The sequence below is a fragment of the Lynx rufus genome, unplaced genomic scaffold (assembly GCF_022079265.1).
Source record: "Lynx rufus isolate CCGP_SWC_20201006 ecotype Redwood Valley unplaced genomic scaffold, mLynRuf1.p SCAF_3, whole genome shotgun sequence".
In the NCBI taxonomy this organism is placed as follows: Eukaryota; Metazoa; Chordata; class Mammalia; order Carnivora; family Felidae; genus Lynx; species Lynx rufus.
This window is the reverse complement of record NW_025814845.1, coordinates 100028097-100316454: the sequence shown is the minus strand read 5'-3', so window position 1 is coordinate 100316454 and position 288358 is coordinate 100028097. Positions and strand designations below refer to the sequence as shown.

Here is a 288358-nt window from a genome sequence, read left to right as displayed (position 1 = left end):
AGTAACTGTCTTCTTTTCTCTTGGTGCTTTTAAATTTTTTTCTTTACCAGTACTTTTTGCCATTTTAATTACTATGTGTCTTGGTGTGGATATCCTTGAGTTGAACTTTTGGGGGGATCTCTGTCTCCTGGATCTGGATATCTGTTTCCTTCCCGAGATTAGGGAAGTTTAAATTATTATTTCTTCAAATAAATTTTCTTCCCTTCTATCTCTCTCTTCTTCATCTGAGATCCCTATAATGTGGATGTTATTATGCTTTATGGAAGGATCTCAATGTTTTTACAGCTGGATAATATCCCATTTCTCTCTCACACACTAATTCTTTACCCATTCATTTATTCATGGACACATGGGTTGCTTCTGTATCTCAACTATTATAATGACACTACAATAAACATTGGGTACATATATCTTTTCAAATTAGTGTCTTCATTTTCTTTGGGTAATACTCAGTAATGGAATTATTGCATCAAATGGTATTTCTATTTTTTTTTTAATTTTTTTTCAACGTTTATTTATTTTTTGGGGGACAGAGAGAGACAGAGCATGAACGGGGGAGGGGCAGAGAGAGAGGGAGACACAGAATCGGAAACAGGCTCCAGGCTCTGAGCCATCAGCCCAGAGCCTGACGCGGGGCTCGAACTCACGGACCGCGAGATCGTGACCTGGCTGAAGTCGGATGCTTAACCGACTGCGCCACCCAGGCGCCCCTGGTATTTCTATTTTTAATTTGAAGAAACTCCATACAGTTTTCCAGAGTCAGTGCACCAAGTTACTTTCCCACCAACAGTGCACAAGGGTTACTTTTTTTCCCCCACATCCTCACCAACACTTGTTATTTCTTGTCATTTTGACAAGGTATTTCTTAAATAGAGGTTGACAAGCAGACAGAGAGGCTCACCAGAAATGGCAAAGAGGAGGGCAAGGACCCCTGCAGAATGGAGGAGTGGGTGGGCAAACACACAAGTTTATCAGATTACAAATGGCAGTAGGACATTGAAAAGCTCATACTGAATGGCCTGTGTCAGGGAGGAAAAAATTTACCTTTACCCTCTTTGGTTTATATTGGGGACCTGTAAATTAAACTGACAAAAGACAGATTAGTGAAAGGCAAAGTTTAATCACCTAGAAGTTTACAGAAAAAATGTATATCAAGGAGATGATTAGAATTTGGGGCTTATAAGTCATCTTAGCAGAGGAAAGAAAGGAGAGAAGAGAAAACAAATGGCCTTTAGGAAAGATGAATGGGCCTTTAGGAGAATAGATAGGAGATAATCATAGTTTTAAGACAATGTCTATTTAGGTATGGTGTGTGATTTCCTCTAGTTGGAAGAGTCAATCTTGCCTTGTTCTGGGAAACTCCTAGGAAGGGGATTTAAGACAATGAAATTATTTTGGGAGGCTCTACTTTTAGGCAGATAAGGAAATTCAGGAAAAAAAAGCCTATTTCAAATATCTTCTGCACAAAATAATTTTTATGTCACAGTGACATATTCTAGACTCCTTCACCTGCATTTTATTAAGAAAACATTTTTAAAAGAACCTGGATAATGATAAAAAGAGAAAATTGAGGGCCTTAGCATTTTCAACAGTTAATATGAAGAATTAACTAGTTGCTAGTGATCCCTCAATTGCATTCTAAAGCTATTGCAACATTAATAGTAGCTAAGTGAACATGTCATGCCATGATTCTGCCTTAATGCTATGTTAATTTCTATGGATGGGAAAATCATGTGATAGTAGGCAGCAGGCATCTGATCAAGAAGACAGGGAGATAGAAAATGAGATATTAGTGTTCAAGAGAAAGGGACATGGACCCCAGAGAGTAAAACAGTCTCAGTCACAAGCTGGAAAGCTATTAATAAGCAAAGCCAAACTCAGAAAGCAGTGTGTCACCAGGAGCAAGGAAACTGCAATGAACGACATAGGAAAGCTTTCTCAAAAGAAGGAAAAAGATTTGAGAGTTTTCTTTTTGAGACAACATATGAAGTATTCTTTTAAACCCCTCTTCATTGCCACTAATTTTTTTATTTCAAAGTTTGTGGCACCCAGAGTAAAATACAGTGTGAAGAAAAGTCTCATTTGAATTTTCCTTATCCTCCATAGATCCTGCCTTTCAGTCAGTTAACTTTTCAGCTGGTTCCAGACCTTTTGGATGTGAGAGCTATTTTTACAAAATAATTAAACTAGATACCCTCCTCTTCCACTGTGCCTTGCTAGAGTTCTACATCTTGACTATTTTGGCTGTTGATTTCCTTTATGCATCTTGTGCCTTCCATGCTCTTGTGCTCTCTCATGACACTTCTCAAACACAGAGCTCTCCAGTTTCTTTTCTCCTCCCCCCAATATTTTCCTATTCTGCCCATTACACAGCAGAGCTGCTTACTCCTCTCATTCTCTTTGTGGATTCCCTATTCTCACAATGGCAGTTGTCCAAATAGTCCTTTACAGCCTGCCACTTTATTTATACATTTGACTGCAAGCAAGCTAAACAGAGAATTAACTCTATAAGAGCCGAGGCCACAGATGTAAACAAAGGCAGCTCAGAGAAGATAAGAAATGTAATCCAAATCTTTGATTAGATTTGAAGGCATCTAATAAATTATACTTAAAATATCAAATGTGTGCCCTGCCAAGGAGCTGACAGAGGTGGAAGGTTGAGTGCAACATTTCTGCCACCATCAACATCACTAAACATTTGAGAGGTCTATTAAGCTTAGTCCTTTCCCCCAACTCTGTTGACCTTGGACAGGAGGCTATTTCTCCATGGCTTCAGGCTTGCCAATCCAGTGATGAGAAGTGGACCCTTGAGAAAAGTAACCAAACACGTTCACAACATCAATGATCTCAGTATGAGCCTTTTCCCTTGGGTGTAAGTTTCCAAGCAGTTCACATTTTTCTCATGGTTTTAGGAAACAAACAATTTCAATCATGTTTATTTCCTGGGTAATATTCTAGCATCATGGGAAATGGGAAGGAGGAAATGTAGGACTTTGCTCTATGTGGCTGTAACTTTCAGAATAGGAAAAAAAAGAATAAGTTCTTCCAAAGACTGCATGCCAGTTTGGTAAGATAGTCAAGCAATCTTAAACTGGCCTAAGAAGTATTATTTTTATACTATATATTGTCAGGCATATTCTATGAATAATTTACATTCTGTTTAAGAAATATTTTACATGGAAGTTTAAAATTCCTTAGTCTGTTGGGGAAAAAATAAACACTCTAATAGCAAATATCTGAAAACCAGTTCTCTGCTTTCTTCTCTCATTATTATTTCTGATTATCTATCAAGGTCAACTTCTGACATAACATTAGTTTCACATGGTGGGGGAAAAATAAAATCAAATGAATTAATTAACTCATGCTTTGTGGAGTTAGTCAGTGCATTTTAGAGAGCCAATCTTAATTCATTCGAACAATAGATCACTATGAAAAACTCATGACACAGGAGTCAATATCAAGAACGTGGATAATTGTATGAAGATTAAGTGGAAAATGAGTCAGTGAGAGAAGAGAGAGAATGCAAGAGTGAGGCGTGCAGATCATTTGAGTCAGTTTTTCTTGCTGTTACAACTCATTCTGTGGCAAAAATTCAATTTGTTTGGTTGATATTTTTTAATCCATATTATTTCTTAGAAATCTCAATGTATTTTAGATATAAGACTCTGAAGGAATATATGTTCTTTATACTTCATCTCATTAGTATGAGAAAGATGTGTTAAAGTCATATTTACGTTTTTCCAAAATAACTTGATCTTCTTTACATGATAGGAAAAGGACAGATGGGGGAATGCAAATCAGGTGTGTCCTGGGCCACAGGCAGCCACTGTGTTTTCTCACTTCTCAGCTGGGTTACATAGACCGTGGGATAAATGGAGACAAGCAGCAAGAAGGCAGCATATTCATGCTTTCATGCATATTCACTCATTTTTTTCAATGAGCACAGTAGATGTGACATTGGGACATTTACAGATAGAGAATCACCTAAGGGCCGTTAGAGACCAGTGCTCCATCTGCACGAAGACCTCCCACCCCAGTCACACAATCCCATCCTATTGAGCTTCAGTGTGGTTGTAGCTGAACCCCAAGCTTGAGGAATGAAAACCAAACTCAGGTGTTTTCTAATATAGAAAATACAAGCCTTTCAAACATAATGAAATAAAGCAGAATATCCAAAATCCTCACTCTTTATAACCAAACCACATACAGATTTTTAAATTGTGAGCCTTTTTAATACTTGAAGCCCTGAAGTAGTTCTACACATGTAGTACCTGTTTGTATCTCATTGATGTAATTAGGGCATTTCTGAGATGGACTTGGTTTTCTTTTGAAATGAACCAATCTAATCTCCTCATTTACAAATGAAAAAGCCAGCAGTCAGACTTCAACTGCCAAACCAGCTCTACCCGTCCTTAGAATTGTCTGTTGAAAGAGGGACTGGAAGGAAAACCTGGCTAGTGTAACCTCAGGAAACCTATGCCCTTCCCCTCCCCTCCCTGTCTCCATTCCATCCCATGTCCCCTCCCCATCATCTTCCAATTCCCCTCCCCTCCCTCTCCCTCTCCTCAGCAGTGAGAATTTCCCAAGTAAGTCCTAGAAAAACGGGGATTCTGACTTTTCCATCATATCTTCCAGAAACCTACTGCATTACTTTCCTCCCGCAAACTTGCTGGCTTAAAACAACAGAAATTTATTACCTTACAGTTCTGGAGGTCAGAAGTCTGAAGTACATCTCACTGGGCTAAAATGGAGGTGTCAGTAAGACTGTGCTCCTTCTGGAAGCTCTAGGGGAGAGTCCATATCCCTGCCTTTTCCCACTTCTAGAGGCTACTTGCTTTCCTTGGCTTGAGGACCCTTTCTGTGTTCAAAGTCAGAAACCTCAGTCCAAGCTCCCATGCTGCCATGTCACTGGTTTTCATTCTCTATCTCCCCTCCCCACTCTTACTTGCCCTTTTAAGGACACTTACGATTAATTGGGATCACTTGGATCATCTATGGCACTTTTCCTATTTTAAAGTCCATTTATTGGTAACTTTTGTCTTCATTTTTGTGCAACCTAACATACTCACAGATTCTGGGGATTTGGAATGTGGACACCTTTGCCAGGGCGTTCTGCCTACCACACCTATGAACATTAATTTCGTGTTCAGGATAATTTTTATTACTACAAAATCGGGATTTTCATTTTGGAAAGTTTTCACTTCCTCTGGTTCCTCTAAGTTGATGTGGCATGCTTCCTTGGAATTTATACTACTGGATAAAAGGGCAGATACTGACATGAATACCAGTTCTTGATTATAATCCAAACAGTATAATGGTAGTTGTTTGCCTTTTAGTAGATCTTGGAGATTTAGATATCCATCCCTCTGAGGAAATATGATGTTATCCCTACACTTTGGTAAATGGCAGAATTGCAACACAAACATTTCTAAGGAGTGCTAAATAAATCTCTGTGAAGGAATTAAACACTTCTTTCAACCAGCTTCTATAAACATCAGTGTGTATGTGTGTGTATTGAAATAGTAAGTTATCTATGATGTGCCATTTGTGCTAAATCCAAAAACAATGTTAAAAAGTTAAGAATTCAGGCTCCTTGCATTTTTTTCCTCTTCTCAGAATCTGCTGTCAGAGGTAAAATGATAAGGGATTCTTCACCAAGGTAAGTGTGACTGAAGCATCAAGCACTGATGTCTTAATACAGCAGCCTCTTCACACTGGGCCATTAGTACTAATGTCTTGGCAGGGAGCTTCAGGTCAGCGCATTTAAACTCCAGGAGCTTTAAGAACTTTCTGGGATGAAAGAGAAAGTACATAGGAGAGGAGACACATAAGAGAAACTAAAAAGATGAGAAAAACATCTGGGTTAATTTGGGCCAAATCTGAAGACTTGGAGCCTTGCAAATATTTAATTTGTGGTCATGATTGTTGGTAAACTTGTATCTGTGCACTTTATTTTTTTTTTAATTTTTTTTTCAACGTTTATTTATTTTTGGGACAGAGAGAGACAGAGCATGAACGGGAGAGGGGCAGAGAGAGAGGGAGACACAGAATCGGAAACAGGCTCCAGGCTCTGAGCCATCAGCCCAGAGCCCGACGCGGGGCTCGAACTCACGGACCGCGAGATCGTGACCTGGCTGAAGTCGGACGCTTAACCGACTGCGCCACCCAGGCGCCCCATGTGCACTTTATTTTTATTTTTTTAATTTTATTTTATTATTTATGTATTTAATTTTGAGAGAGTGAGAGCACTTAAGCAGGGGAGGGGCAGAGAGAGAGGGGGAGAGAGAGAGAGAGAGAGAGAGAGAGAGAGAGAATTCCAAGCAAGCTCTGCACCATCAGTGTGGAGCCTGACATGGGGTTTGACCTCATGAACCATGAGATCATGACCTGAGCAGAAACCAGGAGTTGGGTGTTTAACCCACTAAGCCACCAGGCACCACTATATCTTTACATTTTAAAATTTGTTACATTTCACAGACTTGAAAATATATTTTATCAACGTTTATTTATTTTTGGGACAGAGAGAGACAGAGCATGAACGGGGGAGGGGCAGAGAGAGAGGGAGACACAGAATCTGAAACAGGCTCCAGGCTCCGAGCCATCAGCCCAGAGCCTGACGTGGGGCTCGAACTCACGGACCGCGAGATCGTGACCTGGCTGAAGTCGGACGCTTAACCGACTGCGCCACCCAGGCGCCCCTTGAAAATATATTTTAAAAAATTCTTAAATTAACTTTGTTCCTTTTGCTCAGATCTGGAATAGGCAAGGAAAGGGGAGTTTTGTTACCTGGAGAAGTTCTATCCAAAGGCATCAACCCGCTTTACTCTTAGCCACTGTGGCCCTCCAATTGCTGCAGAGCCCCTTGGCCCTCTCCTGCAGGGCCACCGTGGTCTGGCCTGGCTGGAAAGCAGGGACAAGGGAGGGGAGAGAAGAAAGGGAGTTCAGTAACCCAGACATCACCGCGGAAGCTCAGCCTTGTTGTAGTTAATCAGTCCAGCGCTGAGGTGGGCCCCTGCTTGGCAACAGCAGACTTGCTATTTTCTTTGTCTCCATCCATGTTCCCTGCTAACAATGTTCTACTCTTATTGTCTTGGACCTGACACTTTGTCTTAGTTAACCTCCCTTAAACCATTACTTTGTTATTTTTTTAAATAAATTTTTTGACCTCTCTGCAGAACTGCACTCCACCAACACCCCTGCCAGGACTCCCCCATCACCACTGTGCCATTTTAAAACAACATACAGACAAGTACAGAGAAAACTCTAATTATAAAGATTGTCAAACTTTAGTGTGCATGAGGATCACCTGGAGGTCTTCTTAAAGGATATAGTGTTGACTTCCATTTCCAGAGTTTCTGATTCTGTACGTCTTGGGAGGAGCCTGAGAATTTGTGTTTGTAACAAGTTTGCAAATGATGTTGGTGCTGCTGGTCTGAGGACCCTACTTTGAGAACCACTGGTTTATTATATACACATGAACCCACTACCCAGATTTAAAAAATATTCTCATTTTGCTGTGTTTGCATTAGATTTTTTTAAATGAGAAATGAAGTGTTCTAGATCCAGTTGATGGCCTCTCTCTTTCTCTCTTCCCCGTTTCTTCCTTTTCCTGATGATACCTAGTGCATGCCAGGCCTGTATTTTCTGGATACAGTGCACTGGCACTTGGCTAAATTTCCTGCCATTTGAAGTGATCTGCTTTCCTTTCTGCAGCTTGACTCCTTAATTTCCATCTCCCAGTGTCTCTCATTGGATCCCATATGCTACACTTACTTTTTCTGTCCCTGCTGGGTCACAGGATGTAACAGAATTTACATTAAACTTTCATTAGGAGAAATTGAATTAGGTTTTTTACCGTGAGGAAGACTGTTCTTACCAGGCACAAGGTGTTCCGTTTAAGTGAACTTTAATTAAGTTTTAGGTGGGGAGAACAAAGATCAGGAATGGGGCACCTGTGAAGACTCTCCCTAAGTAGACCAAATAGATGGAAACCAGGCATAGTAGTTTAGAAGACTGAAAGCCTTGATACTTAAAGGCAGATTCACCCCAGGTTCTGCTCCCAAGAGATACTTTGCCTTGAGGAAATCAACTATCAAGCTTACTAATTAAGGGTTCTCAACTGGGCTAAGCTGGCACCATAAATATCAGGTTTTACATGGGCTAAACACAGGAATTTTCTAATATGGTTCTCCTACAAACGTTTGTCTAAGTGACAACTTAAAATCATACAAAATTAAAATGATCTAAATGGCCGCAAGTGCTCATAACTTCCTAGGAATTTTTTTTTCATTCTTTAATCACTTCTGCCTTATTTTATAGAGTGGACATGAACTGATACATATATAACTTGACTTGCACTGGTGCAGTTAATGCATATTCCTTAAACATAAGTGGAAAGAACACCCTTCCCCAGGTCCTCTTCTCATTATCTGTTCTCTACCCATTCTCTCTCAACATTTTTGCTGAACTTTCTGGTAAACACTGCCCTCCCACCTTTGGTCTTTCCATCTCTATAGGCCATCTGGCTGGCCCTCTTATCTGGCATGGTCACTGTGAGGCACTCAGGCTGTGTGAGAATCTCTATCCACCATTTCTTCTCCTTTTCTTTACGAAGAAAACAGATTTTAACCTAGTTCTCATCAAACCTCCATCCAGCTTAGCTCTGTCTGGCCTGAGTGGTTGTTCTGTTGGCTTACTTAGGAGCGAAGTTCCCCTCTTTCCCATGCCTCTCCAAGTGACCAGGAAATGATGCAGTCTGTCATATATCCTGGATGGACACCTAAATGCCACAGGAATTTAAATGAGGGGAAAGTTAATTTGGACATAACATTGAATTATTTTAATTAGTGTAAAATCTAACACAAGAACTGTGTTTATTTAGATATTCAAGTTATTCACATGTAACTATTCTTGTGAGATTAGCATAATGTTTATGGTCCAGTATTTAATTTTAATTTTTTTTAAGTTTATTCATTTTTGAGAGTCAGAGAGAGACAGAGCGTGAGTGGGGGAGGGGCAGAAGGAGGGGGAGACACAGAATCCGAAGCAGGCTCCAGGCTCTGAGCTGAGAGCACAGAGCCGACGCGGGGCTTGAACTCACAGACCGCGAGACCTGAGCCGAAGTAGGACGCCTAACTGACTGAGGTACCCAGGCGCCCCTATGGTCCAGTATTTAAACTGTGGCCATCAAAAAGTTCTATCACCACACCATCAGATAACAAAAAGAAGTATCCAAGCTGCAGATTAAGCAACATCAAAAACTCAAAATTAATCTAAACACACACATACATGCACACGATCTCTTAAGGGTAACAAATCCTCATAAGAATAACATCCATAGAGATGTTTAGGGTTAGTTATTTTAAATTGAACAGTTTCAGGTCTTTTCTTATCCCATTACTAGTGTTATCATTATTGCCCCATAATAAAACATTGCATTTTGTCAATTTGTTACTGTAAGAGGTTGAACATACAGTACGAAAAAGAAGATAGAATTTTCTACTTATGTAGGGATCTAAACCTTCTTCAAAATGATGAAAATATTTTAGACTAGTTTGAAGAAAGAAATGCTGGAAATTCAGTTTTTAAAAACAAATGTCATACATGAGAATTTTTCTCCTCTTTTTTTCTCCTTTTTAAATCTAGGGACTGAGCCATATAGAGAGTTAGGAATTCAAAACTCAGTGACAAGAAGGAATGCCAATATATGTTTATGATGGCACTGTTTTCCTCTGCATTGAATCACATTATTAATATCAGTGGTTTTTCAAACAAGATGATCTTATCATGTGACCATCCATCCTGAGTGAGTTATCACAAATAAAACATAGAAGTAAATGACTGCAGTAAACACAGACAGCTATAAAACATCCAATGCTGGGGAAATGCAAAATGCTCAAGTGGTTTAGGCTACTAATCTTTTGATACAGAGATCTCAAGCCATAGGCCAATGGAATCTAATTTAATGCTGTGCAGAGTTGGGCATATATTGCTACAATCAATAAACTGCATCGCTTTGCCTTCAGGACAGGTTTGAAATTCTGTGTCTTCATATTATGTTACATTCACTAATGAGATACAGCTTTGTTGCCATCACGACTAAGATCATCTCTTTCTCTCTTTTTTACTCCCAAGAGTGAAATAAGAGCATTTTCTCAAATTTTAATAAAACATTTCTTACAGTTTGAGAAATATATTTATGTTGTGAATCCTGGTTTATAAAACAGGAAATCTCCAATTTAGTTCATCATCTGGCACTAAGTCATTTCTCTTAAGTAGTCCAGAAGCTTCAGATTTCTCTCTCCCTCCTCCTCTACTCTGCCCTCCTATCCTCCTCAACTCCTAATTTCAGCTGATTTATTAAGACATATGATCCTCATTTGTATGGTATATTGTAAACGTAGTATTTGACAACCTGAAACTATGTGTATTGGTGCTTCTGATTTTTTCATTTTGCTGATTTTCTCTACTATAACAAAAACATACTTTATCAAAGTCAGTATCTGGAGTTAACCAGCACATATCACACTGTAAACCCTGTGCTTGGATATTCAGTGAGAAGAATGAACATACATATCAAATTGGAAACTGGTGTATGTATAGAAATAGATCACTGCTTCCTAGAAAGGCATTCCTAGCTCTCAAAAGTAGCTGGGAGAAAGGGAAGCAAGGACAGGGAGACATTGCAGTAGAGGTAGCACTACCATGAACAAAAGCTCTTGACATTATGTCTATGGGAACAATGATAGGCAGCCAGAATGACTGGACCTTTAGGCATGTGGACAAAAGGGGTGGGCATTGTCTGCCAGGACATTTTAGGGGCCAGATTAGAGAGGTCTGAGCAGGTGAGACTGGAGTTGGTAGCAATGAGAAACCATAGGAGTTTGGCAAAGGCCAGTAACACAAAGTGGTGCTTAAGAAGATTAATCTGGTGGCAGATTGTTTCAGGACCTCATTCTGAGATTTAATAACAGGCAAGAAATTCTGTTAGAATTAACCTATCCTTCTTTTTCCTCACATCCGGTCCTTGTTGGAGGTGATGAGCAGTTGGTTAATACCTTCTGAAAATAACCTCTTCCCAGGCTTGAAGAGGACGTCTCACATAAATTATAGAATATGAATTGAGGCATAAAGGTGCCTTGACACAATTTAGCCAACCCCTCTGGAGAGGAAGCGGGCATTTGCCCATCAAGTCAGTGGTGGTTCTGGAAATCCTGATGCCTAACCATTTGTTCTTTTTCTTACTTTGTGTCTCAGAGCCTCTCACAAATCCATTTTTTCTCTCTCGTATCTCCCTGAATCGATGGCCTTGGCTTTTAGCTGAAGGCCCCTTGAATTCTCCAAACTGGAGTGTCACTCCATCTCTAAGATTCCTTCTACCTTGCTTTCTTCTGGAAAACCTTTCTTCTGGGTTAAACCATAGCTACTCCAGAAAACTTTCCTGAATAAGCTCAATTAAATCTGATTATTCCTGGACTTTGTGTCCTCTTAGCTCTTAGAAATGAAAGCATTTTCATTTTTCTGACTTTTTTGAGTTGTGCTTAAGTTCCTTGAGTTTGAGTTTCTTGAGTTCTACACAAAGAACAATTTTGAAGACATAAGCTTATTTCTTTAGCTGCCAATGGTTAGTCACCTAAACTGTTTCTTTTCAAAGGTAAATCTTCTATAATGGTATATCACCTATTTGTTCTGCCTTTTATCACCAAGTCTACTGAATAAAAATTAACTTGTTCTTGATGCCAAGCCACCATCATTAAAAAGTATTCATCTTTCTGTCCAAACTTCTGTAGTCTTTCCGATTTCATGTATTGGCAATACCGTACTTACAGTTGCCCAACAAAAAATGTGGAGTTATCCTTCACTCCTCCCTGTCTCTCACTTCCTACATCTAACTGAATAGTAAATTCTGTTGGCTCTACCTCCAACATATATCCAGAATCTGAACTATTCTTACTCTACTCTTTCCATCCAGATCAAGCCCCCATCTTCTCTTACCTGGATGGTTGCAATAACTTAACTAGTCTCCTGCTTGCACCCTAGACCCCTCTCACCACAGTCAGCTCCCAACATGGCAGGCAAAGTGATCCTGTCAAAGGGAGTTCATGGTAGATGGTCACTAGACTTATCATGGTGATCACTTCATAATGTATATAAATGTTGAATCACTATGTTGTACACCTGAAACTAACCTAATACTGTATGTCAGTAACCCTCCAATTAAAAACAAAAAGGAACAAAGGGAGTTAGTTCATGTCACCCCACTGCTTAACACCCTGTGATGATGCCTTCCTCACTCTCAAGAATAAAAGCCAAAGTCTATATAATATTCTGACTGTGGCTGCATAAGATGGTTCTGGTCAAGTGCATCCATTTTCTTTCTTTTTTTTTTTTTTTAACATTTATTTTGTTTGAGAGACAGAGAGAGACAGAGTTCAAACGGGGAAAGGGCAGAGAGAGGGAGACACAGAATCCGAAGCAGGCTCCAGGATCTGAGCTGTCAGCACAGAGCCCAATGTGAGATTTGAACCCACTAACTGTGAGATTATGACCTCAGCCAAAGTCAGACACTTAACTGACTGAGCCACCCAGGTGCCCCAAGTGCATCCATTTTCTAACTTGTATTTTCATTTGTTCAGAAACTGCTTTGCATATTCAGGATTTAAGGCTGTGTTCCAGAGTTGAGATCGTTAGATAAGTGATGGCTTAATAAAGCGTAACTGTGTATTAATTTACACTTAATGTATTGCTTTGTAGAAATGTTTGTCATCTTGTTTTTCACTTTCTCCCTCTATAGCCTGACTATTTTTCATGTAACCCTTTACCTCTCTCCAATATTGCTCTTCACACAATGAATGCTGCTTACTGCCTCTGCTTACAAACAGACCTCACACTTTGGAAAAGTAAAATGAACAACAGAATCAATGATTAAGTGCACAGTGAGATGCCTGTACTTTTTTCCATTTGAAAAGCTGTTTATACTTTTACTTTTCCATTTATGCTAAATCACCCAAACCAGAACTGGAGAGCCATTTCCTCTTCGTTGACACCACAGCTTATCTCATTTCCAGGACCAGGAGCTTGATTGGCAAGTGGTCATGCTGTACGAACGTGGAGGGATCACCCCTGTGTCCACTGCGGACGATTTCCTGCTACTTAAACACCACAAAGAAATCTCCAGCCTGAAAACCATGTATAGCAAAGTTTTACAAATGTAAAATCCATACACACTGTAAGTCTAAGGTATTCTTCCAGAAAAAGAGGGCTAAATTGTGTAACAACAAAAATCCACTTGAGGGTGTGTGTGTGTGTGTGTGTGTGTGTGTAAGGGAGAGGAGAGAGAGAGAGAGAGAGAGAGAGAGAGAGAGAGAGGAGGGAGAGGGAGCAAGAGCCCTACGGTATGATGGAAAAAGCCTGACACTGGAAATGAGGAATTCTAGTTTTTAATCTTGACTTTGATATTAACTTGATGTATCACCTATTGGATATCCCAGTCTCTTTGCCCTAATTTCCTCAACTCTAAAAATCAATGAATTGGACCAAATTAGTGATAGGAAGTATGTATGGACTCCTCACACTCATGCCTGTAATAGGTATAATTTACCTGCTAAACAAAGATTTCTCATCTTAATCATTGTTAATCTAACATTCCATATGTCATTACCAAGCAATTAAAGATGGAATATGAAATGAAAACTATTTGCCTTTATTAATCTTTAAGGCCTCTGACTTTATTATTCTCCATCATCATAGGAATGATAGTTCTCCATGTTAGTTATAAAGACTTATTCAAAATAAATACATTACTTCAAAATTTATTGCCTACCAAATACATAATAAAATTAACAATACATACCACTTATTGAGTATTTATGTGTCAATTCATCGATTTTTAGTGCATCCATAAATCTATCTGTTACATACATTTGTTCATCACAGCAACCTTTTAAGATGGGCATTTTTATCTTAACTAGGAAATCAAAGCTCAGAGAGGCTCGGTAACCTGCTCATGATTACACTTCTAAATTCAAAGTATTTTTAAATTTATTGTTTCTTACTTATAAGATTGGAAACTTGACAACGCGTTGTTTTCGCCAGGTACTAGGAGAAAAGAACCTTTTATTCACTGCTGGTAAGAACACAAAATGTTATATAACCCCTAGGAAGGAAAATTTGGCAACATCTAACAAAACTGTGCAGGTATTTAAGGCCCAGAAACTTCACTCCTTGGAATTTACCTCCAATACACTTGCACAAATTCAAAACAACATACACACAAGTTTATTCATTGTGGCATTATTTGCAGTAGCAAAATATTTATGGATTATGTCATCCATAAAAGTCTGGTTCAATAAACAACAGAGTGATAGAAGCTACAAAAAGAATGAGAAAAATCTGTATAAAGCGATATGGATTCATTTCCAGGATATGTTAAGTGAAAAAACCAAAAGAAAAAAGATGTGTTATAGTATGCTACCTTTTGTGCAAAAAGAAGGTGAACTAAGAATATACATGCATATCTATCTGTCAATATCTATCTGTCAATTATCTATCATCTATCATCTATCTATCATCTATCTATCTATCTATCTACCTACTTATCTATCATCTATAATCTATCATCTATTATCAACTATCAGCTATAACCCTAACTATGGTGGGAACAAGATGGGATTTGGAGAGACTTAGCTGACTATAGACTTTTATATTGTTTTCACTTGTGAAACATGTCAATGTTATATATTTTCAAAAAATACAACTAAATAGGAAAGTGTGAAAAATCAAGCACAGAATGAAATACAAATAGAAACAAATGATTTTAGCAATATGAGAAATTAATAACATTATCCATAGAGAAAAATTAATCCAAGCAAGTTTTAAGCACATTTTCTAGGCTGTACACCTCTTTAGGATATACAAAGACATTACAAATAATTTTACAATTTTATTTACCAGGTCTGTTATTGGTGGTAGTATTGGTGTTATAATTCTGAAACTATTTTTGTGTATGTTGGATGGAACTAATTCAGTAAACATTTTGACACTGTTGGAAATATCAGTTGATTTTCACTGAGGGAGCTGGGTATACAAAGAAGAGGATAAAGAAAAAGAAACATAGTGTTGAATTTCAATTGTGCATATTAGTATGAACTCATAATTTTAAGATGCATTATATATAGTTATAGACATGTATGCACACATTAAAATGTATATACATATATACACACATGTATATCTATACTCTTTTTCAGTTTGAACAGGCTTAGAAGAAATAATGTCCCTGTTGTAATTGTATCCAGAATCTAGATCTTGATTTCTAAAACTATTTCCCATTAAAAGGAACCCGGTCTCCTTGGAGAAATGGATGATTCCAGGTGTGAGGCAAGAAAAGTACAAGCACAAGGTGAGCCTGGAACATCCTGTGCCAGAAAGCAGCAAAGTGCTTGGAGATTAATGGGGCTGTGTCACAAGGACCCAGGAGCCAGCCTGAAGTGCCACCCACTGACCGAATTTGTGACAATTTCAGTACCAAAAAGAAAAATGATAATAATGGATTATAACACACCCGACTTAAAAAAGAGATCACAAATTTACGTGATATGAGAAGAAGGAGGGGGAGACAGAGAAAGGAATAGTTTTTCTTTGCAGTAGAATGATAGCTAATAAATATAGAAGAAATAATAAGATTAGAAAATCACCTTTTTATAACACACAATATAATAGCTGATTCAGGCATCAATTATTAATAAATAGTTAAGCCATGAGGTACAGATTTACTGTGACACAAAACGTTTACATGATCTCAAATGATTTTGTGTGTGTGTGTGTGTGTGTGTGTGTAAAGATGTTGGCAATGAATCTAGATGAGGAGTATATTAGGGTCTTTCTGTTCCATTCTTTCAACCTTTCTGTGGGTTTGAAAATTTTCAAAATAAAAAAATACATATTTAAAAATCATACTGAGGGGTGTCTGGGTGGCTCAGTGGGTTGAGTGTCCGACTTCAGCTCAGGTCATGATCTCATGGTTCGTGAGTTCAAGCCCTGTGTCGGGCCCTGCGCTGACAGCTTAGAGCCTGGAGCCTGTTTCAGATTCTGTCTCCCTTTCTCTCTGCCCTGACCCTGCTTGTGCTCTGTCTCTCTGTCTCTAAAATAAATAAACATTTATGAAAATTAAAAAAATATATTAAAAAAATCATACTGATAGGAGCGCGTGGGTGGCTCAGTCAGTTAAGCCTCTGACTTGGGCTCAGGTCATGATCTCGTGGTTTGTGAGTTCAAGCCCCACGTCAGGCTTTGTGCTGACAGCTCAGAGCCTGGAGCCTGCTTCAGATTCTGTGTCTCCCTCTCTCTCTGACCCTCCCCTACTCATGTTCTGTCTCTCTCCCTCTCTCTCCCTCAACAATAAATAAACGTTAATTTTTTTTTTTAAATCATAGTGATAGTAAGCAGTCAAACATGGGTTTGAATTCAGGTCCTGCTGTAATGACAAGCCTTATTCTTTCCTTCAAGCCTCACAGTATCTATTTGCATAGAGAGTTCATATACAATTAAGATACTTCTTTTTTTTCGAGTTAGTGATTATTGGAATTTCTCAACATGAGCCCTAGGAAGCTCAAGCCTTTAAAATATGTTGGTTAGTTAATAAAACACTTTTTGCCACCTAAGGATACATTTCCTAATTTTATATTTAATGGGTGCTTTTAAAAGGAGCACTCACTGTGCTTTGGGGTCCTGTTATTTGTGTATCTACTGATAATGCATCTGCTATAATTCTGTCTTTCTTATTAATGTCTCTAGAAAACACCCATTAGTCTACCTGTTTCAGCTAAATGCTCATAGGTTTGTCTACTGGTTGATGGATAGAAATAAAATAAAATTTAATTGTATCCATATCCACATTTAAGAGCTTATATCCACATGTAAAAATGCTGAAAACAGGTATTTTAGATTCAGCATGTAAATGGAATTCATAAATGAAATTTCAATACACTAGGAAAAATTGGCACTGAAAAGTCTTCAGTCTTGTATCTAGCCATGGCTTCAGATAGACACAGTACAAAATTAAAACCTGCAATCAGCCTTAGGTCTACCAGATAAAATAAAGAATGGATGCCCAGTTAAATTGGACTTTCTGATAATGAATACTTTTTAATAGAAGTGTGTGCCAAATATTGCAGGACACATACTTACACTCAAAAAAATTATTGTTTTTCTGAAATACAAATCTAACTGGGAATTCATTACACACACACACACACACACACAATTCTTGTGGTTAATGTTGCTCTTCCATTTCCTAAGGAGAGTGGGAGATATAGGCCTCCAGCCATGGAATAAAAAAGTTGTAGGGATCAAAGACACAGCACAGGGAACACAGTTAATGGCATTGCAACAGTGCTGTAAAAAATAATAATAAAATTAATCTTGTGCTATTTTTTAAATTTGAGTATAGTTGACACATGATGTTATACTAGTTACAGGTATTCAACATAGTGATTCAACAACTCTATATATTATGCTATGCTCAACATGAGTTTAACTACAATCTGTCATGTGCAATGCTATCACAATATCACTAACCACACTCCCCATGCTGTACCCTCCAACCCCGCAACCCAGTTATTCCACAACTGGAAGACTGAATCTCATACCTACCTTCACCCATTTTACCCATCCCCCTACTCACCTCCTCTCTGGTAACTATCAGTTTGTTCTCTGTATTTATGGGTCTGATTCTGCTGTTTGTTTATTCATTTGTTTTTCAAATTTCACATAGACATGAAATCATACAGTGTCCTTTTCTGTCTGACTTCTTTCACTTGGCATAATACCCTCTAGGTATATCCACGTTGTTGCAAATGGCAAGATCGCATCCTTTTTAATAGCTGAGTGATATTCCTATACACACACACACATTACATGTATATACACATATACATTATATATATACATATACATTATATATATATATATATATATATATATACACACACGTGTGTGTGTATATACTTCCGTATCTTGGCTATTGTAAATAATGCTGCTATAAAAATAGAAATGCATATGTCTTTTTAAATTAGTGTTTTAGTTCCTTTGGGTAAATACCCAGTAGTGGAATTACTAAGTCATATGGTAATTCCATTTTTAATTTTTTGAGGAAACTCCATACTATTTTTCATAGTAAGTATACCAATTTACATTCCCACCAACAATGAACGAGGGTTTCTTTCTCTCCACATCTCTAATACTTGCTATTTCTCATCTTTCTTATAATAGTCACTCTGATAGGTGTGAGGTTATATCTCATTTGATTTTGATTTGCATTTTCCTGATGATGAGTGATGTTGAGCATCTTTTCATGTGTCTGTTGGCCATCTGTATGTCTTCTTTGGAAAAATGTCTTTTAGTTACCCTGCCCATTTTTTATTGGATTATTTGATTTTTTGGTGTTGAGTTCACTATATATTTTGGATATAACTTTATCAGTTGTATCTTTTGCAAATCTGGAAATCCTAATCACCCCCCACCCCAACCACTTCTGACTGGGTTAGGAGCTAGGGCAGAGAGAAATGGTGGGAGAAGATGTGGGTTGGTTACTATGAGGAATGAATTGTGAAATCCTAGAAGTTTTAATTTGGAATATTACCATTCTATTGTTTGCTTCCTTTATCTGAATAGACAAAAGGCCTAAGAAATATTGAAACTTTCCAAAGAGAAGAAACAGCTATACCATCATCAAAACTGTAGCTCCACAAAAATAAAGGGATTAATAACTCAGGATGCTAATTGTTTATTTTCAAAACATAAGCAGGTAATATGTGTGAATTGTTTACAAAGTTCTTTTTTATCTCTCCATAAATGTAAAGCTTGCTATTTTATTTATTTTAAAGTATTTATTAATGTTCCTAATTTTAGTGGGAAGGCATCTAGTGTTTTGTTGTTACTTTGGCTTGATGTGTTCTCTAACATACGAAGAAAGTTGTCTTCTATTCTAATTCACCATAACGTTTTCATTTCTTTGTTAATTAGAAACTTTGAATTTTGTCAAGTGACTTTTCAGTATTTATGAATATGATGGTATGGTTTTTCTCCTTTATTTTATCTATGTAATGAATAGATTTTGTAGGTTTCCTAATGTTGAATCAACTCTGTTTTGCTAGGTTGATATTCCAGCTTTCCTATAAACTACCTGCCACAAATTCACCGTGTGACTTCGGGCAAGTCACTTAACCATCCTGTGTGTTCCTTCATTTATAAAATGACAATAACAGCGTTGTTAAGTTTAGATGGGTTAATACACATAAACTGCTTAGAGTAGCCTGAACATAGTAAGTACTCTGTATGTCTTAGTGATTATTTCTGTTCATAGTTGAAAATGAGCTATAATTGTGAATGTGTGACTGTGTGTGTCTGCTACCTCAGTCAGGTTTGGTGTTAGGGTTATGTTAGCTTCATAAAGTGAATTCAAAGCTTGTATTAATATTAAGAATGTATATTCTCTATAGAGTTTAAATTTATTAGTTACATCAAGCTTCTTCATGATATTATTTAATAGTTCTGTATTTAAAAAATTTCTGGTTTACTGGATCCATCAAATTCTAAAAGAAGTATCAGTCTCCCAGTATAATTATAATTTGTGTAAATTCTCCTTGGTCCTTTTAAAAAGGTTTTTGCTTTATATTTCACTTCTATGTTAGTTGAATAAAAGCTAACTGCTGTTGCAGTCTTATTTTTGATTTTACACCTTTGTCCCATTTCATGCACTTTCCTTTGAATTCTGCTTTTCTAATTTTAATGTTGCCATTCTGCTCTCTTTTTTGTTTACACTTATTGATGTCCTTTGCCAATCAATTGGCAATGTTTTGGGGTCTTTTGGTTATAAGCATGTATCTTGCAAACAGTACATACTGGATGTCTTTTTTATTCAATCTGATTATCTTTGTTAATCAAGAAATTAGCCATTTTAAAGTAATTATACAATTAAGATGTTTAATCTGATTTTGCCATCTTATTTGATGCCTTTTTTGGTATTCTCTTTTTTCCCTTTCTGAATTTATGTTAATGATTCAATTTTTTCTGGGACATTTTTTACCCTTCCATTAATTTAGAAATTCTGCTTTTTTAAAAAATCCTAACAGTGGTAATTTAAGATCATCACTTGGCCAAGAAAAATTGTCAAAATGGCAATTCTCTCAATTGAAAATGAGAGAAGCAAAAGAGTAGAGTTTGAAAATGTTATTGATGAATTTGCTTCCATTAAAGCTTGGAAAATAAAATTGTAAAATTCTATTTTTGATGTGAATAAAATATTTAGTGGAGGTACGGGGAAAGCAACATGGGTAAAGGTGGTCCAAAGGTACAAACATCCAGTTAAAAAATAAATAAGTCATAAGGATGTAATGTACAGCACAAGATTATAGGTAATAATACTGTATTGCATATTTGAAAGTTGGCAGAAGAGTAGGTCTTAAAAGTTCTGATCACAAGAATAAACATTGTAACTGTGTGTGGTGGTGGACATTAACTAGACGTATTATGGTGATAATTTCACAATATATACAAATACTGAATCGTCTCGTATGCCTGAAACTAATATAATGTTATATGTCAATTTTATCTCAACTTAAAAAATATTTAAGCTTAATAATAATATGAGGGTATTTTGTTTTGTTTTGTTTTAGAATGAGATTATGAGCCTGAATTTTCAAATAGAACAGCAAGGACCATTTCTCAGGGGACATCCAAGAGGGGATTCTTGCTTCAGGAATATGATTTTTTTGTTCTGTGCTCTTAGAACCCTGTGACTACATGCACAACATGAAGAATTATACTGATAATGTACATTAAAAAGAATGTAGGTGAGGGGTACCTGGGTGGCTCAGTCGGTTGAGCATCTGATTCTTGATTTCAGCTCAGGTCATGATCTCATGGTTTGTGAGTTCAAGACCTGCATCAGGCTTAGTGCTGACAGTATGGAGCCTGCTTGGGGTTCTCTCTCCCCTCTCTCTCTGTCTTAACCTTCTCTCTCTCTCTCTCTCTAAATAAATAAATAAATAAATAAACTTAAAAAAATTAAAAAAAAGAATGTAGGTGATCTTTATGGATATGGAAAGGTATACAAAATAGAATAAGTGGAAAAAATTATGTAAATATATAATATGAGCCCAAGTTTTAAAAATATAATATAATATATATATACATATGCTTATGTGCTTAGAACATTTCTGGAAGGGTATACAGGAACTCACAATATTATTAAAGTCACAATTTTTAGTAATTTTTTCAACTACTTCTGGGGATAAAAAGAACCATTTTACTTTTTTTAAAAACATTTATTTATTATTGACAGACAGAGAGAGACAAAGCATGAGCAGGGGAGGGGCAGAGAGAGAGGGAGACACAGAATCTGAAGCAGGCTCCGTGCTTGATATGGGGCTCGAACCCACGAACAATGAGATCATGACCCAAGTTGAAGTCAGATCCTTAACCGACTGAGCCACCCAGACACCTCAGAACCATTTTAAAAACCACATAAAAGCATTTAAATTGGGGTACAGAATTCTCCTTTTACTTCAGGCTCTAATATGGCTTGGCACTGCCTTGGTCTAAAAAATTTTTGATATTCTAAAACCATCATGATTTATTTTGTATTCATATTGATTTTTTAAAATTACATTCAAATACTATTTATTTTGGTTACTGGGTTTTTTGGTTCCCCCCTAAATCCTAGGCCTGAGGTGAGTGCCTCACTTGTTTCACCCTAATGCAGGCCCAGCTTCAGAATTAAGTATGGTATTTACTCTGGGTTTTCCACAGCTAAACATTATCAAATTATGGGTGTTTTCTAGTTTTAGAACAGTTTATTTCATAACTGGGCATTGGATTTAATCAAAAACTTTTTTGGCTTTTCTTTAATTTCTTCCGAATTGAGTTCCATTGGTTCAAGTCTTGTCTTATGCTGCACCTTATCAGCATTCCTGAGAAAATTCTACTTGTCCTATTTTTAAGAGGCACTATCCCATTTTTCATACTTTATATGATTTAGTTTATTAATATTTTTACATGCTTTTATATTTATATCCATAAAGGATATTTGCTTATTGTTCCTTTGAGGGTGTTTTTTTTTTTTTATCAGGATAATACCTCATAAGATGAGGTTTGTGGCTTCTCACATTTTTCTATGCTCTAAACAGTTGTATAAGAAAAGAAATATCTGTTCCTTAGAGGCCTGCCAGGGCCTGGTACCATTGTTGGGAAGGTAGGGGGAGGGAAACTATCATTTTAATTTCTATCATTGGGATTTTCTATATCTTCTTGAGCCAATCGAAAAAAATTATATTTTCCTAGAAAATTGTAGAAACTTTACATTTAGCCTTTCAAAATTACAGGCATAAAACAAAATGTATTATTCTCTTATAATTTCCAATTTTCCCTGTATCTGTAATCACTTCTCATTTTTGTTTTGTTCTTAATGTTGTTTCTTTCTTTTAGCTTAATTATTGATTGAATTTTAGCTTTCTTTAAAAAAATTTTTTTTTTAATTTATTTTTGAGAGAGAGAGGGACAGAGCACGAGCAGGGGAGGGTCAGAGAAACAGAGGGAGACAGAATCTGAAGCAGGCTCCAGGCTCTGGCAGTCAATACAAAGCCTGACGAGGGGCTCAAACCCACAAAGCATGAGTTCATGACCTGAGTCGAAGTCAGATGCTCAACCGACTGAGCCACCTGAATTTTAGTTTTATTTCATTAATCTCATCTTAACTTTTGCATTTATTTGTGTCTTGAGTTGAAAGCTTAGTTTATTTATTTTATATATTTTTATATTTTGAGCTTTTAGTTTTGTTCTGAATGATTTGAATTTTTTATTTTGATTTCCCTTTTCAGCTAATTGTTATTTAGAAATGTCAGATGTGGATTTTCTGAATATATTTTGTTACTAATTTCTAATTTAATTGCATTGTGTCGATAAGTGTAGCTTATGTACAATAAACCTTGGGATTTGTGGTATTTCCGTTGTCAATACATGAGCAATTTTGGGGAATGCTCCAAGAGTGTTGGGTACAATGTTTTCTCCATATATATCTACTGGAGCAATTTTGGTAATTGGTTCATCCAATTATTTATATTCTATTTATATTTTGTTTACTTCATCAGTTCTTTTCTGAGAAAGGTATGTGAGAGTCTCATGGTAGAACTGTGGATTTGGCTATTATTCCTTCTAGCTTTGTCAACTTTTACTTAACATATTTTGAAACCGGGGACCCTGGGTGGCTCAGTTGGTTAAGCGTCCGACTTCAGCTCAGGTCATGATCTTGCGGTCTGTGAGTTCAAGCCCTGCATCGGGCTCTGTGCTGACAGCTCAGAGCCTGGAGCCTGTTTCGGATTCTGTGTCTCCCTCTCTCTCTGCCCCTCCCCTCATTCATGCTCTGTCTCTCTCTGTCTCAAAAATAAATGTTAAAAACAATTTTAAAAAAAACGTATTTTGAAACCATGTTATTTGGAAACATAAAAATTCATTACTCTATTGTTACTGGTCCATTTACCTTTTACCAAGATGAAGTATCTTTAAAAATATTTTTTTTAATGTTTATTTATTTTTGAGAGAGAGAGAGAGATACAGTGCGAGAGGCGGAGGGGCAGAGAGGGAGACACAGAATCTGAAGAGGCTCCAGGCTCTGAGTTATCAGCACAGAACTTGATGTGGGGCTAGAACACACAAACCGTGAGATCTGATCTAAGCCAAAGTTGCATGCTTAACCTACTGAGCCACCAGGTGCCTGATAAAGGTTTTGTTTTGTTTTGTTTTGTTTTTTGTTTTTTGCCCTTCTAAGGCTTTTCGCCTTGAATCCTACTATGTCTGACATGAATATTATACAGCAGCTGCCTTTTAGTTAGCATTTGCCTTTGCCATGGAGAATTAAGATTCTGGATTGTATTTTGAAGTGAGTATATTACAGTGCAGAAGGGTATACATGGTAGAAAGAAAAAAGCAAGAGTATATACTAGAGTTACTTTAAAAATACTAGAAGAGTACACAAGAAACTAAAGATGTACTTACCGACTACACATTTTGGGCAATGCTGAATGTCCGAATGTTAAATATCAATAGGTGGCTAAGCTCAAGGCTGAAGCCAAATACCTCTATCACAAAATGACCTTCTGGAATATAGGTATATGAAATGTGCTTAAATTTTTGTTACAGTTAAAATTTTATCATTAAAACTTATTAGTTACATTTTACAAGTTTGACATTATAATGCACAGACTAATTCTTTTTCAGCACTGTCACAATATGGGTAATTATACTAGACATTTTAATACCAAAGAGTTTCATCCTTCCAACTGAAGTTAGTGTAGGAGCAAGAGACTTTTTTTGGCCAGCGCTGGCAGTATAAGTTCCTGCTAATGGTGCTGTGGGCACTGTACTATTTTGCTTTCTTCCTTAATAGCAACTAAAACAAAGTTACCTTCTCTTCAACTCCTGGAGTTGGAGATGTGGTCAATGGTAATGGTGCACCTCAACAAAGCAATCCTACAAAGCCTGTGTAGACTTCAGATTGTTACTCTTACTTACATTTCTTATTCTTAATATATTCACTTGAGAAAAAAATTGTCATTAAATGTTGAATCTAGAAGTGTAGCATTAAAAAGACAAAATTGGCTTTTAAGATCATAAAATTACCTCTGAATTTTCATCTCATCTGTTTTACTTTATTCACATCAATTTCAGAAACCTCCCTGAGGTAGAATAATAAATGGCATTGAAATTGGTATTTGGTTACTCAGCCTTCACAATATCGAGGTCCAATGAAAGCAAAAAGGCAAATATTGGTTAAATACTGAGGCCCAAGCTAAAACCTGCTATATCCTCATATAAAACTAATGAAAGTGAAACTTTGTGTAGTATTACCTATTAAAATATTTTAAATTAAGAAACTATTTTTAAAAGTTAATCTAAGTCATGTATTTATTTGTAAAAATAGGCTTTTAATTTTTAAGTGACTTAATTACTTTTAATTAAAAAAAAGTATTGCCTTTATATTCTCAATCCTGAAAATATCTGCACAGTCTTTATTATAATGATTGAGTTAGCCCTAAGAGCAACAAAGACATATCAGTAGTGGGCTATTTATCACGAGATTAGAAACTAAAATTTATTTCTAAACCAGAGTTTACAGTATTAGGTGAGCAAGCATGGTTTTCTATGAAAACATTCTAACAAATCTGTTCCTATAGCAAACTACCATAGTTCTCCTGGTTTCTAGGTCATGGCTTTACCAGCTCTGGGATGATTATCAGAAAGTTCCCTGACCCTTGTTGTAATTAGACTTAAACAGAAACTTGAGTTTTATGTTGGCAAGATATATGATGAGAATAAATCTGACAAAAAAGGACCTTCACCTTACCTTGACTAATGTTTATTTTCTTAATGCCCTTAAGGTAAATGTTTTGAAATTATTTTCAATTTTTACATTTATTCATATTACAGGAGGTAATGGCTAGTTCAGCAATTTGCATTCATTTTCATAGCATCTCTCTTATTTTCAAGGTTCTTCACTAAATTGCCATTTAATCAAGAATGAAATAAAAATAAATGGTAATTACCATTTTCTATTTCCACAGCTTGTGGTATCTATTTTATACCTTTATTTTCAAACTTCCTGAATTATTTTTATCTCTCTTATAAACAGCTTGCAGTTGGATTTATTTCACAGTCTTAGAGTTTCTTTTTCTTAATAAATTAGTTACATTCATATTGTGATTGGCTGATTATGTTGAGAATCATTTTGCCAATTTTTTCCATGCTTTCTACTTACCATGATTTCTAGTTGGTTCTTCCCCACCGTCCCCACCTTCTTGCCTCTTATTGCATTGATTTAGTTTTCTCTGATCCAACTTTTTGTTCTATGTGTTTGAAATTGTCAAAATGATCTATATCAATACTCAAGAGAAATAGAGATCACATATTTTTAATTATTATTATTCAGAAAATAATAGATGCTTTGTGTATCAGAATAAATGTAACTGAAGAATGAATTAATGAGCTTAAGATCAAGACAAAAAATTCTCCCAGAATGCAGCAAAAGGCTAAAATGATGATAAATCTGAACAAAAATAAAAAATTAAGACCTCTTCTGATATTGTTATACATCAGTACAGGGAATACATTATAGTCAAGATCCAAATATTTAAACTTTTGGTCCAGTTGGCATTCTAGGACGGAAGAGGGAGGCAATAGTCAAAGAATCAGCAGAAGAACATTTCCAGTTCTCATGCTAAAAGAACCCATCAAGTGCCAAGTCGAATTTTTTTTTAGTTCCAAAAATACCACAAAATACCACAACCACCAAGAACAAAATCTTTATATCTAGACACACTATACTGAAATTTTAGAGCATCAACAAATAAAAGAAAATCCTAAAAACTGTCAGAGAGGACATCTTAAAGAGGGAGTAGAAGACTGGTATCAGATTTCCCATCAGCAACATTAAATGGAATATATCTGAAACATTTTATGAGACTATTATAATCTTGATACAAAAAACAGACAAAAACAGCATAAAAAAGGCGAATAAAAGCCAATTACATTTGTGAACACAGATGCAAAAGATTACAAGCAGAATACCACCGAAACCAAATCAAAGTAATACATCATGACCAACTTGAATTTATCCCAGGAATGCAATAATTATTTGGCATTAAAAAAATCAAATGTAGTTCACCAGAGTAGTAAAAGAAAAGCATTATTTAATTATTTTAGATGAGGACAAAAAAAGTGGAAGATATTAGAAAGGTGTAAAAATGGGGGGGATTTATCTTAAAATTAATAATAGAGTTTTAAAAAGTGGCTTAATATAAGATCAAACACACAAAAATTAATTAGATTGCTATATATCAGCAATACACAGAAAATACAATAATAAGTTAGTTTTTTAAACACATATAACTTATAATAGTGGCAAAAAATAAGGTATCTAAAAATACATATTAGTATAGACGTGCAAGTCCTTTTATAAAGAAAAATCTACCTTTGTTGAAATATATTAGGGAAGAATTTGGAAAGAAAGCAATATTGCAAAATTATTAATTGATTCCAATTGAATCCATAGATTCAATGATATTTCACTCAAGACCCCAATAAGTACTTTTTTTTTTTGAGGAACTCAATAATCTTAGAGGGAAACAACAAGGGCCCAAAAATAGCCAAGAAACTCCTGAATAAGAACAAAGTAGGGGGATTGGGCTCCCCTGATACCCAGATATATTTTGAAGAATAGTAATGGATTGTGTGAGTAGGCTCAGAGGGAATCCCGTTAACCCACCCTTTTTTTTTTTCAAATTTTTATTTAAATTCTAGTTAACATATAGTGTAATATTGGTTTCAGAGTAGAATTTAGTGATTTATCACATACATGTAACACCTAGTGCTCATTACAACAAGTGCCCTCCTTAACACCCATCACCCGTTTAACCAATCTCTGCTCACCTCCCTCCATCAATCATCAGTTTGTTCTCTATCTTTAAGAGTCTCTTATGGTTTGCTTCCCTCTCTCTTTTTTTCCTTTCCCCTATTTTCATCTGTTTTGTTCTTAAATTCCACATACAAGTGAAATCATATGGTATTTTTCTTTCTCTAACTGGCTTATTTTGCTTAGCATAATACACTCTAGCGCTATGCCTGTGGTTGCAAATGGCTGAGTCATATATATATATATATATGCATGCCTATATATATCATATCTTCTTTATATATTCATCAGTTGATGGACATTTTGGCTCTCTCCATAGCTTGGCTATTGTTGATAACGTGACTATAAACATCAGGATGCATGTGTCACTTCAAATCAGTATTTTTGTATCTTTTGGGTAAGCACCTATTAATGCAATTGCTGAGTCATAAGCTACTTCTACTTTTAGCTTTTTGAGGAACCTCCATTCTATAGATACAGTTAGGACCTCTTCTGATATTGTTATATATTAGTACAGGGAAAATTCACACCGATACAGAAACTTGCTATGTGCTAGAGGTGGCATTGCATGACATTAAGGAAAGGAAGGGCTATTCAATATATGCTGAGACAGTAAGTAATCTGTATGGAAAAAGTGAAATAGAATTTTCTGTATAATACCATACACAAACAATAAAGATCAGATCAAAGATATAAAACAGAATTTTTAGAAAAAAATATAGCAGGATATCATTATGCTCTTTCGAATAGATTTTTAAAAATAAAACAAAGAAAAGCTTAACCACAAAAGGTTAGGTGGATAAATTTGATTACCTTAACATTAAGAATGTTTCTTTATAAAAAAAAATCATGAAGTTTTTTAAAAATCCATAAGCAGTATTTGTAACACATATAACCAACAAGAGATTGATATCCAAAGACCTATTTACAAATTACTATTAAAAAAACCCAAGCAATCAAATAGAACAGGGAAAAGACATGGATAGACATTTCAAAAAAAGAGAAAATGTGAAAACTATTTAAACATATGAAAAGATGCTTAATATCTTGGGTAATAAAGAAAAATGCAAATTCATAGCATAAGAAATATATTTATTATCCCCTATATATAGACTAGGGCAAAATTACTCCAAGGTTGGAGAAAATGTGGAGTAATGGGAATTTTTATACCTTGCTGTATGTGTTTGAATTGGGATAATCCCTTAGGAAAAAAATTGGCATTATCTAAGTTTGCAGATATGCATACTTCATGAGCCAAGAATCCCAGGAGAAGATATATACCTTAGGAGGAATCTCTTGTACATAAACACTAGTATATATATATACAAAAATGTTCATAGCACCACTGTTACTAATAGCAAAAAATAAAGAAGAAGAAGAAGAAAAAGAGTGAGGGAGGGACAACCCAAACATAAATATCCATCAATAGAAAAATGTATAAATGAAGGCATATCCACACAACAGGATATACTGTAGAAGGAAAAAAATAATAAACTGCAACATAACCATAGGAGCACTTGGGTGGCTCATTCAGTTATGCTGCCAACTCTTTATTTCCACTCAAATCATGATCTCACATTTCATGGGTTTGAGTCCCATGTGGGGTTGCGCGATGACAGTGTGAATCCTGCTTGGGATTCTCTCTCTCCCTCTCTGTTTGCCCTTCACCCACTCATGCTCTCTGTCTCACTCTCTCAAAGTAAATAAACTTAAAAAAAGGGAAAAAAACAACCATAAAAAAACAGCAAGTCATAGAAAACTATTTATAGTATAATTTTATTTTTTATAAAGCCCAAAAACTAGCAAAATTAAATAATGTGTTGTTTAGACATGTATACATCTATGGTAAAACTATGGGGAAAATGCAAAGGAATGTAAATACAATGGGAGTAGCAGGGATGGTGGGGGGGGGAATGAGATGGGGTGCGGGAAAGAGGAACACATGTGCAGCTTCCACATTCTTAGGTTGGGCGCTGGTTTAGGTGTGTTAGTTTTGCTAATAATTTATCACTTACTTTATTCTTTATATTTTTTACTATTTTGCTCTAATTACTACAAACTAAATATTATACACATTATTTTCTTTTGTACAGATACATATAAATATGTGTACAGATACACATATATATGTACAAAAGAAAATACATATGAATATATGTGAAATGGCACATAAATAAAAATGCTTCCTTTTTTTTAAAGACCATCTTTCCTTTGTTATTTATTTATTTTTTAAAATATAATTTATTGTAAATTTGGCTTCCATACAACACGCAGTGCTCATCCCAATAATATTTTCTCAATGGTTCTGAGGGAAAATGGCAATGAACACGGAATTCTATACCCGAAATGATCATTTAAGTTAGGATGAAATAATGACATTTCCAGACATGTTGAAGACTCAGAAAATGTATCATTCACAGAAGCTCCTGGGAGAATTTCTGGAACATGTTCTCCAGGAAAAAAGTGAAAAGAGGAAGAAGAATAATTGGGATACAAAAAGTAGTGTCAGCAAATACATTAGTAAAAGGCCATTATCAAGTGTAAATAAGAGGGGGTGTGGAAAGTTAATGACCTACAACAAAATTTTCAGATGTGATCAATATAATAGATGGAAGAGAGGAGCGAGGGAGCAAAGAGAAGTAAAGTATGTTAACCGGAACTTGGGTGTTTTTGGAGGGTGAGTGAGAGAGGATGTAAATGTCAATGTTAGTTCTATGTGTGTTGAAAATTTAAGGAGGAAAATACGCATGAATGAAACAAGATCTATAACTTTTTAAGACACTGGAGGGAAAAAAAATCAAAGGAAACTCAGTTTAACAAAAAACAAGAATGGAAAATTCACCCTGGCTTACAGTGACCTTTTTCTAAAAGCTCACAAATTGGACAGATGTGTCCAGAATTTTGCCACTGAATAAAAATAATAACAACACTAATAATAATGTTATTGATGAAAATAATAGTTATTTACCAAGTATATGTTGTCATAAGACACTGTCGTCAGTACGGTTATATAGTCATTTTTTTTTTACTTAATGCTTCCAATATCGCCATGGACTAGATTATGTTCATATTACAGTTTCACAGATGGGAAACCAGAGCACAGAGTTCAAATTATTTGCTAAAGTTCACAAAGCTAGGAAAAGACATGCAAGTGTTTTAATCCTGGACTGTTTGATTCCCAAGCGTGGATTCTTAACCATTTACTATGTTCGTTTTAACTTTCAACTGAAAATCAGACTTCATGTATTCTAGTCTCTTCCCTTCTGAAATACTACCAATTCATTACGTATTATGTATTATATATTATGTATATATTATATACATATATATTATGTATTATGTATTATATAATATGTATTATGTATTGTATTATGTATTTGTATTATGTATTATATTATGTATTATGTATTATATATTCCTTCTGCTGCTTTTCCAGCCTCTAATTTTTTCTTCTATAGAACATACTTGGTATATCTAATGCTCACTGTTAGAGTAATCTTCTTAAAAATATTACCATGTCACTTCTCTGAACGTTTTGCACCAAGCCAGCCTGCTCTTCAAAAGCCTTCAAAAACTGCAACCATACCCATTATTATCTGACAGAAGTCATCCTCCTCTCTAGATCAGTTCCCTCATTCTTCCCAAGCACCTGATTTTCCTGTTTGTTATTTCTGGCCAGTTTCACCACATCTTGCACCTTTCCCATATCTACTCCATGAACTTGCATCTTTTCCCTGCATTTTTACAGCTCATGCTGTTTCTCTGTTCTCTAAATTCATACTGCCCTTGTAAACCACTCTGTTCACTGTTTCTTGTGGTCTAAAGTGGCAGGCTAAATGCATAGAATGGAGTCTTGAGCATTTAGTCTAACCCCCTCATTTTACAGATGAGGAAATGAAAACACAGAAAACATCAGTGACTTCCCATAATCTCAACTAGTTGGTGATAAACAGACCTCCTGATCTGCGTGCCACCTTGTGCTCTTTCCTTTACACATATGACTCACCGTTAATGGGGTTAAGTACTGTATTGATTAGAATTATTATTATTTTAAAAAATTATTTGAGTATAGTTTACGCACCGTCTCAGGCGTACAACATAGTGATTCAATAAGTTTATACATTATGCTGTACTCACAAGTGTAAATATGATTGTCATTATTATTATTATGTATTAGATTCTGTTGGTTTTCCAAACAACAGCCATTTTCCCCTTCTTTTATATTGACAGAATTTTTTTTCTGGCGATGCCTTTCCCATATGGTTTGGGTAAATAACACTTATTGATTAAGCCAATTATCATGGGTTCTATTCCTTTGCCAATGATTGGTTTAGGGTGGAATGTGATCCAATTTTGGCAAATGAAATGTGAGAATAATCTAATGAAGATTCTGGGAAAAGCTTCTTTACTGACAGAATTCATAGGGCTAAAAAAAGCTTGTTTATTTAATTTATTTATTTATTTATTGCCTCTGGTGGGTAAAGACAGAGTACCTAGACCTATTTGTCCATCTCTGATCATAGGGCAAGCTAGTAGACATGGGGATAGCTGAGTAGATGGAAAGAAAGCGTTTTACTACCTTAGTTAAGGTAATGGATATTGTTTAAGCTGTTTTTAATTGGGTTTATTATGATTTGCAACTGATAGCTGCATGATGAACTTGACAACTTGGAGGCTCTCTTTCTTATGGCACATCTCATCCATTAGCAAATCATGTCGACTTAGTCTTCAAAAATATGCCCAGAAGTCAATTACTTTCATCACTTGCTGCCACCCTGGTCCCAGCAAAGATTATTTCTCTTTGCAAAGATTATTTCAATAGTTTCTTCCTGCATTCTCCCCTGCTCCCCTTCAGTCACTTCAGCACAAAATAGAGTGAGTGCTCCTTTTGAAAAGTGAGTCAGGGGGCGCCTGGGTGGCGCAGTCGGTTAAGCGTCCGACTTCAGCCAGGTCACGATCTCGCGGTCTGTGAGTTCGAGCCCCGCGTCGGGCTCTGGGCTGATGGCTCAGAGCCTGGAGCCTGTTTCCGATTCTGTGTCTCCCTCTCTCTCTGCCCCTCCCCTGTTCATGCTCTGTCTCTCTCTGTCCCAAAAATAAATAAACGTTTAAAAAAAAAAAAAGAAAAGTGAGTCAGATTATGTCACATATCTCCTTAATACCTTCAGAGCTTCCTGTCTCACTTAGATTCAAACCCCACATCCGTAACACGTTCTTACCAGGTTGGATAGGATCCAGCCATTAGCTGCCCCATGGTTCTTTCACTCTCCGTAAGCCACCATGCCTTTTCGCAGGACCTTGGACACACCAACCATGAAATACAGAGCCTTTGTACCGGCTTTTCCCTCTGCCTGACACCCTCATCTCTCAGACATCTGCATGCCTCCTGGCTTCCAGGCCTTTGCTCAAATATCTCCTTGTCATTGAAGCCTTTCCCGAGTATCTTATCAAAAATAGCACAACCTTCCCCTGACCCTATCACACTCTATTCCCTTCATTTTTCTTTGTTGTGCTTACCAGCTTCTGACATATTTTGGCTTTGCTTATTTTTTTTTATTATCTAGAATGCAATTACAATGTCAGTGCTATAATGGCAGTGACTATCAATTTTATTCCTTCTCTGTCCCCTTGAGTGCTTGGCACTCCTACTATGGTAAGAACTCAACAAATATTAGATGAAATAATTCCTTATGAGGGCATCCTAAATTATATGCATTTTATATTTTATTTTATATTAAAAATACTCATGGCAGATATAGCTTGTTAAAATTCATCAAAGTTACAACTAATGTCTGTGCAATTCACTTATGTATGTCATTCCTCAATAAATCAAGTAAAAAAAAAATTAAAGTAGTGATGGTCCTAAGGAAATCATTTAATTTTGATTTTTCGTTTCCTAGGCTATAATCAGGAACCTATGATTCTATTTTTTAATGGTCTATTACTCTATATTAATTTTATTTCATGCCTGTTTCTGCAAATTATAAAAAGAATACTAAAGCATTCCACATTCATGTGCAGACAAATAAGTTATATTATCAAGAGTCTATCATGGTGTCTCACACAGAGCTCAGTGAACTTAAATTAAATGATAAAAGAAAATGAAGGGTATGAACAAATGTCACCAACACGTGCCTACTTCCCCAACCCATTATTAAACAGATACTTAGAGCCTGGTGTGAAGTTATTTCGGCATAGGTAACCTCTGTCAGTACTACCCCTAAGAACTTCCTCCTAAAACCAAGGAATCCCTCCAAAAGACATTTTAGACACAGGTCTTCCTTTAACCCAGGGCACTTAGGGAGATAATTTTTCAGCCATTTTATGAAAGCTATTTTGTCCCAGAGTCCATTTGCCAAGAGGTCCAAATAAGCAAAGAGCAGTTGTAAAATCATTATGAGTTTCTTAATAATTACAAAATGGATGTTTACATATGGTGCTTAAATTTTCATTTCACTAGACAAAAAGCAAAAATGTCCAGTCTGAAGCCTGGTATCTGTGATCAGGATTCACCCTGTCCCAGAAAGGCCCTGAGGCTGCCTACCTCCTGTACCAATACTGGTTTGTTTATTCTTGGCTTATTGAATCTGGTCCTGAACAGAATGTGCAGTTAGTTGCATATTGCTGGATTGGAGTAGTTTGATGGTGCTAGGGTGAGCTATGAGAAATATAAGAGGCAGTGACTGAGAGCTCAGGGTGCAAGATAAAATGGGTCAGACTCTGATCTCACACACAGCACTTGAGACCACTGAGAGTGGCCTCTGGCCTTAGACTCTGATCCTGTTCTCCTCAGTGCAGGCACTGGCCGGGAGCAGAGTCTATTATTGCAATAGGCTAGAGAGCTTTAAAAAAAATCTGCTGTACCTTTTTTTCTGGGGTTGAAACCATTTTTAGAAAGATTTTGCTTCTGAGTTTTGAATATATTTAGAATCACATGAAGGCCTTACATAGATCCTTTAGTTGCACAAAAAAAAAAAAATCACTGGTGGCAGCCCATGGGAAAAGATGGCATTGATAATTCACACTCGCATAAAACAGCATTTTGAAGTGTTTGTGTCTTTTATTTTCCTCTTTGTGTTTTGTTTTTAATATTTACATTTTTATACTTTGTTTTCTATTTTTTATTTGAGGAGAGGAGGGAATTTTTCATTTTCTGTCTTGCTTGTTTGAAACATACTAGTTCTTTAAAAATGTAGTTCTTCATGATGACATATCATGAGAACTATTAGTAAAGCAGAGGGACAGTGAAGGAGAGTTATAGAAATAGAAATGTTTACTTATGGCACATTTATTCTTATGCAATTCAGTTTATGCAACTCACTTTTCAAAGTGATGTATATGGAAGCATTTTGCTTCACAAAAAGTTTATCCTAGGTACTGTGTATGTAGGATGATATGTATGAGATAGTTTTGTGTTATTAGCTGAATTTTTGCCCCTGTAATATATTCTCTGCTTTTCATGAAGATCAAATTTTTACTGCTACATGTGTGCCTATGTGTGTGGTTGGAAAAAAGGGCCAGGAGAAAGACAAGTACCATAGAATAGAATAGAATAGAATAGAATAGAATACTGGCTAGTGTATATATATATTTGCTTCTAGAGGAGAGTCCAGGAGGGAATACATGCATGAGATTCTGGGTCCATGGCCCACCAACACATTTATAGGAGTTTTCATAACTCACATGGCAATATAGCAGTAGAAATATTTCTGTATCCTCAGGCTGTGATCTAGTGTGCTCTAGCCTCTGGGGTCCTGAAAATTCTGCTGTACTTTTTTTCTGGGGTACAGAAAATGAAGAAATGAAGACATGAAGAAAGCATTTCAGTGGTGATCTATATGTCCTCGATTTTGCCTTCTTCCATGTCTTGGCATTATGAAGGTCTCCAAACTGAGACCCCCTTCCATATGAAGGTTGCGGGGTAGGGAACAATGAATTGAAAGGGTTAAGGCGCTGCTATCTAAGTAGAATTAGGGGTTAAAGTGGAAAGTTAATTGAATAACTAAAACTGAATGTAGTTAAAATTTTTGCACAATTGAATTTGTGGCCTGAAGCTTATTCTCATTGTATGTACTTTGATTTTTTTTAGTAAATATATCCTTGAGATGGTTTCTTTTTAAGGGGTTCTACTCAAATACACATAGATATTAGACAGTACATTCCATGAGAGCAGGAACCATGTTTTTTTCATTCTACACTTTTCCCAGCACAAGAATAGTGTCTGATACATAAGAGGGTTCAATAGTCGTTAATTTAATGAATAAACTGTTTAAAGAGACAGTTTCATTAAAATGAATATATGTTGTGGGGTGCCTGGGTGGCTCAGTTGGTTAAGTGTATGACTGTTGGTTTCAGCTCAGGTCATTATCTCACGGTTTGTGAGTTCAAGCCCCCAATTGGGCTCTGTGCTGGCAGTGAGGAGCCTGCTTGGAATTCTCTCTCTCTCCCTCTCTCTCTGCCCCTCCTGCGTGCTCTCTCTTTCTCTCTCAAATAAATAAATTAATAAACTAAAATTTTTTTAATAATAAAACAAAATGAATACATTTTATAAAGAAAACAATCACTCTCAAATTTATTCAAATTTAATTCTCTTGATTGGATTTTCTTGATGAGACACATGTTAAGAGGTTTCAGTTTTTAGTATAACAATGAGTAGTTTATGGCAAAAACAAACTGTGATGAAATGTACATGAAAACAATCACAAATATACACCATTGGTATTATGACTACAAGGTCAGTATACTAGTACAACAATAGAAGTAACATGAAAACTTCCAATAAATGCAAGGCGCCTGGGTGGCTCAGTCAGTTAGGCATCCAACTTCAGCTCAGATCATGATATTACAGTTGGTGAGTTTGAGCCCTGTGTCAGGCTTTACAGAGCCTGGGACCTGCTTTGGATTCGGTGTCTCCCTCTCTCTTTCTGCCCCTCCCCCACTAGTACTCTGTCTCTCTTTCTCTCAAAAATAAATTTAAAAAAAATTTTCAAAAACTTAAAAAAAAACTTCCAATAAATGCATTTGTGGAACTTTAAAAGGTTTGATTTAAGGCTTTTGATTTGATCATTTTGGTGACAGTTTCAGAGTTGGGAGTAGGGGAATGGTTTGGGAAATGTTTATAGGTAAGGACCCTAAAATAGAAAAAGAAAAGAGTTTGAAAACAGAATCTAGAGCTGTCAATTTTTTCAAGATGCATTTTGTAAACCGGAAATAGGCCCGTATTGGTCCTCTGTGACAGTTATTTTATGTGTCAACTTGACTGGGGTAAAGGATACCCAGATAGCTGGTAGCGTTCATTCTGGGTGCATCTGTGAGCGTGTCTCCACAAGAGACTAGCATTTGGATCAGTGGACTGAGTAAAGATCACCCTCATCAGTGCAAGTGGGCATCATTAATGTTTGCGGGCCTGAATAGAACAAAAAGGTGGAGTAAGGGTGAATTTCTCCCTCCTCTCTGGCTGGGAAATTCATCTTCTGCCTTCAGACATCTGTAATCCTGGTTCCCAGGATTCAGGACTGAGTCCTAGGACTCAGACCAGCACTTATATACACTCCAACCCTGATTCCCACGTTTTGAGGGACTGAACTATACCACCAGCTTTTCTGCTTTTCTAGCTTGCAGTAGGCAGATCTTGGGGCTTCTCAGCTTCCATAACCATATGAGTCAGTTCCTGTAATAAATCTCCTCATATATATCTGTACGTATCTTTTTTTTTTGATGTTTACCTCTTTTTGAGAGAGGGAGAAAGAGAGAGAGAGAGCATGCAAGTGGGGGAGGTGGAGAGAAAGAAGGAGACTGGGAGTCCCAAGCAGTCTCCTTGCTGTTAGCACAGAGCCCTATGTGGGGCTCAAACCCACACACCTTGAGATCATGACCTGAAGTGAAGTCAGAAGCTCAACCGACTGAGCCACCCAGGAGCCCCTGTATATATCTTATTGTTTCTGTTTCTCTGGAGAACCTGGACTAATACACCCTGTTAATACTTCCAAACACTTATTTGTGTACTGTGCTAAGCCCAGTCATTAGTGTAATTATTTAAATTAGTTTTAGTGAGGTTGAATGACTTACAAGGCTATACCACTAAGGAATAAAGCCTGGACCCAAACTTAGGCCATCTTCCTCCAAAGCTTTTATCAACCTGACATTAATCTGACATAGTGGCTTATATGTTCAAATGTGACATGACATTTTAGGAAAATTCTCATTTTAACTTAAAATCATACATTAAAAGTAAGGTCCTAAGTAATAAGTTTAATCATTTCTGATCTGGAATGACACTCAATGACTTGCATTTTCCAGCTGTGTCAGCTCAGCAGAGCTGATTGTACACATGTCTTTCCAGCTCCATGTTCAGTAAAATCATGGCCGTAGCTTGACATCTGCTATAGGGGAGTATTTACCACAGCAATCAACAAATGCTAGAAATCAGGTTTTCTCAAAAAAAAAATTTTTTTTTTTCTCAGAGAGCTGGTGTTCTTTTTAATAAAAAATTTTTTTTAACGTTTATTTATTTTTGAGACAGAGAGAGACAGAGCATGAACGGCGGGAGGGCCAGAGAGAGAGGGAGACACAGAATCCGAAGCAGGCTCCAGGCTCTGAGCCATCAGCCCAGAGCCCGACGCGGGGCTGGAACTCACGGAGCGCAAGATCATGACCTGAGCCGAAGTCGGATGCTTAACTGACTGAGCCACCCAGGCACCCCTCAGAGAGTGGGTTTTAAACATTTATCAGTACACTAGTGGACCTACATCCATTTGTGTCCCTATGTCATGCATATTCATTCTTCTTTTGTAAAAATTATCCCAGAATTCTGAGTGAAAAAGTTAATGATTAGTATTGACACAATACCAGTGCCAGGTTATAGCCACTGTTTTTTGCTTCAGGATTACTTGTAACTCATAAAGTTTCAAAGAGGTTAGGGAGATTACACTGATTGATGTGTTCACAAATAGCTCAGAAAGCTTATGCCTCATCCCATTCACCTTCACCACCTCCCCTCCTGCCTCCACTTATATTTAGTGCCAACTGCCAACAAGATCTGACACTTCCGGCAGCTTGGCCTTTAGCAGCCTCTTGATTCAGCATCTTCTATTCATCCGTCATGCTCTGGGGACATTATTAACAAGGCCCTAATGAAGTGTCAATAATGTCACCTTCTTTGGAGAGATGATAAAAGAGATGCATCAGAGTCCCTATGCTTTGATATCTCAGAATAGAGGAAATAGATAGTGTGGAACATATGAAGCTTTTAAATATTATTGATTTAGTGGAATAATGGAATAGAATAATTCATGAGAAAATCCGTACCTTAAAAGAGAACAGCTGACCCAACAAATAGAAGACTTAAATGAATAGAAATGTCAGTAGAGTCTAAAAGTTAAAAATACACCTTAGTTAGCTCTTACAGGAATTAGTTTGCTGAACAGACAAGATATCTTTAACCATTTTTAACTATTTTATAATCTTAACCACTTTTAATTAACAAATAGCAATATTAGGGCATTACCCTGAGCTTATGTGGTTTCATACAATTTTAACTACTTTTGAAAGAACATATAGATATGAAAATCATGGACAGACTTCTGAACTGAATGAGCCTTCCGAACTGACAGACCTGGTGACCACTGTCCAATGGTCCTGTGACCTGGGAATCTAACTAAAAACATATATGCCTTCAAGAAATTCTCTTACCCCTCAAGGATTCGACTGTCAAGAAAGCAGTGAATTTACGTTTAACTTAGTTGGACAAGAAAACATCCAGTACACTCTCTACAATTTGCCCAGAGACAATGGAATTCCATCTGAATGCCATCTGTCACTTGGGGGAAAACGGATAAAGATGCAGGTGGTGTTCCTTTAGTCAGTCTGAAGATTGGTGAAGGGATACTCCAAGTAGAAGTAGTTAAGCAATCTGGTGGCTCAGTCGGTTGGGCGTCTGACTTCGGCTCGGGTCATGATCTCGAGTTCATGAGTTTGAGCCCCACGTCAGGCTCTGTGCTGAAAGCTCAGAGCCTGGAGACTGCTTCACATTCTGTTCCTGCCCTCTCTCTCTCTCCTCACTCTCTGTTTCTTTCTCAAAAATAAATAAACATTAAAAAGTTTTTTTTTAAAAGAAGTAGTTAAGCAATCTGTCTTGCTCATCTTAGAGGATTTAGTTATATATTCCAATAATTACTCTTATATAGTATTCCTAAATGCTAGGCATGGCCCTATGTAATTAATAGATATTAACTAAATCAATCTTCAAACCATCCTATGATATAAGTACTTTGAGTGTCGTCATTTTACAGATGAGGAAACTGAAGTTCAGAGACGTAAAGTAACTTTCTCAAGGTCACCCAATTTTTTTAAGTTTACTTATTTTGAGAGAGACAGAGAGAGAGAGAGGAGGGGCAGAGAGAGAGAGGGAGAGGGAGAGAATCCTAAGCATGTTCCATGCTGTCAGCTCAGAGCCCAACACGGGGCTCAAACTCATGAACCATGAGGTTGTGACCTGAGCTGAAACCAAGAGTCAGACTCTTGCCACCCAGGCATCCCAAAGTCACCCAATTATTAAAGGGGGAGAGGGGGCTTGTAGAAGTGGAACCCACATAGTTTGACTCCACAGTCTGTCTAACCTGTACTATGACTGGCTCTGAAAGGCTGTCATAATTACAGGTCAGCATTAATTATAACTGCACTTCTTAGAGTTAGAACGGACTTTAGTATTATCTGGTCCATACAAACCTTGTGTAGATGATTCCTGATTGGTGGTTAAATAGCCTGTGTTTATTCTGTTCTAGTAATGGGATTTCTACTCCATGAAGTAATTAATTATATAATCAGGAAGTTTTAATTGTCAGAAAATTCTTTATTTTAAGACAAAATCTTCTACCTCCCTTTGTCTTTCTTGTGTCCAGAGTCCTGCTCTCTGATGCAAAACCAAATAAGCTGCTTCCCTTCCAAGTGTCAGACTGGAAGGATCTACTTAATAGGGGATAGTTGTCTTATCTCCCTGTAGTCCCCTACTTTATAGGGTAAACATTTCCAGTATCCTTACGATTCTTCTTTTCATATGTATTAAGACCTTTTGCCCTTTTCTAGTCTCCTTTTTTTTTAAGTTTATTTATCTGAGAGAGAGAAAGAGACAGAGACAGAGAGAATACATAAGCAGGGGAAGGGCAGAGAGAAAGGAAGAGAGATTTCCAAGTAGGCTCTGCTCTGTCAGCACAGAGTGCTACTCAGGGTTCAAACTCACATTTGTGAGCTCATGACCTGAGCCAAAATCAAGAGTTGGATGCTCAGCTGAGTCACATAGTCTCCCTTTTAAAATAAGAATCCTTCAACAGAATGTGATTCTGACCAGGAGAACCGTGATCTCTATTCAACTGGGCACGACTTTACTATTTATACAACGTAATCATGGATTTTAATCAGCTTTATCACATTTTTTGGTCACATTAAAATTTAAGTCAGCTAACACCTCCAGGCCTTTTCCATACTAATTGCCATGAAACTGATCTCTATGTGGTTAGTTTTTATTTTTTGGTCCCAAATGCATTATTTTACATTTATCCTTATTAAAATTTATCTTACAAGTTTTGGCGTGGCATTAAGCTCTGTCAAAACTTTTTGAATTTTAGAACTTCATGGAATTTCTTGACACTGTAGAATTAAGATTTTAAATTTTATCTATGAGCCTTATGAAACAAAAATGAGTCAAGTCGAGGCAGCACAGGTGAAGAAATGCCTCCAGAGGCAGGGTTAATCCAATAGGGATATTTTCTTATGTACAGGTGCATGCTGGGACTGTTGGGAGGAGTCAAAATTGTAACTGCAAATGACAAGAGTATTCATCACTTCCAAGAACCCTACTGGGAGCAGGGACAATGATGTCTTGGAGAATGGAAAAGCAATGAAGAGACTACTTTGTTTTTCTTCCAAACATGTCTATTGTAGGGGCCAAGGGCAGGTTGTCCCAAAATGTACCACTTTGGCATGAAGATTATTCTGAGCTGAAGGCAATCAAGACCCTACAGGCTTAAAAGAAACTTTTGCCCCTCTCTTAACTACATAAGATAATCTAAATTGGAGGTCTTTCCAAGAATAAGGACTATTAGCAGAGATAAATTTTATCTGAGTAACCCATCTATATGGCAGGGCAAACATCTAATTACCAAACATCTGCTCTAATTAACCTGTAAAGTGCATTATTTTCCTCTGAACTCCCAGACCCCTATCCCCTTTTTCTTAGTTTAGGATGACATATATGTCTCATTTATGCCTGACTATCTTTGGGATTTTCACATCTGTATTAGATGAATTAGATTAGATTAGAATCAAAATTAGATTCCCTGTACATATACTATTAAACTTGATTGTCTTATGTCAATTTGATTCTTAGTCCAGCCAGAAGGGCTCTTGAAAGGGACAGAACTTCTTGCTCCCCAGCACTTGTAAGTACTACCATGAGGAACTTGTTGTTAAACAATTTGCCATTTATTATATTTCTTCTTAGATTAGACTCATTTACAAATTTAGAGAGGCTTATTTCTGTCTTCCATATTTTAAGAACTACAAGAACCCCTGTTAGGTAATCTTTTTCATCTTTGGGGTTTCTGACAAAAGGAAACGATATTTGCATTTATATTAGTAGTGCAAAGTTGTAGTAATTCAATAGCACTTCCCGCCACAGGTTTTCTTTTTCCTTTTGAGGAACACACATTATCTTGAAGTAGAAGGAAAAGGATCTCTTCAGCTTTGTCAGAGTCCTTCAGTGCATAAAAGTGCCTTCTTAATAATGCACCATAACATGTACACACAGACCAGCAGCACGTTGGGGCTGAGATTCCAGGAACACTGCTCTCTAAATGTGTGTTTCTCTCCAAACTGCCACCTCTCAATCTATGTCTTGGTACTACCCAAAGAGCCCACTGATGCTCAAAGCAGAAGAATATTAAAGGAAAAATTGTCTCTTTTTCATCTTAAATGCACTGTGACTTTATTATTTTTGGATGTGCTGTGACTTTAATCTTTTATATATTAAAATTCATCATATAACATAGTTAAATTGGTAAAATTGCTATCTCAACAGGAACTCAATAATTAATTTTCTACCACTGAGAGTAAATGTTAAAGAATCAATTCGTATTTACATTCAACTTTTCCAATAACAGGCAAATCTGAAAATGCCAAAATTTAAGGAGAATAATGTAGCAATGGAAAGAGCAGAGTCCTAGAATCATATGATATCATATAATATAGAATCATATAATATCAGAGTTAGAAATGACCTTAGAGACCATCTAGTACAACATCCTCATCAATGCAAAAAAAATTGAGGCAATTGAGGCCAGAAAAGGTGAAGTGACTTGCATACAGTCGCAAAGGATGTTTGTGTTAATCTTCCAAAAATCAATAGAAGTAAAATTTCATTGTTTCTAGACTGAGGTTTCTCAACCTTGGCAGTCTTGACATTTTAAATCTCACAATTCTTTGTTGTGGGTGTCCTGTGAATTATAAAATGTTTAGCAGTAAGGGATAGCAGAATATGTCACTCTGAAATATGTATCTTTGGCATAAGAATTATTCTAAGTTGATTATTTTGGGAAACAACAGACACAGGAGACACTATGAAAACAGAGTAGAGTTACCCCTTTGTAAAGAAAATTTCCCCTTTCTGAAGAAAATCTCCATTTGTAAGGATGTCTCCTTCTGTAACTGAGGAGAAGGGTGAGGAAATCACAAGAAACTCATCCTTGGAGAAGGCACAGACAAATCTGCATAAAAACCCTCCTCTTCTGAGGGTTGATGGGGGGTGGGAGGGAGTGGAGGGTGGGTGATGGGTATTGAGGAGGGCACCTTTTGGGATGAGCACTGGGTGTTGTATGGAAACCAATTTGACAATAAATTTCATATATTAAAAAAAAAAGGAAAAAAAAAAAAGGAAAAAACCCTCCTCTTGTTTACTGTGTTTTCCTGGTCACCATCCTACAACTGGCTTCCCCTCAACCTTCTATTGCCTCTAGCTGAAGATGGCATTTAAGCCTGAAATTATGCCACCTCATGAGTTACTCATCTTTCTTGGGCATCTCCCATGTAGACATGAGGGATACATGTTAATAAATTGTTTTTTTCTTGTTAGTCTGTCTTTTGTTATAGAGGACTTTATATATCTAGCTCTCTAATCTGAGAATATCTCCTGACTGTGTCAGCTGGATTCTTTTTGCTGCATCCAGCATATTCATGCTCTGAAAGTGCAGCTACATAGGGATGGACTTGTAAATCCCTGTAAGCAAGAAGTTTCACTTTCTTGTGGGGATCCAAGATGAGAATGGATTTACTTCCTTGGGAAGCATGAAAACAATCCTCCTAGAAGGGGTTTAAAAAGATAAACAGAAAATTGTTTTTCCCTCTTCTTGAGCCGCATCCCTGGCTATACCCACCAAATACCAGTAGCCTCATATCAAAGCTGTGACAATCCAAAATGTCTCCAGATATTGTCAAATGCCTCTTGAAGAGGAATGCAAAATTGCCCCCAATGAGAACCACTAGACTTGACATCGTCTAAAAAAGAAAGTTTTGGGCCTTACTCCAAGATAAGTGAAGAGGCTAAGGATAGTGTTAATTATGTAAATATTATAAGGTTTATAGAATTCTTTGCTACTGGAAATTTGTTCATATTGGCTTTTCCCCAGCTGAAGCCTACACAGTGGTAGACATTAAAGAGTTAAATGGTAATGCTCATGCACTGTACCTTACTAGGGCATAAAGCATTGTTTTCGTGCTTCCCAAGGAAGTAAATCCATTCTCATCTTGGATCCCCACAAGAAAGTGAACCTTCTTGCTTACAGGGATTTACAAGTCCATCCCAATGTAGCTGCACTTTCAGAGCACGGAGTATGCTGGATACAGCAAAAAGAATCCAGCTAACACAGTCAGAAGATATTCTCAGATTGGAAAGCTAGATATAAAGTCCTGCACATTATTTAGCTATTATTGAAGTAGGAAACAGGCATTTCACAGAGCACTTTGGAGGAAACTAAAGACTTCTGTTGACATTAGTTAACTTCTGTTGACATTATAACTCAAAGCCTTCACTTTGAGAACATAAGCAGAGATTGAAAGCAATAGCCTGAAGTAAGTAGCAAATATCACATTGTGGATACTGTAGAACATCTGAAGAAAAAGAAAATACACCAGATGAGAAGAGAGACTTCACTCTTAGCTATGGTGACTAGTGGCTATCATCCATTCTAATGGTTCGGTAAGGAGGAGACCCCAATTGTTAACAGAACCCCTGTAGCAGACCTTTCTGTGCTTGTGTCACATCCCCTTGACTCGCTCCTGATGTTAAATGACAGCTTCAGTGGACAGTTCACTTTCCCTGTCACAGTTTGACCTGGAGCTTGATCAAAAGGAAATTATTTCCCCTGCCTTCATGAAAGTATAAGCCTCAGAGTGTTGGGGCATTAGATTCTAGAGGCAACCCTCAAAGATTAGGAACACAGCCAGTGTATCAATGTTCCAGCCTCCTGTCTCAAAGTGGAAAATTCCTGAAGACATTCTGCAGACTTCCCAGTGGAATCCAGGCTCTGGCTGTTTACAGCAGTGACCTCTACAACATCTTATCTATATTGGGTTTTCCTTTTACCTTGTCTCATTCTCTTGCTGCTCACTCCTACTTCCTGGGATCACCTTCCAAATAAAACACCTGAACCAGAATTCTTGTCTCAGCTCTGCTTTCCAAGAAACCCAAACTACAGAGCCCACTGTATGGTATTCATATTCATTGCAAATACTTGAATCCAAATGAACTATATTGTAAAACATATCTCTTTCTCATCCTTGAATTTGGGTTCATTCATTCTTTTTTTTTTTTTAAGATTTTAATGCTTATTTATTTTTGCAAGAGAGAGACAGAGAATGAGCAGGGCAGGGATAGAGAGAGACACACACAGAATCCAAAGCAGGCTCCAGGTGCCAAGCTGACAGCACAGAGCCTGACACAGGGCTCGAACCCACAAACCGCGAGATCATTACCTGAGCCGAAGTCAAATGCGTAACAGGCTGAGCTACCAAGGCGCCCCTGGGTTCATTCATTCTTAATAGTCATTTTGTTTTCCTATATCTTCTTCAATTAAAGAACTCCTGATATTGTTATAAGTCCTTACCCATGATGGGTGCCTCCAAATTATAGTCAAGAGTGTGGCTAACAAAATTTATTTCTGTCTGGGTGTGTTACACATTAAAAAATGATCTCTTGATATTCAAGAAGCTTTAAGGCCACAAACTAATTCTACTCCTAAATCCTTTAGCTCAGAGAAGTTGAGAATTTTAGCAACTTATAGTGAGGCATATGCTTGGGAATGGCTGCTTAGATTATTTATTACCTTTCATCATTCTGGAAAAACTAGCATCTACTTTCATGAGAAAAGTGACTGCTATGCCATCCCTTAAGAATGAAAATTACATGTGAAAATCAGGCTGTCTTTAAAGCACCACCTCATTTAAGTATGTTTTCCCTAATAATTATATTTATATCATCTGAGTATTGTATCAAAAACTTGCACTATTCAAGACAAAAATCATGTGTGTTGGGAAAAGGTGAGTATGAAAGTTGTTAAGAAGATGAGAATAGTTGCAGCCCGAGATCTCTTCCCTCTTAGGAAAGACATTGAACTTTCAGGGAGATGCATGATGGAGAGACAATGGACAAATGTCAAGCTCTATGCTCAGTAGCACAATGTCTGACTAGAGAAGTTTTAGAATTGTCTTCCATGGAGCCCTTAGATTTAAATCTCTGAGAGTCCATGTATTTGCTATCTATATCCTTCAGTGTCTAGCCCAAAAGATCTAGCAAGACTAATGCCTAACCTTATCCAAGCCTATGTGCCAGGCACTGTTCTAATAAGAGGTATTACTCTTCTAATAAGAGGTACTTGATAAATATCTTAGGATATTGAATAAACACATAACAATGTTTACCTACAATGTTTACATAAAATCTGAAGCAAGTAAGAAAATCGGTTCAATGAATTTTTGAAGCCTGTGTAACTCTGTAAATAAATTTGTCAAATAACAAATGCTATATCACATTCTTATTTCCTCTTATTGAAGTAGGAAAGTTGAAGGGACTCCATTTTAGAGAGGTTCTGTTTCTGCTGTTTTTCTCCTAGGCCTCATTTACCCATCTTCCATAGTTTGCCTCTGAATAAACCAAAGAAGCTATGTTTTCACTGCAAGAGGGAAAGCAAGAAAGTTAATCATTCTGAGTTTTGTCCTATGCTGCAAACACCTGGTAACACCTGCGAAGAACCAGATCCCAAACGTGTTCCAGGACATTGACTTCAAACAAACGTTAGCTGATGCTGGCATCAGTACCTGTACCTTTGGTAATTTATGGAATAACACCTATTGTTCATCTGACACTCACCTTTGATTGGACCCTGCCCTGGTCTCCTTGGAGGAACACATATCCTAGACCCTTTCCTAATATAAACCCCTAAGCCCCAAGCCACAACAGGACTCATTCTCCTTTCCCTTCTGAGTCTCCCAGATACTCCATCTGCTATTTTCTACCTGTCACTTATACTGTTCAATAAACTCTGTTTTCACTTTCTCTGGCTTTTGTTTTATTTCTATCCTGCATGAAGGAAAGGACCCTCTTGGCTGATCCTGTGGTAGCCTCCCTGAGTTCTCTGACTCAGTCTGCCTGTATTATCACTGTATCACTGTATCACTGTATCACTCTCTTTCTGGAAGGTTCCAGATTTCCTGGGCAGGCAGTAATCGTCAAGCTGTTTCAATTGCATTAAGCCCAAAAAAGATTACAGTAGACTGGACTCCCCTACTTCCTAAGTTCAGTCCAGTCATGACGTCTATGGTTAGAAAAGAGAAGGTGGAAATGCAATCATATCTTTTATTATCTACACTGGTTTCAACCAGTTAGTGTAATAACAGATAAGTGCTTCCCCAGTTCTCCTGACAGTGCATCTGCAATTCAACTAACTTGTATGTAACTTAGATTCCTTCTCTACTGATCTCATGCTTCACTTTCTCAAACTGCCTCCCAACTCCTCCCTAAATGTTTCTCCAAAGCGGACTATGTATGTCTCCACCTCTAATTACTATTTATAAATTTATGTGTATTTTTTTCTCACTGTAATGTCATTACTGTGAGTAGGGTGACCAGAAATGATGCATGCCCAGTTAAGATTCAGTTGGACCCTATTCTCCTTTGGCCAAACTTCAGCTGAGTCTTTGGGTCACTTCACTTCTGGGGTCACGAGAATATAAACTTTCTGCAGTTTCTCCTTCAACATCTGTTCTTTCCACATCATACTAGTGACCTGTGACTATTCCTTTGAATTCATTAGTTTAGCACATTCTTTTTCTACAAACTAACTCTGATTCACTTTTTCAAATACAGTCTAATTCAAATTTCTCTGAGAAATATTATTTTTCTCAATGGTAATCTTAGGAACTCTCTGTTTAAAGGAGTTCACCAATATTCATCATGAAAAACAAACAAACAAAAACAAAACATAACTTATGTCCTGCTAGTATGAGATGCCTACTGACTCTTGATTAAAAAAGAAAATCTGTGTGTGCTTTCCAAAGGATATTTAGACCTGCTGATTTTTTATTGTGATGGGAGCAAATGAAATGGATGGTCACCAGCTGTTTCTTATGAAGACTATGAGGCTAGAATGATAAGAAGCAAATTAAACTGAAGCTTGGAGTGGTTTAGGTTCAACGTGAGGAAAAATTTCTTGTGAATAAAAGACGCAAAAACTTGGAATGGGTTTCTAAAGAAGATCTAAATGGGTTTCTAAAGAAGATAGATAACTCAACATTTTCTGGATGTGTTCCAAAATGGAATACATTTGCCATTGGGTAGTTACAATAACATCCTTTTATTGTGATATAATGCATCAAGATTCTCTCCACGACTGAGATTCTTTCACCCAGTTTTGGAGAAAATGAAGCATAAAGGGGAGTAGACATTGTTGCAAAAATGACAAAATAGCATTTTAAAATAAAATTATTACAGGATTATTTCAAACTAATTTAAAATATGATTTGATTCTGGTTAAATGCAATTTAACAAATACTTTTAACTATTTACTAAAAAGATAAAGATAACCGAGACACTCATTCTTAAGATGCTGCCTGAAACTTGCTGTTATCAGAGCTTTCAAGGAATGCTATGGTAGAAAGATGAATTCTTACTGAAGTAAGATTTGGGAAGTCTTCACAAAGAAATTGACTTTTGAGCTGATCTTTGAAGGATGGATAATACTTTGGTGGGGAGAGTTAGATCAGAGGGACACTTTCCTTTTAAAAGGGTCAGAATTAATAAGGGTTTCGAATTCATAAATACTTGAGCTGGGTGGAGAACAGAAGTATGGGGCAAGGGAAGGACCTCAGAGCTGATTAAAAAACCAAAAAAGTCCGAGCAAGAGTGTGACACTAGAATTTTCTGTTGTAGAGGCATCAAAGTCCAGAGAGTGAATGAAATAGTAAGAACCACGATGAGGATGCAGCTGTGGAACTGCAGTGGCTACACTGGAATTCTATATTCAGAGTTAATTCATCTTAGAAAATTCATTTGAGATTAAATATGAACGAGATTCCAGTAAATAGTGTCATTGGAAAGCCCTTATGTTGCAGTGAACTTCTTGGGAGTGAATCCTCCAGGCCCAGGTAAGCCACTTAGCTGTTACATGGAGCAAAGACCAGCTCTCCCCACCAAGTGCTACACATATTGCAAAATCATGAGCAAATAAATGATTGTTGTTGTTTAAGGACACTGACTTTTGGGGTGGTTTTTTATACACCAACAGATAATCAAACACGTATACTTTTTTAATATGAAAATTATATAGGGTTATGAACTTTAGATTTTGGACATTCAGATGACATTATCAACTCACAATTATTATCATCTCATGAAAGAAAGAAAACTTTTTTAATGTTTATTTTTGACAGAGAGAGAGAGAGAGAGAGAGAGACAGAGCGTGAGTGGGGGAGGGGCAGAGAGCGAGGGAGACAACAGAATGTGAAGCAGGCTCTGGGCTCTGAGCTGTCAGCACAGAGCCCAATGCAGGGCTCAAACTCATGCCATGAGATCATGACCTGAACCAAAGTCAGACACCCAACCAACTGAGCCACCCAGGTGCCCCAAGACAGAAAACTTTAACACACACACACACACACACACACACACACAATGAAAAGACAATCTCAGACTAGAGGCTAGTTCTTTAAATTTAGTAAATTTCATTTCAAAAAAAAATTCACAATATTCCTTTATTTTTCTCATTTTTTTCTGTATTTACTGAAATATCATTAAGAACTCATACTTGGAAATCATTGCTCTATTATCTCATAGGATGGTTCCAGAATCAGGATATTCTTATTTAAGATCACTTTTAAAATTCGAGTAACTTTTCTTGAAAAAAGATTTATCTTGACCAAATTAATGGTAAGTCCTTCCTTTTCTGAATTGTACTCTGTATCATTAATGAATATTGCAAATAGATAAAAGATTTAACCAAAACCACAATTTGGGTATTCTTGTTATTGTTATCTGCAAAAAATCTATGCTGTCAGCACAGAGCCCAATGCAGGGCTCAAATTCAGGAGTCCTGAGATCACGACCTGAGCTGAAGCCAGACGCTCAACCAACAGAGCCACCCAGGCGACCCAAGCTAGTTTACTCTTTAACATTTGTTTCTAAACATGTCATAATCTTTGAAATACTGAGAAAATTTTCCCATCTGCTTGGCAGTGGAAAACATTTCTGTTCATCTTTTGCTTCTTGTAGCAATTTGATAGAAAGTAAAACAAGGCAAAAACATTTTGATTTAAATGCTAAGGGATATTTTGACAAAGCCAACCTAAGAATGCCTGAAATATAATGAAGTAAATTTCTTTCTTTGGCTCATTTTAAGTATGATTATAAGTTACAAACATGACCTTAAAATTTACAAGGGTATCTACAAATACATTTAAATTAAAAATTAGACTTGCGTTATATAAGAGTAAGTATATTTCCTGGTTTGAATAAACCAGCTGTAAAGGACTTGTTTGGGATAAGTGAGGGAAGTTGAATATTGTTTGAAATTAAATGTTATTAAGGAATAATTGTTACTTTTGTAAAGTGTGATCACGAAATTGTGGATTTCAGGAAATACTCTGTTTTTTCAGGGATGTATATTGAAGTAAGTAGGGGTAAAATGGATGTTTTAAGACAATTTATTTTAAAGTACTCTAAATTTATGAAATAAATATGCCAAAATGGTTACAATTGTTTTTTTAAAGGTGGTGGGTATTTGTTATCTTAGTCTCTCTACTTGTCAGCATGTATTTCATAATAAATATTTTTAAAAGGATATATTTATTATGTACTTACATTTTCCTTTCAAGGAATATGATGGAAAGATTAAATAAGTCTTGAACTGCACTTTAAAAAATAGGTGCTAAATCCTGAAAAAAAATCTACTTTAGAGCGTATAAGCTTCCTGTCAGAAAGGTTCTCTCTAATTCTGATTCAATCCTATTTATTTATTAACTACTGTTCATAGACACACTTCCAGCAATCTGAATAATTTTGATATTGCTACAATCTGAACCCAAACAAGCACAAGATTCAAATTTTATTTTACTTAATTTGATGAGTTTCAAATGTGTGCACTTTGATTAAGCAGGCGATTTAGAGAGCAGATAATGGGGCTGACACAGCCTCCTGAACTAGGAAAAGCACAGCATAATTGAAGTCAGCTAACAGGATTTCCAGCAGCGAATGATTGCCCCGAGTGTGTGATCTGATTTTCTTTGATGTTTGTATTACAGTAATAGCATTAACAGCATCCCAAACAACACTTAATGAAATTTTAGACTTGCTATACGTGAGGGCTCCTCTGTCCTCAAACTTGGCTCTTTTCTATACAATTCTCTCAGGTATACTAGCTCAGCACATGGGAAAACCAGGACATTATAGGACATATCAGCTTCAAATTCCAGACAAAATATCCCTGCTTTTAAATATAATTCTATGTGCTATCCTTACCTAAACCTGTGTGGATTTTGAAGTAAGAAAGTATTAGTCACAGAAAGACAAAAATCATATGACTTCACTCATATGAGGACTTTAAGAGACAAAACAGATGAACATAAGGGAAGGGAAACAAAAATAATATAAAAACAGGGAGGGGGACAAAACAGAAGAGACTCATAAATATGGAGAACAAACTGAGGGTTACTCAGTTGTGGGAGGGGGGATGGCTAAATGGGTAAGGGGCACTAAGGAATCTACTTCTGAAATCATTGTTGCACTATATGCTAACTAATTTGGATGTAAATTTAAAAAAAATAAAAAATAAAGCAAATTAAAAAAAAGAAAGTATCTAAAATAGTCAAACACACAGAAGTAAAGAATAGAATGGTGGTTGCCAGGTGCTGACAGGAAGGTGCTGACTAAAAGTCAGGTAATCAAAGGGCATCAAGCTTTAGTTCTGCAAGATGAGTAAGTTCTAGACATCTGCTGAACAGCATAGTGCTTGTAGTTTACAACAATGCATTACACACTTGCAAAAGCTATTAAGAAGATAGATCTCATGTTAGGTGTTCTTATCACAATAAGAAGTAAGAAAAAAGAAAGTGGGTAGATCAACATCACCTGGGCATGAATATAGGAATAATGATTGGGTTAGTCCTGCTACTGGTTGGTGGTGATGGTAGCTTAATGTACAAATTATAGTGCATTTCACATTTCCAGAAATTTGCTTATATCACTTTAAAGGTGATTTAGAAATATAACAAATGTTAAGTGCCATTATAAGGAATCTAGGACTCCAATTACTACTTGTAATTTTATTAACAGTGAGTCAGTAAAGAAATATTGAACTATGTCTTTAAAAAGCTTTTCAATGAATAATTAACACTCACACAGAGAGAGAGTCGTCATCCTGACTTCACTGTCATATAAATTTGGAAACTGAAAATTCATTTCTCCCTGGAAATTTTTGAAAAATGAAAGAACAGGTTCTTGTTTTCCATAACTCATGCCTGACTACTAATCCATATGACTGATCTGTATGTAAGTACCAAGGTTAAAATCCATGTCTAAGATTTTCCAGGTCTGATGGAAAGGGGTTTTATTCTGTATGTATATTTGGAAGGAAGGTCTTGGTTCTTAGTTTAGAACTAAAAATGGGGGCAGCGGGGTGGGGGTGAGTGGGAATTTATGCCTGATTGATGAGTCAAGTATAGTTATTAATGATTCCATAAACTAAAGTTACACTAAATCTAATAAGTAATTACAAGAAATTAATAAAAGTAGGCAATTACTGACAATTGCCAGTAGAAATGAGAAAGACATTTGACTGGTTATGACTCCTACCAGTATAGTTAGAATCCATTTTAATATGGTCCCAAGTTGCAGAATTTCAAGAGACACCAGGTATATGATCATTCTGTATTCGGGTATTTGTGATTATAATTTTTATTAAAGGCACCTCAAACAGGTCACTGAATAAAAGTCAGGTAAATGTTGTTGCTCTAATGTGGCTGTTTGATTTTGAAGTTCAGCTAGTAGGATGATGTAGTCTAGATTTCAAGATGCATAACATATTTTCATTCACTACAACAGGTCTTTTTAAGGCCCTGATTTCAAACTCAATCACAGGAAAGCAGTTAATTTGAAGGTTCTGAAAATCATGTTTGTTTTCCTTTTGTTGAGATCAATTACCTTATTGTTTAGAAAATTCAGGTTCCACAAAGATTTATTAGCTAAATCAGAAAGTATGAATATAATATGGATGATGGCTTATTTTGTCTCCAACTAGAAGAAATAAAGATTATAAAATTATGTCAGAATTTTTAAATATAATTTTACTCATTTGGGGGTCAACATTTTGAGCCCCTCCAACAATCAAGGGATGTTCTTGGTTGGTCTTATGCTGTGTACAAATACAGCAGCCAGGAAGGCAGCCCCTGCCCTCTAGGTGACCTTAAGGGATCAGTCCAGTGATAACTTGCAAATATTCAAAAGTATGGAAATCAGTTATTTAATATTTTTGTTAAGTCAGTAATGGATTATGTCTTTTATAGAAATTTATCTTATCTATCTAGGAATTGAAAAACAGATTTTTTAACATGGGGTATAACATAAGAAAATAAAAGTGACCCACAAGAATAAATGCTCCTTGGCACCTGAAAAAAGCAGAAAACTTGGGACTTGAGTTTTTTTTGGCAGCCAAGGTTAAGAATGGAAACACAGATCGTTTCTTGATATTTTTGTTGTTTTCTAGAAGAAGGAGGCATTTTTGTTTCTTTGCAGTGGCAACATTTTTCCTGGAAGCCAATCCTACTAGTCATGAATAACTTCACTCAACAAAGACAGGCTGCACTTTCCCAACATAAGATAAATTTATTTTTCTCATGTCAAATATGTTGGCAAGAGTTTATGGTCAACCACATCATACACAGCAAAGTGGTTGATTTTTATTCTGTTTTGTAGAATAAGTTGCAGGGTCATTCACATGTCCAAAAGAGGTAACATCATTTTGGTATCAGTTCAAAATATCTTAATTTTCATGATTCTGATAGCGTACAAATGCAAAAAAGTAAAGTATTCCATTCTTCTGAGAATAATAGCTTACATTAAAACATAAAGATTCATGAGGAAATGTTTTATGACTATTAACTCTAATGTGTTCAAAAGGTTACCCAGATTTGGTGTCATTAAAAGCTTTTATCAGAGGATTTTCTATAGGACAAAATGGTTCTCTTGAGGTAGTTAAGTAATACCTTTGATATTTCCTTTTTATTCAAAAGTGTGCTGTGTATTTTTAAGAACACATTTCAATTGTTATCAAGTAAGCTTAAATTATATTGGCAAAGGCAAACATCAGTGGATTATGCTGGTAGAAACAGATGTTTTATTTAACAATCCAAGTTCCAAAAATAATTAACAATATAATAGTAATGTGATTTTGTGAATTCTATTCTATGGCTGGTTTTTACAAATTTTCAGTTTTCTGGGGACCTATACAATAACTGGATAGCCAAATAATTTGCTTGGCTTTGGTGAAAAAAATGTTAATGTGAGGCTTGCATAGGTATCAAGGTGTTTGGAAATTGAAATTCTTCACTAATTAATTTGAATGTAAAAACTTAAGACTGCACAGACCTATCGAATGAGATACTGTTCTATTGCAACGTAGGCATGATGGTTAGTCGTCCTTTGTAATTGAGCATTCATTTTTTTAGCAAATATGTACTGAGTCCTACTCTAGGCCCAGCACTATAATGTGTGGGACATAATAATGAGTAAAACAGACAGTCTTAAATTTGTGGTGCTTAAAGTCTGATGAGAGGGCAGACAGTAAGTAGTCAAGATCTTTCACAAATACATAATTACAACTTGCAATGCATGCTATAAGGCACTTCCATTGCCTAGAAGATACAATAAGAGTGCACCATAGGCAGACCAGATGCAATATAGGGGTCAGAGAAGGCTTTCTAGAGGGAGTGGCATTTAAGTTTTTATTGAAAGGTTGAGTAGGTGTTAAATAACCACGAAGAAGAGGGTGGGGAAGCACATTCCAGGCACAAAGAGAAACATGTCCAAGAGCTCTGAGGTAGGAGGTATGGAAGAGCTGAAAAAAGAAAGAAAAGGTCTGTGGGATTAGATCACAGAAAGTATGGGGCAAGTGGCATGAGACGGGATCAGAGAGGCAGGCAGGGCCAGATGTTAAGATTTTGGTGTTTATTGTAAAGGATGGTAAAATATCGTGAAGTATTGTAAACTACTTCAAAGGAGAAAGACTTTGAAGTATTTTAATTTTTTTTAATGTTTATTTTTGAGAGAGATACAGAATGTGTGTGGGGGAGGTGCAGAGAGAGAGACACACACACACACACACACACACAATCCAAAGCAGGCTCCAGGCTCTGAGCTGTCAGCACAGAGCCCAATGTGGGGCTCGAACTCATGGACCAAGAGATCATGACCTGAGCCAAGCTGGACGCCAAACCGACTGGGCCACTCAGGCGCCCCAGAAGTATTTTAAACAGAAGGGTGACATGATCAGATTTGCAGGTTTTTAAAAATTATTCTCATTTTTTTTAATCCCAAAGGATAATTTACATAAAATAAAATGTCCCCACTTTATACAGTTTGATGAACTTTGATAAATGAATGCATGATTATAATCACCATAAAAATTAAGATATAAATATTTCTTTTGCCCCAGAAAGTTCTCTCAAGTCTCTTTCCAGTCTTGATGACACCTCCCTAGTCTCAGGCAGCCACTGATCTGCTTTCTGTCACTATGTATATTATTTTTGCCTCTCCTACAATTTCATGTAAATAGAATTTTATAGCATGTACTCTTTTATGTCAGGCTTCTTTCACTCAGCATGTTTGTGAGATTCACCCATATTGTTGCACATATCTATAATGCTTTTTCTTGCCAAGTATATCCATTCTTTGGATATACCCCAATTTGTTATCCATTAATCTGTTGATGCATATTTGTGTTGTTTCTACCTTTGAGCTATCCAGAGTTAAGCTTCTATGAATATAAAAGTCTTTTTGTGGACCTATGCTTCCTTGGATAAACATAACATCAGGTGTCAAGTATATGTTTAACTTTGTAAGAAGCTGCCCAACACTTCTCTAAAGTGGTTTTACATTCCCCCATTTTTTTTTTACTCTAAAGTAAAACATTGTACATTCCCATAAATCGTGTATGAGAGTTCCAGTTCCTCCATATCCTCATTCATACTTAACATGGTCAGTCTTTTTAATTTAAACATTCTAACAGGTACAAACTGACAGCTCATGTTTTTAATTTTCATTTTAAATAAATCACCCTGACTTCAGAGTGAAAAAGGACTGGAGGGAGGCAAAAGTGGAAGCACAGAGATTAATAATTAGGATGAGCAACTCATGTCGGCTTGGCCGGGACTATCCCAGTTTAAAACTGAAAATCCCACATTCTGGGAACTCTCTTAGTGCTGAGCAAACCTGGATGGTTAGGCACTCTATCAATAAAGAAGGAATGGTGGCGGTTTGGCTCAAGTGGATGACATTGACAATGAAGAGAAGTGGAAAGATTTGAAAGATATTCAGGAGATACAAATCAGCAGAACTAAGTGATGGAGTAAATAGATGTGGGGAGAGGAGGAAGAGGCCAAGGAGAACTCAGGCTTCTGATTGACAACTGAGTGGATGGTGGTGCATCCACTGGGATGGAGAAAGCTGGAGGAGGACCAGGTCTGGGGAGGATGACCTCAAGTTCAGTTTTGAACATGTAGAATGTGACTCATCTTTGAGATATCCATGTGGCATTGTCAAATAACATATATAGCCTGGAGACTAGAGGACAAGTATGGGCCAGAAATACAAATTAGGGATTCAGGCAAATACTTGTGAAGGTTTTTGAGGACATGGGTCTGAATGAGACCAGAGGAATTTTATCACATAATTTTAGTGGAAGTTTCTTAATTGACCTTTCAAAATGTTTTTCTCTGTGATTTTTTTAAAGTTTATTTGAAGAGAGAGAGAGAGAGAGGGAGGGAGAGAGAATGTGCATGTGCACGCTAGCAGGGGAGAGGCAGTGAGAGAGGGAGAGAGAGAATCCTAAGCAGGCTCTGTGCTACTAGTGCAGAGCCTGATGCAGGGCTTGATCTCATGAATGGTGAGATCGTGACCTGAGCCAAAATCAAGAGTTAATAGCTTAACGACTGAGCCACCCAGACACCCCTCTGTGATTTTTGTAATATGTAAGTCATACTACTTCAGTATAAGAACAAGACTAGAACTTTGTCATAAACATGTCACTTTATATGGCAATTTTAAAATTACTTTTGATTTCTTAATATCAAAAATGTACCATCTCAAACGCCCTCTTAAACTAGAATTTCCAATTTGGCATAATACTAACTCTAATAATTAGTTGGATTAATGAATGCTTCTCTACCTACCTTATGTAAAATATATTTATTGCAGCATCATTGAAAGATAACATATTTTTAATTTTTTTATGTTTATTTAATTTTGAGAAAGAGAGAAGAGAAAGCAAGTGGGGAAGGGGCAGAGAGGGAGATAGAGGATACAAACCAGGCTCTGTGCTGACAGCAGAGAGTCTGATACAGGGCTCGAACTCATGGACTATGAGATCATGACCTGAGCCGAAGTCTGATGCTCAACCTATTGAGCCACCCAGGTGCCCCAGAGAAAACATATTTTTAAATGGGTGGTAAAGATGCCAGATTTCTGAGGAGCCCAAATTTAAGGGCATCTGTCTTTTTTGAAGAGCTTGCTTGATGACTATTTTTGCATCTGCAAATCACAGAACTCAGATATAACCCCTTTGCTTGAAAGATGGCTACATCAAGAAGCGAAGATACAAAGATATGGAAAGCACGTTCTAATATGAAATTCTAAATACCACATCTTAATTTAGGTATGTTATTTTCATTTAAATGTATGTGTAATTTCTAGATTACATCCTATCCGGGGATCAGAGAATGCACCAAAATCTGAACCTTAACAATGCCAATATTAGTAAATTATTTGACTAAATCTTGTCTTAATAAATACAGGTTTTATTTTTTTAATTTTAAAAAAGGTCTTAGTAGCCTAATAAAGAGAGATGAAGAAAATGTGTATAAACAGTAGAAAAGTATTAATGAAAGGCAAGCATTGAAAATGCAGATTGTAGGGGCGCCTGGGTGGCGCAGTCGGTTAAGCGTCCGACTTCAGCCAGGTCACGATCTCGCGGTCAAGGAGTTCGAGCCCCGCATCAGGCTCTGGGCTGATAGTTCAGAGCCTGGAGCCTGTTTCCGATTCTATGTCTACCTCTCTCTCTGCCCCTCCCCCGTTCATGCTCTGTCTCTCTCTGTCCCAAAAATAAAAAAAATAAATAAAGAAAATGCAGATTGTAAATTTAAGAAACGATCACTTAATAGGAGGAGGAGATGTAGCCACAGAACAGGTCAAAGAGAGCCTGGGATGGAAGAAGGAGGGATAATTAGGAAAGCTTTGGTGCCATACTGTGCTGAGTATCAGAATATCACATCAGCAACCAGGAAAGCATTCTTGTCATGTCACACGACCTATTAGACAACATCTGGAATACTGTACTTAACTCTATGCTTCTGGATGCTACATTTAAGCATTCAGCTCCAAATTGTTCTTAAAAACACAATTATTTTTCTGCCATACTAGTAAACACAGGTGCCAGAAGGTTGAAACGAAAGAAAAAGTTCAGAGAAAAACATGGGCATAGTACAAAGGATTTTAGGGTTAAATAAGGTGATGAAATGAAAAGAACTAAACACATCAGCTGAGAGAAACTTAGAGGGAGTTATTAAAGGCTTATTAGGGACTCAGTTGTTAGGGGCTTATTAGGGCTTCATATGTATCTCCAAAGGCAAAGAAGAAGGAAAATAAATGGTGGCTGGAAAACATCAGAATTTGGTAAGCATGATAGAATAGAATCAGAAGAAAAGATTCTTCCTTTTGAATTTTTATTATTTAATTTTTGGTAGGGAAAAAAAAAAAAAAACCCAAAACATCTGACCTGGAAATTCCATGATCACTGGTGGAAGTTTTATTCCTTGAGATATTCCAAAAAATTCATGAAGACAAACTCAGAGTCTAACAAAGGGGAAAATGACTGTGTATGAAGAGGCTAAGAGAATGTGAGAGCATTTTAATGGGGTTCAGCTTGGATTTAGACCTCTATGAGGAAACTACAGGAGAACGCTATAGCATGTTCCAAACGGCTATGGGTCAGTAAAAGGTATACCAGAGGCACCAGATTGTGTGTCAGTTGCTAAATTTTGTATCAATTCTGCTTTCAAGATTGTTCCTGATGACTGATTTGTAACCCTGTTTGCCCATTGATAGCCACCACTGTAGCCTTTATCTTAGCACAATTTTAATAGAGCTGATTTAAGCAGCTTTATATAATAAGAAACTGAGAGAATAAAGTAAGCTCCATCCTCAATTCCAGAAATCTGGTGTTGCAGGCAAGCATTTGCTGTTTTCCTCTTACTGCAATTTGATGGCATGTCTGCAGGGCGCTGAATGCATTATGTAGAGTGCATTGAAGATACAGTGAATGTTTTCTGAAAGCTTTTGTGCTCTGAGTTATTTTCTAAGGTGCTATTTAATACTACCAGATGCTAATACAGTGATGTGAAATATACAAAGCCGGGTCTAGAATGCCCTTCTCTCTACTTTTTCCAGTGCCTTGAATGCCCACGTGCTGTGATTATTACATTTCTTCCTTTCGTTTTATCAGCAATAGACTTCCAACAGAGTGTAAGTTTACGTAAGGTTTATTCTTTGTTTTATACAATGAATAGAATACCGAACTCTAATTCAGGAGACCCTATGCCATTCTATACATTTATCCAGCTGGACACTATTTTAGGCTGCTTCAGAATATGTGTGCATTTAGGGCAGGGCAAGGGGGCTGGATAACTTGGATTGTATTCAATACGGAGGCAGCTGCATTAATAAACACTGCTTGATACCACTGATTTCATTTCAGAGTAACAAGTGTTTTTATATAAGCTGTCCATTTTCTTATGAAATAAGATTAAATATTTCCTTCCTCACCTAATTCTAATTTTCATTAATGTTAATAATTTCCCTCACCAATACAGGAATTCAAAATTTAACAAATGAATTATAATTCTAAGGAGAAAGAATGGATTGAGTTCTTTTGCATCCTTTGAAAAGTGTGAAAGGCAGCAGTTAACCGGAGTGAAATCCCCACTTATCCATGTTCTCATACCCAACCTTGATGTTTGCTGTTCCCTGCCACACTCTGATCAGATCAAAGTGTCTACTCAACATCCACTGGCTTGTGTCCATTCCTACTTTTGTGCCTTTGTTCACATAATTTCCTTTTCCTCTTAGATTTTTAAAACATTTAAATGATTTGTATTATGAAATATTTCCAATACATGAAGAAAGCAGAAAGTAAAATGCAGAACAGCCACATGTATGCATCTACCAACAACTTTAATAGACATTAATTGGTAATACCTGCTTGGGTCTCTCCAGTTTTCTGGGGTTTTTTTGTTTTTTGTTTTGTCCTTTTTTAAGAAAAAAAGTTTTGCTCAAAAAAACCCTTCCCATTCCTTTCAGTCTAACCATTTGTTTTTGTCACTCAACAAACAAACAAATGTTGAATCATCTAGAGGCCCTACTACCTGTAGAGGCTGTGCAGGGTGTAGAGAGGCGGGGAGAATAAACCAAGTAGCCTAATCTTTTAAGAGTTCACCATACAAAGACCTTCCCCTGTTTATTTTATTTTTTTTTAATTTTTTTTAACGTTTATTTTTGAGACAGAGAGATACAGAGCATGAATGGGGGAGGATCAGAGAGAGAGAGGGAGACACAGAATCTGAAACAGGCTCCAGGCTCTGAGCAGTCAGCACAGAGCCCGACACGGGGCTCAAACCCACGGACTGCGATATCATGACCTGAGCCGAAGTCGGCCGCTTAACCGACTGAGCCACCCAGGCGCCCCGACCTTCCCCTGTTTAAATCCTACCTTCTCTCAGCCAGTCTTCTGACTGGCTGACCTGCCTTCTCTAGACATCTAGAACGTCTATGATCTAATAATACCACTTAAGGTATTGTGCATGTAGATAAATGACCAGTATCTGCTGGAGCTGGCTTGTACTAGCTTGTGAGAGACCGTTATGCACATCTCTTTCCAACACTACATTCATTGATGGCAGAATTAGCAAACACTACAAATCAGAGTGTTTTTTTTTTAATTTTTCAGGAGAGCTGATTTACAAGAAAATCACTACATATAACATGTATAACATACCCATCTTGTCCACTTAAAATGTTTTTATAAATAAGACTTAACTGTAAGTCCTACAATCCCCTTGAAGATGGAATCATGTTTTGTATGACTTTTTTAATCTCTAATGAGTTGGGCAAACAGTAGGCATTTTATAAATACTTTCTGATCAGTTTAAAAGAGCGTGTTCAGTTCTCATCTTGCCATAGTGATTCATTAATGACACCCACTTCGCCCTGTTTTTGTTACAGTGAATTTTAAGATGCTGTTATTTGAAATTACTCTGATAGCTAATTGCTTTCCCTCTCCCTGTGAAGTAATTTCACAAACATCAAAATATCAAGTACTTGCAACCCAGAAAGATACATTCCAGTAAATGATAGTCTCTCTGGTCCTGCGCCTCCCCTGGCAATACCGTGCTCTAGGACACAAGCCACCTGCTCCATCTGTGGCTCACTTGCACTCTGCATGTTCTGCATCACCCAGCTGGGCTCCTTTGGAGGCCTGGCTTGACACTAGTCAGTTATTAAGAATCTTGAGAAAGGGAGGGGAAGGTGTGAGGTATATGCTTTTGGGTCAGCAAAGGGCCCTTAGCATGGACCACAGGATCTATCAGAGTGAAATGAAGTCAGATGCTAGCACTGACTGTCATGTACAAGTGTCTCAGAGTCCTGGCCTTTTTACGTCTTCATTTCTCATCCCTCTAGTGAGATAGCAAAGCTCATTGGAGAGACTGGTGCACTGCAGTTCTATTTGCAGACTGTGATCAGTGCTCCTTGCAACACAAGGATATGGGGTATGTCTGCAGAGAGACTCCTGTCTGTCCTACCTCAGGGGTCCTTTAAGAGACCAAACATAACTGAATTTTTCTTTTGTTTGGCCCTTTTCTTCAGTAAACCACTCTAGTGTTCAATTGCTTTGTCCATTTTTAAACTGGAAAATGTCTTTATTTCCCCTATTCTAGCAAAATTAAAATAGAGAGTAGATTATTATGATTATATCATGTATCCTGAGAATTTAAAGGAAGTTGTTACTCACTGGCCTTCTTTTCCCTCAGTCATATTTATGGAGGTAAGTGGGCAAGGCGTAGAGGGTGCTTTATGCTTTGTGTATGACTGTTTACTTAGGTTTATGTTCCATTAGTAAAGGAAGCAGCATCCACTTCCTTTTCTTATCTTGACAGAATTCCCAACATTCAGACTATTTGGCTGACTTTCAAACTGAAGATGATCTTTCAAACTCATTGTCCTGATCTCTTCCCCCTTCCAGTGGCCTTTAATAAATCCTCAATCTTAGTGGAGGAAGCAAAGGCAATCAACTGGTTTTCCCATTTTGCTTGTCAAATGCTTTCAAAATTCTCATTTTGAAAAGAAAAGGTTTTGCAGAGGTGGCTTCATTCTCTGTGTTAATGAGAGATAAGGACATTCATCCCTCCTATCACCACACCTAGTGTGTCCACAGTGCACCTTGGCAGCTCCACCAGACCATGGGGCACCCACTGTTTTCCATCCTCAGCCTCTGTGATGACAGAACAATAGACCACATCTTGCCTCTGCTGGAACCACATTTCTGTGATGGTTTCCTGACTCTTCATAAATCACCATCCTTAGCAGGCCTTACACTTTTCTTGTCAGTTACAGAGTGACTGAATTTTATCATCACCTCACTGATCAACCTGTAACAAGTTTTCTTGGTTGGGCTGGGACAGTGAAAGTAAGCAATATCCATCTTTCAGAACCGCTGATTTGCACAGGGGCTGAGGAGCCTCTTAGGAAAAAACAAACAAAAAAACGACATTTTTCTACAGTTTGAGTCCAGACATGTCTGCAAGATGAGGAACAATGGAAACCAGATTAATAAAGACTCCAAAAAAGGGAGAAAGGAGAGTTGGAAGGCAAGCTAGACCCATCATCAGGGCCCAAACAATATTTATTTCAATACTTAATTCAATAAATGTTTACTGAATGCCTACTATATACCAGGGCCTGCACTAAGTGCCAACCTTAATTTTGTGTGCTTTATCATCTGTGAATACAGGAAATAAGAAGGCTGGCCTTGTTTGGGGGCTTCTACATGTGCTTTAGGTGGCCAGGATGATTTTACAATTTTAGCTTTAATAGCCTTAGCACCTTTGAGAAAATATTAATTTGATAACTAATGATACTCAAATTGAGTTACTTTTTAAATATTAACTAATGCTCCCCAAGATATTGAAATAGAATCCTAAGTATGCTAACATATTTCAAAAGAAAAATTATCTTTGTAACCTAACAATTTTCATATGAAGTGTCATTATTTACACACAAAAAAATGGTATTCCTTTGTTACAATTACCTGACAGTGGTAACTTCCCATCTTTTTAGGGATGCTTGATTAGATGTGTCCAAATCCCTGAATGCATTAAACAAATTATTATGTTCTATATAATTCCATGTGTTGTGTATAACTGTGCTAGCACTTCCATCTTGCCATTCTGTCCCCAATAAGGGACACAAACACTCAGAATGTGAATTGAAAATATTGACGGTTTGAAGTTAAGTGGAAACACATGAACCTTGAGTTTTTGCCCTACCCCAAATTTGACCATGTGACTTTGAGTCTTAGGATAAACCCTGAAATGATGTGGCCATTATTGTGCTGCTGGTAAGATTGTAAAGCTGTATCATTGAAATTCATCTATGTCAATTCCACTCCTTGGGCACTTTATCACAGGAACATTGTATGGTGAAAAAGAGATATAGGAGGATTGAATAATTCCCCAGTTAGCATCTCCAGGTACATGTGGACACAGAGGGCAAATATTTAAGAACAGTGATGAGCACAGGCCAATCAAGCTATACTGCTGATGTTAAATGAAGGAATGCAATGGAAGCTATCAAGAATCTAGGTAATGGCTGGACATTTCACCTTCTTTGAGGCTTTAGCAACAAATCTGTGTAATCCTTAAAAATTTCTAGGGTGGTGAATATGTAAAGAGCCACATAAAGAATCACATAGATATAAATAAGACCTGCAAAAACTTTCAGCTATAAGATGAATAAGGTCTGAGGATCTAATGTAAAACATGGTGACTATAGTTGATAACACTGTATTTATAACTGAAATTTGCTAAGAGTAGAACTTAAATGTTCTTACAAAATTAAAAAGAAAAGAAGGAAAGAAAGAAAGAAAGAAAGAAAGAAAGAAAGAAAGAAAAACATGCAAAGTGATGAAGGTGTTAATCAATTTTACCAGATGGGGGATCCTCACAATCTATATGTATACCGAATCACAATGATAAACATTTTCAATATCTTCCAATTTTATGTCAATTATACCTCAATAAAGTGGAAAAAAAATATCTGCACATAGTGAAACTCATCCATTGCTGTAACGTGCACTGTCATAATTCCTCATGAGACAAATGAACTGGCAGAAGACAGGAATTTCCCTTTATGAGATTTTGGGTATAAACATGAGAATATCTTCTCATCTGCATAGAGTTCATTGCATCAAAGATGCAGATTCTTAGCAGCTTCTGGGGCACCAGTGTAAGGACGGAAACTTCAAAACTACCCATCAATTCCCACTTCCCTACTTCTGAAAATATTTCTAAGCGTATTTCCTGAGGCTGTGATACATGCCTCCAGTGTTGGAGTTTGTTGTAGTTGCTCAGATCGTATCAACTTCCGCTTCTCTCTGGGACAGTCACATCGTGCCAGAGAAAGCCTGACTTCCCCTGAACTATTTCTAGGCTAAGTGGATTGGCTTCCGGATTGCCGCCAATAAGTTTCCACTATGGTTTGCCTAACACATGAGGGACTGCTACCAACAACCCTGTATAACAATAGCAACTAATAATAGCTAAGAAAAGTAGCATTGGCAAATCCGGTAGCCTGCGCGATCAAGTCACGCAGACCAACAGGAATTGACAGCCACAAGAAGCCAGAAGTGGGCAATTGAGGTTTGAAGATAGCCGCCGCTGTGACGGAAGTATCCACATTAGAACTAACTGTGCAAATTAATAAACGGAAACCTTAATAAATGGAGTTGGGAGGTTCAGCAGGGGGAGCTCTCACACCCTACCGCTCGTCGTCAATTGCAGATCCAACAGGAAGAGACAGACCTTGCAGGTGGGTATTACTTTACTACCCCAGCAGGAAGAAGAAAAGGTTTCCTCCTCCCCCTGCAATAGTCCAGGCAATGAAAGACTGAGACAACTGAGCCAATGAGAAGCCTCTATACTTCCAACTCCCAGTTTACTCCAGTGGAGTAACAGTCTATACCAAGCAACTCACAGCACAGGATGCCAAGGGATAAGGTATCCTTGAGATTGAGTTACACTAACTTTGCAGCAATGCACAGGAGAAATAACCAAAAAACTATAGTTTACAACACAGAGCAAAACCTTAAAGTTTTGGGAAAGTCAGATAAAGTAACTAGGGATCTCATTTAATGCCATTTTATATTTTCCTAATCATATAACATTTTAAAGATGCTCTGTCAGTTTCTCAGGTAGCAAATCAACCTTCAACTGTTTTTGAACAACTGGTAATCAGTATTTGAGGTGATGTGGTTTCTCCTGTCACATTTTAGCTCATTTATTTCTCTACCCACACCAATCACATGGTCTATTATAATACTTCCTCTGATACCCTCCTGATTCTATTCTCATGCTTTGAAGGATTGCACATCAAACTTTTCAACCAATTGCCACCAAGTATACATATTCCAATCGCTCCTTGTTTGAAACCAATATATTTTTTTAACATTTTATATGTGGTAGGATTATTTTGACTGCTTTTATGGGTGACAGTTTCTATTTCATCAAACTTGAAGCTTGTTAAAGTTTTTTTCTTTTTTTTTTGCCAATTCTTCAAATGCCATATTGACATTAATTTTGTATGTTTTATCACCAGCAACTAAAGCTGAATATTCCTATTCAGATATTAAAAACATTTTTGATAGATCAGTAAATGTTGGTAAATTGGTCATTCAGTGAGTTGAATCTTGTTTTTCAAAGCATTGCTTTTTTTGGTGACTTGATCTACAAAGTTGGAAGTCTAAACTATGTCCATGCTTACATTGAACAACTTCCATAGGATATAAATATACACTGACATTTTTGAAGTATTTTGGCCACAATAGTATCTCAGATGAAAAGCATATACATTAGAACACACCACCTATGATATAAATTATTAATAAAAGGGAAAACCCTTGAAATATTTAGGCTCCAGAAGTTGAGAAGTGTCTTTATCAGAATCCCAAAAAGAGTTTATAAATAACCTAGAAGGCTCAGGATTCTGTGTATAGGTATTATATTGTGTCCTTCATGTAGGAACATTGCTGAACACTGCTGGGCCTTTTGTTTGCTTACCTATTCATGATACGTTATAGGAACTTTTGTTTCATCGTCTCCCACCGTGAGGGTTTCACTTGTTAAGAGTTACGATAATAGTAACTGTTTGAATAGTAATATATTGCTTATAAAATTTTGTATACCATTATCTCTATTAATAAGGCAATGAGCTAGTTACATTGCTGTGGACTTTTTATAAGGATAAAAAATTTTGTACAGTAACGTAGAAAAATATCTCAACTCTTCAGCTAAATTTTCAATGTATTGCACATTCACATGTAGAAATTTCAATTAAGAACCTATGAAAAATCAACTTAATACTCAGAAAGCTAAGCCTTGTTTCCCCAAAGCTAGTTCAGCATGGACCTATGCCTTTATCATTAGTATGCTTCAACTCTAATGTAGCCTCTCCTAAGACAGAAGATAACAAATTCAAGAATTTATTTAGCTGAGGCTGACACCAGGATTATTAGAATGGCTTTTCGGTAAAGTCAGGAATCAAACTGACAGCACCAGTGGAAACCAATGGACATCTTTGACTTGACTGATAAGACAAGAAACCCAAGAAGCGATGTTGGGCTACAAAACCAAGTAATAGCAAATGTACACATACCAAAATTTTCCCTTTGTGTTCATAAGGTAGAGCTACTGTCCCTGACGAGCCCAAGGCCATCCATCCTCCTACCAGCCTGTGTTCTTATCTATCCCTGGATACTGTACAAGGAATCATTCACCAATCTTAAGCTATATTCTTGTTGGTGATTGGCAGGGATTAATATTTTCTTTGAATTACAGTAACTTTCTCTGAATAAAATCATGCACAAAACCCTACTTTGATTACCATATATAACCATGATATAATATGAAGATGCAAAATCTCTGGACACTGAACACCAAAATAGCCTCTTAACTGCTTTTCCTAAAATAGGTTATATAAAACCTCTTTTTACAAACAGATAATTAGTTACCATAAATAATATGATAAAATAAGTCTCTTGTTCCTCTTGTAAAATTAAAATCTATCCATAACAAAGAAGACTCTAAGTTTAAACCTTTAATTTTTAAAGCAGAAGTCATTTTTCAAAAATATGTGATATCTTATTTTATATAGTTGAGCTAGCTAAGACTTTACTACCAAATGACTACCTGGTTAGGCACCGTGAAATGACTTAATTTCCAATATACTTCTTCACTTAGTAATAAGGGCTATTAGTCACACCTTAGCCCATATAATTTGTAAATAATGGATGCAATTAAAACTTAATTCATGACTTAATTGTGGGAATATGCTTAGATGTGAAGCAGAAGTTACTGTATGTGAGGGCATATTTTTTTTAATTTTTTTTTAATGTTTATTTATTTTTGACAGAGACAGACTGCGAGTGGTTTAGGGCAGAGAGAGAAGGAGACACAGAAGCAGAAGCAGGCTCCAGGCTCTGAGCTGTCAGCACAGAGCCCGACATGGGGCTCGAACTCACGAGCTGTGAGATCATGACCTGAGCCAAAATCGGACGCTCAACTGACTGAGCCACCCAGGCGCCCCAGTTAGGGCATATTTTTAAGGTGGCAAAATAATAGCTTGATCAGCTGAATCCTATGTTTGAAAAGTTTCACAAAATGCTATCAAAATAGCAAATGCTATCAAAATACCCTTCCTGTCCTGTGTTTTGAGGTTATCTCCACCTTGTGATTGGAAGGCCAGTTCAGAATCCAGTTCCATTTCATGCTTAGAAGTTTAGCACTCTTGTCAAATGAGGTGAGGCACAATGATGGCAGCTGGAAAAATATGAGAAGCAGGTTCTGCCAGGGAGCGTGCAGTGAGGATGCAGGAGAGATATGATCGGATATAATTGAGCTGGATCTGATTAGCAATTGGAAGCCTCTCTCATTTCATGAGCAGATGATAAAATCTATTCTGTATTTAAGAATAACATGGAAGGGGAGAGAATGCAGATGAGGAGTCCAGCTAAGAAGCTGGTAGGGACATGTGTGAGGTAGGAGGATATTGGTTAATGTGGTGACTGTGGAAATAGTCAGAAAGACTTTAATGGGAAAGTGTTGAATGAGTTGGCAGCTGATTGAGTGAGGAGGAAAGATGATAAGAGGACGGAGAGGCAGTAACTAAGATGCACTCCAGTGTTGGGAGCCTAGGGTCCCAGGAGAGTGTGGAGGCCTTGGCATTCATGGAGAATTTTGAAAGAGCTGCAGATTTGAAGAGAAGATGGAATGGAAGCAGATTACATAAATCATTGATTCATAAAATAAGATTATAATGCATGGTAAAGAAAAATTATATCATGTCTAAGAATCAAAAGAAAAGACCCGGGGGGGGGGAAAGATTTCAAGTATTAGAGATTAACGTATTAGAAAAAAGATCTCTTTGTGCATAAAATCCATGTGAGAATCCATGTAGTAAAGACACTAATGAAGAGGAGAAAATGGGGTCTTCAGAGATACCTAATCCTAAAGTGAAGCAGCAGGGAGGGTAGGTGACAGGACCCTGAAGAAAAGCAAATGGAAGCTAGAAGGTGACAACACAAGATGATGCCATTATGTCAGACTCTTGAGGATGAGCTGAATCTGGTCATACTCTTTTCCATCCTGTGATCCTGATTCATGCTGTCTCCACTCTCCTTATTTATTCACTCCCTCACTTAAAAACTGATTTGATGCCAATAAGTAGCAGGCACACACTAGGATATAAAGATACATAAAGCAGAATCTTTGTCCTTGAAAAACTCACAGACACACAAAAAGGTTATGGATAGGGTAGGAGATATGCATGTTCTTAATTCATGTGATACATTGTGGTAAATGCTCACTTTGAGAACACTAAAGAGAATACAAATAATTCTAACTAGGAAGTGAGCAAGACTTTCCAGAGGATGTTTGTCAAGACAGTCATAAGCATGGGTGCACTTAGGGGGCTCGGTCGGTTGAGCTTCCAACTTCACCTCAGGTTGTGATCTCTTGGTTTGTGGGTTCAAGCCCCATAGTTTGTGAGTTTGAGCCCCACACCAGGCCTGCTGCTGTCAGCATGGAACCAGCTTCAGATTCTTTGTCTCCCTTTCTCTCTGCACTGTCCCCCCCCCCACACTGCCCTGCTCATGCTCTCTCTCAAAAATAAATTAAAAAATTTAAAAAAAGTCATAAGCATGAGCATTTATCACCAAATGTTTTTCACCAACAGATATCTATAAGAATGTTCACAGCAATATTATCCAACAGATCTCCTGCTTAGAATCTATCCAAGTGTCCATCAACAGCAGAATGGATGAAGTGTGGTATATTCATACAATGGAATGAGAATGAACAAGTTACAACTGCACACAACAACATAGATGACACTATGAGTCGGACAAGCCAGACAAACGTGAAAGAGTACATACTGTATAATTCTACTTAGATCAAGTTCCAAAATAGGCAACATGATTCTATGGTGTTAGAAACCAGAATGATGGTTACCCTTGGGAGAAGGCAGAGACTAGAAGGGAGCATGAGGGGGGTTTTCTGTGGTTATTCAATGTTATTAACATTGTTTCTTGATCCAGATGCTGTTTACAATGTATGTTGAGTTTGTATAAATTCTTCAAACTATGCACTTATTACTTGTGTGTTGTTCTGTACATATGTTACACTTCAATAAAGAGTGAATAAAGTGAGGAAAGAAGGATTAGAAGCCTAAAAAGAGAGGTAAAAGTCTGGGACCCTGTGGAATGTGAACTATGGAGGACATGATGAAAGAAGAGTGTGCCAAGTCATCCCTGCTGCTCCTCTTTGACAGCTCTGTACCCACCCCCATCTGGAAGGATGTCTGTTGCTGGTGGAATTTTGTCTTTCCAAAAAGGCAATGTTGAAGTCCTCATCCCCAGTACCTCAGAATGTGACCTTATTGGGAAATAGGGTCATTACAGATGTAACTAGTTGAGATGTGGTCATACTAGAGTAGAGTGGGCCTCTACCACTATGACTGGTGTCCTGAGAAAAAGGCCATGTGAGGACAAAGACACAGGGAGAATGAGCACCATGTGAAGACACGGGGTTAGAGAGATGCATTGAAAAGCCCTGGAAAATCATCAGAATCTAGGAAGAGGAAAGGGAGGATTGCCTTAACGTTTTTAGGTAGAGCATTGCCCTGTCAATAGCTTGACTTTAGATTTCTAGCCTCCAGAACTGTGAGACAATAAATTTCTATTGTTCTAAGCCACTAAGTTTTGGGTACTTTGTTACAACAGCTCTAGGAAACTAATACATGGACCTTTAAAGATGTTTATGGATGGCATCGATGGGATTCCCTACCACTAGATTTTAGCCAGTGTGAGGTGACTGTAGGAGGCCCTGCAGAACAGAAGGTGGAAAGTGTGCTGGGCTATACTGGCAGCTGCTGAGTTTCTCAACTGAAGACTATAGCTCTCGGTCCAGGTCCTTTAACTGTTCCCCATCCTGCCTCTCTGGCCCAGGGGTGGTAGTGGACTCTGTTGTTGCTGGCTCTAGGGTACTTTCCTCATCCCTGGTAGTTCTCACTTTATCCAGCCTATACTTTTGTAAATAGGCCTCCATTAAACTCCTCTCAATTACCCTGTTTGAGGATTCTGCATGGAACCTGAATTATATAAAGGAGAGAACTACCACTGCCTAAGCACAGCATGCATACATATACACCACGCCGTATAATTTTCAGAATAAGTTTGTGGGAGTCATGATGAGGGACCTTTAGGAAAATCCTCTATGAGGGATCTAAAACCCTAGGTATGGACAAATAAAGATCTTTCCTCATCCACATATATTGCCCACTATTCTTTTTTTTTTTTTTTAAGTTTATTTATTTCTGACACAGAGAGAAAGCCAGAGTTAGCTAGGGAGGGGCAGAGAATGAGGGAGACACAGAATCCAAAGCAGGCTCCAGGCTCTGAGCTGTCAGCACAGAGCCGGATGCAGGGCTTGAACTCACGAACCATGAGATCATGACCTGGGCCAAAGTTGGACCTTAATCAACTGAGACACCCAGGTGCCCCTATTGCCCACTATTCTTAAGCAAGGTCTGTGTACTGCCTCCCAGAGCTAGACTGCACTTCTGGAAGAGGAAAACTTATACCTTCAGCAAAGCCTTTCCTTAAAAATTTGTATCAACCATGCCTGTTGGCTTTTCTTTCCACAAAAAGTAGAGGAGAGGGGATTAATCTCTCAATGAAAGGCAATGTAAGGCAAAAGAATTTTGTGATTGGCTGTCACCATGGCCCATAATTTATGTTTTGGCAAAAACCACCCATGGCCTATGGGCATGGGTTTGGCTACAGGCTACAAGCCATACGAAAAAGCTTTTGGTCATTTGTCCATTAATGAACCATCTAGCTTTAGAGGTCAAAGCCAATTATCAATTGAGAAGTCCCATCTTCAACTTCAAAAAGTGTGCTTCAAAACACTGGCCAATAGCAGATACAGCTTGTCATTTAATTGATAAAAAAGAGTGGTTGGGAAGTCAAGTCTTATAATTTCTGTCTCATAATTATATATATATATATATATATATACACACACACATATGTATATGTGTATATATATACATGTATATGTATATGTATATGTATATAAAGATGAATGGTCTGGTCTAAAGAGGGGAACAGTACCAAGCCTGATATATGCTAAGAAAGAGAGGCAATAATTATAATTATAATAGTAGTTACAGTTGAACATTTGAATGCTCACCACTTCCCATGTGCCAGACCAAGCATTTTACATACCTCTCTAACACTACAAGATAGGTACAATTGTTACCTCATTCTGTAGATAAGGAAACTAAAGCTTAAAGAGATTAAGTAAATTGCCTAAAGTCATACACTGGTAAGTGTTTAATTTAGGATTCACATCCAAGCCTGTAATACATCAAAACTGTTGCCTTCCCAGGACAAATGGGAAGAGAAAGCCCTTGGGTCTCCTCCTCCCAAAGGCTGAGAAACTTAGGAACGGGGAAAGAAGTGAGTTACATTAACAAAAATAAAAGGGAGGTGACTAGGTGGCTCAGTTGGTTGAGCATCAGACTCTTGATTTCAGATCAGGTCCTGGTTTCATCTTTCGTGGGGTGGAGCCCCATGTCCAGCTCTGTGCTGACAACACAGCCTGCTTAGGATTCTCTCTCTCCCTCTTTCTCTGTGTATCTCCTCAACTCCTGCACATGTGCACACATACTCTCTCTCTAAAAAATAAATAAATAAACATAATAAAAGGTGGAGGGGGGTGGAATTCCACTCCAGATTTTGAACTCTGGCTTTGAGACCCCAATTTTGCAGATGAAGAACCAAGGTTTGGAGGTTAAGTAATTTGCTCGAAGCCACAAACTTATTAAGTAGTACAACCCAACTTTGTACCTTATAGGATGGATAGTAGGTTTTTAATGAGTTAAGGCTAAACCTCCACATTTGGGAAACTTGTGAGTATTAATCTTAGAAACTAAAGTGCTGATCAAAACAGAAAATGTCTTTCCCAGAAAAGGACTCTGCTATTAATTGAATTAATAAATGAGCTTAAGTGCCTCAGGAGGGTTCTTTTTCCTCAGGGTAATCAGGCTTAGACATTAAAAAAATTGTGTGGAATAGCAATTGATAATGTAGAAAAATATTTGGCAATATATTCCTCTAGAACTAAGACCCAAAATTGGATTTACTACGTAGTACAGCCCAGTGGGAGCACAGAAAAATGGCTAGCCTCAGTTTAGTGGGGTTGAACTAAGGTTTGAATGTTATTAGTTACAAGTATCTTAAGATTTTGGTTTGTAACCTTTGTTATGTGTTGATGCTAATTGATAAAGTTTAATACCTCTTTAAATATAGGAAAGGACATTAATCCTGTCTGTCTAAGATAGCAGTAAGAAAACTTAAAAGGTAATGGAGTGTTGACAGTGTAGCTAATTGGTATTCTCTAGTAACAGCTATGCCCCAGTGGCCCTATATATAATTTCTTCCATTCCACCACAGCAGATGCTGTCATTGATCTCACTTCCACAGAGCCATCCTGGGGAGTTTAGGAGTGGAAAAAATATACCAATAGAACAAAAATTTTACTCTGTAGTTCTCTTACTTCAGAGTGCTTCAAATCATATGGGAGGGGGGCTTTAAAGAAAGATTCTGGGGCCCCAACCCCAGAGTTTCTGACTCAACCGGTCGTGGGTGAGGGTCTAAGAATTTGTATCTCTAACACCTTTCCACATGATGTTGATGCTACTGGTTCAGGAAGGACACTTTGATAACCACTGATTTAACTGTATGGGCAGATCTGTTGCCTTAGGTAAGAATCAACCAGTAAAGTCATCTTTTCTCCATTTATGTTTCCAGCAACTACCAGATTCACATGCATCACAAGGTTAGAATCGAGGTTTAAAAATAATTTCAAAAAAATGTTGGCATCTCTATTCTCAACACAAACAGAGGAGCCATCAACATTCTATAAGATGGACCTAAAATCAGAGCAAAACCCCACCAAGCTAACTTTCCATAAGACTTTATGGTATGTTACCTGGACATGCTATATTAGGATTTACTTGATGGAGACAGAAGATGTAACTCCCAATAAAATCATGTGAGAATAGCATTATTTTCTTTACTTAGCAGCTGACAGTCTGAGGAATTCAATGGCAGTAAATAATTCACCAAAGGCAGCAGACTAAGGAATGGTAAAAGAAAAATGAAGACAGAGAGAAAGGAAGAGACAGCAGGAGAAAAATGCAAATTTTCTATTTTCCTCTGCATGTAAAATGCACATATCACACTTGTATTACACATGGAGGAAAGATTCCTGATATCCCTGTGTGCCTATCATTGAATCACAAAATGCGAGAGCAAAATGTGACTTCGTGTTACAGAAGAGGAAATTGAGGCTCAGAGAGATTAAACAACCATTGCAAGTTCCTCTGGCTGGCAATAGTGGCTTACTGGAAGTCCCAGGGCTCCCATCCAGCATGCGTCCAGCATGCAAGTTATAACACTTGTAAAACTAAAGACACTAGTTAAATTGGAAACATCACCAGGTTTGGATTGGGGTCTGGCCGTCCTCTGTGGACCTGTCACATAATCAGTCTGATCTCAGTTTCTCCAGGTTGAACACTGGAATAACAATTCCTGCCCCATACGGCTGTTCTGAGGATCAGTGACGGAATGGATGTTCTGTCGCATTTTGTAAACTGAAAAGCACTGCACACACCGTGACGCTCTAATGGTAAACGTGGTGTGACTGATGAGCCTATTGGTATTTTACAGCTTAATGCGGGAGTATAGACAGAAAGAAGAAAGGGTCTTAAAGAAAACATTTATTCAGAATAAGGAGCCAATAACAAGTAACTTCAAAAGACTTCTATTTCATATTTCTGGTGCCAAATGCCATATGCTTTTGAAAAAAATAAGTAAAAACCAAAGGAACAAACAAAAAGCAAGAAAAGATTTGACCAAATCACAACCTGCAATATCTAGATCATCCTATATACTGGTACTGGCTAGGAGGACCAAGTGAACCACACTTTAACCCCTTTTTCTTAGTCATATAATTCCATAGAGCCTTTGGACCAACTAGCTATTCATGCTAGGTTGTCTGCTTTCTTGCCTCAGCTGGGGAAGTTCTAGGTCAATAATACCCAGACTTCAACTTTCAAGTGGCTGATGGCTCTTGCAATTGCCAAGAGACTCCCAAACCTCTGGTTTTGGATTAGAATATCCATGAGACTATTTAACAACCCTGTGGCCCTTCCAGTTAATGGTGATTGCAGCTGTCAGGCTCCAGAATCCCAGGACTGCAGATACTCCTGGCCTGGATATGCACTATGAAGCACTAGAAGTAATATGGTGACCTCTGTGGAAAGACCCAAAATAGCCAAGGTCAAGTTGAGAGGGGATAAGGAAAACTCAGCCTGAATTAGGACCCATAATATACAGCAACAAAAACAGGGATTACTTGTCTCCACAGTCTATGTTTAGCAGAATGTGCTCCTTCGAAAGCTGGAATGTGTGGCTTATTTATAGAAAGCATCGTAAGCATGTCCAGGGCCTTTCTGTGGTATAAAAAAGTGAACTATGGTGAGCCGCAAAGAGGCATTTATTGTCAAGGTTGATAAACTGAAGCACTAGTCATCAGGATGTGATTGTGTGATTTACTGTGGCTATTTCCCTGTCAGTCATGTGTTCCATGGATCAGGGCAGTTATGAGGATAGAGACAGAGAAGGGAAGCACTGATGGTAAATAAGAAAACTTTTTAAAATTAAAGTAAGTGTCAGGGCACCTGGGTGGCTCAATCAGTTAAGCGTCCCACTTTGGCTCAGGTCATGGTCTCATGGTTCATGAGTTCGAGCCCCATGTGGGGCTCTGTGCTGACAGCTCAGAGCCTAGAACCTGTTTCAGATTCTGTCTCCCTCTCTCTCTGCCCTTCTCTCGCTCACTCTCTCTCTCTCTCAAAAATAAATAAACACTAAAAAAAAAATTTAGTTTTTTAGTGTTTTCACTCCTAGGTGGATCCTGAGAAACTTAACAGAAGACCATGGGGGAGGGGAAGGAAAAAAAATGGTTAGAGAGAGAGGGAGCCAAAACATAAGAGACTCCTAAAAACTGAGAACAAACTGAGGGTTTATGGGGGGTGGGAGAGAGGAGTGGCTGGGTGATGGATATTGAGGAGGGCACCTGTTGGGATGAGCACTGGGTGCTGTATGGAAACCAATTTGACAATAAATTTCATAATAAAAAATAATAAAATAAAATAAAATAAAATAAAATAAAATAAAATAAAACAAAATAAAATAAATGTCTTACTTTTCTGGTGTCCCCATTTGACAAGAGAAAGGACAAAATAAGGTTGTCACAAATCCTAATAGTGTTGGGTTGAGCGGACAAAAACCACGTATAAGGAAGAAATAAGCCATGGAAAGAAATAAGAGCATATAATTTAAGGCATTTGCTATCACTTTTCTTTTGGCATATTACCAAAGAACTCATTAGCTTTCTTATTCTACAATCTGTTAATTTAGTTTAATAAGCACTTATTGGGCATTTATGTGCTTAACTTTTATAGGGAAAACGTTACTTTTGTCGTTTTTCTATTTTGTGCTTCAGAAGAATGCCTCTCTCTTATAGAGTTTAAGGTCCTAGGAAGGTCTGTGGGTCTTTTTCTACAGCCACTGCTGGCCTATATGTGCTTTGAGTGGGCGGAGGCAGCCTCATGGGCACATGGCTAAGGGTGAGAAGTGAGGGCTGGAACTTGGCTACCACATGTGCCTCAAGCCAGCTGTCAATATGCAGTACATAGACTGTATAGCCATACTTGGCAGCCTAGCTTCATGTAATAAATACGTTTTTAAATAAATTATATGTGAATTAAATATGTGTGGACTCACCGTAATCTTTGGTTTTCCCATAAGAGGAGATTATATTTTTATTTATTATTTTTAAAGGTCAAGTAGGACTCAGTTGTCCACACTCTTTTTTTTAAAATTTTTTAATGTTTATTTATTTTTGAGACAGACAGAGACAAACAACGAGAGGGGGAGGGGCAGAGAGAGGAGACACAGAATCCAAAGTAGGCTTCAGGCTCTGAGCTGTCAGCACAGAGCCCTACGTGGGGCTCAAACTTGCAAACTGCGAGATCATGACCTGAGCTGAAGTTGGACGCTTAAGTGATTGAGCCACCCAGGCACCCCAAGGAGATTCTATAAATTGTTAAGGCAATACATTATATTATACTCTGCAGAAATTCTATGAAGTATTTTTTGTAAGGTGTGGAAGTATGTCCTAATTTACCTGTTATACAAATCAATAGTTAATAGTAATGTTTTAGTAATTATTTATTTTAGAATAATTTAATGATAAATTAAATTATCGGCTTCCTTCCTCATGACTACGATGGCAAAGAACCCCTCTCTATGTGCCCCAGAGTTCTTCAGAGTAAAACAAAACAAAACAAAACAAAACTTTATTGCCAGCTATTCTGTAGAAATATGTGATACCGTAACAAATTTATTTCTCGCTACTAACAAATTTATTTCTCGCTACCTAATGGTTAGGAAAGCTTCCTTACAATGTAGAAATATTGACAGTCAGCAAGTGAGACAAGAAAACAGAAGTGTTACTTGTGAATTATTCCAAGAATTTGTTTCTCCACTCTGTTAATCCCCCCACTATCTTTCCTTCTAGTACTGAATGGTCTAGGTTTAGAGATGGAGAAGCATATGTCATATGCAGAGACAGAAGATGAAGTATTTCCCCCTTTCTCTCAGTGTAACATGAACTTAATGTGCTGGAAATTTTTATAAACCCACTGTCTTGGTCAGAACTATTTTGGGTGGACATAACTAAACCCAACTCGTGCTGGGACTTGAGAACAACTTGATACCAGGTCTCAGACTCTGCTATTCTTACTTTCCCTCCATCTCTCCTTATGATTCCTGTCTCTCAATCACTTGTAGGTCAGCTTTTTATTCTTAGATCTATTACCTCATGGGTATATAACCACCAGCATCTCTTAGGCCTGATATCTCCTAGCTTCATCACCAGAGGGAGACTGAGATTCTGGTCCCGGTTGAAAGTTTGGCAGGGGAAGTCTGGCCTGGTTCGTGTTCTCCCAGCTGAGCCCAAACCTGGAATCAGCTGCAAGCAGGGCCACCCAATCAGAGAAGGCACAAGAGTGGGATCTATAAGTGAAGGGCAGCTCCTACTTGCATGTGGTTAGAGCAGAGGAAGACGCGTTTCCCAGGTGAAAGCTGTAGGGTTGTGGTCAAACAAGAGCCACTCTGCCCATTCTTACTCCAACAAGTGAGGGTTAACAGGCTCCTTTGTATGTGTTTATTCAACATGTATTTACTGAATGCTGCCTTATGCCAGCTAGAAGCTTGGAGTTGGAAGAAGCAGCTATGTGTGTATTCCAAAGCCCAGTCCAATTTTTGGTATGGATGCTCAATCATTAAAAACTTGGGCTCTGAGTTAGCAAACATGAGCTTAAATCTCAGCTTTCCCATTTACTTCGTGTGTGATCTTGGGCAGGTGATTTAACCTCTCTCAGCCTCAATTCTCCTTACACTCAAAGCACTTCAGCAAAGAGCCTGCCATATAGAAAGCACTCAATAAATGACAGATATCATTATTTAACGACATATCAAGAAGATCTTATTTTCCCCACTGTGTTAATAAAATGGTGGACTGTCTTCATGAAGACCAGATAGAACTTAGGAAAAAATCCATACTATTTTGGGGGCAGGTGGCGCTTGGGCATCTTTACCAGAATACCCCCTGTTCTGGCACAGAATACACAGAAGCCTCTGTACACAGTTAATGTGTACCTTACCTCAAATAATTTTCTCAGTTTATTGTGGCACCTAGTCCTAAATTCCTTGTGTGTCTGGATTTTGTGCCCTTTCTCTGCCCCTTCTCTAACACTTGCTTGCCTCGCTATCTGTGTTTTGACACTCTGCACTCCTGATTTGCTGCGCTGGATTCAGATCTTCTTCACCTTCACCTTCCCAGAAAGTGTTCTTACTCTCCAAACAACTGAGGCCTACACACTTTCATACCATTGCTGGGGTAGCATACTGAATAGAGAAGCAGGGACACATTGAGATATCAGCATCAACATGGGAAGAACAAATCAGAAACAGGGAGATGGTGAGTCTATGTATTGGAGTAGATGGAGATAGAGTGAAAGTGGCCCAAAGCCCTTACAAGAAGAGAAAGATACATCTCAGAGGACAGCAAGTAACTATATTTTAGTGGAGGGTTGCCATAAGGCAGTTTATGGTCTGATCCAGAAGGAGCTAAGAAACAGCAAAGCAAGGAAAATGAAGATACATAGTGTGAAAAACATGTGCGAGTGGAAGGGTTATCAGGGGCTCCTTAAATTGCCAGGAGGCTGGACAATCTACTTGGAAATGGGCAGGCACCAAGGCAGCTCTGGAAGACCAAGAAGGAGGAATCCTGGCAGAGTCTTCTGATAGGTACGGATACCACTAATAAAATGTGCAAAGTACCTACGTTCCTTTGTTGTGTCCCCCACTGCAGATTCAGACACCTAGGAGAGAGCATCTGATTGAGGACGCACACCCCCTTGCTGGCCTGGGAATTTGAGAGGAGAGATCGGTCACTTCAGCTGTTATGGAGGGAAGATCCCAGATTCACCATCTGCCGGCATCACATTCAGTGGGAGACAGGTAATTCCCCGAAGGAAATCAGGATGCTAGGGAATGGGGAGCAAATACCCTCTACACATTCCTACAACATAATATTTTGGTTATTTCAATATGGAAAAATAAGTTGCACCGATTAGAGGAAAATAAATGTTTCCATGATTCCAACATTCAGGGATTTTTTTCTTCCCAGAATCCATTTTTGTAATTGTAAATTTTATGTAGAAATCCAAATGCAAAACAGATAAAAAGCAAAACTACTGCAGTAGGAAGGGGAAGAAAAGTCCCCACATTCAGCCCCACTTTGGGCAGCTCTGAGGTATGACCATGGAAAACCTGTTGCCTTGAGAAACACAGTTATGTGAATGGAATACTACTTGGCAATGAGAAAAATTGAAATCCTGCCATTTGCAGCAATGTGGATGGAACTGGAGGGTATTATGCTAAGTGAAGTAAGTCATTCAGAGAAAGACAGATATCATATGTGTTCACTCATACTTGAGAAACTTAACAGAAGACCATGGGGGAAGGGAAGGGGAAAAGATAGTTTCAAACAGAGAAGGAGGCAAACCCATTAGAGACTCTTAAATGCAGAGAACAAACTGAGGGTTGATAGGGAGGGTGCAGGGGAGAGGTGAAAATGGGTGATGGGCATTGAGGAGGACACTTGTTGGGATGAGAACTGGGTGTTGTATGTAAGCGATGAATCACGGAATCTACCCCCGAAACCAAGAGCACACTGTATACAATGTATGTTACCTAATTTGGCAATAAATTATATTAAAAACAAAACCAAAAACACCAAAAAAAAAAAACCCTCTGCTGAAAGTCCTTGATGGCTATTTAAAAAAACAAAAACAAAAAACAAACCAAAAACTATGACCACATATTAAAAGGCAATTCTAACATTAGAGTTTGTACAGGAAGAAAACATGAACCAACGTATTTATATCCTAATTCTCATCCTCCCTTCCTGTGAGCCAGAGGTTCAATTTTGGCTGCTAAGAAATTAAAATGCAAGAATGATAGACCGCCCATAAAAATGTTTCTTTGGTTTTTAGATATTTCTTCCATGTTACTGTGTCATTTCAAGTTATTCTTTGAAAGGCTAGAAAATGTACTCTTCATCATTAATATGTTGCACTTGGTACTTGAAAAGGATAAGACTGGATGCTGTGTGATTGTTAGAACTGCTGGTGCAACCAGCAGAGACTGATCTCTATACAAGTAGCTTCAGTGGAGAATAAACTAAAGACTGGAGGGCATGAACTCTACAATTGCAGAGGTATTCTCCCCAGCTCAAAATGAAAGTGCACTGACTGGGCAGAAAAGCAGATTGCTGGCACCCAGTCCCGCTGAATGAATAGGAGTTCAGAGAAATCTGCACTTTTGAAAGCTGACACATTTCTATAGCATCAAAATCTATAGGCAACTTTTTCCCCCAGTTTAAAATGGTTTCCAGCATCTTCAAAAACAGACGCTTATATAAAATTTTTCATTATGTGCTTGTTTCAAGTTCTAATCTTTATGTTTGAAACTTTCATCCCTAAACCCCTTTGCTTAATTGCAAAGTAAATCATGGCCACCTGAATGATACACATTACTATCTTGTTCTTCGTCCCAATTAGAAAAGAGACAAATTTGACTGTTTAACAGCTAGGGTCAGAAAGAGGAGATTCAGGAACTTAAAGAAGTTGTTGTTGTTGAAAAAGTAGACTCATAAAATCCAGCACAGATTGTACTAAACCTGCTAACTTTCATTTCGAAAGAAGCTGAATATGGGTGACAGGAAACCGGTAGTGGGGGGGGGGATTTCAAAGAGATCTCACGTTCTAATTCTTTTTTTCACAATCTGGGATATTGTTCAATATGCATTTAGGGGACAGGCAGAGGAAATGCTAACATTAATTAGCCCTTGAGGAAAAAAGCAAACTTTCAGAACAGCTTATTTATATATAGGAATTAATTTTATCCTCAGAGAATTCATTGTTGTACCTGTGAGCCAGAATTACTAGGGCCAAATTCTTATATTTAGCCCATGCTAGAAGCATACGATGATATTTATGGAACATTTATAAGCCTTATATAACTTCTGACTTTTTATTCACCTACACAGATCGGTGATAATTGCTTTGGGGGGTCAAGTAATAATAATAACAATAATAATGATCATTTTCTCCACTTGGAATTGATAATCTAGTTGGGTAAGTAAACGTATACACATGGAAAAGTAAATAATAGGGCAAAGCAGTACATATTTAAGATCTAAATAGGAAAGAGCATCCTAGGAATTAGAAGAGAGATATCACCATGAGCTGTAGCAATCATTGAAAAGTTTGTGTATTGTGTAAGACCCTTAGCTGAGTTTTTACACATTGGTGGGATTTTGATTAGAAAAAAAAGAGGGAAGACAGAATTCATTTTAGGCAGGAGAATTCCCATGCATGATACTGAGGGATACATTAGGGTAAATAACACTAGCTGCTATAACAAACAACCTCCAAGTGTCAGTGACCTAACACCATAAATCTTAATTATTCACTTGCATCCCAATCTAATGTGGTGGGGCCAAGAGTGGGGAGAGAATAAGGTGTTCACCTGTCCCCAGTCACACAGAGTCCTAGACTGATTCCATCTCTTGATGTCATCATCTTCCATGTGTGATTTCCAAGGCTACCACCGAGGAGATAAGTAAATGGAGGACTGTACGTGGGACATTTTCATGGGCCAAACCTTGCTGTAGTGTAAATCACTTCTGCTCACATTCCACTGTCCAGAACACAGTCAGATGGTTCCATCCTGACTGCAAGGAAACTGGGAAATGTAGTTTATCTGTGTACTCAAGAGCAAACTTATGTTATTGAACCAGGCATTGTTTTTGCTGCAGGAAGTCACATGAAGGACAGTAGGAAAAGCATATCACAGTGGCAACTTCAATGGTTATCACTGGTCACCTCCCTAATACCCATTTTCTCCTTCCCAATATTACCCCAAGTTTTATACCCTATGTACCTCCTCCACTTCAAGGGATATTGACACTAACTTTAAGCTGGAAGAACAGAGGACAAGTTCAAATTAGATGTTAGAGGGTATAAATTGGATGCCATTCTTGGTCCCATTGTAGATAACTGACATGGTAAAAATAGCAGTATTCAACCATGGTATGAAGTAGACATGAAAAAGAGGGGAAAGGCCCAAAAAGAAATAACATATTTGTAATTTTTTTAAGTTTATTTATTTTTTTTTGAGAGAGAGCAGGCACACACATGAGTGGGGCAGGAGCAGAGGGTTTGGGGTGGGGGAGAGAGAGAGAGAGAGAGAGAGAGAGAGAGAGAATTTCAAACAGACTCCACACCTAGTGCAGAGCCTGACTCAGGGCTTCATCTCATGACTATAAGATCATGACCTGCACTAAAATCAAGTTGGATGCTTAACCTACTGAGCCATCCAGGTGCCCCTATTTCTGTAATATTTTTAGAAATATTTTTCTTATTTGTAATTTTTTTCTATAATCTCTTACTATTACTAGACCATGAGAGTCTGGATTATTGTCTTAGGAAGGAAGAAGGCAAATACCAGAAAAAGCAAAAGACGCCAGGATGATATTTCAGTATCTCAGAATTTAAATGGCATCTGGGAGGAAGTGCAGGAGAAGGGGAGGGAAAGAATCCAGAATTGACCAAAAGCTTAAATGCTAAAGGACAGACACTGAAATAATTTAAAAATACTTTTTTAACCAAAAGATGCTGACTTACCTTGGACTAAATAAATGTCTCCCCCCCATTACAAAGTAGAAGTGGAGACATCATTATTGCAAATACTAAAAAGTATATTTCAACCCATTACAGTTACTAATGAAAAAGTCTGTCTGTCACAGACCAGTTAGAAGAGTCTGTGTGTTCCCAGAAAGCAGGGCCCTGAGACAAGGTTTGCACTCATCACTTTGAGAAGTGATCTCAATGAACAAGGGTGGGGAACTGGATAGAGTGAAACAGAGAGGGAAGAGAGCCAATACAATGGTGTGTTGTCTGGCCACCACTGTAGGCTATAGGGGCTTGATGCCGATGGCACTTCCTGGGGAACCATGTAGGGTGAGCCTCAGATCTATCCACCCACGGGATGAAGGAGCAAGGCTCCCATCTATACCCACTGTCAGACTGCAGGTAAGAGGCCCAGCAGGTCCCATGGGCATCACACACTGAGGCATCAGAGAAGGCCCAGCATATGAATCAAGAGATGCTCAGAGCACCTTCTGCAGCCAGGTGCTCCAAGGTGATCCTGTGTGAAGCTGGGTGGCCCAGCAAAGGCCAGAGCAAAAGGTAGACTGGGGTGATGGGAGATGTCTGAGGCAGTTGCCATGTTCCAGGCACAAGATGATGAGGGCACAAGCTAGAGTAGTGACAGAGTGGATGAAAAGGAAAAGATGTCCTGCTGCCCTACCCTTTCACCTACAGGTCTCTTCCGTCCTTTCAAAAAGAGCAATAATCCCAGCCTACACACGAAAGCAACATTTACTTATGGACTTTAATGGATATGTGCCACTTAAGGAAGCCTCTTAAAAAATGGAGAAAGGGGAAAAGGCTACCAATTTCCCTTAAAAAATTTCCACCAAGTAAGTCAGACCAATTTGAATGTCATGCCCCCCTCAGTGTTACCACCAAGTCTAGTGTAAATTGTGGCTTTCCAGAGAGCGAGTCATTAATTAATGCATTTTGCTTGCTTTTTCTATAGAATTCTGTGATCGTTGCCATTACACAGAAAAAGCAGCTAAAATACTTCTGTCCCACTTATGTACAGTACCCTACCCAGTATAAATGAAATGCTTTTGGCTTATACCCATGGTCAGACAAATCTTGTTGTTGGTTGTTTTTTGTTTTTTGTTTTTTGTTTTACCAGATAATGGTCTCTGGGCACTGGATTTAGTCCTTTAGAGAGTTTCTCATACTGAAATATTCCCTATTCCATGCTCCTTCGTCCCTGCTGGGTTTTCACAGTTCAGCATTCTTGACATTGTCGTTATGCTGATAGCATAATGATAGCAGTAGCCAGTAATGTCATAATTAATAGAGTCAAAACTTTACTGCAGGTTCCAAAAAAAAAGGAGATTTGACATGAAAATGAGGATAAAGAAAAATGTCTTGGAATTTTTCTGTTAATCACTGCACTCATATTTTTCTAAGCACAAGAATCCATTTAGCTAGTGACACCTCTTTTAAATGATTACAACTTCAGTTATTCTGATTGAAAAAATTTCCATGCTGAGTACATAAGACAGAAAATTACAAGCAAGCTGTGATTCTAGAATATATTGCTAATGTAGTCATTTTTTTAAAAAAACTGAGCTAACATGGAGAATTTTTAAGTCAGTGTTAATACATCTATTTTTTTCCAATGTTTATTGAAAACCGTTTTTTTGAAACCTGTTTATTGAAAGCTGTTATGTGCTAGATGCTAGGAATTCAAATTTGAGGAATTCTCTACCCTCAGGGAGTTCACAGTCTAGTGGAAGAGACAGAAAAATAAATAATGATACTCCCTGTGGAAAATGCCATAAAAGCAGCATGCATAACGTGTTAATGGGTTGGAGAAAACCCCTAACTACTTCTGGGTGTGTGGAGTGCTGTGAAGGGGATGGGGATCGGAGCAGATACGGAAGAAGGCTGCGCGGAGAAGTGGCTCTTCTTGCATCCAGTGAACAAGCATCAGAAAACAAGGAGGGGGAGGGGCAAGTGCAAAGACGTGGCTCTGTGGCTTATTTGAGGCGCTGCAAGGCACGGGGAGCGGGTTATTTGAGGCGCTGCAAGGCACGGGGAGCGGGGAGCGCTGACTGTGGGGATTCTGCTGAGCTTGAACTCGACACCTCATCCAGGTATTGGGAAGGCAGTCTGGGGATTTAAGCTGGAGAGCAACATGATCACATTTGCATTTTAGAAAGAAAACTGTGGCGGCGGTGTGGGAAGTGGATTGATGTGCTGGTACAGTGCCCAGTCAAAGGCAACAAGCACCTGAAGGAAGGCAGGTGATGGAGTGAATAAAGAATGTACTTGAGAAATATTCAGGGTACAAAACACACTGTGTCTATAACCAACAGTGTGAGAGCCAGGATAGGGTTTGGGTGGACTGTGTTTGCTCTTTTTCCTTTCCTTGCTGACATCAATACTCCTTGCTGCCATCGCTGCTTGCCTTCCTGCCAATAATTCTCCCCACATGAGTAGATGAGTGACAGGGTAAAAGTGGTGTCTTGTTTGAAGGTACCAGTTATAATCTCACCTGGCATTTGACTTTTGATGTAGAAGATGGGCTGTTTTTAGATATCTGGGGGACAGTCACGTTTGCACTAGAATTCTAGAATAATAACTCGAATAGATGTAAGTCTTTGCAGTTCACAAAGCAATTTCCCATTTGTCCTTTCACTTAAGATGCAGGGCAATGCTCCAGTGGGTAAAGCCAACTCTCACAATTCCCATAGTGCCAAGGGCAGTTGCGACTGAGGAAGGGTAAGTGACTCGCCCAAACCCACGCAGCTTCTGAGGAGCTGGCCCAGGGATCCCACATTATCTTTCTCATTCCACAAGTTTACAGTACCCCACATTAGCTGAGCCTTTTCGTTTTAGTTTGGAATGCCATACATTGCTTTTAATTTCTCTTTCAATGCTTACCACATCTAACAAACTTGCTTATAATTCTCAAAAGGTTAGGAGTTAGGTGCTATACCAGTTTGTGTTACATCACAGATTTCTGGGGCAGACAACTTAAAATGTAATGCTAGACTTGCTTCTTCTGAAGATCCTTAGCTATTTCACCAACTCTAGTTTCCCATTGAATTGCCCAACTCTGGCTCTGCCTCCCTCTTCAGCTGCCATAAACAACGAAAACAATAACAATAACAGTGGTTCTTCCCATTGCTGATGGGCAGGAAGAGCACTTTGCAGCTGTCTAACCTCTATTCCCCAATTCAGTATCAAGCCCTTTTCAAATGGCCGAAGATTCTATGATGGTGGGTCCCTGCTCCAGGTCTTGCATCCGCCCTTGCCTCCTCTCTAGTCTCTGCAATGAGAGAGCAGACAGACAGAGACAGATTTCTCCGCTGAAATGAATTATGCGACCTCTTCCTTATAAGGGAGAAAGCCACAGCCAGTTTTCGTGTCAGATGCATTTTTTTTCTCTTAGTAACATATTATTATTGTACATTGTGGTGATGGATGCTGCCTGTTTAATAAGATATAAAAAGATGATATTGAATGAATTGGGCTTTTTTTAGATATCTCTTCGTTCAGCCAAGACCTTCACTGCCATCCTAGGACTTGCCATCTGTACTGACTGTAGCAGTGCACAGCCCCTCAGGTGATAACTTAAAAAGGAGTTGGGCTTGCACGAGATGCAAGAAAACTCCTTGCAAAGCAGTGCTATAATTTTGACTTAGATAAACCGCCTCTTAAATAGCTAATTTTTCTCCCACCTTTGGAATAACACAGTGTCTTACAATTGCATAATGTCTATAAATTACTGCAAAGTTTTCAAGTTACCTCTATTTGAGATAATGAATGTCTTGTTTTCCTGGAACAAGAAACTAATGTAGTTGTCTTTGTGCCAGTGAAAATGAGGCAGTCTCGAATTCATGCAGATGTGGACATCTGGTTCTTCACAAGGTGAATCCCTGAACTTATAGTAAATAAACAGTTCTGGGATTAGAAATAGAAATTAGAAGTATGCCTTTTGCTTCATAGGAAGTCCTTCTTGAAATTTTTCCGGTAACAACACATTCAGTATCTTGTGACTAGAAGATTTTAATATAAACTTTTTAAGAAAAAAAAAAGAGTAAAACACACTTTTGCTTTCTAATACATGAAGTCAACTTCATAACTAAATTGTCTTTTCTGACAAGCAGTCAGAAATGTTGTATGAGTCCAATTAAGTCATGTACTTTACATCCGGGCTTTTTAATTGCCACTTTGATGGAGCATAATAGATAGCTTCACTCAAGAATTTTGCTTTGTTTTCTTTAACCTGTCATCATTTTGATTTGGCAATATATATAATGTCTCTGGTTTCAATTGCATTCCTTTTTCAATTTACATTTGATGATCAGACATATGTGAATTCACAAATCCCCTTCAATTAAGAAATGGAATTAGCTTTCAGAATGATTGAATAGAAGACTAAATCTTAACCCAATTCTCAAAACTGAACCGGTATATTAAGAAAAAAAAACTTAAATTCAAGATACATTAGTGTTGGATTCAGAATTCTTTATTTTTTTAATAATTTTTTTAATGTTTACTTATTTTTGAGAGAGAGAGAGAGACATAGTGCAAGTGCAAGCAGGGGAGGGGCAGAGAGAGAGAGGGAGACACAGAATCCAAAGCAGGCTCCAGGCTCTGAGCGGTCAGCACAGAGCCCGACACAGGGCTCAAACTCACAAACCGTGAGATCATGACCTGAGCCGACGTCAGCCGCTTAACCAACTGAGCAACCCAGGTGCCCCTAGAATTCTTTATTTTGACTTCTGAATAACATTTGTCTTTCCCTGAAATATTTGTTATTAATAAACTAAAATTCCAACAGTAATTCATTGCAAAACAGTAATAAGAAGCTTGCTTTTGACCTGCCTAGAATCCTTTCCCCATCTTCTTAAACAAAACCTACGATATCCTTCAGAAATCACCCCTCCTACACTCTCAGTCTATAAGGCTGGGGTAGGCGAGCTCTGCCTCTCCGAGCCAGGGCAGGGTGTGGGAGGAGACCTGCCAATCAGAGCACTGTATCTCTCAAGGATGGGCAGAGCCAAGAGATGGAGAAAGAAAGAGCCTTAATTGTTTGAGTCTGGATCCAGCTGGGCCACAACCCAGTCTACCTGGAGGCCCTGATTATGTAATATTAAATCAACTTGAGTTAGATTTCCTATTACTATGGACAGAGTCCTGACTGTAAGAAATAGCTTCAGGGTGTATTTACTTGGCAGTGTCTCAAAAAATGTTTCCCTTTAGTTTATCCCTGTTTTGCCAATAAGCAAGTTCTTGAAGCTAGATATAAGTCACTTACGGTGGTAATGTCAAAGGTGGCCTAATGAATGTGCTTACATTCAAGGACTTATTATTTCTGCTTCTGGATTGGTAGCTTTAACTCACATGTTATCCTCAGGAAATCTTATTTGTAAATTCAAAGTTTGTATTGTCAAAACTATTTCTGAAATCCAAGTTTGCGTTTCATTTAATAGGTTTTGTTTCTTTGCTTCTTATTTTTAAACTTTCTAAATGTTTTAACATCTCACATGAGAGAGGGAAACTGGACAGTATGAGATGGCCTCTTCAGTGAGGAAAAAAATATCTTCAAGAAGCCTGTCCTCCTATGTTGCACCACAATGAACATTTCCATTTAATTTTTTTCTGTTTTTTTTTGTAAGAACTTACTTTTATGTAAGAATTTCTTTGATTACTAAGATATATAAATTCAGCTGCTTTTAGCTATAAGAGGAAAATCCCAACTCAATTGGCTTAATAAAAAAAATTATTATTTCATATATCAAGAAGCCTAAGGAGGAGTAGCTTCATGGCTAGTTAATGCAACAGCTAATTGATGGGTTCCTTCTCTGTTTCCACTTTGCCCTCTTCAGGGAAATTACCCTCAATAGCAAGATGGCTATACCAATGCCAGAAGTTATGCACATATGACAATGTCTAGGAAAGAAGAGCTATTTCTTCTCTGGTGTCTCTTTTCATCAAAGATGAAATCAGATCCCATTGGCCAGCACTGGGTCATGTGTTCATGCGTAAACCAGTAACTGACAAAAGGAATGGGGATATACTCTTGACTTAATCCATCTTCCTGGATTTGAAGATGGGACCAGCCTTCCCTAAAAGGACAGTCGTGCAAAAGAGAAGGAACATCTGAATATAGAAGTTGGGAAGGTAACCAAAGAGTTCTGCACAGGGTCAGCTTCATGAGTGTATATCCTTTATAGTTACATAGAGCCCAGCTCCAAAGGGCCCTGTCCTTAGTTTCATATTCTGCTAGCATGGAATTCTTAATTAATTTAGAAAATTAGTTAGCCTTAGTTCTGGTATATCAAATAACTGTGCCAGTGGCGTGGTAGAATGTCTTCTTCACCTTTTTCTTTTCCATCTCTCTTAGAAAGAATGCAAAATAAAATTGGATTCTGCAGAGGTGACACAAAATTTGGTAAAAAAAAAATGTTGAAGACGGTAGCTGCCAATGTAAAGAGGAAGCTGTCAGTACAGATTGAGCAATCAGAAAGAAAATAGAAGGGATGGAAAGTAGAAAGCAGGAATGGACGAGAAAGAGGGATACCCTGGAGTAAGCCAAAACAGGTCAATGCAACTCATTTTCAGGGAGCTTAGTACTAAAGGAGATTGTATTCTATAGGAATTGGTCAAAGCAAATGTGGTGGTTAACTTTATAGCTGTTTACTTATCCTTGTATTTGCTTATAGTTATTTTTATTTGTTTTTTAAATCTCTCTTTTAACGACTCTATTTCTCATGCTATTTTTTTTTTCTGCTGTCTCTCCAGGTTTTTTGTTTTTGGTTTTGTTTTGTTTTTGTTTTCTGTTAGAGAGCTGCTTTCCTCACATGAGTTATTGTCTCTTTCCCCTTTTCAAGAATAGTTTCTACTGTTAGGTAAAAAGGGGTCTGCCTTATCCACATGTGAAAAGGCCTGTTGAGAACATGGGACATGAGCTGAGCCATAATGAAATCTTCCCACCTAACACAGGTTCGTAGCCCACTTATCGCTTATTGCTGTTCATGTGGCTGACCCCACACCCAACCCCATCTCCAGGAGTGGGCACATAGTGTAAGCCTGGCTTGCCAGTAAGGTCCAGACCCCTGGACCCAGTGGTTATTTTACTCAGCCACTCCTTAAATAAAATTTATCTCCAGGACATCTGCCAGAACAGTTGGAAAAGAGGTGCTCATTATTTGCTGGAGCTCATAAACTGATAGGATACAAGCCTGGAGCTGCTGGCTGACACTTTTCTCATGACTTGGTCAGAGGCTGAGAATGAAGCTAGTGCAGGGGCAAGCAGGACAAGTAGGCAAGGAGAGCGACAGATTTCCAACAACTGCTTTTGAGCACATGGGGTCCAGTGAGCTGGAACTCTAGCCCTGACTTTCAGTTATGAGGAATAACAAATTCTCTTTTTGGTTTAATTCAGTTTAGTTTAATCCAGTTTAATCCAATCACTTTTAATCTGAAGAGATCTGACTAATACATGTCATTATCACCACCAGACAATATAAATGTGTAAGTATTTACAGCCACTTTTTAAAAAGAGATGTGTTTTCAAGGAAATTTCACTTGCTATCTTTCCAATGGTTTAATATCATGTTAGAAAAGTAAGAGACAAAAAGTGTAACCTGCCCTCGTGAACATGCCCTCTGACTGGCCAGGACTAGTCAGATGCAATGGTCTCAGCCAATCAGAACTGAGCAGGACCTGGTCCTCAGCTGCCAGGAGAGAAGGACCATTTACCTTCACAACTTATGGAGACAGGGCAGCGGAAATTGATGAGGCATTGGGTTAAATGACATAGATCAATTGAGAAGATGACTAAGCCCCAAATCTTTAGTTTATACACATGAAAGAAATGTCTTCAAGCAGTAAAGAAGATGAAAAGAACAGGGATTTTAAATCAGATTACAAAAACATGTATGTATACATATCTAGATGAGGTGGTAACTTGAGAAAACTTCAACTTACTCCCTGTAGGACTTTTCACATAGCCCTAGATTTCACCTGCTTTGGAATTCCACTGGCCTTCTTGTCACTCTTATCTTCTTGTTCTTATTAGTAGCAATAAGAATAGACACCAAAAGGTGTTGTGGTTGCTAATCATCACAGACACTAAAGTCTGTTTTCTGGAAATTAGCCCCATTAGCTACAGAGACTATTTGAAGAACAAATATATTTGTAAATTATACCTATTATGTTAACATTACCAAAACCTCAAGATTTCAGTATTTCAAATGTGTAGTAAATCCTAAACTTAAGAAGCAAACCATCTTAGTGCATACTTTACAAAAATCCAGTTTAAATCCTTTATTCTTTTGTTTTTGTTTTTGTTTTTGCTTTTGTTTTTGTTTTTTGGTAGACAAATTCCTTAAAAGTACTTACTCCACTTAGAGTCACCATTTCTTCACTTTATTGTCCTACTTCTGGCCAGCCAGATCCACCACCAGACCATAAAGGAGAATTAGGAAAGCCCCATTGAAGCTCTCCACAGTCCCCCAGCTTCTATCCCTGTGTTGTAACATAGTTTTCCTCTAACCCTCTCTTCACAGCTTCACACCCCAGGTCTGCAAGCCCTTGGAACTCAACTTCTCCAGAGCCTGAAACCTGACTTTACTTAAATGACTATAATCTGATTCCCTTTCCCCTATTACCTTCCCTACACACACACACACACACACACACACACACACACACAGTTCTTTTTGTGCTTTGAGGGGAAAATTCTGCCCCTAAATTTTGGTACTAAAGAACCCAGGGTACTAACGAAAAGTAGTGTGGGGTGAATCAGGGAGTGTCTGGAGGCCCTTGTATGTTCATATAGAACTTCATCTCTTCTTACTCCTCCCTGTCACTCTGTGCTTTCTAAAATAATTCACCTCAGATTTTTTTTTAATACAAAGACCCCTTATTGTATGTGACTACTGTTTAATTTACAAAAATCTGACATGCACATGAATTGAGGGGAGAAATGTTTGTATAAAGCTGAGTATGCTCTACAAATATGTATTAACATCTAGATTTCTCTTTGCAAAGGCCTATGTGTTCTGTAAGCAGAAAGGATATAAAAGTTTTATGTTAAGTTTAACCTTCTATCTTATCCTAATTGAAAAAAAAAATTAAAGGCAATAAAGTGTTTGCCTACCGGAAAGCTGCTAAAGAGAGCTGGAGCAAGATGTCTTTGAGGAAGGGGTTCCTGGTGTCTCTGCAGAAGTCAATGCCTGTTCTCCCCACAGACAACAAAGCAGAGACAACTGTGACCAAGACAGATGGTGGGGAGCGTTTCTTAAGACAAACCCAGTATCATGTCTAAAATGATCCACATCCTTCTGAGACTCTGAATCAAAAGAACACAGAGATGATAGTGAAGTCTTAAGCCATCAGATCATAAACCAAATGGCATTTCCATCCACAAAGAGGCACTCACATAATCAGACATGTTTACAGTTCATTCCTTTCCTTTCATTGGCATGGATTAGAGTGCATACTGCAGTGGTTTTATCAAAAGGTTGTAATATAAGACATTACATGCTGAATATCCCTGAACAGCAATAAATGGAGTATGGCTCCATGAAAGAAAAGAGTCCACAGAACTAGAATAAATAGTGAAAGACTGAGATATTCAACAAATGAGCACAATGTAAATTTTAAAGGATACTTGGTATTTTTTTTAATCTGAAATACTAAGGTATTTTTTTTTAATCTGAAGAGAGGTATTGTTTTCCCAAGCAGAAGTAATATGCTCTATATCCAAGTGATTTTGGCAATTAAATTGTAAAATCTGGTCTAATTATTCTTTAATTTTCCTTGGATTAAGATGAGTTTTTAACGTACTAGTTTAAAAAAGAATTGGCTATAAAATAGATTTTGGATTATTTGTTCACAGAAAGTGACCTATGTTTCATTTGGGAGTTACTGGGATTGAGTAAAGGCTAATGTCTATATAGTGAAAAGCTTGAATAAATTCATTAATTCATTTAAAATGGTATTGTTCAATTTATGGTGGTAAACATGAAAATGTGGGGTTTATAGTCTAGTGGAGGAGAAACAACAATAATAAATAGATAAGACAACTTTTGAGAATGGCAAGTACCCTAAAGGGAACAAATAAGATGGTACGAAAATAGATACTGGTAATAGTTACCATTTATTGAATACTTACCATACATTACATTCTTTACATGTAATCCTGTAATGTAGGTACTATTATTAACCCCATTTTACAGATGAGGAAATCGAGGCATGTGGAGGTTAAATAGCTTGTCCGAAGTCACATAACCAAAATACTTAAAAGAAATATATTCTTAAAATCATCAAAGAAACAAGACAGTTTTTTAAAAGGCCAAAAGTGAAGAGAAAATGAGAATTCTGGAAGGCAAATTGGCACAGAAGGGAAGTGGGCATAGAAATGCTTTTGCCTTGAAGGAATTTCCCAATCTGGGTAAATCAGAAGCTTTGTTTTAATGGCTTTGTTAGATAAAGGAGAATGACTCAAAGTGGAGAATTCAGTAGAAGACCTCTTTTCAGTAAACTGGGAGCTCTCCCCCAAGAGGCTGCACATTCAGGATAAGCATGAACCAGTCCAGAAGAAAATGAAAGCCTGTGATTTAATTATTATCTCAAGACATAAACTTAGTTTAAGGTGAAAGTGCTCCAGAAGCTTAGCAGCAGCAAACAAAACTTCTCTCTAGAGGTTAGTACTTTCATTTGTGGACCTCAAATTGTTTCCATAAATGATTTTCACATACAATGTCCAACACACAAAGAAAACCAGAAATATAAGAAAACTAGACTTGAGTAAGGACCAGTAGAAACCATAAACAGACTCCAAAAGACTTCGGAGGCAACAGAAGAACTATGCTTTGTTGAAATAAATAAATAAATAAAAGATAAACTTGAATTCATCTGCAAAAAATAGAAAGTTATAAAAACTGGCAAAGTAGATTTGAAAAAGAAAAACCCATAGATCTTCTAGAAATAAAAAAATATAACCAAAATTGAAAAATCAATGAATGGATTTGACCTCAGATTCAGCTGAAAAGGTGAAGAAAGAATTAATGAACTGGGATACAGTTTGGAAGAAATTATCCAGAGTATTGTATGTTATACAGAGAGACAAAGGGAAGGAAAATACAGAGGAAAATGAAGAGAATTATAGGGTAGAGATGGTAGGGTGTCATTTGTGGGCACCTGATTAAGAAAAGATGATAAGACACACGAAACAGTATTATGTAAGAGATTTTGGAAGAATTGGGAATATTTAACATTTATGATTCCATTTTCTTCCAACATTTGTTGAACATATCCTTACAGTCACTGTTACAAAATATAGAGGGATGCTTACAGTCACTGTTACAAAATATAGAGGACTGGTTCCCGGTCTCAGAATGTTCATAGTCTCATTATAGTGTAAATAACAATAGAAGATAGGGATAAAAAGGATAATGGTCTTATTTTTGAGGTTTGTTCTAAGGAAGAAGAAATGGGTATAATATCTAGGTAAGAATCAGGACCTCTGAACAAAATACTTAACTTATTAAAATGAACTATTTCCCCAATATGGAGTGTATGACTTTATATATTAGTAAGTTTTCTGACATCTGAGCCATTTAAACATAAGGTGAATAGCACTTTGAGGAGATTCACAATAGAATGTAAGCTTGAACTGTGTTATTTAAAAAAAAAAATTTGCTTTATGTTTTTAGTTTTAAGAGAGAGGGAGAGAGACAGAGCATGAGCAGGGGAGGGGCAGAGAGAGAGGGAGACACGGGATTTGAAGCAGGCTCCAGGCTCTGAGCTGTCAGCACAGAGCCCAATGCAGGGCTTGAACCCATGAACCATTAGATCTGAATGTCCAACTGAGCCGAAGTTGGACACTTAACCGACTGAGCCACCCAGGCACCCCAAACTGTGTGATTTTTGAAAGATCCTTCTCACCCTGAGAATCTATTACTCAATGTGTATTAGTTATCTCTTACTGGTTAACATATTACCATAAACTTATAGTCTTAAAACAATATACATTTACTGTCTTACAGCTTCTGTGAGTCAGGGATCCAGGTATGATATAGCAGGGTTCTCTGCTTCTGGGTCTCTCACAAGACTGCTACTAAGGTATGGCTAGGACTGAGGTCTTATCTGGAGACTTAACCGGGGAGGAGCTAGCTGTTGGCAGAATTTCAGTTCTTCAAGGGCCATTGGACTGAGGGCTATTGCCCATAGGCCATCCTCATTTCCTTGGTGGGCCTCTCCAGCACAGCAATTTGCTTCATCAAAATATGTAAGGGAGAGAGTCTGTTAACAAGACAGAGGTCATTCTTATGTAACTTAATAATAGATATGACATCCCATCATATTCTACTAGTTGGAAAAAAGCCACAGAAGCTGCTCACATTCAAGGTAAGGGGATTATTTCCTGTCATGCAATGAAGGTTTAGTATTAGGAAATCAGTTAAGATAATCCACCTTATTATCCGAATCCAAGGGAGAAAACCTCCAATCCATGATCATCTCTACACATGCAAAAAAAAAAAAAAAAAAAAAAAAAAAGACATTTGATAAAATTCGACATTCACTCCTAAGTTAAAAGACCTAGTAAAATAGGAATTAAAAGATGTTTCTTTAATAAATAGCTTAAAGTGCTAGAAGAACAGTAGCTAGTATGGCAGATTGATCACTTGATGCTCCAAATTAATAGCCTCCCTGTGTCCATGCCTTTTTTTAAAATTTTTTTTAAAGTTTATTTATTTTTGAGACAGAGAGAGACAGAGTATGAACGGGGGAGGGTCAGAGAGAGAGGGAGACACAGAATCCGAAACAGGCTCCAGGCTCTGAGCTGTCAGCACAGAGCCAGGCGCGGGGCTCGAACTCACGGACCGTGAGATCATGACCTGAGCCGAAGTCAGACGCTTAACCGACCAAGCCACCCAGGCTCCCCTATCCATGCCTTTTTAATGTGAATTTGCATCTCCTCCCATCAAGAGGTAGTCTGCTTCTCACATCTTGAATCAAGCTGGCCTTGTGACTTGCTTAGGCTAAACGAATGCCACAGAAGTAAACATGTGCCAGGTTTAAGCCTAGGCCTCTAGAACCCTTGCATGCTTCCACTTTCTCTCTTGGACCTTTGCCTCCAACCTGAACACACACTCTGGCTAGCCTGCTGGAGGATGAGAAATCACATGGAGGAGAGCCAAAAGGTGCCAGCCAAGTCCAGGAGGCAGAGCTACCCGTCATCACATGGGTACATACAGACATGTGGGGGAGCCCAGATGATACCACCCTAAATTGCCTACTTGATGTGCAGTATCATGAACTAAATAAGTGGTTGTTTGAAACCATTTAATTTCAAGGTCATTTCTTATGCAACAATAGCTATTGATACAGTAAGCAAGTCCATAAAAATCCTCAACTAATGTCCTTTGTTTGGGAAATGATAACTTCATCCCTTCCCCTCAAAAGAATGGAAACAGGGGCACCTGGGTGGCTCAGTCAGTTAAGCATCCGACTTTAGCTCAGGTCACGACCTCACAGTTTGTGAGTTCGAGCCACGTGGGGCTCTGTGCTGTCAGTTCAGAGCCTGGAGCCTGCTTCAGATTCAGTCTCCCTCTCTCTCTGCCCCTCCCCCACTCACACTCTGTCTCTCTGTCTCTCAAAAATTGAATCAACGTTAAAAAAAATTTTTTTTTAAAAAGAATGGAAACAAAGAAGGGAAGAAGGGAGAAGAAGGGAGTTCAGGTTATATCCAATTCACTGTAAATTTCTGAATGATGACAAAGGAAACAAGTCATGAAGTGATTATTCTATATAGATAAGAGCTTTAATTATGGATTTTTAGATGCGACTCAGGATGCTGATACTTTGCTGCTCTTATCCCAATGAAGTTATTTCTAAGAAAGCCCTGATGCATTTAAAGAATAAGTGGCTTGAAAGAATTTTAGCTAGCATTCACCTTTTTTCCTTACTCATATCTTGAAATTAAGATTCATGATAATTACTCCAGCTTTATATCCATTTTTTGCTTTTGCTAAGATGCTTACTATAAGCTACAACACTTTAAGTCACAGTGGAGACATTAAATTTCCAGAGTCATAATATCACCTTCATCTTTTGGTTCAAAATTCATCTACCTCCCACATGTTCTTATGGCAGTTGAGCATTTTTCTCCCTTTTTTGTGCAATTAAAATGGAATCCTTACATTTCTGTCTCCTTTTGGAAAATTTCCAGCAAATGATGGCATTGGAAGGATGATTTGGGGCACACTATCTCATTACTTCTTAATTCTTTTCATTTTTATTGCATAATACTAATTGCTCTGCATTAAATCCAACTTTTCCTTTCCTGGTGCTGTGCAGAATTTGCTCTAAAGTACAATGTAACTCAGATACTCAAGATTTTCCTTTACAGATTAGCTAGTCATTCTAACTATTAATAAAAATAGGACCTCTAGTTTACATAACACAAACCAATTGGGAGAATAGTCTGTTAAACAACCAGGGTCATGATTAAATACCAATGTCAGCTCTAGTCTCTTCCTGAGGGTGAAGTGATAGGCCTTGAGGATCCTTCCATAAGTCCCCATGATGTTCTTGAATCCAACATAACTGAAGGGCATAAGTAATTTCAAATTTGTTTAAAATCTCCAGAATGGAGATTTCCTTCTAAACTTAGTCCAAATTTAAAAAATACAAAATAATAAATGAGTAATAAATACAGAAACATAGTCCCAACTCTTGAGTCTAATCTTAAATGAGGGAACCAAATAGTCTTCAAGGGTAAAACTTTTCCCTCTTTATTTTTATCTCTGAGGGTCTATTGATTTTCTAATTACCTGAGTGTAAGACAGCTCCCCTGACACAATAGTTTTAAAATTGTATCACTGCTTAGGATTTCTCCTATCTTAGTTTTTCTCTGTTTGCTACAATCTCTTCTTGATATTTATTTTATAGATACTTATGGAGCAACTAATATGATCATGACACTAGAGAGATAAAAAAGTTCATGGTTTTCCTTCAAGAAGAGAAGATATTGAAGTTGTTCTTTTAAGAACACTCCTTTGAAAGGTATTGTTACCTCTATTATCAAGAAAGCTTTTTGGCACCTGTGCCTTAAGGAGCACATCCACAGTTCCTCCTCTTTACTAATAAAGAGAATTATGTTTTGTAGTCAATTTCCAAGCTCGGTTTTCCTGCTTAGAAATGAATGCACTCTAGCCAATAAATTAAATTCTGAAAAACTGTAAAAAATACATTTTCAAATGCTTGGCTCTGACTCAGTTCTGGAAGGTTCTGATAGTGAATTGGGAGGACAGAGGAGGTGCAAAGAGCTCCAAACACACTTCTCTTCCCATTACGATCATCAGAACGCACAATTTGGCTTGGTTAAAAGCGGTGCTACTGTTAACCCCATGAGATAAAGGAGTCTGTTTCAGGCAAATCCTTTTCACATGCACCACTTCATCACTTTGGTTTTTGTTTGTTTCATTTTGCTACAAATATACTCCTAAAATAGCCTGCAAATTGGGAATCATTTCACTAGCAAGATGGTTATGCAGAAAATGTAACATGGTGTGAAAAAATTATGAACCCCTGGGACCAGGTTTTGTGACAATGATCCTATTCCTCTTAATCATGCCGTACTCACACCCAATCAGATTCCTGTCAAACTCTCCTTCCTAAGTTCTTTTATTTCTCTACAGTCTGTCACCATGACCCTAATTTACTTCCTTTCCTCTGTTCTATGACTTTGGGTTTTAATTTGATCTTCCTATTTTCTGTCTTTCCTGATTCCAGTCCATTCTAATTTTAATCATCTTGAGGTCAACTTCAGTCTTATCACTGACATGTTTAAAATTCTTTCCTTGTTCTCCATGACCCACAAGATAGGATTCGAAGCTCTGTGGAGGTATTAACAACACTGTCTCACCCCAACTTCTGTCTCTAACTTTATCAGCCTTTCCCTTCTTTACACACCCTATGGCAGAGCCCAACTGATTTACTCACTTGTTCCTATGTCCACTTTTCTCATTACTGCCCTTATGCCTCAGTTCCCTTTAACTGAAATGTCCTCCCTGTCACTTCAAGTATATATATTATGTTTCCTTCACAGATCAAATCAGATGCTCCCTTTTTCACAAAATCTCCCTAATAATCCCCATATAAATGTAGCTGATCTATCCCCCCTCCCCCAGCTCTGGTGGAAGAAACATTCATTTTCCCTTTATTTTTGGTTCAAATAGCTCTGAAGTGCTACCTCACAGAATATCCTCTCTGTTGGAGCGTCCTCCTTCCATAGTAACTCCAATATCCCCAGATGTGCTTTCTCAGTCTCGGTGGTCGATATTAATTTTCCTATCTCACAGGGTGGGAAGGACGGGAACCAGAAAACCTATTCCATCAGCCCAGGGGCCTATCCTTACACCACGCTTCATGTCCATTACTTGAGAATCTTTGTCATCTTGGACGGTACTACCACCAAGTCTGGCAGCCTGACAGCTGGCACAATCCCTGTCTTCCGAAGAAATTCCTTGGTTCATCTAAGATTACACAACTGTTGTTGCTCTGACTGTCATCTCCACAGCAAGGGGAAAAGGAAAAGTCTCTCTACCTGCAGGCACAAGCAGCTGCCTTCATCTCGCACCACTTAACGTTACTGTTCTGAGGTTCCATCTTTCCTTAAGTCTACAACAATGGGCAGAATGTGGGTAGTGCCAGAATAGCTCTTTCTTGAGACATTTGTATCTCAGCCCCATGCCACTCCATCCCTTGCTGCCTGACTTGCAACTTATTCTGAAGACTGTGGCTTCCCATGGCTGTCCATTCAGTTAAATAAGCCTTCCAGGTAATCATCCAAGTCCTTAGGAGATATGTTAGTTAAATTCCTTAAGTAATAAAACAAACAAACAAACAAAAAACAGACAAACTTGAAAAGACAGGAAAAATCTCAAACTGGATTAAACAATAATGAGATTTGCTGAGTGACACAACTGGAAACTTAGAAGTAGAATAGGCTCAAAGTTGACTTAATCTAGTAAACAGCCCTTTTTCCTTGTGATTCTTGGCCCCATCTTCCTCCTAGTATTGACTTCATCCTCAAGGCTGGTGATGTGATAGCCTTAGAGGTCTGAGCCTTACATCCACAAATGACAAGATCCAGAAGAAAAGTTAGAGGCTTGATTCTGCAAGTATTCCTGGAGTAATAGGTAAAAAACTTCCCAGGAGCCCCAGAAAATCTCTCTTCAGGTCTCACTGGTCAAAATGGAGACTCCCATTCCTCAGCCAACCACTGGCAAGGAGGAATAAGATGATCAATCAGGCTCACCCCATCACGAATTACATGGGTTGCATGGGTGGGAGGGGGCATCTAAAAAAAAGTGGTTCATTGAGAATGACAGGAAAGAATGCTGAGTAGACATCCACTAGAGGGGAATTTCACACATGCCTTATAATAGCTGCCTTCTTTCTGACTGGTGATATGGAAAACATCTCATATACATTGATTAAAATCTTAGATACTGCTATATTACTCAGTATTTTTTTAAAAAAGCTTTTAGAATCTTGCAAATATAATATTGAGTGAAAGAAGACAGACACAAAAGAAAATATGTACTTTATGATTCCATTTATATAAAAGTTCAAACAGAGACAACACTCTATTGTGTTATAAATAAGAGGGGTAATGACTGGAAAGGGCATGAGGGGGCATTCTATTTCTTGATTTATGCTAGTTACAGCATGCGTTTAATTTGTGAAATTCATCCAACTGTACACATATGATTTATATAGTTTTTGTAATATATGTTCTACTTCGATTAAGAAGTTAAAAGTAAAAAATAAAATTACAATGTAAAGTGTCATGCAAGGCATTACAGATACCAAGATAAATAAAGTCTATTCAAGATTCAGGGACTTTATAGCAGAGCAGAGGATTCACATAGGTCAGTAATCCATTAGTACATAGTGTTAGGATATTTTCTATAATATGGGGGACCGAACCCAAGGCTGGGGAAGTCTTCCCAAAAAAGTATGACATGTAAGTTGGAGCAAACACAATGTATGGGTATGAATTTGCCCGGTGAGGGCTGAAGGGGTTGCTGTGAGTGCACAAAGATAACAGACTGCCTGAGAGTAGGTTCCTATGGTTGGATCTGAGTACTTAAGGAGAAAGCCACACATTGAGGCCAGAGAGGTTAACAGAGGCCTTTTAAGTTATGTGAAAGAGATGGACCTGAGGGCAAAGGAAAGTCACAGAAGACGACCATGATCCATCATCTGCCAAGAACACACCTAGCGTTTGTAGTGAAAGGACTTGTACTCGTATCTAAGAGATTGAAAATAACATCCTTGAGGAGTTGATAGGCATCAGGGCTTGGCTGAAAGGAATTACTGGGAAGCAAACTGGCCTGCAAGTCAGATAATCTAGATTCTTACTCCCACTTTTCCTACAACCTTGATCTGGTGTATCTTCAGACAAGGTGGAACAGTGTAGGGAAAGTACACTACTGAATAATTCCACTGCATAGGCACTAGGGTAAGCACATCTATTTTATCTTTTTTAATAATATCATTTAATATATCCCCATGCCATTCTGTTCTTAGCCCCATTTTATAGAAGATGAAATTGAGCCTCAGAGGGGCACAGTGGCCAAGGTGAGATTCAAACCCAGGACTTCTGGGGCCCTGGCACAGCTGTTCTTTCAGTATGCCAAGAGACAGAAGTCCTATCTCTCTGGGGCCTTATTTCGCTCATCTGTAAGGTGAAGGATTTGCCTTTGTTTATTCCCAAGGTCCTTTCTAGTTCCTTCCAAGATGCTATGCTATAATTAGGATGCAAATCCTTCACCCAGAGATTAAATTGAAAAGCACGTTTTTAAAAATTTTTTTAAATCTTTGTTAAAATTTTTTTTCAATGTTTATTTATTTTTGAGAGAGACAGTATGAGCAGGAGAAGAGCAGAGAGAGAGGGAGACACAGAAACCAAAGCAGGCTCCAGGCTCTGAGCCTTCAGCACCGACCCCGACAAGGGGCTTGAACCCATGAGCCATGAGATCAGCTGAAATCTGAGGCTTACCTGACCAAGCCACCCAGGTGCCCAGAAGTATTTTAATACATTTCATTTGCAAATTCTTGGTCATATTTTTATCATGCTTTTAATAAATAAAAGGAAGATAGGCTTTCAGATATTTCTTTATCTGAAATGCTAAATTTTACAAGAAAAATAAAATATTACTTTAATAGTAACTCAAAACCTGGGGTGCCTGGGTGGCTCAGTTGGTTAAGCCTCTGACTTCGGCTCAGGTCATGATCTCACAGTTTGTGAGTTGGAGGATCAGGCTCTGTGCTATCATATAGGGCTCTGTGCTGACAGCTCAGAGCCTGGAGCCTGCTTTGGATTCTGTGTCTCCTCTCTCTCTCTGCTCTTCTTCCCCTTACACTGTCTGTCTCTCTCTCAAAAGTAAATAAACATTAAAAAAAATTAACAAAAATAGTTATTAGAAATCTGGAGGCGGGGCGCCTGTGTGGCTCAGTCAGTTAAGAGTGCAACTTCGACTCAGGTCATGCTCTCACGGTTTGTGAGTTCCAGCCCCGCGTCAGGCTCTGTGCTGACAGCTCAGAGCCTGGAGCCTACTTCAGATTCTGTGTCTCCCTCTCTCTCTGCCCCTACCCCACTTGTGCTCTGTCTCTGTCTCTCAAAAATAAATAAATGTAAAAAAAAAGAAAAAAAAAAGAAATCTGGAGGTTTTTTAAAGCCAGGCCTCTATATGTTAAAAAGTAATATTATAGGGGAGCCTGGGTGGCTCAGTCAGTTGAGCATCTGACTCTTGACTTTGGATCAGGTCATGATCTCAGGGTTGTGAAATCAAACCCTATGTTGGGCTCCGCACTTAGCATGGAGCCTGCTTAAGAGTCTCTCTCTCCCCACCCCGCCCTGTCTCCCGCTTTCTCTCTCTCAAAAAAGAAGAAGAAGAAGAAGAAGAAGAAGAAGAAGAAAAGTAAAAAGCAATAGTATAATTTCTGTAAAATATCAGTAGGAAAAGATCACCTCCACTTGACAGAACAATGACTTTTTCTAAATACTTAAGCATGGTATACCACTAATTTTTTTTGTCATTAAGTCCCTATTAATTACTCATTCTTTTCTAATTCCTGTGAACTTCACAAATTCATTCCATCATGATCTCTCCTAATGCAAAATAAAAATGCCATTGCTAGTATTATCTAATATATTAGCATCCAATGTATTTGGTATCAGGCCACTTAACCCATTGAAATCATTTAGATGTTTTTTTTCTTTTGCCATTGCTGACATCGACTGAATACTCTGTAAAGGAAGAACAAAGAGGCTCCACATAATCTGACCTTTTTCTCTTTAGTAAAGGAATTAATATTGTGACCCAATGTCTCTATCTATATCAACATCTATATATATATATATATATATATATATATATATACATTTGATACACAGTTAATTGTTAATAGTGATGCCCATAGGGATAAAGTCATACTGTGGGAAAGGAGCATGGAAAGGAGGTATCAATTTTCCTCATTATACTTTGATATTGTTAGACTAACTTTTTTACAGTTAAGATCTTTTCATGTATTACATATACTTTTAATTTTTTAATTTTAATTTATTTTTTATTATTTTATTTTTCATAAATGAAATATTTTAATAAACATATTCATGAACATATTCTGAAAATCTTTTCATATATTACATGTATACTTTTAATTTTTAACTTTAACTTATTTTTTATTATTTTATTTTTCATAAATGAAATATTTTAATAAACATATTCTTTATTCCCCTTCACTCATTTCACCAGCAAAAGTGGTTCTAAGAAGGAGGCTTATAGCAATACAGGCATACATCAAGAAGAAAGAAAAATCTCAAGTACATGTACAATTAAAAAAAAATAACAAATACCACTTACCTTTCAAATTCTTAAGAATTAAGTCATCCTGAACAACTGTGCAACCCACTAATGACCATATCTAATGGAATCTTATAATTAAATAAAAATACACGTTTTACCACCATTCTTACAAATAGTAGTGTTTTATGTTGAGAACCCTATTTTTTAAAAGCATTTAATACTATTGACAGAAAGGGTGTGACAAAGAAACAATTCTATCAGAATATTCTCTGTAAGTGTGAAGGGTAATGATATTAACAAAGCTTCATGTCTAAAGCCAAGAAAATTTCTGGGTAATAATAGCAATGTTCAAGAGCAGTGAATCCCTAAGAGGGGTGAAATGGGACTTGGGCAACCAAGACTGAAATCCTGACTCCCACAGTTAGGTTTAATTCTCAAAAGATTTCTTGAGTGGCCACATCATTCATTAGAGGCACATAACTGAATAAGATACAGTCTTTTCATACCAAATTGGAAGGCTGTTGTCTGCCTAAGGAACCCCAGAGGTACAATGGCAGTAATGTTATTAGTGTACAAGGGAAGGAATAATTAATTCTACCCTGGGAGAGGCGAGGCCTGATGATTAGGGAGGTTTTCAGAGCAGGTGACTATACTGGGCTTAAAGGACAGAGAGAATTTCTCCAGGCAGAAAAGATAGTAGGTGAGTTCATTTCTTGGAAATATAGGAGGATGAGCATGATGGCCACAGCACAAACAAAGGCATCTAGACATCTAGACTAGGTGTACTCCTGCAAAGTAACGAGTCTGGGAAGTGGGAGGGTGGTGAGCAAAGGCTGCTGAATGAGTAAGAAGCAGCAGGATAGGAACTGCACAGGTGACTTAGGCTGAGTTCAATCATGGCAGGATGGCAGACTGTCAGCTCCTAATGGCTCTCTATGATCACACTGCCAATTCCATGACAAATTCTATTTCTTTAACTTTTTAAAATACGTTTATTAAAGTTTATTTATTTGTTGAGAGAGAGAGAGGGGGAGAGAGAGAGAGAGAGAGAGAGGAGAGAGAATCCCAAGCAGGCTCCACAATGTCAGCACGGAGCCCAATGCGGGGCTCAAACTCATGAACTGTGAGATAATAACCTAAGCTAAAGTCAGACACTTAACCAACTGAGCCACCCAGGTGCCCTCCAATTCCTCAACAAATTTTAAATAGCATACCTTTTTAAAGAATTGTTCAGCTCACGAGAAATCGGGAGAAGTAGGCTAAGGGCAACTTTTTTCAAGTGCCTGGGAGGATGATGAAGGAGAAAAAGAAGTGCAGGTGTGTAAGGAAACTGGCCGGCCGAGTAATCTCAGAGAAGCCATTCACATTCTCCTCACGTGTGAAATGAGGGTGTTGGGCAAGGAGATCTCTAAGATCCCAGCACTAGTATTCTAAACGTCTCACAGCAGAGTGCTTTTCCTCCCAAGCCCCTCAATACGCACTACTGCATTGACTTCTCAAATCTCTGTGAGCAGGCAGGACCCTTGGAAGGGTCATAACTTTCATTTTTCTATTCTTGTTGTCTCTAGAAATTTACAGCCTAAGAAATTATTCAGGACTTTTTAATTTTCAGGTAAAAATATGACATTAAGAATATTCAGATGGGGTGCCTGGGTGACTCAGTCAGTTAGGCATCCAACTCTTGGTTTCCACTCAGGAAACCACTCACGATCTCACCATTTGTGAGTTCCAGCCCCACATCGGGCTCTGCACTGACAAGCTGAAGCCTGTTTAAGACTCTCTGTCTCCCCTCTCTCTTTGCCTCTACCTCACTCATGCACTCTCTCTCTCTCTTTCTCCAAGTAAATAAATAAACTTAAAAAAAAAAACCTTCAAAAAGAAAAAGAATATTCTACTGGCCAAAAGTGGCAAAGAAAAAGCCACTGCCATTTCATTTTTAAAAATCCTAAATTTACCTCACATGAAGTGAATACTGTAAACGGTAACTCCTGGATGAAAAAAAAAAAGTCACTCAGGAGGTTTATCCTTATTTCTTCCATAATTCTATTAGCAGATTTTTTAGCTTCAGGTATAGAAAATACTATTTTATGAAATAAATAGGCATTAATATAATATATTCAATAAATATCATTTTATGAAAATTATGATGTATTTATTCAAACGAGCAATTTATGTGTTTTAATAGGCTTATAATTATGTAACAGTGAGTGCAATGTTAGGAAGTCATCCTTTAATAAAGACTTCTATTTCTTTTTTTAAAAATTTTTTTTTTCAACGTTTATTTATTTTTGGGACAGAGAGAGACAGAGCATGAACGGGGGAGGGGCAGAGAGAGGGAGACACAGAATCGGAAACAGGCTCCAGGCTCCGAGCCATCAGCCCAGAGCCCGACGCGGGGCTCGAACTCCCAGACCGCGAGATCGTGACCTGGCTGAAGTCGGACGCTTAACCGACTGCGCCACCCAGGCGCCCCTAAAGACTTCTATTTCAGAGAAACAACTTCCTAGTATTATGGTAAAACACTGACACAAAATACATTACTTGAATAAAGCATTCATTTGGTTATGCATATTTTATTTCAAATAAATTATTTTTAGCTTTTAAAGGAGCAGTTGAAAAGTTCTGTTTCAATAAGGAGGCTACTATTGTTTTTCTTTGGGTTATCATATTTGCTTTGACCCCAGAGAACAGGATTTATAGGCTTCCATATCTGTAAAATCAATGAAAAAAGACATATTCTTTGGCAGTCGCTATAGAAATCTAATTTCAAATGTGTATGTAATTTATTGGAAGCAAATAGGAAGGAAGGGAGGGAAGGAGGAGAAATCAATAAAAAATTAAAATTTTCATTAGATAAATATAAGTCACAAGTGCAATGGGGAAATATTTATCCTTGCATCTTTCTCAGTTAGCAGACATGAAAAAATGTCATTAAAACACTGTTATCACTTTTATTGTACCACTTTTTAAATTTATCCTATGCTTAAGTTTCCTCTGGGGGGAAATAAACATCCTCATACAGGGTTTTGAAAATTATTCTGGAAGGAAATCTGTGAAAATCTATGTAGTGTAAGAGAAGAATGTAATTCAATAATTATTTGTCTTAGCTACCCCATAGATAACATTCAGGGAAATCTGAACCATCATTTCCATTATTATAAGTAAGAATACTAATCTTGTTTTGGTGCTAAGTAATATATTTCTTTACAGTGGAATTATCTTCTCTAAATGACAATAATTCATTCCTAGTCTTTCCCATGGGAGGAATTAACAAACATGGATAAACACTGAGGGAAAAAAACAACCAAGGTTATGGTCCTTATTTGAAATACATTTAGGTACTCAGGTCAACTCTCTTTATTTTGCCACTTCACTGACTGGCATGCAGCTTGTGCCTTGCTACTAGCACACTTCTAAATACCTCTCAAGAAAAAAACCATTGATTAAATGACTGATTATCCTACTGTACTCTCCTTTCTGTAGCTGAGAAAATATGTCAAAAGCTCCAAGAATAAAAATATATGACTGTTTTTTTCTTCCCCATATTTTAATCCACTTCAAGAAACAGGAAAGAAAGAAAGTTTTACATGCTATATCTAAATTGAAATCTCAGGGGCACCTGGGTGGCTCAGTCAGTTAAGCGTCCGACTTCTGCTCAGGTCATGATCTCACGATTGGTAGGTTCAAGCCCAGCGTCGGGCTCTGTGCTGACAGCTCTGAGCCTGGAGCCTGCTTTGGATTCTTTGTCTCCCTCTCACTCTGACCTTCCCTTGTTCACACTCTGTCTCTCTCTCTCCTTCAAAATAAGTAAACATTAAAATAAATAAATAAATTGAAATCTCAAACAAGGGATAGGGACTGTACTGTTTACTGTAAAGTTCTTATGTGTTATGAAATGGCTTGCAGTCAAGGAGCTAGAAGGTTTCAGAACTGTGCTTTGCTGAATGCCACTAGAATTGAATGTAGGAATAGGATTATACACAAATGATGAGGTCATCAGTGCAAACAGCTAGCTTTATGTACTAGGAAAGAAAAAAGTATACCTTGGTTAGATTCATAGTGTATCAGATTAAACACGGGAAAGTTAAGCAGAGAAGTGATTCTCCCACGAACCATTAAATCATGACCTGAGCTGAAATCAAGTCAGACTCTTAACTGACTAAGCCACCCAGACACCCCAAAACCCTATTGAGTTTTTAAAATATTTATTTATTTGAGAGAAAGAGAGAGACACAGAGACAGAGAGAGACACAGAGACAGCATGCAAGCAGGGGAGGGGCAGAGAGAGAGAGAGAGAGAGAGAGGATCCCAAGCAGGCTCTACACTGTCAGCGCAGAGCCCAGTGTGGGGCTCCGTCCCACAAACTGGGAGATCATGACCTGAGCCAAAATCAAGAGTCAGATGCTCAACCAATGGAGCCACCCAGGCACTCCTGATTTTTAAAACATTTTATACTTTTACATCCAATTCTTCTAAAACATGACTGGAAGCTCCTTGACTGAAGGAAAAATGGTCTTTTTAAAATATCTTCCTACAGTGTCTTGCACTAGGTTGCTATTCAATAAATATTGGTTGATTTGGATAATAAAATTAAGAAAAATCAAATATAATTTTAGCAATTTTGTCTTAAACTTTTTTTCTACTCACAAAGGTAATACATTGTCAGTGCTGAAAATACAAAAAACACAGAAAAGCTAAAGGAAAATTCAAAAGTCATCACAAATCCTAAACACTTTTCCCCACTTGCCTTTTGCCCCCAGAAATAGGTGAAAGTACTTATGGTCTTTTTGTTAAGTCGGTTTGTAGGGGAAAAAAAAATGGTATAAAGCAATACAAAGAGTTCAATTTTTAATTCATATATATCATGAACTTTTTCCCATGTCGATAAATATTCTTCCACCACATGACCTTTGTGCTGGTATAGTATTCTATTGCATGGAAGCACCATAATTACTTTTCCAAAATCCTATTGTTTCTATTTTTTTCATTATAAATTGTGGAATATTGTGAATATTCATGTTCATATTATATCAAATACACATAGCAATTAATAACTAATCAAATAATTGAGTTTTGATAAGGGAGGATATTTGATGAAAAAGAGACAAAGAATGAAATTAAGTGAGTTTACACAATCATATACTGCGTATTTTAATTTTCACATAGAAAAACTAGTAATCTCTTGAGTTCTGAAGAAATACTAAGATTTTAAAGAAAAAATATGCCTTGATAAAGTGACTAATTTCTTCTTTTAGGGTATAAAATGATTATAGATAATCAAAGTCTTAAATCATTTAACAATGAAGCAAACAAAAGACTTAGCGTTTATTTTCTACACCATTTACTTTACTTCAGTGAGTGACAAAAAAGGAATATGGGAAAAAATTCTTGCTAATTCAGTAAAGTTCGAAGACAAGTGCATTCCAGATAAATTATATAAATGCTCAATACATTGATACATGATCATTGATCAATCTTGACTTGTGTCACATGAAAAAATCTATATGATTTCTAAAAACCTCTAAAATTCTAGATTCTGAGTAAATACTTAATTGTAAAGTATGAGAATGAGAGCATCTGTCACAGGCCAACATTTTTTTTTTTTAATAATTCCATCACCAACACAGTTGATGGAAAAAAATGAAGAAGTATCTCAGAAGATGTAATCTAGAGCAATTAGTTCATGGACTATTTATTTCTACTTATTTTCTAACCATCCTGGTAGCTGGTGACCTTTTTTTTTTCCTAATCCAAAAACTTATTTAAGAGGTAAAACATCAAACTGTTAATAAAGAAAGGCTTTAGGGGAAAAGATTATTCCTAAGGTTATCAATCTTTTCTAAAATTGGACCCAAAGTAGCTTTATACCTTAAATATGGGCCAACAAATAAAAGAGTAATAAAATAAAGTTTTCAGAGAAAAAGAAACAAAATGGATTTAAGGCATGGGAAAGAGAGGTTCACAAAGAAGCCAGAACTTCTGCTCTAAAGAACTCACAGTATTTTCAGAATTTAAAATTTTAATCTATCCCTGTAAATGCATGTAGTTATTGCATAAAAAGAACATAAAGACTATCAAAGTTTAGGGAGGATGATGTTTAGATACATTTAAGAAGTGCCTAGGTCCACATCATCACCATCACCCCTACCCCCACCATGGTATTCATCGGTTTCCATCATTACCTATAACAAAAAATGTTCTGATCAAAATCAAATTCCCCAAGCATTTATTAAACACAAGGTTGCTAGAACTCAAGAATGAATAAACATGGTCCTCATCCTCGAGTAACATCCTGAAGGGAAAACTCTTTGTAAGAATAGTGGTTGCTCAGAAATAACACATTCTTACATGTATATTTTTGTCACTTTATAGAGTTAATCTATAGTGTTATCCTTTCTCTAAATAAAACATGACTCTTCACATATTTCTGCTTGCCTCCATCTCCCACCGCCATCTGTGTTGTGATGGTCAGAGCGTATTAACAGCTCTCTTGATAGTCTCAGTCTTGATTTAATGTGAGGTCAGGCAGGAGGACTGCATGTTTTCCTACGGATGCATCCAGTTGTACCAGCAGAGGCATGATGCGGCAGAGTTAGTTCTGCCAAGTGAACATGGGGAAGGGGAGAGGGTGAGGGAGTTGAGGGCATTACATCATGGATGGTAATAATGATGGTCCTAAAATCTAAGTTGGGTAAGGGGGCGTGTAGAAGAGAGAAAAGGATAGGATTGATGAATTGGAGATTCTGGAAAGATGGAAGCATCGCTGGAATTGTGCTCCTAGAGGAAGCGAACTGCCCCTATAGGGGTTGGTAAGTGCAGAGGGTGAGAGGTTCGGAAGCTGAGATGCCAGAGGGATTTTAGGGACTAGTTATGACAAATTCTAGGCTATGATCATAGAGTCACCACTGAGGTAGAGTGCAGGACAAGACAGAGGAAAGGAGCTCAAGAAGCTGAGAGGCCAGGGTGTTGGAAATATCTACATATATATTGAATTTTCAAAAATTAATATGGGATAAGTACTGGAGAGAGTGACAGTGAGTTGGGAGCTAAAATCATAGAAACATTGTAAGTGGCACTGGTATAGGTACATGATCCCAATAATGAGGGTTAGTTGGTAATATCGTATCATTTAATGACATTAGATTCAAGCTGAGGGAAGAGGGAGGAAGTTTCAAGCAAAAATAAATAAATAAATAAATAAAGACAGTTACCCTGATTTCATGTATCCAGATTCCAGGTCTAAAATACAAAGAGTGTGGTAGAAGAAACAGCCCCAACTTGAGAAGACTCCAAGGGAAGTCTTCAGAGGACTTCCTTCAGAGGATAGTCAGGTTCTCTGTAGAGCGAGAAGGTGAAGGAAACATTCACAGAAGAGGTTGAAGATGTGGTAGATTTTAGCTGAGGATGGATCGTGAGTTCCAGAAGGCACAGTGGAAGAAATTCAGGAGTTTGGTGAACGATGTGTGAACCATGGGTTAGAATTAGAAATGGGCAGGACTGATGGGAGAGGAGGGTGGCCTGCAGTCTAGAGTTCCTCATGGTGAGTCATGTAAACGTGTAGATAAAAGGCATGGTGGAGACAGTCCTGGCTGACTCAAGGCAGACAGTGTAGCCCTGGGGAGGCTGTAGCTGCTACAGGGCTCCTTCAGGCCCTCAGCAGTTACAGATAAGGAGGCGGAGAAGTGCTGTCTCAGAGGTCTTGACACCTGTGAATGAGGGTGTGAACCGGAGAGATGCATCTTATTCAAAGTGTACTAGATTCACTCTTGACCCCTGCTGCTCAGGACTAACAACGGGAATTTAAGCAACTGCATTCTCCTTACAGGGCAGTTTCTCAGTATTTAAATAAACATAAAGTGTGTATATATATATATATATATATATATATATATATATGTATATATATATATATATATATATACTGATGGAAAAATTTTAGGAATTTTCCTCAAAATACTCTCATGTGGTGACAATTCAGAAGCAAATTAAACGATGAATGAGATGGGACCTGGGTGGCTCAGTCAGTTAAGCATCCAAATGCGGCTCGGGTTATCATCTGGAGGTTGTGAGTTCAGAACCCGTGATGAGCTCTGTGCTGACTCCTCAGAGGCAGGAGCCTGCTTGGATTCTGTGTCTCCCTCTTTCTGTGCCCCTCACCCACTCTCACTCTGTTTCTCTCTCTCTCAAAAATAAACATTTAAAAAAATGATGAATGGTTAAACAGTATATCAATATTGCAAAATAAGGTAGATGGTTAAGCAAAACTAAAAGTTGCAGAACAGTAGCCATACTATAGTTTCACCTATATATTTTAGAAAACAACAAAAAGCCTATGTGTAGCTTATACAGCAACTACTTCAAAAGAATTTACAATGTGCAGGGCACTGTTCTAGGTGCTTTACTCAATCAGTTACATACCATTACTATAATTGCTATTTTATGGATAAGGAAACTGAGACCCAGCAAAAATAAGAAATTTTCCCCAAACCCCTGAAAATAGTATTTTGCCCCAAACACCCTGGCTCCAGGGTCTGTGCTTTTAAATGCATTAAACCGCCTACCAAGGATATAAGTATATAGAAAAAATCCTGCAACAGTATGCCCCCAACTCTTAACTGCAGTTACTTTTGAGCAGAGTACCTTCTGAAACAGATATAACACATGAGTAAGATCTTCTTCTATGTTCTCACAGAAAGTCATTCTAATTAAACTATCTAGTTTTTCTCCCTTAACAGTTCTGATAGACATACATCCTTAATGCCCTCTTGTGCTCATTTTATTATTCCTCCTGAAATTAATTCATTTGTGGATGTTGGGCTTTTGCCAAATTATCTATAAAGGGGTCTTTGTTGATGTTTTAATGTATTTGGCTACAGTACACATAATATTTCTGGCCACGGATAAGCTGAATATTTTTAAGTAAGTATTATTGGTGGCAGAGGCCCCTCAATGCATTTTTGGTAAAAATCCACCTGCGATTCTCTAAGCTGATTTTACATGAAAATTGAAGCCATTTATGGCTTGGGAGTCTGCCATGCCTTTCTGATGTGTGAGAAGCCTCTTTCTCCCTTTGGGATTTCGGCATGTTAAGCTGCTAGCTAAACAGTTGAGTAGGGGAAAAAGATTCTCACAAAATAAAACATTCGAAAGAAATGACTCTTTGGTTGTTCAGTAGCAAGACTAATGCAAAACTTTAATGAGAAATACTTCTGCGTGCAGGAATTGCTTGTGTGATGAGGATGCCAACCTTTCCATTACTGTGCCTGGGTTGTGCAGCAAGTATCACCTCGCAGCACGCCAACAATGTCCCTGGGACAAAGCTCCCTTTCTAGCGTAAATCACATTGAAGCCAAGATGTAAAGCTTCTTCCACTTGCAAATTATATTTTAGACAATTCTGTTTTTCAGTGAAGCCTAAATCTATTGTGTGCAAAATCTATAACTTGTTTTGGTTTTGGTTGACAACAACACAAATCCTTATTAAATGCTCTCCATTCCTATCTCCGACTCACAATTATAACAGAAGTTCTGACTGGGTGATATCCAAGGCTTGAATTTAAAAAGTGCAAACTTTCAATGAGGATTCAATTTTTATTGAATTTGATTTGTACATATACAGTTGGACTTTTCCAGTCCTTGTAAATATAAGTGGCATTGGACATCAGTTCCTCCCAGGAACCCTCAGAGATATCACTTAATGTCCCCCTTTGAACTTATTCCACTGCTAAGAGTTAAAACGATGTCCTTTGTAAGGGCAGTTACTCACAGACTCAACTCATTGATTAAGGTGTAAGCCACATCATTATTTTTTTTTCTCCTGCATCTAAAATCTCTTCAAAGAAAGGATTTATTGCACTAAAAAAAAAAAAATCTGTAGAGGGAAGTGAATCACATTAAAAAAAAAAAACTAATACATGATAAAGATATCAATGTATGTGAATGATCATTTAGCCAGGACAGTGCAGAGGGATTCAAGCATTATAAGGTGATCATACCAAATGTCCTTTAAGATATGTTTCAAGTCCACATAGTTTATGATTTTCTAGACAATGTAATCCCCTTCCTTTCCTTTACCCCTAAAATCCTTAAAGACATTATAATTATATAATGTCATATCAAAAGTATTAGTAATGGAGTTTTATGTTATTGTGTGAATACCTTATAATTCTAATTTTAAATAAAAACTTGCATTACAATGAGACCATTGAAAATCCGTATATATTTTCAAGATAATTTATTCCAGGGGCACTTGGGTGACTCAATCAGTTGAGCATCCGACTGTGGCTCAGGTTATGATATCACAGTTCATGAGTTCGAGCCCCTTGTCAGGCTCTGTGCTAACAGCTCAGAGCCTGGAGCCTGCTTCTGACTCTGTGTCTCCCTCTCTCTCTCTGTCACTCCCCTGCTTGCATGTGCACTCCTCTCTCTCTCTCTCTCTCTCTCTCTCTCTCTCTCTCAAAAATAAATAAACATTACACATTTTTAATAAAAAAAAGATAATTTATTCCAGGTGAATATATATGGAGAAGCAGAAAACTTCATCTTCTCTCCTATTTCTCTTTCCTTTACTTTCTCTTAACACTTTGGCCTAAAGTTAAGAGTTACAGGATAGAGGAATTACGTTTCAAGATTAGGGATAGGAAGTTGGGGGCTGAGGAGGGCATGGCTTAAAGCAATGGGAAACACTGTCTTTTATATATTCAGAGTGTCTAAGCGGGGCTCACTTCGCCCTCCCTGACTCCATACCTGCTCAGACTTGGAGTGTCAGTAAGTGAAGTCTCCTCTCATCCACTGGTGGTGAGTACATCTTGTGCCTTTAAACGAAGGACAGTAAACTGGTATGCAGATACTAACAGCTTTACCCTAAGTCTATTACTGAACAATGCAGACTTCAGAATGGGATTGAATTTGCAACCTCTAAGAGATGCGTGTGTATCACAGAACAAATTTGACATAGGAGGGCTATAGGAGTGGCAAACGTAAAGAAAATTACACTTTAATTTATATGACCATTTTCAATTTGTCTTAAGAATTCACCCTGCATAGGAATAATATAAATAAGAAATGAATTAGCTCATTTCACTGTAGATTGAAAATACTATGACTAGAAAGGTAGAACTTCTCTATTTTTCAAACTCCCTTTCTGACAGGTGACTTACGGGACACACTTCTGCCAGTTTCCCATTTGTAAGTAATCAGTACTTCTTTCCTCCCTCAATGAAGGACAAATATAACTTTGAGGAACATGTCTTTAAATAGGTTTCAGAAGGAGGTGGGCAGGGATCATAGGGATTAGGATGTAGCAGAGGCGTTCTTATCCTTGCCAAAAATAGAGCCTGCACAGATTTGATTTCTGTATGTACACACAGACAGAGGTCGAGGAAATGAAAGCTAGACATGCACCCTCATTTTCCTCCGGTCTCTAAACACAACAGCACTCAGAGCCTCAAGGGGCAGTGCGGGCATCAAGCCACTCCTCAGATTGTCAATACAAAACTATAAGCACTCATCAATTCTGTGTCTTATTAAGTAGACAGGATTGATTTCCTCTGGTACTCATTTCACATAAACAATAATATTAGCAAATATGTAAAAGAGTGGGCACATAAAAATTGATAATGCATTTGGTCCCATGGGAAAGTTATTACAATCCCTTTAAGAACCTAATTTATTCTTGAATTGTGGTGAGCATAGCAAAACATGTAGACTTGTTGAATCCTATGTTGTGCACCTGAAACTAATGTAACACTGTGTGTGTCAACTGTATTTTGATAGGAAAAAAAAAAAAAAGGAAGAACAGATTTCTGTCCTGGGGACAGCTGTGAATTTTTTCATCTGTAAATGTAACAATTGTCAAGAACTATAACGCATCTGAAATTTTACACTGTTTGCAAGCTAACATGCATCATGTTAGTCACAGTTTCATGGATGCTGGCAGAAGGCACAAAACTCAGGGACCAGGGACAAAGGATGGTTTATTACTCACAGTAATAACAGTAGCCAAAGCATCAGCATTTGTGCCAGTTCCCTGAGTCCTAGTTCCCACAGAGTGACATGAAGAGGGCTAAATGATACCTGCACACGTAGTGGGTTGCATTACAAGAGAGGAACCTGAGCTTAGGGAACTGAATCTTTTATAATGATCAATAAGCCCATGTAAAGTTTGCCCCAGAGGGAGCATTGTTTACTGCTCTTTGCAGTAAACAAACCTGCTCTTTGCCCCAGAGAGGGACTCTATCTCTGTCTTCCAAGGCTGTTTTCAACACAAACACCCTTGAAAAGATATTCCAGAACGAGAGCAGCCATTGCCTCTGCTTGCAAGATGTATGGAAATGTGAGGCACTCATGGAGAATTGTCTTCCAAAAATAAATAATAAATTTCTGTCCTTATTTTCTCAAGATTGATACTATACATAAAGTCTCTAGCTCTGCCCCTTAGCCCATTTTCCACTCTTTTTTCAAACTGGGAGTCTTTCTTGATAATACTATGAGCAGCTGCTGATGGGGAGAGGGCTGGGGGCAAATTTAAATCATTTGGGTGCTGTAACTTTAGTAGTGGCAAGATGAAAGTCAGAAACTCTGTAGGAAAGATACCCCAAAGCAGGCTCGCTACTTGGCAACTCTCTAACCCTCCCCATCCTCCTCCAAAGCATCTCTCTTTCATTTCACTTTAATACACAACTAGGGGCGCCTGGGTGGCGCAGTCGGTTAAGCGTCAGACTTCAGCCAGGTCACGATCTCGCAGTCCGTGAGTTCGAGCCCCGCGTCAGGCTCTGGGCTGATGGCTCAGAGCCTGGAGCCTGTTTCCGATTCTGTGTCTCCCTCTCTCTCTGCCCCTCGCCCGTTCATGCTCTGTCTCTCTCTGTCCCAAAAATAAATAAACGTTGAAAAAAAAAATACACAACTAATAATTCCACTGAATGGATAATCATTGCAGTTTTGAAAAATGTAAATCTCTTGAAGCATTAAGGATTCTTAGGTTTTCACACATGTGAATTTGTGTAAGATACTCGTCCTTTAAAAGCTAGCTGAGATTGACCGCTCTGAAGGAATAGCAATTTTAACTAGTAGGGGATAAAAAAGGGTAATTGTGGAGTTTGGAGCACTTTTGGGGTATAGCAGGCCAGAGAGAGACCATTGCGGGAGAATTAAAACAATATGAAGTCACTGAGTCCATACTGAAGGAAGCTGGGCACTATAAGGTAGGAAAGGATGTGAGAGAAAGAGTAGAGAGAGAAAGACTAGGGAGATGCCCAAGAGAAATCACACCCATTCTGATTTTACTTGAGGTTGGCATTGTGCCCACAGCAGAGGAAGAACATTCCCTTCCTCCTTCTCCTCACTTCTATGGATCTTCATCCCATAAATACTGAGTGTCTGTTGTTGCAACTGCCCCTGTACTATTACTGTTACCATTTATCGAACACTTGCTTGGCTTCCAGTTTTATGATTACACGGGTGTGACAAGGTCAGATAAGACATGACAGTCCTATGTGACAGACAGACAAGTAAGTCAACAGTTATACAGTTTAGTAAATGCATCTCAATCAGACAGGATAGGTCCTTTCTTTAGGACCCAGACTTCACACGTCTATAGTTGGTTCTATAGTTCACAACAGTGAACTAATAGTAGCTAATGCTTATACAGTAACCTCTTACATGCCAGGCAAAGTTTTCAGTGCAATTGACAATGAGAATTTTTATAACGGCCCTATGAAATAGGCACTATGATTATATCTTATAGATTACGTATCTATATACCCCAATGTCATGGAATGGTAAGCAGCCAAGAGGGGGTTTGATTCCAGGCCTTTGGGGTATACTGACACTGAAACAAGTTTAAACTAACTAGGCATTTGTGAGCTGCCCGGGAAATATAACCATCACTTACAACTTACTTCTACAATAAAATAAATTCTGACTTCCAAACTTGAGAGTCATGAAGAAATTTTTCAAACAAGTGTTTTAAGTTAGGAAAGTACTTGAGACCTCCTGGGACTAGAAGAGGCCTGGGAACATTAGTGACCTACGGTTAATAGGACACTATAAATTCTGTGCAAAATACATTAGAATATTAATTGCCACACTTTAAGTTCAGGGATCCTCCTTTTAGGTTCAATTGTTCTTATAGGCAGTGGTTCCCACCTCACTAGCTTATGCTGCTAAGAAAATTAACGCCTTAAGTTTACTTTAAAATGCAAAGAATGAAAAAAATTAAAATAAAATAAAATAAATTTTAAAAAGCAAAGAATCAGAATGAGAAGACAAGCCACAGACTGAGAAAATATGTACAAAAGACACAACTAATTAGGAGTATTATTCAAAATGCACAAAATCTTAAAACCCAACAATAAGAAAACAAGCAACCAGATTAAAAATGGGCGAAAGATCTTAACAGACACCTCACTAAAGAAGATAATCCGCATGGCAAATAAGCATATGAAAAGGTGCTCAACACTGTAGTCATTAGGGAAATGCAAATCGAAACAGTGAGATACCACTACCTACCTTTTGGAATGGCCCAAATCCAGCACCCTGACAACACTAAGTGCTGGTGAGCATGTAGAGAAGCAGGAATTCTCATTCATGCTGGTGGAAATGCAAAGTAATACAGCCATTTTGGAAGTCAGTTTGGAGATTTCTTATAAAACTAAACATACTTTTACCCTATGATCCAGCAACATGCTCCTTGGTATCTATGAAAGGAGTTGAAAATGTATGTCCACACAAAAATGGACATGGATATGGATGTTTCTAACAGCTTTATTCATAATTGCCAAAACTCGGAAGCAACCAAGAGGCCCTTCAGTAGGTATGTAGATAAAGAAACTGTTGCACATCCAGACAGTGGAATATTACTCAGTGCTAAAAGGAAATGAACTCTCAAGCTATTAAAGGACATGGAGGAAACTGACATGCATGTTGCTAAGGGAAAGAAAGCAATGAAAAGGCTACATGCTCTATGATTCCAACTATATGATACTCTGGAAAAAGCAAAACTATAGAGATAATAAAAAGATCAGTGGTTGGCAGGGGTTAGGAGGGAGGAGAGATGAATAGGCAGAGCAAAGAAGATTTTTAGGGCAGTGAAACTACTCTGTATGATGGATACATGTCATTTTAAATTTGTCCAAACCCACAGAATGTACAACACGAAAAATGAACTGTAATAAAAACTGACTCTGGGTGATAATAATATTTTAATGTAGCTTCATCAATTTTAACAAATGTGCCACTTTGGTGAGAAAAGCTGATTGATAATGGGGGAGACTATGCATATATGGAGCAGAGGGTATATGGGAAATCTCTGTACCTTCTAGTCAATTGTTCTGTGAAAGTAAAACTGCTCTAAAAAAATAAAATCTATTTTTTTTTTAAAAAGCAAGGCAAAATCCCTTTATAAGACAACTTCTATTCTTAAGGAGGAAAAATTGTGCACTGTTTGGAACATTATACCTGTTCCCACGCTCTGCTCCCTTGAGAAAATTGCTAACCTTTATCCCGGGGTGCAAGAATTACTGCTCAATAGTGTCTTCTTATTAGGTGTGTTACACAAAAAGGGAGAGAGAGGGAGAGGGAAAGAAAGAGGCAGTGAAAGAGAACAGGAGCCTTCCACAGTGTGTGAAGATTCACACAGTGTGTGAACAGATTTTAAAGAAGATACAGCAGTTTCTTAGATATTTAAGAGGAAATTTAGAGACCAACTTCTGCTATAAGGTTAACAGTCACTTTTAATTTATCTGGACTTATCATGAAAATTATGCTTTACTTATGCCTCAGTGGCCACCTCTTCTTGAAAATAATCTGCCTCAACAGTTGGATTTTCTGAACATTGAATAACGATCCCCCCCCCCACACACACCAAAGGAGTAATGGATTCTGAATGTATGTAAGGCACACACTCATTTCATGAATACACAGATAGCTAATAACATATATGCAGTGATAGACCCTCTTTTACAAAAGAAGGAAATAAGACAGATAAAGCTGGCTTATGCCAGGGAGGTCCATATTTCCTCTCTCTTCAAGAAAATACTTTCTTCGGATTTTCTCTCCTCTGGGTTTTCATCAATTCCAAGGACATGCTCCTTAGAAATAAAAACATTAGCACTCTGGAAAGAGCAGTTCCCTCAGACCAGGAGAGTTAGTTTATGTTATGAGCTGAAATTTGCCGCCCTCCCTCCCCCCACACAAATTCATATGTTGAAGTCCTAGTCCCCAATGCCTCTGGATGTCTATTTGAAGACAGAGCCTTTAAAAAGGTAATTAAGTTAAATATGAGGTCATTAGGGTGGGCCCTAGCTCAAATGACTGGTATCCTCATAAGAGACTAGGACACAGGCACAGGAGGAAGAACACGGGTTAAGATGATCATCTGCGATCTGTCAGAGGAAAACAACCCTGGCGACATCTTGATCTCGACTTACGGCCCCCAGAATTGTCAGAAAATAACTTTTCACCCAGTCTGTTGATACTTTGTTATGGCGGCCCTAGCAAACTGATATAGTATGTAAGAGTAAACCCTGGTGACTCCAGCATTCCTGAAATGCTTCTCTCCAGAGCCTTAGAAGAGCAGTTCATGAACTTGTGTACATAATTATAAAGATCCTGTAGACTTCATGAGTTAATTCAACAAACATTGGTGGAACTTGTCCAGCTAAATGGCAAAGACAAAAAGATAAGCTTCCAAGTGGCTCAAAGTAAATAAAACCCTAAAAATCCTCAAGGAATTCAATCTAAAGAGGAGACATGCACAGAAAGAGTTAATTTCAATATGAAGTGACTAGTAATAAGATTGTGGTATGCAGAAGGGCTGTGAGAAGTTCCCTGGGATGTAGAAAGGGCATCAGATTGGAGGCCACATCTAACTTAAGTCTTTAGGAAAAAGAAGTATGCCAGGTGAACAAGGCAACAGAGACATTTCAGTGACAGGAGTACCACAGACAAAGGCAGGGGAATGAGAAGTGTCTAGAATGTGGATGGTAAGTGAGATGTCCTGGGTAATTGGAGTTAGGATGTGTATGAGGGAGGGTTCCAGGAGAGAGTGAAGAAATAGGGTCAGACCACGGAGGGCTGGGCATGCCAAATTTGGATTTTAACCTGAAAGCAGTGGGAAGCCACCAGAGACTTTTACAGAGACAAGTCACGATCAGACTTGCTGTGAGCATGGTCTGTTTAATAGCTTGGAGAATGAAATGGTACGAAGAGAGGAAGGTTGCATACGGATAGCAGGGAGGTAGATGGAAGCCTGAACTGAGGCAGTGGTACTGGGGTGCAGAGAGCAGTCCTGCTTCTGGGATATTTCAGAGATGGGATTTACATTGTGAAGATTTGCATACTCCCACTTCTACATGTGCTCATGTGGGAAAGGTGCTTCCAATTGTAAAGCATTAGACAATACATACTTGTATTTTCTGTCTCAGATGTACAAATAAATATAATTGTTTCCTTAAACATAGATTTATTATCAACTTAATAAAACATACAATATTATATTTACTTTTAAGAATTAAATTCAAAAGAGCTACAGTTCCTTATTTGTGTTTTTAGTTAATTTGGGGGAAGAATTGCTCCTGGAAAAAACACAATATAATTGAATATAGTTAAAAATGAATATCTTATTTTATCTCATCATAGCATGTCTGGTATTTTTGTGATTCTTCCAAGTTGGACCTGATTGAAATCTGCATATTTAAGGCAATAGAGAGCCTTGGAAATACACTCAGTCTAATCTGAGTTTTCTCACTAAACTACCTACCATGACTAGTTTACTCAGTCTTTCTAGGCCTCAGTTTTCTTGTTTCTAAAACAAGGGATAAATTCTTTGATCCTTAAGTCTCCTTTTGACTAAAATTCCATGAGTCTTTTTTCCCAGAGAAAAAAAAAATACTGCTTTTGACTTTTAAAATGAAAAATTTTTGTTTTATTTAGTACTGTTTTTTAACTTTTCAAAAGAAGACTTTAAATTTTGCTGAATATTTCTTGGAAAGTAAATAAATCTTGTCAGATGGTTTTGAGATTCATTAAAAACACACACACAAACAAACCTGAAGCACCATGCACATTTAAACATTACCGTTCTTGGGGTACAAAGGCACTCAAGGAAATGTACTCAAACCTCTCTGCAGGTTCAACTAAGGCTTAGAGTAACGCAATGAACAAGGGATGTTTGCTGAAAAATATTTGGAGTTGAACTGGGTAAATACGACTGCAGAAAAATTAACAGCAAGCCAGATGAGTCCCTTTTCTCTCCCTTAGGAAACTTGCTTCTGTAAACGGAAAGGGGCTCTGAATCCCCCGGCAGAGAAATGGGAGAATAGGGAGGGAAGTTTCTCTGATTTCCTCGCTCCCTACCTGCTGATCTGGTTTCCTCTCCAGCTCTCTCTGTCCGGTTAGGAACTGATTCTCCTCCTGCTCTCCCTCCCTCTCCCCCTCCCTCCCTCTCTGTCCTTCACCCAGAGTAACGTTAGTGTCCTAGCAAGTGATGCTGTCGGAGACGGGAGCCGGGCTCGGGGGAGGCACCGCCGCCGCGGCCGCCGGGCGGGAGAGCCTTCTCCAGCACCAGCGCCCCACTCGGCCCCGGGCTTCCTCCTCGCAGCCACAGCCGCGGCGGCCGCTCCCACGGTTTCATGGTGGGCGGCGGCGGCGGCGACTGGGTTTTGGCTCCCGCCTCTGAATGCTCGGCGTCCCCCCGCGCCGTTCTCTCCTGCAGATTTCCCGCCCGGGGCTGCCGGGGGCTGCCGGAGGGGCCGGCGGCGGGGAAGGGGTGCCGCGGCCACACCGCGCGGCGGCGGCGGCGGGCAGCCGGCATCCCCGCGCTCCGACCGCGGCGGGCGCGATGTCCACCAAGGTCAGGAAGTGCAAGGAGCAAGCGAGGGTGACCTTCCCCGCGCCGGAGGAGGAGGAAGAGGAGGAGGAGGAGGAGGGTGAGGACGAAGGCTCGGAGCCGCAGCGCCGCCGGCGGGGCTGGAGGGGCGTCAACGGGGGGCTGGAGCCGCGCTCGGCGCCCTCACAGCGGGAAGCGCACAGCTACTGCCCGCAGCGCTTCTCCCCCGGGCTGGACATGTGAGTACCCTGCCGGCCCGCGGCCCGCGCCTGGGGAGGGCAGTGCCCGGCGGGGCGGCGGGGGCGGGGGGGGGGGGGCGGGAAGGCGCTCTCCCGGCCAACCCGCGAAGTGCCTGGGACCCCAAAACGCCTCCCGGCGCAGCACGGCACGGCACGGCAGTTCTGTTCGGGGCGATGTAGGGGTGCGGACCTCGGTCCGGGGCTCGTCCCCTTGGTTCTGCTTTGTGGAGGGACTTGGGGGCCGCTGAAGGCGTGGCTGGAGCTCTGTCCCGGCTCAAGCGCACGGAACGGCCCCGTGGACGGACAGCACGGACGCCAGACTCAATTTCCAGCAAACAGACACGTCCTCTCCTACACAAGCACTACTGCCCCATAGGCTAGGACCCCTCAGCAGATGCACCCCGAGCTTACCCTAGGAAGTCGGAGAATGGGAAGGTCTGCACAAAGCCAGGCGCACCCTCGAACTCCGACCCCCTCTCCCCCAGCTTCTCAGCGTGGAACCACCCTGGGAACCCGTGTCCCCCGCGAAGCTCTCCGCCGTCTGAGGCCAGGGCAGGGCAGCGGGGAGAAGGGAAGGGAAGGGAAGGAAGGTGTGCTCTACGCAGTGTGAGTGTAGGTTTGCCGGGTCGCCCCGTTCCTCGACGGTCCATTCACAGTTGGGGGCATACTGAAGCCAAATCCCCACGGGAGAGTGGGCGCAGGGCAGCCGCAGGAACTGTTTAATGACAACTTTGGCTGTAGTTCCCAGGCGGCCCGGGGTCAGTAGTTGTTTTCTTTTTAAAGGAAGATAAATGCCGGCACTGTAGTGTGTGAGAAAGAGCAACTTTTCTTAATTTCCAGATCTTGGAGACATCCTTAGCAGCTACGAGACGCAGAGAGGATGCAAAAGAGAGTGCTTAGTTTTATAGGGTCCATGGCATTTCTCGTGTCCCACACATTGGGCGTGCCACAGGGCTTACTGTCTTTTTTAGGAAAAACGCACAGACCTAGGTAGAGAACTTGAGGTCAGACGTGGCGGGCAGCCCTAACCGTCTGGGTGGGGTAAGACGGGTAACCGGCTACGTGAGGGGACCGAGGTTATGCAGTGCCCCCTGCCGCCCTCGAGCTGCCACATCCCTGGTCCCAGGCCTCCGCGGCGACCTCCAGACCGACCTAATCTCGCATTGCTCTGCTCGCTCAGAGCCTGCTCCTGGCCCTGCCGGATTTGCCTATAAAACCCAGAGTCAGTGGCTAGGAGTAGATCGCCTAGGAAAGGGTTCTGATTTAAAATGAGCGACGCATCCTGATGTGGTTCAATTACTGCTGAAGATTAGCCTGGAGAGGAAATGGTCCAGGAAATGGAAGGAAGGTATATCCTGAGGGATTAAAGCCCTGCCAGCTCGCTTCCCAGCCTCCCTAAGATTTTAAGACATTGTCTGTTTTTCCTTTTACCAATTTCTTGATTATTTATTTTTCTTTTACCTTAAATCCACACTAAATGGACACCACAGCACTCTAATCTGAGAAAGTAGGGTGGAGCAGAGATTACTCACTTTGCCTTTTGAAATTTGAGGCCAATTACACAAAGCACTGAAGCAAGTTCCACTGTAGACTTTTTTTTTTCTATTAGAACATTTTCCCCCCATTTTCTGACTTTACATCATTCAACAAGTAAACGTGGTAGTGTGTTTACTTTGTAAAGCAGTTGAGAAGACCCAGTCATTTTAAGGTCACAATAAATGTTTCTTTGAGAGGTAGGGCAGCAAGTTCTCCATGTCTGAGTCCTGTCATTTTGTAACATCAGACACTAGTTTGATATCTGTAGCAGAAATCAGCTCTTTATTCCACCTTCAAGTAGAATATGGCAAGAATGTAACAGCTCAGAAAGCAAACACAGCAACCCTATGTTGGCACTGGAGCAGGACAACCAGTCTCTCAAAGCCCCAGGGTCGTTTTCAGTAGGCAGAATAGAGCAGCTGAATTTAAAATTCAGCCAGGATGCTCAGGATAGAGTCTCACTTTGACCAAAAAGATTCCTCAGGGTAATCCTGTTGCTCATTTCACTGCTCCATGCTCCAGTGTTCCATCTGGGAGTTTTAAACAGACTGACTTAGGAGAAAGAATGTCATCTGTTACATTAGTAACAAGAAATTTTAAAAGTCCTTTGATAGAACTCTTGATTCAACTATTGATTCAAACCAAGACTTTCTTTATCCCAGTTGTTTGCAAACCTAGGAGCAAGTAGTATGTCATTGGCAAGATTACCTCATTTTCAGTCTTAGCTATTAAATATCTGATGAAACTCCAAAAAGGTATATGAAGGTACTTCTCATGAGTTTCGATTCAAAAGCATTTCTTTTTTTTAAAGCTTATTTATTTATTTCAGGGAGAGAGAGAGAACACATGAGCAGGGAGGGGCAGAGAGAGAAGGAGAGGGAGAGAATCCCATGTGGTTTGATGCATGAGTTTGATGTGGGGCTCAAACTCACAAACTGTGAGATCAAGATCTGAGCCAAAACCAAGAGTCGGACACTTAGCCGACTGAACCATCCAGGCGCCCCAGATTCAAAAACATTTCTTAAGCATTTGCATGTGCAAACTGCAGGTTAGGTACGGCAAGCCCCAAAGATGAGTATGACAATTTTTCTGCATTCAAAGAGTTTAAAATTTCATGAAGGAGAGATGGAAATGAAACTGGGCATGAGCTATTATGAATTAGAGTAAAATAAGCACCATAAAAACATACACACAAGGGTGGAACTATGAAGGATCAAGTGTAAAGGAGAGACCCACTATGTAAGGTCAGAAATCAAGGAAACCTTTATGGGCCTTAAAAGATAGGATAGGAGACAGAGACAGAATGATAAATTAATTGAAGCTCTCCCCTCAAAATGCTAGGCATGTCTGAGGAATATTAATTGAGTTTGGTTAGAACATAGAATATGTCGGGGCTCCTGGGTGGCTCAGTTGGTTAAGCGTCTGACTTCGGCTCAGGTCAGGATCTCATGATTCGTGAGTTCAAGCCCCACATCTGGCTCTGTGTTGATGGCTCAGAGCCTGGAGTCTGCTTCAGATTCTGTGTCTCCCGCTGCCTTTCTCTGTCCCTCCCCTGCTCACATTCTGTCTTTCAAAAATGAATAAACACTTAAAAAAATTTTTTTTAAAGAACATATAGGATGTGTAGGTGAGCAGTGAGATTTAGCTGGATGCATTGGTTTGGGCATTAATATAAGGATCTTGCCAGGAGGAGGCAAAAGGGAGCCACTAATGATTACAAAGCAGCAGCAATTTGATTAAAGCCAGTCTGAGAGCAGAATGGATTGTAGTGGCAGTTGACAGAATGTGAATAAATAAATTAGGGGGCTACCATAACCGTTCAGGCTGAGATTAGGATCTGTAATAGTGTAGTACTAGGGCGATGGAAAGGGGGAGAGGTTGGAAGAGAGAATACACAGAGAATCTATGGAAATAAGCAACTAACTGCCCACAAGGGTTTAAAGAGAAGGCAGGGTCAGAGATGACTTGGTGATTTTGACCTAGATAACTAAGATCATTGATGTCATTGTTGAAAATAAAAGAACAAAGAGGAGGGCCTGATTTTTCAGATAATTCTGATAGAGGTGTCAAGCAGGAAGATGGAAATACAAGTTTAAAGCTTGAGAGAATTTGAGAATCTACTGGCTGATGGGAGTATATATTACCCAACGAAAGTGTGGAGAGAGAAACAAAGAGAGCTCTTGACTCCCTATTCTGAGGGAATTTTTGTTGTTTAGAGAGTGGAGAGAAAGAGTAGCAAATAGAGGACACAGAAGAAGATGAAGGATAAGTTGGGTACTAAGGCAAGGCTGCTTAGAAAGAACAGTTTCAAGAAAAGGGAAGAATTGATTCACAGTTGGAAAGTACTTGATAAATCAAGAGAGAAATTTATGAGTCTCCTTTTACTTTTTTTAAGTTTATTTATTTTGAGAGAAAGAGTATGAGTGGGGGAGGGGCAGAGAGAGAGAGAGAGAGAGAGAGAGAGATTGGGAGAGAGAGACAGAGAATCCCAAGCAGGCTCCTTGCTGGCAGTGCAGTGCCCGATGCAGGGCTGGATCCCACAAACCGTAAAATCATGACCTGAGCTGAAATCAACAGACACTTAACTGACTGAGCCACGTAGGCACCTGATGAGTCTACTTTAAGAAAGAAGAATCAGGGCACCGGGGTGGCTTAGTTGGCTAAGTGTCCAACTTTGTCTCAGGTCATGATCATGGTTCATGGGTTCAAGACCTGTGTCGGGCTCTGTGTGGACAGCTCAGAGCCTGGAGCCTGCTTCGGATTCTGTGCCTCCTTCTCTCTCTGCCCCTCCCCCCCAAATAAATAAACATTAAAAATATATTTTAAAAATATGGTTATCATTAATTAAATAGAAAGTTCAGCATCAAAATACTTAATTATTCTTAAAAAGACAATGAAGTTTAAAAAGGATTTTCCCAGGGCGCCTGGTGGCTCAGTCGGTTGAGCGTCTGACTTCAGCTCAGGTCATGATCTTGCGGTCCGTGAGTTCGAGCCCCGCGTGGGGCTCTGTGCTGACAGCTCAGAGCCTGGAGCCTGCTTCAGATTCTGTGTCTCCCCCTTTCTTTGCCCCTCCCTTGCTCATCCTCTGTCTCTCTCTCTCTCTCAAAAATAAATACAAATTTTAAAAATGTTTAATAAAAGAAAGACAAATCAATTCTTGTTGAAATTAACATGTGCACAAAAATCATTAGATTTCTCAGTGGTGTTATCTTTAAAAAAGAAAGACTTCTGGAAAAGAAGATTCTGTTTAGTTTTTCTTCAGAGAAAGTGCTGCCAAAAATGTGTCCCAACAAAAGCAGCAATTTGTGTTTATATAATACTTCGTGCTGGAACTGGGAAGGGATCCCCTGTTCTTAGTGCCTGCCCTCCCTTGGGCTTGGTATCCCCACATTTAGAGCTCTCTATTTCTATTTCTGGAGATTTCACATCCTATCTTTATTACAGGGGTGAGGGTTGTCACTTGATCATATCTGTAAGGGGGTAGAAATCTGGGGAAAGAGTTTCTACCTACTCTGTATATAGACTTTCAGCCAAATCCCCCCATTTTGGGCTCCTGCCTCATCTCTACTTGCTGGTATTTCTTTTGTCTTCCATTTCTGGGCTTTTCTGGCATCAAGCAGAGTGGATTAGCTTGCTTCTTGTTATAGGCACTCTGGTTGGACCTTCCTTATCCCCACTAAATCATTTCCTTTTCTTCCAACTCATCTTCTTTCCAACTTCATGCATTGTGTAGATGGAGATGCTACGAATGTCTTCCAGTTCCATGGAGGATGAAATTTGTGTTACTTTTCTTTGTTTTCCTTGATATTTAAGGGGGTAATTTTGGAGAGGAGAAAGGGGAAGAGAGGCCTTTGTTCCATCATCTTGAAACCAAATATCCCTATAATTGTGTCTCATGTGTTTTTTAAGCCCCAATGAAAACTGTGTTATTAACAGGCCAAGATTGCAGAAGGAAGAATATTCTTAATCATGTCTGATTTTATTGGGCAGATGGCATAGTTGGTAACCTATACAGTGTGATGTGAAGGTCATCTGAACTCCCCCACCTAAAGTCATCTTAGTACCACACTTCCTGAATTTAACTAATATAGAATATTTTGGAAAAAAAAATAGAACTTTTGAGTTGCAAAGGATTTTATCTAACCCAGTCTTTTCTTTTACAAATTGAGAAACTGAAGCTGAAGTGTGACCTCTAATTCATAGCAGCCCCAGGTCATTTGAAATCTCTAGGCTCTTAGCACTGTGCTGTTCACACCTTGGCCTCCTTTGGGTTCAGCTTTTTTCTCTTCCTCAGAGAAATTTAAAAATGCATTTACTCCTGGGAGGAATGACACAGGACACTACTAATTAGTATTAATTCATTTATGAGATCCAATTAGTTCATCATTTCAATTTGACTGCTGATGGCCGATCAACTTGAGAAAGTTTGTAAGCTAAGTAGGAGGACTAAGAATGGAAACAAAAAGGAGGAAAGAATATCTCAAGATGTAATTGACCTCCTGCCAAATATCATTTATGGTTTTCTCTTTCTTATTATCAAAGTGGTGAGCGGATCCTAGACTAGGACTGGAGCATCATTTTATGGTGGAGTTAGAATTTTAGGGATTTTTTTATTACTGCCCTAGGATAACAAATGTCTGTCTGTTCTCTCTCTCCCCACCCCTCCTCTCTCTCTCAGTATTCTTTTTAAATTTTTTTTTTCAACGTTTTTATTTACTTTTGGGACAGAGAGAGACAGAGCATGAACGGGGGAGGGGCAGAGAGAGAGGGAGACACAGAATCGGAAACAGGCTCCAGGCTCCGAGCCATCAGCCCAGAGCCTGACGCGGGGCTCGAACTCACGGACCGCGAGATCGTGACCTGGCTGAAGTCGGACGCTTAACCGACTGCGCCACCCAGGCGCCCCATCTCTCTCAGTATTCTTAACCTTTGAGCTTTGCCTTTGCCTACAATCCCATAAATCCTTACCACATTTGACGGTAGGAAATAAAACACCACAAGAAATATAACGGGAGGAAGAAACCTGTTTTTATTGGGCTACTAGGCTCTTGGTAGGAAGGAATACTTTGAATTTCTTGCCTCAGGATTGAGATTGACTCGGGGGGGGGGGCGGGGGGGGGGAGTGTGGCATGCTCGGGTAATGGTGAATGGCTGCTTAGCAGTCTTCTGAGGCGGAAGGCTCTTTTCTTGACCAACAGTCTTCCTTATCAACACTGCGCAGTAGAAGTCTGGCAGGGGAAACAGATTAGTGGTCTGTGCAGGGTGAGCATGTAGGAGTCTGGCCCCAGATAGAAGATCTGGAGTTGTGAACCATGGGTGGACAACCTCACACTTGTGCATATGGGGCTCAGCAGTGACTTTATGAGAATATTTAGGATTATGATAGTGTTTTGTCTTTAATTTAGCATCTAGGTCAAGGATGTTTGTCTACGGTTACCTAGTCATAAAAAAAATCCCCTATTAAAAAATAAAACTTTCCCTCTTTGCACTACTCAAATAATAGTTGACAGTACGGATTTGGTCTTAGACCTTTTTAAAAAATGAGGTTTAAGTGTCCACAAGTATATGACCCATTAAGGAAAGGGCATGGCAATGCTAATATTCTATACCAGTTTTGCATTTCTGATTATGTTTTGTCAAATAGTACTGATGCATATGGGTTCTCTGCTGAAAAGTAGGTTGAGGGTGATGAGGCAGGAGCAAGCATCCAAAAACCTCAGATTTTTGACTTAGGATATAGATGATAGTGATAGAAAACCAGATCCCTTGCTTCTAGTAATATTAAAGGTCTATATATATAATATATATTATTTATGTTTATGTTATATATATAAAGCTATGTATAGAATAATAATAAATATAATATAATATAATACATCTAATAGCATCTAATATATTTAAATAGCCAAATATGAACTTCTCTTGGGTCAGTAGAAGTTTTTGATTTTATTATTGAGTTTGTTTTATCTCAATTCCTGTTCAATTATACATTGAATTCATTTGAATCCTAATTTCACTGTCATTTAATGTTCCTGAAATAATAAACATTAGTTTTAGAGAGTATTGTGAAAGAGTTTATTTTTATAGATAAGCTTCATTATTAGAGGTTGTCAATTCTAAGTTTTATCCTTGGTGTGCCCCCATATTATCCTTACAAACATAATTTTAATATCAAAATCAAGAGATGTGGAGTTCATCAGATACTTTTTGTGGTATCACTAAGAATTAAATGTGATAAAGCAGAAATCTGCTTTGAAAGAATAATTGTTTACTTTAACTTCTGATTATTATTTTGTATCATTCATTACTTTTTTTAATAAGAAAATTATTCTAATTCTCCTCCACCACTATTTCTGCACATTATCGTGTGTGACCAAAGGTTTTCTTTAGCCTGGAGGAGAAGATTGTTTGTCCCCTGGGTATTCAGTCTGGGGGTTTAAGCACTCATGCATCTGTGCAGTCATGGCTCCGATAGATGGATACTCACCAGCCATGTACTAAAAGCCAGGCATTTATCTCTTTATAGATAAAGAAAGGCAGTCTCTGCTCTTACAGATGTTACTGAAGAGCCAGGCATGAAAGCAGACAATCACAAAACAAAGTAATAGTCAGTTTAACAGCTAACAGAGTTATACACAAAATATAGTTCCTGGAAGCAGAAGCATCTAAGTTCCAGAAGGCACATGCGTTTAGAAGTATTATCAAATCATGCAGGCAATGATTAGGGGTCTTCACCTCTGCCTGCACTGAACTTCTAGAGGAAGGAACACACTGTTAAATGGCCTTTTTGTTTTTCTGGTTTTAGCTGTTGAGGGGTCTGGCAAAGAGCTTTCATGAGAAGGATGACTGGGAAGGTGACAAAGAGAGGAGATTGGAGCTTCCCTCCTTAAATATACAACAGCTTCTTGTCTCTGACTTAGCGACTAGGGCATATACCCAAATTAGCATTGTCTAATAGATTTATTAAACTCATACCTAGAGTATTCTGAATATAGCACAGGCCAACAGAAACTGTCAGGAAATTAATTACTGTGGAGACCCAGATATCTCCCCAGACTTGTAAGTGCTGGAATTGCTACCTATTAATTTTTGCCTACAATGAGAATCCTTAGAAGTGAAAGCTGTGCTTTCCTGTTTCTTAAATGGAGCTCCTCATCTTGTTGGTTTGGTTGCTACTGTGATAATATGTTATTGAGCTGTTTGTGATGTCAGTAGATGAGGCGGTGTGGGGCCTGGGACTGCCCGTAGCCCTGGACCCTGTCTACCAAACAGTTGAACAGATGGGGCTGCCTTCCTCTAGCCTTGAGTACTGGTGCCCTTGGGGGCTACTGAAGTTCAGAGTATCTCCCACTCCACTTCTTGCCCTCTACAAATACGTATATTAAGAGATTTTCAAAACGTGTTTTTGGTGACACTCTTGAGGCTGTTTGTGAGACGCCCTTTCCTCCTTGCTAGCACACTCACTCACTATGTAGATGTTGAGTGTCTCCGGAGGCAGGACATTGACTGACAGCTGCCTGCTTGCCAGGGGGACTATGGGGTTTGTCTACTTTTTGATTTTTCCTCTCTGGCTTTCTTGTCCTTTGTCAGTGCCTGCTGCTTCCTGCCCTCATCATCACTTCCAATTATCACCAACCCCGACACTGTGACATGGTGGTTGCTCTCTCACACTTTCCCTCCCTCTCTGAGCTTTTCTCACTACTTATCTTCTGTGGCTCCTTCTGCTCTTCTTGGCCTTCACAGAATTACAGACTGGATCCTGGCTGGTTGGCACATTCACTTTCTTCAGTGTGGTGAACTGCTTAGTCAAAACAACTTGGGTGTTATTCTCATTGCTTTGGCTCACATTGATGGTGTTATTACTCTGCTTGCTTCCTTGCTAGATGGATTGAGTAGTTGACTGTTTCTTTATTTCAGTAAAGGATTTGACTTCTTTAATAATGTTCATTTGTTGATGAGTGCTAAAGAGATTGTGATTCAATCCGAAGAACAATTTTTGAAGCTGTTCTTTATAGAACCCAAATGTTCCCAAACATAAGCTAAGCATACATTTTAATAACGTTATTTTGATTTGCAACCTTTATTCATCTTTTTCTTATTCCCTGGAGACAGCATGGTAGAGAATAAAAAGCCTGGGAGAGGACCTCTGAGCTCTCTTCTTTATCCTTTAGTGACCTTGAGGAAGTTACTTACCATTCTGTCTGAATCTCTTTGTCTATAGACTTTGGATCAATTGGGCAGAAATGTGAGTAGGCCTAAGGATAGAAACAAAAAGAACAGGCTTTTGTTTGTTTTAGAAGTGTAGGTGTAGCAGGGTCAAGAAACCAGAACAACTTGGATGAGCAGCTCCTATAATCTACCTGTAACAGGTCTTTCCCTTGAGTCTCCTACCTGCTGACCAGGAGAGGAAAAAAAATGAACCAATTGTCCAATGTGTGGTTTAAATTAGTTTTTTAAATTTTGTTTTTGTTTTTGTTTTGCTTGCTAAACAGATACTTATTCTCATTCCACAAGTGAATTAAGCAATCAATAAATTAATTAAGTTAATTAATCAATTAAGCAGTTATGTGAGTTAACAAGAGGGAAGACTTGCCCTACATTATCACAGGGATTAAGTCAACTAACAATGTCTCCTTGTGCCCTGAGCTTATATGTAAGGGACATTTTCTTACTAATTCTTCCCCCCAATTCCTACAAGGGGGCATAGTCTCTATGGTTTATGTATACACTCCTAGTTGAGGGCATTCTGTAGAGATGCTGTGAAGCCAATGTCATTGATCCTAGTTTGATATGATAAAGTGATTTTTCTTTTTAATAAATAGCCTCTCACTTGGATAAAATAACTCAGAATCTCAAACAGCCACCCTCCTGCTTCCTCTGTAGTGCCTGGGCACTGGGGAAGGGAGCTATGTGTTCCCTTGAGGAAAGAAAGAGTTGTCTGATGCTTCTGGTCTCTGGGCAATGTTCATTGTCTGCTCGGGTGCTGCTTGTCAGTGAAAATAACTTGATCTTGGTAACTTGCCTTTGTTATAACCCAGATATGCTCCTTGGTGTATATGGTTTCAGTTCAGCTCCCATGAGCTACAGAGCTCTAATAGAGCTTACAGCACTAGTGGTGTCCTAGTCTGGGAGCAGGCTCTCTGGTTCTCAGTGCCGGGTTGCACCACAGGGGAACTGAGGGTAGCTTGAGAAAGCCCACACCATTCCCTACTTAATCAGGCTGGGCTGTCCCAGATCTCCTGCCTTCAGTGGTTCTTCACTTTCTTGGATCCACATCTTAACTTTTCCTTCCCCTCTATTATTTCTTTCTTCTGTCAGGACAGGAAGTATCATAGCTCTGCTGTCAAAAGTGGGAGAGCTATCTTGTCTGCCTGCTGAGAGCATTCTCTGATCAGGTTCCTTCAGAACTAATTAGAGAAATAAAGGAACAGAGAAAATCCCTCCTCAAGACAATTTCTCTTTTTCCTAAATTCTGCATGAAAACTCCTCTCTTTTTCCTGCAAAAAGCTGAAAATTACCTTGATATTTCTCTTTGCACTCCTCTAAAATGTGTGCTCTCTACTTCTTCCCTAAACATAGACACCTAACTCTAACCACTCACACCCCTCCACCTCCCCTGCTATCCCCGCAGTAAGGTCAACCAGGGCGAGGACACTGTTTTTGGAAAGACAAAAGAGAAAAGCACCTTGCTAATATTTCCAAAGATACCCTTGATGGTATAGAAATACCCTTGATAGTATAGAAATAAGCACGATAATATGTTTATAGGACAGTGAAGAATGAATCTGAGGAGCAAGGAAAACAAGGTTGACTAGTCAGCATCCTTGAAAGTCAACTGGAGAATTCTATTTTGTTTGCTGTTCTTGTCTAAGAGAAGTGTGAGAGTAAAAGCAGAGTTTAAAAAGAGCAAGATGCTGGGATGGCTGTGGCGTACAAGGAAGAAAATCAAGAACAGCATGTGGTACTGGAAAGAATCTGGAGTCAGACAGACCTCAAGTTGAAGCCCAGGTCTGCATTTTTCTATGTGTATTACCATGGGCAATTTTTCTAAATCTCAGTTTTCTTATCTATGAAAGGGAAATAATACCTGTTTCATAACATTGTTATGAGAATTAAATATGATAGCGTACAAAACACACACACACACACATATATATATATATATATATATATATATATATATATATATACCAAGTACCCAGTAAAGTTTAATAGTAGCCTTCCCTCATGCCATCTCTGTTGGAAAGCTGTTGTGATAATCCAAATATGATTGGTTAAAGATCTGGAAGATGGTGCTGGCAATGAGAATTGGAAGGGAGGGTCCAGTACATTATCTAGTGACCCACAGTGGGTAAGTACTCAATAAATATCAAAGGAAAAGCTTCAGAACTCTGAAAACATCAAGATGGTGAGTCATAGATGACCTTAAAATTGCTAAACCTGAATAACCAGCCTGAGATGCAAATGTTAGGAGGGTGTGCTGGTTAAGGGAGAGGGTGAGGTGGGACATTTTAGAGTGACCAGGGGATAGATAATTATACATATGGGATATGAGGTCAAAGGAGAGGACAGAGCCTGGAAGGAGATTTGGAAACTCAGTGGAACAGATATTTATTGAGTACTTACCCCCTAAGGGTCACTAGATAATGAGAAATAAAGCATGACCTGACCATCCAAGAATATGTGCACATATGAGGGAGTATTTATTAATACTTTATTTTTTAAAAAAGAATTAATATAACCATACAATAGCTTTAAAACACATGGTACATAGGATAATTCATTTTATATCTATGTGAGAAATCATTTAGGAGGAAAGGAAAGACTGTACCAAAAATCTGGGGTAGAATAGTGATGGTCACTGAGAACTTTTAGATCTAAACTAAATTACTAGATTTCCTGGGGAAAAAGAAAGAAAGAAAGAAAGAAAGAAAGAAAGAAAGAAAGAGAAAGAAAGAAAGAAAAAAGAAAAAAAAGGCAAGGGTTATATACAGTTTATATATTACTAGAGTAGAGGAAGCAAACTCATCTGGAGAGAGAGGCCTATTAATACACAATTCTAGGATGACTATAGTAAATGGATACAATAATGGAAAACCTCTTTAACCTGTTAAATATAGTTTTGAAGAAGGCCTAGTAACCTTTTAAAAATATAAATCCTTGAAACAAGCAAGGGCATGACATTAAATGGTCACTGGTGAGGCATTTTACAGGCTTCTTATTTACTGTGATTCATGTGACTTGCTTCCTGGACATGAAATGTTACATGTTAGTAAAACATAGGGAACCTAAATGCATGTAAGGCCATTTGTCCCTCAGGCTCCACTGCTCACATGTGTTGTTTCAGCTTTGCTTTTGGCAGGGCCAGTGTGACAGATGTTTAAAAGGCCTCATAGTCTGGGGTCGTTGATCCAGGATAATGTCATTGTTTTTATGTTTTTAGGTTCCCAACCTTTACTGTGCATAGGAATTGCAAAGAATGCTCATTTAAAATATATATTCCAGAGCCACGCCCCTGAAAGATTCTGATTTAGTTCATCTAAAATGAGGCCTAACAATCTGCATTTTAATAGGAGCTCCAAGTGATCCTGGGGTGGGTGGTCCTCACTTAGAGAAACACTGTTTGAAGTCAGATGAGTTGATGTCAAAGTTATGAAACCTGAGGAGTATTACTTGTATTTTTGCCTCTGAATGGAATGGAGCAAAGCGTTGCCTTTGGATACACCAAAATATTTTTTAGAAAGAACTTTTTATTTGCTTAAGTGTTTGGAGAAGTAACAAGAACCCAAAATTTCTTTCATAAAGGATGAAAAAAAATTTTTTCCTTAAGATGTATCGTCACTGTCTTACTCAGCGTGGGCTATCAACAAAGTACTATAGACTGGGTGGCTTAAACAACAGAAGTGGTTTTTTTTCTTATGGTTCTGGAAGTTGGCAGTCCAAGATCATGGTGCCAGTATGGTCAGGTTCTAGTGAGAGTTCTCTCTTCTGGCTTGAGGTAGGGAGAGAGTGAGTGAAGGAAAGAATGTGAGAGCTCTCTGTTTCTTCTTCTTCTTCTTCTTCTTCTTCTTCTTCTGCTTCTGCTTCTGCTTCTGCTTCTGCTTCTGCTTCTTCTTTAATGTTTATGAGAGAGAGAGAGGAAGAGAGAGAGAGGTACACAGAATCCGAAGCAGGCTCCAGGCTCCGAGCTGTCAGCACAGAGCCTGACATGGGGTCCAAACCCAGAAACTGTGAGATCATGACCTGAACCAAAGTCAAAGCCTTAACCAACTGAGTCATCCAGGCAACCCTCTCTGTTATTTCTTCCTACAAGGGCACTGATCCCATCATGAGGACTCTGCCCTCATAATCTCATCTAATCATAATTACCTTCCAAACCTCCCAAAGGCCTCATCCCCAAATGACATCACACTGGGGTTCGAGCTTAAACATATGGATTTGTGTGAGGACACAATTCAGTCCATAGCAGTCAGATATTACCAGCCATCCCTATCAGCCTGAGCTTGCACAGGGACTTGTAAAGCATCTGGTTTAGGTCAGTGGTACTCCAATGCTTTTACAAGAAAGAAGGCCCTGCACAATGTACCCTTGCAGTGCTGAATGAGTCAGGCCATTGGGTGGGGATCCGAAGGTAAGAAATGTCTGGAAAAATGATTTTAGTGTTAGTATTACTAAAGTGAAGCATTCTCTTCCATTCACCCACATTTCTTCCTTATTTCTCATGCTAGAGGAGATGCCCTGTCAAAACAAGCTGAGATTGGAGCCATGTTTATGCATTGTGGATGAGTTGCATTCAATGTGGCTTATACCATTCTATCATTCCAGATTAATGAAGCTTGTCTTAATACTGTAAGAAAAGTTAAAAAAAGAAAGAAAGAAAGATACTTGCTATGTGGATTTACCATGAAGTAGCATTAGATCAGCTCTTTTATTTTGAAATAGCTGTATAATTTGTTCTAATTCAGAAATATGACTTCACACTTAACTCAGTGTTAGAATGTTTTAAAGACAACATCAAAATGACTCATGTGACTTGTGTTGTATAGTACTAAAATCCCACATTTCAGCTCAAATATACAATATGGAGATACTGGTTCTTAAAGAGGGAGAAATTCTAAGAAAAAAACTTTCGAGTACTAAGCAATGCAAAGAAAAATTCATTGAAGAATCATATTCTGGTATTTTCACATCAACTCTTTGGGAAGAAAAGGTGGGGTTTTTATAAGTGATTTTCTTTTTAGATAGCAATCACTAAATAAAAAGACCTTTCCATTAAGAGGTAGCACTTTAATAATGAGTTTATTTCCCCAACGATAACCTGAGTAGAGATTGGAATTCTTCAGACATATATACTCTGCATATATATTCTGTATTATAGAAAATGTCAATATATTGTCGTTGGTAAGCACAGAATTCATCTTTTATACCGTATGGAGATTCTAGACATTTGAAGAGTTCCAGTTTGTAGCTTCATAGTATAAATATTAACCCAATGAAGTCAGTACCATTAATAGTAATAAAACATACTCAACTACTACAATGACAGTTTTTACAAGATTTGTTTAAAACCGTTGTCATAGTTTGATCTTGAAACAAAGTTTTCTTCCATGCAGTTCGGTGAATGCTATTTCCCAGTTCTTGTCCACCTAAAAATCATCATCATACCAACACACACAGACACACACATATATACACACAACACCCCCACACCCAGCTTTGCACTTCCTTGTCTCCTACACACACACCACACACTCACAACCTCACTCTGCATGCTACCCTACACAACATACATCCATATCCCACTAATATGGCATTTATTTAGCTTCAGAAAGATTATAATGCAATGGTTGCCAATATGTACATTTACTTAAAAATTTTTGTCAACTAAGGGGTTAAAATAAACATCAAAAAATGAATTTTATTTTTTAGTAAAAATAGTCAAACTGTGGTTAAAACTATTCAAAAAGTGCAGGAGGGTATAAGTGAAAAGCAAAAATCTCCCTTCCCCTATGGCTCCTCAGTTCCACTGCTCAGAGCCCAGTATAACTATGGTTAAAAGCCTCTTGTATTGCTTTCTAGAAATTGCTACAAATACATATATATGTATGTATATACATATGTGTACATAAATGTGTAAATTTATAAAGGTGTGTATATAAAAATGCTATATTTATTTAATTTTTAAAAGTTGATCACCTGACACTAGTTGAGCAGTTAGAACGGGGTGCCAGTCATAGCCCTCTTGCCCTTGGAGTTAACAAGCCTCTCCAGACCTCTTTGGATATGTCACCTGTGTAGTCCCAGGTTTGCCTGGCCACATTCCTTTGGTCTCCATATGGGAAACATCTGCTGGTGCCTTCTGTGTTTCTCTCTTGGTTTGAGGCCGGCAGGAGTGAGAATTGAGTAGGGGCTGGTAGATGCCTCTGAGTTCTCCTGTTCCCTAAAGTCCACCCCCAGACTCCCAGGGAGAATAGAGTCCTCGCTAGTTAGTTTTCAACCCCTGACTCTGTGAATACTGTTTTATCAATGGTGGAAAGTATTTCTGGAATATATATTATAGAAAGAAATCCTTTTTCCCCCAGCCAGTCACTTTTAACTTGTCATTCTTATTTGCCTTAAAAGCGGATACTGTGGAAAGAGTTTTAACTGGTACTTTTGGTGCAACTCATACAGAAAACAAAAATTACAGATATTTTAAAGGAAGTCGATCATAAGAATTTCAGTCAGCAAGAATGTTAGAGCTGGGTAAAGATGTAAATTTGTACTTAGAATAATAGCCACTGAAACATTAAAAGTAATCACAATGTTAAAAATTATATTGTTTAGCATCATTTTTCAGAGACTTGGAACTTCTAAAAAAGATTTTTGTTTATGTGCTCATGAGAAAACTCTGAAGCACTTTGTAAATTTCCATTTTACACCTGGGGTCAGGAAGTCCGAAGAAATGAATTTACCCAGCATCACAGAAATCACAATGTGAACTCAGTCACTGTACACATCAATTAATGAGATCATTTTCATAGTGCAACTAAGTCTCAACAAATGTGGTTGGTATTTGGATTTTGTACACATTGTTCTGGATATACTATTAGTGCCCAGTTGCTTTATTCATAAAATAATAGTAGTTATTTTTAAATCATAAATCATACCATCTCCTTTTAGTTCAAACAGGCAATTATATAGTATTGGTAATTAACAGCTCTTATTACAAAGTCACAGACGTTTTCAACAAAATAAGTTTTAGATTGATGCTTTAATTTTATAATTGCTAAATCTTGCCTGTGTCATTGAAAAAAATGAATCTCATTTTTTTTGGGGGGGTGGGGACAGGATACCCTTAAGAGAAAAAGATAACAAAGATCCTGAAAGATCCTTGGCCTAAATAGTAGGCTTTTATTCCCCTGTCAATTATTTTATTTAGTTAAAAATATGCAATGACTTGAGAGGATTCTTCTGGCCTAATTCTTGAAAAATTTACTTTTTTTAGCCTTAAAGTCTAGTGCTTTGGTGCCAAGAACCTGCTAGGCCTTCATTTTCAAGACTTTTAGGACCAGTACGGTTATTTATACAAGGTCCAATGAGTTCCACCTGTACCAGGGTCTCAAGGGAGGCACAGATGTCTGGAAATTGTTTATATTATTGTTTCTTCTGAATGCCATGTTCTACTGAACAGGAACCCTCGTTGTGATAGGCTGCCAACTCCTCTCTGGGTTTAAGCAGCCCATATTAGGTACAGGTGTAAATTTCAGGCACGTTGCTTAGCAACCTACCGAGCTGCCCGCAGGTCACAGGTCTGCTGTAGGTGCTGTGTACTCGAGAAGGGCGAGGTATGAGGAGGAAGCACTAGGCCCTAATAGTCTACAGTTGTTTTTCATTGCTGCTGATTAGGTCCATGGAGGGAAGCCCATCTCTGAGGCGCAAGACAGTGATGCGGGAGAAGGGCCGGCGCCAGGCCGTCCGGGGCCCCGCTTTCATGTTCAATGACCGGGGTACCAGCCTCACAGCTGAGGAAGAGCGCTTCCTCGACGCTGCCGAGTACGGCAACATCCCCGTGGTGCGCAAGATGCTAGAGGAGTCCAAGACGTTGAACGTCAACTGCGTGGACTACATGGGCCAGAACGCGCTGCAGCTGGCCGTGGGCAACGAGCACCTGGAGGTGACAGAGCTGCTGCTCAAGAAGGAAAACCTGGCACGAATCGGCGACGCCCTGCTGCTTGCCATCAGCAAGGGCTACGTGCGCATCGTGGAAGCTATCCTCAACCACCCCGGCTTCGCAGCCAGCAAGCGCCTGACCCTGAGCCCCTGTGAGCAGGAGCTGCAGGACGACGACTTCTATGCTTACGACGAGGACGGCACACGCTTCTCTCCCGACATCACGCCCATCATCCTGGCGGCGCACTGCCAGAAGTACGAGGTGGTGCATATGCTACTGATGAAGGGTGCCAGGATCGAGCGGCCACACGACTATTTTTGCAAGTGCGGAGATTGCATGGAGAAGCAGAGGCACGACTCTTTCAGCCACTCACGCTCGAGGATCAATGCCTACAAGGGGCTGGCCAGCCCAGCGTACCTGTCCTTGTCTAGCGAGGACCCAGTGCTCACCGCCTTGGAGCTCAGCAATGAGTTGGCCAAGCTGGCCAACATAGAGAAGGAGTTCAAGGTAAGCTCTTGTGCTCCACCCTGGCGACCCTGCATGCTCATCCACTTCCTGGCTGCTGCCAGATGGCTTCCATAGTCTGCTCTGGAATCAGTTTTGCCCAGTGGATTTAAAATCACAAGGGACTGGGATGTCATTCAGAAATGACCGATGATTTCCACCTCTAAACATGGTGCGGTGATAAATTTGCTTTGGGGATGGGTATATACTGGATCTGAGAGCTATAGTTATGGTGCTGCTCTGTGTGGGTGAGCATTAAGTGGAACGCAAGACTTCTCCCCTTTGATTAGAGGAGGAATTTGGTGTGACTTTTTTCCTCCCATATCCTTCCTCTTTTATAGTTAGTGGTATGGTGCCACACGACACTGAAGTGATATTGGTTTTGCATGTACTGTTTATCGGCCCAAACATCTGTATATGCCTTTAGGTAGAAAGAAGACTAATGTGGAATATGGTTAAAATAATTTTATTAATATGACAAAAATGTCTCTCCTGAAATCCACAAATGTATATTCAGAGTGGTGAGCCATAGACCTCAGGTCAACCCAGAAATACAAGGATAGCAAAGTGTTTTGCATTAACGGATTTTTTTTTTTTTAATGAATGAGCCTTTTTTTCTGAACATTGTCTCTAGTTAAGTGGTATTATTTTTTATAAAAAATTAATGATAGAATATTTTAATCTTTTATTCAATTACTACATCCTCCTATGGGTTTTGGACGGTTCTACCTAGTAAATCTGGGGCACAAGGAGATTTCATGGTTCTGGTGAAAGCGTGTTTTTCAGCAGGTTCCTGTCTCCCGTTGTCCACCTAAGAAGATTATTGTAGACATCAATTCCTTAAATTATTTTCTGGATGCTGAGTTAATCTTCTTTGTAGCGTGGTGTCAGATCACAGGAAGTGATTATTCTGTCTTTCAGATCTTATTACAGTTTTTCATACTTACGTGAGGTTTACACAAATGCAACTAGCAATATAATTCAAGTTAAGGGGTTGCAAGAAAATGGTTTAGGACAAAGAAATGAGCTATTAAGCCATGAAAGGACATGGAGGAAACTTAAATGCATATCATTAAGTGAAAGAAGCCAATCTGAAAAGGCTACATACTATATGATTCCAACTATATGACATTCTGGTAAAGGCAAAACTGTGGAGACAGTAACAAGATCAGTGTTGCTAGGGGTTAGTGGAGAGGAGGAATAAATAAGTGGAGTACAGAGGATTTTTAGGGCAGTGAAAATAATCTGTATGATACCGTGGTGATGGATACATGTCATTATACATTTATCCAAACTGATAGCATGTACAATTCCAAGACAGAACGCTAATATGAACTATGGACTTTGTATGATTATAATGTGTCCATGAAGATCTATCAATTATAAGACATGTACCACTTTGGTGAGAGATTTGATAATGTGGGAGGCTGTGCATGTTTGGGGCAGAGCACATATGGGAACTCTCTGTACCTTCCTCCTAATTTTATTGTGAACCTAAACCTGCTCTAAAAAAAAAAATGTTTTTTTAAAAAAAGATGTTAAAAAATGGTAGGAAAGTTTTGCATGTTTTTTTTGTTTGTATGTTTCCTTTTCCATACACACCAAATTACCTAATCATAAACCCTCATCTTGTGCTGGTGGATCTCTGACCTTAAGTATAATTTTGTTATTCCATTAAAAACTTTTCTGATATAAAAGCTACACGTTTATTATAAAAATTTTGGAAAATGTGGAAAAATAAAAAAAATCACCTTATATTTACTCTCTTTGAAGAGATTCATTATGTGATATTTGAAAAGATGAATTTCCTTGGAGTCAAAATGAGTTATTCTTTTAGACAGAACTCAGAGAAAATGGAAAATTTCAAATTCTGTTTAGAGAAAATAGAAAAGCATCAAGGTTAAATAGTTGTAAATATCACTATTTTGACAAAGTAATAAAAAATGTAATTCTCAATTTATTAGCCACTATTTCAAATCTCATCAAAACCTTGTGGGGTTTTTTTGTTTTTGTTTTTGTTTTTTTTTTTTTTTTTGCATTTTGCTTGATATATATTGAAGATCTGTAAAAGAGATTCTACAAAAGGGAATTTTTTCTAATATTATGCTTTAATAATTTATAAAAGAGGCTAGTGTTTGCAATTCTGTGTAGAGAAGTCATCTTCGTGAAGTGATAGTTAAAAAATTTGTTGTTCATATTTTTTCCTGAAGCTGGCTAGGTCTGTATTGATGATACTTTGAATCTCCTTTACCCTCACTTAAAGAGTCACCTCTGATAACCTTTCAAATGTGGGAAAATGTTACAAGAGGCAAAAAGAGGAGAAAATACTACTGAGTTAAAGAGGGCGTCCATGAAGCTGCCAAGTGTCTAAGGATCTGCAAAGATCATCTGAATCTCACAGTTCCTTTTTCTGATCTGTACGGAAAGTACTCGTGTAGCATAACCCTCTCTGACCCTGAATATAGATGGTTCCTCAGAAGTTACAGTTTCTAAGGACGACAAGTCTTCCTCCAGACTAAAGGTTGCTTTTCTTTCCTGTTCCTGCCTGTCCTTGTTATTCCTTTAGTACCTGCTTTCCTTTCATCTCTGTGCCCTCTCATCCCACGCTCCTGTCCATCAGTCAGGGCTTTAGACAGACAGAGAAAATAGTGCTTTCACAGTGCTGACCCAGAGACTCAGCTTGGAAAGGGCAGTGGAAGTGAAGCTCATTTCTGAGGCAAACAGATAACCTGATTTGCCCTATGTTCACTGTATTCTTTCCATAGAGAAAGAGTTCAAAATATGAGATCAAATACTACCCTTGAAATGAAAAAATAATATGTTCCCTAGTGAAAAAGAGGTGATTTTTTTTCCTTTTTAGACACCTGTATCTATTTTATCTTATCAATGGCCTGTAAGATCTAGCATCTCACCCCTCAAATCGCCATCACTTAGGTGCATCCGAGAAGGTTCTTAGCCAGTGTGCAGTTTCCAAAGTTCTTTGAAGAATGCAGGAGGCATGGTGCTGAAAACATATGAAGGTCATTACCCCCGAGAGGTTCAAAATTCTAGGATATAGATTTAGATAAATTAATGGAGGACGGCTTGGTGACAGGTTATTAAGGAAATAGTTTGGGTGTGTAAATGATGTCTGAAGCTATTCTGAGAAACAGAATATTGGACAGAATGGACTCTAGGTCTAATCCTCCAAATGTCAGTGGCAAGGAAGCTAGTCATTTATTAAGCTGTGAGAATGCAAAGTGAAATTTCTTAATTCTGAGTCAATAATGCACTTTATTTTTTTTTTTAAAAGAGGGCATTTGCCTTCCTTGTGCCTCAGTTTTCTTCTCTTTAAATTAGAAAAGCAATTTTAATTTACATCATAGTAGGGCTGTGAGGAAGAGGTAAATAAATATAACCAAAATCACTACAGCAAAAAGCAGGATGATACTCTAGGAGTCAGCTGGTTGTATAGACCTCTTACTTTACAAATGAAAAAACAAAAGCTATAGCCAAGGACCCATCTGCTAAGCCTAGATTTAGGTGCCTTGGGTCCCAGACCTAGATACTCTATCTAACGTGCTGTACCTGATAACATGGATGTATTTTTATAGTACCTCATGTGTACCATGCTCTAAGCAATTAATAGGTTGCTAGCAGCAATATTAGGTTGGCTTATTCTCATCATAGAAGCTAAGTAAATCCCACAGGATCCTACAGCTAGTAAGTGGTGGAAGAAGTATTTGAACCCAGTAAATCTGGCTTCAGATTTCTGCTTTTAAGCACTACACTAGCCTGCCCCTTTTGTTATTAGGGAAAGGATCTGATAGAACCAAGCCTGCTTAGAGTTGAATTTCAATTTTTGTTTTATTTCAAAAAAAATTTTAAAGTTTATCCATTTTTTTCAGAGACAGAGACAGAATGTGAGGTGGGAGGGGCAGAGAGAGAGGGAGACCCAGAATCTGAAGCAGGCTGCAGGCTCTGAGCTGTCAGCACAGAGACTGACATGAGGCTCAAACTCATGAACTGCAAGATCATGACCTGAGCTGAAGTCAGACACTTAACTGACTGATCTACCCAGGCGCCCCTCAATTGTTCTTTTAAGGATAAAAAGGGATTGAGATGATAACTACAAACATTAAAATAAGTGTGCTGAAATCTGTAGACAGGCTGCCACAGAGACCAAGCATCATTGTTTTTCCCCTGGCTTGAGCAGGTCCTCAGGGTTTTGAGTTCCCGCTCTGTAAAGAAAGTAGCAGGGCCATCTGGTAACTTTGTGGAGAGCCATGGTATTGGAAGAGTGGCATGATGAGCATGATTAAGCAAAACTAAGAGAAAATTACTAGAAAATGCAGATCAGACAAATGGTCTGAGTTGTGAAGGAACATGAGACAGGCCCTCGTGGTAGAACTAAAATAGTCACCTTGTGGTGCAGGGCAGACTGTTGCTAGTTTCCTTTGCAACTGAGAAAAGCTGTCTTTAGCTGGAGCTCTCCATCTTTCCCTGGGAGCCCCACATATATTGATGAAGTGGTATCCCATGACCACAATAAAAGAAATTCTCATTATCTCCAGCTGTGATTATTTTCCGCACTTGGGCAATACACTTCTTCGAGCAGGAAATGTTTACATTGTTAGGAAGACAAAGTGTTGTTTTTGCAACTTGTATGATTACCAGTTTTTGTTTCTTGACTGATATTTCAGTGGATGTGAACAAACCACACGACTTTAAGATGAGACAGTTTATAGATTATGATTTACAAAAAAATGAATGTTTATTTTTGACAGAGAGTGGGAGACAGAGGATCCCAAGTGGGCTCTGTGCTGACAGAGAGACACGCAGGGCTCCGACCCAGAAAGTATGAATTAGAACTGAGATCGTGACCTGAGCCAAAGTCAGATACTTAACTGACTGAGCCACCCAGCCCAGATTATGATTTTTAAAAACAATGAATTATGATTTATGTATTACTACAGAAGCAGTTATTAAGTTTCTTCAAGCATTGAAATAGTCTTTTTTCTGATCAGTGAAGAAATGGTCATCCAATGTTGCTCCAAATCTTATAGAACAGTCTGAACTGAAGAGTAACATGAGGAAATTTCATCTAAAAAAAAAAAATGTGTTAAAAGGGAAGCTTTATATGGAAACAGACATGGATTTAATACTTCTGGGTGCTATAATAAAATATTTCATTAGTCTTTCAGGAATGAAAGTCAGATGGATATTTAACTGACATTCTGCATAGAAACCAGAGACTGAACGTTTTATTAATTTTATCAGTTGCATGGTACCAACTTGAATGGAAACCAAAGATTGAAGTTTTATTCATTTTATTCTCTTATTAGGGGAAAAGGATTAACTGTAACTGTTCCTTATCTGAATTTCTGATATCTGAAATGGAAACTATTATAGTCTATGTAGCCTTTAAACAGTCTTTCTTCTTTTAGTTGGTGATGTGATTTTTGCCCATGAAATCAATTGTGTATTTGAGGGAAAAAATTCAAATTCTTCATGTCTTTTTTTTTTCAGTAGGATTTTGGGAAGCCCAGAAATACTGCTATGCTAAGATTACTTAGTTATTAGACATTTACAGTATCTCAGAACATATCGAAAAATTCTATTTTCCTCAAGGGTGCCGAATTAAATTATCATCTGGTTAACTTTCTTAATGGGCTAAAACTTAGTGAAAGCCATAGAGGTGGAACTGGGGTTTCTGAAAGTAAGATGCTTTCCCAAGAGATGGTCATTGATACCTTGACTGGAACCAAGGGGCCAAAAATAGAACTCCATTCAGAAGGTAACAGGAAATGCTGCCAAGTGACTTCCTTATACCAGTCCATGGCACTATATAAATATGCTAATGAAATTAAAGATTCACAGATTATTTTTAGCAAGGTGTTAGTTCCAGTGGCCTGGAAATTTTCTCTCAGGTATTGGTATTCTGCAACCCTTGAGAATTCAATTACATATAATCAGACATTTCTCTCCTTCCAGTTCTGCAGGACATGATAATGTGCCCTTCAGACAAACAAGGAAAAATACCTCCTCTCCAGGTTGGCTCCTGTCCATCTCTTTACAGTCACTATAAACCAGTCGTCCTCAGATGTAAATGTGTATCAAACACCTGGAGAGCGTGTTTACACAGATTGCTGAGCTCTTTCTTCAGTTTCTAAATAGGAACATCTGAGATGGGGTCAGAGAATTGACATTGCTCACACATGTCCAGGTGCTTTTGCCGCCGCTGGTTTGAGGATTACGCTTTGAGAAGCTGTGTCCCCAGCAAGGCAAGGGATGGTATAAACTGAACAAATGATTTTCACATATAGTCCATCTTGTATATCAGATTGCCTCCTAGAAAATTTACCATTTAAACCAATTTTCATAACAGGAATTGTTTTGTTTAGGCTTTAAGGAAACTATTGTTTATCTGCATAAGAAAGCCTGAAGTCTTTTTGATCCTTTGCTCTGTCAGCATTAGCATTTAGCCAACATCTCTTAATACAAGCCAGGGACCAATGTGCATCCATTCACAGAGCTGTCTGATATGGTTGGGTGGGTTGCAGAAGGTATCGGCTAAGAGGGTGTATGGGGGCAAATCCGGCCTGTATCTAACCGGCAATTCTACCCAGAAGAAGGGACCTTTTTTTGTAATTCGCAAAAACTCTAAATACTTTTCATTGAATTAAAACAAACTCCTTGAACTTAAACCTCTCATTCTTAGAATGACTACCGGAAGCTCTCCATGCAATGTAAAGACTTTGTAGTGGGTGTGCTGGATCTTTGCCGAGACTCAGAAGAGGTAGAAGCCATTCTGAATGGAGATCTGGAATCAGCAGAGCCCCTAGAGGTACACAGGCATAAAGCTTCACTGAGTCGTGTCAAACTTGCTATTAAGTATGAAGTCAAAAAGGTAAGTGGCCTACTTTTATCCAGCACCATATCAACTATGCCATAATCCCAGGAAAATTTTTAAATAATAAAAGTAAATGTTACTGATAATAGATTTTTTTTTCTTCATCAAAGAGATTGAGTGAAATGTGGTAAAGTTGTGAGTCAAATATCTAGCTTCTGTGATCCTTTCCACTTTTTGTCTGCTGCAAGACCTTGAATAAGTCATAAACCTTCTCTAAACTTCAATTTTCTCCTACAAAAGGAGGATCATACCTCTTACCTGTTTCAGGGTTTTGATGCAATTTCAGTGGATTAAGACATGCAAAAGAACTTTGTGAACCACTCGTAATGCAATTAAAAATAATAAAATGTTATTTGTATACATTTTTGTAAGGCACTGTTACACTGTCATGCTAATCCTTGTGACAAGCCTATGTTATCCATTTCACCTATAAAATAGGTAAAATAGATGATGAGATTTCTTTTCTACAAGGAAACTGAGGTTTGCCAAACTTAAATGTTATGTCTAAGGTCATACAGCTGTGAATACCAGAAATAAGATTTATGATTACTTTTTTACTCTGGTATTTCAAATAAACTTAAGTGTATGTATTTACTGCTTGCATGGGGCTTTTAAATAATCCATGAAAATTGTAGCTATGATGTTTTACTGTAATAAAAATCTCAGTTATCTAGAATCTAACAGCTTTTATATATTAGATAACTAATTATACACACACACACACACACACACACACATATATGTTGTATTTTAAGAGAAACTGATAAATCTCCAAAAGTAAGCTGTTAACAGGAATAGATCTGGTTTTATGAACTGGTTAATCATGTATCACTGAATGTTCTGTCCTCCGTACATGGTGCTTAAGAGGGCAGGCCCTGGAGCCAGTTTGTAGGGGTTCAAGTCCTGAGTTAACCACGTGTTCCCTGTGTGACCATGGGATAGTCACCCAACCAGGCCAAGCCTCGGTCTTCTTATTAGTGAAGTAGGGACCACAATAGCAACTACGTTTTCAGTTGTTTGATGATTATAAGAGCTAATGCACGTAATTAGCATGGGTATAGTACATGGTGATTATTCAACATGTATGAGCTAGTAACATTTCTACATTATGAAAATTCATTCTCAGGATGATGACTCTTAAGCAAGTTTAGCTTTAGTCATCAAACACAAATTTCATGTTCACTGTGTTTGTTCCAGTCCATTGTAGCAGACTATAGCCAATTTAGGCAGAAAGTAAGGGATATGAGGAGACTCACAGATTCACGAGGGGAGGTGGAAGAACAAGCTTATCTAAGCTGTGCTTCCAGAAGCCTTACTCAGAACCAGGCCCAGAACTGAGGTCTGCACATGTGCCTCTGACCTGTGGAACCTAGGCATGTACTGGCACCCTAGCAGTAAGTGAGCATGAAGAGATCTTTCTCTCTTTCCTTTTCTCTCTTTGTGTGTGTGCACACTCCACAAAGTGGAGAACTTCCACATCTAGTGTTCACAAGGTTTTAGCCAGCTATTAATCACAGATCTCTCCTCAACTTAAAAAGACAGGGAAATGTGAAGATTCTTAGTTAATACTGATGTAAAATAACTTTTCAAGGAATTATCAGTGAAAAGTAAATTGGCTCGACTGCCTTCCTCCTAGAGCATTTCTTTCTTTCTTTTTTTTTTTTTTAGTTTTTATTTTTAATTCCAGTTAACACACAGTGTTATATTAGCTTCAGTGTATAATTTAGGGATTCAACACTTACGTACAACACCCACTGCTTATGAGGAGTGCCCTCTTTAATCCCCATCACCTATTTTAACCATCCCCCCCCCACCCTCCCCTCTGGTGAACATCAGTTCTCTATAGTTAAGAGTTTGTTTTTTGGTTTTCCTCTCTCTCTTTTTTCCCTTTGCTTGTTTGTTTTGTCTCTTAAACTCCACATATGAATGAAATCATTTGGTATTTGTCTTTCTCTAGAGAATTCTTGCTAGTTGAGGTTTTACTATATTGAAGGAAAAAAGATAATACTGAATAAGATTAATATTGAACCATTTTTAGAAAACTGTCTGGACATTTATTCACAAATCTTACAATACACATCTCTTTAGCACCTGAGAGGAGAGAATTGATTTCAGTTGTCACTGGTTCTTTATCATTGCTTTGAAAGTGTCATATTAGCAGAGACAGCTCATCTGTAGATGGGCTTCTGTGAACCAAACTGTCTTGAGACAGTGAATGTCTTCCTGGCATGTTAATTTTAAATAAATTGATGTATAGCTTATTATGTATGAGGTGTCATTAATAATAAATTTGCTATCAGTCAGCTACTGCCAGGAAACAACAAAAAGTGCATTTGAAACTGAAAGGATGTTTAGGGCTTCGCATTTATTTCTGGGTTCGTTTGTTTTGTGATATAAAGGGAGTATTGATTCAAGTTTTTGACTTAGAAGCTTCACTCAATTAATGTATATAAAAATTTATTCTAGAATGCCCCCCAAAGCCCCACTTCCCCCTTTCTTTTTCTCTCTCCAAGATGCCCTTCATTCTTCACTCAACATTTACATGTCTCCATTTAGCAAAGAGAAAAGATGCCCCATCCCTGCTGGTGCTTCCTTTTTCCTTTATCTCATTTCTGGTTCCTAAGTAAAACCACTTCTTGGGTTACAATGATGTGTGAACCCTACCCACTGTGACACTGAGCTACATGAAAGGCATTGGGATTTCAAAATATATGTTATGGAATTTTTCCCTCTTGATAACATAATAAATTTATATTCAAATCAACTCATAATTCCACCAAGGAAACTAGTTTTTTGTAACAGCTGTTTCCCATAAGAGACTCAAAGTCTCTTTTGCTATGTGCTTACGATCTCCTCCCAGCTCTGGGTCTGGGATTACTGGCTTCTTTCTGGCCTCATAGTTCCCAGAGCTCAGTCTTCCCTGGGAATCACACCATGAGGTCTACCCAGGCCTTAGAGAGCTCGATGGCAGTTAGTCAAGAAAATGAAAATATAGAAGACCTGAATGGGAGAGATCTGAACATGAATTTAATATTTATGGGAGAAAGAAATTTCTAATATGAAAGCAGTTGAAGAAATAACAAAGAAAAAGTGTAAACAATTTAACCACATACAACTTAAAACCTCTGTACACAGAAAGATCATAAAAAAGAGCAAAGTGAGAAAGGTATAATTTCTCAATTCTGACTTATCAAGGATTGATAATCTACAAAAAGCTCAAACAAATTTTTAAGAAAAATTTCTAGAGCCCTATAGAAAAATAAGCAAAGGGCATGAATAGGCAATTCACAGAAAATTTAAATGGATAGCAAGCCTATTTAAAAATTTTAAGCCCTCTAGTAATAAATGCATCCTGATATACAAATACCATTTCCCCTCTCTCAAATTATTAAAGAATAGAAAATTCATACTCTCAATTCTGTTGGTGAAATGGGCAATCTTATGCGACTAGTGGGGAACAAATAATAATGTGTTCTCTATCAGGGAATGGAAGTTACAGATTATTCATCTCAGAATCATTTCTGAGGAGTTTCTAAGGTAAATAATAAAACTGGAAAGATAGTAAATTTTATTACTGTTTGTAGAGCTACCCATGTTATTCTACAAAAGAGAATGGAATAGATCAAAAGATGAAATTTTTTGAAATGAGTACAAGAAAATTAACTTTTAGACAAAAATGTTATTTTCCCGTTTGAATAATGGATTATTTTCCTTTCCCAAAAAGCTCTGAGTTTTTTTTTTATGTTCAAATTTATTTTTGAGATAGAGAAACAGAGCATGAGCATGAGTGGGGGAGAGGCAAAGAGGGGGGGATGTACAGAATCCGAAGCAGGCTCCAGGCTCTGAGTTGTCAGCACAGACCCTGATGTGGGGCTCAAACCCACGGGCCATGAGTTCATGACCTGAGCCACCCAGGCACCCCTAAAAGCTCTGTGTTTTAATTCTGTCTTTACCTCTGTCTTCTCTGCAACTTGAGGATGAACATCAATCCCTTCCCTCAATAGAAATAATGAGAGCTTTACTAAGCTATTCTAAGAAAGTCCTTGACAAAGATAAAGGATACTAGAAGTTGATAGACTATCGATCTGGAAAACCATGCTGTTGAGAAAGAGAATTTCCTGACTTCTTCTTTGCTCTCTTATTTTCTCCATGGTGGGATTAGATTTAACTATAGAAATATCACCTAGAAAAGAGACACATGGTGGTGCCTCGGTGGCTCAGTCAGTTGAGTGTCTGACTTCGGCTCAGGTCATGATCTTCCAGTTCATGAATTTGAGCCCCACATTGGGCTCTGCTGTCAGCATGGAGCCCTCTTTAGATCCCCTATCCCCCTGTCTCTCTACTCCTCCCCCACTTGCACATGTATGTGTGCACTCTCTCTCTCTCTCTCTCTCTCTCTCTCTCTCTCAAAACATTAAAAAAGAGAGACTTGCAGCAACATATACACATAAAATTATCCACTATGAATGAAGAAAGTGTGGTTTCCTTAATTCCAAACATTGAGCAATGCAATGAGAATGCTAAATATCCTGCAGAGACCTTGGGTGCGGTGCAGGTGCTGGCCAGCCTGTCCTGAATCCCACACTGTATAGCCTCGTGGCCAGGTTTGTGCCCAGCACTGAGAAAGAACAGAATATTGTGCACTCAGTGGGTTCAAAATCCAGAAAACTTACACACTGTAAGTTTTCAGTTTATATTTCACAACTCAAAAAACTTTAAAAAGAAATTGACTGATGTAGTTTTTATTCACAGCAGCATTTTAAATTGTATGAACTGTGCCTTCAACAATGTCATTAAAAACGAAAACAGAGTGTTCCTAACACTGTTCCTTTGTACAACAGTATTTCCATGAAGATAGTTCTTGTAAAGGCTGATTTGATAATAAGACAATGTAACATGAAATTTTTTTTAAGTTGAAAATTATCTCATGGTTTTCCATTAACCTGCCCTGATTACTGCTTCAGTTTACAATCTGTTAGTCATTTGGCACGGGAAAAAAATGTTTGTTCTCAATGCTACAATAGTTTTGTTCCATTGAAAGATTGAGATTTTCTTATGTGTCAAGCATTCTCCCTTTAAATCAGAACACCTCAAATAAAGGCATTATTTTTGTAATGATTTCAATTTGCTGGTCCACTGAAGTTGGGAAATAGCATACAAATTTTATCCAACTGGCTATGACTGGAGTGACAGCACAAGAGGTTTTTTTAGAAGGTAAACAATTTTAAGAGATAAAGGTCACTGCCCTATTTTGAAGTCATTGAAAAGAGAAAAACTCATCTCCTAGAGGGATTAACTCTTTTGCCCTCACTTGTTACTGTTGTATTTATTTTATTATTTTTTAAAAATGTTCCTTGTGTACTTGCATTAAGATTTTAAATTATTAGAGGAAAATATCCATTTGTGTTTTCTTGTGAATTGAAAGGAATGAACAGATACCATAGGCTGGTGTATTACTATCTCAAGAAGAGAATAGAATTAATAATATAGGAAATATACCTTTAAGTTGAATTTTAAAGTGTGACAAGTAAACTGCAGACACCACAGTTTTGGCTAATATTTAACATATATTAGGGTTTTGTACTATATTGTACAAGTCACAATGGGTCAAATATTGATCATTATATAATACCATATGGGAATGATTGATTTCTACCAAGTCTTTAAGGGCTGTATAACCCTTATACAATGTAATTCATGCCATAAAGCACATCTTCAAAGTTGAAGATTAACTGGAGGAGGAGGAGCAAGGAGAGGAAGCCATATTGCAACATTAATATTTTTGTCCTTAAGAGGTTAAAACCTAAGAAAGAAAGGCCGGACACTCAAAAGGGAAATGTGTCCATCAATTTTACATGGGTACATGTCCACCTGTCTCTTAACTTCATAGGGATTTTCTGTCCTGCAGAAAGCCTTGGCCTATAAAAAAGTGCATATTGACTTCCTAAGCGACAATCTGATTTGATGACATCATCTCCACTGTAGATTTCTCTGAATGCACTGTTCCCCATCCTAAGCTGAGCCTAGCTGGAGTCATAGGACTGCTTTTTATTTGCATCTGTCCAAATGTAAACCCTCCAACTTTCAAATTAGTATTATTTTAGTTTTTTTAGTTTTTTAATGTTTATTTATTTTTGAGAGAGAGCACAAGTGGGGTAGGAGCAGAGAAGGAGACACAGAATTGGAAGCAGGCTCCAGGCTCCGAGCTGTCAGCACAGAGCCTGATGCAGGGCTCGAACCCACAAACCGTGAGATCACGACCTGAGATGAAGTTGGAGGCTTAACCGACTGAGCCACCCAGGTGCCCCTCAAATTAGTAATATTTTAAATGTTGATTATCTATCTTGGCAAGCATAAGAAGTCTGTCTCCATTTTTCCCCCACATTTATGGAGAGCTTACTGTGTGCTGTAGAACAGGAATCCCTAGTCACTTAATGTGCACTGATGCTTCCATTTTCACCTTCTTCTACCAAATGCCTAACAGAGTGCCTGATTCATAGGAAGAGCTTACAACATTTTGAAGAGTGAATGAATGAATGAATGAATGGTACATTTAGGAACTCAGAGGGGATAAGGATTTAACACAGAAGGAGGGGTAAAGCAGGAAGGAAATGATTCAGTAGAGTACAGGGGCAGAAGTGGAAGTTTGGCAAAGTTCTCAACAAGAATCCTAGAAAGTTGTCACAAAGATTCCAGGGCTTTCAACCTTGATCATATTTTATCATGGGTTCAAATAATGACTGTATTGATCAAAAATCAGAACTTTGAAAGAGTAACAGAATCTTGAGTCTGGAAAGGAATTCTAATACAGACTTAGCAGCTAGCAATGACCAGTGAGCTTTAGGACCTGGGACTTTTATAATTGAATTGAAAGAAACTTCTAAGGTAAAATCTGCTTTTTCACATTGAACTCATTAAGCTAGAAAAGATAGCATCCTCTTTATAGTACTTTAAATCTCCCAAATCCTACCAGTTTGTATTGTTGAAATAAGTTCAGTGAAGTACTTCAAATCTAATATTTGTAAATTCATCTTACCACTTCTGCCAGCAGGTGTCAAGAGCCCCTTGTGCCCTGTGGCACAGCAGTCACCAGAGTGATCATCAGTGGACTTCCCGGAGGGCGATGCACATAGGGGCAAAAGTGGGGGGTTAGGGGAAATTGCATCTCTACTGTCTACGCTGGGGGATGAGGTTTTATTTTTTTTAATTTTATTAATTTTTTTTTTAATTAGAAGAGCTAATGGGAAACAATACACCAGTAAGTGGAAACCCATTAATTTCCTTATAGGTGTGGTATTTATTGGTAATTAGCCGAATAACTTGAGGAATTGCCTGGAGTTGCTAAGAATCATTAAGATCATTAACTAGAACTTGATCAAAGATGAACCCTTCACATAGTAGGAACTGGAGCTGCCTTCCTTGCCTCTAAGAGGTTGTAAAAAAACATTTCATGAGTACTTCTTAACAGGTTCATTGTTATTGTTCTGTTTTTCAGAAGATAATGATACCTTGATTTTTGCATTGCTAAACACTCTTTAAAAATATATGTAAGCTGGCACTCATAGTTGATTTGTGAATGACCCTCCCTGAATAATCTCCATGCTTGGGCAAAGTGCACCTGGCCATTCAAAGACAGGCATATCCAGCCACAAATGGGCACCTGTTAGGGTAGGGACCTTTTTACATGAGCCTGACTACAAATACATTTTGCTACCTGAACAAGGACAGGACTTTAGCAAAATCCCAGTCCATCAGAATAGATGCTGGCAGATGACTTAGCAAAGTGAGATGGCAAAATAGAATAAAATGGCAGGGCTGAAGTAAGTATAATGTGCTCAGTTTTCCTGGTTACAATTGTAGTTACAAAAGAACTGTTGGAGATAATTTTTTTTTTAACCTGTGATAGAGGCAGCAATAAAAAGAGGACAGATTACTGAAATAGGAAGGAAGGGACATTTGCTGCCAGTGCCTGGAGGCAGTGTAAGTGCGAACCAAGCAGAATTCTTGCAGATTCATTGGCTTTTTGCAGATCTTTGCAGTTTGCAGTGATAGTACATACATATACGTATGTATATTTTTCATACATGTAGCACTTTAGGAATTACTTATGAAACTTAACACATTTCTTTTTTTAGCTATAGTCTAATATAAGCCAATTCTTTTCCATTTTGAACTGAACATAAGTAAGCTGGCAGACAACAAGATGGGACACATTTTCACAAAGGAAAGCATATGTCACCCAGATTATGGACAGGAATCTGTGTATTATGGAGAATTTCAATCAGAAAGAAATGTGATTAAGGATGATATCAATTTTGTGCTCTTGTTTCCACTTAAGTACTATTAGTTCTGAAGCAATTTTGGAAAATGGAGGGAAGGTAAAGGAAAATATTACCAGAAACTTCTAGTGCCTATATTCTGGAAAAGTGTACATTAATATCTTTAGGATTATGCATTCAGTAGTTGAGGTATCCCTAATGATAGTAACCTACCTCTTTCTCCCCCCTCTTTCTGCCAACAGTTTGTGGCTCACCCCAACTGCCAGCAGCAGCTCTTGACAATCTGGTATGAGAACCTCTCAGGCCTGCGGGAACAGACCATAGCTATCAAGTGTCTGGTTGTGCTGGTGGTGGCCTTGGGCCTTCCATTTCTTGCCATCGGCTACTGGATTGCACCTTGCAGCAGGGTACATGTTTTTCTACATCCATTTCCTCCGTGGTTGGTGTGCCGTGTGTTTTGGAGATGAAGAAGGAAAAAGCTTCCTACTTAAGGCTCTTATCAGTTTTACCCTGAATGTTAATGGACTCAGGGACACAAATTCTGCTTTTTAATGACTGGATCAATTCAAATAAGAGATGAAAAAGGATTTGGTACTAGTGGAATAGATCACATTTGAAGGCATATAATACTTAGGCTTTTAAGGTAAAATCCGCATGGTGGTCAAGAGGGAAAGCGGCTTGAGTGAAGTAGCACTTTTGCTGATTCTGTGGACAGCTTAATAAATCAAGAGCGTCAACTGAGTTGGCCTGCGTTTAGAACAGTCCTGTTGCAGTGGTGCCAAGGAAGTTAACCTGAGAACTGGAAGGGCAACTCACTGGAACCTGTCAAGAGATCTGAGGTTCAGTGTATCAAGCACAGTCACGAACAGTGGTGTTAGTTTAAAGAATTCAAGAAAGTGCATGCCAGGTTCCCCCCAACCCCCTGCCCTTTGTTCCTTCAGAAGATTCTTAAAAAAAAAAAAAAAAAAAAAAAGTAGAATTTGGGTTTGGGGTCTTTGGATTTTTTAGATTATTTATGTTTAGTTTGCTTGAATCACTTTGTTCACTATCTTCATCCCTCTCTCAACTTGCTAGTATAGACTCAGTTTAATTGTGCCTAAGAGATCCTCTGAACAGGATATGGGAAGGCATACTAGTCATGCTAACAGGATCTGTATTAGGTTAATAAAGGGCACCGCCAGGGAGAATAAGCCGTTTTGAGGTCCTTTAATCCTGCTTTTATATTCTGAGATCTGGTTTTGTTTAAATCAGAGGCAGTTTCAGGAAAAATGAGTCAAGGCCACTTACAATGATCCTGGAAATCCGTCACCTCTCTGGCTGCATAGTCTTCCTGGCAGAGTGAGTCCTGCTCTGCAGGCACCATACACGTGTGAGCGTATTCATCCATCTTATTTCATTGTTGAGCTGCCCATGCAATTTAAGGCAGAAAGTTTGTCATTTTGATCAGGTTTGATGAGTTAACTAAGTTCCTTTGTTCTGTATCATGGAAAAGTACCTTATGATTCCTCAAATACATAAGCACTAAAGACTAAAATCTATAAGTGATAAGAGAGCATGCATCAAAGCAAAAATCATTTCCCACACAAATAATTTCCCTTTCTGAGGGAAACTAATAGGAAAGTTGATGTTTCTAAGTGTTTGCCTCTTAGGACAGCTTAATCAGTGCAAACATGGAAGTCCATTCCTTTTTTCTCTTCACTTACAAAAGTGCAGCTAATAGTATAGTGAACTCTGTGTCCCCCAGAGAGGGGAAAGGACAGAATTGAGTTGTTTCTGGAGCCCACATTTATACCTGCCACGTACCACCAAAGACAACATAGCAAGAATCCCCCACGTATATCCTAGTTTCACGATAGGCATGCTGCTTTATTTTCGTGTTCTTTAAAGTTTTAAAAGATCAGCCTTTATGAGAAACAGATTTGGAAACTCTCAAGAAATCACTGTGTGCTATGGATGAGCTACCCCAAATGTGCCTCTTTGCAGCTGCAGAACAGCACAGCAATATGCAAATGTGGTGTTTATTTGTCTATGTCTAATATGGAAAATATGACATTTGTTTGTCTGCATTCATGTTCAACTCCAGAAATGCTTAACATTCTTCGGTTATTTGTTGACATCAAATTAAGGCTCTGGACATGCAAAAACATTTGTTTGAAGTTGCCGTCTCTTAAATGTGAGCCTTGGTACTTTTTAAGGTCACAGACTGAGTTTGAAAGTTGGTTCTGAGTATGTAGACTAGAGAACTTATTTGATAAATCAACCAAATGTACCTTTTTCTTGGGCTACAGAAGCCCTTGGGACAGGCAGAATTGTTTTTCATTTCTACTAGAACATGGGGCTTGTAAGGACATTATATCACATGGGACTTTAAAGGAGTTACCTTAAAATAATTATGCTCTGAACTTCAGACATGCTTTTGTACTATTTATATGATTTTCCAAACTCAGGGCTGACTTAATTAAGTTAACCTACTTAGAGATTTTAATTATTGTATAACTCCTTCTTATTGAGGTAATAGTACATAAAATATTTACTTGATTCTAATATTATCTGCCTTGTTCATATCATACAAAGTACAAGTCGATTTCAAAAGACTTACAAGTGACAACTAAAATTTACTTCTGTAGTAGTAAGGTTTTTAATATTCAAAGGCCTTGTTATGTGCTACAAACACATAATGTTTCAACTATAATGAATGAGTCTCTAAATTCATAACATTTCAATTGTAAAGCAATAAAGCATATGCACTACAATTTGGAGTTTCTTTTCCTAGACTCTCAAAACCTAGACTTGGATTGTGTGGTCTTTCGTGGAAAAATAAGAATAACCAGCATATGCCTTGTGATTTTCAGAAATGCATCTGTGAATGCAGTGTTACCCCCCAAGATAAATTGGATATTTAGAAACAATGAAGTTTAAAGACTTCTTAAATAATTCTTGGAGGCAGCATTCCCTAAAAGGAGTGATTTTCATAATGTATAGCTCTTCACAAACAGAGGCAGAATTTTGAAGTTATTCTCATTTCATCTGTTTTTCTTTTACCCTGTATAATAATTTTCATAAGTAGAAGCTGACATTTCCAAAATAAAAGTCTTGTCTTCGTCTTCTTTCTGTTTGTTTGTTGTACTACAGCTGGGGAAAATTCTGCGAAGCCCTTTCATGAAGTTTGTGGCACATGCTGCTTCTTTCATCATCTTCCTGGGCCTGCTCGTGTTCAATGCCTCAGACAGGTTCGAAGGCATCACCACGCTGCCAAACATCACTGTTATTGACTATCCCAAGCAGATCTTCAGGGTGAAAACCACCCAGTTCACTTGGACTGAGATGCTAATTATGGTCTGGGTTCTTGGTAAGCTTTCTATGTTAAGTATTTTAATTTCTACCAAACATTGTGTCTATATAACAATTGCCTTTTTTTTTTAAATGTTTGTTTATTTTTGAGAGAGAGAGAGAGTACAAGCAGGGGAGGGGCAGGGGCAGGGAGACACAGAATCTGAAGCAGGCTTCAGGCTCTGAGCTGTCAGCACAGAGCCCAACACGGGGCTCAAACTCACAAACTATGAGATCATGACCTGAGCTGAAGTCGGGAGCTTAACCAACTGAGCCACCCAGGTGCCCCGATTGCCCTTTTTATTTAAAATGTTATTGTGCATTATGTGATGACAACATTCTCATTGTAAGATAAGCAGTAGAACAAAATAATTGAATAATTTGAATACTAAAAGTTATCTCTTACCACTAAATAAAAATTTTTATGACTAACATGAACCCAATTATAAATATATCACATTTTTAACTTCAGTTATTGAATAAATGTAAATTTTAAAAATCTGACCTACTGTGATGATCAAATATTTAATTGAAATACTTGTGAGATAATCTAGTAGCCATTAGCTGATGAATAAAAATTTTTTTGCAAAAAAAAATTGTTTTGGCTTTCATTTCAGAGGTCTTTTTTAGGAGAGTTTCCATTTTCAGAATGCTGGTTACCTCACCTCACAAAAGTTCTTTTTAAAAAATTTTTATTAGTAAAGTGTAGTTGGCATACACTGTTGTATTAGTTTCATGTGTACAACATAGTGAATTAACACATCTACATATTACTCTATGCTCAGCACAATAAACGTAGTCACCATACAATGTTATTACAGTATATCCCCTGTGCTGTATTTTTCATCTCCATGGCTTATTTATTTTATAACTAAAAATTTGTACCTCTTAATGCTCTTTATTTCTTCTATCCCTTCACTTACTTCCCCTCTGGCAGCCACCACTTTGTTCTCTGTATTCAAGAGCCTTTTCATTGTTGCTGTTCATTTGATTTTTAGATTCCACATGTAAGTGAAATCATATGGTATTTCTCTTTCTCTGTCTCACTTATTTCACTTAGTGTACACTTTCTAAGTCTATGTTGTTACAAATCCAACATCTCATTCGTTTTTATGGCCGAGTAATATTCGTGTGTGTGTGCGCGCATGCGCACGCGCACCATTTCTGATGCTACGTGCAGAATTATGTTTCTCCAAATTCTAATTCTTATTTACTTGAACATTTTTCCTCCATTTAACTTTGCCCAGGGCCTCAGGGTGCCTGATATGGTACTTTATATATGGAGCTTTTTATAGGTGGGGACTGATAGTGGACAAAATAACAGCTTCTCTAAGCTAGTCTAAGCTATAAAATGTAACCTGTACCTTCCGTGTGTGACAGGAATGATGTGGTCTGAGTGTAAGGAGCTCTGGCTGGAAGGACCTAGAGAATATATTTTGCAGTTGTGGAATGTGCTGGACTTTGGGATGCTTTCCATCTTCATTGCTGCTTTCACAGCCAGATTTCTAGCTTTCCTTCAGGCAACAAAAGCACAACAGTATGTGGACAGTTATGTCCAAGAGAGTGACCTCAGTGAAGTTACACTTCCACCAGAGATACAGTATTTCACTTATGGTAAGTTATTAACTGAAGGGTCCTCTTATGCATCAGGAAGGGTACTGGAACCACATTTTGGAAGGAAATGTCAATAAGAGTATGTTTAATGTGAGATGTGTGTTAAATGTGTATGAACAGAGGAGAAAGCATGAGCTTTAGAACTATACAAAACTGGATTCATGTCAAGGCTATAGAGCTCCCTTGCTGTGTATAACTTTGTTCAAGGTAACTTACTTCTCTGTGCCTCAGTTTTCAAACCTATAAAATGAAGGTGTTGCGAAGTGAGAGAAAATTATCTTCAAGCCTAACAACATAAGTACTCTTACATATTCTTAGGATATGAAACTGTCTTCATTAGGGGAAAAAATAGATTGATAAACTGCTCGAGATGGAAGATGAGTACCTGAGTGCATGGTTTGGAGGAGATAAAATAACAAAAGGCACTAAACTGCTGTACAGGTGGAGTGAAGAAAATTTGGCAGAGGCGGGAAGTAGGAGCTAAAGTGGCATGAGAATGTAAGCTCTGGGGAACAGGCAGAAATACTGGGGGGGACACCCTGCCCCTCAACACAATATGGAAGGGAATTCATGCCTAACTTCTGTGTATCATGAAGAGCAGGGAGGTCCCAGCTGATATTCAGGGTGCAAGGATACTGATGCCTTCCTTGCCCAGCACAAACCGATGGTAAGCAATGTTAGCCTTCCCTCCATTGAGGCCAGGCTGGAAAGGGGTGATTAGCAAATTTCCATGTAGTTGCACAATCTTAAATCTGAAAGGAACCTTAGAAATATATTGCCTAGGGGCACCTGGGTCGCTCAGTCAGTTGAACATCTGACTTCAGCTCAGGTCATGATCTCACAGTTTGTGAGTTTAAGCTCCACATTAGGCTTGCCACTATCAGCCTATCAGCACAGAGCCTGCTTCAGATCCTCTGTTGCCCTCTATCTGCCCCTCTCCTGCTTGTGCTCTCCCCCAAAATAAATAAATATTTTAAAAAAATGTATTGCCTAACGCTTATTTTAATGATAAGGAAACTCAGGCACAGAGTTTAAGTGAGTTCTGATTGTAAGAATCACTTTTTATAAGTGTGATTAAGGCTTATATTGTGATAAGTACTAGTGACATGTTAACATAACTGAAGAAGGCTGGGCGCCTGCTCCAAAATGTAAGATGGATGTTTCACACATTGTGAAATTTAAACACATTGTCTTGTTGTCAACAAGCAAAGATTTTTTAATTCCAAGGAGACCAGATCAAATGAGCAAATGATTACCATTTATAATCAAAGAATTAGCTTAAATTGTATCTTGTGTAATATATATCTTGACTATTTCAATAACCTCTTTATTTAGGTTGATTCATGTGTATCTAATGACTATAATCTGGAGGGAAATTAGTGAATTCAGGATTCGCTCCTTACTATGTGTATGATTTTGATCAAGGATTTAGCCTTAAGTCTTGGTTTCTGCATCTCTAAAAAAACGATAATGATAACATCAAATCTGTAGAGTCATTGGAAAGCACAGTGTCTAGTACACATTAAACATTCAATAAACATTAATTTTTGTTGTTGGAAATATCTACAATGTATCCATTCTTCTGGGAGTAACTGCACAAAATTAGTGACATATTATTTCATTGAACTTCCAGGGAAATGAGTATCCAACAGTCTGCTGTGAACCTACTAAACAACCTTGAAAGTGGTGGGATCTTCATTTAGAATCTATATCCAAAATTTTTGCACCTCAATAGCATCTTACATTTTACAGGAACAAGTAATATTGCTCAGATATCACACTGACAGCACCACTGTGATTCAGTGATATTCTCACTTGTTGTAATACAACATTTTATTTGCATAAACTGTTAGATGAACTAATTTCTCCATGAAATATGGAAAATAAGTTTTGTGCCAACTGAGCCTATAGGGTGACAAAATAGCTGGTCCATATGTGAGAAGACAGATTAGCCAAGTCCGTTGTTTTGTCATTCTGGACACAGTCTGTGTCTAATGAAGGGTTTTAACCTCTTTCTTTATCTTTTGCACTTGACTCTGTTTCTATTCAATGTGGAGCAGGTTTAGTATCTTCATAATCATGTTTATTAGATTAAAAGACTCCATGTGGGTGTAGAATTCATATGCTTCTGGTTTAAACATAAAAATAATCCCCAGACAGTTAATTGAATCTAGTTTCAACTGAGATAAAAGCCACCTTCCTACAAAATAGATCCTATTTAAGGTATTTATTTTGTAGATTGCAATGAAACAAAGTCCCATTTCTGATATCTCTCTCTCTCTCTTTTTCTAGCCAGAGATAAATGGCTCCCTTCTGACCCTCAGATCATATCTGAAGGCCTCTACGCCATTGCTGTTGTGCTCAGTTTCTCTCGGATCGCATATATCCTCCCTGCAAATGAGAGCTTTGGCCCCTTACAGATCTCTCTTGGAAGGACTGTGAAGGATATATTCAAGTTCATGGTCCTCTTTATTATGGTGTTTCTTGCCTTTATGATTGGCATGTTCATACTTTATTCTTACTACCTTGGGGCTAAAGTAAATGCTGCTTTTACCACGTAAGTAAAACATCTTCGAAAAAAGGTTTGATGAGGAAAATTTCTAATAAATCCAGATGAATCAAACACACCACAAATTCAATAATCATAATAAAGATGTTTTTAAGAGCAAAACTATCCATTGAAAAACAATGCTTATGCATGATTACATTGCCCTAAAGGCTCATTTCTTTGAGTTTAGTAAGGGACCACAGAACAGAATCAAAATTTGGAAAAATCCTAGATGAAGCTGACTATTTTAAGAGAATTGGACAGCAGATTTTTAATACTGGACATCTATTACATTATGTATGACATTAAATTTAGTTTCAGTAATTTTTAGTCATTACTATTCAAAAAAGAAAGCACTGGCCTTTATTTTAATGTATCATTAATCAGTACAAAGGAGTTGAGTAAGAAGAAATTACAGCTAAATGTTGTATAACTCACTATAACACTAGTATCACTTCCTTCCTGTGGTCACACTTGTTTCTACATCGGAGACTCACCTTGCCTGTGAAGTCTTCCCTGATTAAACTTCCTTAGTCATTGTCCCTTTAAGTTCCCTCAGCAGAGAGACATCCAGTTGTGAGATCCCCTAACCCTGCATGTGGGTCCTCCCTTTGTACTGTAGTCCTTCAAGGGAGGGAGATCATTAGCCCTCCCTGTCTCCCTTTGTATCCTGTAATGCCACAGCTAGAAAGAATCTAGACCTTCAATAGGTTCCCTGTAGACTAAAATAGAACATCAAGCCCTTCCAGACATCTAAATTGTTTGGAAATGATTTTTTCACATAGTTAATACAGAGCAAGTCTTAGGGGTAGAAGAGAACGGAAACTCACTTTATTGTAATGAAAAAAAAAATTCTGTTTGAACCCAGTAGGGGAGGGATGGAGATATCCTACACATAGTGCCACCCCTGTGAGCCTTTAAGAACTCATTTCTACAACACATTGTCTTCACTGTTTTGTGTGAACACATGGCAACTTGATATAGTGGAAGGATTCTAGGCTAGCAATCAGGCAGACCTGGATATGGGTGCATTATCTCTGCTATTTTCTAGCTGCGGCCTTTGGTTAAGTTACTCAGCACTCCTCTGCGTTAGTTCCCTTATTTTTAAAATAAACACAATAAGGTTTGAACCGGGTTATTGTGAGGATTATGTAAGGTCATTTATTTGAAGCCTCTTGCCCAAGGTAAGAGCTCAGGCACTGCCAGTGTCCTCTCCTGTTTTACTGTCTGCCTCCTCCCACACATACGTATTCACAGGAATCGATATTCTTGAAGTTAGAGGAGAGAAGGTTTGCAAAAAGAGCAAGAGGAAAGAGTCAGAATTTGGGGACACTGTTAAAGTAATGGTGGGAACAAAGAGGTTATAGTTTTTCTCAGTCTCCTGCTACCATCTATGCTATAAAATCACACAATGAACTGTTTTGTAATAGACACCAACTATATAGAAATAGGAATCTTTCTATTCAGCCTCATAAGGGTGTGGCACAATTTCTAGAACATGATAGGTGTTCCATCAATATTTGTTGAATGATGGCATGAGTAAATAAACTAGTGCTAAAACCTATAAATCTATGGAATTGTTGTTTAGAATCTGTTACAACAAATCAAAACCAGCACTGTTTCCATAAATCTTTTTTTGGAAAAAGGACTTACTTTTGAACCTTCCTTTGTAGTGGAATTCTACATGTGTAATCGTTTAAGGATTATTTTTGTGGTTTACGTATCAGTGAATACAACTTGGTTATATGCCAGAAGCAGCCAAATTCGGTTGGCAAAATTCATTTAAAGGATAAAAGTAGGTGATTAGTCAGGTGAGGGCCTAAGTGTTACTTGCTGCTATGGAAGAATCAGGGAGTAGATTATATAAATGAAAAGAACAGGAATCTTGCAATCTGTTCCCTCCTATTCATTTCCAGTTAAATGTAACTTTTAGGTAATATATTCTTGTGGCAAAAAAATTCATAGAGTGGTATCTACAGTGAAAATCATGTCCCCTTCTTTACCCTTGGGCCCCAATCTCTCATATCTCCTTAGTTCACAGAGGCAATGGTTTCTTTTGGATACTTTCACAGATATTTTATATATAAACAAGAATATAAGTATTTGTAAACTCCTCCTTTTTAGTCAAATTGTAGACTATTTCATACTTGCTGTATCTTATTTTTCAGTACTTCTTAGATACCATTTTATATAAACACATGAAGATAGATGTGTCTCATTTTCCCAGTGGCTACATAGGAATCCATTATATAGATGGAATTATTTACCAACTCCCCTACTGATAGATATTTAGGTTGTTTTCATTCTTCCCTACTACTACAGTGCAGGGAATATGTTTGTACATATTTTTTTTGAAGTGAGTATATCATCTTAATCCTGACCTTGTTCTACTACAGAAAACCTGATTTAAAGGTCTAAATGACCTATAAAATCAAACCCCAAATTTCCATCCTTTAGGAGAAAGGAATGGGTATCGTGGCATGACTTTACCTTTCCCCTGCTGAGTTCAGGGAATTTTCACTTGAAGATAATTTACAGAAAAGGTAGGCATTGGCAACATCTAATCATAAACCCCTGAAGGAACAATTTCTGTTAAATACTATAATAAAATAATTATACTCAGAGTTTGTTGTGATGATATTTAATGATGGCATTTTACATCTTTACAGTATTCAAACCCTAACTTGTTTTTCTTTTGATTTTAATACTGAAAACTGTTAATTTATTTACTGTGTACCTTATTCTTTCAACAGTGTAGAAGAAAGTTTCAAGACACTGTTTTGGTCAATATTTGGGTTGTCTGAAGTCACTTCTGTTGTGCTCAAATACGATCACAAATTCATAGAGAATATTGGCTACGTTCTGTATGGAATATACAATGTAACTATGGTGGTCGTTTTACTCAACATGTTAATTGCTATGATTAATAGCTCATATCAAGAAATTGAGGTAAACCTGCTTTCTATCCATGGTATCTATTCTTGCCATCTCACTCTAATAATATCCTCCATCTGTTTTTGTGCCCTTTGGTGGATGTCCAGTTCATGTCAATAAAGAGGCTTATACCTAAGCAGAAGGAGCCTGGACATTTCCCTCTGTTTCCCTCCTGGATAGATAGTCTCACAGGCTCTAGTGTCTTCTAGGAGCACAGCAGGGGTCCCCATGAATTTGCCATCATGCTGCCTCCTCTTAGAGTATATTTCAGAAGTTTTGAAGTTAATGGCTAGAAGAAGTACTGACTATAGGGAAATTATTCTTTCCTAGGTTAGCTGGCCAACCATCTGAAAGATCCTAGTAGATGAATTACTAGATGTCTGGCAAACATCAGTGATGTCCTGTATCCAGCCAGAATTTTTAGTATTCTAGAAGTCATTTTACTTCATGTTTTGGATTGCTCTTGCTTTGGTGCCTTCCTTCATCATTGTATGTATGTTTTCCTACGTCCTTCCGGTTCGTATTCAGTATCTCTTTAGTATTTTGCTATTTGTTAAACCTCCGAGTCTCTGTGTGTGTTTTAAAAAACACATAGATTCTCAAAGCAGAAGTTAGGTCCCCCAGAAATGAAAACTGTGGCACTCTGAATAACTGCTTGAGTGTGGTAATGGCAGGGTGAAATGAACAAGCCAACTTCTTCCACCTTTGAACTTCCTTCTCTTCATTTTTCTCTCCATCACTCTGGGCTGTTACTGAGGATAAAAGGAGATACAAGACAAGAATAGTCCACCCAGGGCCTTATGTGACATTTGAGGACAGATGGCAGACACGACATCCAAAGTGCAATTCGTCTGAGTGCTATTCTTTTCCCTTTGCTCTAAAGTATAATATGGTGTATCTATAGCCTGCCTTGGATGGGTCTAGATGAGGAGGGAGGGAGGGTGGGTAAAGACTGATGAAGTACCATTGATTATGAGGAATTGGCAGAGGTGGGGAAGAAGGGAGGAGTTAATGTTTTCATCCTTCCTTGACCCTGAATTTTTCTTGCATTTTTGCTTTGTTTTTGGCTGGGGGGTGGGACACTCTGGTTAAATTTCAGGTGTTACAGGCATATGGAAGAGAAAAATTAAAAAGATGAGTATCATGAAAACAATACTAAGAATATTATATAGGCCAATAGAAGTTATATGCAGATAAATGTATATAAGTGACTTATCTATTTCAAAAGCATAATTTAGGTTCATTGTATGATCCTACTGGAATCAATTACTAGAATATTTAGTTTTTAAAATGAGACATTGTTTCTTTTCTATTTTTGTGATACAGGATGACAGTGACGTAGAATGGAAGTTTGCCCGTTCAAAACTTTGGTTATCTTATTTTGATGATGGAAAAACATTACCTCCACCCTTCAGTCTAGTTCCTAGTCCAAAGTCATTTGTTTATTTCGTCATGAGGATCATCAACTTCTCCAAATGCAGAAGGAGCCGGCTACAGAAGGATATAGAAATGGGAATGGGTAACTCCAAGTCCAGGGTACGTATCAAAAACTTAGCAAGACATTGCAATGAATGTTTTGTCTTTCTCCTTGTCTTTTGATGTTTGTTCGGTAATTTTTATGTATGAACTTAGAAGATGTTGAAAGTTACTATCCATTCCATAGTCTTTCATAGACTAACACTTAATATCTTCACAATGTTTCAAGAAGTCACTTAGTCTGTGCATTACTTCTGGTCAGAATTTCATGCAAAGTGCCAGATTAAAAACAAACAAAAACACTTTTTTAACTTGTTAAAAGTAAACAGAAAAGTTATTGTTAGAAAACACTTTGTATTTTTGTGTTCCATCCTTCTCAATTGTTATTTTGAAGTTAAAGAATTTTAACTTCACATTTTCCTCTTGGCTGCATATATAGTTTACCACCACCATATTCTTCTTATTTGTAGAAACTCTTTATCGAGCTAAGTAACCTTTTTCTTTAATATCATAAAATCAACACAGGCCTAAGAGCATCCTCAAATATTCCATTTGATATTTCATAAATACCATTTTTATAAATAGTCAAGAATGGTTTGTCCCAAAGTTTTCCTGGGTAAGTCATACTTCGATTTTAGTTTGAGTCATACTTTGATTTTAACAAAGATGAGTTTTATGACAATACTTCATTATCATGAATTTAATTTGCAGAGATAGAATTGGTATAGGACACAGGAGGAGATGAGCAGACCTCAGATAATAAGGGAGCAAGACATAACAGGAATAAATGTGTGGAGTTGCTTATACTAGTAACTAATTTTTGCCTAAAGTTGTGAAAATGATCTGTTCTTGTCATACCTTGGGAGCCCACAAGATAGCAATGTTACTCCGTAAAGTACAGACCTTTCTGAGCAGAGGTGGATAAGTTTTGTCAGTTGAAGTTGAGAAAAAAGGCTAGATTATTGCAATTTAATTTCTTTCTTTAAAAAAAATGTGTATTTCCAAGATTTGTAGTACCCTGGCATCTTATTCCTTAGGAAGGTGGCCTTTTAAACCTTTTTAAATTTGACTTGGACATGGGCTGTTAAGGCTATTATGTTCCAAGGCATTGATTTGGCTGTGTCATCCTATGATTTCAAATAGTACCTCATATGTACACAGCAAGAAGGAGTACAATGTAAAGAATAGAGCCTCCATGTCAGACCAGGATTTGTATTCTGGTGCTTATGGCTTATTTTCAAGTAACATGGATAAGTCATTTCATCACTCTGAGCCTTAATTGTCTCATCTGAAAGAGAGAAAACTTGGTAGGATTAATGTAAGGATGATATGAGATGTACAAAGTTCCAGCCTCAACAAATATCAGTGCCCTTCCTCATTCACAGTTTACAAAGTGCTTTGCTGTACATTTGAACCTCATGCAACATTGTGAGGTAGGTATTATTATTATTCCCATTTTATAGATAAGACAACTGAAACCATTAAAGTAGTGTACTTACACAAGGTCAGGGGAGCTAGCTGGCCTGTGTGGAGTAGGTGTGAAATCCAAGTTTTCCAGCATCAGATGCCTCGCTCTTTCTACTGCACATGGCTGCCTTCTACCCAGCACCTACTGCTCTGGCTTGGTTACTGGCCCATTTCCTCCCCATGGGCTGCTCCTTCAGAGACAGGGTGCCTAGTCTCTTAAATGGGCCAGGCTCTAATTGCCATCCTGGGCAACTCCCACCACTACTGAAATTGACTTTGTTTTGAAGGTGCTTTGTTTCTCTGGGGATTTATTAACTGAAGCTTTATTATTCAAAACCGGAAGCCTCTGGAGAGCGTGGGAACTCACAGCTCTTGCACTCACACCTTGAAGTTTTCTTTCTGTAGGCAACTGATTTCACGGACTCCATTCTTAAGAGTATCATAATGAAGGGGAGAAATACTGTCAGGGGAAGAAGAGCACATTCAGATGTCTGTCTTGTGGCTACCTACACCTCTGTAAAGGAAATGCAGCTTGCTCAAATGCATGTGAGGGGAGCAGAAGTGCTCTATTTATGGTGTCCTCTTCTGCCTGTATTACACCATTGGCAGGAAGAACAGCTTTTTTCAGAGAGGTGGCTAGAAATAGAAAAAAAGTTGAGCACTGATCTCTCAGAAGACATGAGCCATGGCTTCCCAATCTCCCCATATCTAGTTAAAAACTGCCATTTTAATTTTATTTTTTAAATTGTGCATGGAGATGTTTAAATCTCTTTAATATTATTTTTTTATTATAAATATTAATAAATACTCTCTGCATACTGAATTTGGTAAAAATTTGGAGAAATTATATGTCTCTGTTTTTCTCTTTTTAGAAGAGAGGAAGGAGCCTCAAGAAATGTTTTGCGCTAACCTGTAAAACTAACCTCAGTCAACAATCAGATACTGACCTCTAGTGGCAAATAGAAGAATTAATTTTATTAGCTAAGGTTTTCTGTTGGCAAGATTGTGCCACTTCCTCTTAGCATCCCACACATAGGATCCTGAGTTATGATCATGGAAGTCAGGTGGTGGGGTGAATACATATTTTTGCATAGGTGGTCCTGCCTTTGAATCATACTGCATTGGTAGCAGCTTGCCCAAAAGTAAGAAGCAGGCCCTGCTCACATACATAAAAAGTAGCTAGTAACAGTGTGCTTCTCTTACTGTCTCTTTCTACCCACTCTAAAGTTAAACTCTAAAGAGAGAGCAAGAAAAAAATTTTCTTTAAGCCCAATTATCTTGAAAGTTATGAATCTCGCTCAGTATAAGGCCAAGATACCTAGAAAGACATGTTATTTTGGCTCATATTTCAGGGTTACAAAATAACAAATGATACCATTCGAACTTGTAGTGTGTTCCTGTCCGAGTGTAGGAGAGGAATACAGGCTCAGGAGCAGACAGTTCCTTCTATGCATCCTTACCTTCTAGATGCTATGAATACATTTTGATTAAGCACACAAGTCCTCAGGGACAATTACATTTAGTATGAGCCAACTTTTAAAAATGTTTTCAGTTAAGCAGTTCTGTTGCAGTGCACATTATAAACATTTTGATAAATGTGAGTTATGTTGTTGCATTCATTTTTACCTTTGAAAATCTATTAAATCACTGATAAAACTCCACTTCCACAAAGTTTTCCTTGGAAATGTTGACTCCAGAAATGTTATCAATGAGAATATAGTAGATTATATTTTTGACTTACAAATGAATGTATTCTAATTTACTAGGTTAATTGTATTTTTTCCTAGTTAAACCTCTTCACTCAGTCTAACTCAAGAGTTTTTGAATCACACAGTTTTAACAGCATTCTCAACCAGCCAACACGTTATCAGGTAAGCATTCAGTAGACATATCTTTTTATCCCTATGTAATTCCTTGTGTGTGTGTGTGTGTGTGTGTGTGTGTGTGTGTGTTGAGTAGAATTATATTCTTCGTATATACTATGAGGATAGAACAGAACAGAGAAAAAATAGTATGTTAGTAGGAGGGGACTTTAGAAATCAGAGTTCCACATCCTTCATTTTTTTGGTTGAGGAAGAGTTCCTCTGTGATATTAAAAGCAAAGTGTTGCCACACCTTCCAAAGAACATCCTCAAATACCTTGAGCTGGAGAAGCAGTGGGAGATATGGTATATTAGGAAGATTATGCTTTCACAGTATGGAAACCTGATACATTTCTCTAGGTAATCCATTTTTTCAATGGATTCTTAGGCTATACTGTTCCATTAGTGCTACTTTAAAATATCTTTTGCATTTTGACATTAGATGTGACATTTGAACACTATTTTCCAACTTAGATGAGGTTGTAGCTTTTCTTTTCCATCTGGTTGATCATTTTGACTATCAAATCTGTAGATTTCTGATGAAATCTAGAGATCACAAGATCACAAGAATGAAGATCCAGGAATTTATAATGTATGGTTATGTCACTTAATGGGTACAGTGCTCTTTGTACACTCGTCTTGGAAGCAGCAAATCCTGCAAATTGCTTGGCACACTGATTGTCAAAGTCTTACTTTTTAATGGCTACATTATATTCCATTTATATGGTTATATTTACATTTAATATATCAGTCTTCTATCGATAGAAATAGAGGATATTACCAATATTTAGCTATTATAAGCAACACTGCAGTAAGTAACCTCATATATATGACATTTGAAACATGCACAACCGTATAGAATTGTCTGGTTAAAGTGTATATAGGCATTTTAATATTTTAACTATTATCAAACTGATTTTGATGGAACTTGTACCAATTTACAGTCTTAACGATAAATGTGTGAAAGAGCCCATTTCCTCCTTCATGCACTAACAGCGTGTTACCAAAGGTTTTTTATCTTTGTCAAATAGATGGGTGAATATGGTATCACAGTGTAGTCTTCCTTGGCATTCTTTGTAATGAATGAACTTGACCATCTTTATATATTTAGTATTCCACATGTTTACTTTTCTTGATGGGTTTTTTGTTATAAAGAGGAAGTCATTTATGAAATATTTGAAGAATTAAGAATTCTTTTTTTTTTTTCAACGTTTATTTATTTTTGGGACAGAGAGAGACAGAGCATAAACAGGGGAGGGGCAGAGAGAGAGGGAGACACAGAATCGGAAACAGGCTCCAGGCTCCGAGCCATCAGCCCAGAGCCTGACGCGGGGCTCGAACTCACGGACCGCGAGATCGTGACCTGGCTGAAGTCGGACGCTTAACCGACTGCGCCACCCAGGCGCCCCAAGAATTCTTTTAAAATTAGTCCTTTGCCTGTGATACAAGTTGAGAATTTTTTTCTGTTTGTTGTATATATTTTTAATATTTTCACCCAACTTTATGATTTTTGTATCATCAACTCTACAAACTTTCTATAGCTTTAGATTTTGTGACCTGTTTAGGAAGATCTTCCCCCATGTAAGAATACTTGAGAAATTTTTTACACATATTTTCTTTAGTACTTTTATGGTTTTACTTTTCAGATGAAAATATATGATCCATATAGAATATATTTTGATGCAATGTGTGGGGTGGAGATCCAAATTTATTCGTTTTCCAGATGATTATATAGTTGGATGTGTTGAATAAATATCTTTTTATTGACTTGAAATGTCACCTTTATCACTTACTAAATTTCTTTATCTACTTAGATTTGTTTCTAGGATTTCCATATGTTGTAGAACCACATTGTTTTAATTATTATAGTTTATAACAAAAGTTAAATAAAATATACAGACACAGACACACACATACATATGTCCTTACTTCAGGACTCTTATTTTACATAATATCCTGGCTATTCTTCTTGTTTCTATTTCTGTTTGAACTTTAGAGTCAGCTTGTGTAGGCAGTAAAATATTCTGTTCTTTTTGTGATTGTATTAAGTAAAATTGAGTTCTGTATAATGTCTGGCTTCCTGTTCAACAACATGATATACCTTTCCAACTGTTCAGATCTTCATTTGTGTATTCAGTATCATTATAAAGTCATCCTCCTGTTGTTTGTATTGATTAGGATATTAAGTTTGGTGCAAACCTCACAAAACCAAATATCAACCACCATGTAAAGTATATATATAGAAATTTATTCCTCTCACCTATTCAAGAAGTCAAGAGGTGGTCATTCCAGGACTGGTATGCTACCTACCAATGTTCAGGACCAAGGCTTTTATAGCATATAATTGTATTATGACTGGCTTTCAGCCTAACATGCTTCATGGTCCAAGAAAGTTATTGGAAATCTGGCTATTATTTATGCATTCCAAAATACATTTAGAAGGTGATAGGAAAGAAAGATATGCCTCTTTCCTATAAGTTATTTAAAGTTGCACAGTTTATCTGCAGGGGAGGTTGGGAAATATCTTAATTCCTAGGGGCCATTTGCCAAGCTAAAAAAAAAAAAAAAAAAAAACAGGGAAGAGAATTGTCAGTCTCTGCTGAGATGATTATGTTATTTGTCCTGGTGCTTATCTTTATGTCTTTACATATATTTGTCTCTGTTACTCGATTTATAAGTTTCAAGTTTTATCTTTTGATCCTCCAGCTCTAAAATATGAGAGAATCAATGTGTTTATTTTATCTTTTATCACTTCCCCCTTTCTCCTAACATTTATTAGTTAAATCATTACAACTGTGATGGAGGAAAAAAACTTTACCCATTAGGTTTTGTCAATAAAACTGACAAAAGACAGATTAATATGAGAGAAAAAAAACACATGTGTATTTATAAAAAGCAAAATGCATACACACAGGAGAACTCCCTGATGAGTAACGCAAGGGGGTAGTTAGAATTGGGAGCTTACATACCATCTTAACAAAGGGTAAATTTGGGTAGAAGCAACAAGACAAAGGAAACAGGTTTGGGCTCTAAAGGGTACTAAATTGTGGGAAGGTAAGTATACAAGAAAACCAATGGAAGATTAGGGTTGCTTTATTAAGGTTTTCCTGTGCAGACCCTGTGCCAACTTTCTGTCTCCAGTGATGATGGTTGTTTTAATTCCTTCTGGTTTGGAACAAGGAGAGGGAAGACCTTCACAAAGGGAAATTTATGTCTTGCTTTTAGGCAGATAGGAGAGGGGGAGTGAGCTCTTTCTGTGTTTTCTGCTTCTTAATCGACTTCAGAGTAATCCTTATGCCAAAGTGCTGGTCAGAATTTTAACCTACATTTGTTTTCATTTTAGTCCCACAGAGTTGGCACATGCCACGGATCTTTTTGCCATCATTTTCCTTTGTGGACTAAAGTTTGTCTTTAGTTTCTTCAGAAAGAGTTCATGGGAACTACGTTCTGAGTTATTTTATATTCTAAACTGTTTTCTATTTTCTATATATTTATATTGACTTGCTATAAAATTCTTAGATATGACTTTATTTTCTTAATGTATTTGTAAACGTTGCTCCACTGCTCCTAGAATGAAATGCTGATGTGGAAAAGTTTGAGGCTGGATTGTTTTTCTTATACTATTGACCTGAGATTTTGATTTGAATGCCCACATTTTCTTCATTCATTTTCTAAGTCCAATAACTTGCTGTTGGTTTTTCTGAAGGTGAATCTGTATGTATTTTTTCCTGCACAAAGTATGGCTCTTCAATCTATACATTCCAGTCTTCCTTTATTTCTGAATAATATCCTTATGTCATATCTTGAAATATTTTTTTCTGTTCCTTTATTTGAGTCTCTTCTTTAAAGAATCCAATTAGATGCCTGCTGAGTCTTCTTTGCCTGTCCTCTGTAGCAACCACTTTTACTCTATTCCAGTTGAATTTTTTATCCATTTCTCCTTTGGCTCCTTTTCTCTCATACTGTATTGTTCTTTGTCTTCATATGTGCTATTTCAAATTTACCTTTCATTTCTGTGACAATTCTCTTCTTCCTCTTTTTAAGACTTTCAAGCTTATATATCAGTTCCTTTTTCGACTCACAATATTTTCCTCAGCCTTTGGTGCTCTTATTTTAAAGACATGATTGGCTCATTGGGTATTCATTCCTGCTTTGTTAAAGATTAGTTGACCATATAGTTGATGAATCCATTTCTGGGTTTTCTATTCTATTCCATTGGTCTGTGTGTCTGTTTTTGTGCCAGTTCCATACTGTCTAGATGACTACAAGTTTATAATAGAGCTCAAAGTCTGGAATTGTGATGCTACCAGCTTTGCTTTTCTTTCCCAGGATTACTTTAGCTTTTGGGTTTTTTTTTTGTGGTTCCATACAAATTTTAGGATTGTTTGTTCTAGCACTGTGAAGAATGCTGGTGGTGTTTTGATAGGAATTGTATAAAGTGTGTAGATTACTTTGGGTAGTATAGACCTTTGAACATTGTTCTTTCAATCCGTGAGCTTAGAATGTTTTTCTGTCTTTTTATCATCTTCAATTTCTTTCCTAAGTATTCTATACTTTTCTGAGTACAGATCTTTTACCTCTTTGGTTAGATTTATTTGTAGGTATCTTATGGGTTTTGGTGCAATTGTGAATGGGACAGATTCATTGATTTCTCTTTATGCAGCTTCATTTTTGGTGTATAGAAATGCAACAGATTTCTGTACATTGATTTTATATTCTGTGATGTTACTGATTTCATGTATCAGTTCTAGCAATTTTTTGGTGGAGTCCTACATAGAATATCATGACATCTGTGAAGAGTGGAAGTTTGCCTTTCTTCCCTGCCAATTTGGATTATTTTTATTGCTTTTTTTTTTTTTCTGGTTGCTGAAGCTAGGACTTCCAGTACTATGTTAAATAATAATGGTGAGAGTGGACATCCCTCTCTTGTTCCTGACCTTAGAGGAAAAGCTCTCAGTTTTTCCCCATTGAGGATGATATTAGCTATGGGTCTTTGGTAGGTGGCCTTTATGATGTTGAGGTGTGTTCCCTCTATCCCTACTTTATTGGGGTTTTTATTAATGCTTTTTCTGCATCTATTAAGATCATATGGTTCTTATCCTTTCTTTTATTAATGTGGTGTATCATGTTGATTGATTTGCGATTATTGAACCACCCTTGCAGCCCAGAAATAAATCCCACTTGATCATGGTAAATAATTCTTTTAATGTACTCTTGGATTTAATTTGCTAGGATCTTGTTGAGAATTTTTGCATTCATATTCATCAGGGATATTGGCCTGTAGTTCCCCTTTTAGTGGGGTCTTTGGCTTTAAAATCAAGGTAATGCTGACCTCGTAGAATGAGTTTGGAAGTTTTCCTTCCATTTCTACTTTTTGGAACAGTTCGAGAAGAAAATATATTAATTCCTCTTTAAATGTTTGGTAGAATTCCCCTGGGAAACCATCTGGTCCTGGTATTTTGTTTTTTGGAAGATTTTTGATTACTGATTCAATTTCTTTATTCGTTATGGATTTGTTCAAATTTTCTATTTCTTCCTGTTTAAGTTTTGGTAGTTTATATGTTTATAGGAATTTATCCATTTCTTCCAGACTGCCCAATTTATTGGCATATAATTGTTCATAATATTCTTTTATAATTGTATTTTTGTGGTATTGGTTGTGATCACGCCTCTTTCATTCGTGATTTTATTTATTTGGGTCCTTTCTCTTCATTTTGATAGGTCTGGCTAAGGGTTTATTGATTCTGTTAATGCTTTCAAAGAACCAGATCCTGTTTTACTGGGTGTTGTTGTTGTTGTTTTATATCATTTTTTTCTGCTCTCATTTTTATAATTTCCTTTCTTCTGCTGACTTTAGGCTTTATTTGCTGTTTCTTTTCTTGTTACTTTAGATGTAAGGTTTCATTGTGTATTTGAGACTTTTCTTGCTTCTTGATGTAGCCCTGTACTGCTATGCACTTCCCTCTTATGACTGCCTTTGCTACATCCCAAAGGTTTGAACTATCGTGTTTTCATTTTCATTTGCTTCCATGTATTTCTTTATTTCTTCTTTAATTTCCTGATTAACCCATTCATTCTTTAGTAGGATGTTCTTTAACCTCCAGGTATTTGTGGTCTTCCCCAATTTTTTCTTGTGGTTGACTTCAAGTTTCATAGTGTTGTGTCTGAAAATCATGCATGGTAGGATCTCAGTCTTTTTGCACTTGTTGAGGGCTGATTTGTGACCCAGTACGTTATCTTTTCTGGAGAATGTCCCATGTACACTTGAATGTGTGTTCTGTGCTTTAGGATGAAATGTCTGAATATATCTGCTAAGTCCATCCAGTGCAGTGTGTCATTCAAAGCCATTGTTTCCTTATTGATTTTCTACTTAAGATGATCTGTCCATTGTTGTAAGTGGGGTGTTAAGTCCCCTGCTGTTATTGTATTGTTGTTAATGAGTTTCTTTATGTTTGTGATTATTTATATATTTAGGTGCTTTCAAGTTGAGGGCATAAGTATTTATAATTGTTAGATCTTCTTGTTGGATGGACCCCTTTATTTAGACCTAGGGCCCTTCTTCATCTCGTGTTACAGTCTTTGGTCTAAAATCTAGCCTGTCTGAAATAAGTATGGCTATTCCAGCTTTTGTTTGACATCCATTAGCATGATAAATGTTTCTCTGTCCCCTCACTTTCAATCTGCAGGTATCTTTAGGTCTGAAATAAGTCTCTTGTAGGTGGCATATAGATGGGTCTTGGGTTTTTTTCTTTTAATCATTCTAATAACTTGTGTCTCTTGATTGGAGCATTTAGTCCATTTACATTCAGAATGATTATTGATAGATATGAATTTAGTGCCACTGTATTACCTGTAAAGTTGGTGTTTCTGGAGATTTTCTTGTTCCTTTCTAGTCTTTGTTGATTTTGGCCTTTCTTTCCCACTCAAAGAGTCCCCCTTTAATATTTCTTGCAGGGCTGGTTTAGTGGTCACTAACTTCTTTTGTTATTGTTTGTCTGGGAAACTCTTGCTCTCCCTATTCTGAATGACAACCTTGCTGGATAAAGTATTCTTGGCTGTATATTTTCCCCATTCAGCACATTGAATATATCATGCCGCTCCTTTCTGGCCTACCAAGTTTTTGTGAAGAGATCTTCTGCTAACCTTATTTGTCATCCCTTCTAGGCTAGGGATTTCTTTTCCCTCTCTGCTTTCAAGATTCTTTCCTTATCTATTTGGCACATTTTACTATGATATGTCTTGGTATTGGCCTGCTTTTGTTGATTTTTTTTTTTAAATTTTTTTTCAACGTTTATTTATTTTTGGGACAGAGAGAGACAGAGCATGAACGGGCGAGGGGCAGAGAGAGAGGGAGACACAGAATCGGAAACAGGCTCCAGGCTCCGAGCCATCAGCCCAGAGCCCGACGCGGGGCTCGAGCTCACGGACCGCGAGATCATGACCTGGCTGAAGTCGGACGCTTAACCGACTGCGCCACCCAGGCGCCCCCTTTTGTTGATTTTTGATGGGAGTTCTCTGTGCCTCCTGGATTTGGATGTCCGTTTGCTTCCCCAGATTAGGGAAGTTTTCAGGTTTAATTTGCACAAATAAACCTTCTCCTTTTTCCCTCTCTTTTTCTGGGACTCCTATGATATGGATGTTACTAAACTTTATGGAATTGATGAATTCCCTAAGTCTACATTTGTAATCTAATATTTTTTCCTTCTTATCAGCGTCATTATTTTCCGTAATTTTATCTTCTGTATAGCCTATTTGTTCTTCTGATTCTTCCATCCTTGTGGTCATCATATCTAGTCAGTTTTGCATTTCAGTTAGCATTTTTAATTTCAGCCTGATCAGTTTTAAGTCTTTGATTTCTGTGGTAAGGGACTCCTTGGTGTCTTCTATGCTTTTCTCAAGCCAACCTAGTATCTTTATGATTGTTGTTTTAAATTCGGGTACAGGCATAGATCCCTGGCTGTGATCTCTTCTTGTTCTTTCTTTTGGGATGAACTCCTCTGTCTTGACATTTTTTCTAGGTCTCTGTCTTCTGTGCGTTAGGAAAGCCTGTTATGTTTCCTACTCCTGAAAGTAATGGCTATATTAAGGAGAGGTCATATGCTGTCTAGGGCCTGGTGCTTCAGGAAGTATTTCTGATATATTCTGTGTGCATGCTGCTGTTGTGTTTTGGCTGCTGTTTCCCTCAGGTCAGTCCTCTGTAGAGTTTGTCCTTGCCTGTAGTGGGGACTTGTTTGGACCTTGTCTACTGTGTCGTGCATTTTAACTAGGTGTGTTTTACTCTTCTTGTTAAAAGAGGCTAGATCCTCTTTGCCCTAGGGCTGAAATTGCAGCACTGTATGGTCAGTAGACTTGGTGCACGCAGGAGATTTGTGCTCATCTTCTGGGGGAGGGGCTCCCTACTGCTCTGAATCTCAGGGACACTTGCTCTAGTAAAAAAAAAAAGAACCTACAGAGTGCAGGAGGGAGGGCATTGGTGTAAGCAGCTGAAACCTCCACTGTGGGTGCTGTGCTGATCACTGTAGCCTGTCTGGGCTGATGTGGGGGAGAAAAATGACACCAACCTGCTCTCTTGACACCAGAGAGGGGAGTTTGTGCCTGCCACTTCTCAGGAAACCCTCACAGAAGAGTGAACAATTTCCTTTTGTGTGTACCAGGCATCCCTCAGATCCCTTGCCTTCACCCTGTCTGTGTCTGAGCCATCTTCCCACTCCCGTATTTTATCTCAACTGGCTGGGTTTCAAAACTCCAAATTTTGGGGACCAAATGCCGCTGATCCTCTCGAGGAGGGTCTTGCCACGCTGGGGCTGGCGACAGTTTGTCCCCAAAGGGCTGTTACACGAAGGCACAGGGTCTTGGAGTTTATGGTAAAGTGCAGCAAAAAGCTGGTGTCCATGTTAGCTGTCCTCAGCAGGAGTCTTTGCTTGTATGCTAGTGAACGGGGCAGCTCACTGGTGCCTGACCGCTCTTTTGTCCTCTGAGAGGCAGTGCCACCTCTCCCAAATGCATTCCAAGAAGGGGAACTGTCTCTCCCAGTGTGATGCAGGGGATCCTCAGACCATGCTGTCCACTCTCGGTCCTCTTCTCTCCTGCACAGGAGCCCCTCTATGCCCACCAGGCTCCACCCAGCTATGGTGCAGATTTCTGAAACTTCAGACTTTGAGCTCCACTCTTTGTAAAAACTTGCAATAATCAGCTTTTCTCATTTTCCCTGTTTACATTTCCCCAATGGTTTTGGGGAAATATTTTTTCTTGTGCAGTGCCCTGTGTCCTATTCTTTTTCTCTCTTTCTCTCCTGTCTCCCTGATCCAGGTTCCCTCCCCTCCACAGCACCAGCAATTCTTTTCTACCCCAATCATGTCTCTGCACCTCCCACCTTCCACGATGTGGCCTCTTTTCTCCTAGTTGTGAGTTTGTTCTCTCAGTCCTCAGATTGATTTCCTAGGTGTTCGAATAATTGGACATATATTATCTAGCTGTGTTCAAGGGATGAGGCTAGCATAGAGTCCTCCTAGTATCTGCCTTCTTAACTCCCAATCTATTACTCAGCTTTAAATGAAGTAAGTTCTTGGATCGGCAGCTTTCAGGAGGTTGGAGTGGTGTTAGAGAATTCCAGATCCTCCTTCGCAGCTAATAGAATTTTCCTATGGGCACAGGATTGTTTTTGTGAGTTCATTTTTTCTTTATGTTTCCCTAACAGAAAATAGCAACACAAGACTAGTCAGTTGCAAGGCAGACTTTCCCTCTCCACCTCACGAAATACATCTAGCAAATATGGATTTCCTTTATAATTTCTCCTTCACTCTTCTATTCCAAACTTCTCTAGATTTTGTGTCAAAAGGTCAAGGGAAGTTCTCAGCCATGAATGTCTGCCTTTGGCATTTCCTCACACCCTCATTTGATTTTTCATATGACATTTCTAAAGAAGAGTATGGATGTATCACAGGAGTTTGTGTTTGTTTCTTATTCTCCTTGTTGCTTTTGAATGATTTAGAAGAAGTGGGGGAAATTCCCAAATTTATTGTCAAATTCAATCTTCTTGTGTCTGAAAACTGTTCTGCTTCTATATGAGGTGATCTTTGCTACGCTGCCTAGAGGCTCCAGAATGCCGTACATTTCATATTTTATAAGGAGAAGAATTCCCTGTCTGTAGCATGATACTCTGTGGTGCTCCAAAATTGATAGTATAAAAACAAACTCTGAGAAAAAAGGTTTAAATCAGCTATCAAACTTCACAGATGAATCAAATTTCATATAAATGCCTTGATTATATTTAGATAAAATCTCTTTACTATGGATTCCATGAGTGATAACAATTGGTTTTAGTTTAATGAATTCTTGTTTCATGCAGTGTAATTATAATATATGACTTACTTAAAGAAATCCCAGATCTTAATCTGCTAAATGGGGATTATTTTCTTCAAAGTGGTGACCTTTTGGGATACTCTGATTCTAATAGTGCTACCACAATTCAGAACATTTTTGGAATATCACTAAAGAATTACTTTTATAATAAGTTTATAAGATACAAAAATTGCTTCATTTTCATTATTAAAATCAGATAATTATTCACCTCATTAATAAGACTCAGTGCCATATGACTACTTTTTTTTCAAAAATAGTCCTATCCATCTTCAAAAAAACACATGGCTGTTGGCAGCTGCACCTTATGTGTTTTACATCCAAATGAGTGTTTCCTCTCTAAAACAATTACTTCAAAAGTAGAGAGACTCAAGTTTGCCTCAAAGTATAACAGAGGAAGAGTTTCAAAAATACTTTGATCAATTACAGTGTTATTTATATTAACATTAATTATTAATAGTGTGCTGAGGTCATTTTTGTTATGTGTGTAAATATTTTTTTGTTATGTTACAAAACTAGAGATGTTTTTTTCTGGAGAACATAAGGACTTGGAGGGATAGCTGTAATTGAATTCTGCTCATGAAAAGTTCAAGTTAAAGGTACATGGATATGCTAAAGTGACTATAAGAAATGGGAATTTTTTCTAAGACTCCACAGACACAAGGTTGTAGGTTCTTGGGTCCTATTCTCTCTGGTGTCTCTTGTAGCAGCTCTGCTTTAACTACCTTCTTCAGCTTGGGAACTCCTTTCACCAATGTAGTGTTATACTGTCTTTGGCCCACATGATGGTCCCTAGTCCGAACCACTAAGGCTACCATAGGTGGCTTGGTTTTACTGGAGGCACATGGCATTTTTCTCTAAAGGAGGTAATATGAGACATTCACATTAAGCTTCATTCATAATGAGGTTGATGGCACATTACAGACTCCCACTATTATGCATGGTCCTTGGTAACAAGGATACAAAGATACAGTCCATGCCTTCAAGGATCTCTCCCCTGGAGTGAAATTTCAAGATTGAGGTGGGAAAGAAAGAAAAATAGATGAACATTCACACAACCCTGTGAAATGTGGCATAGGTGAAATGTAAATAAAATGGTATAAGAACCTTGGGAAACCCATAGAAGGGGAATATTTAAAAACCCATCAAGTAGAAGGAATTCTAGTCTCTATTTCTCTAAAGAAAGCAGAACTTTGACTAGTGGTTAGAAGGTATAAGGAAGCAGATTTGATGCAATACAACAGAATTATTTTTTAACTGCTACAGTTGTCTAAAAATAGATTAAACCAGCTGTCTGGAAAGAGTAACAGGCTCTGAATCACAGATGTTTATTCAGAGGCTGTGCAATGGTGATGGATCAGGATGTCTCACAATGAGTGGTATGAAAATATGAAAAACACATGACTTCCAAGGTCCCTTTCCTCTCTCAAATTCTACTTTCTTCTTCTGAGTTCTTTGTATTTGTTCATATTAGTCTTACCTTACAGTCATACTTTATAGATTTCTAATATTCATATTATGGAATACTCATGGACAGTCAAATTTGGCTTCTCTGTAGGATTAAATGAGAAAATGAATGTAAAAGTACCTGAAGGAGTTCTTCACAGGTGTTAGTTGAATTTGAATTAGTGAAAAATAAGCAACTGAAAAGAAAAGGTTTGATGCCTTTTGGGAGTGAGGGACATACCCATATATCCAACTACCCACATTTCAGTCCTTCTCCCAGTCTTAATGAAGGTTTAAAAAATGAACTGAGATTTGTTTGCAAGAGATAATTTTTAAGGTAACTACCATCTAGGCTTTCAACACCCTGGATAGAGAAAATCTGTGATCTACTCTACAAAAGTCACAATGTCTACCTTAAGGAGTAATTCACAGGATCATACCAAGAAATTTGGATAATTCCTGGAGGTTTGTGGACTGTGGACTTCTATTCCATTAGTTAGTAACTTGACCAAGAGGGGAAAATAATGAGTTTGTTAATGGTCAATTTTGTTTGGGGTACTGGCTTTGATTAAGGAATCAGTTGAAAATTTAAAGGTAATATTTACAATGGTAATTTTACTTGCCACATATGAGTTTTATGATCCTTGCCAAAGTATTATTAAGCATTATTAATATTGGTTAATCAAGATTTGCTTATAGAAATATACATGATAATGAGAGCGTAATAGTTATACTAATTGAGCACCTACTATGTAATTTACCTGTATTATCTCTTTTACCATGTAGATTCTAACATTTCCATTATGCAGACTAAGTCACCAAGGTTCCACAGCTTGTAAATAATGTAGTTAGCAACTCAAATCCAGGCAATTTGCCCTTGCAACCCACTTTTTTAACTGCTACACAGTACTGCCTTGGGTTCACTGGACAAGCTACCTAATAGAATGGAAATAGCTAACCTTTGTCCCTTGTCTGAACTACACATCATTTTGGAATTCATGAATTATCTTTCCAATATGAACTAAAGGATGAACTATTACCAGGTAGTGTCATGTGTGGAGAAACTAATTTCAATCCAACATCAGGTGTCTTCTTGCCTTATAGAGAAGCTCAAACTTAGTACAGTGGTAGATATATATTTAAGCTATTAATATTAAGATGCAAATTTTAAAAAAATGAATTTTTTTGTGGGATAAATGGAAAGCTTTAAACACACCAGATTTTGGAGGGGAAAAATTTAAGCCTATAACCACAATTTTCCCTAGTAATATATCTACCTATTTTCCCTTCAATGGGGAGTGTAATCTGAGTAACTTTGTACATGGTGTTTCTAGGGAAGCTGAACTCATTTTAATTTTTAAAATATTGTACTTTCCTCTTCCTTTCTGGAAGTAAATATAAATTTTCATAGATTTTTTCTTTTATTTTTTTTAAATGTTTGTTTTTGAGAGAGAGAGAGAGAGAGACCGCACGCACAAGTGGGGGAGGCAGACAAAGAATCTGAAGCAGGCTCTAGGCTCCAAGCTGTCAGCACAGAGCCCAATGCAGGACCTGAACTCAGGAATCATGAGATCATGGCCTGAGCTGAAGTCATAGACTTTTTCTAAGCATAGTTTTGGATAACATTAAATATTTTATAGGTTATTATACTAGAGAATGTGGGTAGCAATATTTTAGTCTTCAAATTTTATCTTTATAAATAATACTAGCAAGAACTAACATTTTCTAAGCAGAAATTCTACTTTTAGATGCATTTTATTGTTTAATCTGTACAACCTATAAGTTTTATTACCCCCTCCCATATTTTATATGAGTAACTGGAAGCTTAGAGAGGTTGTTAAGTACCTTAAGTTCACTCAGCTATTAAAGACATGTGTTCACATTAAGAGATTTTTTTAAATTCTGAACCCATTCTGTCTCCCTTTAAGCAATCTTATTTTTTGTGGAGGTAAGATTTCTAAATAACACATTCCTGAATGGTTCTAAACAAGACCCTTATAAGCTCTGAATTATTCTCTATTTATATTAACTAAAGTTTTTACAGCTTTGTAGAAGTGAAAAATATTTGTTTATTTATTATAATTAAGGGCTGTTGCTGCTGAAGATGGAATGAATGCCCAGGCTGGTGAGGCACATCAATTTGATAGGCACCTCTACTTAGGGGATGCCTGGGTGGCTCAGGCAGTTAAACATCTGACTTCGGCTCAGGTCATGATCTCATAGCTCATGAGTTTGAGTCCCCCACTGGTTTAGCTTGAGCCCCACTTCAGGTGAGCACGAGTCCTACTTCTCTCTCTCTCTCTCTCTCTCTCTCTCTCTCTCTCTCTTCCCTTGTGGGATTCTCTCTCTCTCCCACTCTCTCTCCACCCTCACTCACTTGTGCCCTCTCTCTCTCTAAAAGAAAAAAAACACAAACACAAACAAAAAACCTACTCAGAAGAATATTTTAGTAGTTGTATGTTGTTGGGTTTGTTTTTTGGTTTTTTTTTTTTTTTTTGGTTGTTTTTGGTTTTTTGTTTCTTGGGAGTTTTTTTGTTTTTTGTTTTTTTTTTGTTTTTGTTGTTGTTGTTGTTTTGATAGAACAGGGGAGGGACAGAGAAAGAGAGAGAGAGAGAATCCCAAGCAGACTCCATGCCCAGCATGGAGAGCCTGCCGCAGTGCTCAATCCACAAGCATGAGATCATGGCCTGAGATGAAATCAATAGTAGGATGCTCAACCAGCTGAGCCAACCAGAATCCCCTTTAGTAGTTTTGATTTTATTAGATTTTGAATTTTAATTATGAACTATTTCTAACACAGAATGGTACCACAAATATCCTGTTAGACATCTGTGCCACTACCATCTTGATTTAATAAATGTTAACATTTTACAGTATTCTTTTTGGACCTTTTTTGTAAGGATTTTTTGATACAACAAAATTCCCCTACCTACTCTATTACAATAGCCTTTATCTCTCCCCAGCTATCTTCACTATATTGAAGTTCATGCAAGTTCTTGCCATGTTTTCTTCTATATATTTATTACTTACATGAGTACACTCATACCTTTATGGACTGGTTTTATGTGTTTTTGAAATATACATAAATTAATAATATACTACATATTCTGCTTTTTTTCCACTTTATGCTTTTGAGAATGATCTATGTTAATATGTGTATATCTTGTTTTCTATTCTCACTGCTACAGTATAATCCATTGTATGAATATTTAGCTTATTTTCCATTTTTGAGTATTATAAACAATGCTGTAGTGAACATCTTAGTAAATGTCTCCTTTTATGCATTTGTGTTTTTTATGGATTATATACCTGAGAATAGTTCTATCAGTTTATATTTCCAGCAACAGGGTATGAGAGTTTCTCATTGCTCTCAGAAGGACTTGATATTAACAGATTTTCAAAATTTTGCCTACTAAAAATAGCTGCCCTGTACATCTTCAAAAATGTTAGCATCATGAAAAACAAAGGACAAGGAACTATTCCAGATTAAAGAAGACTAAAGATACGTAACATCTAAAAACAGTGTTGTTCCTCAGTTGGGAAAATGAAACAAAGCCTGGATTATGTATTAAATGGTTTTTGCTCCCTTGTTAATTTTTTTGAAGTTTGATCATTGTAGCATGGTTATATAAGAGAATATTCTTGTTCTTTGGGAATACTCGTCGATGTATTTAGGGATAAAGGGACACGATGTCTCAGAATTATTTTCAAATGCTTTAGCAATATAATAATACAGAGAGTGAGATTAAGCAATGTAGCAAATTTCTAACATTGGTGAATCTAGGTGAAGGGTATATGTGAATTCATTTTACTTTCAACTTTTCTTTAGATTTGAATTTTTTTCAAGAGAAAAAGTGTTTGCTAAACTCATAGGTGTGAATTTATTAATTCACTCTTCTCTGAGTACTAGTGAGATTGAACATCTTTTCCTATGTTTGTTGGTCATTCAGATTTCCTTTTTTGTGAATTTGAATTCCTTTGCCTAATTCTACTTTGCCATTTGTCTTACTGACTTGTCAAAATTCTGTAATATTCTCCTTACTGATTCTTTGTTGATGTGTTTTGCCAACAACTTCTCTCACTTTTTGGTTTGTCTTTTAACTTTGTGTAATGGGTTCATTAAGGAGTCTTAACCCATATAAAATGACTTTGTTTTCAATAATTTTCCACTAACTGTCCTATTTTGAACTCTTCTTTTCCATTGAATGGAGGATCCCTTTACAACATCTGGTCAAGATTCCAGAACATTCCATGGGCGCCTGGGTGGCGCAGTCGGTTAAGCGTCCGACATCAGCCAGGTCACGATCTCGCAGTCCGTGGGTTTGAGCCCCGCGTCAGGCTCTGGGCTGATGGCTCGGAGCCTGGAGCCTGCTTCAGATTCTGTGTCTCCCTCTCTCTCTGCCCCTCCCCCGTTCATGCTCTGTCTCTCTCTGTCCCAAAAATAAATTAAAAAAAAAAAAGTTGAAAAAAAAATTTAAAAAAAAAATAAATAAAACGTTAAAAAAAAATTAAAAAAAAAAAAAGATTCCAGAACATTCCAGTGACTTGGTTATTAGAAAGTCTCATTTTTGTAATTAAAGAGACAGTTAAGTTTATTTTGATGTATAAATCTTCAAATCAAATCTAAAGCTCTTCTTCTTATTTTTTTTAGCATAAGCTAAGTGTTTCCATGTCTCTAGTGGAGAAAGGCTGTGGTCTACTTTGTACATATCTCCCCCTGCTAGCTCATCAAGGTGGTAATCCTCTGCTATGTGGAATGGGAAGAAGAAGCCAGAGGGCAGGCATCTTTTCATTTGAGCTCACTGTGGTGAAGTTTCTTTCTTATTGGTCACTACTGCTCTAATGTTGACCAAGTTTTAACATCCTGACTGTGGCAGACACCCATGTGCTGCCTCTCTCTAACTGGGTTGGGGGCATGTTTAGAGGGTTTGAAAAGGCCATGTAAGCTACTTTCCTTTTGCACAGCTCCTGAAGCAGAGATCTGACTCTGATTTAAGGTTCACATCTAATTTTCACCTTTTCCAAAAGGATAGAGCATCATCCCAGCCCCATTTATTGAATCCTTTCCCACTGAGATGTCTTCTTGCCTTCCACCCAATATAGTGGAAATTTATCCTTTTGCCAAATAATGAGAATACAGGTTGACCCAAAGGCTGTTCCTCTCTCATCTCAGTTCTTTTTTCCCCCTGACTTAATTGCCAGGAGCAGGTCAGCAAGTTTGCCAGAATAGACATTTAATTGGAAGCAAGATACCAGGCCTTTTGTTTAGGCAACTCTAATCTTTATGAGTGATTGCCTTGGCTTTCCACCCCCCTCCTTAGCTTCTGGGAAGTGGAGGTGTACCACCTCCCTTCCACCCAGGAAAAAGAATAACCTCTCCAGAAGTCCATGATCCCTCCCATGTCTCTGTCCTCTTACTTATGTGGGGTGAGAAGGAAGCTGGTGGTAAGTACTGGTCTAGCAATTCTCAGTAAGTCTTAATGGGAGGTGGCTGGTCCCAATTGCTAGTGACAGCTTGGTCTTAGACCATGGAGTACTTAGTATCCCTTCTCATCAGTTTTGGATTTATCAACAATTCCAGGACAACCGGAAAAATACCATTTGACATAAGGTTGCATTTCATTGGTATTTTCTTGCATAAAAGTTTTTAAATGTCTTAATATAGTCAGATTTATTAATCTTTTCCTTATAGCTCATCCTTTCTTTTAGCTTTTTCCTTTTTATTTTAAGTTTATTTACTTATTTCAAGAGAGAGAGCATAAGAGGGGAAGGGCAGAGAGAGAGGGGGATAGAGAGAATCCCAAGCAGGCACCGCACTGTCAGTGCAGAGCCCTACACGGGGCTTGAACCCACGAACCATGAGATCATGTCCTGAGCTGAAATCAAGAGTCAGATACTCAACCAACTGAGACACCCAGATGCCCTTCCTTTAGCTTTTTCAATAACTATTTCCCTATTCTTTTCAAAATTTTGCTTTTCACATTTAGATCTTTTGTCTATTTGACTCTTTAAAAACTTTTTTGTTTATGGTGTATGAGGTGTAGAGATCTAATTTTAATTTTCCCATAAGGATAGTTCTTGTCTCAATACTATTTGTTGAATAGTCTTTTCTTTCCCGCTGATTTGTATTACCACCTTTCAAGCTGCTTTTAACTGATACACATTTCTTTGTATTTTCTTTTTATAGGAATCAACTCTGCTGTCCCCTAAACTAAATTAGATCCCTGATATGTTCACCCATCATAGTGAATTGTTCCATTGAAACTTTATTAGTAGGAGTTGTGTTCACTATTGCATGCCTAGCATTTAGTACAGTACCTGGCACAGAGTTGGCTCTCAATAAATGTTTGGTGAAGGAATGAGCAAATCCAGGCCAAGATCCACGTGGCTGTGAGTCTGCCCTAAAGTCTACCTTCACAGATTTCAATAGTTTTTATATTTTACTGTGATTGGTAAAATGGATTTTTCCTTTTCAATAACATAGGCTCTCTCTCGATCTGTTGTTCTTTGAGACAGACATTGTGAATATTCCTAGATTTATCCTTTTCTTGAGCTTGGCATCTAATGGGTCACTTAGGTTCGTAATTTCCACTTCCTAAAAATTAAGACAGATTTTCTATTCCTACTATATTTTCATTTCAGTTCAGGCCTTCCCCCTCTTTTCTTTATTTTTTAATGTGATATTTGATATATGCACAAGAATGTGTATAACACATAATAAGTTAAAATTACATGTACACCTATGGAAACTACCACCTGCCTAAGAATGATAACATTATCTATCCATGGCCTCTACTTCGTTGCTTCTCTCTGGCCCACCCCTTGCCTCCACCTAAGAGGTAATCACTAACTTGAAGTTTGGGTTTCTCAGCCTCTTGCTTTTGTTTTCTTTTCAAATATAGACTTGCTACATAATGCAAATATTCCTACCAAGCATTATATAGATATACTTGTTCTTGAGCTTTTTAAGAATAGTTTCATACTTTGTGAAGTCTGCAAATTGAATTTTTCATTCAACATTTATGCTTCTAAGATTCATCCATACTGCTGTGTGTGGCTATGGCTAATTTCATTATTTAATTTCGTTAGTGAACACAATGACATTACATTGTGTAACATACCACCATTTGTCTGTTCTCCTGTTGATGTTTGTTTAGACTGTTTCCAGACTTTTATTTGCTATTTTGGACAAGATTGCTATAAACATTTTTGTTTATGTCTCTTGGTCCACATGTGTAAAGTTTTTCCAGGCTCTGTATCAAAGAGTGGACTTTCTGGGTGAAAGGGTATGTGAGTATTCAGCTTTAAAAGATAATGCCAAATTGCTTTTCCAAATGGTCTATCCATACTCATGCCAGTAAAGTGTAAAAGTCCCCATTGATGCATATTCTTTCCAACATTTGGCATTATGAGATGTATTAATCTTTTCCCTGTGCAGATGTGTAATTGTGTCTCCTTTTAATTGTAATTTGTATTTCCCCAAGAAAAGAATTTGAAATTGTTTTATAGGCCTACTGACCATTCTTGTTTCCATTTCTGTGCAATGTCTGTTTGTCTTTGCTCTTTTTTCTATTGGGTTGAGTTTTTCTTACTCAAAGTCACATATTTTAGATCCAAATTTAATTCTTTATCAGTTATAGGTATTGCCAATATTTTCTTTCAACTTGTGACTTTCTTTTTTGCTTTTCTTATAGTATCTTTATAAACAGAACTTTTAATGAAGTTTTAATTTTAATAAAGTTGAATTTATCAGTCTCTTCTATTATACTTGGAATTTTTAAATCTTGTTTTAAAAACACCCAGATCTACGCTGAATTTATAAATATATTTTCTTATGCTTTATTTTAAAGGATTTAAAAGCTTTGTCTTTCACATTTAAGATGCATCTGGAATTAATTTTTGTGTACATGGTATGAAGTAGGGCTCCAATTTTATTTTATTATGGGTAAACAATTATCCTGTAAGAGAATTTCTTTAGATTGAAATATACTCAAAATATATATTGCTATGAGAGGAAAGCACACAATATAACAGAATATATGGTATTTAGAAAATATAAAATATACATGTGGTAATTAGTATGTATACAGAATTTAAAGAGACATACACCAAAATAACAACAATGATTATCTTTGGATAGTAGAACAATTGATGATTTTTGTTTATTTCTTTTGTTCTTTTCTGTATTTTCCAATTTTTCTCTGTCGAACATATATTTGACAGTGAGAAAATAAGGTAGTATAGGTAATAACATAGTATCAGCACATCTTAAAGAGAAATCATCAGTTGAAAGAGAAACCATGAATTGAAATCTTCCAACTTAACTTTTTTTTATATAGCATCTTCCATTCCTAGGGATATGGGAGAATGTTTGTGGATTATGCAGTAAGTCTCAGTAGAAGGTGAAAAACCATTAAGTTGTGGAATCTGGGTGAATCTTCTGTAAATAGTTATATAAAATCTCTCTCTCCTAAGTTGTGTTTGCTTTACAGGTAATGTGCGACTCTTTGGAGAATAGGATCTGGGTTACTTATATGTATCATTGGTGATATAATCATTTCTTTTTGATCAACAGCAGATAATGAAAAGACTTATAAAGCGATATGTTCTGAAAGCACAAGTGGACAAGGAAAATGATGAAGTTAATGAAGGTAAGCATCTTCAACTTGAGAAACATTCTTTTGCAACTAACTTGATGAACTTGGGAAACTTGTTATTGAAAGATACTTTAAAAATCCAATCTCAGGTAATAGTGCCAAGATTGACAGGAGAATCTTATGTTAATTTCTAAAATTATCTTTTTAAAGGAATGGGTATTTAAAATGTCATTCAGAGACCATTTATCTCTTCTCGGAATGCCCTGATTCTTAGAATGTAAAACCTGCCATCTTTCTGGAAGCTTTTAAATCCCTATTATATAAGGTAGTCAGTAGTTTCAGTTCTGTTTTCAGTGAGTGCACATGAGTGTTAACCTTTTTCCAATAAAATAATATTTATTTTCCAATAAAATAATTGACTGCTTGACTCAAATAGAATCCACATTTCTTCAGGAAAATCTTTGCTTTGTTATACACAAATCTTGCTCTCATCTAGTGTTTCTCTTTTGCCTTTCACTTTTCTTGGCTCCTTCCTTAATGGTGCCTATTTTTCCACATATATCCTAGGCAGGGCATCTGTCTGGATTATAAAAATGTTTCACCAAAGGCTAGGTGGGTCAAAGCACAGGCCCAGAGTTGGAAAAAAAAAATCAAACTTGGAGAAATAAGTTGCCTTAAAAATGGAAACTGTAGCTTACAACACCAGTGAGATGCCACCAGATGATCTCTATCTGTGCTGATAAGAGAGAAAGGGCTAAACTAAATAAAACTGGTGATGGGTTTTGAAGCCATTACTTGATGAGCACAAGGAATCCCTTGAAAATCTGAGTCAGTCCAATGATACATGTATGTAGAAAAGAAGTCTATGAATGTGTGATTGAGGATCAGCAAAAATCCAATCATGATGCCCTAGAAATTGTCTCAGGGAGATAGGATTGGAAAGGGGTTGTAGTCTAGAAAGTGGAAATGTGATCATTTGTGCAATAACCTCCCTGGGGGGAAGGGGTACAAAAACAAAGTGATCTGGGGAATTGGATGGCTGAAAGCATTAAAACCAAGGAGCATCTTCCAAGTCCTTGCACCAAAGAGGAAAATGAGTTAGTGAGAATTTGGAGTTTTGAACAAAGTTCGAATTAAACTATCATACAGTTTAACAGCTTCATTAATAAATGAAGGGACTGAAGTCTGAAGAGGCTGAGTAATTTGTGTTTGCTGTATTGGCAGACTACATGTAACACTTAATGTATAGTCTTCTGGGGCACCTGAGTGGCTCAGCTGGTTAAGTATCCAACTCTTGATGTTGGCTCTGGTCATGGTCCCATGGTTGTGAGATTGAGCCCTGCTTTGGGCTCTGTGATGGGAATGAGATCTGCTTAAGGTTCTCTCTCATCCTCTTCTTCTGTCCCTCCCCTGCTGTCTCTCGTTCTTTCTCTCTCTCTCGCTCTCTCTCAAAAAAATAAAATAAAATAAAAGTATAGTTTCCCCATAAGTCAAAAACAAGGAAGGAGGATATGGCAGTAGGCATGCAAAAGGGGATCCACTGGGTTTATAGTCCAAATGTAATACTTAATGGAGTGAAAATCTACTTATTTCACCAAAGACTGGCTTTGTGATTTCAAATTAGATCATATTGCCAAATGGGAAAGGAAGAAGCACTTTTTTTTTTGGTCTAAACAAAATGAATCTGAAAATGTTTTATGTGTAGTCCTAAAAAATAGAATTCCTTAAGATAAAGAGGTTCTGACTTTCATATATATAAGAACATAGAAATTATACTTTAAACCATGATAAAGGTAGCAGGGAATATCATTAAAGGTATGTTTTACATGTGATTCTATTATAAAAAGCTGTTGAAATACCAATGATTTGAAGAATCACTTCTTATAGATTCAAGATAAATTTCTGCCCCAAAGTTCACCTTTCGACGTCAATGGCTTATCTACATGATAATCATTTGCAAGAGAATCCAGTTTTTAATTGCAGTCTACATATGATCAAAATACTGCCAAGCTTAATTATGGGTATAGTTGTGTTTTAATAGCCAAAAGTCTCCTATGGAGTTTCTTTTGTATGTACACATTGCTAGTGGTTTCACATCTAAACTTAATTTCACCATTGCTTGTTACTTCCTTATACATTGGTTCTCTGTGTCTTACAAACCCTTCCTTGGCTCCAAGTTCATTACCACTGCCTTCCTTAATAATCACTTTATGTTCTTCCCAACTCCTCAAACTTGACATAAAATTTAGTTGTTTCATATGAGTATTTGCCTGTTAAATGGACTAACTAAGCTTTAATTAAGTTGCATTTTGCTAGGGTTCTCTTCCATCCTAGCAAAGGGGGATAATCCACATAGGTTTCAACCCTTATGGGTCTGAGGGAACCAAAGGGACCCTCTATAGACAGGATGGAGATACCCCGATTGCAGATCAGTTAACAGAAAAATCACCCTGTGTTAAGAGGTGATTGAGCCCCAGAACAACACTTTGAGTTCTACTACTGAAAACATAGCTGGACTATTTTTATAGCTTTTGTCAAAGATCAGTATATTTTTAAAGATTAATATTTCTTAAATATCTTGAAGGAAAAAAAATTGAAAAAAGTACCTTGGACTTTATGAAGCAAATGTGTTCATATTGTATGAATTCATTCTTTGTTCTTTTCTAAATCCAAAGAGCAAATTACCCATGATATGTTTTTTTTTAATACAAATACTATAGGTGAATTAAAAGAAATCAAACAAGATATCTCCAGCCTTCGTTATGAACTTTTAGAGGACAAGAGCCAAGCAACTGAGGAATTAGCCGTTCTGATTCATAAACTCAGTGAGAAACTGAATCCTAGCATGCTGAGATGTGAATGATTCAGTAACCTGGAATAATGGCTTTGACTATAGCACAAATGTGGGCAATAATATTTCTAAGTATGAAATACTTGAAAAACTGTGGTGTAAATTTTTAGTTTTAACTGCCTTTATCATGTGAATCTTTAAAAGTTAGGTCTTAATGATTTTACTGTTTTATCACATGAAAATGGTCTTCATTTTGATTGTCTGCCTTGACATTATAAACAATGACATGCCATTGTATTTAAAGGCCCAGTATTATTACATTACTGACATTTTCGTCCACTTTAGAATAAACTCTATGTCTTTGCACTACCTGTTTGCCTCCAAGAGACCGTAAGCTCCTTGGGGACAGGGACCATGTCTTATTCATCCTTGTGTCTCCAGCATCTAGTACAGTGCCTGGTACATAGTAGGTGCTCAATAAATGTTGAACCCAACTGAACTGAACTGCCAACAAAATACAAATAAAAATAAAAAGGTCATCACTATGTAGCATTCCTTCCGTTGTCCAAATGCTGAAGACATTTTTTTAAAAAAATAGAAACATGAAATTTTATAACTGGCTATGACTTGGTAAGATTTTCTTAGAATTTTTGGCATCACTCATAATCCTAGAACCTTTGAGCCCCAAATGAAGAATTTAACAATGAAATGGGTTAATAGAAAATATAATTACATATTTAAGTTTCATAGAATTGTTCCAAACAACACATTAAAGATTTTTCTAAAGTATATACTCTTTGCTGTCTTAAATTTTCATTTGTTGTTTTTCAGTAACATGAATTTATTTAGTGGCATGGTGAGTTTTTTAAAGTTAGAGGATATGCAGGGTTGCTATTTTGTTATAACCTTCTAATTTCTGCCTCTGATGCTTTAATGCTAAATAAGATATCAATGACTGACTTCTATCTTGCCCATTAGCTTCATTCTGAGTTTTAGAGGGTATGTCTATGGGAAGAACCAGGAAAAAGCAATGGCTGTCTACCTGGAAACACATATCCAAGCCTCACCAGGTATGTTTCGTTTCCCTTCGAGGCATCTCTTGCCATCATTGCTTACAATGATTGACATCCTTTTTCTTATCAAAGCATTTCAATTACACTTTCTATACAAAATAGGTGGTGATGAATCTATATTTGATTTTTATTTTATAAGTGAGTTAAATACTGGTAATATCCACAACACCTCATGCATCCCCTTAATAAGAATGGGGGTACAGGCCAGTAATTTCCCTCATCTCTTCACAGACCATAAAACAAAGTATTTTTTTTTTACCAGCTAGGTTTTGTCTCATGGAGTTATGCCTATCTGGATTCTCTTCACTCTGTTTTTGTCAAGTCATACAGGAATACGAATTGTCATAGCTTAAGGGTAGTTTCATAGGTTCTAAAAAACAATTAAATACATTATACGCTAAAACTCATTAATATCACACATTTTTTGTTTTCTAGACATGAAAACAAAATGACCATTAAATGGTAGCTCTTTAAAGATTATTTCTTAATTTCTACTTTTGGGGATTTAAAACAGTTAATGTAAGAAAAGAACTTTATAGGGGCGCCTGGGTGGCTTAGTCGGTTAAGCGTCCGACTTTGGCTCAGGTCATGATCTCACAGTTCGTGAGTTCGAGCCCCGCGTCGGGCTCTGTGCTGACAGCTCAGAGCCTGGAGCCTGCTTCACATTCTGTGTCTCCCTCTCTCTCTGCCCCTTCCCTGCTCATGCTGTGTTTTTCTCTGTCGCAAAAATAAATAAACATTAAAAAAAATTAAAAAAGAAAAGAAAAGAAAAGAACTTTATACATTTTTGCTACCATTTTAGAATATTTCATTAACTTTTGTGCTTTGCAAATGGTATTTTGTCTTAAACATTTTTCAAACTTTATATATTTTATGTTATACCTCAGAGCTAAATAAAATATTGATTTTTTTCTTTGTTATATGTTACTATAGTTTATATTAAAACAGTAAAGATATGAAATTTCCATAATAGAAAATACTTACAGCCTTCTAGTATTGTCTAGGATTCCAAGAGTAAAAGGTTTTTCCTATACCTATGGGACAGCATATTTAGTAATCTTCCTAATTGGGATTGAAAAAATGTTGAATGGAAAAGTGTCAGATTTAGCTGAGGACATTCTTCCTAGGATCCTTGGAGTGTTGAATGAAAATAAAGCTCATGGCAACTATATCCTGTAAGAAAATACATTTTTTTTTGTCATCTATGCCTTTCACAACTGCAGAGCTCCAAACATAGGTGGTTTTTCCTTTATTTACTATGCTTATGTAAAACTGGTACATTTCTGTTATTTCATTTTTTTCCTTCTTCATAGTTTCTAGGTGGTAGCCAAGAAAGAAGATGTGATGCCAAGATGTGGTGGATACTATTGATATCCTACCCAGATCCTTTTTAATGGGCCAGTGCAGGCATCTCCCAGATTCTGTGAGTGTTCCCAGAATAGCAGTTCCCAACAATCCACTTCCCCAGGGAATTGCCCTCAACTGAAAGGAAGCCCTGGATGTTATGTCTCCCCTTCCCCATACCAGTGACAAACTGGGGTGGAAATAAAAAGGCTGGGCCCTTGTCTTAAGGTGGGCCACATTTTTTGGTGTAGTTCATGCTCAAGAGCTGCAGAAGGGATTAGGTTTGGCCAGACTCCAGTTGAGACCAAATCTGTGTTTAGCTTTTCCCTCTATTATCCTGTCTCCCTTCCTCCCTTTCTGCTGAGGACATTCCTTCAATATGTCATATCCAAATCTTATTAGGCTTTGTCCCCAGTGAACTCATCCTAAGACATAGGTATTACTGTGATAATATAGAGGCAAGGTAAGGATTATTCTAGGTGATTGTTATCAAAATTAATACTTCTTTGAGGTTAATAATAGCTCTAGGCCAGCAATACCTTGTCTCACTGTTTTAACAGGAACATTGGGCTTAGAAGCCATGCTCAAAGAATTAGGTGGGGCAACTTGGAGAAGGGAACATTTTAACAGAACCAAAAACAATTTTGTTTAGCGAAAGACATTTAGGTGATTATGATTAATTAGAAAATTATCCAAGTCCTATATCTTTTTTTAACTTCTTTGCTATTCTTAGTTTTTTCCTCAGTTACAGGTAAAGGAAAGGAAGCAACTCTCAAATTGCTTCTTAGGCTTACTCTTTAAAAATTTTGGTACTGTAAGTGTTTCTGTATTAAATTTGCTGGAGACCCTTGACTTAATGGAATTCACAATACATTGAGAAGCTTAGATTTATAGACTTGAAATAAAACAGGGAAATAAGCAAAATAGTATCTGGTGTCTTCAGAGTTCTGTGTACTTTAAAAACTTAAAAATGACATGTATTTTGTGATTGTTAAAAGCAAATTTACTACCACTTAAGACAACTGTCTTACTCAATCGTGTCCAATATATTTTTATTTCAAATGCGTTAAGCCAAATGAAAGAAGCTGTGAGAAATGGGAAGGTAAAGTGTCTTATGAATGATGTCTAAAAAGAACTGAAGTCACATTAATTGTTTATTGTGTGCCCTGGGACAAATCTGGTCTTCTACCATGTTCCATCAAACAGGGCTTTGCCACAAGCAGATTCTCAGTCTTTGGGTGTCTCAGAGTTCTTTCAGGGGATTGGTATCATCACCCAAGGTGGTAATGATCTTTCTTTCCATGTTTCTTTTTTAAAATCAATCTAAAAGGTTATTAATTTTTTAAAATACGAGTTTGAGGGTTTCCCAGTTGGTACCACATGTTAGTGGAGACCAATGTATATACTCATGAGTCAATCACTCAGTCAACCACCTTTAGCTGTGTTATGGTTTTAACTATAATGCAATTTAAATTGCTCTTATTCTTGGTCATAAGTTGTTTAATTTATACTCATAAGGGTTGCTTTGAGACTGCAGCATAAGGTTTATAAGTTACTGAAGTGCATGATACTTCTGTAAATTTGTCTGAAGGTGATTTTTATCACATTTAAGATATAATCATTTTGGTTTTTTTTAATGTAATCCACCAAGATGTCTCCAGTACCTTAAAATATGTTTAAAAAGATAAATTATAGTGGCAGTTTTCTCTAACTTGGCTTTTCATTTTTGTGAAGAAAAACTCCCCACCCTGCTAATTATATAAGAAGTATTTAAAATTAGTACTTTGAAAATTTTGCCATTTAGAAACAAAACACAGTACTTAAAAAAAATCACTTGCCTTTTCTAGATGCAAAATGAAAGAATTCTAAGTATCATAAAGCTCTTTTTGTGTATTTTTGATGCTATATCATAGCCTCATTTTAATGTTTTAAAATAAATTTGATCTTCAAAATAAACTCTTTTCTTTTACACAATTAAAGTAAATAAACAGTGGGCATCACTTATTAAATGGGAAATAAGCATTGCCAGTATATATTTTGATTACAAATATTATAAAGATTATAGGAAGAGCCAGGTGGCTCACTTGGCTAAGCATGCGACTCTTGGCTTCAGCTCAGGTCGTGATTTCATGGGTTCGTGAGTTTGAGCCCTGTATCAGGCTCCATGCTGACAGTGCAGAGCCTGCTTAGGATTCTCTGTTTCTCCCTCTCCCTCTCTCTCTCTCTCTCTCTCTCTCTCTCTCTCTCTGCCCCTCTCCCACTCTCTGTCTCCAAAAAATACATAAACTTAAAACAGCTTTTAAAAAAGATTGCAGGAAGATGAATTTTATAATGCTACCTTAAATAATATAGCAATCTAAAATAAAATGCCTTATCTTTAAAGCTACATTTCTACACAAACATTTTCTTTTCTCACCTTGGCTTGTAGATGCCCAAATTAATTACAAAATTTCACAATGAAAAAATGAGATAATTATTAAAAATCCTATGGGATTTGAAAGGTTATACATTACTATGAAAGTGGTTTGTGGATATGAAAGAGAAAACATTGGATTAATTGTTTCTAAGATTTTGCTCAGCCCTGGAATACTTGTCAAATTTACGAGAGTAATTTTTAAAAAGATAATTCCTGCCCATTCATCAGGTTTTCAGGATTTTGATTTCTTTGTTATAATGCAAAAACGTAGCAATAATAAATATCAGTACCATTTTCCTGAAGTTGTTAACATGCATTGCCAGGACTTAAGAAGGGAAACAAAACAGACTGGGAAGATTTGGTACCCACTGTCTTGGATAATCCTTTATCAGAACCTTGCAATCTCAGGGACAGTAGAATGCCTACCTTGGAAACTATGCAGTTAAACACAGATTTTGAGGATTGCTTAATTTTTTAATTTTATTTTTTAACAATTTTATTTTCAAATTGAAAATTTTTATTAAAAACAATGCAAACATCTTATGGAAAACACAAAACAAGAGGAGGAAAGTTTATAATCCTTTATAACCAACAAAATTTTTTTTGGATTTATTTCATAACAAGTCCCTTCCTATAATTGTAATCATAGTATATACACTACTTTATATTATGCTTTTAGTATGATCCTGAGCACTCCCCACATTGCTTTCCAGCCTTCATTATTTCCACTTTCAGTGGCTGCACAGTAGTTGATAAAGTGGAGGCACCATTTCTTTATTGGATAGTTATATCTGCATTTTAAGTGGTTCCTCAATGACAACTTGTTACTTTGCTTTGTTTCTGTAAAACTAAATATCCAAAATTGGGGTTATGGGTTAAAAATATCCCACATTTATAGGTTCGGATGCATATTTCTACATTGCTTTTGAAAGGGTTTTATTGCCAGTTTTAAGCATCACAGTTGATGAGCACATGCCCTCTCTACAATATGCAGTGTTATCACTTACATCTTTTTCTAATTTGAAAGGTAAAATAAAAGGGTATCTTGCTTTAATATTATCAATTACAAATGAAGGTAATAGATTTCTATAAGTTTGTTCAGTAGCTACTTTCTTCGTGAAATGTCTGTTAATATTTTTACCTGTTTACTTATTGGAATAATACTATTTCTTTATTAACTTGTATGAACTGTTTATAAAGATTGTAAGTTTGCATATATATCCCAAATTTTTGTTTATATTTAAAAAATTTTGTCACATATTGAAATGTTTCATCTTTATTCTTAATATCTGTTTTTTTCTTTTTGATTTCTTTTATTCCTGTTAAGATCAGACAAGTTCCCTTCTGATATAGGCTGAATTGTGTCCCACTTAAATTCATATGTTGAAGTCCTAACTCCAAGTACCTCAGAATGTAACTGTATTTGGAAGTAGGACCTCTAAAGAGGTAATTACCGTAAAATGAGATCATTAGGATGGGTCTTGATCCATCCAATTTGACTGGTTTCCTTATCAGAAGAGATTAGGATACAGACTTGCAAAGAGGGAAGACCTTGTGAATCCAGGAGGAGAAGATGGGCATCACAAGCCAAGGTGAGAAGCCTTAGAAGATTGGTTTGGTTCCCTGCTCACACTTTGGTCTTATATTTCTAGCCTGTGAGACCTGTGAGAAAATAAATTTCTGTTGTATAAAGTCACTCAGTTTGTGGTAATTTATTATGGGGCCCCTAAGTATTGCACCTTCCAACTCCCTAAATTCTATAAAATTCTGTACAACTCTGTGTTCTCCTGTCTCCCCTACGGCTTTATTTTTCAATTTACTTCTGAAATGTATCTGTATTTTTGTTGAGTCTAAATTGGTATGTGTTTTTCGCAAATTGCTACACAGCCAATCCATCTCCAGGCCCTGCTGTCTATTTTAATGTGGAGTTATTTAGCCTCAGAAAAAGAATTGTCTAGAACATTCTGGTATCTAGACAAAACCTTCTCATGTCCCTTGCTGGAAATAATTATTCTTCCTAAGAAGTACCCCCTTCTCAGGGTTTCAATTCTTGTTTCACAATCATTTGTGAACTCTCTCCTAGTAAACCAAAGAAATCAGGAAAGAGGCTGTATCTTTCTCATCTATATTTAGTATTTCTTTAGTCACAACACTGTACATTAAGGAAGAAATGATCAAAGGATCAGGGAATATTAGCTCTCAGTCAGACCTTGGGTCATTATAGGCCACTAGTAGTCTGCAGGTCCCTGAGAACTATTCAGGGGGTCTGTGATTTTGAAACTCCTCATTACACTAAGATGTTATCTGCCTTTTGCACCGTGTTGACATTTGCACTGATGGTTCAAAAGCAATGGTGGTTAAGTACGGTTGGTGCTTAAACATGAATCAAAACAGTGGCTTCAATAGTTACTGCATTCTTCATGCCACATATTGGCAGGAAACAAAACTACATAAATATGTCCGTTGTGAAGCAGTAAAGGTTGTTAATTTTAAGTCTCAATTTGAATACATTTCTTTCAGATATTCTGTGTGATGAAATGGGAAGTATGCATAAAGCATTTCTACTGAATACTGAGGGGTATTGTCTCAAGGAAAAGCATTTGTGTGATTGTTGGAGATGGTAGCTGGAACACTTTCTTTAAAAAAGCACAACTGACAAAAAATATGATTAGTCAGACTAGAGTATTTGGTATACACTTTCTTGTGAATTCAAGAAGGGAACCTATCATTTTAAGGAAAACAACTGACATTTGTTGCCAATGCTTAAAATTTGACCTTTTAAGCATAAATGAGAAGTTTGCAAAATTTGTTTCCATGTCTAAGGTAGATAGCTTTCCAATATTTCACAACTTTTCTGATTAAATCCATGGTGATATTAACATATAGGATTTCTTTGATGTTATATAATGAAGACACATTCCACATTGCAATTAGCTTATAAAAAACTACCACTTGTTGACAATAAATTTCATGTAATAAAAAATAAAAAATAAAAATAAATGGCCAAAAGTTACGAGCATAAAAAAAAAACTACCACTTGTTAATTTTGCGCCAGATTTTCTTCATATACTTAAATAAAACAACCCACATATACCAACAGATGGAATGCAGTAGGAGATCTGGGACTTGCTTGTCTTTTCAGGTGGACAGTAAATAGATTTGCAAACACCAATTTGCAGACTTTTTATCTTTTTTTCTCCCAAATGTTTTCATTAAAATTTTTATGTAATAAGTTTATTTTTAAGTACACTTTTAAAATTCCAGTTCTAATTTCTAATTTTTTCTTTTTTTTAATTCTTGAGAGAGGGAGCACAAACCTGTGAGCAGGGAAGGGGCAGAGAGAGAGAGAGAGAGAGAGGGAATGAGAGAGAAACCCAAGCACTCTCTGCACTCTTGTGGAACCTGAATCGGGGCTTGAACTCACAAAGCCTGAGATATCCTAAGCTGAAATCAAGAGTCGGACACTTAACCGACTGAGCCACCCAGGCGCCCCTCCAGTTCTAATTTCTAATATAGTAAATATCAGCAGATCTTATATAAACAAAAGATCTTTGGGGTCCTCAATAGTTTGTTAAGAGTTTTGGGAAGGGGCTGTAAGGCCAAAAGTTTGGTAACTATTGTGGTAAGCTAACTCCTGTAACGGTGGAACCTAATTCTTTGAAGGACTCTTTCCCGTGTCAGTAAAATAGTTCAGAGTCAACATAAGTTTCACATCAGGGGTCTACACTGAGAAAGACTTAAAGAGGTGCCTCTCCAGACCGCGGTGGGGGTGGAGCCAAGACTGCGTCTCCAGTCTCCCTGGAAACCACCTTTCTCTAGTGTCCTGGGCCTAGTCCTCCGTTCCTCTCCGCCTGTGATTGGAGCAGGTTAAGTTAGTGGGCGGTTCTTTGGGAGAGGGGCGGGGCTTTCTCTTTTGGCCGTGGGCTCCCCTCGCGTGAGCGTATTGACGTCACACTGGACGCCGCAGCCTTGACGCCACGCCTGTGCATCCCCAACTGAGGCCGCCGTAGGGGGGGTTGGCCTTTCGAGGGGACGCGAGCGGGACCCTTGAGGCCTGAGGTCCAGCAGCCTCTGTTATTCCCGTGCGGTTCCGGCGCTGCCCCCAGCATCGGTGCCACCGTCATGGATCTAAATTTAAACCGAGCGGATTATTTACAGGTAAACCTGAGGGAATAAAGTGGGCGCCAAGCGGGACGAGCCCCGCTCCCTGAGAGGATTTTGTCCTTCCACTGACGTCTGTCGGGGTCCCCCAGAGGGGGTGCGGCGGCGAAGGTGCAGGGCTGGGTGCTGCGCTCTCGTTGTCGCTGTCACGGGCAACTACTGCTCGCCCTTGAGGGTCCGCGGGGACTTGGAAAGAAGCGGCAGACGCTCTCGCGTTGCTGGAGGCTGCCAGCATACCTAGAATATATAGAACGTACATGTATACACTTAGAGTATACCTTGAATACCTAAAAAGAGCTGATGTGATCTCGGATTCCTCTTCAAGGCCGTACGCCTCCCAGGCTGCAGCTACCTGTTGGCCCGTAACTCCGGGAATCTCCCTCCATCTCTCCCCAGCCCTTTCTCCCGAGCGCCAGACACTTCTCGCTTTGAGCTGGACGTCACCAGCCACATAATCATAAAAGCCAACGACAACTCTTTATTGCACATGTAATTTCTTCATGAGCTTAACTTACATTACTATTTACTCTTCATAAAAATTCTCTGAGTAGATAATGTTATAGATGGGGATCTAGGGACTCAGAGAAAGTAATTACTTAACAGCGAAAAAGGATGAAGTTCTTAACTTGAAACAAAGTCTCTGACTCCGGAGCTGGTATTCTCTCTCTTACACTATCCTGCCTCTCAGTATTTCAGCTCTAGCCATTCTGTCCCTCTTTTTCATCTCCTTTTTCAGTGATCCCGTTTTGGCTCATGATACAAAAGTTTGTCCCCTCAGTTTCCCTGCTAGCTATGCTAGGTACTTTTCACCGTAATATCTTCCTTAGTGAACTGGTCACCACATTTTGCTACTGCTTTTGTCTCCTAAACATCTCTTGACTGGTCCCATTTTTTCCCCATCTCCATTACCCCCAATTCAGGTCCTCATCTTCTCTTTCTCCGGTAATTGAAATAGCCTCTTATTTGGGCTCCTAGCCTCCTGTTTCATCTCCCTCCAAGCCGTCCTTCACATCACTTGTTAGAATGATGTTTGAAAAATGCAAATCTAAACAGATTACTCTATTTTAAAAAAAAAATTTAATGTTTTATTTATTTTTGAGACAGAGAGAGACAGAGCATGAATGAGGGGAGGGGCAGGGAGAGAGGGAGACATAGAATCTGAAACAGGTTCCAGGCTCTGAGCTGTCAGCACAGAGCCCGAGGCGGGGCTCGAACTCACTGACCTCGAGATCATGACCTGAGCCGAAGTCGGAGGCTTAACCGACTGAGCCACCCAGGTGCCCCCTAAACAGATTACTTTAAACTTTAGTACTACTCCTTAGAATACAGAAGAAAGTTGTACTTCTACACTATATGTAAATCCTTTTATGATCTGTTGTTTACTGCAATGTCTGTCCCATTGGTCCCCATCCTCCCCACCTCTTCTCTCATACTGTGCACCACTAGTGACAGTTCCCTGCTGTTTGCATCTTCCATACTTTTTGTAAAATAGTCCTCACTATCAGATTGGATGACATGACCCTCAGCATGTTCGGTGTTTCGCAGAAGTCTTCTATGTCGCATTTTTAATAATTGTAATCTATTTCCAAAGATTTTTAATTACTGTACGAAAACGAATAACTGTATGAAGGTTTTAATGAAGGCTTCTAGAAATATGTGTTCATAAAGTATGTTGCCACTAGTGTCACATTATTTTTGGCTTGACAACTTTATAGCATAAATTTTACTATTTTGGGGTGGTTCCTAAATTTTGTCATTTGTGGCATATATTTCATTAGAAAGTAAGTTCATCACTGATAGTAGTTGTTTCATATCACTAATTGCAATACACAGTGAATTGAATCTGCTGGTTCTTTTAATCTCTTATGTAATCACTTCAAATTAGTGTATCAGAAAACATTCACTAGGTGGCTGGTGTGTTTCCTTAGGTGGGAGTGACCTCTCAGAAGACTATGAAGGTACTTCCTGCCTCAAGACATAGAGCCACACAAAAGGTACTGTACAGATCCTGGTTTCTCCCTATCTCTTTGCTCTGACAGAGAAGAGGTTTATATTCCTTTCTTTATTAGTAAGTTACTCTCTTTAAAATGCTGATGTTAAAATGGAAACAAATTTCTTTTAATTTGAACAGACATTGGAATACCAAGGGACATCCACAGTCAGTAATTTTCTTGGATATTATAATTTTTATGTACAATCTGTAATAGTTTGAGCAAACTTATTGAAAAGTATATTCCAAGGTGCTCGATAAATGTTGTTGACTGACTGAAAAATATATTCCATTCCCCTGTTAACAATTTACTCAGTGTGTAATTGTGTGTACTAGATTGTGTACATAAAGCACATTAGGATATAGAGAAAATTCTTTTTATTTTTATTTAAAAAAAACTTTTCTAAATGTTTATTTATTTTTGAGAGTGAGAGACAGAGACAGAGTGTGAGCAGGGAAGGGGCAGAGAGAGAGGGAGACACAGAATCCTGAAGCAGGCTCCAGGCTCTGAGCTGTCAACACAGAACCCAATGCGGGGCTCAAACTCCTGAACTGTGAGATCATGACCTGAGCTGAAGTGGGACAGTAAACTGACTGAGCCACCCAGGCGCCCTGGGAAAATCCTTTTTAAACTTCATTGTATTTTTAAGAGTAATTAAGTATTTTGATGTTGAACTTTTTATTTAATTAATGATAACTATATTTTTAAAATATATTTTTAATGTTTATTTATTTGGGGAGGAGGGGCAGAGAGAGAGGGAGATAGAGAATCTGAAGCATGCTCCAGGCTCTGAGCTGTCAGTGCAGAGCCTGACGTGGGGCTCGAACCCGTGAACTGTGAGATCATGACCTGAGTCGAACACTCAACCAACTGGGCCACCCTGGTGCCCCACAATGACAATAATTTTTGTAGCAATATTGATCCTATGATTTCTATAAACCAATTATAATTTCTTAGTAGACTGGTAGGATATTTTAATAGCTGCAAAATAAATACAGTATTCTGATGTAGTAACATTTTACTAAGATAAATCAACATATTTTTCATTGTCATTTATTGTATTTGGTCTACTAGATCAGAACTTTTCAAACTTTTTTGGCCTTAAGGCCCTTTTACACTCTTAAATTATTGAGGATCCCAAAGAACTTTTGTTTATGTAGGTTATATCTATCAATATTACTGTCTTAAGATTAAAACAAATATCTAAAATATTTGTTATTTTATTTTTTAAACAATACACCCATTACATGTTTACAAAGATAACATTTTAATAAAAAATAACTGCATTTTCAAAAACAAAAAGAGGACTTAGTGAGAATAGTGGAGTTGTGTCACACTTTTGCAAATTCTTTAGTCTGGCATAAGCAAGGCATGTAACTTCTCATATCTGTTTTCTACATTCAATCTGTTGTCTTGGTTGAAGCATACAAAGAATATCCAGCTCACACAGACACAGTTGAAATTAGGGGTTATTTAAATAGCTTTTCCAGGTAATTATGGCTCTTCACATATACTTGACAAATAGTAGTTACTTAAACATTAGTTGCATCAACGAAACCAAGAGTTGGTTTTTTGAAAAAATAAACAAAATTGACAAACCTCTAGCCAGGCTTCTCAAAAAGAAAAGGGAGATGACCCAAATAGATAAAATCATGAATGAAAATGGAATTATTACAACCAATCCCTCAGAGATACAAACAATTATCAGGGAATACTATGAAAAATTATATGCCAACAAATTGGACAACCTGGAAGAAATGGACAAATTCCTGAACACCCACACTCTTCCAAAACTCAATCAGGAGGAAATAGAAAGCTTGAACAGACCCATAACCAGCGAAGAAATTGAATCGGTTATCAAAAATCTCCCAACAAATAAGAGTCCAGGACCAGATGGCTTCCCAGGGGAGTTCTACCAGACGTTTAAAGCAGAGATAGGGGCGCCTGGGTGGCGCAGTCGGTTAAGCGTCCGACTTCAGCCAGGTCACGATCTCGCGGTCCGTGAGTTCGAGCCCCGCGTCAGGCTCTGGGCTGATGGCTCAGAGCCTGGAGCCTGTTTCCGATTCTGTGTCTCCCTCTCTCTCTGCCCCTCCCCCGTTCATGCTCTGTCTCTCTCTGTCAAAAATAAATAAACGTTGAAAAAAAAAATTTTTAAAGCAGAGATAATACCTATCCTTCTCAAGCTATTCCAAGAAATAGAAAGGGAAGGAAAACTTCCAGACTCATTCTATGAAGCCAGTATTACTTTGATTCCTAAACCAGACAGAGACCCAGTAAAAAAAGAGAACTACAGGCCAATATCCCTGATGAATATGGATGCAAAAATTCTCAATAAGATACTAGCAAATCGAATTCAACGGCATATAAAAAGAATTATTCACCATGATCAAGTGGGATTCATTCCTGGGATGCAGGGCTGGTTCAACATACGCAAATCAATCAACGTGATACATCACATTAACAAAAAAAAAGAGAAGAACCATATGATCCTGTCAATCGATGCAGAAAAGGCCTTTGACAAAATCCAGCACCCTTTCTTAATAAAAACCCTTGAGAAAGTCGGGATAGAAGGAACATACTTAAAGATCATAAAAGCCATTTATGAAAAGCCCACAGCTAACATCATCCTCAACGGGGAAAAACTGAGAGCTTTTTCCCTGAGATCAGGAACACGACAGGGATGCCCACTCTCACCGCTGTTGTTTAACATAGTGCTGGAAGTGCTAGCATCAGCAATCAGACAACAAAAGGAAATCAAAGGCATCAACATTGGCAAAGATGAAGTCAAGCTTTCGCTTTTTGCAGATGACATGATATTATACAGGGAAAATCCGATAGACTCCACCAAAAGTCTGCTAGAACTGATACATGAATTCAGCAAAGTTGCAGGATACAAAATCAATGTACAGAAATCAGTTGCATTCTTATACACTAACAATGAAGCAACAGAAAGACAAATAAAGAAACTGATCCCATTCACAATTGCACCAAGAAGCATAAAATACCTAGGAATAAATCTAACCAAAGATGTAAAGGATCTGTATGCTGAAAACTATAGAAAGCTTATGAAGGTAATTGAAGAAGATTTAAAGAAATGGAAAGACATTCCCTGCTCATGGATTGGAAAAATAAATATTGTCAAAATGTCAATACTACCCAAAGCTATCTACACATTCAATGCAATCCCAATCAAAATTGCACCAGCATTCTTCTCGAAACTAGAACAAGCAATCCTAAAATTCATATGGAACCACAAAAGGCCCCGAATAGCCAAAGTAATTTTGAAGAAGAAGACCAAAGCAGGAGGCATCACAATCCCAGACTTTAGCCTCTACTACAAAGCTGTCATCATCAAGACAGCATGGTATTGGCACAAAAACAGACACACAGACCAATGGAATAGAATAGAAACCCCAGAACTAGACCCACAAACGTATGGCCAACTCATCTTTGACAAAGCAGGAAAGAACATCCAATGGAAAAAAGACAGCCTCTTTAACAAATGGTGCTGGGAGAACTGGACAGCAACATGCAGAAGGTTGAAACTAGACCACTTTCTCACACCATTTACAAAAATAAACTCAAAATGGATAAAGGACCTAAATGTGAGACAGGAAACCATCAAAACCTTAGAGGAGAAAGCAGGAAAAGACCTCTCTGACCTCAGCCGTAGCAATCTCTTACTCGACACATTCCCAAAGGCAAGGGAATTAAAAGCAAAAGTGAATTACTGGGACTTTATGAAGATAAAAAGCTTCTGCACAGCAAAGGAAACAACCAACAAAACTAAAAGGCAACCAACGGAATGGGAAAAGATATTTGCAAATGACATATCGGACAAAGGGCTAGTATCTAAAATCTATAAAGAGCTCACCAAACTCCACACCCGAAAAACAAATAACCCAGTGAAGAAATGGGCAGAAAACATGAATAGACACTTCTCTAAAGAAGACATCCAGATGGCCAACAGGCACATGAAAAAATGTTCAGTGTCGCTCCTTATCAGGGAAATACAAATCAAAACCACACTCAGGTATCACCTCACGCCAGTCAGAGTGGCCAAAATGAACAAATCAGGAGACTATAGATGCTGGAGAGGATGTGGAGAAACGGGAACCCTCTTGCACTGTTGGTGGGAATGCAAATTGGTGCAGCCGCTCTGGAAAGCAGTGTGGAGGTTCCTCAGAAAATTAAAAATAGACCTACCCTATGACCCAGCAATAGCACTGCTAGGAATTTACCCAAGGGATACAGGAGTACTGATGCATAGGGGACTTGTACCCCAATGTTCATAGCAGCACTCTCAACAATAGCCAAATTATGGAAAGAGCCTAAATGTCCATCAACTGATGAATGGATAAAGAAATTGTGGTTTATATACACAATGGAATACTACGTGGCAATGAGAAAAAATGAAATCTGGCCTTTTGTAGCAACGTGGATGGAACTGGAGAGTGTGATGCTAAGTGAAATAAGCCATACAGAGAAAGACAGATACCATATGGTTTCACTCTTATGTGGATCCTAAGAAACTTAACAGGAACCCATGGGGGAGGGGAAGGAAAAAAAAAAAAAAAAAAAGGACGTTAGAGTGGGAGAGAGCCAAAGCATAAGAGACTGTTAAAAACTGAGAACAAACTGAGGGTTGATGGGGGGTGGGAGGGAGGGGAGGGTGGGTGATGGGTATTGAGGAGGGCACCTTTTGGGATGAGCACTGGGTGTTGTATGGAAACCAATTTGTCAATAAACTTCATATATAAAAATAAATAAATAAATAAATAATTATATGGTTTTCCTGTAAAAAAAAAAAATAAATAAACATTAGTTGCAATGTGGATTAAGAAGCCATATTGATTAGCTTTTCATACTTTGATACATTAAAAACCATTTGTACATTGAATGGATCTTTTACCCATGCATAGTTTTATAGCATCCTGTAATGGTCATTTGAGATTATTGGTTCATTGAGATATACAGATCTTCCAAAAGTTGAATGTTCAAATGTTGATTGTTCCAAATGTTATTATAAAATATAAAGCAAATCACATTTGTTGATGTCACTACTGATTTCCTCAGAAAAGTTGTTAAGTATGGAGTAGCTGTCAAGCTCACAGTGGCAGATTCAAGTCTTCCGAAGTACTTATTTTCACTTGAAAACCCAAATTTTATCATTGGGAGCAAATACTTTCAATTGTTTTCCTTTAAAATGACAAGCTCACTTCTTTTAGTTTTTTTTTTGTTTTGTTTTGTTTTTAATGTCTACAAATACCAAGTGTTAGTAACAGCTTGTTATTAACCATTGTCTTCTTTTTTTAATGTTTATTTATTTTGAGAGAGAGAGAAAGCCAGGGAGGGGCAGACAGGGAGGGAGTGATTGAATCCCTAGCAGTCTCCCGCACTGTTAGCACAGAGCTGGGTGGCAGAGCTGGGTGCTTGCAGGGCTTGATTTACAAACCGTGAGTGAGATCATGACCTGAGCTGAAATGAAAAGTCAGACACTTAACCCACTGAGCCCCCCAGGCACCCCTTAACCATTGCTAATAGTTGCTAGTTGTTCTTTCATTCTTAAAATTGTGTTTCTTGAAAAAATTGAATAGTTCAGCTTGTGACTAAAACTGGTATTAAGTGTTTTTTGGTATGCAGCAAAAGTGCTTTATGCATATTTTTTATTTTCTCACACTAAATATTAAAAAGACATGATTCAAGGGCCAAAATTCAAGAAGATTAATAATTTTTATTGCTTCATCAAGAACATTCTTACATGAAGTTTGATTTTTTTCTTTACTCTCAAGTGGTGATGAAGATTACAGTGACAACCGGTAAGGTTTGTTGTCATTGTTTTGATTCTTGCCAGACACCAGCAACTTTATCCACAATTGCTCCGCATCATCATCGTAAATATCAACATAGCCAAAAAGAAAAATAAAGACTTACTTAGAAAAATAGTTTTCATTTGCCAGATTCCCTAAAACATTCTTGTTGACCCCAGGAATCTAGGAATCACACTTTGGGAATCCCTGTAATTATTGTTTTCACAAATTATTGGAGTAGTGTAGTGTTTAAAAAAAAAAAAAACTCAAAACCTTAACTGTTCTTATGTATTTTTTCATCTGAATAGGAATCTGCCAATACCAAAGGTCCATAAATCTCCTGAAAATGAGTGCATAATTATTTGTGAATGTTCATTGTTCTAGAAAGAAAGTCCATAGCTTTCATAAAATGCACAAAGAGATTTGTGATCCCCACACCAAAGTTAAGAATCAGGGACCCAAGAATGTGGCCTGTACAACATCAACTTTTTGATAATTGAGACTTGTTTTGTGTCCTAATACATTGTCAATTTTCTAATGTTCCTGTGTGCTTGAAAAGAACATTTATAATGTACTTAGGATGAGTGAATTGCTTATTTATGCACGTGCGAGCACACACTCACACACACACATATCCTACACATACGTACATGAATGTACACATACATATGTACATACATATTAGATCAGAGGTAATTGTTTTTCTAATCTATATCCTCTTTTGTCTGCTTGTTTACCAATTCCTGAGAAACAAGTGTTAAAATCTCCCTCTGTATTTATTTCAAAATAATCCATTGGTTACATGTTGATAGTTGTTGAACCTGAATGATGGATATGTGGGAATTCATTATAATATTCTGTCTGCTTTTGCATAGGGTGAAAGTTTTCTATTAAGAAGGTTTTAAAAATATCAAGTAGGTCAATCACAACTTTACTGATAATCTGTTTTGAAAGTTAATCTTGGGGTGCCTGGGTGGCTCAGTCGGTTAAGCGGCCAACTTCAGCTCAGGTCACGATCTCGCGGTCCGTGAGTTCGAGCCCCGCGTCGGGCTCTGGGCTGATGGCTCAGAGCCTGGAGCCTGCTTCCGATTCTGTGTCTCCCTCTCTCTCTGCCCCTCCCCCGTTCATGCTCTGTCTCTCTCTGTCTCAAAAATAAATAAAACGTTGAAAGTTAATCTTAACATTCTTATCCTCTAGTTAAGGAAAAAAATTACCTCCCTGACATTTCTGTTTCTGTTCTCTTGCTCTCTTTACATTGTAGGAACAGAATATATGACCAATAACTTCAATAATGATTCTCCCTACCTTCTCGTTGCCCCTTTCTTGTAATTTCTTGGAGTATTATTTTTTGTGTAGGCACTTTCCTGGATTTTCTGATCTCTACTTTCAAAATTATGATTTATATTTTGAGATCTTGTTTCCCCCATATAAGTTAATAGGACATAATTATAGTAATTTCATATTCTCTTCAATCTATTGTAGGTGGTTATTGGAGATCACGATGGGGTAGTTATGTGCTTTGGAATGAAGAAGGGAGAAGCAGTGGTATGTATAGCTTTTTTTTTTTAGGAGAAAAAAGGATTTTCCTCTCTCTTTCTTTCTTTCTCTCTTTCTTTCTCTCTTTCTTTCTCTCTTTCTTTTCTTCCTTCCTTCCTTCCTTCCTTCCTTCCTTCCTTCCTTTGTAGGCTCCACACCCAGCATGGAGCCCAATGTGGGGCCCAAACTCATGACCCCAAGATCAAGACCCAAGCTGAGATCAACAGTCAGTCACCTAACTGACTGAGTCACCCAGGTGCCTTGAAAAAAGGATTTCTAAAAGAGAAACACACTACTTGTTGAATACTCTTAGGTTAAATTTGTCCTAAAAACAATGAAAAATGCATTGTGAGAAAAGTAGTTACATGAAGTATGAGGCTACAGGCAAGACAACAGTCATGTTCTAGCTAGCTGTAAAACACCTTTGACAGCCAAGGGTGATATATTAATTTTCTATGGTGTGTAACAGATTACTTTTGGGGGTTTGAATCAATACTATTATCTCATAGTTTCTGTGGGTCAGGAATATGGTTTCGTGTCTTACATGGCTACAGTGTAGATATTAGCCAGGATCTATTCCTTTTTGGAGCTGGGGTCCTATTCCAAGCTTACATGGTTGTTGACGGGATTCAGATTCTTGCTGTTGTAGGACTGAGGTCCCCATTTTATTGCTGTCTATAAACCAGGGCCTGCTCTCAACATCTTGAGGCCCCCACAGTTCTTTGCCATATGGTCTTCTCACTGGCCCTCTCATGGTGACCTGCTTCAAGCCAGCAGGAAAATCTGTCCAGTCAGCTAAGGTAGAGTCTTAATGTAACTTATGTAACATAATATAACATGGAAGTGACTATCCCATCACCTCTGCCTCTTAATGTAACCTAATCAAGGATGTGATTAATGCATTATCATATTGACAGATCATAGTTTACAAGCAATGGGTCTGAGCTGTGAACACTTATATATTCACTATACATTATGTAGAATTTATAAAAAAACTGAATAGGGTAAAAACTGTCAGAAGGTGCAGTGTTTCTATTATTTGTATATTCTCCCAGATACTTTATTCTCTGTATAAAGTCATTGGAGGGGAGGGAGAGAAATTGGTGCCAATAATAAAATGGAAAATAACCAGGAAGAAATTAATAATACAAATGGTATTTCCAATTAGATATCAAGTTATACATTCAGGTTTTCAGTAAATTCTACAATCTTTTACTTATACTGCTAAAATTTATAAAAATTATGAAGAAAGCAGGAGAGATTAGTTTTAAACAGACAATTCAAGCGTAAAAAGATGTCCATTGGAGCCAGTGGGGGAATCTTGTTAAAATACAGATTCTCATTCAGTAGAAAAGTCTGCATTTTTAATAAGGCTAATCATACTAATCCCACTGCTTAATGAACTCTACTTTGAGTTGCAGGAGTTTAGATTTTAATGATGTTGCTGAAATATGTGTGGCAATAAGTATTCTAAATTTTGAAGATATTTAGCCAAAAACCTTGAAGACCCACTGAAGTAAATACATTTGTATCTTAAAGATGTTTCTATATAATGGAACTATAATACTTTGTGTGTTTGAAATCACAGCATTTTTTATGGTAAAAGAAAATGCTTACAATAAATTTGTGTACTTAATTTTTCCCCCATGATTTTTGCAGGCAGTGTTCAAGACTTTACCAGGGCAGAAGATTGCAAGATTGGAGCTAGGAGGGGTTCTTAATACACCCCAGGAGAAAATTTTTGTTGCTGCAGGATCTGAGATTAGAGGCTTCACAAAGAGAGGAAAACAGTTCCTCTCTTTTGAAACAAACCTCACTGAAAGCATTAAAGCTATGTATGTTCATCCTTTTTTTATCTTTACATATCCATTTACAATATTTTGGATAGGTGACAAACATCAGATTGAGTCTCATATCTTAATAGATTTCCTGGGAAGTAAAATTGCCTAAAGGCACTTTGTTAGTAAGAAACTAATTAACCTAGAATCAGTACAAAATCAATTGGTTGTTGAAATGTTTTCTTTTAAAGACTCTCATAGTATTTATACATTAATTTTTGACTAATTGGTTCAATTGATTCATGATTAAGGTATAAAAGAAAAAAGTAAAAGAAATCTAGAGATGTTTAGGTTTCTGTTCCTTTGATGTCTCTGGTAATTTTGGTTATGAGGTAGCATCATTTTGTTAAAAAGCTGGCCGTCAAAGTTGGTAACTACCAATAGGATATAATTTTAGGTAAATCAGTTAAGACCCTGAGTAAAAATAACTCCCTTAAGGGCTTTTGGATATGTGAGATTTTGCAGTTTAAATTTTAGTTTTTTTTAATCATGGGGGGCTGAAAAGCCTTTAAAGTTTATCTAACACACTGTCCTCAAACCTACTACTGAGGAGAATCCCTTGGCAGCTTAAAAGAGTAGATTTCTTGTCTTACTCATACCTGCAGAATTGGAATTATTAGGAGTGGGTTAAAAGAAAAAAAGTTCTTCATTTGACTATAATGCAGCCAAGTTCTATAAGCAACCAGACATTGGTTTGAAAACTGCTAACTCAGTTCAGCGTTCTGTGTAATGCACAGCTGTCCTGTATAATTCTGTATAATGCATGTCTCATGTCCTGACATCCAAGCCGCAAAACTTTGGTTTGGTGAAATTAGGTAAGATTTAAACAGTGGTACATGGGAGTGAGTTCAGTGGTTTAATAAGAATAGAATACTTTTGAAATGCTTTTGTTAGATAGACATGGTCAATGATAATTGTAAAATACTAAAATCAAAGTAATACATTAATAATTAGCATAACTCACATTCCGAAGGATATGTGGGCAAAGGTTTGAGAAAGATAAGGAATTTCCTAGACAATAATCGCTTTTGCTAGTTTCTTAAATGTTTTTATTGGAGTGGCAGTGGCAGGATGGAGAAGATCTTTACTTAATTTTTGAAAATTTATTGTCTGAGTCCCCAAATTTATAAGGGTGCATAGGAAAGCAAGGTTATAACTTGGCAAGATTCAGTAAGAGAGCACTTACAACAACTTACAAGCTGGTTACCACTCATGCATCCCTTCCCTGTTTAACGTTTCCATCTATCCCTGCTCTTGTCAACAATAGTGATTGTAAGCAGTACTTTGGAAAATGTGTAACTGCAATATAATTGCAAATGTAATACAGATGGATTTCTAGATGAAACTTTAAGTCTTGAAAAAGAATTTTGTTAGTTGATAAAAATGATATTGAGGACTACTGAAATCATATGCAGAGCCACAGAGTGAGGCCACTTAAGCGATAATTGAAGAAGAGAAAATCAATGAGGATAATTATAGGATAAGAAATAATTTTAATTCCAAAACTTTTTAACTAGACTTTAGAAGTTTCACCTTCAAATAAACCTTCAAATAAAATTACCTTCTTTATTATCACCTTCTTTATGGTTATAGCAGTCTACAAGTGAAAGGTAATATACTAGTATATAATTTTTGTCAAGTTTCAGCTCCCCAAATGAAAACTGGATTCGATATAGAATTAGAATGTTGTTATGATTATTGCCTACATTTTGTTAAATATAATTTAAAATGAATATTTTTCATTTTTTTTCAAGATAAAAATCTAATGAAATCATTTTTTTCACTGTTTACCATTTAAAGTAGATTCATTTCCAACAGCCTTTGCTAGACAGTTCAGAAAAGTAGTAGGAAAGCTAACTCTAAAGCTAAAAGCTACCTAATGCAGTCTACTCCACTACTGGTTGTGTGCCATTAGGCAAGTTACCTAACATTTTATTGTTCTCTGTCAAAAGGAATAATAATGGTCCCTGCTTTATAACATTATGAGGATTAAGCTAATCCATGTAATACATGTAAATCATTTAGGACAGTGCTTGTCACATAGTACGCATTTAAAAAAAGTTCCTTTTTTCAAATTGTCTTCAGATATAGACAGTTAAATTATCATTGTCTTTGTTTTCATTTTTTCTGAGCTTAATTTTTGAGATGCCTAAGACCTTAAGGTCTTCACAGCTTTCAAAATCAATGTTATACCTAAAGGCTAAAATTAAGTGGGGGAAATGAGGGGGAAAAATATCTATTCTTTAAGTCTGTGATAAAATGATAGAAACTGTATAAACTTACTTTCATCTCATAAAAGTTCAGGAGTTTTCTATGCTTATTTTTAAAAATATGGATATTTTATATTACTTTTAATGTTCTCAGGCATATATCTGGCTCAGACCTCTTTCTCAGTGCAAGTTACATCTATAACCATTATTGTGACTGCAAAGACCAGCATTATTACCTTTCCGGGGACAAAATCAATGACGTCATCTGCCTTCCAGTGGAAAGATTACCTAGTATTACACCAGTATTGGCCTGCCAGGACAGAGTGCTCAGAGTTTTACAGGTTTCTGTGATTTGCATTTTTATAGTTTTTCATAATTTATGTTAAATAAGTATTACTGAACAATGTGTATTTAAGTTAAATTACTTATTACTGCTGCTTTAAATGTCTTACTTAAAATTATATCTGGAAAAAATGCCTTTTAATTGGTATGCTATTTTTTTTTAACTTGAGCCAAATGTATTAAGATCTTTGGTGAGTTTTAGGCATACATGGGAAAAAGGATGCTTCCTCCCAATCCCATACATAATTTCTGAGTTAGTCCAGTTTGAATGGAGTGCCTTTGCTATAGAACCCTTCGCAGTTTTTTTTTTTTTTTGGCTTTCTTCCTCCATTACCCTTCCCTCCCTGCCAAAATCAAATAAATGGAGGAAATTGGGTTGGGGAGCGGATGTTAGGCTTTAACAAAGAAGGAATAGTTGAGATCAAAGGATGTATCATTTGAGTTTATTCCATATTTATGACAGTATGTGCAACAAAATAAGCACTCAGTAAATACTTGTTGGATGAATAAATGAATGATAGAGGGAAAAATCATTTTATTGTCCTTATATTTCTATTAAAAACCATGATGCATAAGGTATTGTTATTAGTATAATAGTTACACCTATGTCTCTTCAAAAGTGACTTTCAATAAAATACACATACATACAAACACCAGGATCCATAAAATAAAGTTGAATGCAAATAACATGGAACAGGTGGATTATTTGGATCAGAAACTTGGGCTAATGATAGTGCAGTTGAATAAAAAATCTTGCTGTTTATTCTGTGCCATCACAGGCTATCTCATTCTTTGGAATTTCATAGTCAGATGGCCATTTCTTGGTATTAGTCCTTTTATAGAAGGAAAAATCCAATGGTTCTATGAGGTTCTCCCCGCCCCCCCCACCCCCCTGCCAAGGGAAGATAAAGTAATGTTCAAGATTCATTCTAGAGAGATGAATAATTAATTTCTTCCATAGCCTGTACTCCCAAATATGAATTGTTTAAATAAGGCGTTTAAACAGGAGCTGGCTAGAATTCAGTTAGAAATTGTTCCAGATGATTCTAGGATTCTGCTTTGTTTAACTAGAAGAGATCCATGTACTTGCTGTAAAAATAAAGAATTCAGTAAGGATTTGTGGGAAGTTACAGCTTGAAGCCTTTGCTCTGCCCTTCATACTTCCTTCCTCCCCTTTACTGCTCATTATCCATTGCCCCAGAAGTAGCCTTTTTTTAAACAGTTTTCTTGTGGATTCTTTTGTGTTTATATAGTTGATATATATGAAATTTCAAATGTAATTATAAATAAAAGATAAAGCACATGACTTTTATATATTCTATATATATTTAATTTAACAAAAAGGTCATTACATATTTACTATAATTTCACATTTTTTTCGTTGAATGATTTATCATAGTTATTTTTTCCATGTAAGTGTAGATACTTATAAGTACCCTATTCTTTGATAGCTTCACAAAATACTGTGTACTAAATGAAAACATTAGAAGTGGCAAAATTTTAAAAAAGACAAATAAATGGACGTAACTTATTTTCTTATCTAAATAACAGGTCATTCTGCCTCTCACTGGAATAGGTTTTGGAAGTACCCAAATACTTATTGGCCATGTGACTATGTCAAGTTAACTGCTCCCAACTTCAGTCTCTTCTTCTGTACAATGAAAACACTGAGAACCCACCTGCTGGTATTATCCAACTAAATGAAACAATACATTCAATGTGCTACCCTAAGAGATAACACCCTAGATGTTGGATATTGCTGTTCTGGTGATACTCACCACCTACCTTCTTGGAGTATCAAAAAGTGTAATGGCACATTAAAGAGTGAGAAGTCCTGTTGAAAAAAAAAATCTGCATAACCTTCTTGTGTCAGTTACCATCCTGAGAACCTGGATGACCTCTTAAGGTTGACGATGAGACTCAGGTTGAGGGTTAGGCAGGGGCTATTTTCTGCCTTAGATGACACATGTCTGCTACCACTCTGGGACTCGGGTGGCAAACTTCATTCACATTTTTCAGGAAGCAAAAATGAGCCCCTGGGCTTGTCTTTTTCTTAGGAAGTAACTTTGGGTCTGTTTAAATATTTGTGCTCTGAGTTAAAGAAAGCAGAACAAACAACTTATTCCTGGAAAGCTTTGATAGGAAAATTTACCAGTGTCAAGTTTTTGGGCAAACAAAGTATTTAAACTGAAAACTTTTCTAAGTGTTGAGTATTTTAAATATTTCTTCGTGATCTTTAAATATTATATATTTTAAAATGAGTTAACATATACAAAATTGCTAAAGAAATGCAAGTTAATAATCACAGTCTAACTTTTTTCAGCACTTTTATTCTAGAGTTTTTCTTTATATGAGTACTGATGTTATCAAGGAGTATGTATAATAAATTTATGTTCTGTTTCAGTTTTAAAATACTTGTTCTTCTTCAGGGATCTGATGTGATGTATGAAACTGAAGTTCCTGGCCCACCTACTGTTTTAGCACTACACAACGGAAATGGCGGTAATCACAATAAAATAAGGAAGTGTGTTATGTTATTTAAGTCTAGATATTTCAGGTTTTTAATCATTTAACTATATATTAAGTATAGTTAATCATTTAACTGTATGTTAAGTTTTTAATAATGTAACTATATGTTAATGAACTGGAATTGAGACAGTAGTCTGATAACTTGCCAGTAACTAACAATAATGAATTGTTGAACTTTAATTTTCAGCGTCCTCATCTTAAAATTAGATGATGAGGAAGGGTCTTATCTCTTAGTTTATAAAATTCTGTGACTATATAACCATCCTCCAAAATTAAGTTTTCTGTCTTTTTATATTTTTAAATGATATTTTTACATTAAAGTCCATGTATATGAAAATTTTTTCAGTTTTAAGGAGATCTTATGAGTCATGAGATAAGTATAACATGTTGACTTAAAAAAATTTTTTTTTATGTTTATTTATTTTTGAGACAGAAACAGAGCATGAGTGGGGTAGGGACAGAGTGAGAGAGAGACACAAAATCTGAAGCAAGCTCCAGGCTCTGAGCTGTCGGCACAGAGTCTGACACAGGGCTCGAACCCACCAACTGTGAGATCATGACCTGAGCTGAAGTCGGACACTTAATCGACTGAGCCACCCAGGTGCCCCTAACATGTTAACTTTAATTATAAACTAGGTGACTCTGGAGAAGACCTTTTGTTTGGAACATCAGATGGAAAACTTGGGCTTATTCAGATCACTACCTCCAAACCGATACACAAGTGGGAAATTCGAAATGAGAAAAAGCTGGGAGGTATGTTTTTGATGTAGTTTAGATTCTGAAATGTCATTCATTATTAAATATCCTAAATTTTATATAGTTCATTCTGTTTTATTTATTCACAGTATTTGGTAAGCTTAACAATTTACAGAGCCACCTCAGATTTATTTACTCTTTGTTTATTTAGCAGGTCTGTCATACTTTGGCATCATTTTTTAATTAAGAAATGTTAATGGTAATTTAGGATAGGTAGGCTTTTGTGGGCTAATGTCCATTCATAGTATCAAATCCATTATTCACTGTTTGGTGTAGGAAATTAATTGGAATTTAGGAATATTTGATATTAAGCAAGGAAGAAGTATAGTGAGTCAGGGAATATTCCGGTTTTCTAAAGGATTTATACCTTTCTGAGGAAATTTATATCTGACTTAGAAAGTAGTAAGATGGCTATTTATAGGTATAGTAATTCTATTCATGTATTCATTTATTCCTTCAACAAATACTTGTTAGGGGAGACAGAGAATAAACAAATGAATAAATAGATAACTTCATCTAAGTCATCTGAAAAAAATATCAGACAGTGATGCATTAGTGATAGGTGGAAGGAAGAAAACTAAATTTAGACTGGATGGTAATGGAAGGTGTCTTATAAAAGGTGAAATTTGAGCCGAGATCTGATTCATAAGAAAAGGAGTTAGTAATGTAAAAATTGGGGGGAAAATTATGCTCCAGAAAGAGGAAAAAATCAGGGCTGAGGACTTGAGGCATAAGTAAACTTGATTCATTTGAGGAGCAAAGGGAAGGTCAGTGTGGCTAAATGCATTAGCATGACAAGACAAGTCAGAGACTTAGCATAGGGCCAAATCATGTAGGTCCTTGTGGACCTTGGAAAAGGATTGAATTTTTATCTATGTGCAGTGGGAAGTCTTTGGAGAATTTTAAGTGGGAGTATGATATGATCTAATCTAACAAAACAAAACAAAAAACATACCAGGGAGAATGGATCTGGGGGAAGCAGCTGAAAATTGAAAGTGTGGCGATCAGTTAGGAAGTCATTGTTATAGTTGTTATAATTTATTTTAGTCTAGACTACAGATAAGTGGCCTGAGCTAGGCTAACGGTAGTTGGAAATGGGAAGGACTCAATTTCAGTATATATTTTGGAGATAGAGCTGTTAAGATTTGCTAAGGGATTTGGTCTGGGCAGTGAGAAAAAGACAGGAATCAGAGATGTAGTCTAGATTTTTGGCCTGAACAACTGGGTGATACCTTACTGAGATGAGGAGTGTTTGGGGAAGGACCATTGATGGGGTGCGCTAAAGGGGAATGAAGAATTTTCTTTGGGGCATAGGACGTTTGAGATGCAAATGGACATCTCAAAGAAGATGCTGTATAGGATCTTGGATGTAGAAGTCTGGAGCTCTGGGGAGAGGCCAGAGCTAGAGATAAAAACTTATGAGCCATTTCCATTTAGATTATATTTAAAGTCTTGGAAATGGCTGAATGTGGGCAGAAAAGGGGATACCTGATTATGCTTCAAGTTTTCTGTTATTTGTTTTCCCATTCTGATTCAGTATATACATGTTTTCAGCCTTACTTTGTCTGTACTTGGCTCTAATATTAGTTTTATTAATAACTTGTCACCTCTATCCTCTTTTTTAAAGGTATTTTGTGTGTTGACAGCTTTGACATTGTGGGTGATGGGGTTAAAGATTTACTTGTTGGGAGAGATGATGGAGTGGTACAAGTGTATAGTTTTGACAATACAAATGAGCCTGTTCTACGATTTGATCAGGTCAGTTCATTTAAAAAGACTATATATGCTTATATTCATCAAATAATTATAGAGATGATTGTGATGTTTTGGGTTTTATTAAATTAAATATATTAAAATCTTGTGTTTGGCTTAGAATATTGCTGCTTTGATGTTATCAAAATCTTCTCTAGACTGCTCTTATGTTTGAATAATAGACTATTGCCTTCCAGATAAATAATAAATTGCTTCTTCATTTGGTTTCTAAATATTGTATACCTGAACTTTAATTATTTTGCCTTAGTTTCTACAATGCATAGTGGATTACAGGAGTAACATTTATATGTTTGGGTAACAAACAAGACTGTTGTTTTAAAGTAATAATGTTTTAGGAATAAACTCATGTTGTTAGAACAATATCAAAATATCCTTGAGCAGAGAGAAAAGTCGCAATTTCACTTCTAACCACCCAAGACTTTACCAAATGAGAAGAATTACTAAATATGAGTAATTTTAGTTCACGGATTTTAATGTAGTTAAGCTTGTTTATGCCAAGGTACGGAGTTACATGGAGAATCAGTCTGCTGTAAAATGAATCTTTCGTTTTCATGAAGTGGTGTTCTCTAGTCCAGGGTTTCCCATCCTGCCTTATGCAGGATGGATTGAGGCTGTTTTAAAAAAAACAACAACAAAAACCACAACCAGTATCAAGTTTTCTTTGTCTGATTTCACTACTAGTGCTTCCCCTCAGTCCCAGCTTTAACTGTAGATCAGCAAATACAGATGTTTTGATGTATAGATAAAGGTATTACATAGATAATATGGGAATAAAAATTCCCTAAAGGTTTCATAGAGGCTATCATCTCCTTTATTCATCTAAAAAACTTTATTCTTTGTTCATTTCCAAAAACTATTTGGAAAAAACACATGAGAGGTGGTATGTAGAATTCAGATGATAGACTAAACATATTGGGAGTTTTGCTTATGTAATTTTTTAAAAAAAACCTCTTTATATAAATAAATGATTTTTGCTCATTATGTGGCTACTGTGGCTGAGTGCTACACACACATATATGAGTCATTTTCAGTCTTCTTTCCCCCAAATGTAAAAGCACTGGAATTTTCTGCCATTTGTGCAGGATTTTTGCCTCTCCAATCTCAGTGTTTCCAATGATAAGTATTCAATAAATGTATGTTGAATGTCTGGAGGGAGGAAAATAGGTTTTATGGCTTATTTTAATAAGTCTGTGAACTTTTTAGCTATTAATGAAGTACTTGATCTTAAATTTATTTTAGATGTTGTCTGAAAGTGTCACATCTATCCAGGGTGGTTGTGTAGGGAAAGAAGGCTATGATGAAATTGTGGTATCCACGTATTCAGGTAAGGGAAATGATAATAGGTAAAGAAAGAATCATTAAGAAAAAATATACATTTAATAAATTTTTTTAATATTATTTAATGTTAATTTTGAGAGAGAGAGCATGGGAGCAAGCAAGCATGAGTGGGGGAGGAGCAGAGAGAGAGAGAGAGGGAGAGAGAATCTCAAGCAAGCTCCATGCTCAGCCCAGGGCCCAACACAGGGCTCAATCTCACAATCCTGAGATCATGACCTGAGCTGAAATCAAGAGTCAGACACTTACCTGACTGAGCCACCCAGGCGTCCCTTAATAAATTATTTTTGATGATAACTTTTTTAAAAAAAGTGTTATTAGTAAATCAGTCTTACCTACAGCATTAAAACCTTTACTGGTTAAAAACTAAGGAGGGAAGGAGTGGGTGTATTGGTTTATAAAAGAGGTAATATGTGAATAATGGAGTACTTAGCATACTCTACTTAATCTTTGAAAATTAAATGATATTCTTTGGTTTAAAAAGAAGTATTTACTGAACTTTAGTTTATGTTTTGTTACTGTCTATATTTCTTATAAAAATTCCCTTGCTTTTGAGTTAGTGATTCTTTTACATTCTTAAAATAGCCAATGCGAGAGTTTAACTTTCCATTAACATGATTTTTGAAGGACAGTTCTAATTCATCAGGTATATTTGAACTTGCTAGAATTGTGTTGACTTATTCCATACTTGAAAACTAAAACTATAAATTGAGAAGTGAAAGATTTCTTTAATCATAGTATTATAGTAGTTTACACAAAATAAAAATAGTATCACAAATGTTTATTATGTAGTTTCTTTATGGCTTCAGTATTTTCCAGCTTGATATATTTTGTTGTTTTGTCTTGTTTTTTGAAGGAGAATAAGTCCTAGGACTAAATGAGGTTGATGTTGGTGGACAAAGGGGCATGTATATTGGGGTTTCTTTTAATACTAGCAGCACTTAATGGTGCACAATGTAATTCATCTCTGCAGGCTGGGTTACAGGTCTGACAACAGAGCCTATGCATAAGGAAAGTGGACCAGGAGAAGAAGTAAAAATTAATCAGGAGATGCAAAATAAAATTTCTAACTTAAGGTAATTTTGGATTTTTTTGTTTGCTTTTTTTTTATTTCATGAAGTGTGTAGTTCTTATATTTTATTGGAAGGAATTATACAATTAATTATTTTATCACCTTTTTAAATTAAATTTATCAGTTTGAGAAAATTTGCAGTAAGTGCTAATTAGTATTTTAAAGTTATAAATATACTTTTTATATTATTTATATACATATTACTTTTTTCTATACTGACTTTCTCCTAGATCAAAAATTACATTTTTAATCTGTTTATAGATAGTTGTAGTGTTTTGTTTTTTCACAGACATTAGAAAGAGACCAACACAGACAACTGTATTCCTTCTTAATTGTCCTGTTTACTGCTCTTGTGGACCCTTATGAATCTGTAACATTGGCTTATCAGTTTTCTTACTGGAAATGAGTAATGTTGACTCTTTTAGACACAGGGATTGCTTTTGTGGCTTGTTCAATTTGACAAATCCTATGAAAAGAGACCCCAGACTCAAGTAAATTTGCTTCATACAGTGAAGAAGTGGGAGTTGCTGAAACTTCTAATGACTGCTCTCCCTATTTCAACCCTTACCAACCTCTTGGGGGCAGTGAGGGCTGATCTATTTTTATTTTTGGTGGTAGTTGAGGGCTACTTAAGTTTTTAAGGCAGCAAAATGCCACAAGTACTAGTTCGCTAAAGCCACACCACAGGTTTACCACAAGCCAGTTTAGCAAAGCCACCTGGACTTCAAGCTCCAACGTTCATGCAATAAGGAAACCAAGTAGAATTAACGGCTATTCTCTCACATCGTCAGTATACCTTACATTTATAACCGAGTCTGTCCCTCCTGATTCCAGTGGAATGTAAGCTCATGAGAAGCTTATGTCTGTTTTGTTCATTCAGCACCTGCAACATAGGTACATATGAGGCTCTAAGTAAATATTTCTTGTACGAATGAATCTTTTCCTTTGTTTTGTTTATCGCACAAATCCCTTCCAAGCTCTTACCCAGATTTTTTCCCCTAAATTGGGGCTGGCTAAGCCTCATGTTGTTGTTTCTCAGTTACTAGTTGCTACATTTGCATATGTTGTTTCCCTTTAACTGAAGTGACTCTAAGCAATGAAGCAATGTCTGTACAGTTGAAGGTCAGCAGAATCCTTTTAAACACTTGATAGAAGAAACTCAGCTGTACCACTGGCTCATGATCATCTTATGGTCCCCAAAATGTTAGTACTCCACAGCCTCCTTCTTATTTTGTCTGTTTCACCTAATTTTTACTGAAAGGCATATATTTACTGGTTTTACACATTTTGTTTCTTCAAATTAAGTCGAACATATTTCTCTGCTCCAGTACAATTAGTTTCTCTTCTGATTAACTATAACTAGATTTGTGTGTTAGAACTGATTATTTTCAGCTTGCCTTGATAGTTACAACTCTTTATTAATATTGCTGGTATGGGACTGAGTTTTAATTTTTAGATTAGAGATAAATAATGTGGAATTGTTTGGTTAGTCATAGAAACAAAACTTTGTATTAGTGTCATAGTTCTAGTTCAACTAATAAAAATCCGTTTTGCACAAGTAAATGTCTCAAATTCTTGTAATCATTCTAAGGACTTCAAATGTTTATACTTATAGGTGACAGTTGTATATATTTTCTCTAGGAGTGAGCTAGAACATCTGCAGTATAAGGTACTACAGGAAAGAGAGAAATATCAACAGTCTTCCCAATCAAGCAAAGCAAAATCAGCAGTACCTTCATTTAGTGTAAATGACAAGTTTACATTAAATAAAGATGATGCCAGCTACAGCCTCATCTTAGAGGTGCAGACAGCAATAGATAATGTCTTAATACAGGTAAGCCAGTGTCTAATTTCTTTGTTTTGTGATTCGTTCTATTTTGCAGACCAGCCGTATGCACTAATTATTATTGAACACTTAGTTTTAGACAGTAATTTTAAGTGTTTTTCTTTTAAATTGCATTTAGCTTAGATAGTAATTTTAAAGGTTTATCTAATCTTCTATTAGATAATCAGTTTGCTCATAGATTATCTAAGTTATATCTTTACTTTTTATTTATCCTGTAAGTATTAAACGAAAGATTGATGGACTTAAGTTTTAAGAAGCATCAAAAAGAACAGTAAGGGTTTTGTTCTTTGGCGATCTTAAGAGAATTTTAAGAGATGCGATTTAGAAAACCGCAGTATTTAATGCCCTTATTAGAACCTTTTTTTTAAGCTCTCAATTCTAAAATGGTAGCTTACAGTACAGCTTGCTCATTAACCACCAGTTTCTGGGTAGGTCCGTAGACAAAGTAGATATTCCCAAAAGGTGAAATATAGGGGTAATAATACACAACTCCATTCAATAATATATTTAATCAGTTTTTCTTTAAATTGTAAGATATTCAGGGAGTGGGAAAGGATGGTAGTAGGATGAATGGAAAACAAGCAAAAGATGGAAAACCCATAAGAAGATGAGAAGAGAATAAAGTGGAGAAAGAAGATAATGTTTAAAAAGATGTGGGGGAGAGATCAGATTATTAATTAAAATTTAAAGGCTGAAATCTGTCGTAGGTAATGCTAGCATAAGGGCTGCATTACACAACTCTAGGAGCACCATTTAGATAGAACTGAGTGCAACAACAGTGCCCTAGGAACTACCTCTCTAGAGGAGACCAAAATTATCTCATTTTTGTGACGCAGGTAAAAACTAAATTGATAAAAATGAACTGATAGAAACAGAATGGCCATATTATTATTTTTAGACTATGGTAACATTTTTAGCATTGACAAAAATAGGTAGAAAGATTATACTTTTAAGGGGGTGGTGAGAGATGATCGTTTATGATCTCTAATAGTCCAAATTAGAAAAAAATAAACATTGTGATATAACATTTATTTTTTATTGCATTTATTTTCTAGAAGTACATTATCAAATGTAAATTAAGAGAATTCATATGCTCAAATTTAAAGATGAACATGAACTAGAACTAAAGAGAACCCTAAGAGAAAATAATGTTTTGTAAATTTTTTAGCTTTCCATCTGAACCATTTTGTTTTTTAATATTGACTGTAGAGTGATGTTCCAATAGATTTACTTGATGTGGATAAAAATTCTGCTGTTGTCAGCTTTAGCAGCTGTGATTCTGAGGTGAGTAAAAAGTATCAAGAATTTTTCAGACACTTTTTCATTTCTATTATACCGTTTTGAATAAAGCCTAATAAATGCTACTAAGGTTTAATGTTTCTTCAATCTGTTTTTCATAACCTTTCCCTCAAAATCTGTTTCAGCTCATTTCCCCTATTTTCAGATAATCCAGAAAACTGGGGTGTTGTCCTAGATTCCTTCCTTTCTCTGATCTGTTAAATCCAGTTAGTCACTATTTTTTGCCAGTCTATGTCCTTGGCTCCTATGTCTCTACTCTGCTTCATTTCCACTTCTGTTAACTTTTCAGGCCCTTACCATGTTTGTTTGAACTACTCATCTATCAGTTTTTCTATCTCCAGTATTGCCTCTCACCTCCAGGCTCTGCTGTACACCGCCACCAGAGAGGTCTTCCTAAAATGTAAATATCACCATGTCATTTCTTTTTTCAAAACCTTTAAAGATTCCTTATTTCCTGCTGCATATAAGTCAGATTCCTCATTGTGGCATAACAGCTTTCCATGATTCAGCTCTTGATTACATCTCTAGCTGATCTCTTACCAGCTGCTACCTTCCCTCCCATGCACATTATTGCTGCCAAACTGAAGTTCTTAAAATTTCTTGAAAATGCTATATAGTTTCACACATTCCTACATTTGAACATGGTCTGTTTCTTCTGCTTGTTCTTTTTCACCATTTCTGGGCTTGTTGAATCTTGCTTAACCTTTATTTAGCAGACATTTGGTGGGTACTTACCATGTGTAAAGTATCTTGGATGAGATTGTATCAGAGCTTTTGGATATGCTTAATATATCACTTCTTTCTGTTCAGTACTAGCACACACTAGCAGTCCCAGAACTAAGTGTGGCTCCTGGAGAGAAGTTAGGGAAAATAAGGTCTGGAACGGTTGTTCTGGAGAAAGCAAGCCAGAGCAGGAGATGATGATTAGAGTTGGCAAGTCATTATACATATAAAAAAGGGAGGAATAGGGGTGCCTGGGTGGCTCAGTCAGTTGAGCCTCTGACTGTGACTCAGGTCATGATCTTGCGGTTTGTGAATTTGAGCCTCGCGTCCCAGAGCCTGCTTCGGATTCTGTGTCTCCCTCTCTCTCTGCCCCTCCCCCACTCACACTCTGTCTCTTTCTCTCCTTCAAAAATAAATAAACATTAAAAAAAATTTTTTTTGAAGGGAAGAATAAAAAGAGTAGATGAAGAATAAAGTTGATAGCTATATTAGGGAATAGTTTTTAATATAATTTTATAGTAAAGCTTTTCTTTTAAGAGAGATTTTTCATAGTTGTATTATGTAGTGTGTATGGTTTGTCATCCCTGTTTGAGAATAAGGGATTTTATCAGGGGCGCCTGGGTGGCTCAGTCGGTTGAGCGTCTGACTTCAGCTCAGGTCATGATCTCACAGTCTGTGAGTTTGAGCCCCGCGTTGGGCTCTGTGCTGGCAGCTCAGAGCCTGGAGACTGCTTGGGATTCTGTGTCTCCTTCTCTCTCTGCCCCTCCCCCACTTGTGCTGTGTGTGTGTGTCTCTCTCTCAAAAATGAATAAACATTTAAAAAAAAGAGAGAGATTTTATCACAGTTGTATTATGCAATATGTGTGGTTTGTCATCCCTGTTTGAGAATAAAACATAAAAGATTAAAGCCTACATTTTTATTTTCATTCAAAAAATCAAGTTAATCTTAAAATCTTAATTCCTAAATTACTGTGAAAGATCATCCTATTTACATCATTGCAGGATTCTTTGAAATGAGTATTTTATACTAATTTAAAACCCATTTTCTAGAAGGATGGCTTTAAAAAAAAAAAAGCCTTAATATGGAGATTTCAAGTATATACACAAGCAGAGAGAATAGTATAATAACCTCAGTATACTCATTGTTCACTTCAACATACGGCCAGTCTTGTTTTATGCTCTCCTTTGTCTCCTATCGCAAACCTAATCCCAGACATTTCATGTATTTTAATCTTTATCATCTTATTCATAAATACTTAGGTATATAACATTTGTTTTTAACCACACGAAAGTATATTTATTTTCAGGTTGATTGATATTCTGTTTACTAAATTTAAATGATTTTAAATTAAAACGTTCAAATTTTCTTTTTGATATTAGCATCCTTTTTCTTCATTTACTTATTAAAAATAGGGAAATAGTAGTATATGAAAATTGCATACTAAGTATTTCATGTTGCTTTGTCTGGTTTTGCAATTCATAACCCAGATATATTTCTCTGTTTTTAGTAGTTTAATATTCAGTTTCCGGAAGTTATCATATTTGAAGTAAACTGTCTGATTTAATTCAACAAACATGTATTGAATGCTTACAGTATCATCTCAGGCACTGTGCTATTTGCTGGAAATACAGAGATATGATATTTCTTAGTCCTCTATAACTATTTGGGATAATCAAAGACATTCATGTTTTGTCTTTTAATAGTATAAACATTAGAAGTTTGTGCTGTCAGTTAAATTTTTAGAAAAATTAATATTTTAAAGTATTGTAGTGGCACCTGGGTGACTTAGTCATTTGAGCGACCTACTCTTGATTTTGGCTCAAGTCTTGATCTCATGGTTATGAGTTCAAGCTCTGTGTTGGGCTCTGCACTGACAGTGTGGAGCCTGCTTGGGATTCTCTCTCTCCTCTCCCTCTTCCCCTCCCCCCTCGCTTTCTCCCTCAAAATAAACATTAAAAAAATGTTATTGTAGAAACTCAGGATGGAAAGAGCATGAGCTTGTGTTTTAAAAGTATTCATTTGGATTCTGATTTCTTTACTTATGAGCTTTTGGGAAATTTTCCTAACCCGAATGCTACAGTTTCTCCATCTGTAAAAACTTTATTTAGTAAAAGTTCGCATAGAGTTGTTTGCAAGAATAAGAAAAAAGCACTTAGCACAGTGTCACCCACATGATATGTGCTTTATAAATGATAACCATTATTATTATTGATGGTGTTTTTATTATTATAAAAATGTGAGTTTATCCTTTGCCTTAACTTTGAATTTTTCCTAGTCAAATGACAACTTTCTTCTCGCCACTTATCGGTGCCAGGCAAATACCACAAGGCTGGAACTCAAGGTAAAAATGTTTGACATTACCTTTAATTGAAAGTTTGAACGTTTTTCCCCCTAGGTATATCTTGCAACGTATCATATCACTTCTTTGTATTGTTTTCTCCCTGAAATAAGTAATGACTGTTGGATGACCAGCTGGGTTTTAACTCAGCCCAAACCATTATCTCTGCTATTGGCACACAACCAATCACCTTCTCTAAAATTACCAATCCTGAATTTCTTCTTAGTGGAATTTTTTTTTCGAATTTTCTATTCTGGAAAGTTTCAAATGTACGGAAAAGTAATGACTTCAGCTTCAGTAGTCATCAACTCATGACATTCTTGTTTATACTATCACTGTCTATCCCAAAATATTCTGAAGCAAATACAAGATTTTTAAAAATTTCAGTTGTAAATATTTCAGTACATATGTCCAAAAGATAAGAACTATTTTTTAAAACATAACCACAATACTATTATAACACCTAAGAAAAATTAATAATTTCTTAGTTTCATCAAATATTTAGTATTTAGATTTCACTGAGTTTTTTTTTACAGTTTGTTTGGTCCAGTCATGGTCCAGAGAAGGTAATTTGGTTATTGAAGTATTTGAGCATTTGTCCTATATTTTCCTACCATTTGGATTTTTCTGATTGTGTTCCAATAATGTCATGCATTACCATCTTTCTAAAGAAAATCTTTTAGTATTTTCTTCAGCAATTTAGTAATATAATCTCTTTCATAATTAAATACTGATTGTAGCACACAAATCTAATTTAGTTAATTAATTTGTGTGAGTTTTTAAAAATTATTTTTGATATATTTATGATCTAAAAAATTAAGGAATGGTTGTTTTGGAGAAGTGTTGTTGATGTTCAGAGATTCAGTCTGTGTTTTTCTTTTTTTTTTTTTTAAATTTTTTTTTTTTTCAACGTTTATTTATTTTTGGGACAGAGAGAGACACAGCATGAACGGGGGAGGGGCAGAGAGAGAGGGAGACACAGAATCGGAAACAGGCTCCAGGCTCTGAGCCATCAGCCCAGAGCCTGACGCGGGGCTCGAACTCACGGACCGTGAGATCGTGACCTGGCTGATGTCGGACGCTTAACCGACTGCGCCACCCAGGCGCCCCAGTCTGTGTTTTTCAAGAGAGATGTTATACAATAACTTTTTCACATCTAGTAGGAAGTTACAGTTAAGTGTAGGGTTTTTTTCCCTAAACAATTTATTTTAGCCTGCATAAGTCCCCTTTTGTGTATTTTGAAAGAAAACTTGAAAACTGGAATAAATTTATTTCTAAAGGACTATACTTAAACATATTTTATGTAACCTAATTAAACATTTTAAATTACGTATCCACTGAACAAGACTGTGCCAATAAATTGGGAAGTAGGCCTAAATAGATTAAAAAGCTATGTTCTTTTTTTATAAGTTGGATGCAATGATAGATGCAAGAAAACTGAAAAAGAAAAAAAAGGTGAAACTTATATGGTAAAACATACTATGAAACTACTGTAATAAAAATAATGCAGGGTATTTAAAAGGCCTAAATAAATAAGGAGTTCAATAAAATTGTATAGAACTAGAGCTTAACATACATTTATGGAAATTTAATGGATGACTTTTTTTTTTTTTTTTTGAGAGAAAGAGTGAAGGTGGGGGACGGGCAGAGGAAGAGGGAGAGAGAAAACATTAAGCAGGCTTCACACCCACTGTAGAGCCCAGTGCAGACCTTGATCTCACAACCAGGAGACCATGACCTGAGCTGAAATCAAGAGTTAGACGTTTAACCAACTGAGCCACCCAGGTGCGCCTAATGCGTGACATTTTTATGTAGGGAAAAATTCTGTTAAATTACTATTTCTATTTAAAAATTGGTGTCAACACAACTGGTATATATCTGGAAGAAAATTAAGTGGATTCTTATCTTAATGCCATATATAAAAAATAAATATAGATGTATTAGGTACCTAATTATTTTTCAAAAGAAGGAAATTTAGTTATCTTTTAGGTAATGGGTGAATATCAGTAAAACACAAAGACTACTACTACCTCTAACTTGTTATAAAAACAACTATTCAGTAAGGAAAATAGGCAGAGAATATGTTCTGTGCCTCAGTTCACACAAGAGGGAGTCAAAATAGCTAGCAAATATTAAAAGAAAATGTTCTAACTTACTGTTAGGGAAATTCAAATTAAAATAACAAAAAACATTTTCTGCTTATCTAACAGACTGGCAAAAAATTTTAAAAAGCAACATCACCATGTGGCAGGGATGAGAAAAAGACACTCTAAATCATAGCTGAAGGAAATAAAATTTGTTATAGCTGCTTTGGAAAAACAGGCAATAGTCCCACTTGGAGGAATCTATTTTAAGCAATAAAATCACAGTATTATACACACAGATATGTATTTAATTAACTGCAGTATTGCTTGTAGAAGCAGAGGAGTGGAACCAAAGTGAACATTCAATAATTGAATGGTTGAATAATTAGCTATTTATGCATTCCATGGAATATAACACAGCTGCAATAAATAAGGCATTGATCTATTCCTGTTAACATGGAGTGAGTTCCATGAAAAACAAGATGTGGATAAAATCCCTATATATGTAAATACATTTTATTTACATATGAATAAAGGTATGAAAAGAAACATACCTGTCTGGTATGATAGCGTATGCCACAGGAGAAAGCATGGGTGGGATAGGAGTGGGAGGGAGGTGATGGCATTAGGAAAGACAAAGATAAGGGGAAAATGTGACTATTAGAAATAAAAGAAAGATGTCTATGATATAAATAGAATTTCTTCATGTGAAATTATGATTTTGTTTTTGTACTTCTGCATAGAGAAATGTATGAAGGTATGACTACCAAAATAGCAATCATGATCATTTCTGGGTGGTAGGATTTCAGGCGACTTGTATGTTCATCCTAATTTTTCTGTATTGCTTATATTTTTAATAATGAAAATGAATTTTTATATAGTCAAAGCATTATGACTTTTTATTCTGGAAAAAATTATGTGCTAGTGTAAGCTTACCTTTAAAAAAGAAACCCTGAAATATAGCTGTATCAGATCTATTTTTTATTTCTTTTCTGTATTTTTATTTTTCATCTTTTTATTTTTCCTCTCTTTCCACTTAGAGCAATATTTGCAGTGTAACATTTGCAAAAGACCTTGCTTTAAACTTTTATTTCTCTTTCCCATTTAGGTAAAACATTGATTTCTGTCCCCCTCACATGCTAGGAAAAGTGTGAGTTAAAATATCAGCTAGCAGGTCACCTGGGTGGCTCAGTCAGTTGAGAATCCAACTCTTGATTTTGGCTCAGGTCATGATCTCATGGTTCATGGGATCGAGCGTCGCATCAGGCTCTGCGCTGACAGTGTGGAGCCTGCTTGGGAGTCAGTCTCTCTCTCTCTCTCCCCCTCTCTCTCCCCTGCCCCCTCTCACTTGCATGTGTGCTCTCCCTCTCTCTCAAAATAAATAAACATTAAAAATAAAATAAAATATAGCCAGGTTAGAGCTATGTTAAAATATAGCTATGGTTAGAGAAGCTACCATTGTAACACAAGAAGTACTACAGTCCATCTATGAATTTGAAGTGAGAGAAACGGAGATGGGGGGCAAGAGGGAGAAGCTGAACAGCTTTCCAACTCCTGAAAAATTAATTCTTCACAGTGTAATGAATTTTTATTTTCTGTTAAGTGTTTTGAATCCTCAGGAGGTCCAACCAGGTATATTTAAAATAACTCAAAAGAATTTCCTAATCTAAATATGTTATCATTAGATGGTGTATACTTCTGTATTTTCATAGAAAATCAAGAATTAAGTTCTTAGAAACTTTTTTTTTCTGTCAGTAGATTCTTATATGTCAATATAAGCTGTCAATAGCTGTCAACAGCTTATATAGCTGTTATAGCTTATAGCTGTCAATAGCTATATGCTATAATACCCTTATTTATGAGAAAATGAAGTATTACATTTAAGTTTTAGTTATTTAAAAAACTCACTTATCCATCTCAACAAAATGTCTAAATTTTAACCATTTTTGATGTGAATCTTATGAACTATATTAGACACTTGTGGTTTTAGATGTGATGGGTTAGTATGTAAGAATGTACTTTTTTTGGAATGACACAGCACTACTAAGTGTAGACAGATCATCTAAAAATATGTGGTGGGGATAACTTTTATAGATAGATTGTTTGCTTTTGCCTGCCAAAGCTTTTTAAATTTTCCTTTACTCTAGTGGTAAAAAGTAATTGTTTAATAAAATGTCATTATTTCCTTCAGAATATTACAGAAGAGATTAAGGTCTAATTACTTGATTACTTGTGTTGAACATTTTAAAGATAACATTTATGTTATGTTGCTAGGTTATTCTTATTTTCTTTTCTTTTGTGTTTACTCAGATTCGTTCAATTGAAGGCCAGTATGGCACACTTCAAGCATATGTGACTCCAAGGATTCAACCCAAAACCTGTCAGGTCCGCCAATACCTTATCAAACCCCTTTCACTCCATCAAAGAACTCACTTTATTGATCATGACAGGTAGGACAAAGGAGGGAGCAGTTTATTTTTTAGTATATTACATGATACAGATAAACTTGCTTTTCATTTTATAGTATAAATCTGGTAGCTATTTGTACATTTTAAAAATTAAATATTTAAACACTGTGGATTCATATTTTTAATATAAGATTTGTCTTCTTTTAAAGGCTGATTTGAGTTGGATTTTCCTATCTTTCTCATATATTACCATTCTGATCTCAGTAGAGTAACAGTTCTCTCTCCCAAATACCTGTTGTGAATAAATATTGTTTAGCATTTGAGTTCTCTGTGAACAGGATCTTATTATAATATTAACCTCAAAGGTTATATTTCCTTTCTCTTTCACCTCAGGGAATATTGGCAAATCAATTGGTTGTGATAGTCCCTGTTATTTCTGAGTTCCAGTCCAACTTAAGCATCTTCCTGTTGGTAGTTTTTCGCTTTCTTTCCTGAGATAAGAGACCATGAGCTTAAATGAAGGAGAAGGGAAAGAAATGAACAATTACTGAGTATTTTCCCTCTGCTGTATGTTGTACTAGATGCTTATGCATTGTCATTTAAGCCTTACAGCAAGCAAGACAGGTAGTAATGTCCCCATTTTACAAATGAGAAATAGAGACTTGGAAAAGTAAGTAACTTGCTGATACAGGAAACAGTTATGATTGGAGGCTTAATTGAATATTAAAGCACAGATATAGGTAAGAATTCCTTTTTTTCCATGAGATTGAAAGTTTTATTTATCTTATGGTTAATATTAATCTGAAGAAAATTTAATAGATACTTTTATATTTGTTTAGCTACTATTGCAAAATTCTGTTCATGTGTTGTATACATGTAATACCTCCATGTATTCCTACACACAAATGTGTACCTCCACTATTAAATTACAGACCCATGAATACACTGACTTTAACAGGCCAGTTCAGTTTTGCTGAAGTTCACTCCTGGGTGGTTTTTTGCCTGCCTGAAGTCCCTGAGAAACCTCCAGCAGGAGAATGTGTGACATTTTATTTTCAGAACACCTTCCTGGATACACAACTTGAAAGTACCTACAGGTAAATAAAACTTATTACTGGTTCAGGAATGTTTTTATGTAAATAGAGCTTCTAAATCCTATTTCCAACAATAACCAGTTAGAAAATAAATGATTTGAATGATTTGAAAAGACCCTATCAGAGTAGCAATAACAATAACAAAATATCCATATAAGATCTGCAGAAATATCTGTTATTAGAAATATGCAGAACTTACATGAAGAAAACTTTAAAATTTTATTGACATAAAAGACTTGGTTAAATGGAGTAATATATTCAGTAGTCATCAATATGAAGACATAAACATGGCAGTACTTTCCCAAATTGATTCATTTATTCTAGTTTCAGTAAAAATTCCATTGAATTTCTTTAGGCAAAAATAGAATATGGCTCAGAACTTGAGAGTTTAGAACAGTACAGGGTTTTGAAGCTATCATATTAAGGGTAGAGGTCATATTCTACACTCTTCTCAAGCTCCCAGTTGCACTCCTGCCCCTTTACTGTCACTGCTCATTCATTTCCAATAGGCTTCTATAATTTCTGTTTCTGAATACAGTAGAGGCTACATTTTCCTTCTCTTTTGTTCCTGTCTCTTGAATGTGAAATGACCTATTTCTTAGGTAAGGCTGATTTCTCTACATCTGCTCTTTGAGCTTATACCTGTCTCTCTGTCTAGGATTCTCTCCCTAAGCAGATTATTGAGGTATTCTACTTCTTGCTTCCTAGCTGAGACTTTACCATGCTAAATTCTGGAAATAGGAGTGAACACATAATTTTACCTCAGAATACAGCCTTTTGGGACCAAGAAGTATCCAGCAGTATAGCTGGTTTTGTTTTGTTTTGTTTTTGCATCAGTTCTGTTGAGGTTTTACTTTGCCCTCCAAGGGATCTTACATGTGTCTAAACCTGTAATAATGACTCCTGTTCTGAAGTACCACAGTAAACCTCACACTTTAATCAGAGCAGACAATTCAACATGCCCCTGGCATATTCTGTATTATTATAATAGCATACCTTTGTATTTTCCCATTCTGTGCCCTTAAATATTCTTTCCTTAACAATCAAAACTCTACTTATCCTTCAAGGCTCAACTCAGTTGCTGTATTTTGAAGCCTTCCTTGAGATTCTCTTTTCTGTTCCCATAGTATTTTATTCTTACCTGTCTTAGGTATTTATTGTTATTTGTTTGAAGTATATAATAATTTTTATGTAAACTTGTTTCTTCAAATTAGACTTTAAGCTCTTCATGGGCAGAGTCAATTTCTTAATTATCTTTGTATGTTTCCTCCAAGTACCTACCACATGGCTTTGCTCAATGAATGTTTTTTGGGTGCCTAAATAAAATACATTTATGTGGAGAAAGTATAGAAGCATGTGCTTTGGAGGCAAACATACTTAGGTTTGAATCATGGCTCTGTGACTCACCAACTATTTGACCTACCTGGATTATTTAACTCTCTGAGCTTCAGTTTTCTTTTTTGGGGGTCGGAAATAATAGCACTTTGTTGAGCTGTGATGATTAAAAGAAGATAAACCATGTGAGTCATTCTACAGTGCCAGGTACTGTTAAGTGTTTAAAATTAAATATCATCAGTGAAAATTAAATACTAGTGAAAATATCATGATTTTTAAAACATAATTGAAATCAATATAGTATGTAGGATTCACCTTTCTAGAAAAAAGAATTAGCATTTGTCTACAACTAGTAAATATAAACTATTGGTGTGTGTGAAAACCAAATAAAAAGACAGCATTTAATACATGAAAGGTGGTATATGTATTAATTAGGAAACTTGATTATCATAAGAAGGAACCAAATACAAGAAGACTTAACAAAATAAAAAGAATTTATTAGCTCATATAACTTAAAAGTCTAGTAGTAATCTGCCTCAGGCAGAACAGGAATCCTCGCTTACCTGATATCATCAAAACTGTCTCTTTCCATTGCTCAGCTCTGTTTTTGTCTTTTTTTTTTTTTTTGGCTTTTCAAATAAGTGCCATGTGGCTACCAGCAATTCCATCCAGTTTTCTATATTTTCATCTATCCTAGAGCCTCTCTTTCTGAATAGTTCCAAATAAAAACCCCAGGATTGAGTGTCAGTATAAAGCCATGAGGTTGAAATACACTGCTAAATCCTTCCTTCATAAGTCCCACAAATGGGGATGAGGCCAGTGCCAGTGAGACTACAGTTGACCCTCAAGCAACACAGGTTTAAACTGCATGGGACAACTTATACATGGATTTTTTTTTAATATATATATAAATACAGTACAGTATGGTAGATGTATTTTCTCTAATGATTTTCTTAGTAACATTTTCTTTTTTCTTATTTTACTTTAAGAATACAGTATATAATATAACATACAAAATATGTGTTGATGGACTGTTTATATTATTGGTAAGGCTTCTGGTCAGCTAGTTAAGTTTTTGAGGAGTCAAAAGTTCTGTGCGGATTTTTGAGTGTGCAGGGGTTCAGCACCTCAACCCCCACATTGTTCAAGGGTCAACTATATATGGATTGAGAAAGGTAAGAGAACAAAGAAATGGTTCTGTAAAGAAGATGAAGAGTCCTCTGTGCGTAATAAGTGGCAATAAATGATGGGCATGGAAGAATGAAAGATATTACTCTTAGGTTTAATATCAGCTTTCTTTTGAGAACGAAGAATGTAGTCATGTTGTGATTTGTGTGATTACATCAAAGAAAATCATGTAAATAAGCAATTATAAATGCATTTTATATACATATGGGGTTAGTTGTTGGAAATTTTATTAGTGAAAGTAAAGAAAGATGCTTTAAGGAAGAACTTATAGGTAATTGTCATGTTTAAGAGGCATATATCTAACATCTTGTTTAGTTTCACAATTATGTTCAGAACTTGAATTTAATAATAAAAGTTTACACACTTAAATATGCTTTATATTAATAATGTGATATGTATATAAAGAGATCTAAAATCAAATGAATTTTAAAAACCAGCTCCTAGTCACAAAATATGTATTCACTGGACCTAATTACTATATTTTCTTCTAAAGCTGTTCTTTTAAAAATATATTAATTTTATAGGAAAGGAGAAGGAGTTTTTAAATCTGACAACATTTCTACTATATCCATCCTAAAAGATGTGCTCTCTAAAGAAGCTACAAAAAGGAAAATTAACCTCAACATATCGTATGGTAAAAAAAAAAAAAAAAAAGAAAAAAATGAATTATTTTGGAGGGGTATTTTTGTTAACAGTAACAATGTTTCTGATCAAAGTGACTTACCTAATTGTGTCTGGATCAACTTCTTCTAGAGATAAATGAAGTATCAGTCAAACACACTTTAAAGCTAATCCACCCAAAGCTGGAATACCAGTTGCTTTTGGCTAAGAAAGTGCAATTAATTGATGCTTTAAAAGTAAGTATGTATTTCGTGGATTCACAATCATTGTTTTATTGTGATGGGATTTCTAAAATTGTAAAGACTTTAAAGTTACACTGGATTGAATTTTGAACATTAAAGTGCTTCTGTTTTTAATTTTAAATAAGGAATTGCAGGTTCATGAAGGAAATACAAACTTTCTGATACCAGAATATCGCTGTATTCTAGAAGAGGCAGATCACCTACAGGAAGAATACAAAAAGCAACCTGCACATCTGGAAAGACTCTATGGTTAGTGAACTATTCTAGAAAACCTTGCCATATTCCTTTCCTACTGTTTACGAAGGATCATGTGAGAGAAAATGGGCAGAAAGATAAGCAAAGATTACAGCATTCATGAACCAGTGACAACTAGTTTATTGCTAAATTTTTTGTCAAATTAGTTTTCATATTTAATATTTTTACTGGGTAGAATGAAAGTAAAAAAGTGAAATAGGTGTAATGCAGTAAATTAATTTTTGTATATGAAGAAACCCGGTGTGAAGTGAATATAACCTATGAAGCATTAAAATGTAGGCTGTATTTCACACAAATAATTTTCAGGTTTTGTTGATACTATGAAATATCAAAATGCAGCATTTAGTATTTTTTTGGCAAAATGTAATAAATGATACATTGTGCTATAAATTTATAGTTCAAAACTCTTTTTGCTTTGGTGGTGACATGTTGGATGTTTCACAAATTGTCTTGAAAAACAGTGAGAGCAGGAGGGAGATGTGAAGGAAAGGAGAGGAGGAGGAAGAATGGAACAGCTTAAGGAAAACTTCTTTTATTTTGCAATCTTTATATAAGACCTATGTGTATAGCACACCTATTGATTTATAACATCTTTATTAATCAGGTGGGATATTTAATCCTTACAACAACTCTGCAAGATAGATGGTGTTATCTTCATTTTTTACATTTTCTTAAATTGAAATCTGAGACTAAAGAATTTGTTGTCACATTCGTAGTGGCAAAGCCTGCATTAGAACTTCCTCACCCCAAACTGCATGCTGTTTGCGCTATGCCAAATCTTTTAGAGTCAATTGGTATCATCTATCCACACTGATCTTAAGCCTGTCTAATGAATTTATTTTTTACCCTGGGACTTGCTCACAAACTATAACAATATCTAATATCTTAATATTTACAATATGGCAAACACATGAAGATGAGTGGTACAAAAAACCATCTCTTACCACCAGTTCCAAAATCCAGAAAGCTTTGAAAACTAAAGCTTGTTTCATAAATCATTTGGTAGCAAATTTGACTCGATCTGAATTAATAATTTAATGACAAACCTTACTTAAACTGGCATGGGGTTATTTATAGTCATTTTTATTCCACTTAATGTGAATATTTATCTACATATTTTGTTGCAGAAACACTATTCTGTTTTGTTATCAGATGTTGCCACTTATTCCCCTTGGATATTATGCCATATATGATATGTTCCTTTTATTATCTTTCTAAAATATAACAAATTCTGAAACATGTCTTGGATAAATCCCAAGAATGGTCAATATATTGATGGAATGTTTTATTTCAAATACAGCTGTTAAAAACAGAATCTGTCTACACTATCTCAAAATGGCCAGCTTGGTGGGAAAAATAAACCACTTGTGATGTTATATATACCAAAAGCAATTCAGAACTGGCCAAGAGTTAATTATCTGAATTCAGTAGCTTTTAACCAGTTGTTAAGAGAATTATTAGCCAAATGATTTATGTTTTGAAACTTGCCTTAAAGTACCCCCAAATAAGGGCACCCCAAATAAAGTACCCCAAATAAGACACTCAGGGGTTAAGCGTCTGACTCTTGATTTTGGCTCAGGTCACAATCTCACAGTTCATGAATTAGAGCCCCACTTCAGGCTCTGCACTGACAGCATGGAGAATGTTTGGGATTCTGTCTCTCCCTCTCTCTGCCCCTCCTCTGCTTGCTTGATGGCTATCTCTCTCTCAAAATAAACTTTAAAAAGAAAATCCCCCAAATAAATATTGTTTATAGTATCAATCCCTTTAGCCTTGTATATTAAATAATACAATTATAAGTGCTTAGAGAATTTCAAGTAATAACTTACTTTCATTAAGTACTGTGTTAGAAATTAGTACTAATCAATGATAGGAAATTAACGTTTTTCTTTATAGGCATGATCACCGATCTTTTCATAGATAAGTTCAAGTTCAAAGGCACCAATGTAAAAACCAAAGTACCTCTTTTACTGGAGATTCTGGACAGTTATGATCAAAATGCATTGATTGCTTTCTTTGAGGCTGCATGAAATACATAAACAAGGTAAAGTTCCAGAGTTCTTTTTAAACAAAGTATGTTAAAACAGAAATACAGGACATGCTAACTGTACACACTTTTATTTCAAATGCTTTTTAATATCATCTAAAAATATTTAAGATGTGACTTCTTTTAGTAGTGCTTCTATTTTGAGAAATGGAGCTTTTTAAAAATAAAAGAATTTTTATTTTAAAACAAGTGGAATGATTATAAGGGACGTTAATGAATTTTTTGCAAGTGGATGTTTTAACTTTTAAATTGAGAAATATTTGGAAAATAAAAATCTATTCAAATATATAACAAGCTACACACATGTATAAATTGCTTTAAAGTTTTCAAAATGTATTTACATACATTACTTCATCTGATCTTCACAATACATATTATTTTGTCAGGTCTATAAGAAAACCAATTCTCTGTGAGGTTAAGTGATAAAGAGGACATGCTGTTATTTGTAAAACTGGGACCAGATTTCAAGTTATGTTGCCTGGCTTGTGTCCTGGTTACTGTATACGTTGTTAACTAGTGGAAGTAACTTACCAATTATTTTTTCTAGGAGTTGAGATTGATTTGCAACTGATTTCACTTTTGCTAGGTAATGTTTTTATGACCCATGCTCAGTTTGTGAAATGCTTGAGTTGCCCCAGTGCTATAAACAGTGGCCAGGGAAATGAGCAGAGCTTGCACAGATTGAAGGGATCTTAATTTGATGTTCTGTAACCAGTAGAGCTGTACAAATGTACTATATGTGAATAGTGCAGAAATAGTGATGGCTTCTTAGATTTTCCTGTACTAGGATCCACTGATTACCTTTTTATCATATATGGAGGGAAATATGACTTTAAGGTTACAGAATACAGAAGTTTTATTCATTAATCTTAATTTACATTTTGTCATATTCAGGGAAATATTGTATTTAAAGGTTGTTTTAAAATGGCATAAAGATTATAATGGAGATAAGCTATTCTTTATGTTTTCAAGAAGGGCACATTCATGAATTTGTCAGAAAACAGTAATGCTTCTTAATCATATACCATTATATTTATTATATGCAAGCCTTGTATATTAAATTTGAAAATTTGTTAAAGTCACATATCACTGAGAGTTTTCTTTTAATAAGGTCATATTTTTATTATATTTAACCTTCATTTCTAAATGGAACAAATAATTATATCTAGGTCACTAGAATTTCACTGGTGCTTTTTGTTGGCTGCCACAGCTTGGCAAAATATTCATGAAAATCAGTGACTGTCTAGTTGAATTTCTTGTAGAACATTACTATTTTTTTATATATGTTATATATATGATGTATCATATATATGTATCATATATGATGTATCATATGTATATATGATGCGTATCATATATATATTTATTATATAGATATCAACACAAAGTGGCACCTTACTTAATTGCATCTTCATTAGGTAAATTAAAAAGCATGACTGAAGAAACACCTAAATGGTAAGATATTATAGTCTACCACTTGAGTGTCAGTTATTACGATAGCAGCGGGTAAATGATTTATGCTCATTATATAATCATGAGAGCCGTATGACATGGAGACATTACTCCCAATTAATAGATAAGAAAACTGAGGATCAGAGACATTAAATAACTGGTCCACGACTACCAGGCCAGTAAGTGGCTGGGTCAGATTTTAGACTTTGGGAAACCAGGCAGGCTAACTGAAGGTTCCACAGCTAACGACTGGGGTGGCTCACTAATAACTGCTTAAGTTTAACTCAGTTTATCCAAGAGGCAGCCCTAGCCCAGAGCCCAGGGATCACCTAGTGGCCCGGTTTAAAGTCACCAGAAACTCGGGACCCGCCTCTTCGCTCGGCGCAGGCGTTTTCCCTCCCGCCGCCGTTCGGCGTTTCTCCGCCTCTGTTCCGTGGCCTTCGCGGCCGCCTTCATTCGCCTGCGACTGTGTCGCCCAGAGTGACGTCACGGGCGTCGGCCCTTTCCATTGGCTCATTTCAATAGTCGCGGGATACTTGAACTGCATGAACAGCCGCCGCTCCGGCGGGCTGCTCGCGACATCTCGGGGGCGTCTTTAGCCCTCCACGCCCGGCAGTTCCTGCCTACGCCTTTCTCAACTTACTTGGAACTCCGTGATCTCAAGCGGGCAGGCTGGCCCGGGCTGCGGCGGATTGCTACGGCTGGAGCGTTTCTTGTTGGGGTCGGCGGGACGGAGTACACGCCGCTAGGCGCCCCAGGCTGATTCCGCCGCGACCCCGGGAGCAGTGATGTTGGGCAGCTCCGCGCCGGGGCCTGCGTCCCGCGAGGCGGGCTCGGCGCTGCTAGCATTGCAGCATACGGAGCTCCAAGAGGACCAGGAGAACATCAACCCTGAGAAGGTGGCGCCCACCCAGCAGCCCCGCACTCGTGCCGGGCTGGCCGTACTCAAGGCTGGGAATCCGCGCGTTCCAGCACCGCAGCAGAGGCCCAAAACACGACGGGTAAAGAGATGAGCGGTATCTGCAGGAGGGTGGGCCGAGCGGGAGTTTTGCACGAGGTTTAGCAGGCCGAGGAGCGTGGCAAGAAAGCATCTTCCGAGCTTTTTTAAAGGGAGTCCTGGGTCTTGAGTCACCTTGATCCCTAGTTTTCTGGCGTGTGGGATGCCACTTAATAGCTTCTCCCCCATTGCTCTCTTCGCCAGCTGTGTTATGTTGCCTGTCTGCTGTTTATTGGGGATGTTTTTCTATAGATAATGGGGGTCAAACCAAACCCTAATCAAGTCCTACGTGTGTCCGCGCTTTTCTCGCCGCTTTAAACCCCAGGTCCTGCCCTAGTATCTGGACCTCCTTCCCCTCTCCATATGGTTAAGATTACCTCAACTTTAAGAAAGGGTATAAAAAATACTTTGCTTTTAGTAAATTCCGCCATTTTGCCGCATTTGCTCGGTTGCTCCACCCTTGGGCGAAAGTAGTGAACCGACACCTCTTTGCCGGCTCTCCTAAACTTGTCATTTCTCAGCCTGCCCCTCCACCCATCTTGTGGCCTTAATGATTAGTTTTGTATCTTCCACTTAGTGTGACTCTTTTTATAACTTATGTAGGAATGCCTGTAACGAATTTGAACATCCCTTTCTTCAGCCACTCAAACTTTACCGCATGGACTTTGCCCCAGTTTAATTTCCTGAGTATTTGGGAGTAAAAAGCAGACACTGAGACCCATAAGGGGAAGAAACCAAAACTCCATTCAACAGGCTCAAAGCCAAATATTTATTTCTTTTTAGGTTGCACCTCTTAAGGATCTTCCTATAAATGATGAGCATGTCACTGTTCCTCCCTGGAAAGCAAACAGTAAACAGCCTGCATTTACCATTCATGTGGATGAAGCAGAAGAAGAGACTCAAAAGAGGCCAGCTGAACCTAAAAAAACAGAACATGAAAATGTCCTGGCTTTTAATTCAGCCATTACTTTATCTGGACCAAGAAAACCACTGGTACCTCTTGATTATCCAATGGATGGTAGTTTTGGTAAGTTTTAAAGAACATCTGTATCAAATCAATGTAATCGTAATTATCAAATACACTGGGGGAGCCTGGTTGGCTCACTGGATTGAACTTTTGACCCTTGATTTTGGCTCAGGCCATGATCCCAGGGTTGTGGGATCAAGTCCCACACCGGGCTCCCTGCTGAGCACGGAGCCTGCTTGAGATCCTTTCTCTCTGCCCCTCTCCCCGGGTCACTCCCGCACTCTAAAACAATAAATAATAATAATAATAATCTTTCTTTAAAAAACTAACAAATAGGCTGCATTAATGCTATTTTGTACTTTAAGACATTTTCTTACTTGATCCTTAGCACATTTATGAACTTGGTTTAATGTAACAAAATTTAGAAAGTGTGTGACTCGTCTCAGATTTCACAGCTAATATGCTGACCTAGTGATCTATAAATCCTAATTGGGTATTCCTCCCTTCCCGTATACTGCCAATCACATCAATTTAATTAGATCTGAAACACTTTAGTCTGACCCTGGAAATGTTTGCTTGCTTCCAGAGAATAGATTTCAGTTGTATTCATAAGACTCACTTTGTACATACCACTCAGTATTTGAAAAGGATGCAGCTTTCAATATTGTGATATCTAACATCTCTTACAGCTTTAAGGTAACATTTATTTTTGAGAGAGAGAGAGACAGCATGAGCAGGGAAGGGGCAAAGAGGGGGAGACTCTGAAGCAGCCTCAGGCTCTGAGCTGTCAGCACAGAGTCTGATGCAGGGCTTGAACGAATGGCGAGATCATAACCTGAACTGAAGTCAGATGCTTAACTAACTGACCCACCCAGGCACCTGTCTGTTATAGCTTTAAAATTTTGTTTCTGTAAATCCAGTCTGATACCAGAGAGGGACATTATTCTACTGTAAGTCAAGCATTGAACCATGGCTTTGCATTTAACCACATAAAAATAAAAGTAGCTGCTATAAAGACAGCTCTGCCAACAGTTTATGCAACTTCTTTACCATAGGTCTGCTGAGTCACTGGGCAACTCATTAAGTTTAGTCTCTATTTCTACTGTGAGAAGTGGTCTAGAAATTGCAGGAAAAGCCTTTGGAAGTAAAGTAATGTTTGTATTTTTATTTAAAATTTGCCACAAATTTTAACCTCAAAGTGAACCCTGAAGTGAAAAGAATAATTAATGATATTCTTTGCCTTAAAAGATAATTTAAAGTTACAGACATGAATCACTTGTTGATTGTAGTGTTAATTTGTTTGAACTGCTTGTAACAAACCTCATTTTCTCATTCATACACTCGTAGAAGCACTGCTTCTTAGTTATTGCCTAGATTGTACTTTGAATATGTCAGACTTTGGGGTCTGCAAACTCTCAGGATAAATACTAAATAGTATCTCCAGACTTTTTTGGATTTTAACTCAGTCCTAACAGAATCACTGTGCCATCTGCTCTTATTTCTCATGCAATATGAATATTAACATAGTACTTGATCTTCAAACTCATTTTCCTTTTAGTGGCCTATTAGTATTTTTTCTTATTGATTAAAACCAAGTGGAGAGAGGTACTAAAACCACAGTGAACTATTCTTTGTACTTTTTCATGAACAGCCCTTTTTAGTTGGATGAAATAAATGCTTTCATATGGGACTCCTTACAAGGGCAGTTTTGGCTATTAAATTAATTAGAAAATTAAACAATGAACTTAATCATACTTCTGTATTCTCCCAGAGTCACCACATACTATGGACATATCAATTGTATTAGACGATGAAAAGCCAATGAGTGTCAATGAAGTCCCAGACTACCATGAGGACATTCACACATACCTTAGGGAAATGGAGGTAACAGCTCTCTGAATCCAATTTTTATACGGTTTTACTCATTGTAGCAAAATGAAACTGAGAGGATGTTTTTAAGTTCCTTAACTGGTGGTGAATTAGTCTAATGTTATACTGATGTTTCTGGTATGTGGCATCTTTGTTAATGGTAGAATAATCTAATTGTAATTTTAACATTATACTAAGTAACTTTCTCAACAGGTTAAATGTAAGCCTAAAGTGGGTTACATGAAGAAACAGCCAGACATCACTAACAGTATGAGGGCTATCCTTGTGGACTGGTTAGTTGAAGTAGGAGAAGAATATAAACTACAGAATGAGACCCTGCATTTGGCTGTGAACTACATTGATAGGTTCCTTTCATCGATGTCTGTGTTGAGAGGAAAACTTCAGCTTGTGGGCACTGCTGCTATGCTGTTAGCCTCGTAAGTCCAACTTGGTTTGTTGGATTAAGTGATTGGTACCTTTCTGTGTAAGGAAGAGGTTGTGATTTTTAACACTGACATTTTAATATACACAAGGCAGAGTTGGAAACTAGGGGTAGCAGCATGAAACAGTGTGGAAACTAGTTGAGGATATTAATTTTCCCAGATCTAGATTCCAGGGTACCTTAAAGATGGAGACTGGCTACTTTTTAATACACTTGGACTAGATTACCAAATTTAAAAAAGTGTAGTTCCTTCCATCAAAAAGTGCTTTCTGGCATAAAATCATATCTTCTTAAGACATGGAAATTAAATTTAAAAACTGAAAATGTTTATTTTTCTAAGAATTTCCTAAATTTTCACTTACTTGAACTCTGGCATTGTTACCATCTTGGGAACTCTTAGGCCTCTTATTTGACTGCATTGGGACAGATATCCCATGAGTCCTGTATTGATTTGGGTCTTTCAGTTAGCATCTATCTAGTCTCTGCTGGTAATGGTCAAAATCAGTGGAAACAGGCAACTGGTGGAGTGTAGGTTTGGGACTCATTCCATGTATTCTGCTAAAGGGACTTCAGAATTAGATAAACAGCTTGCTTCTCTTTTGGAAAGACTGATTACTTAAAACTTCTTTCATTGTAGAAAGTTTGAAGAAATATACCCCCCAGAAGTAGCAGAGTTTGTGTACATTACAGATGATACCTATACCAAGAAACAAGTCCTGAGAATGGAGCATCTAGTTTTGAAAGTGCTTGCTTTTGACCTAGCTGCACCAACAGTAAATCAGTTTCTTACCCAATACTTTCTGCATCAGCAGTCTGCCAACTGCAAAGTTGAAAGTTTAGCAATGGTAAGTTCTTTTCATTTTGTTGAATGAAGATTCTTAGGTCACACAGTTTAATTACATAGCTTTGGTCAAGGGATTTAGTATTTAGGGGACAAATTAATGCTATAGTATAAAGAGAACCTACCATTGGTGAAAGGTAACATGAATTGGGAAAGTAACTAGGAGTAGTGGAATGAGGATTGAGTCTTGGGAAATGGTAGCCAGAAGAGTTTTAAAAATTATTAAAAGAGGAAAAAATACAGGATGAATGAAGATGGAGCAAAACACTAAGATAATGGATAAGGGCTGTGACAATTTTTTTTTTCCTATGGTTGCCATAGAGCCAGTCTTCAAAACAGGAAAATATTAGGACAGAAGGCAAGGATTTGAGGTTTGAATTCTAGAGCTCTTGTGATCACAAAGTATATTTACATTTTCATTGCAGTTTTTGGGAGAATTAAGTTTGATAGATGCTGACCCATACCTAAAGTATTTGCCATCAGTTATTGCTGCAGCAGCCTTTCATTTAGCACTCTACACAGTCACAGGACAAAGCTGGGTATGTATTTCGATGTCTTCACACTTCTGCCTTGCAACTTAAATATTTGTGTCAGTTAAGTCAGATAATTGTCCTATACAAGAGATGGTGGACTAGAGGTACTAACCTGGAAAAGCTTCAAAAACTGCACTGTTTAAAGTGTCTTACCTGTTTAGTAATGTATGTTTGTTAGGTAGAAAGCTTAGTTATTACTTGGATTTGAAAGGTGTGCTTAAAGGATCAGGCCATAGGACCTGCTGCTAGCAGGGAAAGTAGTAAAAATTGACCAAAGTCAGCATAAAAGATGGAATAATGACTTGAGAAAACTAGATTTCTTAGCTGGAGGTGTTAGCCCTGAAATTTAACAAAACTCCAGCTTAATACCAACTACTAACTCATTGTGTTTGGTGTCTGTTCCTAAAAAAAACTCAGTGCTTCTCTACCCACTTCTCTGCAGCCTGAATCTTTAGTTCAAAAGACTGGATATACCTTGGAAAGTCTTAAGCCTTGCCTCATGGACCTTCACCAGACCTACCTCAGAGCACCACAGCACGCACAACAGTCAATAAGGGAAAAGTATAAAAGTTCAAAGTAAGAATTAACATGATACTAAAGAAGCTTGCTTTTCCACGCTATTGCATGATTCTGGGATGCCTGACATTTTAACTTTATCAAAGATTCACAAAACATACACAACTTCCCTAAGAAACTGTTCTCTTAGTAGGCCAGGTGTTCTGAGTATGCTGTAGTTACCCTTTCTGTCCTGCATTTGAGGGAAAAGAGGGGAGAGGAACGGGTATGTGTGCGTGTTTTGTGGACCAGACAATGATTGTATAACCATTAACTCAATCAGCATACAAACAGCATTTTTGAGTTCCTAGTATATGTATCATTCCATGAGCCCCTTTACCCAATGAATATTTACAGTTTTTTTTTTTTTTCCCTACTTCCAGGTATCATGGTGTTTCTCTCCTCAACCCACCAGAGACACTAAATGTGTAACAGTGAAAGACTGCCTTTGCTTTCTAAGGTGTAAATCACTCCAAGTATATGGTGTACAGTTTTTTCTAAGGTTTTAATCTTTACAATCATTTCTGAATACAGAAGTTAGGGTCAAAGTACAAATTATGGTATCTATTACTTTTTAAATGGTTTTAATTTGTATATCTTTTGTACATGTAACTATCTGAGATATTTGGCTAATTTTAAGTGGTTTAAAGTATTAATGATGCCAGCTGTCAGCACAATAAGAATAAGAATAAATGGATTTAGAAAATTTGGTTTTGTAAGTCAAATTTGATTTGACTATGGTATCACTCAGAAAATTAATTTCATTTACTATAGAAGGGGACTGGGAAGGCTTCTCTTGTGTAGGAAAACGGATAAAAGTTTGAGCATCCATTTTCCTAAGCCACTGGATCAATTTGGTGACTTGCGCATAATCCAAGCATATCTGGAATAAATCTGTGCTTATTTATCTGTTGTGATGATCCTGAGAATCTTTCAGCTCTTTGTACACACTATGAAAATGCTTTTTCATTCCTCATCAACTTTTACACTTTACTGAAGTGACAGTTATTTAAAACCTGTTAAGTTGTCCAAAAGGTTTATTTTAAAGCATAATGTAAAAAACTATTATGGAATTGACTAGATTTTATAATGGATTTGTGAAGAGAAAAATACCCAAAGTTATTAGCACTGAATAAATATCCTTTTAATAGTTATATACACAAATATACAACTATGTGAGCTTCAATTAGCAGCTCTCTTCTTTTTTCTCTTTTTCACTGGCTTTTTACTTGGTGCTTTTTCTTGTTTTGCACTGATGGTTTGTGTTCTGTGAATAAAATAAATTAACAGTTTACTAACAGTATTAGCACTACAAGCTGATACCATGGGTGGTTTGCCACACTCATAATATTTTGCTCGTTAATTTTGGTTTACCAAAATAGGAGGCCTTATTTTTTCCAAAATAGGAGGCCTTATTTCTTCCAGTAGAATATAGAACACTTGCCAACTATGAGAATAAAATGCAGTATTACTTTAAAAGTAATCCAGTTTTATAGAATTAGGTCCTAATGTTTTTAAATCTCAGTTTGAAGAAACCACAGAAAGAACAGCTGGATTTCAAATTAAAAAGGGGGTGTCTCTTTATAGTAGGATAAGATGAGAATAAAACCAGAAAAGTCTTGAGTATGTGTATACACTTGAAATAAATCAGAAACTTGTTACCTTATTTTCTTTGGATTCTTGTCTGGTTCTAAAATGATCATTTCTTCTTCTTCACTGTCTGAGAGTACTATGGGGGCATCTTAAGAAAATGTTAAGGAAACAATATAAATAATCTCTTAGAAACTTTCCACATGGGTTTAGGTCAGCAGTTCTAACATTCTATTTCTGTACAAATATCCCAAACTACTCTGAGTGGAGGCTTACAGAACTACTTGGTTCTTTTCCTTAAGTAATTCCTTGGAGCTCTGAAAAATAACATTACTTTATTTCCTAAAAATTCTGTAATTACATGACAATTATGTGTTCAATATAATTACATTTCATACATGTCATAATAGAAGAAAAAAATCTATATAACTTTCTATTAGAAACAACACTGGAAGGAAAATACCTAGAAGCAGAATTATTGGGTCAAAAGGCATACACATTCTAAAAGATATTTTGCCAAATTCTGCAAAAATACTGTTCCAATTTATACCCCAAGAAATAAGTATATGAAGAAGCCATCTTCCTATTCACACTTGCCAATGGTGACATTTTTAATATTGCCTAATACAGTAATCAGAAAACATCCCCTTTTGCCTTGAATTTATTTCCTTTGTTACTACTAGGGTTGCCTATGAAATAATGTTACTGGCCGTTTGTATTCTTTATCTTTGACCAGTTTTTCTCCTAAGCCTTAGTTAATGAACAATATATATAAAATGTGAATTAACCCTTTTCCCAGTTGGCATATCAAGTCTTTGAGTATTCAATTAGTTTCTCCTTGTGTTCCACAAGGAGAAAGGCTTCAGAAAGGCTTTACCTGCTTTATCCTCCCAATTATCTTAGGTCCACTTTGATTATTCAGTTGAAAATACTATTCTTCAAAGCAGCAACTCAATGTTTAGCACTAACCTTATTAATCTTAGAAAAATATTTCACAAATATATAAAGAGGCATATGCAAGGATGCCTACTGGAGCACTATAACAGAAAGTGGTAACATTTATCCATAAGGGAATGATTAGGCCAACCTAGTTATTGTCAAACCTACAATTCTATACAGCATTTAAAAGCGTGGCTGATCTATATGCAATGACATGAAATTCTACCAATTCATTCACAGTCCCTGCGTTCAAGCAGCTTATACTGGTGTAAAAATACAGTAAATAAAAACCTAAGGGTCCCAATCAATGGGGATTTTTTTCCTTATAAAAACCCTAGCAGGTTCTTAGCAATGTTGATAGGCAATTTCATTCCTTGACAGTAGGCAGCTATGCATATTATATACATAAACAGTATTCCCTTCACTATTTTCAGCCAGATTTAGTAAATGCACCCTTTAGTTCTCTGCCAGCCTACTTCCTACATCCAAACTTGTATGATTTGTTTTTACTACATTAAGAAAAAAAAAAAAAAAAAAAATTCGCGATGATTACGGGCCAAGCAAGAAACTGGCTTTCCTAACAGTAAAAATAACCACAGGTTAAAAACAATTTTCTTCAGTTCTACAGTATTCCAGGTAATTGTATGTTCTAATACCGCTCTGATACAATAGCCATATACGGCTATTTAATTTTAACTAAAATTAAAATTTAAAATTCTTGGGGCGCCTGGGTGGCGCAGTCGGTAAAGCGTCCGACTTCAGCCAGGTCACGATCTCGCGGTCCGTGAGTTCGAGCCCCGCGTCAGGCTCTGGGCTGATGGCTCGGAGCCTGGAGCCTGCTTCCGATTCTGTGTCTCCCTCTCTCTCTGCCCCTCCCCCGTTCATGCTCTGTCTCTCTCTGTCCCAAAAGTAAATAAACGTTGAAAAAAAAAAATTTAAAATAAATAAATAAATAAATAAAATTCTTGTGTCACAAACCACAGTTCAAATGCTCAGTATCTGCATGTGGCTAGTGGCTATTATATTTATTGAACAGTGTACATATAGAACATTCCTAACATTACAGAAAGTTCTATTTGGAAAGTACTACTCTAACAGATGTTACGATATCGGTTTTTTTTTTTTTACGATATGGGCTTTTTATGTTTGAGTCTAGAAACTACAAAGGAAAAACAGCATGTAGTAATGAAATCTTTAAGAAAAGCCTCCCTTTAAAACTGGCTCAGATATACATACAAAAGAAAAAAATTATTAAAAATGCCACTGCATACCAGAATACCACTACTCCACAAAGATAAGCACATTGTTTTAGAAAAGAACTGGAGTAGTAGTATAGTAGTTTAGCATCAACAGCTTAACTGAAATTTAAATCACAAAATATTTAGCCCCTTTAAAAAAAGAACTGCTAATACAAAAATAAGATCCCTACAATAGGAAGATTCACATGTATTACATAAAAGCCGTAAATAAAGTGTTACCTACCTTGACTTCCAATATTGGAGACTTCTCTAGTGTCCATTTTTATACTATCAAGAATGATAGCTTCATCACTGCCACCTTCATCATCCTCTTCCTTCTCAGAGTCTTCAAGATCACCCCAGGAGTTTTCTATTCCCTCTCCAATTTGGGCAGTTCCAGGAGTCCAAAGCACAGGTTTAGAAACACGTAACAAGTTAAGAAAACTTTATTTGATGCAGTGTTAAAAAAGATGAGAATAAAGGTTTCAAGACTGAAGTGTTCCTCAAGTTTGTATGTAAAAATTTTACTAATAGCTACGCTACGGGATGGCTGACCAATAAAGAAAAAAAACATGTAACACAGATAAGATTTTATGGAAACAATGGTGAGAAACACCAAGACATACTGGCTTTTAACAGTTGTAGTAATAAATTTGGCAATTGGATGAATAAATAATTTCCAAGAACAATGTTTATAGTATATAAAATGCTTGACCATGCCATTGAGATTAAAGAACAATTTTCCAGGGGCACCTGGGTGACTCAGTTAAGTGTCCGACTCTTCGGCTCAGGTCATGATCTTGGCTCAGGTCATAATCTTGGTTCATGAGTTCAAGCCCCATATAGGGGTCTGTGCTGACAGTGTGGAGCCTGCTTGGGATTCTCTCTCGCTCGCTCGTCTGCTTCCTCTGTCTCTCAAAATAAATGAAAAACATTTTCCAAAGGAAAATAAAATGGTGTGAACTCGTTAAGATAGAAGATTTCTTGTTTTTGTAGGATAGCTAAGGAGGTGGATGTTACACCAAGGGCTTAATATAACTAATCACTGTCTTGTATCTTAAATGCTTCTCTAACAAAGCAGTGTTTCAGAAAACAAACTTCAGTATGCACACCTTCCCATATACCTAATGACGCCAAAAGTGATATGAATTCTGTTCCTGAAAAAACCACCCAATAAAGATACACTTCTGAAGGAGGTTCAGCTTCCGCAATAATTTCTTCTGCTTTCTCTTCCACATCAGAGGTATCAATAGGGGCCTTTTCCATTTTAAATGCTGTGATTCTTTGGCTTGCTATAGACTCTGCAAAGCCAAACTTGCCACCTTCTTTCCTGTGTGGGTGTTTTTTTTTTTTTTTTTTTTTTTTTTTTGGTATTTGGGGGTGAAGAGAAGTGAAAAGGGGGGAATGAGAGAGGGAAGAGAAAACAGGAAGGGAAAAGTTAACCATTTTATCCTTTTGATGGAGGAGAAAAATTAGAAAAAAGCTATTTGACTAACTTAACCTCACCAATTTATTATGCTTATCGAGAGAAATAAAAAAGTTACTATAATTACCATTTACTGAACCATGTGCCAGGCAAATGCTAAGTGCTTAAAAGTATATTGTTCTCGAATCTTCAAACCAGTTCTACCAAGTAGGTATTAACCAAATAGGTACTACCTCCCATATTATAGAATACTGAAGTGATCTTGCTTAATGTCACACAGTAGGAAACAGAGATGGTAACCAACCCCAGTTTGTGTTCCTTCTGTTAATTTGGGCTACTAGATTTTTTTTTCTGAAAAAAATGTTCATTTTTTTATAGAAAAATATTCTGTGGCTTCTCAATACAGATTATGTTTAAATTGGAATACAATATAACAGTTCCCTCAACTTTCAAAAAATATTAAGTAGTATGTATATTCAAATTAGATTAACAAATAATGGACGATGGAGTGTGAAAATTACATGGTTACCCTTGTGCAAGAAAAGTCCTTAATGCAAAAATCTATTAAAAATAATAGATTAGAACGTTTAGTTCTAAAAAAATTAAACTTACCTAACTTTCTGGTCATTCTCCAAAGCCTTCTGTATTAGCTCTGTAATTTCCAATACTTTCACACCAGCTATTTTACTACATCTCAATACCTATTTATAAAAGTGAATTCTGTTATTTAAAGACACCAAACTACATAGCTTTCTCTAACAAAACTATGCATATGAGAACAGTTTTTCTACCTTTATAAGCCTGACCTTTTCAAATATGAAAATACAATGTAAACACAAATTAATGCAAAATGTGAGCATTGTTTTAAAATATCTGAAGGATTATCATATTAAGAAAACAGACCAAAAACTTCCCTGACAGTGTAAAAGATACCACTGAAAAGGCCACAGACATATATACTAAGGGATGCACTAACTACCTTGCTGTGTGAGTGAGTGATCCACAAAGCACTAGTTCAAGTTATGGCTACAGTGTCCCCGGGAAAACTTCTATAAAGCAGAGATTCCAAGACCTCAGGGACCTAATGGATTAGAATCTCTGGAAATAGGGATCTGGTAATGGTCTTAATAATGGTAATAGAAACTAACATTTACAGCATACTTAAGAAATGCTACACAGTGCAATATATCCATGTGTACTTACTGCATTCTTTTTTAACAAGGTGTCAATATTCCCTATTTTACAGATAACAGAGCCAAGGCACAAAGATATTAAATCATTTGTAAAAGATCAGTTAGTATAAAGCAGAACTGGAATTCCAACTAAAGTAGCCTCTGCCCCACCTGTGCTATATGCTATATGTCGATCTATCTTCTAAAAGCCTCCATGTGAATTTGATATGTAGCTGTATTTGAGAACTACTGCTTATTGTACCCAACTTCTGAGAGTAAAACTATCTTTTTTACCTAATTTCTACTTTTTGGACACTTTTTTTTTTTGAATAGGGATATGAATCTCTTTCCTCACTGGAAGGAAAAAAATGTTCCTCTGCATAGAAGGGCTAGACTCTGGACGGCCATAAATGGAGCAGGAAGGAAGAAAGGAGGATCCCTTGCAGCCACCAGTCAAAGGAACATAGTGATAATATTGAAACCAGATTCTAACATACCCTAGAATCAAACATTGAAAACATCCTTGATGGATTTTAGTTAAACAAGAAAAAGCTTCTAAAAAGAACTGTTCTTTTTTTTTTTTTTTTAATTTTTAAGTCTATTTATTTTGAGAGAGAGAAAGAGATGGGAGAGTGGGGGAGGGACAAAGAGAGGAAGAGAGAATCCAAGCAGGCTCATGAACCACAAGACCATGACCTGAGCCGAAATCAAGAGTCGGATGCTTAACCGACTGAGCCACCCAGGTGCCCCAAGACCTATGAATAAAACATTAATCAAAGCACTAACTTGATCCTTCAGCAGCATTATCCCACCACTGGATTGGATAGTACAAATCTCTCGATGCTTGTTCATGGCAATCACCAGCAAGCCATCCATTACACGTTCTTCTCGTTCATTGGGATCCACCAATAAATATGTACTGAAATGAATGTTAAATAGACCTAAGCAAATCTGAGGCTGAATGCCTGTCAATTTTAAGATAATGAATATTTTTAAAAGATAGCATTAATAAACTTTAACACAGTGAAGGTCTGAGCCCGTGGATTTGAGTCACTTTAATGAAATGAGATTTCTACTTTTTAATGGACAAAATGAATGGTAAGTGAGTATCAGTAACTATTAGAGTAAAACCACTTAAATTCATATTGGTTTTATTTAAATAATATATATTCTAAACCTAATGCTATCACTTTGATGAAATGACTTGTGGCTCATTAATAAAAACTTAGATAACATTAATTTGGTTAATTTTAAAGGCTCCCTGGTATCCTATACTCTGAAGTTTTTCCAGGTTCTGCTAATGTCTCTTTAAAAAAAATACTATTTCCTCACTGTGTAATGTTGGGTCTCTAGTGACGTGTGGCTATTGAGCCTTTGAAATGCAGCTAGTCCAAATTGAGATGTACATGAGTGAAAAATACTGGATTTCAAAGACTTAGTAGAGCTAAAAGAATGTAAAACATCTCACGAATAATTTTTAAGATATTATGTATTAATATTTTCGATATAAGTAAAATATATATAAAAATTTTACCTGTTTCTTCTTTTTTTTTAATATTTTTGAGAGAAAGACAGACTGAGTGCAAGTGGGGGGGCAGGCGGCAGGTGGAGAACTGAGAGGGAGACACAAAATCTGAAGCAGGCTCCAAGCTCTGAGTTGTCAGCACAGAGCCTGATGCAGGGCTCGAACTCACTAACGGCAAGATCACAACCTGAGCCAAAGTCGGACACTTAACCGACTAAGCTACCCAGGCAACCCTGTTTCCTTTTACTTTTAATGTGGCTACTGGAAAATTTAAAATTAGATATACGGCTCATGTTGTATTTCTACTGGACAGTCTATTTTCCCGCTAATGAAATTCTACACTACAATGAGTAAAAGTTGAAAGCTTTTCTCTAGTTTTATTCATAAAATTATTCAAATACCTTACTTATATCTCCCTTTGTTTCTGAAGAGATTTAAGGCTCAAGCTTTCATTTAAAGGTACCATTACATGGACCTACAACTCCAGTTTTTCTGTTGTAGGAAGAATTAGCAGTGAGTTGTGAAGAAACTACTAGAGAAATGAAGAAAACTAGATTTTTTTTTCCCCATTTGTGAACCATTCCCCCTATGACTTGCTGCTATAACCACTCCATCTAATATGCTCCTCTAACATGCTCCAAAGTCCTCTGTCTTCCCTTAATCCACAGTAATTCTCACCCCATTTTCCCTACTTACGGCCTAGCACACAACTCTCCTAACACCTGTACATCTCTAGCACCACCATGCTGCAGTAAATTTTTAAGTATCCTATGAAAAGTGTTGTCAATTCTATTGAAAAGGCTCTTTGTCAACTAATGCCCTTACAAAGAAGAAAAAAAAAAACCTACAAGGTGCTTTAATATTAGAGGAGGTATTTGTTCATTTGTCCATAGCACATTTGAATGGAACAGAAAAGTCCCAGCTGCATTTATAATTTCAGTCCACGATAAATGAGACTTACCCTTGCTGAAAGAAAGCAAAACTGACACAAATGGGCATGTGGTGGATGCTGAGCGGTACAGGATCACGCTCTTCAGGTGTATACTGTTTGGAAACAGAAGTTTAATAATTAGTCACTAAATGATAAACATATAAAAAATATCTGGCACATCAAATATTAAAATAAAAAATGAAATCCCTTTAATCCTCAGTACTTAAATAACTCGTTTACAATTATGTTTGACTTTGCCCCTCATTCCTTAAAACTATGCAAAAACAAAACAAAACAAAACAAATTTATTGAGGCATAAATACCATAAAATCCACTCATTTTAAGTATATATCTACTCACTTTGTAGTAAACTTATAGTTATGTAACATCACCACAGTCCAGTTTTTTAACCTGTCCATTACCTCCCAAATCTCCTTGAGCCTGTCTGCAGTCACTTCTCACTCCTACTCCCAGCCCCAAGCTTTCCATCTAGGTGGAATCAAGTAATTTTGTCTTTTACATCAGTTTCCTCTGAAGTTAGCATGTTTCATCCATCTTGTAGTATGTATCAACAGACTGGTTCTTTTTATTGAATTGTATTCCACTGTATGGATACTGCATGGACACCACATTTTGTTTTTAGACTTATCAGTGCATAAACATTTGGATTGTTTCTGATTTGGGGCTATTACGAATAACGCTACCATGAACATTCATGTGAAAGTCTTTTACTAAAAACGTATTATCATTCCTCCTGAGTAGATTCCTAGGTATGGAATTGCTGGGCTGTATAGGTTGACACTTGTTTTTAAGAAACTGCCAATCTTTTCCAATGTGGCTGTTCCACTCTACTTTACCACCAGCAATAACTCTACAGTACTTTTTAATCTTTCTACTTTACTTTCTTATACCAATTCCCTTATCTCAGGGAACATGTCTCTATTGTTAAGAAACCTTTGTCTCTACTTCTAAATCTTTAAAGAGTCTCCTCTAGTCTAATGCCTAAAAGCAGCACATGAATGACTGCTCAGAAATTTAGGCATGTGATATTTACTTTCACAACTTCAAGACTCAAACTATCCACAGTGTACCTTTATCATTCCAGCATGAATTCACAGAAACTGAACTTGACATATCGAGCAAAAAAGAGAAAGGCAACGGAAATAGTAAAAGTTAACAGTTTTCAAAATGTAGCCCTTACACTGGCAGCATTAGTATCACTTGGGACCTTTGTTAGAAGTACAAATTTGTAGATCCTACCCCTCCCCTTTTCTGAGGGTAGAGCTTAGCATATGTTTTAATAAGCCTTCCAGTTGTTTCTGAAGGACTTTTGCCAGAGTAACAAGCACAAGTATCTCAGTGTGCTGAGAATCATGGGTTTTTCACACACATGGTCCCTAAGCCAACTACTTCATCTAATGCTCAATCCCAAGAAAAAGTCATCTGGTTTTATTCTAGAAACGAAGATAGGGTGTGCTTTTATTGACACTTTAATACAAGAGATTTAAGAGATTTCAAGGACAAGTTCGACCATATATCATTTGGGCCTTATCAATTTTAGGACATCCCTAATTACCATCTATAGTAATGAGTTGCCTGCACCTAATAAGTTGCCTGCACTAATAAGTTGCCTGCACCTCAAGGATATTCATTCAATGACAGGAATAAGCCTGGCTCAAATCATGGAAGCTTACCAGTGTTACTTCATCTCCTTGGACAGAGACATCAGGTCTTCGGAAGTGACACAAGGCTACAATTGCAGCAATGCTGGCAGCATCAATAATATTCCCATCGTGATTTAATAAATGTAGGTCCACACGTATCTGCCAAACCTGAATGTGAATTTAAAACAAAAATCCTAACTGATCACAACCAGTGGCTATATATAAGGAAAAGTAACATTGTGTGCAAATTTTTCTCTTGCTGTTAAAACATGCAGTTACTCCTCCTATCAATAAAAAAATACTTAAAAAATGTTAAGCCTAGCCAACATCTGACGTACCAATTGTTCATTTTTCTGAGTCATCTGACAACAGTAAAATATATACTCTAAATAAATAGAACTACTATACAATTAAAACTAAGATTTCCCCACCCCCAAGCCTAAATGTTTTTACTGTGTCTCCTAACTTTAAAACCTCAAACTCTTAGGTTTTCTTGACAATATTTTAATATTGTCAAAAATATTTAATATTTTAATAACACTACAAGTCACCCAAATAGGAAGAATCCTATTCAAAGATAGTCAAAAAGATAGTCAAAATACCCTAATCAAGAATAAAGTTCTAAAATCATTATGCAGCACAATTTATTGAGAGTATTATTTCCAGTGTCCGCCTACCACTGCCCCCCTATGTAACCCTTTATGTCAATAAACCTATACAAAAGGATTTAATCTGTTCTTCAGTTCTTCATTCATGAAAAAGGAACACATTACCTGCTTCTATCAAGTCACTTAAAGAACATAAAAAAATAAATCAGAATATATGAAAAACCACAAGTTCTTTGAATAAGACATTTTTACACACATCCAAGTTGATGCTTTCACCAATGTTTATTGTCCCTTCAGAGAGACGATATGAAGTTCTATGGGTAGCACTCAGGGACATTTGAAGTGAAGTGAATCAGTATAAAACTAAACAGAAGCTGAGAATAAGAGTATAGATATAGGAATCCATGAAGCAACAATACTCAACTAAGAGTAATAATTTTGGGCATATTCCCCACCTTTTCACCAGCAACAACACAGAGAGATTCAGTGTCTATACACTTCGAATTTCTTAGACATCTTTCCAAGAGTCTATTCAACTTCACCAAGAGATCTGACTGCCTATGAAAATAGGAATGGGATAAAGTCATGAAATATAACACCAGGTATTAAAACAATAGCTTGCTGTTAGGTTCTCATCTGGCTAAAGCAGCTTTAAAAGAAGATTTAAATACCTGCCAGGTTCAAAAGCTGGGGCAGCCATCTGAGAGAGTTCAAGGTTAAAAAAAAGAATACCTTCTGTTGCCCTATTGAGTTTTGGAGAAACAAGTTCACAGGAAACCTGTCCAAGAACTCTGCAAAGATAAAGTACAAATCTGTTAACTAAATATATCTCCCTTCCAATTAACAATAAAACCTAAAACAGATATCAATTAAGTTTAAATCTTACTCTGAGTGATAACATACTCAGTATGTTATTAGAAGTTGAAATTATGTATAAAGTATAATAGAGTATATACAGAAAATAAACATATTGGCATACCCCCCAAAATAACAAGAAAAAAACATCTTATTACTATATATATATATATATATATATATATATATACACTTTATTTTTTTTTTTAATTTTTTTTTCAACGTTTATTTATTTTTGGGACAGAGAGAGACAGAGCATGAACGGGGGAGGGGCAGAGAGAGAGGGAGACACAGAATCGGAAATAGGCTCCAGGCTCTGAGCCATCAGCCCAGAGCCTGACGCGGGGCTCGAACTCACGGACTGCGAGATCGTGACCTGGCTGAAGTCGGACGCTTAACCGACTGCGCCACCCAGGCGCCCCACACTTTATTTTTTTGATCAATGATCTTGACTTCTCTTTTCTAAAACAAATATCTGTTGAACAAGATGGCATGAAAACTTGAGATTTCTTAGTTTTCATATGGCATATCTGGCTAACATCTGACCAATATCCTCACAGCTTCCAAACGAGTATTAAAAACCTAATTCTCGTGTCAGGAAAATGAGAAAAGTAGGACTACAAACTCAGGGCAATTACTGCTGGCTGTATATATGACTTGAAAAGATCAGAAAACCATGTGACGCTCATGTGACAAAAAATATGACTGGGGTGCCTGGGTGGCTCAGTCGGTAAAGTGTCCGACTTCAGCTCAGGTCATGATCTCACAGTTCCTGAGTTCCAGCCCCGTATAGGGCTTTGTGCTGACAGCTCAGAGCCTGGAGCCTGCTTCTGATTCTCTCCCCCTCTCTCTGCCCCTCCCCCGCTCACATTCTGTCTCTCTCTCAAAATTGAAAAACATTAAAAAAAATTTTTTTAATATATGATTAAAAATTTAAATGTAACTATAAAACCCAAAAACTCTTGCATTAAAGAAAATATATTTATCTTGGCAACGAAACAAAGAAGTCTGTCCACACTTCTTAGCTGCTTTGTAAACAACAAACAATAAGGTTCTTTTAAACTTCTCCCTATTGCGCTTTTAAATAATTTGAATCCTTTGTTACCTTGTTTTCCCAAGTTCCACAATACAGCATCCATAATCTGTTCCAAACGTGATCTTGATGTTCCTATAATCATAGGTTTGTCTGCCATCCAGCCGCTGTAAGCACAACATTCATTCGTTTATTATTTCAACAAATACTTACTGAGCAGCTACTTTATGCCACGGCTAAACATTTGGGAGAAACGTGGGATACTAACCACTCCCCATAGGAGGGTGGAAACTACGTGCCCCAGCACTAATAGTCGCTGGGGTGACTACAGCCTTCAACTGAACTGGAGGGGGAGGGGAAAGCCTTAGGGATTGGGGGAACGCACCGGCGGTTCATTCCAGGGGCTCCCTGGGCCAGCTCTGCGCGTCTAAGCCGGAAGGCTAGGAGCGGCCGGGCGACCAGAGCATCCACGTACCGCGAAGTTCCCCGGGGCCATTTACCTTCTTCTCTTCAATGGCGCGGAGTAGGAAACGGCGCTCGCAGTTTGAAAGTGGCGTCTCCTTCATGCTGTAGGAGTACAGGACACACTAGCACCGGAATCCGCAGGGAAAAGTGAACTTGGTCCTCTTCACGCGTCTCGGCTCGCTCGGACGCGCAGGAAATTTACGTCATCAAAGCTCGGCGGCTGAAGGTGGGAAAACCAAGGCTACCGCCGTCGCTAGTGCGCAAGCTCAAAGCGAGGTTGGCACCCGAGGAGCTGGCTAGGAGAAGCAAGTGAGTTTAAGGAGGCGAGTTTCTGAACGGGAAAGTCTGTTTCTTTTATCATGAAGTGTAGGGAAGAAAAGGACACGAAAATAACGGTCAAGGATAGAAATTAATATCAGTAGAGGGCTTTCACATTTCACCCTTTCTTCAGTTCTAGCGGGATAGACTGGACGGGTATTATTGTTATTTTACAGATGAGGAAGTTGAGATTTAGCCAGTAGAAAGCGGCAGAGGCAGAGCTTGTATCATTTTCAGTGGAGAAACGCTGGAATAAACGGGCGTAAGAGGAGGGAGGGGAGGAAACTTTGAGACGGTGAGGTGGGGTTATTGCAGGCTGAAGGTGAAATCTGGTAGGCTTAAGAAGTTGACAAGAATTGAGAATATTGCCGACTTGTAACTAATAGTGTTACAACCACCACTAGCTGAAACAAAATGTGTTTATTTTTTCAATCTCCCCAGTATTTTAAGCGGATAAACTTATTTTTATGCTCATAGAGGAACCGGATACTCGTGCCGCCAACCATTCGGCGTTTTGAAGCGTAGTTAAAAGCAGGAACTCCAAACTACCTAGGTTCAAATTCTGATTCTGCCTCTGACTAGTTCTGTGACCCTGGCCAAGTTAGCCTATGTGCATCACTTTATTCATCTGCAACAAAGGAGTGTTAAACCTATTTATTATGAAGGATAAAAATGAGTTAATACAGGTAAAATGCTTAGAACAAGTGCCTGGCATGGAGTAAGTGCTATTTAAGTGTTTGCATATTATTTTGTTAACATTCGATTCAGAGGTAATGGGCACTGTAACTCCTTTTCAGGCTCCATTCTGCTACTTTTGTCTCTTACGTTTTTTACTACCACTGATACATTGTAGTCCCGGTTGTACCGCTTGCAATCCATGCACTCAATTAATTAGTTACATTGTGTGTGTGTGTGTGTGTGTGTGTGTGTGTGTGTGTGTGTGGCCTTCTGTGTCTCAAGAATAATTCAAGTGTTACAGAACTGGGGTGGACAGAAATCTGTTCCTCGACAAATTTATATTCTCTTTGGAGGAGGCAAGCAATAAATCAAACAAAAAAATAAAACAAGTTGACATACTAATGCTATCTGAGAATGGTGATGCTATAGTAATAGGGGTAATTGCAGAAAGTGGTCGTTTTGTAGAGGTGGCAGTTGAGTTTAGTAAATCCTCAGTGATGAGAAGGAGCAGCCATGATATCATCTGGAGGAAAGGAAAAGTGTTTGAAGCAGAAGGAGCAGCATGAGCCAAGAATGAGATAGGATGAGCTTAACATGGCCTGGAGACAAGAATTGTGAAGGAGGAAAGTGGACAGAAATTATGTCCACATGCTCAGACAGTTGATTGACTTTCGAAACAGGCAAGGGGCTTACAGAGTGTAGGCCATTCAAGTTCTTTTAACAACTTAAGTTCTTTCATAGCACAATTTCACAACAGAACTCCTGGCTAAATTCATCATTTAAATCCTTACGGTCTTTTAGTGGGCATTTACTAGTTTCTCTTCCTGTCAGAAATGAAATGGGCCTTTAATTGAGGTAGTCTATCCTTTTCTGGGGGGGGCAGCTTGGTAGTGCAAATAGAATGGAGTTCGACTTCAGGTAAACTTCAGTTCAAATGGACTTTGGATGAGTTAAGTAATCTGTGAGCTTCAGCTTCTATATCTTAGTTTGGAAATAATAATTACTTTGTGTAAAGTTAAAACAATCTAACACAGGGGCCCCTGGGTGGCTCAGTCAGTTAAGCGGCCGACTTCGGCTCAGGTCATGATCTCGCGGTCCCTGAGTTCCAGCCCCGCGTCGGGCTCTGTGCTGACAGCTCAGAGCCTGGAGCCTGTTTCAGATTCTGTGTCTCCCTCTCTCTCTGCCCCTCCCCCGTTCATGCTCTCTCTCTGTCTCAAAAATAAATAAACGTTAAAAAAAAATAAAACAATCTAACACAGCGTTTTGAACAGGATAGCTATTCAAATACTAGTTTCCTTCCTTTTTTGACTTGGTAAGGGCTTCCCTTGAAACCACCCAGATTCACCATCTCAGATTGCTGTTCTGAGATTGCTGCTTGATTACTTTGCCTTTGCTTTCCTCCACTTTGGTAGAATTTCCACCATTCTTTCATTATCATATTAGTGTAACTTTAACACTGCAGCATCCGCCTTTTATTGGAGTTAGTCCAAAGATATATAATCCATCTCCACTCACATCTACATATCATCACAAAATTCATTTACTTCATAACCTCATTTTTTTTATTAAAAAAAAATCTTTTTTAGCGTTTATTTTTTGTGAGACAGAGTATGGTGGGGGAGGGGCAGAGAGAGGGAAACACAGAATCTGAAACAGAGTCCGGACTCTGAGCTGTCAGCACAGAGCTGGATGTGGGGCTCAAACTCATGAACTGTGAGATCATGAGCTGAACCGAAGTCAGACACTTTACCGACTCAGCCAGCCAGGCACCCCCATAACCTCATTGTTAGTAAAAAACAAAACAAAACAAAACAAAAACAACAAACTTTTGAAACACCCAAGGAAACTTTGTTTCATGTTTTCAGGGGAAAAAAGTTTTTGAAGTTTGAAAAGAGGTTCAGATAATGTTGTACATTCTACTCTTAAAAAGGAATCCGTTTGAATCAGCATATTAACCTGGATTATCTGTCTAAAAATAACCTGTTTTTCAACAAAATATCTGAATACACATCTTTTCCTCTTTATTGGACATCTGTTGCTTTGTATGACCAGCACCCTTCTATTTTTTGAAGAAATGCCCACATTATTTTCCTGATCCCACATTATTCTGGTGTTAATGTTAATGCAGACATAAGTATGACCAGGCTCTATTAATCATGGAAACCCCGTCCCTTTTTCCTCATTTCCTGTTCACCCAGGCAGGATTAAACAGAGTTCTGTCATCAGTTTTGACGTGTGAAGTCTTGGAGAGAGTAGGTCTCTCCTTCTCTAGGATTATGAACTCTAAGAACTACGCAAGTGTGGAACTGTCAGGGGCCGTGTTGCCACCACATGGAGAGAACAGAACGTGTTTGAAAATGAAGTCAGACAGAGGCCAGCACACTGAGAGATAAGGGAGAGAAGTGGAGCCCTCATGTAGGAGTAGTTGCACTCGTTCTTGGACTTTCCATTTGATGAGCCAATACTTTTGAATTGGTCTTTGGTTTAGTGTGTCCGGAAGAATCCAGACTAAATATACTTCTACTAGAGTATAAAAATCCATGTCTTATTAACCTTTACAGCACCCACTGAAATGGGCAGTGTACCATGTAAGTGGATGAATGGTCTATCATAGCACATCTGGTGAAAGAAATTGATAGGTGGATAAATAAATGAACAAATGGAATCTTACAATTTTATTTACCATACAGGTCTGCTATACAATTTGTCTATATAGAAATTGGTTTTCTAGGAATTATTCTGGAAAGAAATAATGCAAAATGTTAAGATGGTTATCCCTGGGTGGTGGGATTCTGGGATTTTTTTTTTTCTTTTTGAACTTTGTTCTTTATGAATTTCCCAGATCTTCTCTAAGGTATATGAATAGCTTTTATCATCACAAAAAGTAAAAATAAAAATGTGTTTTCCTTTTCTTGTTCTGATGCATTTAACTTTTTCTTTGAAGAGATTTTGGCTTTCAACTACATTTTAACAAAGACATTTGTTGTTGTTTTTAAAGACTCAAACTGGAAACCACCTAGTTAATATGTGAGAAGATTTTATGCATTGACAACTGCTGTGGTCTGAATGTTTGTGCCCCCCCCCCCAATTCATTTGTTGAAATCCTAATCCCCAAAGGAGATCGTTTGAGGAGGTGGGGGTCTTTGGAAGGGGACAGTGGAGTCCTCACGAATAGAATTAATACTCTTATAAAGAGATCCCACAGAGCTCCCTGGCCTCCTCTACCACATAAGGATGCCATAAGAGGTCTGCAACTCAGAGAGAGCCCTCATCCAACCGTGCCAGGACCCTGATTTCAGTCTTTAAGCCTCCAGAATGGTGGGAAATAAATTTCTACTGTTTACAAGCCACCCAGCCTGTGGTATTTTGGTTATAGCCGTCCAAACAAAGACAAAAATGACTGAACACTATAAGTCACATGTAGTATGTATTTCCCTTCCATATGTTTAATTTGATAATATAAATTTAAAAACTTATATTATCAAGTTCATCTCTAATTTCTATGGAATAGTTAAAAGAGCTTCCTTTTCTTACCATTTGCTATCCTCAGATATCTAGATATGATCCTATATTATTTTAAGCTTTTTCTGTATTTTTAGAGGAATAAAAAATTATATCTTCATATAAGTACAACAAAATGGGGGGGGGAGAAATGGGACATTTTGATTTATGCTGCACCCAGATAGTTGTAACATGTGGGTAATCCTGGACACAACAATATTAGGCATATCACTCTGTCTCAGCAAATGGCTAAAGCTCTTTGATCTGTTCTCATCTGTAAAAAAGAAAATTCATGCTCATTGATAAAACTCTGTAGGAAATTACATGGTTTAATGTCTAAAAAAATATGTTCCAGAAAAGTTCTGTGCCAATTAGACTTCTACAAAGAAGATCATATCTTAAGTAGAATTAGAAATAATAAGATAAAATAATGAAAGTAGAATTTGTTATTATGGGTTAAACTCATTGTAACTCCAATAACTATTGTGAGATATATGGTAAACAAAATAATGCCCTCCCCTCAAAGGTATCCTCATCCTTATCCCAAGAACCTGTAAATATGTTACCTTGTATGGCAAAAGTTATTTTGCAGATGTGACAAAATTAAGGATTTTGAGATGGGGACTTTATTCATGTGGACCCAATGTAATCACAAGGATGCTTATAAGAGGGAGGAGGCAGTAGAGGCAGAGAGAGGGAATGAGACAATATGAGAATGTGACAACAGAAGCAGAGATCAGAGAGGAGAGAAGATGCTATAACTAGTGGATTTGAAGATGGAGGTTATGAGCAGGAATATATGAAGCCTCCAGAAGCTGGAAAAGGCAAGGAAATGGATTCTCCCCTGGAACCTCCAAAAGGAATGTAGCCATGTGGATATATCTTAGATTTCTCACTTCTAGAACTGTAACATAATAAATTTATGTTGCTTCCAGCCATTAAGTTGGTGGTAATTTGTTACAGCAGCAATAGGAAAGTATTAGAGATTGTCAGATAAAATGTAGGTGCTAAGTTACAATTGAATTTCAATGAACAACAAATAATTTTTTTAGTATAAGTGTATCCAATTTGTTCCAAATATTGCATGGGACGTACTTATACTAAAATATTATTTGTTGTTTATCTGAAATTCAAATGTAACTGGGAATCCTGTTTTTTTTTGTATTTATTTATTTTTTTACTAAGTCTGGAAACCCTAAACTGTTATAAGGTGCCTTATTTATTCACTTACATATTAATTTCTACCTCTAGTTTTATATATGAAGTTTTCTTTTTTTTTTTTTTTAATGTTTATTTATTTTTGACAGAGACAGAGCATGAGCGGGGGAGGGGCAGAGAGCGAGGGAGACACAGAATCCGAAGCAGGCTCCGGGCTCCGAGCTGTCAGCACAGAACCTGTCATGGGGCTTGAACTCACAGACCACAAGGTCATGACCTGAGCCGAAGTTGGACGCTCAACTGACTGAGCCACCCAGGCACCCCGTATACATGAAGTTTTCCTAAAGGAAGATGACTATTTATTATGTTATATTGTTGTAGGAAATTATAATATTCATGAAGCAAATTTTACCTGAAAATTCCTCATTGCAGTGTGAGGATTTATAGTTAAAAATGTTATGTGCCAATGTGCCAATATTATGTGTTAGGAACTTCCTCTCTGGCACCAAAAGGGGAAGTCTACATATAACATCTCATAATTTTAAAGCTATGTGGGGGTCTGAAAGATTATCTAGTACAGGACTTGCAAAGTCAAATGACTTCAAGGTCCAGGCAGATTATAAATGAGTGAAGCTGATCAGTTAGAGGACCATAGGAAGTAATAGATCTATGGTGACCCACACAGCACATGCCCTTTCTAAGAGGACCCAAATATTGTTATAGCTCCCTGAGAGCAAAACAAAACATAGACTGAATTTTCTTAGGCCTTCTCTCAGTTTTCATCACCTCAATCCATCTAAAGTACAGTGTGCTTGCCAAATTCACCCTTTTGAGGAGTTCCTTAGTCCCTTTCAGCCAGATTTCTGGTCCCAAACTCCTCCTTTATAAATTCCAGAATGTCTGCTGAGCCGACTTCATCTTTAAAAACCATCCAGGGGCAGCTGGGTGGCTTGGTCGGTTAAGCGCGTTGGACTTTAACTTCAGGTCATGATCTCACAGCTTGTGAGTTGGAGCCCATCATTGGGCTCTGTGCTGACAGCTCAGAGCCTGGAGCCTTCTTTGGATTCTGTGTCTCCCACTCTGTCTGCCCCTCCCCTGCTCACATTCTCTCTCTCTCTCTCTCTCTCTCTCTGTCTCTGTCTCAAAAATAAACAGTAAAAAATAAAAATAAAAAAAAAACCATACAAATTCTTGCAACTTTTATTTTTTTTATTTTTTTATTTTTTTTTAATTCTTCCCCCTTTTTTTTTTTTTTTCCAGTTAGGCGAAGTTTTCTTTTTTTTTTTTTCAATATATGAAATTTATTGTCAAATTGGTTTCCATACAACACCCAGTGCTCATCCCAAAAGGTGCCCTCCTCAATGCCCATCACCCCCTTTCCCCTCCCTCCCACCCCCCATCAACCCTCAGTTTATTCTCAGTTTTTAAGAGTCTCTTATGCTTTGGCTCTCTCCCACTCTAACCTCTTTTTTTTTTTTTTTCCTTCCCCTCCCCCATGGGTTTCTGTTAAGTTTCTCAGGATCCACATAAGAGTGAAACCATATGGTATCTGTCTTTCTCTGTATGGCTTATTTCACTTAGCATCACACTCTCCAGTTCCATCCACGTTGCTACAAAGGGCCATATTTCATTCTTTCTCATTGCCATGTAGTACTCCATTGTGTATATAAACCACAATTTCTTTATCCATTCATCAGTTGATGGACATTTAGGCTCTTTCCACAATTTGGCTATTGTTGAGAGTGCTGCTATAAACATTGGGGTACAAGTGCCCCTATGCATCAGTACTCCTGTATCCCTTGGGTAAATTCCTAGCAGTGCTATTGCTGGGTCATAGGGTAGGTCTATTTTTAATTTTCTGAGGAACCTCCACACTGTTTTCCAGAGTGGCTGCACCAGTTTGCATTCCCACCAACAGTGCAAGAGGGTTCCCATTTCTCCACATCCTCTCCAGCATCTATAGTCTCCTGATTTGTTCATTTTGGCCACTCTGACTGGCGTGAGGTGATATCTGAGTGTGGTTTTGATTTGTATTTCCCTGATAAGGAGCGATGTTGAGCATCTTTTCATGTGCCTGTTGGCCATCCGGATGTCTTCTTTAGAAAAGTGTCTATTCATGTTTTCTGCCCATTTCTTCACTGGGTTATTTGTTTTTCGGATGTGGAGTTTTGGTGAGCTCTTTATAGATTTTGGATACTAGCCCTTTGTCCGATATGTCATTTGCAAATATCTTTTCCCATTCCGTTGGTTGCCTTTTAGTTTTGTTGGTTGTTTCCTTTGCTGTGCAGAAGCTTTTTATCTTCATAAAGTCCCAGTAATTCATTTTTCCTTTTAATTCCCTTGCCTTTGGGGATGTGTCGAGTAAGAGATTGCTACGGCTGAGGTCAGAGAGGTCTTTTCCTGCTTTCTCCTCTAGGGTTTGGATGGTTTCCTGTCTCACATTCAGGTCCTTTATCCATTTTGAATTTATTTTTGTGAATGGTGTGAGAAAGTGGTCTAGTTTCAACCTTCTGCATGTTGCTGTCTAGTTCTCCTAGCACCATTTGTTAAAGAGACTGTCTTTTTTCCATTGGATGTTCTTTCCTGCTTTGTCAAAGATGAGTTGGCCATACATTTGTGGGTCTAGTTCTGGGGTTTCTATTCTATTCCATTGGTCTATTGTCTGTTTTTGTGCCAATACCATGCTGTCTAGATGATTACAGCTTTGTAGTAGAGGCTAAAGTCTGGGGTTGTGATGCCTCCTGCTTTGGTCTTCTTCTTCAAAATTACTTTGGCTATTCGGGGCCTTTTGTGTTTCCATATGAATTTTAGAATTGCTTGTTCTAGCTTCGAGAAGAATGCTGGTGCAATTTTGATTGGGATTGCATTGAATGTGTAGATAGCTTTGGGTAGTATTGACATTTTGACAATATTTATTCTTCCAATCCATGAGCAGGGAATGTCTTTCCATTTCTTTATATCTTCTTCAATTACCTTCATAAGCTTTCTATAGTTTTCAGCATACAGATCTTTTACATCTTTGGTTAGATTTATTCCTAGGTATTTTATGCTTCTGGGTGCAGTTGTGAATGGGATCAGTTTCTTTATTTGTCTTTCTGTTGCTTCATTGTTAGTGTATAAGAATGCAACTGATTTCTGTACATTGATTTTGTATCCTGCAACTTTGCTGAATTCATGTATCTCTTGCAACTTTTAAACATGATCCACTGACCATCAGCATCAGCATCACCAGGGTACCAGTTGAAAATTCAGATTCTTAGTTTCCACCCCAAACTTACTGAATCAGAAACTGCAGGAGGGATTGTACAGTTTTTATTTTAAAAAAATTCCTCCAGATGATTTTTATACACACTAAAGTTGGAGAAGCACTGATCTAAATTTCTTGAAGAGGTTAGCTCGTTCTTGTCCATAGCTCTGGGATTGCCAATCTGTTTTACGTCAAATGTGCTTACAGCTGTCATCCACTCCCCTCCCCCAGGTGACACTGCTGAGGGCTTACAGATTTCTGGAGTGAAGTGGAGGCAGAAAAGGAATTATGGAATCCCTAATATGTGCTAGGCAGTATGATTGGTGCCAGCAAAGTTGTGCTGCCATGCAAAGATTTCCAACTTGCTCTTCACTGATGTTATAGGAGAGCTTTCAATTACAATCTAAACTTGAGCTATATTTCAACACCATAGATTTTAAAAAATCAATAGACATTTTTTAGAGCACAGCAAAATTGAGTGGAAAATACAGAGTTCCCATATACCCCTCCTTTCCCACCCCTGCCACATACATGCAGCTTCCCCCACAGTCAACATCCCCCATCAGTATGCTTCATTTGTTACAATTGATGAATGAACGTTGACACATCATTATCATCCAAAGTCCATAATTCACATTAGACTTGACTCTTGGTAGTGTACATTCTATGGGTTTGGACAGATGTATAATGGCATGTATTCGCTAATAGTGTATCATGCAAAATACTTACATTGCCCTAAAAATCATCTGTGCTCCACCTATTCATGCCTCCCTGTCCCCTAACCCGTGGCAGACACTGATCTTTTTACTGCCTCTACAGTTTTGCCTCTTCCAGAATGTCATGTAGTTGGAATTATACAGTATGTTACCTTTTCAGATTGGCTTCTTTCACTTAGCAATATGCATTTAAGGTTCTTCTGTGTCTTTTTGTGGCATGATATCTCATTTCTTTTTATCACTGAATAATTGATTTTGGGATGTACCATAGTTTGTCTATCCATTCACCTATTGAAGGGCATCTTGATTTCCAAGTTTTCAGTTACGAATAAAGCTACTATAAACATTCACTGTAGGTTTTTGTTAGACATCAGTCTTCAACTCATTTGGGTAAATACCAAAGGGCACAATTGCTGGATCACATGGTAAGAATATGTTCAGCATTGTAAGAAGCCTGTCAGGTTGTATTCCAGAGTGGCTATCCCATTTTGCATTCCAACCAACAATGAATAAGAGATCTTTGTTGCTCCACATCTGCACCACCATTTGCTTTTGTCAGTGTTTGGATTTTGACCATTCTAATAGGTGTATGGTGATACCTTGTTATTTTAATCTGCAATTCCTTCATGGCATATGATATTAACATATGTTGAGCAAATACATGTGCTTACTTGCCATCTGCAAATCTTTGCTGAGGTGTCCATATCTTTTGTCCACTTTTAAGTTGAGTTTTATATTTTCTTACTCTTGAGTTTTAGGAGTTCTTTGTAAAAAAAAAAAGTTTTTAAGTGTTCTTTGTATATTTTGGATGATAGGTATGTTTTTTGCAATATTTTCTCCCAGTCTGTGGCTTGTCTTCTCATTCTATTCTGTCTGTGTCTTCCACAGAGCAGAAGTTTTTAATTCTAATGAAGTCCAACTTGTCAACGTTTCTTTTATGGATTGCGTCTATGGCATTCTATCTAAAAGTCATCCTCTCCAACTCAAGGTCATCTAGATTGTCTCCTGTGTTCTTAAGTGTTGTCTACTTTTTCCATTAAAGTCTTTAGCATGTTAATCATAGTTATTTTAAATTCCTGGTCTGATCATTCCAACAGCCTTGCCATATCTGCTATTGGTTCTCATGTTTGCTGTCTTTTCAAACTATATATTTTTTTAGTGTGCCTTGTAACTTTTTTTTGGAAAACCAGACATCACGTACTGGATAAAAGGAACTGGGGTCGATAGGCCCTAAGTGTTGGTGAGGTGTAGGGAAGGGGAAGCATTCTATAGTCCTATGATTTGGTCCCACTCTTTCAGTGAGCCTGGGCTATGACCTTTACAAGTGGTTCTCAGTTTCTCACCCCCACCTTCCTTAGGTAAGACAGGAAAACTAGTGCGGAATGGAGTTGGGTCTTTTTTTCTCCTAGGTCAGGTAGGCTCTGGCAAAACCCCAGTCTTTTGGGCTCTGGTGACATAGTTTCTCTTATGGCAGGACTTATTAAGAAGAGCAGAGTGTTCTGCCCTATATCAAAATGGCTACTGTTTCCCTCCCCTTGCCAGAAGCATGAGAAAAGTTTTTTTCCCAAACCTCACTGTGAGAGTCTGGTAGGGCTTTTGGAGGTAAAACTTACAAAAGAGTGGGAGTCATCCTATGAGTGGTCCCCAACTGGAGTTTTTAACTCTCAGACTTGTCTACACTAAACTCCAACAATTAGTCTATTACAGCTTAGGTTTCCTACCACAAAGGTTCCTGTGGAGATTTCTGTTAAGTGTGAGTTTCTGTTCTGGTAAGTTGTGGTTCTCTGTATCTGCCTGTCTGCCTCTCTAGATTTTGCAGCAGTGGTTTGTTCTGTGACCTCACTTCTCTGACACATCTAAGAAAGTTGTTGGTTTTTAGTTTGTTCAGCTTTTTTCTTTTCCTGTGGACAGGAGTGATCATTTCCAAGATGACTGTGTGCTAGACCAGAAACTGGAAGTCACATGAAGTAAAAACTTAAAAGATATTCTTTTATTTAACGACCATGCATGTAGCACTTACTGTGTGCCAGGTCTTGATTTAAGCACTTATAAATATTAATCCTAATAACTACCCTATGCAGTAGGTGAAAATATTATCTCTGTTTTACAGATGGGGAAATCCAAGATTTGATTGCTGAGATTGATTGCTGAAGGTCACACAGCTAGTAATTCATATAACCAGGATTCATTTGCAGGCAGTCTATCTCAAGTGACTGTATTTATAACCAGTACCCTGTGCTGCTTCTTATAAATGGGAACCCACTTCTATGCCAAGTGTATTATCTTCACCTTAACAGTGAATAAATTTATTTTCTTCTTTTGGTGAGGATCTTAACTTCCCTCTCATGATTGCATTGATGTCTACAGTTGATCCTTGTTGAATAACATGGGTTTGAACTATATGGGTTGACTTATATGTGATTTTTTTTCTGATAAATACAATGCAGTACTGTAAATGTATTTTATTAATATTTTATTTTCTCTAGCTTATTTTGTTTTAAAAATCCAGTATATAATACATATAACACACAAAATATATTTAGTCTATAGTTTATGTTATTGGTAAGGCTTCTGGTGAGCAGTAGGATATTAGTAGTAAAGTTTTGGGGAGTTAAAAGTTGTATGCAAATTTTCGACAGTGTGGTGGGTAGGGGGGTCAGCACTCCTAACCCTTGCATTGTTCAAAGATAAACTGTACATAGAGAAGAAAGCTGATATTATTAGTTTACCCAAACTCAATTTCTTCTGCTCAGACTTGACATGCAATTAGAAGTCCAATCATGAAGTCGGGCTCATTAATGCAAAGAGACATGATGAGATCTAACTGTAATCCCAATGCTTGCATACAGACAGGAGTGAAATTGTAATTTAGCTTTTATTAATAACCAGTAGGAGAACTTGTACGTGCAAAAGTGATGTTGGTTCTTGATTGAAAGACTCTTACAGAATATGTCATTTGTACAACCTTAGCTACTCTCCTTTGGCCCTAAAGTCCAGGGATGCTGCACCTATATAATAGATCAACTCTTCATTCAAATTAATGATTTAAGAGGAAAAGAGTCTACTTTATTTCTTGTTTTCACATTGTTTACTTCTACCTAAAGTTGCCTAGGAAGTCTTAGATTGTTTCAGAAGCAGCAGCTTCAGCAGAAGTGGGAGAATACCAGATGATGGTGACTCTCAAGAGAGGTAATAGTGGACAGCTAAGATAAGAAGGGGGTTTCGTGTGGGCATGTCTCTTTAACAAGCAATAAAGTATTATTTTGATATAGTACTTCAGTGATAAGCAGCCTCAAAGATAGCCCCCATTGATCCCCACTTTCTGGTATTCCGGGCCTATATACTTCTCTCCCTTTGAGGGACTTGCCTTGAACAAATAGACTACCTTAACACTGAGGGAATGATACCCCTGTGAGTAGATTACAAGAGAATATAAATTCCATCTTCCTAGCAGTTTCCTTCCCTTGTTGACTTTGATGAAGCAAGTTTCTATGTTAGGGGGGCCCATATGGCAAGGAAGTAAGGGTCCTCCAGCCAACAGCCTTATGGATATTGAAGCCCACATTCCACAGCCCAGATGGAATTAAATACTGCTGGTGATCACATAAGTGAGCTTGGAAACAGAGCCTTCCCAAGTTGAGCTTTCAGATAAGACCTCAGCCCTGGCTGGTCTTGATTGCAGCCTTAAGCAGACCCAACTGAGTTGTACCCGGATTCCTGACTCACAGAAACTGTGAGATAATAAATGTGTATTGTTAAGAAGTAATAAAAAGCTAATGCAACTTCTAGCACAAACTCTTAGGTAAGCATTTCATACCTAAGTGGATTTCATATTTCCACTGACCTAGTCTCATCTTGTTGATAGTGCAAGAAAAATCTACATTTAACATTTTTACAACCTCTGAGTTTATCAAAGGTGCTAAAATATTTTGTGAAGGAATTTGTAGCACATAAATGTTAATTCTGTATCTGTGTGCTTTCTTTAGTGACCACTAAATTTTTTGATGATCTCTAAGAGGTTAACTGAAAAGAAAGCATGGTTTGTATCTCAAGAATCTTGCTATAGTTAAGTACTACTGGATTAGGACTGTAATTTTCATCTCTGGCAATATAAAATGTAGGGTAAAATGACTTTTTTCTTTTCAAAAAAATTTTTTAATGTTTATTTATTTTTTGAGAGAGAGAGACAGAGACAGAGCATGAGCAGGGAGGGGCAGAGAGAGAGGGAGACACAGGCTCCGGGCTCTGAGCTGTCAGCACAGTGCCCAATGCAGGGCTCAAACCCATGAACTGCAAGATCATGAATTGAGCTGAAGCTGGAAGCTTAACCGGCTGAGCCACCCAGGTGCCTCAGGGTAAAATGACTTCTAATATGCAGATGTAAAAGCCTTGACCAACTTTGCTTTTACTTAAAAGCAAAAAACTGAGCCTGAACATGTGGTGTTTTTTTTTTTAAGTTTTTTAAATCTTTATTTATTTTTGAGAGAGAGAGAGAGAACGGGGGAAGGGCAAGGAGAGGAAGACACGGAATCTGAAGCCCGCTCCAGGCTCTGAGCTGTCAGCACAAAGCCTGGCATGGGGCTAGAACCCACCAAACCATGAGATCATGACCTGAGCTGAAGTCGGATGATCACCTAAGCCACCCAGGGGCCCCTGAACATGTAGTTTTTGAAAGTCATTGACAAGCAAAAATCCATTTAGCAGTGGATTTAAAAAAAATATTTTTTAACATTTATTCATTTAAAAAAAATTTTTTTAACATTCATTTATTATTGAAAGACAGAGAGAGTCAGAGCATGAGCAGGGGAGGGGCAGAGGGAGAGAGAGACACAAAATCCCAAGCAGGCTCCAGGCTCCGAACTGTCAGCACAGAGCCCGACACGGGGCTCGAACTCACGAGCTGTGAGATATGACCCGAGGCCGAAGTCGGAGGCTTAACTGACTGAGCCACCCAGATGTCCCAGATTTATTCATTTTTTCAGAGACAGAGACAGAGTGTGAGTAGGGGAGGAGCAGAGAGAGAGGGAGACACAGAATCTGAAGCATGATCCAGGTTGTGAGTTGTCAGCACAGAGCCGATGTGGGGCTTGAACTCATGGACCATGAAATCATAACTAGAGCTGAAGTCGGATGCTCAACCGACTGAGCCACCCAGGTGCCCCACCAACAGTGGATTTTTATCTGATCTGATAATATTCTCTGAAAAAGCAGATGCATGTTGGAATCTTTGTCATGAGTACCTACCTGTAAAAAGGAATACCAGTGTCTGCTTATAAACCGAGACTAGATATGAAGGCCAAAATTAACAGAGATTGTGTATTATGTTTGATGGTGACATTTTTCTTTTATTTTTGTTTCTGATATTACTAATAAAAATTAGATTATGTAGCAAATAAGAATCTGAAAGAATTTAGTCATTTATGTAAATATTTTTGTGAGCATGGTATGTGCCAGGCTCTATTCTAAGCTCTGGAATAATGTAGTAAACAAAGTAGACAAAGTTCCCTGGAGCTTATGTTATACAGATGAGTGGACAGGAAATAATCAACAAACAAGCAAATGAATAATGCCTGTCGATGACAAGTAGTAGGTTTGGATGAGAGAGAGTGGCCAGAATGTTACTATGCAGATAACATACTCAAGAAGGGGCATCTCTGATGAGTAGGCATTTGAGGAAACCTGGAAATGTGGGGAATGGATGATTAAGTAAGTGGACTTAAGTATGCCAAATGACCAAATAGGCTGTGAGGGAGATTGCTGGAAACAAACGACTTCTTTGAGGTTCTATGGTGTGTACCATACACAGCTGGACATGATTTTATAAGAGGGAATTTGAAAAGCCTAGGTTCCAGAGCCAACCTCCTGATTTAAATTCCAGCTCTGTAGCTTATTAGCTGGGTGACCTTGGGCAAGTTTACAACTGAAAAAAAAAAAAATGAGGCTAATAATTACATCCTTGTAAAGTGGTCATGGGGGTTAAATAACGTGTGAAAAGCACTTAGAACAGGCCTGAGCATATTTAGCAACAATAAACATTAGCTACTGTTCTTAATGAGTTTCCTTGATTACAATATTTATTCTTTATGAAGAAAATCATTCTCCAGAGGTAAAACGATCTGCCTTTTATAACGTGAGGACTCTAGCCTTCAAATTTGTAAACCCAATTTCCTAAGTAGCTTTCCTGGCCTGTAGGAAAGTTTCAGCACAGGAGCCCAGAAATATCTTTCCAGACACCTTAGTTATAATATACATTGTTAAAACAGAGGTATAAAGAAGTAGGTGTCAGGGGTTCTTTGAAATCATCTAAGAAAGTCACACATTTTTTTTAAATGTAATTTTTATAGTGATTCAGGGCATGGACTTTGGCATCAGGCAGCCTTGGGTTTAGATCCTGGCTCTTGGGAAACAGTGGTGTCTTGAACACATCAACCTACTTTTCTAAAATGGAGTTGTTATAGCTGATACTCTAGTAGCATTTATTATGATGTATCAGATACTTTTCTAAGATTTTTACATACATTAGCTCATTCAATCTTCACAATCCCTTTACAAAATGGTTACTATTATCATTCCCATTTTACAAATGAGCAAACTGAGGAAGAGATCAAGTGACTTTCTCACGGTCACACAGCCATGTAAGTGACAGAGTCAGGATTTGAATAGATTCTGTGGCTCCAAGTCTGTGTACTTAAAACCCTTATACTCTACTGCCTCTGTAATAACAGCTCCTACCTCATAGGCAGAACTATATTAAGAGGTTGTGTATAAGCCCTTGGCAAAGTGCAAGATGCTAAGTAAGTGCTCAATAAATATTTGTTGAATGATTGATTATGCAAAGTCATAATAAATTATATCATAGTAAGTAATCTATATGCATACTTTATTATGGCTGAATAATGCAATTGTTTTTTACCTTTTAGGTAACCTTGTATATATTACATCAACTTTGCAAATCCATTGTAGTCTAATAACTCTATTGGATTACCTGGCAAAATTTGTTTGTACTGAGCCCATGCTGGCTCCTGATGGTCACCTCTTATGTTTCTAAATGCCCACAAACCATCTGTTTGAGAATCTATTTTAGAATTTTGCCTGCAATCAGTGTCAAGCTCATCATTTACATATTTGCCTTCTTTGCATTTTTGGAACTTGGGGAACTTCTAGTTCTTTTCAAGATGAAAATCTAGTTTACATTACTGACATGCTTCATTAGTGATAAAGACCATTAGAAATTTTCTACCTAGTTTCAATTTTTTGTTAAAGTAATGGGATGACTGCATTATACTAGAAAAGCATTTGAATCACACAACTAGCAAATCACTTCTATTTCAAACCCATAACTGTATCAGATTGTGGGGCTGATCCAGCATAAAATTAGATTACTCATCTGTTAGAGGAAATTTTCCAACAGGAAAATTTAGGTAGGATATGAGTCATATAATCTGACATTCTTCTGCTATCTAAATAAATCCTATTTCTTTTAACTAAACCATATGTTTTAAAAGAGTAAAGAAAAACTAAAAATGCAAAATTTTTGTACATTCAACCCCTTGACCAATTAGATATTTTATACATTTGAATTTCTGACTTATAGTTGGACCTTAAAAATAGGTCATTTTTCTTTGCAGCAAACCTTTCCAACTGCATTTGTTCTTAATAAATGATTTCTGATTATTTAAATATAGAAAAGAAATTAAGCTATGCATGCTTTTGTTTTCTCTCTAGATGTATTGTCTATAGCAAGAGCTAGTAGTGAAAGTTTTGAAATATTGAAATGTATAGTGCGTGGTCTCCCTTCTTAAACTTTCTAAAGGTCAATGACATTGTTAGGAGATGAAAATTAAACTTCATAACTTAAGTTGGTCAAATTGTATTTCATTTCTACAATGTACACTTAAAATGGTAATAAGTTGCTTCCATTGGGAAGTTTTGGTACAACAGTTACAATCAGGGCACATGGACAATGGTTTAGCTTTGGTAACAGAACCTGAGTTTGCACCCACTCCCTGTTCTCTTTCTTCCTTTAGTTTGGTCTGCTGAGAAGTGAGGATGAGTTGTAGTGTAACTACAGAGGATGGGGGTGGTAAGAGAAGGAAAACAAGACAGAGCAGAACTTGGTGGATCTTAGAGGAAAACTAATCTATTATTTGAGGATTTAAAGTCCATGTGAGGCCACCTGAGTGGCTCAGTTTGTTGAGCATCCCACTTCGGCTCAGATCAGATCTCATGGTTCATGAGTTCTGCCCTGCATTGGGCTCTTTGCTGTCAGTAGGGAGCCTGCCTTCAATCCTCTGTCCACCTCTCTTTGCTCCTCCCTTGCTGGCTCTTTCTATCTCAAAAATAAATAAACATTTTAAAAATAAATAAAGTACATATGAGTGTGTATATGCATGTGTCTGCATGTGTGTTTGTGGATTTAAATTTTTTAAATGTTTATTTATTTTGAGAGAGAATTCCCACACACGTGTGCAAGTTGGGGAGGGGCAGAGAGAGGGGAGAGAGGATCTGAAGCAGGCTCCATGCTAACAGCAGAGAGCCCAATGGAGGGGACTGGAACTAGGAACTGTGAGATCATGACCTGGGTCATAGTCAGATGCTTAACCGACTATGCCACCCAGGCACCCCTGACCATTCCTTTTTAGTCCTTTTTGGGGATTCCTCTTCCTCAGTTCATCTCTCACATGTCAATGTTTCATTGAATTCTGTCTCAGAGAATTTCTCCCTTTTTACACTATCTCTGGTTTTCCACTTCCCTCGTTTTAATTACCAGCTATGTGCTGATTATTCCCAAAGCTATTGTGCCAGTCCAGACCTCTTCTGGATTCTAGATTTCTCTAGATGTTCTGTAGACATTTCAAATTCATTGTGTCTTCATCTGAACTCATTATCTTTCTACCCAAACTTGTTTTTTCTTACATTCTGTCTAGTGAGTGGCAGCACCTCAGTAGCCAGTAAATCAGGGGATCATTCTTGACTCCTTTCTTACCACACCCACCTCTTCTCATAAATCACCTCCTCCAGCTGAGGCTACCTACTAAACACGTCACCCATGTGGTCTCTCCAGTCCCACTGTCATGACCATAATTCAGGTCACTATCGTCTTTTCTCTAAATTACTGTATTGGCTACTAACTTAGCCTCCCAGTCTCCAGTCTTCCTTTCTTCCACTTCATTTTCCTCATTATGTATGATGCTTCTAAAACAAAGCCAACCAAGGGGCACCTCGGTGGCTCAGTGGGTAAATCATCCGACTTCAGCTCAGGTCATGATCTCGCAGTTTGTGAGTTTGTGAGCCCTGTGTTGGGGCTCAGAGCCTGGAGCCTGCTTTGGATTCTCTCTCTCTCTCTCTCTCTCTCTCTCTTTCTCTCCATCCCTCCCTCTCCCTCCTCCCTTCCCTCACTCATGCTCTCTGTTTCTCTCTCTCAAAAATAAACATGAAGAAAAAAATCTAAAAAAGAAAAGCCAACCATGCTGTTTTACATACAACTCTTCTATGATTTCATGTTGCTTTAAGATAAATTCCAAACTCTACACCATGGTTTACAATACCTTTTATAATTTAGTCCCTGTTTAATTTCCCAGTCCCATCTGTAAACACTTTTTTAAATCTAATTTTCAACTTTATTGAATTATTTTCTGTTACTGAAAGGCTCCAAGTTCTCTCTCACCTCCAGGCATTTTCATTGGGATTCTCTCTGCCCGAAATACTTTCCCCCACATCTATCTGGCCAACTCCTAACCATTCTTCATGTTTCAGGAAGAAGTCTTTCCTGAAACCCCAGACTGAGCCGAGTCCCCACTCTATGCTTCTAGAGCACTTATGGCATGCATTTTAAGCGGTCTGTTTGCCTGGATGTGTCTCTCCTAAAGCTCCATGAGGAGAATCTGTTTCATTCACTTTTCTATGCACAGCGCCTGAGCCCAAAACGTAGCACATACTTAGTCAATATTTAATAAGTGAGAGAAAATCAAGACCAGGATGAAAATGGAAGTGTATTTACCTGGTTAGCAGGAGTAATCTTCACAGTCACATCTGCATTCCTACTGTGTTCCAGGCACTGTTCAAAGCAACTTCCATACATGTGCTTTTCCCAACAACCCTAAGTAGATGAGGATTTTGATGCTTACATAAACGAAGTAACTTACCAAAGGTAAGACATTTATTAATTTGATGCTTTCTCCTCCTTGGTAGGGGAGCTGTGAGTATTCACTATGTCTAACAAAATATATTACTAATCATATTTTGCATAAAAGAATCACTAACATGATTATGACAGACTTCAAGTTTGAGGCTTCAGGTTCTCTGAAACAAAGTTTTAAAATCTTTAAATTAGAAAATATCATTTCATTTTAAATAACCATGCATCCTTTTTATGATAAAACTGTTAAAATTATTTTTTCAGATCCTTTGCCAACATTATATAAATAATGTAAAACTTCAATGAAACTACCCTTCTTTATTCAAAATAGTTTCAAAGCCTTCTCAAGGACAGATGGTGTTTTCATCATCTACAATAATATGAAGAATACTAAAGTCAGTTGAGGTGAGGCAAAGTACCAAGTTTCATAGAGCCAGGCCATTAATTTAAGATGCATAAAGAAATTTGTTCAGAATTGGGAATCTTTACAGAATCCCAAAAAACCCACAACATATTTAGCCATCCAAATTGTATTTCACAAGCTGCTCAGTGCATTCTATTTTTCTGTAAGAGATTAGTCAATATTTTGGCAATCAGATTTTTCAGCAGGCAGTTTGAAGCTCTGCTTTTCACAGAGAAGGTGATCAGGGTATATGTTGATGGAGTGCTTTTAAATGGCAACACTTGAAGCTTTATTCTGAAGGCCCTACAAGCCAGTTGATTAACTTTGTGTAAAAAATTAATCCATGGCAATAAGCACTGGGAAGAATTATATAAAACCTAAACCAATAAATATATTTAGAGTGGTGGGATTCTTTCCCCCTTAACTTTGTGGAGATGTTGTATGTGCCATAGACAAAATCAGGGAGAGATTCAAGGTCTGTCTAGCAACTTGTGCCAGTGGCAGGTTCAAGCATGTGGCTCATGTCTACCTGAACTCCTAGAAAGCAGCCTTGTCACCCTGTGGCTACTCCCCACAGGCTCTGATGTCTATTTTGGCTCAAGACTTGTGACACCAGTTAACAAGGTTCATTCTGTCCCAAAGCACAAAACAAACTGTGCTCATTTGATTAGCCCAAACTCTGTTAAAACCCTGTGCTCAGAAGCACATAGTTGTGTTGGATACTTAAGAGCTTCCAGTGGAGCCCATGGATAGAAGCAGGGATGCTGGGGGATGAGTTCTCCGCCGCCCCTCACTGTAGGTGTCATGCCACTGGGGAAGAAATACGGGAACAGCTGGAGCGAGGCAGGGCCCTTGGCAACAGAGCGTGGTGTCAGAACCCAATTTGGTGAAGCAGAAAGCCGTTGGTAGTTACATCAGGAGTGCCAGGTCCTTTCCAGCTGCCAAAAGAGAATGCCTGTGGGTGGGTGGGTAGAGCAAAGAGGTGAAGCGAACAGTGCAAGCCCATTTCCAAGAAGGGGTGGGAAATAAGCGATGGAGAAGATGCCCTCAGAGCTGTGACATGCTGATGCCTACTCTGTGTGGGAGGGAGGGGGTCGTCACAATCTGTATTAAGTGAGTTACAGATAAGGTAAGGTTGCTGTGCTCGAGGAGCTGTGTACTTGACACTCAGTGATAAACTTTCAATGAAGTCAAAGATGGGCTTTGTTCATGAGTTCACGGTGGCTCCACACAAGAGGTTTAGAACCTAGTACAGGGCTCCTAGCGTCTCTGTGACAGCTCAGTCTTGGCACAAAAAGACAACTCATTAGAACTGAAAGGCTCTTGGGGTGCCTGGGTGGCTCAGTTGGTTAAGCGTCCAACTTAGGCTCAGGTCATGATCTCTCTGTTTGTGAGTTCCAGCCCCGATCAGGCTTTGTGCTGACAGCTTTAGATTCTGTGTCTCCCTCTCTTTCTGCCCCTCTCTCAATAATATATAAACATTAAAACAAAACAAAACTGCAAGTCTCTTGTGTGACTTCTGGTCCAGAAGAGGGCTTCTTGAGTTTCAGGAAGACATGTTGGTAGAACCTCAACGATCCACCAGGCTTTCCAAAGAAGATTAAGTAGTCCAATTTACCAGATATGATCCCTTGAAAATAAACTTGTCTAAATATGAATGAGCAACTTCCTGGAGGAGGGATGAAATATCAGTATTTAGTATATCGATTCCTTATCTGTAGTTCATACAGACCCTCTGCATAGAACGGCCACTAAGTGTCACATCTCTACAGGCGCCTTCTTCATTGCTTTTTTTCCCCAATGCCTTTTTGTTCTAGACACCTGCTTGCAGTCTTTTTTTTTTTTTTTTTTTTGGCAGCTCAATAAAAACTGGTGGGTCCAAAACGAACCAACTACAAAGCCTTGAAATTAATGTTTCTCTCAGTTTTATTTTACTAATCCCACCTCACTGTGCTTGTTCACATCACTTTGAGACATACAATATTAAATTATATAGCTCTTTTCCATCTTTTGCCCTGTAAATGTTACCTGTTTCTTTCATCTCTCACTTTAGTCTCTTCGTAAGCAGAAAATAAATATTCCTTAAAGATGGGATGCATCTTTTATTATTTATTATTTTATCTGATACATAAAGGATGAACTGAGAACACCACAGATAGAGAGTTAATAGCAAGGGTTTTTATTTCTTTACTTAGAACCTGAGACAGTACATGTGCAATTAGACCTTTAAAAACCTTTTGTTGATTTATCAGATTATTCTGTTTGTGGTTTGGTTTGTGAATCTATCTTAAACAGGTTGTTTGGCCTCTTTCAACATAGTTTTATTAACATATTTTCCAGATATAAATTTTTATGATTTAACAATAAAACCAATCCACCCCCAAACCACTACTTTATTATGTTTTTTTCCTAAAATTTTCTGGAATATAACAACAAACTATATTTGAATGAATAATATTGATGTTGTTAAATTTGAAAATAGCTCCAAATGACTTTTTGGACTTAGAGTATGCTCATCTTTGAAAACAATTCAGGAAGCTATACTCGTGTCTCTTCACATTGGTGGAATTGAATTTGTGCTCTTTGCAGAAAGCACTTTGTTCTAAATTGAAGATTGTAGTTGGGATCAAATTAGATTATGTATGTGAAAGTGCTTGTTAATTGGTCTATAAATATATGTCATTAGTATGAGTAATGATGATGGTCATTATGGAACAGCCAAAATAAATTTAAGTAGTGAGGAACTGGGACCTCACCGGGTGTGGCTGACACTCACAAGATAATTAGACAACTAGGTGCCACCAATCTAGTCCTTCTGAAACTTTATTGTGCATAGAAATCACCTGGAAGGATGCCTGAGTGGCCCAGTAGGTTGAACGTCTGGCTCTTGATTTCGGCTCAGGTCATTATCCCATGATCATGGATGGAGCCCCGTGTCCCTTAATCTTAAGCCCGTTTAAGATTCTCTCTCTCTCCCTCTGCCCCTTTCCCCTGCTAACGCTCTCTCAAAAATAAAAAAAATTTTAAAAATTAAAAAAAAGAAAGCACCTGGATATATTGTTAAAATGCTTCTTCAAAAGCTTGGACTCAGGCTTCAGTGTCTTAATTTCTAACAAGCTTCTAGGTGATGCCAACACTAGTGATCCACAGAAAACACTTGGAGCAGCAAGGTTCTAGCCTTCATAAAAGTTTCTGATTAGGAAGAAAAAATAAAAAGGAAAGAGGATAAAGCTAAAAACTATGTTCTTTGAAGTGCCGTCCATCTATAATGGGCTCATATTATATAACCTTGGTACTTTGCACCCCTAACCACACGCATGCATGTACACACACACATACACACACACACACACACACACACACACACACACACACACACACACACACCTAGAAGTACCTAAATAATCCCAATCAAGTTTGAGGTGGGAGGAGAAGGTAGTTGGGATGTAAGAGAATAAGCAGCCTAGTGTGCTTTTAAGGATATTTTTTATCATAATCCCCCTAAAAGCTTTTTGAAAAAGTATATTTTCCCTAAAATATTTTTTCCTTCTTTATTTTTTATTTTTATATTTAAAATGCACCTTCTTAATCTTAGAACATTTTTAATTTTTATTTATTTATTTTTTAATTTACATCCAAGTTAGTTAGCATATAGTGCAACAATGATTTCAGGAGTAGATTCCTTAATGCCCCTTACCCATTTAGCCCATCCCCCCTCCCACAACCCCTCCAGTAACCCTCTGTTTGTTCTCCATATTTAAGAGTCTCTTATGTTTTGTCCCCTTCTCTGTTTTTATATTCTTTTTGCTTCCCTTCCCTTATGTTCATCTGTTTTGTATCTTAAAGTAAAATTTTTATTATAAATTTAAATAGCAGGAAAGGATGTTGCTTATGGATGTTGCAAGTATCTGTATTTCAAAATAAAGCTATTTTATTACTCAATAGAAATGTAGATTCTACAGTGATTTGAAACATCATCTTCCATTTAAAACATTAATAAACTCCTCGCTAACAGAAATTTCATGTTGTTTCTTTTTCTCGTTCAACTTCCTTTCTAATTTCACTTCTCTATAGACTCTTATCCTAATCTAATAGGCTTTCATGTTGAAAGTCTTATAGGGCTCCTGGGTGGCTCAGTCAGTTAAACGTCTGACTTCAGCTCAGGTCATGATCTCACAGT

At 37.5% G+C, this 288358-nt stretch overlaps 4 protein-coding genes across 6 annotated transcripts; 3 read left to right on the top strand and 1 right to left on the bottom strand.

Moving 5' to 3' along the window:
- The first annotated feature begins 123235 nt into the window (after positions 1–123235).
- Positions 123236–195425, top strand: TRPC3 (transient receptor potential cation channel subfamily C member 3). Of its 2 annotated transcripts, XM_047092046.1 has the most exons (12): positions 123236–123462; positions 140887–141658; positions 148356–148544; positions 157069–157233; positions 159959–160175; positions 161537–161770; positions 164063–164327; positions 167072–167267; positions 168579–168788; positions 171983–172066; positions 192438–192513; positions 195180–195425. In XM_047092046.1, exons 1-12 carry the CDS (start codon positions 123236–123238, stop codon positions 195320–195322), a joined length of 2778 nt encoding a protein of 925 aa, XP_046948002.1. In that variant the 3' UTR covers positions 195323–195425. The 2 variants fall into 2 exon arrangements, with proteins under 2 accessions (XP_046948002.1, XP_046948003.1); XM_047092047.1 differs by lacking the exon at positions 171983–172066.
- Positions 195426–204108: 8683 nt separating this feature from the next.
- On the top strand, positions 204109–244169 carry BBS7 (Bardet-Biedl syndrome 7). The gene is made up of 19 exons (XM_047092223.1): positions 204109–204241; positions 206173–206238; positions 213528–213590; positions 215241–215416; positions 217784–217970; positions 220401–220473; positions 221137–221253; positions 222884–223014; positions 224269–224353; positions 225338–225440; positions 227078–227270; positions 228492–228566; positions 231581–231646; positions 236038–236177; positions 237068–237232; positions 240277–240386; positions 240506–240609; positions 240741–240864; positions 242767–244169. Exons 1-19 carry the CDS (start codon positions 204206–204208, stop codon positions 242898–242900), a joined length of 2148 nt encoding a protein of 715 aa, XP_046948179.1. The 5' UTR covers positions 204109–204205; the 3' UTR covers positions 242901–244169.
- Positions 244170–244346: 177 nt separating this feature from the next.
- Positions 244347–252239, top strand: CCNA2 (cyclin A2). Its single transcript, XM_047091375.1, has 8 exons — positions 244347–245370; positions 246150–246393; positions 248105–248217; positions 248416–248639; positions 249282–249489; positions 249911–250024; positions 250461–250594; positions 250957–252239. Exons 1-8 carry the CDS (start codon positions 245158–245160, stop codon positions 251003–251005), a joined length of 1299 nt encoding a protein of 432 aa, XP_046947331.1. The 5' UTR covers positions 244347–245157; the 3' UTR covers positions 251006–252239.
- EXOSC9 (exosome component 9) lies at positions 246175–264199 on the bottom strand. Of its 2 annotated transcripts, none has more exons than XM_047091374.1 (12): positions 264055–264199; positions 263627–263721; positions 262338–262457; positions 262122–262224; positions 261089–261226; positions 259425–259507; positions 257725–257857; positions 256379–256467; positions 255524–255670; positions 254585–254766; positions 252236–252314; positions 246175–246202 (listed from the first exon to the last, which is right to left on the bottom strand). In XM_047091374.1, the coding sequence occupies exons 1-12, from the start codon at positions 264118–264120 to the stop codon at positions 246190–246192; spliced, it is 1248 nt and encodes a 415-aa protein (XP_046947330.1). In that variant the 5' UTR covers positions 264121–264199; the 3' UTR covers positions 246175–246189. The 2 variants fall into 2 exon arrangements, with proteins under 2 accessions (XP_046947330.1, XP_046947328.1); XM_047091372.1 differs by lacking the exon at positions 246175–246202 and adding an exon at positions 251693–251840.
- Positions 264200–288358: the final 24159 nt, after the last annotated feature.

Bases quoted from the DNA above. Each gene is read 5' to 3' on its own strand.
- TRPC3 (XM_047092046.1), top strand. From the start codon at position 123,236: ATGTCCACCAAGGTCAGGAAGTGCAAGGAGCAAGCGAGGGTGACCTTC. The intron at 157,234-159,958 runs GTACATGTTTTT...GTTGTACTACAG, and splicing joins GGATTGCACCTTGCAGCAGG to CTGGGGAAAATTCTGCGAAG. The intron at 167,268-168,578 runs GTAAACCTGCTT...TTTGTGATACAG, and splicing joins GCTCATATCAAGAAATTGAG to GATGACAGTGACGTAGAATG.
- BBS7 (XM_047092223.1), top strand. From the start codon at position 204,206: ATGGATCTAAATTTAAACCGAGCGGATTATTTACAG. The intron at 215,417-217,783 runs GTATGTTCATCC...TAATGTTCTCAG, and splicing joins ACTGAAAGCATTAAAGCTAT to GCATATATCTGGCTCAGACC. The intron at 236,178-237,067 runs GTAGGACAAAGG...ATTAAATTACAG, and splicing joins CACTTTATTGATCATGACAG to ACCCATGAATACACTGACTT.
- CCNA2 (XM_047091375.1), top strand. From the start codon at position 245,158: ATGTTGGGCAGCTCCGCGCCGGGGCCTGCGTCCCGCGAGGCGGGCTCG. The intron at 245,371-246,149 runs GTAAAGAGATGA...ATTTCTTTTTAG, and splicing joins AGAGGCCCAAAACACGACGG to GTTGCACCTCTTAAGGATCT. The intron at 249,490-249,910 runs GTAAGTTCTTTT...TTTTCATTGCAG, and splicing joins AAGTTGAAAGTTTAGCAATG to TTTTTGGGAGAATTAAGTTT.
- EXOSC9 (XM_047091372.1), bottom strand. From the start codon at position 264,120: ATGAAGGAGACGCCACTTTCAAACTGCGAGCGCCGTTTCCTACTCCGC. The intron at 259,508-261,088 runs GTAAGCTTCCAT...GTTTCCAAACAG, and splicing joins AAGGAGATGAAGTAACACTG to TATACACCTGAAGAGCGTGA. The intron at 251,841-252,235 runs GTAACAAGTTTC...TTTTATTCACAG, and splicing joins AAGAATCCAAAGAAAATAAG to AACACAAACCATCAGTGCAA.